At 37.4% G+C, this 288,358-nt stretch overlaps 1 protein-coding gene across 2 annotated transcripts; it reads left to right on the top strand.

Moving 5' to 3' along the window:
• Positions 1–74,040: 74,040 nt before the first annotated feature.
• Positions 74,041–275,601, top strand: LOC149554324 (glutamate receptor 3.3-like). Of its 2 annotated transcripts, XM_089828442.1 has the most exons (7): positions 74,041–74,308; positions 115,499–115,792; positions 175,100–176,445; positions 254,869–255,149; positions 255,632–255,663; positions 255,771–256,174; positions 274,296–275,601. In XM_089828442.1, the coding sequence occupies exons 2-7, from the start codon at positions 115,513–115,515 to the stop codon at positions 274,872–274,874; spliced, it is 2,922 nt and encodes a 973-aa protein (XP_089684568.1). In that variant the 5' UTR covers positions 74,041–74,308; positions 115,499–115,512; the 3' UTR covers positions 274,875–275,601. The 2 variants fall into 2 exon arrangements, with proteins under 2 accessions (XP_089684568.1, XP_089684569.1); XM_089828443.1 differs by lacking the exon at positions 115,499–115,792 and having other exon boundaries at positions 74,076–74,308.
• Positions 275,602–288,358: the final 12,757 nt, after the last annotated feature.

Below are 288,358 nucleotides of genomic sequence, written 5' to 3'. Positions count from 1 at the left end.
CATACCTCCAAAATGTCACTTTGCATTTGCATTTGCATAGCATCCCTAAGACACTTTCACTTTTCATATCAAAACCCTAGTTCATTTTGCATCTCCTTAGGTTTCATAACATCCCTAAATACTTAAAAATCCAAAAAACACTCATATCTTGCATACCCACTTTCATATTTCCAAGTCTTGTCCTATTTTACCAATTGCACCCTTGTTTTACCAACTGCACACTTTAGGTGCATAGTTGGTAGTTTCAAAGCACACCTAGTAATCAAGGATGTCATCTTAGGTTTTAGATCCCTAAACTACACTTTCATAGCTTGCATTTCATCCCTATACCTTGGAAAATACTCAAATCTTTCACATTCTGCATTTTGGTCACCCTAACACCTTTGTTTACCATTTACATACCTTCTACTTACCAACTACTTACCTTCAAGGCCCCAAGAACACCAAGGGTGCACTTGGTACTATTTGAGTGTCCTTGGCAGTTTAGGTGCACACTTGGGAGGTAGGGGGTCCATCCAAGTTTTCCTCCATTACATTTGCATCCCTAGGTATCATGCCAGCACTCATAAGGACATGATCAACTTAGAGACCTGAAGAACTATACTAACCCTTGTTCTCTAAAGCACAAGCACAACAAAAACCTCAACCAAGACAAAAGAAGAGCAAGAAAACCCAACAAACATTTGACGAAGACCAAATCAAGGCATCACAACCTTTACTTGTGGACATGTATCTGCAAGATCACCATAACCAAGAGATGACACAAAAAATCCTAAGAAATGCACCTACTATGAGGTTTCCTTCAAAAACTTCCCCCACACATGGGATGGTTCAATGGAGTCCTAACTTTGAACCTATATTCGTACCGATACCACCAAGAGGTGGAAGTGTACGAACCACACCTGAGAATGAACAAACACACTCCTTCAAATTCAACAAATCCAACACAAGTACCTTCAACCCCAACACATCAAACATATAACAAGGTATTGTATACCTAAGTGATAACTCTAACACAAATTATTGCATCAGTGATGAATAAATGGCTAGGGCATGTCAAGATAAAATCTTCCAAAAGAACTTTAAACTTTTGGCAGACAAAGAGAATTTCAAATTCAACCCAAACATTGAGGGGCATAAGTCCAAGCATCAAACCAATTCAACACTAAAAAATGTACAACCTATGATCAATTTTGACTTAGATAAGGGCAAACAACCTTTGGATTTTTCAAATGCAATAATGGCACCTATAAGGTCTCGTCAAGAATCAATGATCAAAATCCTCCAAGGTACATTTGAACACATCAAAATTAATCCCTCCCTTGTTTTATGAACACCACCAATAAAAGGAAACAAGACTCTTCCTAAATATCCCAAAAGGATGTTAATACTTTATCTTAATCACATGATGCAACAACAAGATGTACATAAAGGGACTTGTACTTGAGGGATGCCAAACATACCTCCTTTGGAGGAAAACCAACAAAGCACACCTTTGCTCCTAACTCTTCCAAATGTTATGACGTCAAATTTTATGGAGCCTCTCATGAGTACAACATGAGAAACATCAATTGCAATAATCCCTATCGATATACAATGGAAAAGTCTCATTGATGTTACACCTATTCCCAAAAGGAACATGTCTCATTGTCAAGTCACTATGATGTCCCAGTGAGAAACATCTAATATGAAAAGATACCAAAATAACAACCCAAACATGATGTTCAACTCTCAAGGACATAATCAACTTCCACAAAAACATCAACCTACAGTGGTACAAGGACTCAGTGTTTCTAATCCACAACCAAGTATAAATCCACCTAACAAACATTCGACATATCAACAGCAACATCAACCACAACAACAACAACCTCAAGTGGTGCAAGCATCCAACGTGCCTAACACACACTCCAATGTAAATCCACTTGACTTAAACACAATATATCAAGAATAATTCCAACAACAACAAGCCTTGTTTACTAAACAACAACAGCAACTTAAACAATAGTTGGAATACCAACAATGCTTGGAGCAAAAAATTGCATATCAACAACATTTGTTACAGTAATAGCATGTGCCACAACAATCTCAACAGATACCTCTACAACAATAGTCACATACATGGTCTCATATGCAACCAATAGAGGTATCCCAACAACAACCACAACAAATGGCACAACAACTACCACAACAACACATGGTACAACAATCACAATCGATACTGCAACAAGTACCACAAAAAGTACCCCAACATCTATCAGAATAGGGACCCTTTTGTCTTTGAGGTACTAACATACCTCCACCACCTAGTGACACATCACCAGACTCATCAGACACAGAAATGTTAGAACTGAGTGCACATAGTTCTCACCATAGCAAATGATCTACTCATAGACACAAAAGAGTTGAAGGGAAGACTATCATGCAAAACCCTAATGAAGAGTCATTACAATAGTTCAAATAACTTTCTAAACAAGTCAAGGCATTTGGAATCTAGAAGAAATAGGCTCTATATACAAAAAGGGACTTACATCCTAATCCGTTTCATAAAATTTTGTATATGCCTCCATTCCCAAAACACTTTCAGGCTTCAAGATTCAAAAATTATTGAGGAAAAAAAAACCACATTGATCACATCAGAGAATTTTGTGCCTCATGTACCAAACTCGGTGATGAGTCCACCTACCTCATGAGATTGTTCCCTCATTCTCTAGGTTGGCCTGCACTTGAATGGTATTCCAAACTTCCTAGTACTATCAAATCTTGGTCAGAGCTGGCAAACAAATTTGTCTCCCATTTTGCTTTTAACATTACAAATGAGGTGACACTCTCTGATTTGTGCTCTACTAAACAAAAGATGGGAGAACCATTTATCACATTCTTACTACGTTGGAGAAGCTTAGTCAGTCAATGCTCATGAGACATTCCTGAAGAATAACAAGTTAACTTGTGCATTGACAACCTAGTCCCTAACTTAATGTATGAACTTAAGATCAAAAGTCCAAGCACCATCTCCAAACTGATGAAAAAAGGGGCTAGTATTGAAGATGCTCTTATCCGCAAGGGAATCCTCAAGATGAACAAGAAAAACACAAACACCAAATCGTCTAATGACAAGGTGAAATTTTTCTCCAAAAACAAGATTGTGACTAATGATGGCATTGTGGATGCATGAACAATTAGCACAGCACAACTTCAACTGACTTTGAAAGGTATGAATCCTACGAGTTTGCAAACTCCCAATCAAACACCATCTCCACAATAGAAAATTGATAGTTCCATGTAGGATGGACCTCGAAGACATCCTAGAACCAAAGGTAGAAAATTCACGCCCTTGGGGATACCTTTTAAGACTATACTACAAAAATTACTCAATAATAACTTCTTGTAGTCACCCCCCGATCAAAGATGAACCAGTAACTAAACCTTCTTGGTGGGACAACAAAAAATTATGTGATTACCACCACACCAAAGGACATAAAACCTCATCATGTTTCCAACTAAAATGTGCAATACAAGACCTTATTGATGATGGTGTGATCACTATTGATCCATCACTATTAGCATCCAACTCTAATCACACTATTTTAAAAGATCCTTTGGGTAATCACGACAAAGATAAGGCTTCTAGTTCAAAGTCAAACTTAGAAGCCAATGTGAATTACACACATACTAGATATGACTACACCATCAATTGTTTCAATGAGTCTGATTCTCGCATATCCACATTCACCTTAAAGGTTGAAGACCCTCATTGCATTGTCACTACATGTCATACTAAGATCACCCTACCTAGAGCACCTTCTAGACCTATGGCCTCTACTAGACCTGCACCCCCTAGTAGACCTAATGCTCCTACTTCATCTAATTATAGCCTTGTTGAACAAATCGGTAAGACCCCTACACAAATATCCATTTTGGACCTACTGTGTGTATCTCCCAACATCAGAAGATCTTGGATCAAGCCCTTAAAGAGTTAGTAGTCCCATATAACATCATTGTTTCCTAGTTTGAAGCCATGGTCAGGAACCTATCTACATCACAACATATCACCTTTTCCCTCGGGGATATTCCTAAAGATAGACCCAACCACAATGATCCCCTTCACCTCAAAGTCTTCATCCACAATGTTAAGGTCAGACGTGTCTTGATAGACAAAGAAGCAGGGCTAAATATCTACACACTTAAAGTTGTTAAGGGTCAAGGATATTCTAAAAATGATGTAGACCCCTCTCGCAGAATCACCATAAAATCTTATAATGATGGTGAACGCTTTTCCATGGGTGTCATCATCGTACCTATCAAAATTGGTATAGCTACTAAGAATACTTTGTTCTAGGTCTTAGATATCGAAATAAACTACAATATGATACTAGGACACCCTTGGATCCATGCTATGAAAGCAGTACCCTCTACATATCACCAATGCTTAAAATTTTCTTATAACAATGTAGAGGTTACCATCCCTGGTGATCCAGACCCATTCTAATTTTATGCAAATCTTAGAGGAACCACTACATACCAAGTTCTGACAAACTTGCAACAAATCCACTTGAGTCCTCCAAGTATATTGCTCCTTCTACACTCACACCCGCATTCAAAGGAAAGCTCAAAATTGAAGACCAAGGTTGCAATGAGTATTCCATGTCACATGCCTTTCACATTGGGAAACTCCCTCTCTCTCTCCCAAGTCATATAGAAAACCATAGCTTGTGTAGAAGCTTATATTCACATTTCAAAAGAAGCCTTCTGTGACTTTCACTAGTGGAGGTGGACTACACGAGGAACATGTCTATGAAAACACATCTACGTGGATTGAAAAGGAAAAATTAAACAAGAACCTACTCCTATATCCTCTGATAAGTATGGACCTCGATTCACCATCATGCAGAAAAGGGATATGACAGATGTAGTGGCTTGGGACCTCAAAAGCAAGGCATTATTCAGCCCATTACTGCATCAAGATGACCTTGTAGCTTGGGACTAGGATTCCAACCATTTGTTTTAGGTCTCCCTAATATTTAGTCATCCTCATCTAAGAACATGAATGCTTTGAATGATGAAAAGGCATCTGAGGATACCCTACTTGAACCTAATAGTCCTAATAGTCCTTATGCACTTGACCATATCTTTTTTGACCCTAATAGCCTACTCGTGGAGGATAAACATATAACTCCACCTACCACTCAAACCAACTCTACACCTTGGATCGAAACATTCTGGGATCCAAGCCCTCCTACTTTTGAACATGATCCCAATAATACCACTAAACCATATATCCATATATATGCCTTTAACCAAAACTTATTCAATACTGATGATGGAATTTCCCTAGTTTACCCTAAACTTATTGACAAGGACCACCAACATTTGATCAGTTTGAAAATGATGACACCATCATAGAATTCTTTGAGCTTTGTGACTATCTACCACAAGGTGATCACAAGTCAGGGTTCTCCATTGACCTAAACATCATGGCATATTTTGGGGAATCAACTCCATCTTCCAGTTGCAAAATTGAAAAAATAACCAAAAAAAGACAAAAGTAGGTCTCTTGGTGAAAACCAAAAGGTGTCATTAGACCATGAAAGAGTAAAAATAAAGGATGCATCCGAGGGTGAAAACCTCTCTGAGGTGCCCAAGGATGGAAGATTGGACATACCCCTGTTGAAGGAGAGATCAACATTAGTTTTAGAAATGATAGAAGAGATAAATTTGGGAACACCAAACAACCCCAAGATCCTACACTTTGCAGCCTTATTATCACCAAAGGAAAAGGATGAATTTATCAAATTCTTTCTAGAGAGGCAGATCAACTTCACTTGGTCCTATGTGGATATGTCAGAATTAGACCCTGAACTAATCCTCCATCACTTGCCACTAAAACCAGGAGTGAAGCCAGTGAAGCAAAAGTTGATAAAAATGCATCCTCAAGTTGCTCTCCTTGTTAAAGCTAAATTGAAAAAATTATTGGATGTTAGCTTATCAGACCCATTGACTATGTAGAATGGATATCTAATTTAGTACTAGTAAGCAAACATTATGGGGGCATCCAGATATGCACTAACTTTCATGATCTTAACAAGGCATGTCCTAAGGATGATTTCCCTTTGCCAAATATAGATATCATTGTAGACATGATAGTTGGCTATGAGATGTTATCAATAATGGATGGATTTTTTGGCTACAATTAGATAAGAATAGCTCCCGAAGATCAACATAAACTAGCTTTTACATGCCCTTGGGGAACATACTACAGGAATGTTATGCCATTTGGTCTTTAAAATGTTGGGGCAACATATCAAATAGCAATGACTACCATATTTCATGATTTCATGCACATCCTCATGGAAGACTATGTCAATGACTTACTTTGAAAATCCCATAGGAGAAAAGATCATTTGGACATCCTAGATCAAGTATCCAATAGGATGGAAAGCTATAAGCTTCATCTAAATCCAAAAAAGTGTGTATTCAGAGTTTTTTTTGGAAATCTCCTAAGATACATTGTTTCTCAAAGAGGCATTGAAGTGGATCCCAAGAAAGTAAAAGCAATACTTGAAATGCCTCCTCCAACAAATCTAAAAATATTAAGAAGTCTACAAGGGAGATTACAGTCTATCTGTAGATTCATTGCGCAACTAGAAGATAAGTGCCACTCCTTTCAACACTTATTACATAAAGGAGTAGCCTTTCGATGGAACAACCAGTGTGAAGAATCTTTCTAATAGCTCAAATATTATCTTCTACATCCACCAGTCTTGATGGCTCCTATTCTAGGAAAACCATTCATTCTATACATATCTACTACAAATACTGCATTAGGAGCTCTCTTATCACAAAATGATGAACAAGGAAGAGAGCGAGCCATTTACTACATTAGCAGAACACTTGTGGATATGAACTAAATTATTCACTCATTGAACGAGGATGCTTTGTCATCATCTTTGTAGCACAAAAGCTAAGACATTACATGCTTCATCATAAAACAATGCTCATCTCTAAGACTGACCCACTAAAGTATCTCCTAAGCAAGGCCGCTCTCACAGGGCACTTAGCAAAATGGGTTATGATCCTTATTGAATTTGACATAGAATATGTGGATAGAAAAGAAATCAAAGGGCAAGTGATAACTAATCGGCTAGTGAAAGCACCTATGGCAGATGATCATCCCATGTTGATAGAATTTCCAGATGAAGCCATATTTAACATGGATATAGATAATGGATGGAAGCTCTACTTTGATGGATCACATACAAGAAATGGTTCAAGAGCTAGCATTATGTTTATCACTCCCCAAGGAGACATAATCCCAAAGTCATATTGGATAGCATTCAATTGTACCGACAACATAGCAGAATACAAGGCAATGATCACAAGACTCAAGATAGCTATCCAGTGGAACATTCAACATTTACAAGTTTTTGGTGATTCCCAGTTAGTCATCTACCAAGTTAATGGTGACTATGAAACCAAAGATGATAAATTAATTCCTTACAAGTAGATGGCAAACTTTCTTAAATCTAAATTTGTCACTATCTCTTTTCATCAGCTACCAAGAATACACAACAAGCAAGTTGATGCTATGGCTACCATCACTTCTATGATTGATATGCCTCAAAATGTGGAGTGTTGTGATTTTCTTGTTGAGCAACTTTTAATTCTAGCATTTGAGCTCCCTCAATCTAAATTTGTGTGCGAACTTGTTGGTCACAATTCTCCCTAGTATCAAGACATTTATGATTACCTACATGCCCAAATCCTACCACCTGACTTATCCAAAAATGAACACCAAGCCTTTATTTGCCAAGCCGCTAGATACGTCATCATCAGTGACACCCTTTATAAGAGATCCTTTGACCAAACCCTTCTTAGATACCCTGATTCATAAAAAGCTGAAACTGCCTTACACGAGGTTCACGAAGGTATATGTGGAGGTCATTTCAATGGTCTGGGTCTAGCTAATAAACTTGTTAGAGTTGGATATTATTGGTCCACCATGGAAAAAAAATGCCCATGATTTTACTAAAATATGTCATAAGTGCCAGGTACATAGCAATCTGATCCACGCACCAGCATAAGAATTGCAGCCAGTCATATGCCCATGGCCCTTCTCACAGTGGGCATTTGATCTTAGTGGAGCTATTTCTCCTCCTTCCTTTGACGCTCATAAGTTCATCATCACAACAACAAAATATTTTACCAAGTGGGTTGAATCTATCCCTCTGACTCTCACCACTAGAAAACAAATTTCAAGGTTTCTTCTGAACTACATCAGATCTTGGTATGGAGTCCCCTTGGCTATTATTACTAACCATAGCAGTTTATTTCAGAAAAAAGATGTGGATAAGCTCTATGAGAAGTACAACATATACCATGGATATTCTAGTATTTACCATCCACAAGGCAATGGCCAAGAAGAAGAATTTAATAAGACCATTTTTAAGATTCTTCAAAAGACTGTCAATAATTCTGGTTGAGACTAGCACTTACAACTAAATACAACTCTTTGGGCCTATCAAAAAAGTGTACATGCTCCCACTGGTGCAATACCATACTCTCTTGTCTATGGCACTAAGGCCATACTACCCATTGAAGTTGAAATTCCATCGTTGAGAGTGTCCCTAAAAGATGTTGTTGATGATGAAAACTACTGAATATCCAGACTCCATGAACTAGAGATGCTTGATGAATAGAGATGAGCTATCTTGGTGCATTTGCAAGCTTACCAAAACCAACTCAAAAGAAGCTATAATAAGAAAGTTTGAGATCGTCATTTCGAGGTCAGTGATCTAGTCCTAAAAATGAACTACAAGACTCAGTAGCATAGAGAGAAACTGGGAAAATTTGAACCAAATTGGGAAGGACCTTATGTAGTTATTGTAGCATTCGAGTCTGGGGTTTATCAGCTTGCAACTCTAGAGGGTGAACCACTACCCATGTCCATCAACAACATGCATCTCCATAAGTACTATACTTGATTCTATCTAAAAATTCTTAAAAAGTATCAAAAAATAGAAAAAAGTCATGAAAAAAGAAAAAAAGTGAAAAAAGTAATGAAAAAATGGATGCCTTGATGAACACTTAGCAAATAGGCATCTTGGCATGAAAATTTGAGTCCAAAAAAATTTTGTCCACAAGTGAAAACCTGGCAAATAGGCACTTTGGGCAAGTACCATGGTGAAAACCTAGCAAATAGGCACCATGTGTAATCAGTTGTTGCTCCTCCATCTATCAGGATTCCATCTAGTTTTCCCCCCCTTTGTCATTCCCTAATCATATCCTTCATATTTCAAGACATACCTAGTCCCTTATCAGGGCCCATGAACTGGTTAATGTCCATTGTTATCTTACCCAAGCACCACCAATCTATATATACTCTATCATCAGCCTTTATACATAGTCTGCATCGTGTCTGGGGGCATATTACCTGCACAGTGCATGAGTTTGAACTTGAACTGGGGGCATGTCCCTAAGAACATCTTATCCATTGGACTTATCACATATCAGACTGGAGTTAACATTTAAATTCCTATACAATCCTTAAAAAATCCTAAAAATTCAAATACGATCCTGAAAAAATCTTAAAATTTTCAAATACAACCCTGAAAAAATCCTAAAAATTCAAATATGATCCTAAAAAAATCCTAAAATTCAAATATGATCCTAAAAAAATCCTAAAAAATCAAATATGATCCTAAAATAATTAATAAAATTTGTAAAACATCCTTTAAAAAATCACTAGAAATAGTAAAATGTCCTAAAAAATCCCTAAACATCATAAAACATCTTGAAATAAATGCTAAAAATCATAAAATTTCCTAAAAAAACTAGTCATACAAAACATCAAATATCCCCAAAAACCCTAAAAATCACAAAACTCATCGAAAATTTGTAATAAACCTTGTAGATAGTCACTGTGGATAATCATCCCTTTTGCGTGAACACTTGCACTTTGTAGATTGAAACTCAAAGCACTACACTTCAATGATAATCACACCTATCTGAGCAATGTGAACCAACAATTAATCCAACTTGTCACTATGAACCTACCAACTAAATCCACAAACAAAACCATCACATCATCAACCTGTCAAACACTATCTGAAGACCTAAAACACTAAAAGGCAAGTAATGATGGACAAGAATAGTTGTTGGCTCATGCTATTTAGTGAGTGATTTATTTTTTGCTTTTTTTTTAATTTGATCATGTTCCTATGCCACTCGATGATATAAACTGATTTATGAGAGTGGCCAGGATGGTCATGATCATTTTCTAATTTTTATCTATTAAAATGTACCTTTGAGAGTCTTCGGCATGTACATATACCTTAGGAAGGACAAGGTCATTTTCTATCTACATCGTGCTTGTCTACACAAAAGGTTTTCATTTGTCCTCTGGCCCTTTATGTCATGATGCGTTGCATTCCATTTGTCATATCAAAATAAAGTTGCATTTGACATATAGGGCACTTTTTGAAAGCAAAAGCCCTCACCTCATACTAACTATTCCTTATCTCATCTCCTTTTTGTGTCTTCTTCATCCACTGCCTTGGTCTCATACTCTGATACATCAAAAGCATTGTTATCTTGCATTCCTAGATATGTCAAAAGTCCAAAACAATCCAAAGCAATACATCTTTGCATAAACATAGCATTTATATTATTTCACATTTCATTTGCATTCATTCCATATCATTTTACATTTCATTTGCATACATTCCATATCATTTATATTTCATTAGGCATTCATTCATGAGAAAAACATGTGGCAACAATAAACATGTCATTCCATAATCATAACATGTGATAAATCAATGCATGATGTCATCATATAAAAGTCCACATATAAAAGCATAAATGCATCCATATAAAACATATAAAAACATATGCATAAGCCATCTCATATAGTCATCATAACATAGTTCCATCTCATAAATATCTTAGAAAAGGTATCAGAGTATGTGATCATGGTTTACATCAATACTAACTGCCCATAGGCATGAACCATGGAAGAGCATAAAAGAAAGCAAAAAACCAAATAGAGAAGCCCCTATGTACATGAGCATGTATGTGTCAACCTGTGCTATCCCTAGCCTCATGGCCTCTATCTAGCCTTGAGGATGATCCATCTACTGTTTGTGGTGGCCTCATCTATCTCATCACTCCTGCATTGCTCTGTGTCCTCTGTATCCAATGTGAGTGAGATCTTGATGCACAAAAGCTCTCTACTCTCTACCTTGGTGGAACTACCCTCTCATATTGACCCCTTTAGTACTGTGTCTCTATATGTGCCTTGGTCATCAACGTATCCATCTCTCAGAAGTTCAAATCTTTGATGTTGCTAATGAACTCTTGGGACTCCTACACTACCCTTTCTACCCTATGAACTATGACATTCCTCTCTGTCATAGCTTGATCCCTCTCTGTTATTACTACATCCCTCTCTACTACAACCTGGTCTAATTGACTCTACAGACCTCTAATCACATCCATAAGATCTAACTGGTTGGGCCCTACCATTACTGGTACTAGTGTCCCCCCAGTGTAATCTACTAGATCCTCCTCAACATCCATCACCGTCGTATCCACACCTATGTCATGCTCATCACCTCCATCATCACCATCACCCCCACTCTCCCAATAGTCATCCCTATCCTCTCCCCCATCACCACCCCCATCACTATCCCTACCATCCTCATCATCAGCTCCATCATCCTTATCTCCCTCATCCTCTCCCTCAGCATCCTCATCATTATCCCTCACATCATCATCCCCCACCCTTGCATCCTCTCCATCCTCCCCCTCCTCCCCATCATCATCCTCATCTCCCTCCTCCACATCATCATCCTCATCCCCTCCCTCCTCATCCTCATCCTCATCCTCATCACCTCCCTCCTTATCATCATCCTTATCCCCTCCCCCATCATCTCCTCCACCCTCCTCATCATCCTCCAAATCCTGCTCTACCTGAGATCTCGCTCGTGGCACTGGTACTGCTAGATCTATCAAGGGCTTTTGATGATACTATGCAAATCATCTATCATATGACATCATCATGCCTACATCCACCTCATTCACTGCTACTCCCCATACCCTTGACTATAACTCCTCTAGCTATACATAAGCCACCTATGTCCTGATAGGTGCTCCCCACTCCTAGACCTCTGCTCTGGATTGTGCAAAAAATGCTAGACTTGTCGGTACATCCTATCTCTCTCCAAACTATCTGTGTACCCACTCTGACAAGTACATCTCTATCACTAGATGTCCAATCATAGGTGAATCTCATCATCATCTCATCTAGGGCAATCTCTATAGGGTCTACAGATAAACCATGTCATAGTGTTTATCTGATGTCAGAAGTAACTCATGTATCCTAGCAATCCTTGTGCTAGTATGCCTCTATAACTGTATGCATATGGCATGTCCTCCACCAGCTCCCTCTCTACAAGAGGCCTGAATATTGTAATGTGCTCGTAGGCCCAGATTTGTAACAATGTACTGCTAGTGCTAAATGTCAGCCCACCTCTGTATGCAACCTAATGTAGCTAGTAATACAACATCCCCAACATACATGGGCCCTAGGCAAATATAATCCCCTCCATGATCATTCGCTCTAGTACCTAACCCCATCTGATAGGAAATCCATGTCCCCACCTATCAGGTATCAATAATCCATCGATCACCCAGCAGATCATAGCTATTAACTGCTCAAGGTGTGCCACCAATAGGTGCCATCCGATCTCATAATCTCAGATCCCTAGCTTTGCATCTCTGCATCCAAATAAGTGGTGTAGTGTTGCTCGTCTAGTAGCTAAGTCATACACAACTAACTCTCCATGACTGGGGATCCTAAGGATGCACTATACATCCTCTAAGGTCATAGTAGCCTCCACTATTAATAGGTGGAATGAACTAGTCTCTGAGTGCCATCTCTCTGTCAAAACTATCAGTAGAGCTATGTTGCCCCTCACCTTTGGCATAAATTTAATATGATATAAACCAAGACCAGCCAAGATCCCTCGCTCACCAGCAATCATCTGATCATGTAACATAAGACTTTTTGGCCTATATCCCCTCATCTGTAATAGGGGTAGATCCTCTTGCATAACCATAGAACCTATGTCAACCCTTTATAGCTTTGTCTCTAGCCAAACCTACTTTTTGACCTAAGTTTGACCTATTTTGACTCTAGTTTGACTAAGTTTAACTCTTTCCCAAGCATGTTTGACTAGTTTGACTTATGTTTTGAACTCTTTCTAAGGTTTCAAACATGTCTAACAAATTTTGGGTCATTTCAAGCTCATTTGCATCATTTCGACCCTCTACCTATCTCCCTATCAACTTCTTTCATTTGAGCTAGGTTTGACCAAGTTTGACTTTTTTCTAACCATGTTGACCTAAGTTGACCTATGTTTTCAACTCTTCCTAGGATTTTTCATGTGGTCAAATTTTTGGGTTGTTTCGAGTCTGTTTGCACCTTTTTAGGCCCTTTTCATCGTTCTCTGTTAGCATCCGCCTGAGTTTGACTTGCATCTGCCCTAAGTTTGACCAAGTTTCACCACTTTGACCACCTTTGACTATGTTTAAACACTTTTTTGACATCACCCTAGGGTCTTGCTAGTGTACCCTAACTTTCGGTTCAATTTGAGCCCATCCAGACCCTGTTCGGAGCCCCGAAGCATCCTAGGGCACAGTTGGGGCCCCCAACTCCACCCATGGCACACTTGATCATGACAAGTGTGCTTAGTGTGCACTTGGGCATGCCAAGTGCACCCATTGCATAGTTGGTTGCGTTTTGGGCTCAGTTAGGGAGTTTTGATGCCCTAACCTGGCCCCGGGACCCCCGTTTGACCCCGACTGACTCCTAAGTGCCTAAAAAGCATAGAAAAGCATGGAAAAGCATGAAAAATAATAAAAAAACACAAAGACAGCTTCAATGTACTCACCAAAGGTCCTACATCTGCCCATCGTTGAAAGGTAGACACTCATTCGCCACGATATTGCTCCCTGGGTAGTTGATCCATGTTGCTTGCTCCAAAGTCCTTTTCTACCAAATGTGAGAGTGAAAATGACTTTCAAAACCACCTCCAAGCCCTTTTATAGCTTGTTGATACCTAGATGGTTGTGCAAAATCCTTTTTCTGTGTTGGTCATGATGACTTTTTGCACTCTGGAGGCCATAACTTTCACATCTTAGCTCTGATTTGTGATCCGTTAGTTGCTATGGTTTTGTCCTCTCATTATCGATGAAATCAACCTATCATATGCCTATGTCGGTCAATTTATCAAGGGGGCATCAATATATCACCATTATTGGGGCATGCTTTTATGACTTTTCTGTCAACATTCTTTGACACAATGCTCTAAATCACATTGTATCAAAGAGGGGAAAAATGTAGATGTAGTGCCTGTCCCTAGTTTACATTTTTGCTATCATTGCCAAACTCTTTTAGGCCAATTTTATGTTTCATGATTATTAGCATTTTTTTGAGATTATCAAATAGTGTTTCATACTCATTTGATATATGATGAGATTACTTGATACTGTATACTTCATGTATGCATGATGATTATTATAGTGTTTTCAGTTATTGATGATGATTAGTTAGATGGATTATCATATGTGTTTTCTTATGGATACTTACCCAATACTACATGTGTATGGTGTGTATGTATGTTTTCTTTATGTATGGCATTTTTGATGTGGTTAAGGAAGGGAGTCGTGGTCACCTGCTAGTCAGGATCTACACAATGTACCACTTCCTACCATTGCTTGTTTAGCTTAGTATATATTGTGTTTGTACATGCATGGATTCTATGCAGGTTGCAGGTACCAGGTATTGACTTCCCTGAATTGCCAGGATGAGCATACCCTATCGCATTATCTCAATGGTAAGAGGGGGGAGATAAATTCTTGAGTCCAAATCCTAAACCTTTAAACCATTTGTCTTAGAAAATTTAGGACAAGTATCTAAGTTGAGTACCTTTTGAATGCGTCGAATGACATTAATTCGTGATTATAACCCTTTAGTTTGATCTTGTATGTGTTTTTCGATGATGGGTTTTCGTATTTTGTTTTATGAGTCTTTGGTGATTTTTCTATTAATAATTCTAATTTAAAATTTAAATTAATGATTTAATTTAATGGGAAATTATTATGATATTTTAATATTTAATTATACTTAATTAATTGGGAAATTAATTAAATAAAAAGAATTAAATTTGAAGATAAAAAGTTATAAGAATAAATTTAGAACGTGATAATATTTATTTAATTTAATAATAATATATTTAGAGTTTTTTTTTTTATAAATGCTAAATAATATTATTATTTAAGTTAATAAATAGTTTATCAAATTAAACGTTCGAAAATAAATTAAGTGAAAAGAAATTAATTTATTAAAAAAATTATGATTGCATGATGCATGCATGAGATTAAATTTAATAAATTAATCAAAAGAGAAGTCAAGTAAAAAATTAAATAAAGTAATTTAATAATTCAATAAACATGCATGGAAAAGATAAAGAAAAGATAAAGGGAAGATAATAAAAAGTTATTAGAGTTGAGATCTGGTGAGCAGAGAGTTCTCTTGGGTGATCGCACAATTAGTGCCCCAATTTAAAGAGAGAACTCCTTATCACCAATGGAGGGTTCATTTCCAAGGGACCAAAGTTTTTTCGAAGGGAAATTTTGGAAGGGGAATTTTGGGAAAAATTCTCAAAGAGAATTTTTTGGAAAGAAGTGAATCCTCTCACAATCTTTGGGTGGTTGCGTGTTAGCATCAGGATCAAGTAGAGTCTTGTGCTTCGATCACTGAATGAATTATGTAATTTGATATTCCTGTCTACTTCGTGATTGTAAAAATTTGTCTTCTCAAATTTCATTGTACGAATCTTTCAACTCTCCGATCTGAATCTTTTTCTATTCAATTTCACTGAGAATATTTTAGAGAATTATATTTTATTATGCATAGGGTTGAATATGAAATCAAACAAAATTGAGAGCCCTTTTCATAATTGAATGTTGAAAATCAGGAATTTGGGTTTAATAAGGAAACAAATTTTATTGTGTAGAATTTGATCGATTGATCTAAAATTTTATGCCAGATCTGTATCAGGATGTTTAACAAAAATAAAAATAGATAAATAAAATAATAGATATCAAAAATATTAATTGGGGAAAGGTTGTTTGAAACAAATTTTATAAAATTTATAATTAAAAAATAATAATACATAAATATAAATTTATTATAAAATAAATTATGGGGTGGGCGGGGACCACCAACCCCTCACCCCGTCTTTCCTTAAGTCAGCGGCCTTCAGCATGAAAGACCACATCTGCTCAAGTAGACTGCAGCTGCCAAGGGCAGTCCGCGGCTGCCTTATTGTAGTCTGCAGTTGCCTACCGCAGCCCACGGTGTTTTTTTTTTATTAAATTATTATTTTTATAATATATTTTATTATTATTATTAATTAATTAATATTTATTTTGTTATTTATTATTTAATATATTAAATATTAATAAATTTAGTATATTAAATGGTAATAATAGTATTATATTATTACTAATTATTATTAATAAATTAGTAATTGTTTAATGATAAATTTAATATAATTTTTTTTGAATAAACAATTATTATTAAATTATTAATAATGATTAAGTGATCTAATAACATTTAATTATTATTTTTAATTTGGTTATGATTAAAATGATTTAGAATCGTGAATTGTGAATATTTTATTAATTTAATTAAATATTATTTAATTAAGATTAATTAATAATGGAAGGCATTCAATTAAGCTTTAAATTTATTTAATTATTATAATACTAATTTTGATAAAATCATAGATTATTTTATATGAAAATCAACAAGTGTTAATTATAATAATTTAAATACATAATTACCTTTGGAATATTTAGAAAATTGACTTAAAAATCAAAATAGGGGTAATTGTACATTTTAATTCAAATATAAGAATGAGATAAATTATAAGGGTTAAATGGTAAATCGTAGGTATTTGAAATCTTACATTGAATGAAAACTTTACCTTACTGTATAACTCAACAACACATTTTCAAATCAAACTAAACTGTGAGACTATTTTGTTTTCTATGTGTTGCCTATGCTTTGGGGTTTCAGGGTTTGAGCTAGAGTGTTAACCAGTCCTAGGATGTTACTAGAGGCTTGGGAGTTATGTGATTGTGATGCTATACTAATTTGATCTTGATCTTTTTAACCCAACCATGGTAATGTGTCTGGTATGCTCTATGATGTGTGTTGATCTATTGATTGTTATTGCTTTTCAGTGTTCTTGTGTGATGTTGAGGTGTTTGGTATGATTTGCTTTGGTGATGTCATGTTATGACATATTTGACTTAACCATTTTGAGTCTTTGATCAATACTTTGAGGATGCTTTCCAGTTGCTCGTAGAGAACTGATGTGATTATTGTGAATTATCTTTTGATGCTTTCCAATCACTTGTATAGGACTGAGGTGATTTTATATGATTATTTGATTTGTTCTTTCATGAGCCTTGGGTAGGTTATCTATATGTAATGTTTGGAAGTGGCTTACAATGGAGGTCAGGGCCCTAAGTGGCTGCCAGGGTAACCCATTGTGTAATGCCCCGCTCGAAGATCCTTGAAACAAGGATTCAATTCAAGCCAAGATATTTTTTTTTACAAGTATGAATGCACATGACAACATCATACAGGGATCACAAAGATCACAATGAAAGACTTCACCACAATCCCGGCAACCAACGAATCTTCAAACACTGCTAACAAACTAACACACACAAATAGAGACAACCAATGACCATGCACATGTTGAGGGCTCGAACAAACAACCACTCAACAACAAAACACCAAGCTGGGGTATAAATGCAGAACCCTGAAATATGGTTAAGTCTGAAATCTTAAAGCCTTGAAATTTCCTAGAATCTTTATCTTATCTCGGAGAGGTCTAAAACCTATCTCAAAAGATTTGTCACATATATTAAAATATATCTTAAGTATAAGGAATTAAATATGTGTAAATTTATACTTAAACAATATATTTTAAACCCCCCCTTAGAAAGACTGTTTTGAACTAGAAAGGTGTGAAATCCAATAAGGTGTCCAAAACCAACCTTCAAAACTTCCTTGACCCAGCCTAACTGCTCCCTGTTTCTCGTGCGAGAAAGTGCACTAGTCTCAAATTTTGTGCGAGATCTTGCATTAATGCACGTGAGAAAGTGCATGGCTTTGCGCGAGGATTCTTTGCACGCCGCACAAGGATTTGCATCCTTGCACAAGGAAATACATTCTCGTGCAAGGAAGTACATTCTTGCGTAAGGAACTACCTTTCCACGCAAGAAAACACATCAGTACGACAAAAAAAACAAGAATAAAAAGGATAAAAATATGAAAACCTCCACACTAGAGAGTATCGGATCCATATAAATCGAGGAATGAACACTCAAGTGCATAAACAACAAGGAAAGAGGAACATCTATCCATCTAAACCAAAGCAATAAAGAATGTACTGAAAGCAACATCGCAGTGAACATAAGCAACATCGCAATGTACAAAACAACTAACTAAGTACGCGGTTCCTCCCAACCATCAATAACATCATAAGACCATCATGGATCCTAGCCATCCCTCGCACATAACATCCCAAGTCATCAATCAAATCATCGATACTATTGTAATAGGGATGTCACTAATAAACATGATACAATATAAGCATAAGGAAATCTAACATGCTAGTAGTAAAGCATAAGATAATCCTTCAAGTAGATAACATCACCTATCACATGTTGATCATCATAATAAGGAAATCTAACATGCTAAACCAATAAGAAATAGATAATCCAATATAGCAATTCACATCATCTAGTCATATGCTAAACATCATAATATGGGAATGTATTAAATAAACTAAAATCAACTAAACAAGATATCCAAGAATTCCAATTAAAGCATAAATTACAAGAAAGCATACTACGAAACTTGAAGCATCAAATGAAAACATCCAGGAATAGTTGCACTAGGACAAAAGGACATCTTTGTACATCGGTCCCTAGTAGTGGTGAAGGTAGCTACGCCTCCCAACCATGTGGCACCCATAGGTCCACACCCGTCGTGCTAATGGAGATAATGATCCAACCACAAAGACACAAAACAACATCCATGGCTAACACTCACGCCAGACAATATGATGGTTATAACCAAGAACCTAAGATAATGCAAGGAGTACAAGTCCTGGTCAGACACTCAATAGACTACTAAGTAGGGGCTGACATCATGGAGAGTCGCTTGGCATCAAAAAACCCAAGCTCGGATCGTGTGTCCTCAAACTTAAATGGGTGCTCACACATTGTGTCCTCAAACTTAATCTGGTGCTCACACATTTTATTATCTTAAGTTTTATTACCATTCACACATTTATTTAGTTATCACTTATATAAAACTTCCTCTCCCAACCCATGGCACCATGATTGTCGAGCTACAAGATAGAAGCCCCCTCCATATGCTACCCTATCCTACCCATGCTCATCCTACGACAAGTGCTCATGAGCATGCATACTCCCATCCCAACGCCAATGATCATAACTTTCAAAAGTACCACAAAATATCTAGACTCCCAAGTCACCCAAAAAATGTACGTGCTCATACTTATGTGTGGTGCACCACCATCACGAAGATCATAACACAAGGACTGGATGAGAACACAATGCAAAATATAACACCCAACCGAAAGCAACTCAAGAGGATGGATTCTACATGAATCCCAAAGCCAAAAAAAACCATACATCATGAAATCACTCTACCGGCCTCAATCTAGGAGTATGGATTCTACACGAATCCCAATGATGCAACAAGACCAAGCATAATGAACTCACTCAACTGGCCTCAATCTGAGAGTATGGATTCTACATGAATCCTAATGTCTACAAAACAAAAGCAAGGTCCAAAAGAAATAATAACATCAAGTATAAAAATCAATCAACCGAACACAATGTCAAGAGTACAAATGTGATACGCATCCCAATGCAACATAAAAGTGCAATAGTGGTCTGACTGATATCCAAATGGATCATCTAGGTCCATGACCCACATTGTGCCAAGAAAATTGGAGAAAATAGGGTGACACGTAAAATGAGGTAAAAACTCCAAAATTTAGGAAAACTTTGAAATTAAAACCCATTTGGCCTATGGGTACAAAAACTCCAAAAATCCAAAAATAAAAAAGTTCAGACACCATATGCAAAAATGGCTAGCATAACGGTGCAAAACCCCAAACCCTCATCCCAAAAAATAGGGAAATGTTTGTACCAGCCCAACCGGGTAGAACTAGCATACAAAAACGGAGGGGAACACTAGTTCTCATCCTCCAAACAAATAGCTACCAAAAACAAAAGTAGAAACAGAGCCAAAACAATAAAATAAGAAATCCTTACCTCATGGCCAAAAGGGAAAAACAAGAATTTGAATCATAAAATAAATAGCCCACAGAAATAGTTGAAAATCACGGCAATTCAAGGTTTCTCCGAGCTAGATCCAACGAGCTCAATCTCGTGATGATCCCACGCCCATAGCTTCCAAAACGAACAAAATAGTAAATCCTCATGAAGAGGCTTTTGGATTTTACTCTCAAACTTTCTAATTCAAAAGTGAGAAGTTTGGAATTAATTTTTTTTTTGAAAATTTATTCACTTGTCAAGTGAATAATCGATTAGGGCGAATAACTAGCCAACCTAGTTAAACCTCAAATCGACCCAAATGAAAATAAGCTATTCCTAGAAATAGGTATTCATCTATGAAAAAGCTACCAGAAATTAAAATAAAAAAACAACAAGGAAAGAGGAAAGAGGAACTTCTAAATGCACAGACACACTCACTGGTCTAACCACATAATGCAAATGAGTTTGGATTTAATAATCACCGAAAGGTTTGCTTTAAACATTTAATTAAGAATTCATTGACCATATAGGGATGACATTGGTAAAATATGAATGGTTAAATCACTAACTCCATGTGCCACTACTAGGGATATAAATCCTACAAACTAAACAACACAATCAAGGGCAATTGCATATAATAACATAGCCAAAGCAATAAATGCATTAAATCACCTAATTTAACCATTTATTTAATTATATTAAAATAATCTATTTACATCACTCATATTCGTATAGAGCATAACAACACAGGAATGAAGTAAATAACCATAGCATTAAATCCATCACATAACATAATTAGAGGCATGTCCAAATATCGGATAACCAAATATCATAATAAAACACGTTGTCATTTCAAAATGGTGTCATCATGCAAAATGATTAACTGAACAACATAGTAATCTAACATCTATGATACGAAAATCAAGGTATAACATCTGACCTTAGGTCCTCTCAAATGTAAAACATAACATAAGTAACAAATATCTCTCAGATCAAAATATAACAAGGTAAATACCCATCGCACATAACCAATATAATCCAACATGGACAATCAATTTCTAATCATTTAAGCATTTAATAAAGGTTAATTAAAGAACAACAAAAAGGCACTTAAAACACATAAGTAAATACAATCATAAACATGACTAACCACTACTATAGGAACCTAGTCCAGTGTAGCATGGTGAAAAGTACATAGTGCAATCTCTGCACACATCTCAGGGTAATCTTAGAACAACCTCATGATACCACATCGATCCTGGTAACCACTGGCACAAACCTCAATGAACCATAAATCACATCATAATCTCATAACTCATCCATAAGAATAATCAAAGCAACTAATACAAAAACATACATCAAATCACCTCAACGGTGTAGACCACTCATGGTCACAAGCATGATCCATCACAACAAAAGATCAGCAAGGTTGCATCCATCAGGATAACTTACAAAAGTCAAATGGGAGAGGCACTACACATTATAAGTTATTTAATAAGTGAAAAAACTACACTAAATGAGAGTAAAATAAACCTAATAAGAGTCTTTGTATGTTCTTGCCCATGCCTTGAGTGCTAGTATTGACTAGGATGGGAGTAGAGAGAATGCTTGGTTGCAACCTTGTATCCGTAGTATACCTTGTCAATATAAGAGGATACTAGTGGCCACATAGGGATCACTAGGGAGTTGGAGTCCTGAGAGACTACCAGGGTAACTCTAGTGTGATTTGTGTGATGACACTTGCCCACTTACATAGTAGGTTTCCTATGTGTCTTGTGTGCCTCTGGGTATAGATGTCGATTTATCTTATGAATCTTGAGTTAGAATACTTTTAGGATTTCCTAGACTTAGATAGTACTTTTGATATTTGGTTTGATGTCTTGTTTGAGACTTGAGATTATCTCCTTAGAGTGGTGGGAGTGGGCCATTTAGGTTCCACGCGGTCAGGTGGTAGTGCTTTTTACTCTTATCATTGAGATTCGATTGTAGTCACCATGGCTGGAGCTTCCTTGTTTGCATTTCTTTTCATTCTATCTATTTATCATGTATAGTGGATGGCTTCATTTATTTTATTGTACTTTGTATCATGCATCTGAGGAAGATGATGTATTTCTATTTCTACATATGTCTATTCTTTTAGTCTTTCATACCCTATGACATGTACAGTGGATGATTGAGCATTCTAAATTTCATTTGCCAAGAGGCATTTGGAACAAATATATATTATTGAAATGGACTTTGGACTTTTAATTATTCTTTCATGTGGATGTGATATTTGTTAGATTTAATATTAATTAAAATTTAAATGTGACTCAATGTCATGGTATCCTTAAGGAATGTAACCTGTTATGTATGCTCATAGTTGATTGTATGTTATTGTTTCCTCTACTATGTGTTTGTTGTGTATGATTTATCTTTCTTGTTTAAAAAAAAATGTTGGCAAACTTGGTAAAACTTTAGGTTAATTCTTTTGGATCCCTTGGCAGGGTATTACAGTAGACGCTCAAAAATGGTTTGCATCTATAGTTTCATCACAATTTCATTCTAATTCACCCCATTTTCTCATTCCACTAACTTTGATCTTTTGGCCAATTTGATCATATCTCATCATTCATATCCTCTTTCACATCAATTGCATGTCATTTCAAAACCATTTCAAATCAACTCAGAGTTGCATCAAATCAACTTAGAATTGCATCAAATCAACTTAGAATCACCCCAAATCAACTTAGAATTACTCAAAATTAATCCTAATCAATTCATAACATGTCAAACATCCAAAACCTATCATCATTTGTCCAATCCTAGGCATTGTTGTGGCTTTCATTGTCTTAGAAACCTATCAAACTTATCAATCTGACCTTAGTATTGTCATGGCTCTAAGTGCTAGGTCAAACCATCATTCTTGTCATTTGATCTTTGGCATTGTTGAGTCCCTCAGTGTCAAATCATGACATCATCAAACCATCTTGATAACATTGATAGTGTTTGTTGATGTTATTATGATCAATCATATCAATCAATCTCGATCCTATAGCATTTAAGATATCATTAAGTGTTACACATCTCTAATTCATGTCATATTTCCTTGGTATGTTAACCAATCAATCAATTTGACCATGGATTTGGTCTACTTGTCATCATCCTAGTCAATCCACATAATTATCTTCATATTTCATCAAAGGATACTGTCGCACTTATCTAATCAAATTGGCCAATCATTTACTAATTTTCTCTATAGGATTAAATAACCCATAATTTAATCCTATGTCATTTTAGTAATTATTCTTCCTAATTATCATCCTTAATTAATTAATTTTATTAATTAATTGATTCATCATTCATGAACCATGGAAATTCTCAATTTCCTATGTCATATTTTCCACCATTAATTTCATTTTTACTAATTTATATTTGTGTGGAATAATTGATTTTCAATTCAAATATTCCACATAATATTGACATCATTGTGACACATGGACATGTCACCTCGTGGATTCTCCATTGACACTTGGTTAAGATATGTCATAATCCAATATTCTTATTCCTTACACATGTCCATATTTGGCTTCCTTGTCATAATTTTTGGCTTTAAGTGGGTTTGAAGTGTCACATGATGCATCATAGATCCTCTTCCATTTATAGCCACGTTTGACTTCCAAGCATCATACAATCCTACATGTGGCATCTTGTGTCATATGTGCCATGGATTCTCAAAGGAATCTCTTGCCAAGTCACATATCCAAGGTGATAAATCCAATGCTCTCACCTTGCATGGTGATTATAAAATGAGCATTCTTCCTCTCATTTCCTGTCCTTGAATCCCTAGGTTCTTAGTCTTTAGTCTCTCAAGATCAAATAACATCTTTTAGTATTCTCATAGAATTATCATCTTCTAGTATTCTCATAGCATTATCACTACCATAGGCTTTTTCTTCATAATTGTGTACATTATAGAAATTTTGGAGCTATAGCACATGGAGAAGAAAGAAGGACATGGGAGCTACAAGTGAAAGAGGGATTTTTAACTTTGTGTTCTTCCTTTTGTTTATTTGGCTTTCATGGTAGACTAGAGGGTATCAACATATGTTTATTAGGTTTGTGATTTGCTCATAGTATGTTAGACAATGGCCTATTTTCTGGTCCTACACTAACAACTGACTCAAGGAATTGTTTTACAAAGGAAGGACATTTTTCTTTATCATGCAGCTTGGAATTGCATTGATCAAAAGTGATTGTAAGTAGTAGAGAGAGCAAAATGCGAAGCTGAGAAAAGAAGAGCGAAAGTGACAGAAACTTCATTGCCAAGGTTCTATTGTGTGATCCAAGGTTTGATATTTGGATCTGAGGTTCATGACCTAGTCTATAAGGTCTGACAATGATTGGTTCAGTTGACAGAACAAATGAAAGAAGAGCACAATAGCAAATTTCATGTTTTAGCAGTGAGCTCTTCTTGTAATTGAAATTGCATGTTTGGGCAGTGGGCTTTTCTTGCATACATTGTAGTATAACTCCTAACAGGGTTGGAATCTCCTAACAAGGATTCAAAGTCTCCTAATAATGACTCATATGTACTAAATGTTGTAATAGACTCCTAATAGGATCCATCCTCTAACAAGGAATATTTATATTAGTACATCATCTTGTGGATATCATTCCCATCAAGGTTTTCCCTCTGATCAAGCATTTCCCTAATTAACATATCTGGTGTAATTGTCTATGTGCATCTTATTATGGTTTTTTTTTACTTTGGTTGAATGGTAATATCTTAGTGGACTATTGTTTCTAATAATAAATACAAGACAAATATTGAGAAATGTTAATCATTAATTTTAATTAAAATATAATGACTTATATTTTTGAAACTTAATATCAAATATAGTAATTGCTAAAGTATTCAATTTGAAATAAAAATCAATTGGCTTATTTATCTCATTGATAAATCTAGCAGAAGAGCCTTGTGTACTCATTACTTCAATTCGTTTAACCATGGTTTTATAGCCTTGTCTATAGGCTAATTTCTTGTCCTCTTTAGAAGTTTTTTTTTAAACTCCATGGCCTACATTTTTGCTTGGTATCATGAATTATTTTTGTAATAAATTTCATTAAGACCAAATTTTTTACAATTTATAAATATTTTCATATAATTTTTCATTTACTTATACTTACAATTCATGCAACAAGTTTTAAATATCCACTCGAGTCGAGCTTGTGATGCCCATGCTTCTATTTTCTTGCTTCAGTTGCTTTTGATGTGTTAGGAAACCTATGTGAAGTTTGAAATATGTTAGATCACATAAGTATTAAGATTAATTAGTACATAATTCCATTCTTAATATTATGACATACCTTCTTTCGTCGGGTGGTAATATTTCTCGACCATGTATAGTTTTTTTCTCAATGGCATCCTTTTTAAGATTTTCCCACTTAATAATAGGAATAGTGGGGGGCCGCTCATAACAAGGGTTATTTTTCATTTGGGTGTTGTAGTTGAATCTAATATACTTTAAAGCTTGGTTTGCTTTCTCAAGGAGCATAAGTCTTTGAAAGATGTTGGGTCCAAAAACTGTTGTCATGGCATCAATGAGTTTATCCTTTAACTCTATAGTTTGCAAATTCCACCTTTTAAGAAAAGAAAAAAATTGTTAAATTCATAAATAAATTGAAGCTACCTTTTAATTTACTTGAAAAATTTGATCAAAGGAAACATGATCTAGCAATCAAATCAAAATATGATACCATATGCATGTGATCGGTCCAAATATACGCAAACATTCATCATTAAGTTTTTCATAAAATAGATTATTCCCTACAAAATAATAATGGGATTAGTAGTTCTTGCAAGGGACTACATGGGAGGTAAGTGCATTTGATTATGATTATAATATTGTATAGTAAAAGAAATGATTAATCTTTAAAGTACCTAGAAGTTGGGCTACTCTCAGGGGAAGACCATTTTCATTGCTCACGAGAAATTGATCATAATTCTTTAGTGTTCCTGTACATCTAACACGGGTACACCCAAGAATGTCCTCATCGCCTCCTACATAAAATGAATTCAATATTACAAAATGCCCCCCTAAGAAATAATAGTTCAAGTGAAATAATCACATAAAAAATGATAGAGAAAAAGAGGAATCTAGTTACCATTAAGCACTACCATCGCATCTATGGCCATGCTACGTGTTGCCGAATTTGCAACCGGCATTACCTCTTCGATTTTGTTCCTTGTAGCAGGTGGCATAGTGAACATAAGATCAATGGTAAGAGCTAAAAATGGGATTTTTAAAGAAAAATAAAACAATATTTTTAGAGCTAGTAAAAAAAGCATTGTTCAAGCAAAACATGAGTGTAGGATAGAACATGCAATGTATTTGAACCACCTAAAGTAGTATCATCCTCTCGGGCATCACCCTTGAACCTCTTTAGCATCCATTGTAAAAATAACACATATGCATTTTATTTAATGACATAAATAAAAGAGTATACTATAAAAATTGTTATTGAACTTTTGTTATAATTAAAAACTTCATTAATACTTACTGTATATGTCTCAACTAGGTGCATCAACTCATCCTCCCTCTATTGTAAGTTTGTATTCTAAGGTTGAATTGATGTCAATTTCTTTAACCTTCTTGCTAAATCACAAAGCACATTTTGCACTGCAGCCATAGGATCAGCGATTGAATCAAAATCAGTCATGAATTCATCATGCTCATCGTGTGACTCCTCGTAGACTACTTTTTCGTTTCCCTTTTCATGATCAACACTTATTTGTGAGAATAATAATATTAGTGATATATTTAAAAATCAATCCAAAATAGTACTAAAGAATAAAACATAATAAAAAATATGCATTAACATATTTCTTGTATCTAATTTGTACAACAACAATGAGTTTTACCTATCAGGAAGAAGAAGTCTCATGAGAACCATCACCGTCGTGCATATCCTATGGTTGTTGATCCATACTATAGCCCTGTATTTCAAATTAAAAAATCATTGAGATGTGTTAAAACACATGTTTTATTATTCTATGTTAGTAGAAAAATTAATTGTGTGTTGGATTCATTGGTTGGAGTTGATTTTAAATGTGAATAGTACGTACACCTCATCCATGATAGTGGCTTTGTTTGTATCTATGTGATTTAAATTTTAATCAATAAGAAGCTCTTCACCTCTAGAAATTGATTTTATCACAAATACAAATACATGATTTCCCTCACACACCTCAAAAATGCAATTGGGTTGCTCCTTACTTGACACAAGTCGTGTATTATTTATAAAACCTGCAATATTCCCTGATGCTTTTGGCCTTCCATCAATGTATATAGCTATTGTTTTTCTTTTTTCAGTAAATTTTAGTTGTATATAATTTTTCGCGAGTGCATACCGACACATACTTTTTTTTTTATCTAACAATTTGCATCCAACTACTGTAATCATAGCAAGGTCCAACATACTCCATCAATTCAACAACCTTGTTGTAAGATACCTTTATTCCATCCATGGAAAATAGGCCCAAACTACGTAATGAAGATGGTGTTATGCAATATATCCTTTGTCCAACACAAAAATTAGTGTTTATTAGAGGAAGTTCATCGGGGACCCATTATTTTTATAGATGTTTATACCTAAAGGGCACATCAAAGTCACCTTCACTCTCATCATCATAAGAACATGACCCGCCTTGAGCAAGGAAAAATTGCATGCACTTATTGAATTTCTTTTTGATATTTTGACCTCGAGTCGGTCTCCTTGATTTACACATACTAAATGTCTCACTTTCTTCTTCTATTCCTGCATTTTCCTCGCTCATGGAAGAGAAATCTAACAAATACCTACTCGTTGGTACATACACTCCATGAAATAAGAGAGATAGGTGGCAATGAGAGAGATAATTTACAAATGCTAAAAGAAATTAATCTCTATGGGGTGTACTGACTTATACCTGATGATCCATGAGACTGTGTGGGATGCTCATGAAAGGGTTTTAGGTTTTTGCATATGTAAATCAATTGTCTTATGTTAGCTAAAAAATATATGATACATATACATATGAATTATAAATAGTAAAAGGTACATGACAAGTTAATCAAATTAATCATTGATCTATCAAGAACTCAATATTGAATAGCATAGGCATTGATCACATAACTGTACATTTCATTCTTGTCATTGATAATCAAACCCACTCCCCCCTCCCATTATTGATATTATTCATCACCACCACTATTGTCATTGTCATTGTCATTGTCGTCATCATCATCAAATTTCTATTGTTACAATTGTCATGGTTTTGGTCATAAGGTAGCTGATTGTAGGAAACCTAAGTTTGATATTAATAACAGCAATAGTATAATGTTTAGAGATACTTACCCTACAGGTAATGAAAGAAGAAGATCCTTTAGCAGATCCAATGAAGGTAAAAGACCTAATGGAACAAGGAGTAACATTGTGTGTTACAAGTATAACAATTTTGGACACATAGCCAGGAATTGCAAAGCACCAGTTAATCAGAATGAACCTAATCAGAGAAGGAGTACACCAATATGTCAATTATGCAATAATTTTGGTCATATAGAAATATTTTGCAGAATAGATATAAGGAACATCAACAAGAATCCAAATTTCAAAAGAAACAATAATAGAAATGGTAGAAGGAATGATAGTAGTAACAACAATTAGAAAGATGAGATGAGAGAACATGTTGAAGAGTTAAAAGAAGTATTTGTGAAGGAAAAAGATCCATCATGTTCACAAACAATATTAGAAGAACAATATTTGATGTACCTAATGAAAGACTGAATTCATCTATTGTATGTGATTCATCCTATATGAATTAAGAACTTTTTTATTGAAGATTGAGCATCAAAAAGATATAAATAAGGTTAGAGATCAAGTTAAAAGTTGTGAATTTAATATAAGGTACAAGATGATGTTTGAAGCTACAGTTAAGTGCACAGATGATTTGGAGATCACACAAAGTTATACAGATAAAAATAAGTTTATTGGTTAACAAGAACAACTTTTTGTGAGTTAAGTAGTTGTGTAATTAATGCAAAGATCAATTCAACAAGATTTAAGGAATGCGAACAATATTGTATGTATCATTCAATTGTATGAAGAGTCAAGGAGAATTTGTGAGAAATTTGAGAGCAAAATTGAAGGCAAATTGAAGCGTTTCAAATACGAATTGAAGAAAGCCCTAGTTACATGCAAACCAAGTATTTTTTGAAGTTACGGTTGAGTTTCAAAGATTTTTAAATTAGTAAAATGGAGAACCCTACTATATGTGATGTTAGTGAGAGGACAATGTACAAATTCAAGAAACATCAATATGTACCCATGGAAGATGATCCCTTAGGAGCATTTTCACAAGTTCTGTACAATGTGTTACACGTAGAGGACATAAGGGCATACATACATTGCAAATTTTAGAGCATTGGAGATAATGACATTCATAAGGACCTAGACCTAATATGTAATGGTGATTTATCACTAAAGCAAGAGTTCACACATTTGAAGGATTTGAACATTGTTAAGTATATGTTCTACACAAAATTTGATAACCAGAATCATTTTGAGCAGAATACATGAAGGAATATTTTGGGTAGGAGATATTCTTGTATTGATTGACAACAATACGATCCATAAGCTCACTGGTTTGAGCAACAAAGGTAACAATCCAATGAATGTTAAGAATGTGATGAAATTGGTTGAAACCAACCTTATGACTAAATCAGATGGAAGGAACATGAGGGTAGACCTGATAACTGAGAAATATTTTAGGGTTATCAACAAGATTATTGGATATAAGATGAACCATATTTCCATAGTAAATTTAGTGCCTATTAGATTCATCCATGTAGCCTACTTAATGACTATAATGAAAGAAAAGGTAAACATGTGTGAGGTACAATAGTTATTGGATAATATAGAGAAGTTGAGGAAGAGAAAGAGTGCATTGTTTAGATTTGAATCCTTACCAACATGCATATTCTTCCAAGTAATTAGATAGTTCCATGGTATGCCAGATCAGGAAGGGGATGAAGATCGTTGCACTATGAGGTTGATAACTCAGCATTACAAAGTGCATTCGAATAACAGGATAACTGTAGATATATCATAGATGATGGAAAGTTTTCAATCTATAACGAAGTAGAGATTTTGGATCCCTCCTACACTAGTTGAGAAGTCCAAGGATGATATATGTTTCATGGTTGAAACTGATGTAACATATATGGAGGCAGTTAAGCTGAGAGTCAAGTTCATAGACCCCATGGACTCTGAAATGAGTGAAGACATCATAGGAGGATATGCAAAGATCATACCAGAGTCTAAAAGAGACAAGGAATTTCCTAGATGGGGGATATATGATGAAAAAGTCAAAGAAGTACACAGTGAAATTTACAACAAGGACATCAAAAGGAAAGTTGAGAAGAAGATTGAGACTATTCTCAAGAAGACTGGCATGACAAAAGAAGAATTTATAGAGGCAAAGGAAATTGCCTTGGAAATGAAGGACAAAGGACAAATAGAAGTTTTGGTAGCTACACCCCTAGTAGTAGTAGAACCAGTAGAGGGAGTTACATTAGTTGGACCCTCTACACAAATACCAAGTCTAAAAGAAGAAGGATGAAGAGGAAGTTAAGATCATCGATCTAAAATTAGTCATTCCGCTAGGCACAAGGAAGTCAGAGAGACTAACCAAAGTTAAACAAGAGGTAGAGTCACCTTTTAAGAAGAGAACCAAGCAATTATCAAGCGGACCAGGCAAAAGAAATAAAACTCTACAAATTATTGAGTCTGATGAATCTAGAGAAGAAGAAGAATCCGAGGACAAACCTACTGAGAATGTTGTAACTGAAGCTAAGACTACTATGCGTAAGAAACCTTGGAAACCTAAGGTAGAGAAGCTAAATGTTCAAATTATTGATAATAAGAGCTTTGTTCAGTTGAAAAAGTATTATCATTTTTATAATAACATGGATAGAGTCCAATTAGAGAATGTAATTGTTAGATACATGATTTTGGAAAATAAAAGATTTGAGGACATTCATGAAGACATTCCTCGGGATCTTGTAATGGACTAATTAACAAAAAAAGGAGAGTGGTAGAAGACGATAGAGGAATAAGGGAAAATTAGATTAAGAAACTTTGTGAATTTAATAGTGATGAAGATATAAGAAGAATAATGAAGGGTATTGAGCCTTTGTCGAGGAATAAGAGAAGAACAATTTTACTGATGTCTGGAAACTATAAGGAAGTGAATGAGAAAAATAATAAATCTATTGTTAATTTCATGACTTCTATGCCCACTATTTCTAAATAGATCAAGGAGTTAGGGGGATTTATCCTTGTGTTAGTGGAAAACAATGCACCTACACCAACAGCAATGAAAGCCAAAGATATTATAATGTCAGAATCATCATCACAAATAATAATTGGTACTAAAACCATGCAAGTGGATAGTACACAAATAATAATTATGTTTGCAAGGAAGATCCTTGTAAGGATTATGGTACCAACATTGTTGGCAATATCATTGGTTACTCCAGCATAGATGACGAAGTAGATGAAGAAGAGGAGAGAAGTCAAAAGAGTGAGGAAGAAGAGAAAAAGAGAAAAGAGGAAGAGAAAAGAAAGGAAGAGGAAGAGGAAGAAATAAAAAGAAAGAATGAAGAAAAGGAAAAAAAAGAATAGAGGATGAGAAGAAGGAGAAAGAAGAAGAAGAGAGAAAGAAAAGGTAGGAGAAGGAAGAAGAAGAAAAGAAAAAGAAAGAAAAAGAAGAGGAGAGGAGAGCAAGGAAGAAGAAATGAGAAAAGCTAAAGTTGAAAGATTAGAACACAGTTGGAAGGTTGTGATGCAAGAATCAACATTCAAACCTTAGTTGAAGCATGTTGCAACAGAGTTTGATGAAGTTGAGTTCCAACATGAGACAAACATTTTGTTACTAGCACCTATGAAAGGTAAATCTTCTATGATAATAGAGCTAGCTATTTGATGATAAGATAATAAAAAGGGATTTTTACACTCTTTAATCTAATTGTTGGAGAAGAAAAAGAAGGTTGGAAATATTGAAAAGACCTTGGATAAAGTGGTTGAAAAATTGTCGAAGATAGTCATGATTAAGGTGACAAAGCATGATTTATAGTTAAGGGCAGAAGAGTTAGTCAGGCATTTTGAAAAACAATTAAATACTTTATTAGATATTGCATCATTTCAAGCCTAGATAAATCATGGTGCACAATTTTTTGCTACTATTTGCAACAATGTGAAGAATGATTTGTAGGCCCTTGATACCAGCATCGAGGAATTGAGAAAATATTCAGAAGAAGGAAGGAAATTGCATGGACAGTGCACCATGTCATAAAATTATTTGAAAGACATGAATGATGAGATAAGTTCAAAGGTGAATGAACTTCAGACATTAATATCAGCATTGCAGTAGCCCAGTACAATGATTGAAGATCTTGAGGCTGCAGTATCTAAAGTTCATGATGATATCAGAATCATTGAAATTAAAAAAGAAAGAGTGATCAAATGGCTCTTTCTACTCAAAGAACACTTGACAGCAAAGGTTGGTGAATTCTTTACAACTAAGGCATCTTATGAAAAATTTTCCTATACAGATCTAAATGCAATAGAAATAGCCTCTTATGGCTTATGTGCACTTCTCAGCACTACAAAGGTAGCAAGAGACACTTGGAAAAATGAATTTGAGTTGTTGAAGACAAAAAAAATTAGATTGTCTTTCTAGGATCTCAAATTAAAAAGGTGTAACAATTTTTGACTTGTATATACATTTTTTTTTACACCTTTGTCATTGATGTCAAAGGGGGAGAAGTATAAGGAAAATTGTATATAGCATATGACGTATGTAGAAAAGGGGAGTAATAGTGTAATATCTATGTGAAGTATATTGTAATATGAGTAATAAGGACAAATGGTTATCAATGTAATTTGATCCACAATTTTGCAATTTTGAGTTTTTGTAGAGGCCAAATTTTGAAGGAAGTTTTTATCAACATTTTGGAACTTAGCCAATTTTCCCATATGTTGCCATCAATGTCAAAGGGGGAGATTGTTGGAAATATGGATAAGTAAGATAAGTGGGTATAGTGATTGAGTTGTCATTTATGGTAACATATATCCTATGTGAAGATGTCACTATGTACAAATAAAGTTTATCCAGTTAGAAATAGAAAATTAGCTAAGTATCAAAAAATTATCTAGTATAGCAGAGACAATTTTTATGTGTAAAGATGACAAAATAATATTTAGCACATGCACAATTAAGGACAAGTAGTATAGTATGTCAAGATGATGTGACTAAGTGCGCAAGTCTATATAGATAGTACGGAAGGAGTTATGCAATAAACACCAGTAAAGGCAATGTACAAAGCATAACATAGCATAACATAGCATATCAATAATTGGGTAATTATGGGTTAAATAATTATTATTTTTAGGAAATAATTATTTAACTAATTATGGATGATATCCAAGATGTTAACCCTAAGTTAGAAAGAGCTAATTTTATATTTAGCCAAGTGTGTGAAAGCTTGAAGGACGACTAGACAATTTTGATAAAATGTAAAGGTATAAAGGAAAGATTGTGTTATGCAAAGCAATGTGTAAGATATATGTGATATGCAAACTATATTGATGTGAAGTTTGATGTATGATCAAAGGTATACAAAGGAAAACAAAGGAAAGATTAGATATTTAAGACATCAACAATAAAGAGGTTTGTGTATCTATATCTTTTGTGTAAAGGAACTATATTGTATAATTGCATGTTTGGGCAGTGGGCTCATCTTGCATACATTTTATAATTGTATATTCCAACTCCTAACAAGGTTGAGGATTTTAATAGGACCTATTCCTCTAACAAGGACTGAGACAATATATGTATGTCACAGACTCCTAATAGGGTCAATATCCTTAACTAAATACTTTTGTTTAGTGATTATTTTATGGGTACCATCCTCACCAGAGTTTTCCCTTAGCCATGGTTTCCCTAGTTAACAAAATATGGTGTTATGAGTTCATTGATTGTATGGTTATATTTATTATTCAGCATTGTTAGTTTACTTTCATATGCATGTTATCAAGTAATTAATAATATTCAGTTTTTGGCAAAAGTTTGTAAAACTGATTCAGCCCCCCTCATAGTACTCCCTATTTCAAACAAACTCCTCACAGGGTAGATCACCTAAAGTGATCAAACATTGTAACCTTAACAAGCACACTTTATTTCTGTAATAGTGAAGATTTGTGGGTGTCATCCCCCACCCCAATTTTACCTTCACCTTGGAGGATTTTTTGATAACCAAATTTTTTGTCTTATATGTTTTTCATTTAATTTCAAGCTTATCATTTTGATCATAGATTAGACCTTACATATCATTTTACAGGTCCTAATTCACCCTTCTTACTTTTCCAATAGACTTCCAACAATTGGTATCAAAGCTCTATTTTCTTAGAAGAAGTCTAACCACTCGAGAGCTAAGATGTTGGAGATGGAGGCCTACAAGTTGAGAAAGATCGTTGAGAATTAGAAGCTTGACATACATATTGTACTACAATAGCTTGAGACAACAAGAGAAGAATTGAATAAATCCTTAAAGAGAAGGAAAGAGTTGGCTATTCAAAAAAATGACACCCAATATCAAGAAGAAGACATTGAAGGACTACTTGAAAATGGAAATTCTAGTGAAAGTGATGCAATAATAGAAGACATATTGGAGAGGAACAACATATTGAATGAAGAGATTAGAGGATTAAAAAGAGAGCATAAAATCTAATCAATAAGACTATGTAAAGTGACTAAATTGAAAAGGAAAGATTAGGAAGACAAGATAATGGTAGAAGAAGGCAAGATACAAATGGCCACTAGAGTTGAAAAAAGAACATTTGATGTGAAAAAGATCACAAAAAAATAGCTAGACATGGTAAATAAATTGTTACCTACAAATCAAGAGTTGAATAGAAAAGACATGGAAATTTCAAATCTGAGGTCACAAAATGATAAACTAAGGAATGAGTTAAGATCGAAGAAGGAACTCATTGAGGGGATGAACAAACCTAATGAAGTCGTGAGATACTTTGAGGAACTAGTGAGAACACAAAGAAGATCAAGTGATACCTCTAAACTAGGCTATTCTAGGCACCTATCTTTTACTAAAGAAGGACAATCATCAAAGAGTGGAGAACAAAGAAATGAAAAGCCAAAGAGCAACAAGCCTACATTTTATCATTGTGGGAAACCAAGACATACAACAAATATCTACAAGAGCAAGACTGGTAAGTCCAATACCAATCCTAAATTCAATGGATATTTCTTTAACTGCAATAAGCATGGACATCAGGCACATGAATGTAGATCAAAGGCTAGTAATATACCTATTGCACCTAGATTTGAAGGATATTGTTATAATTGTCATAAGTATGGTCATAAAGCTCAAGAATGCATATCTAAGGAAAAATCTAATTGGACAACCAAAAGGCAAGGAAATGCATCCAAACAAGATAACTCCTACAATTGGTATTACAACACATGGTATAGTTGTCATTATTGTGGTGAATATGGACATGTTGAAGAAAATTGTCTTAGGATACATTTTAGAGGCAAATCCAAGGGTTGGATGAATGGAAGTTTTGTTTTCTATAGTTGTCATAAGATTGGTCACTTGAGAAGAAATTGTAAAACCAAATCATCAACACCTAGAAATGAACAAAACAAAGGTGAAAAGACTGCCGAGATGACAAATAACCAAATGAACCAATCTTGGAGAAAGATGGTAGAAGCAAGCAATACTGGAATTAGTGAAGCTAAGATCACCCAATCTAATGGATCAAGTTATCGCACTACTTCTAACTAAGCAAAGAAGTTATGTAAGGAACTTTATATTTGAATGTTATATTATACACTAGTTCCTAACATAAGATGTGTTAAAGTCCATGTCTGCATAAGCTAAGATGCACTAGGACACATTTGGGGCAAGAACCAAGAAAATAATTCATATACACAATTAGTGTCAAGCACCAATGTTGATACCTATAATGACCAAGTTTTACAGCATAGACCAAGCTCCTATATTGACCAAGTTATGTGTCGAAGCGTTAATGGTAAGCAAGGTGTGGTTTTGATGAAGTGATGGAAGGAAGGAATTTTGTTAACTAACTTCTAATGTAAAGACCAAGACAACTATATTACATGCACCAATGTACAAAGCATTTATTGAAGACCTAATTTGATCATTTGAACCTATATAGTGAATATTATCATTCATTTTCACTCACCAAGTGATCAAAGAACTTGCAGAGTGACTCAAGGCAATTGAACAAGCGATTTGTGCAAAAATTTTGAAGATTTAATAATTTACCATCGAAAAGTATAGTGAAGTGTTGAAAGGCTTATTGTTACCGAGTTACTTAGAACCTATATTTTTGAACTCTAACCTAAAAAAAGCAACAATCACAACTGTTGAAATGAAGAAGCAAGACAAGGAGGTAAGGAATGTTCAATTGGTTAGAAATGATGTTTGTCCACCTCCAAATTTTGGCATTGTGTCAGAAATTGTGATGAAGGGAGATCTCTCAGGTGTCTTATCAATGATTCCACCCAAGATCATAATGATTCATGATGTAAGGTCATGCTTTATGTAAAAAATTAGTCAAATTGGAGACTATGAGCTAAGAGAGGCATATAACAAGTTATGTGAAAATGGAGCATTGAAGGATGAGCACAAGCATGTTGTCGAAAAAGGGTTACTTTGTGCCCTAGACTTCCCTTGTAACTTCAAAATATGATGGACCAAGATAGTTTTAAGCAGAGTTCATGATATGTAATTATGGTTGGAGAATGGGCCAACAAAAATTACCAAAGAGATCATCCACCAAGTTACAAGATACCCTACTTTTGAAGGGAAAAGGACTATGTGATGCCAAAATAGGGAGGTAATTGAGGCTAACACGATAGCTCTATGGAACAAATATGGAATGACTATCTCTACCATCACTGATCTAGTGTTTGAGTTTGCAATAAGGGTGATTGCACACAAATTTTATCAATCGAGTAGATTGGATAGTGAACCCTATATTGCTATTGACCAAGCATAGAAGACAGTAAAGAAGGATCATACATATGAGTTGGTCGAGTTGCAATTAATTTTCCAAAAATTAATCATCAATCAGAAAGGCCAAAAACATAATGTGTAAGTTTGGTTCTCTAATTGTTTGCATATTATTTTATGTTCAAAATACTTTTTCTACTTTTGGAAATGTTTTTTGGAGTCAAGATCGACTAGTGACACATCAGATAAGTAATTTTTTTCAGCAACTTGGAGAATTTTTTCATAATGTTATGGATAGTTATTTTGATGAATTCAAGAAGAAGATGAGAAAGAGGAGCAGAATTCTTGTGTCCCTAGTTGACCAATATTATGATGATGTTTGTTTACTTGTCAATACTAATTATACTTATGTGCAAGTTGTTATGCTAAGGGTAGCATGGTTGAGGCCATTACCCTATGAGGTAAATATTGATGAAACATCTGCAACTGTAACAACATTACTGGTAGAGGAGGTTGACAAGAATGCAAAAAAATTTGGGAAGTATGAGAAAGACAAAAAAAAAAAGACAACTATTGGCTTGAAAACTACAACCTTGTAAAGGAAGAGAAAGAAAATGGTGAAAAATATTAAGAAGACATTGGGCCAAGGTGGAGAGCAGATTGTGCCATGACAGATCACACAAGGTCATGGGAGCAAAAATCTAGTGATGAGGGATAAAGTGAAGAGGAAGAAGAGGATGTAGAAAAGAAAGGTAAAGAAATAGTGGTAGCTAGGGAAAAGGCCAAGAAAGAAAAACAAATCATCATTTTTGAGTCCTCTATGAAGAAGAGTTTGAAGAAGTTGTTAGAATAAATAGTCCACCAATATAACTAAGAGGGGGGGTGAATTAGTTATCCAACTAATATCACAATTATCAACATTAATAAACTTCAACCATATGAGCAATATAATTAGAAACCAGAACAAGATACTCATGCACAATAACACCGTATATGTTAACTATGGAAACCCTTGATTAGAGGGATAACCCTAGTGGGGATGGTACCCACAAGATGATGTACTAATATAAATTTTCCTTGTTAGAGGATGGACCTTGTTAGGAGTCTATAACAACATTTAGTATATAACAGTCCTTGTTAGGAGACTTTGAATCCATTTTAGGAGATTCCAACCATGTTAGGAATTGTGCCAACCCTATTAGGAGTTGTAGAAGACAGATGGACCCACTATCCAAACAACTTCAAGGAAAGACCAATGAACCCATTTTCTAAATGATCTATGTATTATTCCTTTCAGAATAATAGAAATGAATAGTACTACTCCTTCCTCTTTCTTTGTCTTGTCAACTAGACTTCTACTCCTTCTGATCTTGTAACCAGATCACAAATCTCACATCCAATAATCCCTTAGATCACTTACTCACATTCACCAAACACTCTGCTTCTTTTCACACTTCACATTCAATACAATGATTACTTCCACATTAAAAACAAGGAAAACATATTTTCTTTATACCATATCTTCAAAATAATTCCTTTAGTTGGCCTTGAGGCTTTCCCAATTAATTATAATAAGATAATTAATTAATTCATAATTACAATAGCACTGTCATCTCACATTCTATACAACTTCTCACGTGTGCAGCACTAGGGCTTGCACATTTGTTGATGTCATCATCAAACTATCTTATGTCACTTCCTAACCGCACATCTCTAGATTATCTCTATTAGAAGATATAATGCACACATCATAAACCACTTCTTAGGTACTATGTCTCTATACTGCTCTTTATAAATCAGGCATATCTTTCATACATCTTTGACTCAGATGTTGCGCATTGAACTTTAACATTAGGACACTGTATCAAACATGTCCATAAACATGCATCACCAGACAATCAAAACATTATCTGTACAACTAAGATCTATGTCTACTACTCCATTAGTCTTCACAAACTTACTGCTATGTTGACATCAATGAAAAACACAGTCATGAATTCAACATGTCAATCATGTTAACAATCTCCCCAAGTGTTTTAGCAATGCTTAGGATACTCCCCCAAAGGAATACCATTAACATTCGTGCTAAAAATCTCCCCCTTTGGCATTGATGGAAACATAGATGAAAAACATCTAAGTTCTAAGAATACCAAATAGTACTCTATTACTATTGTTGTTGTTCTCGTCTTTTCAAATCCTCTTCATCAATCAAATCTAAAAACCTCTAGAACACTATTATGTTATGCATCTTCATGAATCTTTATAAATCTCCCTAATAGAGATATGCAACTATCTCTCCCTCATTCAACTAGATGATGTTATTAATGCACTATCTCTTCCCCTTTGACATCAATGACAAAGGCCTCATTATGTCAATTTATTGCTTCAATTATAACTAGCTTGAGTGTCCAAAGACATTATTCAATACCAGATACCAAGAGTCCTCAATGCCTTAGCTCATCACAAATACTCCCCCATATGGGAAGCATCAACATTCAATCCATTCTAACAATAGTGCCTATGCCACTTTACCAATGCACTCTTAAGTACTCAAATGTATCTTTAGGTAAGGCCTTTGTGAAGATATCTGCAATCTGATCTTTAGTACTCACATAATCCAATCTAATATCTTTTTCCACTACCTTCTCTCTTAAGACATGATAATAGATATATTCTTAGTCTTAGAATGCAACACAAGATTCTTAGATGTACTTATTGTACTTGTGTTATCACAGTATATGATAAAATGTTTTGTAAACTCAATCCTAATATCCTTCAGCATTTGTTTCATCCACATAACTTGATTACAATTATTTGTCGTTGCTACATACTCTACCTTAGTTGTACTCTATGAAATACAATCTTGTTTCTTGCTCAACCAAGAAACCAATCTTCCTCCAAGAAAAAATGCTCCACCACTAGTTCTCTTTTTGTCATCCATACTGCCTGCCCAATCTGCATTAGTATATGCACATAGAGTGAAATCACTCTATCTATCATACCATATTACATAATTAGATGTTCCTTTCAAATATCTAAATATCCTCTTGATTGTTGCATAATGATACTCCTTAGGATTAGCTTGAAATCTAGCTACAATCCTAACTTTGTTTGTTATTTCTATTTTGGTGTGAGTCAGATACTGCAAACCTCCAATCATAGATCTGTACTTCTGCTTCTCAACTTTAGGTGTCTTATCCTTTCTAGATAACTTGTGACTAGTTATCATAGGTATACCAATAGGCTTACAACTTTCCAATCCAAATCTCTTCAACAAATCTTTCAAGTACTTAGCTTGTGAAATGAAATTCCCATCACTATTCTACACAATCTGCAACCATAGGAAAAACTTCATTTCTCCTATCATGCTCATCTCAAACTCATTCTTCATTTCTTCAAAAAACTTATCACTTGCTTCATCATTACCTCCAAATATTATGTCATCAACAAATATTACTATTATCAACAAACCATTCTCAATTTCTCTCAAATACAAGTTACTATTTGACGTACATTTAACAAATCCAAGGTTTGTTCAAGGTTTGTTAAATACTTATCCAACCTTGTGTACCATGTTCTAGGTGCTTGCTTTAGTCCACATAGAGTTTTCTTTAGTCTGCATACCATATCTTTGTCTTCTATCAGAAGGAAACCTTCAGGATGCTCAATGTATACCTCTTCTTCAAGTTCTCCATTTAGGAAGACTGATTTGACATCCATCTGATTATTGTTTTTGTTCCCAATGTTTTGTCCAAAAGGATGATTCTTTGGTATACTTCTACTAGGATTTGTCAACTCAATTCTTTCTTCTGTTCTAGGCTCGGATCTCTTCTCTTCAATCTAGTTCCTATTCTACAAATCATTTTTTGTCTCAATGATAACTTCCACATTTTCATGGTTAGCCTTTGGATCAACAATAGTTACCAAAGGTATCTCTTCTACTACTTCCTCTTTCTTAACCAATTTAGGCTCATTATTTGTATCATCACAATCATTCAAGAATCTTTCCATACTTTCTTTAAATTCTTCATCTTTATGAGACAACAAATTATTTCTGGATTTCCTTACTCTCTTAGGACATTTGGATGAAAAATGACCAAACTCTTTACATGTCCAACGAACAAATAATTTCATACCTTTTGGCTCTATTTTCATAAGTAGATCAATTCCTTCTTTGATCTTCATTTCTTCTTTAGATATGGATTTGTCTTTTCTTGTACTTCTATTCTTTTGTATGCAACAAAAGGATTGTGGATCAAGAAACTCAATACTCAATTCTTTACACATTTCACCAAGAAGTTCCATCTTCTAGGTGTTAAAATTTCCTCCATCAGACTTAAGACCATCCTTTCTGAAATGACGCCACTGATCTCCAAAAGCTGTTAAGATTTTCCTTCAAGGATCTGATGCTCTGATACCAATTGTTAGAATATATAGTCCACCAATATAACTGAGAGGGAAGATGAATCAGTTATCCAACTAATATCACAATTATCAACCTTAATAAACTTTAACCATATGAGCAATATAATCAGAAACCACACCAAGATACTCATGCACAATAACACTAGATATGTTAACTAGGGAAACCATTAATCAGAGGGAAAACCCCGGTGGGGATGGTACTCACAAGATGATGTACTAATATGAATATTCCTTGTTAGAGGACAGACCCTATTAGGAGTCTATAACAATATTCAGTACATATCAATCCCTATTAGGAGACTCCATGTTAGGAGATCCCAACCCTGTTAGGAGTTGTAGAAGACAGATGGACCCATTGTCCAAATAGCTTCAGGGCAAGACCAATGAACCTACTATCCAAATGATCTTCGTATTATATCTTGTAGAGTAATAGAAATGAATAATATTGCTCCTTCCTCTTTCTCTGTCTTGTCAATTGGACTTCTGCTCCTTCTAATCTTGTAACTAGATCATAAATCTCCCATCCAATAATCCCTTGGATCACTTACCTGCATTCACCAAACACTCTTTTCCTTTTCACACTTTGCATTCAATACAATGATTACTTCCACAAAACAAACAAGGAAACCATCTTTCCTTTATACTGTATCTTCAAAATAATTCCTTGAGTCAGCCTTGAGGCTTTCATAATTAATTATAATAAGATAATTAATTAATTCATAATTACAATAGTAATGTCGACACACAGTCTACACAACTTCTCACACATACGACACTAGTAGGGCTTACACATTCACTAATGTCATCATCAAAATGTCTTATGTCACTGGATAACTGTACAACTCCAAATTATATATTTGTTAGAAGATATAATACACACATTAGAAACCACTTCTTAGGTACTTTGTCTATGTGTTGCTCTCTATAAATTAGACATATCTTTCATACATCTTCGACTCAGATATTGTGCATTGAACCTTAACATTAGGACATTGTATCGAACATGTTCATGAACGTGCATCACAAGACAATCAAATTTTTTTTTGTATAAATAAGATCTCTATATAATACTCTGTTAGTCTTCACAAACTTTCTGCTATGTTGACATAAATGACAAACACAGTCATGAATGCAACATGTCAATCATGCTAACAATCCCCCCAAGTGTTCTAACAATGCTTAGGATACCACCCCAAAGGAATACCATCAACATCATGCTAACAAAATCCTACACTTCCTAGCACAACAAACCAAGAACAAGGGATACTACCATAGAAGCATTGGTTGGGTCACAAAATAAGGCCATGGAGAAGAAATATGTACAAGGCTAGGGGGTGAGCTCTGGTACGAGAAAGCAAATGCTAGCCAAGATATAACTAAGCCATCCAAGTAATTAAGAAGCTAAGGATATTAGTTTTGTAGAAAGAAGATGAAGAAGATGAAGAGAAGACCAACTTTGATAATGTTAGTCATTTTAAGGTAGTTGTGCATAAGAATTTGACCAATATAGATGAAATCTGCCAAAGCATAAAAAGTAGTGCAGGTTTGTCATATTTTAAACTCATTAAATTTGAAAAATTTAATAAAAATGATAAGGTAAAGATAGAGGATGTCATAATAGAAATGATGGGAACCTTTAAGATGACACCATTGGATATTGGAAATCTCATACCTGAAGAATTGTATAGCAAAATTTATGAGAGATGGAAATTTTCCATAATGACTGAGAGGCAAATCAAAGAGGCTACATTGGACCAAATAATGCCTAATTTGGATGAGAAACAAATTGCCAAATTTATGGAGAAATATATGAACAATTTTTTTTCCAAATAGAGAGCATTTTCTGTATTAAAGAATAAAATTGAAGATGTAGTTCAACAAAGCAAATTGATTTTTAAAATGTTTTTGGCATAATCCCTGATAAAGAGCAAAAGGATAAAGGGACATTAGGGAAAGTTGAACTTGATAATAAAGAAGATTTTGTTGAGCCTAAAAACTTGGAAGAGGAAATAAGGAAGAAGGTAAAGGAGAGTGAGCACCAAGATGATGTCACTATTGAGGATGTATATGAGGATACATAGCTGAATGTCAATGCCTTGACTAAGGAAGAGCTTAAAAGTGAAGCAATCACTAAGGTAACTTTAGACACACCTCTACCATCCATAAATCCAATTTTGATCCAAGTTCATGATTATCCAAGGATAAAGAGCACACCAATTGTGGATTATGTACCTGATAGTTCAAAAAACAACTACAATCACAGTTCAATAGAAAAGTATACAAGGTGAGAGTGCTGAGGGATAGGGTAAGATGATAATTACAATTTTACGTCCACCTCCCTAGGCTAACCTTGTAATTGATAAAGATAAAGGAGATGAGTTCATCCAAACTCAAGCAGATTAGTCTGCAACTAATGCTTCAGGACCTCATATTGAGGGAACAAAGGAGGTTGTACCACCAAGGACCGAGTAGACACAAGAGCCAAAAGAGAAAGAGGTTTTTCAAGAATTGGTTCATATACCTAGTGTAGAGCCCCCTGCACTAACTAATTAAATAAAGATAAGTGCCACACCTGATCAACAGGTGATCCCAACTCTGGAAGAGATAATTGAAGTTGATGTTGATACTAAAGGTCAAGAGGTACCAAAGTTGAGTATTGATGTATCTGTTAGCATGAATGCTGATGGTATTTTGTTGGGGGAGTATCCTAAGCATTACCACAGCATGTGGAGATTGGTAGCATGATTGACATGTTGCATTCATGACTATATTTGTCATTGATGACAACACAGTATGGATTCTATAAAGATTGGTTGAGTAGTAGATAGAGATCAAGGTTGTACGAACAGAGAATTGATGTTCAAGTGAAGCATGGTTGAGGACGTGGTCTACACTATGTCCTGATGATGAGGTTAAGTGCACATGAAGTAAGTCAAAAACATATAAAAGATATGCTTGATTTATAGAGAGAAGTATACAAATAGAGTTCTTTAGAAGCAGTTTCTAATTTTTGGATTATATCTCCTAACATAGATAGAATCTTGATATTCAAAGTTTCATAATGATAGTAGATAGTCTAATGATGACATTAGCAAATGTGCAAGGTTTAGAGTCGCGCGTGTAAGATATTGTAAAGACTATGAGCTGATAGTATTGTGTAATTACAAAATAATTAACTATCTTAATGTACTCCTATTATAATTTGTTGGAAAAGCTCAGGGCCAACTCAAGGAATTTTTTTGAGGACATGGTATAAAGGAAGGTTATTTTCCTTTTGGTAAAGTGTAAGAAGTATGCATTGTGATTGAGATAGTGTGAACAAGAGTAGAATGTTTGGAAAATGCATGTAAGCAATCTAAGGGATTTTTGGATGTGAAGTTGGTGATTTGGTATCAAGATAAAAAAAAAAAAGCTAAAGTTCAGTTGATAGGGCAAAGAAAGAGCGAGTACAAGTATAGTTCATTTCTATTATTCTGCAAGAAATAATACAATGATCATTTGGACAGTGGGTTCATTAGTCGTTCCCTTGAAGTTGTTTGGATAGTGGATCCATCTGCCTTCTACAACTACTAACAGGGTTGGAATCTCTTAATAGGGATTTAAAGTCTCCTAATAGGGACTAATATGTACTAAATTTTTTTATTGACTCCTAATTGGGTTCATCCTTTAACAAGGAATATTTATATTAGTACATCATTTTGTGGGTACCATCTCCACAGGGTTTTCCCTCTAATCAAGGGTTTCCCTAGTTAACATATATGATGTTATTGTGTATGAGTATCTCCTTATGGTTGTTGATTATATTGCTCATATGGTTAAGAATTAACAAGGTTGATAGTTGTTATGATATTTGGATAACTAATTCACACCCCCCCCCCCCCCCCCAGTTATATTGGTGGACTTTACATCTAGACAGTATCATCATTGCAGATAACCTTGCCAAGTAGAAATGCACCCAAGATGAAAAAAATGAAGAAAAAGATCAAGTCACTTGGGAAGCCAATAACACTTGATGAGGTCATATTAATTCCCAAGTTTTTATTCTAACAACTTTACCCTTGATCACATGTAAATTTTACAAGATATGTTGGCAAGAAAGGCCAAACAAGAAGAAATGAAAATAGAACATCAACAGAGGTAAGTATTACATGAGATCAAAGATATTTTTGTTGATGCATTTGATATTCAAGGTATTAATGAGCAAACACGTCTAATAGATCAATTAGTTTACATTGTTGAAAAGGTAAACAATGATGATATAGAGGCTAATGAGAAACTAATGGGGTGGTCTAAAATGAAGTTTGAAACCAAATTTTTCGAGAAAGTTTCAACAGAGATTGCAATCAAACATGTTGAACATCTAATCTTGAAAATAACTTGGAGCGAGTTATACAAAATGTCAATTCTTTGTATTTGTGATGTAGAATTCCTTACAAAAGACAACCAACAAATTATTGAGAGGCTTCAGTTACATTTAAAGTCAACAAGACATTCTTTAGGCATGGATGCAAGTTCAAGCTCCATTAATTTTAACAAGTTGACTTATGCTCAAGGGAGATTAGCACAATTGATGTGTAAAGATGGTTACATAAGGGCTAAATTGATCTACATTCAGCCAATGTTATTACCTCATTTGGAAGTCATGCAAAGGGAACTAATAGCTACAAAGGATTTATTACAGAGAGATCCTCATCTCTCCATCACAGCCAGTTTGTTTGATCTAGTTGCTCAGCTAGAAATAAGAACTTAAGTTTGGGAATTTGTTAGATCTTATTGGGATAATGCATTAGCCATGATTCTATAGATTCATAGACCATTTTTGGACAAATACAATTTGGCCCCAAAACCCCAGTAGCCATGAGTGACAAAAATAAGGGGGAATAAGATTAATGAATGTTATAAGGGGAATGAGATGAAGATTAAAGAGAGAAACAATAATTAGGAAAGGTATGACATAATGAGTACTCATTTTGAACTTAGAGTATGTTAGAATTCATGTATATATGATGTATATTGTGAAATCTTTATGAAGAACAAGTCACAATCTAAGGGGGAGTACTATTTTTTTAAATTTTGGATGTAATTTTAAATCATGACAAAGTTTTTTTCACTATTGTCAAAGGGGGAGATTATTGATCTCCAAGTCATATTGCCAATTAGTGTCAAACACTTAGTCATTTATGAGGCAGAGTTGGTCGGTCATCACTGCGATCAAACCATTCTACTAAGGCCAAGAAATGTATTTGATTTGTGTAAATATCATGTATGGACCTAGCAGTAGTTATTATTGAGGAAATTAGTGGTCACCGAGTACTCTAGTATGTACCGAGCTAAGCTAGTATATCGAGTGATAACATATGGACAATAGTTATAGCCAAGCACAAGAATATTTTATGCTAAGTAAGCCAATTTGATATATGTGTTTGGAATGACACAAACACGGTAAACCATTTTGGCTGACTTTTATGCATCTTTTAACGATCAAGGAGTAATTCAAGGAGATGACTACACATTTTTTTTTATCATTAATCTTGATCTAGAAGCCTCACTAGTTTCCTATTTAAGGACGATCCAAACTCCTAATTCACATGGGAGCAAAGGAGAGAAGTGTATATGTGAAAGGGGCTATGTTTGGATGTTAGAAGTAAAAACCAGGTAGAGCGACCAAGCAATGAAGTATAGAATAGAGTTTATCAGATCACAGAGAGAGAGGATCATGAATTGGAAAGAGGAGATATGTATTCAAGCATCAGAGTGCTAATGAAGGATCAGGTACTAATACATTCTAGCAAGCGAATTAGGGTAAATCTTTTAATAGAGTGGTCCTAAAAGACCTATGTGAATCTCTTAACAGAGTGATCCTAAAAGACCTAACTAAATCTCTTAACATAGTGCTTACTTTTTTGTAAGTATTAAATCCTTTAATCAAGGTAGACTGAATAAGTCTTGTAAGCTCTTAGCAGGGAAGACCCTTCACAGGATAGATCACTTGAAGTTATCAAATATTGTAGCTTTAACATGCACACTTTATTGTTGTAGTAGTGAAGATTTGTGGGTGTCTTCCCCACTTGAGTTTTAGCTTCACCTTGGAGGGTTTATAAGTAACCAAATTAAGGTTTCTAGGTAACAAAATATTTTGTGTTATATGTTTGTCATTTACTTTCAAGCTTATCACTGGGATGAGTAGGTTAGATTTGACATATCATTGCAATACTTGTTTATGTGATTTGTGATATTTTTGAGTAAAGGGTTGGTGGCAATAGTTTGATATTTATTTCAAAGGATGAAAGTTTTATAGATCATAATTAACCCCCCTCCCCCCCAACTCTCAGTAGCTTACTTTCTCAATAGACTTCCAACAACAACATCATCTTCAATATGGTGCTTGACCAACAAATCCATGAAAGAAATAACCTCTTGGTGGTCAACAAGGTTAATAAGGGTTTTGAACCGACCCATAACACCTTGATTATCTTTATAATTCACAAGGTTCTAAATGTGTGAAAACAATCACACAACAAAAAGAGGGCTACTAAGACTTTCCCCTCAAATATATGGTAGGATGAGGAGTGCAATGCAAAAAGAGATCTATGAAAGGGAAAGACATAGACAAATAACTTAAGAACTAGTATACAATATTGATGCACAAAAAAAAGAGTATGTTAAAGAAAGAAGAGAAAAGTTAATAACCCTTGCAAAGCATGACCCCAAGAAGTTTTGGAAATAATTGCAATATGAGAGAAAATAAACAAATAATATTATTACAGATGCACAATGGATTGAATGTGAAAAGTTTCTCTATGAATGCCTACAAGAGGAGAACACTCCTATTATGTATACATTAGAGGAAATCTCCATGGTGGATGATATCAAGATAGGGAGAAAGAAATTGGCAAGTGGTAAAGCTAGAGATATTGATAGGTTGTAAGCTAATTTTTTAAAATGGGGAGTGGAAATCCTTGCAACTCACATAAAGGGTATCTTCAATCGTATTATTCATGAGGGTTTCCCAATGGATTGGACAATTAGTGTCATTATCCCCCTCTTCAAGAGTGGGGATATCATTAAACCATTAAAATACCACACTATTATGCTTAACCCACTTCTTGGAAAACTTTTTGGGAGCATGATAGACTATAGAATTGAAAACCTGGACAAATTGTGAGGGTAAAATAGCAAGATGACAAGCATGTTTTAAGATCCAAAACTCTACTATTGATCATTGCATCACTCTTTAGCACATAATAGAGAAAATATGAGACAATCAAGGAGGAGAAGCTTACTGTTATTTTGTAGACTTTAGTAAATCATTTGACATGGTAACTAGAGACAAGCTATGAAACAAAATGGAAGAATTTTCTATTCTGAATGAGTATAGAGTGGTAGTGCATAGATTATATGATGAGTTAGAGCCAAAATCAAAACTAGTGAAGGAATGCCAAATGTTTTGGTAGTGACATTGGTGTTAAATATGAATATCCTTTGTCTCCTACCTTGTCTGGGTTGCACATCAAAAAGCTAGAAACTTGGTTAAATAAAATAGAAGGGGAGGGTGTTCAGTTGGTAGGGTATGTGGCGACACTTCTTTTGTATGTCAATGATCTTATTTTGGCATAAAAAATGACTCGAGGGTTAAGAGATCATTTAGGGACCTCAAAGCAATTTTTTTCCGAGAAGTTGGGATGAAGGGAAATATTACCAAAACCAAAATCATAATTTTCTCTTTAAGAAGAAAAGAAAAGCATATTACAGTTCTTTTTGAAGGTATTCTGCTAGGAATTGTTTGTTGAAGTTGATGAAAAATCAACCCCACAGCTCCCAAGAATCACCTGCATGCAAACACCTATCACAAAAGAGAGAGGCAAAAAGCTATAGAGGCAGGAATTTCCAAATCCATAGATGAGACATTCTTGATGAGAAAAAAAGAAATTTCTATATTCAAAATTGAATGAATTGATGTTCAAGTACACTAGGAGAGCCTATATATAAAGGCCTCTAGAATGATTCAAGAAAGAGCTAGAAAGAGCGAGGAGATAAGCATGACAACTAAGCAGATATCCATGAAAAGTGGATTACCCTCCACATAGATGAGAGGATAAGTATGACAAGGTGTATCTTGTGTAGAGATGATGTAGACACCATGTGCTAAAATAAAGTTCTAACTCATGTATTGCCAACAGGACAACATTGAGAGTATGCAAACTCCTAGGTAACAAACTAATAAATAATGCATTTATCTGAAGTAAACATAAGTAAAGTGTAAATAACAATAATTTACACTAACACCCCCCCTTAAGTGCAACTTAGGGGAATGCACTTAAGCTCACAAAAGCTATGATGAAATGCATAATGAGTCTTGACAACTAGGCCAAGAAAGGTACCCATGTACAAATGTAAAGAAATGCAATGCAGTCTTTGTAAACCAAAGACAATAGAGAAAACCCAATGGGAAAAACCCTACTCCAAAAAGAGATAGTTGAAACCTAGTGAAGAACTGAAGAAGCCTCTTACTAGAGGAATGTCCCAGAAGATAGGAACAAAAAGAAGATCACAAAGAACACCACTGAAGCATGAAGAAGTTGCAAAGTTCTATCAAAAAATAATTGTTGATCTAAAGAACCTCCTCTAAAATAGAACCTAACTAGGTAGAGAAGAATGTAATCTTCATCGAATCAGGAGGCAAACAAAGGCAAACAGTTGAACTCAAAAATACAGATGGCATAAAATACCAAAGCCTGAAGAGTTGATCAATCAAACTAAGGAAGGTTGCAATGAAAAAGTAGGAATGGAAAGAAGAGTATCTATATGGTAAATGATCCATCTTATCAAAATGCATAGGTATCCATCCATTACAATCGCCTAGTACATAGGATCAAATACTAAATACATAGCTCACTCCAACAAATCAAGGAAGCATTAGAAACAACATAAGAACCCCGCTAATGCAGATAGGGTGAGGTGACAAGCAACAGAGAAATTGTGCCAAAAATAACTGCATGTCAAGGAACCATAATCAATATGCTCAAAAGAGTACATAAGTGTGTCTTGAGGTGATCAATCTCAAACACATCATGAGGCTAATGTCACAAAAGGGACACTCACCAGACAAAGGAAGATGGCAAACAAAGGCAAACATCAACCCCCCATGGCACTTTATCAGAGTAGTGCATGTACAATAGGGCACAAAACATAGTGAATCCCAAGAATACAATAATCTGTACGAGTGTCCTCAAATGACACTACTCAAATTAGAAGGCAAAACAAGGTAAACAATTGAAACAAAAAATACAGATGCAATATCACACTTTATCTCAGTGCATTTGCAAGAATGCATACAAAGGATGTCTACAAAGATCAAAAAAGGTATACAACTAATACAAAAGATAGTACAAGTCATGATGAATCATCTGAAGCAAAAAAATTGATCCCCAGACCTAAAACAATCAAGTTATCCACCAGAATGCAAAAATGCAAAAGACTAAATAGAATGTGCCTAAAGCAGAATCTAGAAAAACAAATAGCATCACTAAAAAGAGCTCGAAAAGAGCTTTCCAATGATATAAAGAATTTCCAAGTCAGAAATCGGATGCTCAAGATATGCCTCATGGAGTGAAAAATCATACCCCTAACTTTGATAGCAGAAAGAATTATCAAGAATGTAGTAAAACTAAAAACTAACTGTACCACTGTGATGGGTTCAGAGCTAGTTTTTTGGCAATATCTCATTTGCAAAAAATAGAGTTCATATGCCCAAGATATGAGCAAAAAAGTGAAGATAGGTCCAAACAGAGGTCGAGGAGGTGATAGGAAGTAATGATGTAGTGCTAACATGGCGATAACATCAGCAAGGAATGAACCCAAATTTGATGGTCAAACAACCGTCAAGGCAAAAAAAAGCCACAAAATGACCCTTATCGAAGAAAAAAAAACCTGATCGTCAAAAACACAATGCTGGACAAAGGGTTAATGCCAAATTTGAAAAAATGGAAACACACCATCCATATAAGGTAAAAACACCATGCAAGGTACAAAACCATGTGACCATAAAGGTATGGCCAAGAAGCACACTTTTCAAAACTTTTGGTGAAACCACCCATGTGGAGCCAAATATCCACAAACTGCTTTGCATAACCAAAAAACCACCAACCAAAGGCTTGGGAATGGAGCAGGCCTTCAAAGTGGCTCCCAAGAGAATACAAACTTGATACCTTTTAAAACTTTATGCATCATTGATCCATAAGGTAGAAATAGGAATTTCCATTGCTAATGCTACGGTCGTGGAGTCCATTCCCAAAATTGAATCACACCCAAAAAGGAGGGTCAAAAACAACAAGATATCACCAGTTAAACAACTCGAGTTTGAGGCAAGAATGTTCTTTGGTTTGAGGTCTCTATACATGATGCCCATCATGTGGATGTACTCCAATGCTAACAAAATTTCCAATGCATAGAACCATGCAGCGTGGTTGGCAAACTGCTTTCTGGGATGAAGTTAACAAATCACATGAAGATCACCCCCCTTGGTAGAACTCCATATCAAGGCACGAAAATTGGATAGTCTTAATATGGGCATAAAGTGTGGGAAAAAATTGGTGGTCGAGCATCTGCAAGATGGCCTTCTCACTCTCAGCCCAAACAAATTGATGCTCCAGATTGCCTCCCAACCTGCATCATTATTAGCCTTATGCGATTTACTGCTACTAAGCATCGAAATTGCATTGGGTTTACTGAGGTCACAGCAATTATTATTTGAAGAACTATAATGAATGCTCCACTGATCAATGTCAATAAAATACTCATCTACTTTGCCAGAATTTGCATTGGTCTGGCTGCTCTCGAGCTCAAAACTGGCCATTGATGGTCGCTCGAACATTTCTTTACTAGACATTTGTGAGAAATTATCAATTAAATTTAACTTAATCTCACAACCCTAACCCTAAAAACTTTTCTCAGAACTTGAAGAAAAGTGCTCGGCACAGGAAGGTGTCGAGTGCCAATTTTACTCGACACATGAAGGTGTCGAGTGCCAGATAGCTCAGCACTTGCTCGACACTTGCTTGGTGTCGAGTGACAGGCAAGAGGTGTCGAGTGACAGGTTGGTACAAGAAGAGCTCGACACACAATAATTGCCTAGCACCAATGGATGCCAAGTGAGCTCGGCTCCAACAGGAAATGCTCGGAAACAATAGATGCCGAGTGTTCTGTTTCAAACTTAAGAAATATAATTTAGAAAATATTTCAACGTGAATGCATTCACCATTAAAACCAGAGAGCCAAAGCTTTAATCTTTCAAACAAATTTCTCAAAATGCAACATGCAAGGAAAGATCAATAGATTCAAGTATACTTGCTTGCTTTCTATTCAACTAAGATTTAAACTATTACAAAATCTGGGAGCATTCGGCTTCAACCAGAAAACTCTAAAATAACCCTAAACTGATTATGCTTCAAAAACTTTAAACCTACAACTCTAATGGTTGCATACAAAGGTGCTTGGAGCAATCACTGCTTCAACAGGACGAATCTAACAATGGCAAACTTACAGAGTGAGCAAGGAAAACATGTGCAACTGCAAGCACAAACTTCTTTCCTTCTTCCTTCTTTGCTCAGCTCTGCAACTTCTCTCTGATCTACTTGATCTCTTGATGATAATGAATGAATGTAGAAACATTCATTTTGTCATATTCTTCCTTTCCCTCTCAATGTTCAAATTTCAAATTCTCACCTACCAAACATGAATGCCTGCCGTTTATGGATGCCTGCGGTGCTAACAAGGTAGATGGGTGTGGGGCTTGAGGACAACCTACAAGCATTGACGTTAATTTCCAACACTCCCCCTTTGTCCTGAGACCCACAAACAAGGATCACTGCTGATCGAAATCAACTACACCAAGACTCTGTCTTAGGTGCACAAAAGTTCCAATGCCTAATGGCTTGGTGAAAATATCTGCTAGCTGCTGCTTTGACTTGCAAAAATTCATTTTGATATCCCCATTCTCCACCAACTCTCTGATGAAGTGATATCTGATTTTTATGTGTTTACTTCTCCCATGGAAGACTGGATTCTTGGACAATGCAATTGATGAGATGTTGTCACAATAAATTGTGGTTCCATCCTCTTACCTTTCATTCAAATCTGTCAAGATCCTCCTTAGACAAATTGCTTGACATGTTGTTGCATTTTCTACAATGTATTCAACCTCTGTTGTAGATTGAGCAACAATAAGTTGCTTCTTGGATGCCCATGAAATTGCACCCGATCCCATATGAAACATGTATCCGGAAGTGCTCTTCCTATCATCTAAACTTCCAGCCCAATCACTATCAGTGTAACCAACCAACCTGAAATCATTTCATGTAGTATACAAAATCCCAAATCCCTTGGTACCTTTCACATACCTTAGGATCCTCTTTCTCGCTTGCCAATGGGAATCCTTTGGTGTTTCCATAAATCTGGAAATTAGACTTACTGCATGCATTAGGTATGGCCGAGTTACAGTCAAATACATTAGACTTCCAACCATACTCTTGTATAATGTTGGATCCACTCTCTTTCTAGAGTCTTCCTTGCTCAACTTTAGACCTACTGTTGTTGGTGTGGGGGCTGCCTTACTGTTCTGCATTTTAAATTTCTCCAAGATCTGCCTTGCATACTTTTCTTGAGAGATGAAGATGCCATCATGCATTTGTTTTACTTCTATGCCTAGAAAGTATTTCAAGAGACCTAGGTCTGTCATTTCAAATTCACTTTTCATGGCCTCTTTCAACTCACCAATTAGGGCCTTGTCATTACCAGTAAAAATTAAATCATCTACATACAAGACAACAATCAATACATTACCATTTGCTATCTTGATGTAGAGAGTAGGCTCACCATTGCTTTTGCTAAAGCCATTGCTCATCAAATATGAGTCAATCCTACTGTACCGTGCCCTTGGAGCTTTCTTGAGCCCATAGAGAGCTCTCTTCAATCTATATACTTTGTTCTCTTCACCTGCAACTTCATAACCAGGTGGCTGCTCCACATACACTTCTTCTTTCAATACACCATTTAGGAAGGCGAACTTCACATCCATTTGAAATACCTTCCACTTGTGTTGAGCTACAATTGCTATGACAGCATGCACGGTTTCCATTCTTGCAACTGGGGCATAGGTCTCATCATAATCTCTTCCATACTGTTGTTTGTAGCCCTTGACTACCAGCCTTGCCTTATGCCTATCAATCTTGCCTTCAGCATTGCATTTGGTCTTATAGACCCATTTCACTCCAATAACTTGCTTCTTGGGAGGCATTTTAGTTAGCTCCCATGTATCATTCCTTTCTATAGCATCTATTTCCTCATCCATGGCATTACACCATTTCTTCTTCTTAATAGCTTCCTCAAAATATATTGGATCACTATGAGAAAATAATGCAAAATTAACACTCTCATCATAATCTTCATACCTTTCATCTTGGTATATCTCCCTAAGACTCTTGGTCTTTCTTGGTAACAGGGAGGAGAGTGTGGGATTAGAATCTTCATTGTTGTTGCTTTGCCGACTAGCTCGGTCTTCACTGGTACTCGACACTGACACTCGATCATGCCTAGAGGAGCTCGACAATGTCTGAACCTGCTTGCCTTTTCCTCTATTTGCTCCTTCTTCTTACTGTTCATCAGCATCTTCTTCACTCATAATTGGCACTTTACTTGAAGTGCTTGGTGACTCATCAATTGAACCATACCAAGACTGATTTTCAAGAAATTCCACATCTCTTGAAAGCATCATTTTGTTGTTCAATGGGTCATACAATCTGTATGCCTTTGATTCTGGGCTATACCCTATGAAAATGCATTTCACACCTTTATCATCAAATTTTTGCCTTTTCTCTTTAGGCACATGTGCATATGCAACACATCCAAACACCCTTAGGTGTTCAACTGTCCATCTTCTTCGTGACCATGCTTCCATTGGAATTTTGTCACAGACTGCCTTTGTAGGACACCTATTAATTAGGTAAACTGTTGTTGCCATAGCCTCTCCCCAAAATTCAGTTGGGAGACCTTTCTCTTTCATCATGCTCCTTTCCTTTTCAATAATGGTCCTGTTCTTTCTTTCAGCTACTCCATTCTGATGTGGTGTATAGCTGGCTGTGAGCTCTTTCTTTATTCCATGTTTCTTGCAAAAATTTACAAAAGAATTGGAGGTATACTCCCCTCCTCTATCTGATCTAAGGACCTTGATATAGTGTCCACATTCTCTTTCAGCCTAGGCTTTAAATTCTACAAATTTTTCAAATGCTTCAGATTTATTCTTTAAGAAATACACCCATGTCCTATGACTGAAATCATCAATGAATGTCATGAAATAAGTACTCCCCCCAATGGAAGTAACTTGCATAGGGCCGACTAGGTCGGTATGCACTAACTCTAACGGATATCTAGCCCTCCTAAAATTTCCAAAATTAAAGGGAAGCCTATGTTGCTTACCCAAAATACAAGCCTCACACTTGTCACATGAATTTCCTATTCGTGACAAACCTTCTACCATTCTTTTATTTGACAATAAATTTAAACTAGCATAGCCACCATGAGGGGTCTTCAATCACACTCCTTAGAGCTGATTATGTGTGAGGTGCAACACAAACTTGAGATGAGAAACATGTCTCTATCCTCAAAGGAAACATTCTATTCTTGGTCATTTGAACTACTGCAAGTAAATTCTTACTCCCATCCTTTTCTTGAATGACACACGTCATTCTCCACCAGCACTTTGTATCCATTTTGAATGAGCTAACCAATGCTCATCAAATTGTGCTTCATACCAGGGGCGAAATACACATTTTTTATTTCTCTTTTCTCACCTTTCTTGGTGCAGACCATAATAGATCCTTTGCCCACAACTAGTAGGGTTCCATTGTTACCCATTTTAATTTCAGATTTGAAACTCTTGTCAATGAATGAAAACAAGGTTTCATTATCACTCATGTGGTTGCTACATCCACTGTCGAGGTACCAAACCTCAGGGCTTCCTTCTTCACCAACATTACACATGATGAAGGCAGTGTTTTCACTTCCCATATTCACATCAGCCACATTTGCTTGTCCTGACTAATCTTTCTACTTCTTCCAGCATTCATTTGCATAATGCCCATATTTATGATAGTAGTAGCATTCTACATTACTCTTATTTGAGTTGTAGTTTTTGTTACCTCCTCTTGAAGTATTGTGTGAGGTACTTGCTCCATCTGCTCTTCCTGAACTTTTTGCTACAACATTTCTTTGTCCTCCATTACCTCGGCCTCTGCCTCTAGAGTTTCTGCCTGAGCCATTTCTTCCTCTCCCCCTTCCTCTTGGATTTGACTGAGCCTTGAATGCTTGCTCTTGTGTAGAAGAAGATGTGGATCTATTTATCCTATACTCATGGGTTTGAAGAGAACCCATAAACTCATCCATTGTCAAAGTAGTGAGGTCTTTTGCCTCTTTTATGGTCATGACCAAATGGTCATATTTATGAGGTAAAATCCTCAATATCTTTTCCACTATCCTCTACTCTTGATAGTCTTCTCCATTTGACTTCAGCTGGTTAATCACATTGGAGGTCCTTGAACTGAAGTTTGCAACTGATTCATTTTCCTTCATCTAAAGGTTCTCAAACTCCCTCCTTATATTTTGTAGCTTTACAGTACAGACTTTATCAGTCCCCTTGAAGTTCATCTCAAGGATATCCCATGCTTCCTTTGCATAATTTTCTGCTACAATCTTAGGAAATATAGACTCTGTCATTGCTGCTTCAATGAGACTTAATGCCTTAGCATCCTTCCTCCTTGACTCTTTCAAATGAGTCTTTTGTGCATTTGTGAGGGTAGCATACTGAGTTGGATCAGTTACATCATTGAATCCATTAACTACAAACTCCCACAAATCATTTTCAACCATTATGGTCTTCATCTTCTTTGCAAATGTATCATAATTTTGTCCATTAAATGATGGTGGTTGCTGCCATATCTTTCCTGCATCTCCTGCCATGATAAATATCCCAAGAAAAAAAAATGCCTTAACTCACTTTGGATGTGGGGCCTCAAAGCTCTGATACCATGTGAGAAATTATCAATTAAATTTAACTTAATCTCACAACTCTAACCCTAAAAACTTTGCTTGGCACTTGAAGAAAAGTGCTCGGCACAGGAAGGTGTCGAGTGCCAATTTTACTCGACACATGAAGGTGCCGAGTGCCAGATAGCTCGACACTTGCTTGACACTTGCTTGGTGTCGAGTGACAGGCAAGAGGTGCCGAGTGAGGTCGGCACAAGAAGAGCTTGGCACACAATAATTGCCCGACACCAATAGATGCCGAGTGAGCTCGGCTCCAACAGGAAATGCTCAGCAACAATAGATGCCGAGTGTTCTGTTTCAAACTTAAGAAATATAATTATAGAAAATATTTCAATGTGAATGCATTCACCATTAAAACCAGAGAGCCAAAGCTTTAAGATTTCAAACAAATTTCTCAAAATGCAACATGCAAGGAAAGATCAATAGATTCAAGTATGCTTTCTTGCTTTCTATTCAACTAAGATTTAAACTATTACAAAATCTGGGAGCATTCGACTTCAACCAAAAAACTCTAAAATAACCCTAAATTGATTATGCTTCAAAAAATTTAAACCTGCAACTCTAATGGCTGCATACAAAGGTGCCTGGAGCAATCACTGCTTCAACAGGACGAATCTAACAATGACAAACTTACAGAGTGAGCAAGGGAAACACGTGCAACTGCAGGCACAAACTTCTTTCCTTCTTCCTTCTCTGCTCAGCTCTACAACTTCTCTCTATCTGCTTGATCTCTTGATGATAATGAATGAATGTAGAAACATTCCTTTTGTCATATTCTTCCTTTTCCTCTCAACATTCAAATTTCAAATTCTCACCTACCAAACATGAATGCCTGTTGTTTATGGATGCCTGCAGTGCTGACAAGGTAGATGGGTGTGGAGCTCGAGGACAACCTATAGGCATTGATGTTAATTTCCAACAACATTGCACTTCTTCCAAAAAAGTAGATCCCAAGCAATGAAATCATGCCAAAAAATTGGAAGAAGAGGTGCCACTTCATGCGTCTATACCCACAATAGCTCTGCATCATGTAAAATTAAACCATTGTTCTAAAGTACAAAGGCTGACAATATGCAGTAAGGAGGGTGCACTTGAACAAAACGCCTAACACATGGGGAATCAGATTTAATGGAGCAGCTACGACTCTCAAGCCTCTATCGACATGGCAAGGACATGGAGGGAGGAAGAAGACCAAGTCCACCAAAAAAGAAGGAGCCAAGAGTGGCTCAAAAATAGACCCAATTCACAAGGACTAAATCCACTGATCAACAAAATATACCAAGCCAAAATGCAAGGAAAAAAGGCCACTAAAGGGGATCCACCAAAAGGGTCATCCTGAAAAAACAACACTTTTACTCCTCAAACAAAATTGCCTCCCTTCAAAGGAAAACACACATGCAAAACTTGAGGTCAGATGTCATCGTTATCACCATCCAATAAAAAACACCTTCAAACAAGCGATTTTCTACACAACGATTTGCATGCCCAGGTAAAAAAAATTGGATGCAATTTTTTTCCCTCAGATTTCAACAGCGTCCAAATGATACGTATTTTATATGGAAATGGGGGTTTTCAAGTGTTCTGAGCTCAACGATGATGTCTATTTTTGCTCAAAGTGCTTCAAAAATAGTGACCCCCAGATCCAATAAGAAATGTTGAAAGCTCAAATCTAAAAACCAATGTTAGATCTGATGCCAAATCTCTCACAAACAGAACATGAAAATGAAGATCTAAACCTCTGATACCATGTTGAAGTTGATGAAAGATCAACCCCACAAATCCCAAGAATCACTTGCATGCAAACATCTATCACAGAAGGGAGAGGCAAAAAACAATGGAAGCAGGAATTGCCAAATCTATAGATGAGACATTCTTGATGAGCAAAAAAGAAGTTGCTATATTCAAAATTGAATGAATTGATATAAAGGCCTCTAGAATGCTTCTAGAAAGAGCTAGAAAGAGCTAGGAGATAAGCATGACAACTAAGCACACATCCTACGAAAAGTGGATTACCCTCCACGTAGATGAGAGGATAAGTATGACAAGGTGTATCTCATGTAGAGATGATATAGACACCATGTGCTAACTCTTTTGTTGTTAATAGGACAACACATGAGAGTATGCAAACTCCTAGGTGACAAACTAATAAATAATACATTTATCCTAAGTAAACTTAAGTAAAGTGTAAATAACAATAATTTACACTAACATTGTTCAAGAATACAAGTATCTTGTGATTGACTTCCATTATAAGTTCATCATGGAAACACATAGAACAAAAAGGATACAAGGGGTTCATAAAGCATCATTTCTCCTTAAAAATAGATGAAACACAACATAACTATGGGGCTAGAAAACCAATAAGACTCTTTTTGGTTTGCTGCAAGGTTTGGGGGGAACATGCCAAAATGTGGATGAAGACAAATAGAAAGAATTCAGAAACACTTGATCACAAACAATCTCAAAATTAAAACCTTTGTACCATATGAAATTCTTTTGGCGGAGGTTGAGGTGTTTTCGTTAAAGCCTTCAATGATTATTTCGTTACTTAGTTACTTAAAGAAAGTTGAAAACATGCATGCCCACCACTAGCTAAAAATTGTAAAAGGAGAGGATTTTAACTATAGGAAGAAAACTTGGATGAAGAAAATTTTTGAATGGTTGGATAAATGAAACATCAAGTTACTTGAGTGTCCTAACACAACATGGAAATAAAAAAGTTTTTTATAGAGAAGTTTTAGAGTGGAATAATAACATCAATAAAAAAAAGGCTTACTACATTCAAGAATTCAACCCAACCGGGGAACATGGTGAGAAAGCATATTTAGGAGTTAATTTTAAAGGAAAGACAAGGTTGTTAGTGGTACAATTGAGGACAAGATCTCATCATCTCAGATGAGAGATGAGTGGATAGAAGAGGCCCAACGAGGCTTGGGAGGAGAGAACTTGCATGTTTTGTAGGACGAGAGTAAATGAAATAGAATGATATGATAATATCCAAACTTATTCCAATGTCATCTTGAAAGCATACAAGATGCATAGTTTATTTGAAGTAGTTAAGATCAACCAAACAACTAGATTTTCTAACTAAGATCCATAACAGGAGATTGAAAATGGAAACAAATATATAAATTTCTTAGTGCTATGATCCTTTGATCCTTTAGACTACTTGGCCTCATGGACGTCATTAAAATCATTCATTAATTCATTACAATAGTACTATGCCTTAGAAACATATATTAATAATTACTTAATTTTTAATTGCAAGTATTATATTCAAAATACAAAAAATATGAAAAGTCAACTTATACTATCAAAAATTATACTAACCATCCTAAAGGATACAGTGGAGGTTCTTTGCTCATTAATCCCTATTGGACAAGATATATTAAATACAAGGGAACCTCCCCATGTAACCATGCGGCATGGGTTGTCCTTAAAATTAGAGGTTCTTCCTTTGGAGTGTGTTCCTTATATGCTCCCAATGATTCTAAGGAGAGGATATCCCTTTCGGATTGGTTGTATGCCCTTACTAGTATCCCCTAGATTATTTCTCGAGATTTTCATATGATTGAGAATCAAAATGATAAGATCAAGGGTGTTCCTTTCAATTGGAAATTCCCTGAAAAGTCCCATTGGGATCCTTTTAAACATCATCTAAACCTTTTTGACCTTCTTGATGGCTTTAAATCTGAGACTTCTTCCCTCTGGTTTACCTGGTGCAACTTCCAGCAAGGGCATAACCAAATTTACTCCATACTTGGCAGGTTCTACGTCAATATGAACCACTTCTCCTTTTTTCCTAATCATTTAGGGAATTCAGTCTCTGTCATCCCTACTACCCTCTCTGACCATTACCCCATCATAGCTGATATTAACACTAGAGACTCCATCACCATTAGTATCCCCTGCAAGAATAAGTTTATCCTCATCTCCTCCTTGCTAAAGGATCGTGATGTTCTAACTACCATAAGAATGGTCAGATTGTTTAATTTGCATAATCATTTTCCCTCCCACACTACACGATGGAATATGAATGTGCCGTCTTGGCAAAAAAAAATCAAACCCTTAGACAAAAGAAAGCTAAGGACTATAGATATTAGGAAAACATTCTTACTAAATTTCTCCACTTTACTGAATGAGAAGTTCAATTGAATCTTGCCTCCCTTGCCCTTATTGAACAAGTCTCTCAAGCCAAGGATTCCCTTAGGAAGCACTAGCAAGTTTAAATTAGGGGAGCCTTCATTAAAGCCCATGACCACTGGCTCCAGTATGGAGACAAAGGCTCTAAACTTTTCTTCAACCTTATGAAACAAAAGCAAAATAGAGAAAGAATTGATAGGATTGTTGTTAAGGATAAGGAGCTTCTGAATATTAATGACATCACTAATATTTTTGAAATGTTCTAAAGAATTCTATTTACATCAGAGGATAGTGAAGCCTTGAAGGATATGAGAAATAAATGTCAAAACATCATCCCCAACATGACCTCTGACACTAATGACCTCCTTCTTAAAGCTAGGGTCTCCCTCCAAGAAATTACTAATGTCATCAGTGGACTTAAAGACAATAAAGCCCCTAGCCCAGATGGCCTTCCTGTTGAATTTTATAAGGTTAACATTGTCTGGATAGCCAAGTTTTTGAATTATTTAGAATAAATGAGAGGGGGTGAATCATTTATCCAAGGTCTGGATGAAGAAATAAAACTTTTCAATGCTTAGTAGACCCATATCCATAAAACCTTGTCGTGCATTCATCCATTAGATCATACAATACTTAAACTTTGTAGGTTACTGTCCTAAGTCTAAACAACTTTGTAGAAATGTAAACATGAAACAACATAAGAACATTTACACAATTTGGCATAATAATTTTATGTGGAAACCCAATTTGGAAAAAACCACTAGTAACATTCTACTAATTCTAACTCTTCTAAAGTGATGCCCTATTAAAGGTTACAATACACACGGTTAAATGCGACCTGGTTAAAGAATTTCAATCACCCTATTAGGAGTGAGCCTTGTTAGAGGACTTTAAGCCATTCCATTAGAATGTCACTCGGTTAAAGGATTTACAAATGACTGTTAGGTCAATCTTAATCCAAAGGATTTACCTAGACTGATACAATAATTGGAAAGTAACAATAAAGCTTGATCTAGTAATAAACTATAACTCACTTGCAAATTATAGATCTTTGTTTCAGTCCTTCATTCTGCTTGGCATTCACACACTTCAACTCTGATAGCTTGTTTACCCTTCAAGCATTCATACTCTTAAGCCTTCTTGCTTTGCATGTCAATTGCAGTCACTTTTGTTTGGCCACTGAATGAAGCAATACCCTAGACTCCTTCTCTTCCTTAGGTTCTCACACATGAAAACCTTTTCTTATGACCAGCTATCCCTATAAATAGAGAATTTAGATCTTTTGTTGCTTAATCACAATTGTCCATTTTAGGTTTAGGTAGGATACAATGAATCTACCCAGTTTTCCATTTGGTTCCTTTAGAAACTTCTACAATCTTCCTTGAATTCAACTCTAAATGGTTTACCTTGAATTATGTGTCACCAACTCATCATAGTTATCTTCCACACAATTCACATAATTCAAGAAAACAAAATGGTCAACTCAAATTCGTCAAATCTTTGATTTAACACATTTATTGGCACTTGGCATCAATATGTTGTATTGTCACTCGACCAACACTATTTTACTCAATAAACATTAAAATTTACTGATGCTCGACACCAACTAAAATTTACTCAGCATATACTAACAATCACTCGACTTGCACTATTTTTCATCTTTACTTGACACCTCTTTTTTTTCACTTGACTTCTATTGATTTTTTCTCAACTTGCATTGACTGTTCGGCAAGGCTTGGTAGACACTTTTCTTACTTGATCTTCTTCGAGTCTTAACTTGAGTAATCTTTCATTTCAGACTTTAAGTAGATGGACAGTACACTATAGTATCAATGTCTTACTTGGTCTTAATGCTTCTTTTACATACCAGATAACTCAACCTTTCTCTAGGTGCTATTCTTATCTCCTCTTTTCAAATCCTCTTCATCATTCAACTAAATGATAGCTTTTAGACCAAAAATCAATTATCTCACTAGTAGGTAGTAGGTTTGACATCATTGACAAAATAATGATTGTTCCAATATAGGTTCTTCACTTCAAAACAATCTCATATCAATAATCTCCCTCTTTGGCATTGATGGCAAACCAATACCAACAATAATGCCAAAAAAAATAAAGCTTTGAAATAATTTCTCCCTCTATTAGTGTAGTATATGTCCTTCCTATGTGTACAGTAATGTGAGCTTTGTCAATTTCCTTTACTACTTCCTCTTTCTTATATGTTCCTCTTTAGAGTATCTCTCCCTCTTTCTGATATTCAAGCGTCTATCTCTACTTATATCTGCCTATACTTATCTTCCTTTTATTTCTCCCTCAATACTTATTTCTAGGTACATTATCTCCCTCTTGTAGTCATTTCTCCCTCTTTGACAACAAATCCAAAGACCTTTCATCTCTGTATGCAGATATAATCAATTTTAGATTCTCCCTCTGTCACCTTTCATGTGACTGTAAATTTTCTAATTCAGCTCCTTCATTACTTTAGGCAGCTCCTAAAGTAATATCCACTACATCAAGTTGTCAGATAGAACATTTAGTTTAGTTGATGTAAGGCACTGCTCATTCTTCTTAAGTAGCTTTGGATAGGGGTATCACCCCTAGTTTACCTCTTAGATACTCATGAGCATCCTTAGGTAAAGATTTTGTGAATATACCAGCTATCTATTCTTTTGTATTCACATATTCCATCCTCACTTCTTTGTTTTGAACTAGCTCTCTCAAGTAATGATACTTGACTACAATGTGCTTAGTCTTTGTGTGCATCACAGGGCTCTTTGATATATTTATAGCACTTGCATTATCACAATAAAGTACCATAGGTTCAGTGATTTCCTCCTTCATACCTTTGAGTAGTTGTTTGATCCATACCGTAGTTACACAATTTACTGCAACAACCACATATTCAACTTCAACAGTAGATTGAGATATGCAATTTTGTTTCTTGTTGGTCCAAGTGACCAACTTCTTTCCTAAGAAGAATGCTCCACCACTTGTGCTCTTTCTATCATCAATGTTTCCAGCCCAATCAACATTAATATAAGCTCTATTTTTTGTTTTTCTTGTAGTATAGACCATAATCTTTTGTTCCTTTCAGTTATCTCATAATTCTCTTAACAACCATCAAATGATCCTCCTTAGGATTTGCAAAGAATCTTGCAACAATCCCAATAGATAATGTAATGTCAGGTCTGCTATTTACTACATATTGCAACTTTCCAATCATAGACCTGTACAATGTTTGATTCACATCAGCAAAATCATCATTCTTTGAAAGTTTATGTCCTATCACCATAGGTGTGCTAACTGGTTTTGAATCCTCTAATCCAAAAGTTTTCAATATTTCCTTTAAAAACTTAGACCGATTGATGTATATACCATATTTCATCTGATATACTTGCAAACCAACAAAGAACTTGACCTCTCCAAACACAAACATCTCAAATTCTTTCTTCATTTCATTTGCAAATGCCTTACATAATGTATCTTGACCTACAAATATGACATCATCAACAAAAAATTTAGCTAGTAAAATAGCTTTACCTCCTTCTATCTTCAAGTACAGATTATTGTTATCATTAGTCCTCTCGAAACTAGTCTTCACAAGATAATTGTGAAACCTTTCATACCATGCTCTTGGGGCTTGTTTCAGACCATATAAAGCTTTATGTAGTCTATATACCATGTTCTTGTTATTAGCATCAAGAAATCTTTCTATCTATTCTATATAAATCTCTCCTTCTAGTATGCCATTCAGAAATGTTGACTTCACATCCATTTGATAAACTTTGAAACCTTTGTATCCACAATAAGAAAACAGAGTTCTTACACCTTCCAATTTTGCAACAAGGGAAAATGTTTCTCAATAGTCAATTCCTTCTTCTTGTGCATACCCCTTGCAAAATAATCTCACCTTATTCCTTGTGACTTCGCCATTTTCATCTTACTTGTTTCTATACACCCACATGGTTCTAATCACATTCTTGTCCTCTAGTCTGGAAACTAGAGTCCATGTCTTATTTTTGTCAATCTTCTCAATCTCTTCTTTCATGGCTTTACTCCAGTCCTAATTTTCTAAGGCATATTTCACTGTCTTAGTCTCATGCATGCTCAAAAAACATGTATCACTTCTCATCCCATTTCTTGTCATTGGTCTAGCATCTTTATCTCCAATAATTTGTTCAGTAGGGTGATGTCTTTTGACACACTCTGAAAATTTTGGTTCTGCTCTTCTTTCTTTAATAGGTATATCAACTTCAAAATCACTATGTACTTCTCTTTCAGGTAACTCAACATTCATTTCATGTATACTTATCTCAGAATCATAATGTGTTGCATCTTCTATCTACAACTCGGCTCCTGGGTGTAACTTAGTTCCTGAATGCAACTTGATATTAATTGTATGTGACTCAACAGTCACTAAAACTTCTTGTTGATTTACAACTTGGTTTACAACATCTTCATCAACATGCATACCTTCATAAAAGTATACAAATGATTTGTACTCTTCAGGTTCCTTCATAGGTTTAGCTTCACGTACCTCTGTATATTCATCAAACTTCACATTTATACTTTCCACAACTTTGTTAGTGTTAGTATTTAAACACTTATAAGCTTTTCTTCTCATGGAATAGCCAAGGAATATACCTTCTTCTCTTTTAACATCTAATTTAACATTCCTAAAATTCTTAAGAATGTAGCACTTGCTTCCAAATACCTTAAAATATTTTACATTGGGTGAGTATCCATACCATAATTCAAAAGGTGTTGAATGAGTACCTTTCTTGACTTGCACACGGTTCAAGATATAGACAATTGTACTTAGAACTTCTATCCAGTATTTCAAAGCAACATTCTTCTCCATCATGAATGTCTTAATAGAGTCCATTATAGATCTATTCCTGCTTTCAACAATTCCATTTTGTGGAGGGGTCCTAGGTGCAAAAGTCTGTCTTTTGATTCATCTATCATTACAAAACATCTCATACTCATTTGATGTAAATTGTCCACCTCTATCAGATCTTAGACATTTCAAGCTTTTACCTATCTCCTTTTCAACTCTAGCTAAGTGTCACTTAAACATTTGGAAAGCATCAAATTTTTGTTAAACATCACTGTCATCATCCTAGAATAATCATCAATAAATAGGATAATGTACTTGCCACCTTGTAGCTTTGCACATCAATTGGTCCACACAAATTAGTATGAACAATCTCAAGAATTTTTTTAGAGGTGTGAGTCTCACTTTTAAAGCTAGATTTTTTCATTTTGCCTAACTGACATTGTTTGTATATCATATTGTCAGGTTTCTTTAGTTTAGGCAAACCTCTAACTCTTTTCATGTTACTGATACTAACTAAGTTATCAAAGTTAACATGACACAACCTCTTGTGCCATAACCACACATCATCAAATTCTACAACAAGACAAGTAGCATCATTCATATCAAGATAAAATATATTACCTCTAGTATGATCACACTTCCCAATTAGTTTCCCATCAGTGTCATAGATCTTTGCTACCTTGTTCTCAAACTCAACTTTATAACATGAACTATTCAGTTGTGACACACTCAACAAATTATAGTTAAGTCCTTCAACATAATAAGCATTGTCACACATGATCTTTCTCCGAGTTTGATAGATCGTTTACCTTTTATCAGACAGGGTGCATCATTACCAAACCTTACATTATTTCTATCATAATAATCAATGGTAATGAACTTACTTTTATCTCCATTCATGTGATGTGAACACCCACTATCAATGATCCATCTGTCATTCTTGTTCACATAAGACACTAGTGTAATTTTCTCATCCTCATCAAAATCATCCTTCATTGCAACATACACCACTTCATCATCATGGTCATCAGATCCATCTTTGGTTTCATCTTTTGCAATGTAGCAAGACTTCTTACCTTTGTCTTTGTGATCTTTATTTTCCTCATCTCTTTTACTTTTGTATTTGTCTCCACTTCCATTGTTCTTCTTCTCTGGACATCTAGCAACAATATGACCAACCTCATTGCAATTAAAACACATGATAGGTAACTTACCTTTGAATTTGTCTTTGCCTCTGTGAAAACTCCTCGCTAGCAGTGCTTCAAGTTGTTCTACATCCTCCTCATCTATATCACTATCATTAGAAACATATTTTACCTTTTTCTTCTTTTCTTTAGGTCCCTTTAATGACAGTTTTGCTTTGAAAGTTGATTCAACATTCTCAGATTTGAAGTTATCATAACTAGAGAGTTCAAAGGCAATGAGCATACCTACCAAACCTTCAAGAGACAAATTAGTACTAGGTATACATCTTAGTTCTTGTATGGGGGCAAAGACTCTAATAACATAGATGGGTAGTAGTGTCCTCAATACTTTGCTCAATACAACATCATCATCAATGATACCATTAGCTCCTCTTATAGCATCAACAATATCTTTTATTCTAGAGCAATATTGAACAACATTCTCACCTTCTTGCATCCTCATTTCATCAAACTTACCTCTTAAACTTTCAAATTTGGCTCTCAAAACATTTTTGTCTCCTCCATAAATAGTGTGAAGAGCATCCTACATCTTCTTTGTAGTATCACAATCCTTGATATCATCCAACTCATAATAACTTAGGGTAGAGGCAATCTCTAACATTTCTTGATTGTGTTCTTTATTCTTTTTCAGGTCATCAACAGTTAGGGCTCTAGCAGGGTCAACATGCTCAGTGGTGATGGTAGATTGTGCATGGTCTCCAAGACCTCCTAGGTGTAGCTTCATTAGACTTTGCCATGTAGACAAGTTCTTGTTAAGCTTGGGTACCTCCATTTTAGAGATCTTGATCTTTTGCTTCTAGTACCTTCAACCTAGTCCTCTTAAGCACTATAGCTATGTTACCAATTGTTGGAATTCTTTAGAATAACTGAGAAGGGGGGTGAATCAATAATCTAAGGTCCATATGTACAAATAAAACTTTTCAATGCTTAGTAGATCCATATCCATAAAACCTTGTCATGCATGCATCCATTAGATCGTATAATAATTAAACTGTGTAGGTTATTGTCCTAGGTCAAAACAACTTTGCATAACTGTAAACATGAAACAACATAAGAATATTTACATAGTTTGGCACAAGAATTTTATGTTGAAACCCAATTTGGGAAAAACCACTAGTAACATGCTACAATTCTCACTCTTTTGAAGTGATGTCTTGTGAAAGGTCAACCTTATTAAAGGTTACAATACACACTGTTAAATGTGACCTGATTAAAGGTGACTTGGTTAAAGGATTTGAATCACCCTAGTAGGAGTGAGCCTTATTAGAGGACTTTAGACCATTCCATTATAATGTCACTTGGTTAAAGGATTTACAAATGATTGTTAGGTCAACCTTAATCCAAAGGATTTACCCTAGATTGATACAATGAATAGAAAGTGATAGCAAGGCTTGATTTGATAACAAATTACAACTTACTTTTAGATCTTTGTATCAACCCTCCATTTTGCTTGGCATTCACACACTTTAGCTCTGATAGCTTGTTCACCCTTCAAGCATTCATACTCTTAAGTCTACACGCTCAGGAATAATTGTGCTCTGATACCATCTAATGCAGTACAAGGTAAGAGAATCCCCAAAGGAGATGTCCTAGCCTCCAGCAATATAACCACGCAATAGAGACACATCACCAAGAAACAACAAAGAAAGATCTTATACCAAATTACAATAATTTATTCATAGATATAACTGATTACATGCAATATACCAAGTTGTAAAGCCTTCCTAGTTATAGCCAAATATAATAGCAATTACAATAACAGTTCTGCAAGATCCCTTAAGATCCAATCCAAGCCCTAGCTAGTCCAGATCCACACTCTGGTAGAAAGGTCCAAGGAAGATCTCAACTTGTGCTTGCAAGCCCACCAAGCAATCTCCTTGTTTTCCAAGCTATAGCTACTAGCTCTGCTCCAACTTCATCCAAGATCCAAGTGTAAACTGCCTCACATTCGATGCTGATCTGTCCACACATTTACAACTCCATCACAATCCTGCTATAAACTGCCTCACATTTAGCACTCTATCCATAGACTCAAGAAAACTCGCTCTTTGGCTAATCTCCACAATTACTCCTCTAAATGAATGAATCACTCCATCATCAAAAAACGAGTAAAAGTCTCTACCACAACACCTACTTTTACCAATCTAAGCCACAAGTGGCCCAAAACACAAATTAAATACCCATACATAAATTAAATGCCACAAGTCGGCTTGTAACAACAATTAAATGCCCAAAATTGATATCCAAGTAAAATCGTGATATCTCCTAGCTCCAATTGAATTAGAACTCACACTTCAAACTGTAGTTAGTACTCTAGGCCCTCTTCAATTCTTGAAATTTGTATCCTCTAGCTCATTATGCAAGATTAGTTACACGATCTACAATAAACACCAAATTCCTAAGCAAGGTCGAGCTCCATAGACCATGCCGAGCAACCAAAGACCATGTCGAGTCCCCAAACTATGCCAAGCAACCAAAGACCATGCCAAGTTCCCAGACCATGCCAAGCAACCATATACCATACCGAGCAACCAAAGACCATGCCGAGCAACCAAAGACCATGCTGAGTTCCAAGACCATGCCGAGCTCCATAGACCATGCCAAGCTCCAAGACCATGCCGAGCTCCATAGACCATGCTAAGCTCCAAGACCATGCCGAGCTCCATAGACCATGCCAAGCTTCTAGAGCATGCTAAGCACTAGTCCAAGCACCCTCTAAAGTAGTAACCAAGAAAACCCAAGATGCTCCTACATCACAAGTTTATCTACTTCGGTCAAACTGGCTTTATTAAAGGTAGGTATATCTTAGAAAATCTTGTCACTAGCTAGGAGTCTATGGAATGGGCTAGGTCCTCCAGCCAAGATGATGCCATGTTCCTTGTTGATTTTGAGAAAGCCTATGATAGGGTGGAATGGGACTTCATCCTCATGACGCTTACCATGTTTGGCTTCCCTTCCGAGTTTTGTAGATATGTCCAAGTCCTCCTCAAGGATGCCTCTACCCTGATTGAGATTAATGGGAATCTCTCTCATCCTATCTTGCTTACTAGGTCTATTAGACAACACTGCCCTCTTGGCCTTAATCTATTTGTGATTGCCTTGGATACTCTAGTTTACCTCCTCAAAGATGATACCTTGTCTCTGAAGTTCGTGGTATTAAGTTTCCTGATGATTCTAAATTGCTTAATATTTAGTTTGCTGATGACACCTCGCTTTTCCTTGAGCTGTCTAGATACAATATTGAATGCCTTACTCAAAAATTGGACATCTTTGAAAAAGCCTTAGGTGCCTGTATCTCCAACTCCAAATCTATCCTACTTGGGTGGAAAGAGGAAAGAAGAACCCCCAAAATGGCTTCAACAGTTTGTTTTTTCTTGGGGAGGACCCAATAAAATTGTTAGGTATCTTGGCATCCCTTTCCCATTTCTCCCTCCCTTAAAGATATGTGGATATGGGTTAGAGAAAGAATTGACAAGAAGCTCAATAAGTGGAACAATATGGTACTCTCCCTTACCGAAAGGGTCCAAGTCTGTTAAAAGATCCTCTCCTCCTATAGTATATATTATTCCTCTACTTGGATGTTTAGCAATTATTAAGTTCTTGAAATCCAAAAGTCCATCAAACGTTTCGTTTGGTCTGATGGTAAGGGTAAAAGGAAGGCCCACGTGGTCAAATGGAGATGGTGCCATACTGACAAAAAGCTTGGAGGGCTAGACCTTAAGGATCTTAGGTTGCAAGGGATGTCCTTTGCTGCCAAATGGATTTTCCAGGCCCTGGAAGGACATGAACCCTATAAGGTGTTGATAAGGAACAATATTCAGAATGGTGTCCTTAAGTTTGCCAAATCTTGGAAGATACTCCCTCTTTATGATTTAGTGACTGGTTCCTTCCATGTGTTTGTCCAAGGCACTTGGGTCTTTAAATATATATGGAAAGATTGGGAACATGTGCGTGGATTTATAGATGACTCCAATTTTGACTATAATGACACCCTACATGGGGAATGATTGATATGGTGGAATCTCTTCCATAATGTTAAACCCCTTGCCTTAACCCAAGGTTGCTCTACTAGACATTGGCTTAATAAGAGTTAAAAATCTATTATGGACATTCTAGGGAACAACTACCTTATCAACTGGAAAATCCTTAGTAATAACTACGACCTTTCTGACTCTCACAAAAGAACCTATAACATGGTCAAGAATGCTTGTGCTCCCCTTAACCTTCCCCGAACTACTAATGTGGACTCCCATAGATACCTCTCTTTTTGCTGGAATGATGGATCTCTCCTCCCTAAAGTCAAAGCTAAAGACATCTATAGGCTTCTCAATCATGACACTTCGATTACTGACCACATCAATTCCCTTTGGTACGTTGATACTAGTCCCTTTGATTGGCATAAAACCTTTGAAAAGTTTTGGAAATCTCCTATCCTCCCCAAAATCAAGTGTTTTAGATGGCAACTCATGCTTGATAGATTGCCTATTAGAAGCGATCTTGTTGACTTTGACATTTGCCTAGTCTATACGATGCCTGAGACTATGAGACACATTTTCTTTGACTATATTTTTGCCAAGGAAGTTTGGTTGATGTTTGGAATATCTATTACTGAACATGTTTGTACTCTTGATATTATTACTGGATTTAGACACAGTCTTAAAAAATATGCTAATCTTTTATGGCAAATCCTCTCTTCTTACATCCTTTGGTTTATTTGGAAATTTAGAAATGAGGATAAATTTCAAGGCAATACCAGAGTTATTACTAGTTTTCTTAGAAAACTCATTTGTTTTAAAATTATTTCGCAGATTTGCTGTGTAATGAATTTGGAAAGGGAAAAGCTGCTAAGGTTCCTCAAAGATGGACATGCCACTATGTTCATCTACGAAATGAAAGATGGCTTTGAATGGGCTAGTATTATGGAGAACCACTCAGTCTTTGATGATGTGCTCAAGAAGCTGATTAAGGAAATCAAGGATAACAGAGGTACATATTTTGACAAGCTTGAGATGTTTACCCATATCCTGGAAAGAAAGAAGGTGGTTTGGATGGAGGGCGCTCAAGAGTGGACCTTCTGGGTTGAAACTATGATGATATTTTGCAATAAGAATACTGCTTCTCGTTGGCTCCTTTTTTGTGATCATACACTTGAGAGCTGTTATATACTTTGATAATTTTGTACTATGATGTTTTTTGATTAGCTGTGCTACTCTGGTGGGTTGAGGCACTGCCTCCCCCATCCTCGCTTTGTTAATCTCTTTTTTTGATCACTCAATTATTAATTTAAAAAAAAGTCAACCTATTTATGCAATCAAATTTTAGTAATGTAATTTACTAGCCAACATACAACATATTTTGCTCTTGTCTATATATTCATCTCTTCTCCACTCCACCAAGACAATAACTCGATGAGAACTCTTTGTTATTATTTAATACTTATTTTCACTTATTTATATAATAGTGAACCTTTCTTTTTTAATCTTCATTTATTGAGTTTAATAATAGTTTTGTTTGATTGTTTTATTTTGATTTTAAAATGTTTTATAAAAAAATATTATTTTTGGATCGGTAATAATATAAAAAATCTTGCTATACTTACTTGTTCTGTATATTCATCGATCTTGGAATTTATTTAGATTAATTATACGGTCAGAATTACGTACACAAACCAGAACTCGTCGTACACCTTTTAGCATTTTTCAAAAATAGAACTCGTTTATCACGTTCCCTCCTTTTTCCAATGAGAAACACAAAAATCTTAATATTCCCTCTCTCCCCTTTTTTTCCCGAGATAAAAGCAAAAGCGAAAGACTTCTGCCGCCTAATGCGAGGGAGTGTTCATACGTGCTTACGTAAAACCGTGGGAGAACATCTCCAGTTTCAATTTTGCTCTCAGAGATTCCTGATTACAAAGTGGGAAATTTAATAAGTAATTCTTTACGCAACGCAGGTGCTCAAGCAAAGAATCCAGTGAATTGTATAAGAGGAGAGCAATGCATCTTTTTTAAGCCTGCTTTTCTTCTCCATTGTTGTTCCCTGCCAGTCAACTTCATCAGGTAAACTGCATTTTCAGTTGGAAAAAATATCAGTGCAACATTTTAAATTGCAGAATCCTCATAGAGGAATGAATATTTGTTGCATTTATGCATTACCATAATCTAGCCATTTGACTAAAAAAGGTTGCAGATAATTTTTTAGCGTTCATTTTGGAAACATAGTATTTAATTTTTTAATATTTTTTACATCCTTACATATTGTGTACTGCGCCTTTGAATTCATACTTGGATTATAAAAAGGTTTTAGCTGCAAACTTTTGTTCGGTGTTTTTGGTTCGCTCGGTTTTCTCGTAATTCAATCGTAGCTCTGCAGTGATTGCTGTTTGTATTTTGATTGTTGAAAGGAAAACACTAAAATTATTATTATCTGGTATGGTCAACTAACCTTCTACGCCTGTGCGTCCATTGTTGCAAAGGATGCGACACAAATTTCAACGCTATTGTGTCTCTAGGGAATTCCACACGGGGTTCCTCTATGAAGGCCTCGATGCTTTTACAGATCTGAAAAATAGTGTATAACATGTTAGATTTATTACATTAATTAGGTTCGTTTCTGTGTTTAGATTAGATAAATAAAATTAGTTCAATATATAGTTGTGGGAAGTTATTCCCGTAAGTAGTTGCTGTAAGGGAAAATAAGACTATATACAGATGCTTAGACATCAATGTAAATGACATTCAGTATAATTCAGTTTGTATCTGAATGTATCAATGAAAATTTGAATCAATAATATCAGCATTTTATATTTTTTTCTCTTTCATTTGGTATTAGAGCGGGTTGATCAATGGGGAGAAGAGTGTAAATGGATTTTGGATAATGAGAACCTTAATTTCTGTGGATTTATTGAAGAGAGGTTTGAGATTTATTGCGCAGATATTATAATGTTATATTGTCATGAATATGGTGTGATCGTTCTTCTTTATCAATAAACAAATAGGGATCAGTTACAGATTACATGTATTGCTCAGTTTTTCAATTACATTATTTGTTCTGCAATAGTGTTTTCTAAACAATGGATAAATTATCTACAATTCCTAAATTTGAAGGGCTTGAGTTTCACACATGGCAAATTAAGATACAATTGCTTTTGATTGAAAAAGATCTATGGGGCATTGTTAATGGAACTATTCAGAAACCCCAAGATGCAGATGAAATAACGAAGTGGACAGCCAAAGATCATAGAGCCTTTGCATTGATTGGACTTGGTCTATCAGATGCATATTTGCACCATATTGATCTTTCGAAGACTTCAACAGACATATGGGATGGGCTTAACAACTTGTTTGGTTCACAGGCTTCTAGTGCAAAAATGTCCATAAAAAAAAAGTTGTTTAGGTTGAAGATGAATGAAGGTGATAACATTGTTCAACATATAAGTACTTTTCGTTCACTTCTTAATCAACTTGTAGGTGTGAACTCCAAAGTTGATGATGATGATGCCAAAGCAATCCTACTTAGTAGCATGCCTTCAAGCTTTGATCATATTGTTTTCACTTTGAACAAAATGAATCCTAGCCTAGAAGCTATAATTTCTTCTTTAATTGGTGAAGGAAATAGAGCTCATAAGAGAAATAATTTTACTAAGGATTGTGTTTTATTTGCTAGAAAGAAATCTAGTGTTCTTGGTAGGAGAGAACTAAAATGTTTTTATTGTCAACAAAGTGGACATGTACAAATGAATTGTTTTCAGCGGGCCAAAGATCTTATCGATGGGAAGTTGAAGAAAAATACAACCTTTGTTGCAGTTGAAGGTGAGACACACTTTTGTGATTTCACAATACATTCAAATACTGATGATTGTGATAGTCCACCTGAAATTGATACAAGATTTGTGCATTAAAGAATTACAAATAAGTAAATAGGAGGTTGGAGGCAATGGAGTTTGGAGGATTTTTTTTCATCTCAAGCTAGCTTCTCGCTTAGAGATGAGTACTACATGAGAAGCACCTATTTGTTTCCCTATAAAGTCGGGGCTTGGCAAACTCATCCCTGAAGATAAGAGGGGACTTGATAGATTTGTGTCCTTGAAGAAAAGAGAGGGCTTGGCTGTGTGATTGTCCTTCTATGAACTGTATCGGGGCAGGGTTTGAAGAATGGCATTACAGACACTCAGAGGAGATGTCGACTTTCAGAGTAAAGACGTCCATATGAAGACATATTAGTGGTGATTGTTTCTACGGCACTTGAAGAGGCGTTAGACACACTCGGAGGAGATGTGGACTTTTGGAGGAAAGGTGTCTCATGTGCAGCACCAAAGGAGGCATCAGGCACACTCCATGGAGATGTGAAATTTTAGAGGAACTATGTCTCGTTGTGTAAGGGAGGTGGAAACAATGTTATTATGAGGTCAACTTCAGGATTTGCAGTTTGAAGTTGGGATATGAGGGCAACTTCAAGATTGGGATTTGCAAATTGAAGTTGCGGAGAGAGATTTACTTTCAAATATTGCTGAATGAGCTTCGTCAAAGTTTCTAGAGGAATAATATTGGTGAAGGCTTTCACTTTTATTGGATTAATGTAATAAGAGGGGGATGTTGGACTTATTACATTAATTAGGTTAGTTTCTAATAAGCGAGAATGTTAGATTGTTGAATTAATGTAATAAGGGGGGAATGCTAGATTTATTACATTAATTAGGTTAGTTTCTGTGTTTAGACTAGATAAATAAAATTAGTTCAATATATAGTTGTGGGAAGTTATTCTTGTAAGTAGTTGCTGTAAGGGAAAAATAAGACTATATACAGATGCTGAGACATCAATGTAAATGACATTCAGTATAATTCAGTTTGTATCCGAATGTATCAATGAAAATTTGAATCAATAATATCAGCATTTTATATATTTTTCTCTTTCATAACAGAGAAAAAAGGGCATACAAATTTTAACCACAAACACAAAGCTCTTTATTAATATTTCAGCTCCAATTACATTGTCTTTGGTAAGAGGCCTTTTTCTGCTTCCAAGGATTTAGTACTCTATATAGAGATAATAACCCCTAAATTAGGATTGCGAATGAGCTTCATGATGTATTTATCTAATACAAACAGGCAGATCATAGACTTCAACAAGCACATAAACTAAACATGGCATTCATGCTTTATTCAGTGCAAAGAATAAATCAGATTAATGCAAGTTAAACTGCTGCTAGGATAACTAATTGAAGATGCCTTTCATGCCAACGGTTTGAATGGTGGAACTGGAGGCTGACATGTCAAAACTAAGAGACGAAGTATTAGTCATCTGCATACATTTGCATACTCCCTCTTGATGCAGATACTCACAATTTGATCTTAAAGCACTCAAAACTGATTCTTGCAACTCACTGTGCAACTTTACCATCACTATAATCCTATAGACCCACATGGTGTACTTTTAATAGAAGTCAACTATTTGTTTAGTTATCTCTCTCCTTCATGAGAGATCACAAGGATTAGCCTTCCCCTCCTTTCTCTAACATAGAGAAGACTCGTGACACTTTCATGTGCCAATCAGAACAATTAGTCATCAACTACTTCGCTCAAACATCTAAATCTTGTTTTACATTTGTCTCTTTTGATATGCAAACTTTTAGGTTTGTACAACCTTCTCAACATCTTTATCACCCTTTCCCAGTTGGATTCATTGATCCATCCACAAGTAACCTACAAACAACCTTTTGTAGATTTTCCACTGCATTGCCTATTCTAACATGACTCTTTTGAGTGATTTTTAACCCAAAAATTTGACAAGAGTGAAGATCCTAACATTTATTTGCTTGATGTCCATCCATGTGATAATGAGAACACCACATACGTTCATTTCTTTGATCTAACTTGTTTAGATTTGCAAAACATGTTACAACATCATTCCTTTCTCTCTTACCAAATCCAAGCCTTCACATTTTGGTCGCATAATAAGCCTTGCCCATGTTTTCCTTGTCCTCTTCCTTTATATCCCATTTTATGCATCATCTTCAAACCAATATTATTTTCAAACAAACTTTTTTTTATTAGCATCTCAAATTGCACTAATACAAACAAGCATATCCTTACCTCCGACACCATCTTCATCTGAAAAAACATTAGGCACACAATGCACGTTAGTTGATAGATCAAGAGAATAAAACAAATCTTTTGCACCACATGCAACATCACAAACTACTGGTTTCAATTTCAAAAGTTTATTTTCTTTTTCCAAAATTTTTAAATTATTTTGGAAATCTTCATTTTCTTTCTTTACAATGCCAAACAATTTATTTATTTTTTTCTCCATTTTCCGTTTTAACTTTCTCCAATTTCTTTTCAAGATTCTCGATTTTCACTTTTCTTTTCCAATTTAAAAAAATTGTCTATCAATTCTGAATTACACCTTTAGAATTTTGTCAATTCATGTTTTAGACTATCAATCTCACAAATAAGATTCACATTCTCCTTTTTCATCTTTTTCTCAATTTTCCCAATTGAAAAATAAAATAGAATCTTTAAACACAAAAAAATAATTCACCTAAACTTGAGCTTAACTGCACTTAATTGCAGTTTCACAATTTGTTCTGACTTTATTCAAATAGAACACTTCCATGATATTCTTAATTGATTTCTCTTTATTAGTTCATGATCTCAAAACCTTTTCTTTGAATTTTTTTAACTGCAATAGATTTCCTTAATTAGACTACTACTTAAACACATGCAATGGACGAAGGCTTCAATAATCAAAACTTTTCCTTATTGCTTGCATCTCCCCAGTCGACAATCTAGACACTTCTTTGGCTGCACCTGAAATTCTCTTATTGTTTTGACTTCAATTCTTCCCCAGTACTTGCATCCTTTCCTACATATTTGATTTCTTGTTAGCAAATCCAATCTTCAAATCAGCTTTCAAAAACTGTTATCTCCTTTGGTCAACAATTGTAACATATATTGGTTTGAATCCTTTGGTAGTGACAAGAATAACTCCACCATTTGCTACGATATTGGCGCTTCATACTTAGTGTGTTTATGGTTGCGACTCACAAATAAGGCAAAGTGGACTTTTGAGTTTAGTGTTTACAACTTCCTCAAACAAGCAATAACAAATTCAATGAGCAATATCTGAGATAAAAGCAAATACAGTTGCCAAAATATATTGAGTTTTGAAAGTGATATGTTTCATCACAATGGTTACAATCTAATAGCAACATTGCAAATTTGACAAAAAATTATATGCTTTAAAAAAATGACATTTGAAAATGTGTTTGTATGAGCTTGAATGGAGCTTTGAAAGTTGTAGAAACAAGGATTAGAAAGGTACTGTAACATACAAAATGGTGAGCAATCAAGGTGGATAGATCACTCACCAAATGGATGTTAGGAGAAGGAATACCAAGATCCCTCCACAACGGAAATCCAATTAGCACAAGGGGAAAGTGCCAATGCGCGATCTCCCTAATGTGAGGATATTTTGTGTTTTTTTCTCCCTTTAATCTTAAAGTAATGAATTCTATGAAATTAAGTGCTATGAAATGACAAAGAGAGAACGGTGCTCACCAAGATACAAACTTGAAAATGTTGTCAATCCGAGTTTGAAATTGAGAGCTGGATTTGAGATCTAGAAGTTAGAATCTACAAACCTAGAAAATATGAAAGTCTCTAGTTAAGGTTGAGGTCGACCTTAACCTATTCTGCGTAGAAATCTGAGATCGGAAAACTCTGTTAGAAATTGAAATCCAAGATTTGTGAATTCGATTCGAAAACTTGTAATCCTACACTTGCACACAAGAGGGGGAAATGTGTTGGTGGGGAGGGGCTTGCCATGGTCAAGCCTCGATTGAGGAATCGACCTCAAATTGAAATAGATATAAATGAAGGAATGCTAACATGTACTACAAGTAAATCTAACAATTGCGAATATCATACCAATGTTGATGCAATTATGTTTAGTATGTGATCAAGTATGTTAATGCAATAGCCTTGACTCAACACCAAAAACCAAAAGGAAATCATGTAAGAAAAATCGTCATATGTGTAGATACTTGTAGTTCGCCTCAATGATGGATTTGAAGAACTTGAAACCATGAAAGTGGATCTCCACCTTAATGGCCGACTTCAATGAAGCTAGATTTAGGAGAAGAAATGCACAATGGATGATGAAGATGCTTGAATGCTTGAATAGATGAAGACGGATGCCTTGATTGCTTGGGTGCTAATTGCATATAGTACTTGTGAATGATTAAGTGAAGTGAGTAAGCCTCCTTTTATAATGATTTCGGGTATCAAAATCGAAAGGGTCGATTGTAGAAGGTGGGAAAATGACAATATTTTGCATTGGGGCTTGGGAACAAATAAGAAATTACCTTCTAGTTTGAGGTCGACCTCGATCTCAACCCAAAGGTACTAACTTCCAAGCAAAGTTCCCACATCTAAGAAATATTGTGCAAATAGGTGGAAATAGTCGGAAATGCATTTAAAGCATGATTTTTGTGATTGGAGGAATAAATGGGAAGCCATGCATAGAAATTAATACCAACATAGAGTTTTGAGCTAGACTAGAGGAAGAAAAAGGACCTCGATTTAAGTTATTAAATGCAATACAAGGTCCTAATGTACCAAACCACACTAAGGAGGGCTAAAAGGTCTTACAAAGTGAGTGTTGTCTTTTTAAGACGGTACATTTAGCCCCGACTCTAGTGAGAGTATGATGCAAGTCATACTCACAGTAGAGGAAGAGAAGGAAGAAAAGAAAGATATTTGTGGTGAATTGCAAAGAGATAAGACATTACCAAGTCTAAGAACATAAGCCCTCAAACTAAGGATCTCAACTCCACATTCGAGCACAAGGGCACAAAAACTGTAATGTCCCTAATTTAGTAGGTTCTTGGAGTCAAGGTTTGTAAACTCATCATTGCGACCTTTGTGAGTTGACAATTGGTTTTGGGGCTCTTTGTTGTGGATTTGCTATTTTTGGACTTACTATTTTTATTAAGTCCTTTTCAACTAATTTCTATTCTTGATAGGGTAGTGTTGGCAATGGTGGTTGCTTATCATTTCAGTCTTGGGCTCCGAATGCGATTGTTTTGGGAAGTCATATTTATTGCACTTATAATGAGACTTTATAAATATTAACTGTACTTATAATTATTAATGTGCTTTATATTATAGAGTAATTGTACTATATATTGTAAAGTAATGTCTAAGTGAAACGTATAATGGAGAAGAGAGGTTGCACAAAGGCATTATTAATATGGCTTCATTTGGAGAGAAAAGCATTATGAATATTATTTTCTTTTTGACATTTGGCTAAGGGTTTGAATTGCTCTAAAGTTTGCATTGCAAATTGTTGCTATTGTATAGCAATTTGCCAATTCTTCTTATTGTGCTTACTTTGCCTAAGGAGTGGTTTGTTTTTGAATGATTGTTGATTGAATGGGAGGAAATTTGTTTGCAGATTCTTGAGACCTGCATTTACATTTGAGGATAATCATTGTGTATTTTGAGAAAAATTGTTTCCCTTCTAGGTAGCGATTGAATATCATACAAAGATAACTATCATTGGGACAGCTGCAATTGCATTGGATAAGCTCGACTTAATTCCTGCAATCGAGAATTGAACACCTGTGATTTTGTTTGGGCGGCATTTGGTATTTACTATTTGGGAGTTGATCGATTCATTCTCTAAGACCCACATTAGACATTATGAGGCTTGCAATTTCTTTTTAGAGGCTCACGTCTAGTCTTTTTGGTCTGCAATTCGCATTGGGAGCTGGAAAGGGTTACAACTGGAAACCACACTGTTTTTGGAAAAGCTTCAATATTGTACAGGCTGCGATTTCGTTGAGTGGAGATTTCAATATGCATGCAGGTGTATAAATCTGGGAATGAGCTTTTGCAAATAATAGGTTCTCTTTAAATTGTTTATTCATTTGTAAATGTCAAATTATACTCATTTGGTATTGTGAGCAAATTTATTGCATTGGTTATCAGTTGTCTGTTCAAGCATTTTATTTCAAACATTTCCTTCAAGCATTTTTTATTTGCAGAAATCCAAAAAAAAAAAAATATATAACCGAAAATACAAAAAAATTCAAAAAAAACACAAGTGTGCAAAAGAGATAGTATTGATTTGCATCAGCACATCAGTTGGGATTAGACAAGGTTTTTACAAAAACAAAGCAAAAACAAAACCTAAAAACAAAAGACATGCACAAAGGGGTTAGTACTAAAACAAACTCTAAATCAACTAGTGAAAGAGACCTTGATCGAGAATGCCTCACACACTAATATCATGTATGGAAAGCTATTGCACTAGCATAATTGATCACATAGGAAAATAACATCATCACTAATGATGATACAAACTCGATGGTCTAATCTGCTACCATGAAAGCAAAAGAGAGGGGTAGAGAGACGTGATTACCTTGCCTAGTAAGATTTGTGTGTCTTACTATAAATCACAAAAGGTAGGATTGGATAGTCTAGTAGGTTTGTGTGCTTGGTAGTTAGTCCTACAAAAAGTTTACAACTTCTGGCAACTTTGCATGCATGCGTGCTCCTCATGAATGGATTGGGCTCCATGATCCATGAAGAAATGTTTGTGTGCGCACCCCATGGATCAATCTGTTTGTCACCATAGGATTTACCTGTGTTTGTGCTCTTTATGGATGGACAAGGGTCTGTTATTCGTAGAGATATGTGTATGTAAATGTGAATACCAGGGATGGACAAGGGTCAGTTGTAGTCATTAGGGATTGACTACAACAAAAATAAGAGAAAAAATGCTTAAGTATAATACAAGGGAGGCCATATGTATGCTCCCTCCTTATGATGACTATGTCTATATAGGCGTCATAAGGAAGAGAATCAAGGATACCTACTTCTATCAATAAGGAGATATCCTTCAAACAACAATATGCCACAATCTTAGCAAAGAGTGTTGACTTTTACAAGGTAAGAAAATAGATAATCATGAAAGGATATTTTGCACATGAGACAAGATCCTTGAAAGGAAGAGATCTTATTGACAAGACATCTACCTTCAAGAGGAGTGTCTAAATAAAGATAACGACTTCAAGTCAAAAGAGGGGAGTAGAACAAGAATGCGCTTGTTTAGCCCCCTATTTCGAGGTGCATTAGGGATTGTTGATGAAGGGTGACAAACTTTAAAGCACATAGTAAGGGAAAATTTTTATTATGAACATAGTTTTGCAAATAAAGAAGAGGCGATGATCAGGGATTGTACACCTCTTGCATAAGTGAGAGTCCCAATCAAGACAACAATTCCTTGTAGGGAAATAATGTCACATGATAAACAAATGCCACTGTACTAATGAAAGTGAATCCTTAGACAAAAGAGAGAGAATTTACAATTAATGTTAACCCCCCTTGTGTAATGTCCCCATTTTAGCAGTTGATCAAGTGTGTGTGCGTTAGCCTTGTTCTACATAGTCCCGAGGGCTAACGAAGGGTTTAATGGGATCCTGGAGTGTTTTGGCCTAGTAATTTCCAGTTTGGGCCAAAACAAAGTTGATTTACTCAGTTTCAGGCATACTTACTATTTTTAGTAAGTCGGCAGGACACAGTGCAGGTCAATTTTGGTGATTGGATTTGATACTCTTCGGTGAGAGCTTTCTGATGAGCTATCACTCGCATTATTCGGAGTTTGATTGCTAATACATTTTAATGCCTGAAGTTTTATTAAAGTAACATCTAATTTAATTGTAAAATATTAAAGTGTTACTTTAATATTTATTTTATGGGGATGTGTACCCAAGGGAGACATAAGGGGTATTTTAATATATGTTTTATATATTACACATCTTTTATCCCACATTGCCCATATGAGTTGAGCGGACCCTTGGAAATAGAATAAAAGGAAGCATTTGTGGCTTCATTAGACAGGTTGAATATGAGAAGAAATTGGTGAGTGAGTTGTAGCTCCATTCTTGGCATTTGAGGACATTTATCCTCTCTTGTAACATTCTAGACGTCATTCCCTTGGGGTTTGGCCTTTGGAATTCTTTGTTATTGGCTTCATTATCAGGCAGTTTAGTTGCATTTCCAGCTACAGACAGATTTGGTATTTTGCTTATATCTTCTTCACTACTTGTTCGACGCTTATGCCGCTTGGAGGAATGATATTACGAAGGTAGTGGACTGATTGAAGGACAAAGTACTGTAGCAGCATTGTTCATGCGGCACTATTCATGCAACACTATTCACGCGGCACTATTCACGCGACACTATTCACGCGACACTGTAGCAGCAAGTTCGAAAGCATGGGCTGGAGTATTATGTCAATAATGCTGAAGTAATTAGTGAGTTGATAAATCTGCCATGTATTTGGTTTTATGAATTCTGAAAATAACATTCTATTGGCAGCAGTTCATTTCCACTTTGCATATTATTGTAGTTTCTTTCTTGTTTATGTTGTATGATACCAATTCCATGCACAAAACACAACAAACAAATAAATGTTTGATTTCCGGAGTTATAAGGGGTTTGAAACATTAAACGGAGAAATAAGAGGTTGAATGCAAACTGTTTGACATAATTCCTTTCAGCAATTTGGTTTAGTTTTTTGGGACATTCAGGGGTGCCCATTACACCTTGTGTAAAGGCAAGATAAAATATAATACAAGTCATCAAGGAAAGAAAGGAAAGAATGATACTATGGATGATCATGAATGATAAACATGTCCCTCTAAGGCATGAAAAAAAATTGTTAAGCAAAGATGTTCGTGTCTTGCGTGAAACAAAGTGTCACATGTCAAAAAGTAGAATGTATCATAAAATAATGTAAATCCATAGAGGAATGAAAAGGAAGATGGAAGGATGCCATATTATACCTACTTAGTGGTCATCTCAAGTATACAAGATATGCACTTCCAAGTAAGGACATCATAGTATAAAAGAGAGGAACAACAAAGAGATAGTGGATCCTTGAGAGAAATGAGAGAGAATGTACAATATATATTGTAAGTGAGAGATCTTTTATATCAGAGATGCAAGTTCACTTGGGGTATTAGATGCATTGAATAAGAAAAGAGGACACATTATAATCCCCTAAGTGGTTTCAATTTATACTAGACACGTGGTTTCAAACAAACATAAGATTGCACTCGCGATGTTAATCCTCATGTAACACAATAAATGCATGCAAGAAAGGATGTCATCATATAAAAAGAAAACAATTCAACAAAGGGAAAAAATGGATCCTATGAGATAGACAAGAGAGTGAAATAGGATCCTTGCCCCCCAAGTGAGGAGACAATGAAAAGGATTATTATGTTGCTTACAAAGTAGGACTATGAGCCCACAAGAGGAAGGCTGGCAATGATACATAGCGAGGAACAATATAATAGAAATGTAGATGTATTAAGTAGAATGATCATGGAAAGGATACCAATCATTATTGCAATTTATTTGGAGCATATCACAATTAGTGAACTCTTGAATTTTACATTGCAAATGATAACATTCACTAGTCTTGTGGCTATGAATTTGATGAGACGTACAAATAGAAGAATTTTTTAGTTTGTGTTTGCTATACTTTGTCAATGGAAGAGTAATTAAGTTGGCCTTAAGAAGCTCAAGCAAAATAGTCTGTAGATGCTTATTTAGAATATTGAACATATTCGGAAGAAAAGCTCTTTTTGTTAGCATATTGTTGAGTATATACCAAAGGGGGAGATTGTTGAGTGGTTGACACTTGGATTTATTGCTTGTGTGTTTCATTCATGACTTGGTTTGTCATTAATGTCAAAATATATGTATTGTGTTATGTGACAAACAAAGTTGTGGTACATTGCATAGGCAGATTTGGTCAATGAGGCTTTGATATAACAAGTTAAGCTATGCGGGCTTAGATTCATGTTCATGGATGTGTTCAGATACTACATTTGTGTTCGCGCATATTTGTTTGGAGGATTTCATTAGTTGCAGTTGATTTAGTGAAGATTGGTTGCAGGTTAGTGTGCAAGAAATAGTTTATTGGTAATTTAGTTGTATTTTTTGAGTGAAATGGAATGAAGTTAAGAGAGCCTAGATCATGTTTGGAGATATGTTTGTGATGTTATGTTCGTGATAGTAGATGCTTGAGATCATTTTGTGAAGGTTGTTGAAGTGTAACGTGTGTCATGTTCACTAGCAGTCGATTGTGCAATTGAGATTTATTTTGGAAGTAGTAAAGTATATTGTAGTGTACGAAACCTAATTGTAATATCTTACTAAGGGCTTATATTACTCATTGTATATTGGGAAAAGCCCTCAGAAGCCGACTCAATTAGTTATTAGGATAAGGTATAAAGGAAAGGTTGTTTCCTTGATTGTAATCATCACATTGTGTTGTATAAAAGCAGATGTGGTCAAAGGGTGAATTTGATCAGGGCAGAGCAGTAGATGATGTTGAGGATTGGTTTGAAAACTTCAAAGGAGCTGTATTGGCAAAGAGTTTGCTATATAGGTTAGTTCACTACTTGAGATATGTTATCTTAGAGATCTGTTTAGTGTAACAGTTCTGAAGCAATTTTTGACAATGAGTTCAGTTGTCTTCCTTATTGCTCCTAATAGGGCTACAATCTTTTGACAGGGATTCAAAGTCTCCTAACAAGGACACAAATGTACTAATTGTATGTAATTGACTCCTAATTGGGTCATATCCTCTTCCAAGGAACTTTTATTATAGTACTTCATTTTGTGGGTACCATCTCCACCGGGGTTTTCTCTTTGATCAAATGTTTCCTTAGTTAATAAATCATTGTGTCATTGTTTAATAACTCCCAACCGGTTATATCTTTGACGAACACCAATTTTCTTTAATAATCAGTTATTTGACATTTTGTCAAATACTTTGCATGCAAGCTCTATAATACACCTAGCTGCTCTCCCCAACAATATATAGTGCACAACTTTTATAATCTGCAAACTTCTCAAGTCTTGGATTATGCGAGTAAAAACTAACAGTGAACAAAGCCAATTACCAATTTCTGATTGGTTTTTGTAAATTAGTCATGAAATGAAATACTGAAAATTAAATGCAATACCTCCCACCACAATTAAAAAATGAGAACTGGTTTGCAATCTATTGTATTTGTAAAATGAGAAATTCACAACTGAATACATAGGTGTTGAGGTTCGTTGCATTAAATGCCACAAAAAAGAGATCTGTTTAGTGTAAGAGTTCTGAAGCAATTTTGACAGTGAGTTCAGTTGTCTTCCTTATTGCTCCTGATAGTGCTACAATCTTTTGACAGGGATTCAAAGTCTCCTAACAGGGACACAAATGTACCGATTGTATGTAATTGGCTCCTAACTGGATCATATCCTTTTACAAGAAACTTTTATTATAGGACTTCATTTTGTGGGTACCATCTCCACCGGGGTTTTCTCTTTGATCAAGGGTTTCCCTAGTTAATAAATCATTGTGTCATTGTGTAACAACTCCCAACCAGTTATATCTTTGATGAACACCAATTTTCTTCAATTATCAGTTATTTGACATTTTTGTCAAATACTTTGCATGCAAGCTCTATAATATACCTAGCTGCTCTCCCCAACAATATATAATGCACAACTTTTATAATCTGCAAACTTCTCAAGTCTTGGATTATGCGAGTAAAAACTAACAGTGAACAAAACCAATTACCAATTTCTGATTGGTTTTTGTAAATTAGTCATGAAATGAAATACTGAAAATTAAATGCAGTACCTCCCACCACAGTTAAAAAATCAGAACTGGTTTGCAATCTATTGTATTTGCAAAATAAGAAATTGACAACTGAATACATAGGTGTTGAGGTTTGTTGCATTAAATGCCACAAAAAACTATTGTTTAAACAAACTGAAATTTCTTTTATCCTAGAAGAATCTGGACAATGCCAATTTGCCAACAGGCAGCCAGATGATGCATGACTCACAAATAACAGTGATGCCAGCAACAAGTATAAGCACTGTTCCGAATATCAGAAGACAATCAGTCCAGCAGGCATCTCCAATTTTACAAAATCACAACTCTAAGGTAGCTGCCCAAACACATGATGACTCTGTGTCCAATACTGAGAAAAATTGTCGCCCAATTGCAAATGTGGTAGTAGGCACAGTGTCTGAAATTCTACAACACATAATCTCTTCCCGGCCACAGTAAACACAGTAAAGGAAGATGTCAAAATAATTTCCAGAATTCAACTACTTCACCTCAGCAAACACTTGACTTCTCAACCACAGTAGCAACAGTACAGGAAGGCACTAAGAAACTCAGTCTGAATCCATTGTACTTCAGCAATGGATTGAAATTCACAAACTTCAGAAACCCTTGCAAGAGACAAAGAAAAAAAAAAGACAATTGGATGATCAATTCTCATAATGGAAGCCATATTTATAATCTCCATTGTGCAACTTAGCTTCAACTATACACCTTTCACTTAAAAGCTTTTTTGCTTTATACTTAGGCACATAATATAATATATTAATCTCCTTATTGGCTCCCAAAGACGATCTTTTCAACCATATCATGCAATTTTGACACATGAGGTCGTTGCTCATGTGCCCAAGATTTAATACTTTTTAACCTGGTTCCAACGAGCTATGACAGTAAGGTGACCAACATACAACACCTTAAAAAATAGCAACCTCAACATATTTAGCTGAATATTAATAATAATTCACCTGTTTTGCGAAAATGATTGAAGAAGGATCAGAATCAAAATTTGACAACACGAGTGATTTTGATGAAGAAAAATGATGAATGAATCTGATGAGGTTGCTTATTAAAAATAGACGCTCCATCCAAGAATCTTGGAGCCCAAACCAAAGGCCTGAAATAAAAAATTGAGAGCATCACTCAACTCCTCTAACTCAATTGAGCTCATTGAAACCAACTGTTGAATTACTATGAATAGTAAGTCCTTCAAAATGAAGCCACACATCACCACAAGCCACTGTATAGCCTAATAACTCCACAACAGAGACCCTCAAATCCCACTATCAGCTCAAGAGGGTCGTGATGATGAACTGACCAAGCCAACTGCAAGGACCTGCTAAAAATGGGGATATTACACGTTGTGTATGTTATATCTCTTGGGATTGTTCACTTTATTGGTTATTGAAGTTGGATTTGATAAGTTTAAGTTGGATTAAGCATACAACTGATTCTCCCCCGTCTTTGTTGTATCGATGGACTTTACTTTCTAACAATTGGTATTAGGGCATCAGGTGCTCTATCAAGAAGTTCAACAATTGAAGGAGGTCCATGACATTCAAGAAGAAAAGTCTGAAGTTTGTTGGAGAGAACTGTGGCAGTTAGAAGGACAAAATGAAGACTCACTTGCAATGCATGGGATCTGACTATTGGATGATCACGAACGATAAGAAGACAGTCAAGGAAGAGGAACATCTATATTCTTGCTCACCTTCGGAAAGAGAACTATTCATGTACAACATGTATGCTAGGGAAACATTAATCTCTGCACTTCTCGAATCAGAATTTGTTGAGATAAAAGGTTTGCATCTTGCTCATGTTATTTGGACAAGGTTAGAAGCACTCTATGAAGAGGATGAACATGCAAAGAACTCTAGATTGCAGTATTGGAAAGCTATGCTTGAGAATGCAAGAATGCAGAAAGAAGAATCAATTAGAGCATTTGCACAAAGGATCATTGAGATTGTTGCAGGCATTAAGAGCTATGGAGGAAATATAACTGAAATTGAGGTATGTTACAAAATTTTGAGATCTCTAACCCTTTCTTATAAAAATAAAATATTAGCTATTGAAGAGATTATATCAGTCATGCCAATTTCAATAGAGAGACACTGATTGGAAAGTTGCAGCATATGAATCAAGACTGAAACATAGTTTACCTAGATCAGAGACTGCTTTTAGAGCTAGTTGCAAAAGAATAAAAGAGTACTAACTTAAATTGCAAGCAGTAGTGGTGATTTTGCAAGAATGCTAACAGACATAAGTGATAAAGATAAGAAGATGGATGAAGCTTTTTCACTAATTGCAAAGAGGGAATTAAGAGGTAAGAAAGCTTTTTCATATTGACACTGTAAAGAATTTGGTCATTTTTCAACCTAAAAAGCCTTACAAGTCAAAGATTACAAAAGACTACTGCTTTGTTGATGAAGATGATGAATTTGATTTCAAAGAGATAAATTTTCTAGACAGTGATGATGAAGATGAAATAAGATTTGTTGGTATAAAGGAAGAGTCCTGCAAAAGAGGAAAAAACACTTGTATCACATGTAGAAAAGAAAAAGTCCGATTGAATAATAGATAGTGGGTGTTCACATCATATGATAGGTGATAGAGAAAAGTTTGTTGAACTCAAAAGCTATGATGGTGGAGTGGTCAGAGTTGAAAATAGTGCTCCATGTCCTATTAAGGGAAAAATATCTATTACACTTGTTGGTAAAACTAACATCGGTGATGTCTATTTTGTTGATGGATTGAAACATAATCTTTTGAGTGTTGGACAACTTGTAGACACAACAAATATGTTTTGCGATTCATTAAGAAGACATCTATTATCAAAGACAAAAATGGAAAACTGATTAGTATAAGTATAAGAACCAGAGGTGATATATTTCAATTGAATGCTACAAAGATAAGTTGTTTGGTTGCTAAGATTGATGATGGTTGTGGCACAAGAGCTTTTGTCATATAAACTTTGATAACGTTGTGAAGATTAGTAATAGTAATGCAGTAAGAGACTTGTCAAAGGTTATAAAACCTTCTAACATGATTTGCAAGGAATCTGTGATGCTGAGCAGAAGAAGAATTTATTTCTAAGCAAGTTATTTAGTACATCAGAGAAATTGGAGATTGTTCATACAAATCTATGCAGTCCTACAAGACATAGAGCATTCTATGGTGAAAGGTATTTATTTCTTTTCATTGACGACTTTACAAGAATGATGTGGTTAGCATTTCTTAGAGAGAAATTTGAAGCATTTGAGAAGTTTAAGATTTTCAAGGTTAAAGTTGAGAATGAATCAAGATTGAGAGTTAAATATACAAGGTCAGATAGAGGAGGAGAATTTACATCAAATTAATTTAACATTTTTTGTAAGATAATGGAATCAGGAGACAACTTTCAACTCCTAAGACACCACAACAGAATGAGATAGCAGAAAGAAGGAACAAGTTAGTAAGTGAAGCAACTAGAGTGACGATGCTTGAAGAAAATGTGGAACATATCTATTGGAGAGAAGTAGTTACTACAATAGTATACACTATAAACAAAGTACAAATCAGACAAGGTACTAGTAAGACACCCTATGAAACTTTGGTTTGGACGTACACCTACTGTAAAATACTTTAGAATGTTCGGAAGTAAATGTTACATCAAGAGAGATGATGATATAGGAAAGTTTGATCCTATAAGTGATGAAAGTATATTCCTTGGTTATTCATTAAAAAGCAAGACACATAGATGTTATAATTAGAGATTGACAACAATAGTTTAGAGTGCAAGTGTAAAAGTTGATGAGAAATTCGGAATAAAAAGAGAGAGTACTTGATTATGATTTTGATAATGAAGGAAGTACTAGTCAAAGGCCTAACAATCAAAATGTAGAACAAGAACTATTCAATGAAACAAATAACAATTTGCAAGTACAGATTGAGGAACCTAGAGATGATCTTGAATAAGAAGCTAGAGAAGAGCAAAGGACACTAGAATAGAGGACACCTAAATATGTTGCAAAAAATCATCTCACGGAACAGATCATTGGAAGCACAAATAGAGGAGTAATGACAAGGAACAAGGTAATTGAAGAGATATGTTTGATTTCATGAGTTGAAACTAAGACAACAAATGAGGCATACAAAGATGAATATTGGATGAAGGCTATGAGAGAAGAACTTGATCAGATCACAAAGACCAAGATTTGGGAACTGGTTCCTTGATTTAATCATAAGAATGTTATTGGCATTAGATGGGTATTCAGGAACAAGATGAATGAACAAGGTGAAGTGGTAAGAAACAAAGTAAGGTTGGTATGTAAAGGTTACTCACAACACGAAGGAATAGATTTTGAAGATACTTTTGCCTTTGTTGCAAGACTTGAAGTAGTTAGAATGTTCTTAGCTTATGCATCTAAAAAAACTTCAAAGTATACCAGGTGGATGTTAAGTTAGCATTTTTGAATGGTGAACTTTAGGAAGAGGTTTATATTGAACAACCTGATGGTTTTCCCCTTACTGAAAACAAAGACATGGTTTGCAGATTGAAGAAGGCACTAAATATGGACTGAAACAAGCTCCTAGAGCATGGTATGCAAGATTAGACAAGTACTTGATAAGCTAGGGATTCAAGAAAGGTAACACAAATAGTAACATGTATTTAAGGAAGAATTCAGATGGTTTCTTAATCATTGTAGTATTTGTAGATGATAGCATTTTTGGAGGCAACGATAAGGCTAGTGAGAAATTCTTTGAGGAGACGAAGAATGAATTTGAGATGAGTATGATTGGTGAAATGAAATATTTCTTGGGAATGCAAATAAATTATAATAAGGATGGATTTTTCATATCAGAAACCAAGTATCTTAAGAATCTGTTGACAAGATTTGGATTGGAGAATTATAATCCAGTTGGTACACCTTTGGTTACAGGTTGCAAATTGTCAAGGATGAGTCTCTGAGGGCAATGTAAACAAGGTATAGATTAATGATAGGAGGATTATGATATCTAACTCATACAAGACCAATTATAACAAATGCAGTCAGAATTGTTGCAAGATTTTAGATAGATCCTAAAGAAACTCACTTAGCAACAATAAAGAGATTATTCATATATTTGAAGGGTACATCAGATTATGGATTATGGTACGACATATCACATGATTTCACTCTATGTGCATACACTTACGTAGATTGGGCAAGTAATGTGAATGACAGGAAGAGTACTGGTGGTGGTACATTCTTCTTGGGAGGACGATTGGTTTTTTGACTAAGCAAGAAACATGATTACATTTCACAATCTACAATAGAAGCAGAGTATGTGGTAGAAACAAACAATTGTAATAATATCATATGGATGAAGCAAATGTTGAAGGACATAGGTATTGTGTTTCCAGAATTTATCATCATTCATTGTGACAACACAAGTATAGTAAGCATGTCAAAGAATCGAGCTTTACATTCAAAGACTAAACACGTTGCTATAAAGTATCATTTTCTGAGAGAGAAAGTTGCTGAAAAATAAATCAGACTGGAGAATGTCAATACAAAGGAATAGATAGAAGATATCTTTACTAAACCTTTGGCTAAGGATAATTTAGAGTACCTTAGAGGTATGCTTGGGGGAATGCCCCAACCTATTTCAGAATAATTGATGCAAGGATTGTATTAGTCAAGGATAATTAGAGCATTATTCATTCTGGATTGGATCTTGATGCTACTCCTATGGGGGAGTAGTAGATGTTTTGGGCAGAGTTATTCAAGAACTCTTATGTTTTTGCACAACAATGTCTGTTGGCTTGGTATTTACAGATTGGTTTAACAGGTAAATAATGAGAGCACTTCAGATTCTTAGATTTGCATAGTGACACCTTTGTCATTGATGTGAATGGGGGAGATTAATATTGAAAAATTCTTGTACGAATGGGGGAGAGTAGCACATGTATGTATAAGAGAGTAATATTCACAGGGGAGAGCATGTATGTTGAGGATATTTGGAAGATTGATGTCGCTGGGGAGTATTCATTCAGTTGATACTTTTGGTTGATGGTTTTTCATCATATGTTGCCGTCAATGCCAAAGGCGGAGATTGTTGACTGGTTGACGCTTGGATTGATTGCTTATGTGTTGCATTCATGGCCTTGTTTGTCATTGATGTCAACATATATGTATTCTGGTATATTACACATAGAGTTGGAGTACATTGCAAAGGCATTAATGATTAATGACGTTTGGGTATAGTGAGTTAAGCTATGCAAGCTTAGATTCATGTTCATAGATGTGTTCAAATACTACATCTGTGTTTGTGCAAGTTTGTTTGTAGTATTTCATTAGTTGCAGTTGATTTAGTGAAGATTGGTTACAGGCCAGTGTGTAGTAAACAGTTTACTGGTAATTCAATTGTATCAATTAAGTGAGATGGAATGAAGTTAAGTGAGCTTAGATTGTGGTTGAAGACATGGTCGTGATGCTGTGTTCATAATAGTAGATGCTGGAGATTATTCTGTGGAGGTTGTTGAAGTGTAACATGTGTCATGTTCATTGGTAGATGACTGTGCAATTGAAATTTATTTGGAAGTTGTAAAGTATATTGTAGCTTGTGGAACTTAATTGTAATATCTTACTAAGGTCCTATATTACTCATTGTATATTGGGAAAATCTCTTACAGGCTGACTCAACTAGTTATTAGGACAAGATATAAAGGAAAGGTTGTTTCCTTGGTTGTAATCATCACATTGTGTTGTATTAATGTAGATGTGGTCAGAGGATGCGAATTTGATCAGAGCATAGCAGTAGATGATGTTGAGATTGGTTTGAGAACTTCAAAGGAATTGTATTGTTGTATTGTTCAGTTTACTACTTGGGATATTTATCCAAGAGATCTATTTAGTGTAACAATTTTGACGCAATTTTGATAGTGAGTTCAGTTGTCTTCCTTATTGCTCCTAATAGGGATTGAGTCTTTTGGCATGGATTCAAAGTCTCCTAACAAGGACTCATATGTACTGATTGTACGTAATTGGCTCCTAATAGGGTCATATCCTTTTACAAGGAACTTTTATAGTAGTGCATCATTTTGTGGGTACCATCCCCACCGAGGTTTTCCCATTTGATCAAGGGTTTCCCTAGTTGACAAATTATTGTGTCATTGTGCATGTTCTATCTCTTAGCATTGTTCACTTCATTGGTTATTAAAGTTAGATTTGATAAGTTAACTTTAAGTGGATTTTATACAATTGATTCAACCCCCCTCTTAGTTGTATTGGCGGACTTTACCTTCCAACACTTATAGGAAAAAGTGGATTCAAATGTAAAGAGAACTATTCAATATGCATACATTTACGAGATGAAGGTTTTTGATTTTGAAATTCAAGGATTTTTGTCTTGTTCTAGAATGTTGGTGTGAAATTCAAGGTTCCGCAATCATCATGAAGAGTTGATGTGCCACCTATTTTATTGGAGGAAGATTCAGAGAAAGAAATGGAGAGGGAATGGAGTCAGTTTGATTAGGAGTCATATGCTCTAAGGTTGGATTTGTGAAAAGAAAGTAATCATGGTCACATTTTTCAAAAGTCCTAATTTGATTTGAGTTGTATCTAGAATAGCATTGAATGGATTGGGTTTAGTGAACTCAAAGGATTCCCTAAGAAAAGAAAAAAACATCAAGGATATTATCCTCTACTACTAAGGTACTCTTTGAAAGAGGACAAACATGACTCATCAAGGCCTTTTCTATAGAAGGAATATCAATGAAATACATAGGAAGTGATTTATCATTAAGAGAAATAGTCATATTATCATTCGCTTGTATCATGATGATGTCACAAGGAAGGGAATCATCCATGTCCTTATCCAAAGGTTCATCCAGAATAGGAGAATCATCAAAGGAAGGATACTTTAGGAGAAAGTAATGGTGACTCAAAATGGCTTTGTGAGGGAGATACATTTTAAAAGAAGGATCAATATTATCTTTTACTCACCCTTTGGAGGGAGATGCTTTGAAGGAATGGACTCTTCTTGGGCCAAGATGTTGTGGTGGGTGGAATTGATTTTGGTAGGGTGAACATTATAGGAAGAAAGTACTAACTCATCCTTAAGATCTTGAATAAAACTTGAAATTGAACCCACTAATAAATATAAAAATCCCATTGAAAGGGAAATGCAATAACTATGAATGAAATATTTTTGTGTTTTTGGATATTTGCAATCCAAGCTAAGATTGAACTAGACGTAGGATTTTTTCTTACTTCGTATTTTTGACAATGCAAATATAAGAAATGAAACAATGTAGTTGATGAGATCTAAACACCAAATCAAAAGTAAAGCTAATAGATCTAGATGCAAACAATGTAAAGAAGATAGTGAACATACAAAGGAGATCTAACATCAAAATGAAATCTAACTACCAAATAAAAAAGATGTAGTAATTATGTGCAAGAATGATACAAGATGTAAAGGAAAATCACACAAGGAGGATCTAACTACCCAATCAAAAGGTATCTAATGTAAGAACAAGTTCACCAAAATGTAACATACAAAATGGACATCAATCAAGTTGGATAAATCACTCACCAAATGTATGTTTGGAGGAGGAATACCAAGATCCCCCATCTGATTGCTACAAAGGAGACTACCAATGTATGATCTCCATTATGCGAGGATACAATGGGTTTTGTTCCACCTTTCCCTAGAGAAGGAATTGTAAAGTAATTGTTGACACAAAAGTCTGCACCTTTGCTTGAGGTATGACCCTCAAGTGACCTTGTGTAACATGGAAACAACCTTCAAGTGTGGGACTTGCACTCTGAGGCTGAATCTTCAGAGAAGGCCGACTTCCTTACTATCAGAATGCACCTACACTACCACTTGAGAGGAAAAGGGAGAAGGAAATTGAAATTAAAATGCAGAAAGGGAAAGAGGGGTGATGCACTAGATAGAAATAACGATTACAACTCTGTCTATAATTGCACAAAACATGAATAAATCACCTATATGCACAGATCTTGGCTCAAATCTACTCTTTCAGAATTCACATGAAGGTAAAACTAATGAAATGTTGCAAGGAAACAAATTCATATGACAACATTCAGCAGCAGGCTACACATGATATGCGAACATGAAAGAATAAACAAGAAATAATCCATACAAGGCATAAAATGTACAATATATCAAACTAGCAAGATGAATTAGAAGCTAAGTTTTCTATTCATGGAAGGCAAGAATTGCAGAGCATAATGCTACTGCAAATTACAAAATAGAGAAGAACCCCGAAAAAGTATTTACAACTTGCCTTTATAGATCAAGCATAACTTAGATCTAAACTATAGAGTTCAAACCCCAACCAAAGTGGAATTGAGTTGCAAAGAGCAATAAATGAATATCAAAACTAAATCTGATCATGAAATACAATTTGTTGTAATGAAGTGATAGGAAGGGCAAAACAATGCACCCAGCCGTAAGAAATCAAATCCCATGAGATTTGATCATTACAATCATTAATGAGGCATGGAGATGCAAAGGTGTTGTGCAAACAAGGCCCAAGAATGTCATTCAGCATTAAAAAAAAAATCCTTGTCACGTGTCATGGTCGCAACAAATAAATTTGCACCTTTGTCAAAAAAACGTGGGATGGGATAACACGCAATGTTAACCCACCGCGAAAATTACAGAGTTAACCCGCATGGAATAAATTTGATTTGCCCCCAATAAGATGAGCCCTCGATGTAGATCTTCATTTGAATACGAACGGCCAAGATGCTCCAAAAATATCTTCAACAAGTGAATAAAACCCAATTGTAGATGTGTATCTTCTTTTTTATAACCACAAATAACTGAGATGCACTCATAATTTTCCAAAGATGCTCCAAAATTTAATGGCCATCGTATCTTCGCAAGAGGCCTAAGCAATGATGTGAAAATATGACCAACGTCCGGTTAAAAGCAACCCAACACAAGAAGGATCCGCCATGTGGCATGAAACTATTGGTTGACACGTTTCTCAAATGCATCGATGAAGAGACAACAATGATTTTGCGATTTCACAGAAGCAAGAAAAGTCACTCCTTCAAATAGCAAAAATGGTTAACGCGAAATGTTAACCCTGATAGAAAATGTGTTTTAACCTGCAACTCGGCAGATGAAGGAAAATGAGCCAACTCGGTCAAAGAACAAACTGAACTAGCTCGATCAATGAAGGAACCAAGTCAACTAGGCTCATGAAGAGATCGAGTTCACATGAGATGTTAACCCTAGCCAAAAAGCGTGTTAACCCACATCAAAGGATCCACCCCATTGAAGATCTCTCAGATCAGTCATTACTGATGGGCTGAATGGGGGGCAAAAATGGCCAATAGTAATCTATGATGGTAAGTACTATGAAATGACAAAAAGGGAAAGATGCTTTACCAAAATACAAACTTGAAAATGGGCTGTTAGATTGAGTTTGAAACTGTAATAGAGCTGGATTTGAGATGCCAAAATTTGTAAACCTAGAAAATCTGGAAATCTCAAGTTAAGGTTGACTTGGTGGGCCAAGGTCAAGGTCAACCTCAACCTCCTTTGCACATAAATCTAAGATCGAAAAGTCCGTTAGAAATTGAAAGCCAAGATCTGCGAATCCGATTCAAAAACCTATAAACGTACACCTGCACACAAGAGAGGAGAAAATTTGTTGGTGGGGAGGGGCTTGCCTCGGTCAAGCCTTGGTTGAGGAATCAACCTTAAATTGAAATAGATATAAATGAAAAATCTAACAATGGAGAATATCATAGCAATGTTGATGCAATTATGTTCAATATGTGATCAAGTATGTTAATGCAATAGCCTTGACTTAACAACAAAAACCAAAAGGAAATCATGTAAGACAAAACTTCATGTATGTAGATGCTTGTAGTTCTCCTCAATGATGGATTTAAAAAACTTGAATTCATGAAAGTGGATCTCCACCTTAATGGCCAACTCCAATGAAGCTAGATATATGAGAAGAAATGCATAATAGATGATGAAGATACTTGAATGCTTGAATGGATGAAGAAGGATGCCTTGATCGCTTGCTTGAAAATTCCTTGAGTGTACTTGGTTGATTGCTTGGGCGCAAAGTGTATATAGAACTTGTGGATGAGCAATGAAGTGAGTAAGCCTCTTTTTATATTGATTTTGGGTATTAAAATTGAAAGGGCCAATTGCACAAGGTGGGAAAATCACAATATTTTGCATTGGGGCCTAAGAATCAATAAAAAATTACCTTCTATTGGCATAATTGATCTAGATGGTTAATGAAGTTGACGATAACATTGCTGCTAATACAGTAAGGATTGGAACATGATTGAAACAGGATGATCAATTATACTATTGTCATTGATGTCAAACTATTTGGCATGTTGTTTTGACTTGTTACCATCTATTGTCAAGGAAAATGTTGAGTGTTGCACAAAGATGTCAAGTGATGTAAAGGTTTGAGTAAGTTATGTCGATAGGAATCTTATCGGGTAACAGTTGAGACAAACAGTGATGGACAGTTGAATGATTTGATTCTTTATCAGTATATGTGATTTTATGACTGATTATTATTCATGAAGATACTATAAAGAGATGATTAGGATATGAGTACACAAGAAGGTAAATTGATTAGCTGAAATTTAGTAAAGAACAAAAGGTGTCTTATTGGTAAACTGGAATGAAAAATCTTATCGGTTCAAATAATGACTTATTGGAAATAGTGAAATCTTATTGGCGAATGAAGAACAATTGATAAAGATTCAAGATATAACTATAGAGTTTGAACTATTTTAGAAGCTGGATGACTAGGTGTGGTTTAAGGCAAAAGGTGATGACACAAAGATCGAGATAATACGTTTGAGAATGGATTCATTTAGATGTTTCTACAAGATCAAAACGGCTTATGAAAGATGATATGTGAAGCCGATTGAATGATTAGATTTGGATCGTTGGATCTAGGTTTAGGTTTTGTGATCGAAGAGTTTCTACTTAAGGAAGAAGAAGAAAGAAGTTTGGTATCATAGATCGTATCGTGACAGAGTGAAGAAGATTGTGGTGAAGTTTATTGTCACTAGATACTAGTGAAGGAGAGTTAGTCAGAGAAGATTTTTGCACTCACAGAGTAGGTTATAGATCAAGACAAAGGATCAATAATCATATCTTGATGTATTGAGGAGCTTGATTCAATCTGATTTAGTAGAGTTAGTATGAACTACAAATCATTTGTAGTTGTTACCATCTAACCATTGTGACAATAAAATCCCTTAATTGGTTGACCTTAATAGGTCTATTGTAAATCCTTTAATAGGGTGGCATTCCCAAAAGAGTGTGTGAAATCCTGTAACCATGTTACTCCTAATAGAGTATAAGACTTGAACAGGTTTGCAGGGAAATGTTTTAACCAATTAGCATTTAACAGTGCTTTTGTAACTGTTAACTAAGTAAGGAACTAATTGGGCATACTCCAGAAGATTATAAATATTTGTGGGCATTGTTCTCACACCGTGGTTTTCACCCTAACTGAGTTTCCATGAGATAAATTTGGTGTTATTACTTTGAGGATGTTTTTATGTGTTGCATGGATGTTTAATGTTTACTTTACCAATATTGCTGCTTATAGGTTAAGGAAGTTTTAATTAGTGAATCTGTTTGATAAAATTTTTGGGATTGTAAGTTTGTATGAGTTGGTGATTAGTGATTTACCCCCCCCGTTGTAATCATTCCTATACTTATGATTGCTATCAAAGTATTTGGGTCCCTGCATTTTCAAAAGGCTTAACAACTAAGGGCCAATATCGCAAAGATGTGGAGGGACGCACCCAAGTTCAACAAGATTGCGGATGACTTCGACACATGGGCGAGTAGGAATAAGCTGCACCTATTAGGACTCTCAGACAATGCTGATGATCATTTTACTATTGAATACAGAGGGCTTGTTGGAACTCCTACTAAAGCGGAAAGGAGAGAACAGCCTATTCACAACTCAATTATGATAGAGCTAAGCAAGTGCATTGAATAACTCATAGTATGTTGACATAACAAAATTGGATTCGACCAAGAAGATGTGGGACAAGATGGTGACAGTACATAGAGGAGATGAGCATGTATAAAAGGCCAAGGTTGACAGTTTGAAAGGAAAATATGATGATATGAGGATGTTGAGAATGAAACAATTGAGTAATATAGAACAAGGATGAAGGAGATCGTTGTTGCTATTAAAGGAGTTGGAGGAAAACTTGAAGAAGATGAAGTTGTAAGTAAAATGTTAAGAACACTTCCTAGAAGGTATGCAATTCGAGTTTTTACCATACGAGAGCTTAGAACTATTGACTCATCCAATATTACAATTGACTCACTCATAGGTAGGCTTACTGCATTTGAATTGAGCAATTTTGATAATAGTCAGCCTGATTTTAAAGTTGCTTTTCAAGCCTCAACAAATGTTGGATTATCTGGGAAAGGAAAAACTATTTTTTATAATTCTGATGATTATGAAGGTTTAGTTGTTGAAGAAAGAGAGTTGGAAGAACTCGAAGCTCCAATAGCTAAAAGGTTTCCTAAAGGAAAAGAAAGATATAAAGGAAAAAGTCATAGTTCCTATTATCTCTAAAAGTTGCACCTTTGATTGAGTTCTAAAACTCAGTCACTTCGAGACACATGAAAATACTCTTGGGTTTGTGGGTTACCCAAAATTGGAGTAAATCTCCGGGTTCTAAGCCGGTTCCTATGAGATGCTTTCACCTATTTTCTCTTCAAACATAACTTAAAACTTGGGAGGGAAAGTGATAGAAGGATAACATAATTAAAACTTAAGACTAAGGTGATGCACCAAACTTGAAATGAGATTGATATTCATAACACAATGAAACCTTTTTGAAATAGTTCAAATATGACACAATTCTAATAACAAATTACTCATTTTGCAGATGCTAAAAAATTGAAGGATTTTCACTTAGGACTCCAGATGAATCACAATAACGACAACAAATCAATACCTTTCATACAACAAGATAAAACTCAGAAAAGGTCTTCAAACAACTTTTCCATTCGAAGTTTCAAAGGGTGAGACAATAGCATTCCCATAATTGTTGCACAACACTTTGTATGCAACTATGAAGGATTCAAGAAGAAATCACAACAATAGGTCTCTTACAAAAAACTGGGAACCCTTACAAATGAGCCTCAAGCTCATACTTATGCTTTTTCACTTCAACTGCATCATAAATGTAAACAGCCACTCCTTGGTTGATTTTAGTCTACAAGACCAATTTTGAGCCTCTAAAAAGTCTTCAAAAAGTGTACAATTGGCCTCAAAAGTCACGCCTCAACAATATCAACATAAAGACCCCTCATTAATGCACTCTTATCTCTCAAAATATTCCACAAAAAGGTCTTTGAAAAGTAATAACTTTTTGACCTTCAAATCCCATCAATATGACCTTGGACACCTTCCAATAACTCTCCAAAATATTTATGTTTGACTTTTAGAGATAAAAATAAATATCTTGTCTTGCACTTTAAGTTATAATTATTAAATAACTTACACTCCATTTACTTAATAAATATCAATTAAGTAATGAACCATAAAGTATTTAATACATTTATTTAACAATTATTAGGTAATTTATAATTTATTATTTAAATAAAATTAATTATATTAATAATATTTATTAAGTGATAATTAAATCACATAATGATATTATTAATATAATAATGTTCATTAAAAAAATAGATTATAAATTATTTAATAATTTTTTATTAAACGATACAAAATAAAATATATATTTATTTTAAAAGCCAATTTCCATATTTTGTATTTTTAAAATAATATCAAATAAATGATTTATAAAATATCATTCATAAATAGTATTAAAAAAATACAATAAAAACTTACAAAAATAAATAAATCTAAAGCTTGTTATCATTTCTAAAAATTTGGAAGCTCTTTGTTGATTTCTCTTTAGATCTGAAACCTTGGGGTAAAGTATTATATAGGAAAACTCTACTTCTTTCCTCTTACAGCTGTTGCAGATCTACTTTTGTTGATGGTATTTGAAGTTTCTAAATGCTTCCTTAATGGTAGAGTTTGTAGCGGTTGCTTCATTTTTATTCCCTTTTATGATCAAAATGATGTATTGCATATGCATCCTTGTTGCTTTGTAACCCTTCAATTTGTTTTAAATTTGATTCTTGTATTTGGTCCAATCAAAAAATGCACCATTGATTGACATAACAATAGTTCTAACTAAATTCAGCCAGGGCTGAAAATTTAGGTAACAGTTCCAGTTGGAACTGTAGATAGATTGGTCACTTTGCACATTGACGTCCTAATAAGACCAAGAAGAAGAATGAAGGAGAAAAGAAAGATAAGTTCAAGAAATATAAAGACTTCAAGGAGAAGAGAAAGAAATTGTGTTACATAGCTGAAGATGAAGAAGATGACTACAATACTGATGCAGATGACAATGATGAAGAAATAGTGTTTCTTGCTGGAAAGGAAGGTCCCTCTACCGATAACACTGAAACTTGAGAAGAGAAAGCTTTAATCTCAAGCATGGATAGTAACAATGGTTGGATCATTGACATTGGCTGCACACATCACATGATTGGAGATAAGGACAAATTCATAACCATGAAACAACGCGATGGAGGCTCAATAAGATTTGGAAATGGTTCACCATGCATAATTTGAGATAAAGGTTCAATTGCTTTAACTGATGATATCACCTCTGAAGATGTCTTTTGGGCATATGGATTGAAGTGCAGCTTGTTGAGTGTATCTCAGTTGAACAATAAAGGATTCAAATTTGAGTTTAGTAATGGAAAATGCAAGATATCAGGAAAGATTGGTGAACTGATCACTACCGGCGAATAGACAAAAGGTAATCTTTTAAAGCTAAAGACTACATTTGGTCATTATTTGATTGCTAAAGTAGAAGAATCTTGGCTATGGCATAAAAGACTTTGACATGTTAAGTTTGATAATCTGGTGAAAGTTAGCAAGAAGAAAAGTGTGAGAGGAATACCGATATTGAGCAAACCGGATAATGCTATATGTAAAGATTGTCAGTTAGGGAAGACGACTAGTTCAAGATTCACAAATGAAGTCCACTCTACAGAGAGCATTTTAGATCTGGTACATACAAATTTATGTGGTCCTATTGGTATTGAAAGTTATCATGGTGATAAATACTTTACACTATTTGTTGATGACTACTTAAGGATGATGTTGGTAATGCTTCTAAAGGTCAAATCAGATGCTTTTCATATGTTCAAGATGTACAAAACAAGAGTTGAAATAGAAACTAGAAGAACATTGAAATGTCTTAGATCAGATAGAGGAGGTGAGTTTACCTAAAATGAATTCATTGAGTATTGCAATGAATATGAAATCAAAAGACAATTGAGTGCACTGAGAACACCACAACATAATGGAATTGCTGAAAGAAGAAACAAATCAATTGTGCAATGTGCTAGAACATTGTTAAATCATAAAGGAGTTGCACAAAAGTTTCAAAGAGAAGCTGTGAGTTATGTTGTATAAACATTGAATAGAGTACATCTCAGGAAAGGAACAAACAAGACACCAAATGAACTTTGGTATGGATGAACACTTAATGTTAGTTAGTTCAAAATATTTGGTATTAAATGCTATATCAAGAAAGAGAAAGGAATAGTCAGCTTAACAACAAAAGTGATGAAGGAATATTTCTGGGATACTCTAAAAAATTTAAGGCTTATAAATGCTTCAACAAGAGGACTAACAAGATAATTGAAAGTGAAAATGTTAGAATTAACGAGTTCTTAGAAAAGAATAAAGTAGACAGTACAAAATAATAGAAGGATACATTGAACTGATCTACTATGAACTTGTGAAAGTTGAAACAACATCACCAACTATTATCAGAGAAAGCAATGCTCTATTGACAATTGGTAATCAGAATGAGACAAATGTAGGAAATGAAGAAGTTTAGAATGTTGAACTTGTGACACAAAGACCTATCAAGATAAATCACGGTCTATCAGATATAATTGGAGATAAGAGTGAGGGAGTATTAACTAGAAGTCAATTAAGAGCTAAGGACACTACATGTTTACTATCGAAGATAGAACCAAAGATGCTTTGAAAGATGATGATTGAATGCAAGCAATGAAAGAAGATATTGATTCAATTGAGAAAAACAAAAAATAGTCATTTGTACCCAGATCGAGTGATAAAAATGTTATAGGTACTAAATGGGATTTCAAGAACAAGTTAAATGAAAATGATGAAGTGATAAGGAATAAAGCACGACTAGCTTGCAAGGGATATACACAAGAAGGAGGATTAGACTATGGTGAAACCTTTGCACTTGTTGCTGGATTAGGAGTCAAAATAGTACTGGCTTATGCTGCTTACAAAGGATTTAAAGTTTATCAAATGGATGTGAAATCTGCATTGCTGAATGGAATATTGGAAGAAGTTTACATTGAACAACCTAAAGGATTTGTTGCAGAAAAAGGTAAGGATTTGTTTTGCAAATTACACAAAGCACTAAATGGTCTAAAGAAAGCACCTAGAGCTTGGTATGAAAAACTACACTCTTATTTAATAAAGATTGGATTTGAAAGAACAAGTGATAATAGTAATGTTTACTTGAAAGTTGACAGTGAAGACAACATTTTGATTGCTGAAGTCTTTATTGATGACATAATATTTGAAGGAAATGAATCAATGAGTAAATTATTTGCTGAAGAAATGAGAAAAGAGTTTGAAATGTCTATTATAGGAGAAATCAAATTCTTTGTAGGATTGCAAGTAAAACAAATGAAAAGAGCTATCTTTATTACTCAGTCAAAGTATATTAAGGAAATATTGAAAACTTTTGGAATAGAAGACTCAAATATTGTCAGTACACCTGTGGTGACTGCCTGCAAACTGTCAAAAGAAGACAATTTTAAAGAAGTGAATGAAACATTGTACATATCAATGATTAAAAAATTATAGTATGTTGTTCATAACAGACTTGATATTTCACATGTTGGTATAGTTGCAAGATTTTCATCAAATCCCAAAGATTCACACAGGATTGTTGTTGAAAGAATATCTAGATATTTAAAAGGAATTAAAGATTATGGTTTATGGTATGAAAGACAGAGATTTTGATCTTAAAGTATATACAAATGCTGTTTGGGCAGGAAATGTTGATGACGAAAGAAGTACAAGTGAAGGAGCATTCTATCTTGGTAACCACTTAGTTTCATGGACAAGTAAAAAACAAAATTGTATTTCACAATCTACTGTTGAAGCTGAATATGGTGTTGTTGCTATTAATTGTCAACAAGTGTTATGGATCAAGAAAATAGTGGAAGGCATACATGAGAAGGTAAATGAACCTGTTGTTATACACTGTGACAATACTAGTGTTATAAACATATCAAGAATCCAATGACGCGTTTAAAGACCAAGCATATAGCTATCAAGTATCACTTTCTAAGAGAACAAGTACATGATAAAGAGTTGAGGTTGGAGTACATTCCTACTAAGGAACAAGTTGTAGATATATTCACTAATCCACTACCTAAGGAGAGCTTTGAATATCAAAGAGGTAGATTAGGGGTATTACCCCTTTCACTATTAACTAAGAAGAAGATGCAAGTTGCATCAATTCCTGACATAAAGTAGAAAATCATAAGCATGAATTGATGTACACGTGGACTACTCCACATAGGGAGAAGTCTTGGCGAGCTGAAAATGAAACACAAAAAGAGCATTTCAGAAATAAGAAAGAGGACAGATATAACAGGAAAATCAGAGGCAAGACAAAATAGGTAAGACATTAGGAACAAGTGAATGAAGAAATGTTAATCGCCTTTGGCATTGTTGTCAAAGGGGGATATAAAGATATATGATGTTCTATAGATAGAACTGGAAAGATCAAAGCAAGAGAGAAAAAGAGAATACATATAAATAGGAGCAGTCAAAGGGACAGATGCAAAGCATGGACGGAGTCAAAGCCAGGGTGAGAATGAATGAAGTGCTTAAGAATCCAAACAAGATGAATACTCTAAGGGGGAGTAATTTACATGTATAGGATGTGATTAATCAGTGAATGGCTGTAACTAAATGAATCTAATGCTAAGGCAGAATGGAGAGGAAAATGTTTTCACATATGTCTATAGTATTGTCTGCCATCAATGCCAAAGGGGGAGATTGTTGGCATAATTGATCTAGTTGGTTGATAAAGTTGATGATAATGTTGCTATTGATATAGTAAGGATTGAAACATGATCAAAACGGGACAATCAGTTATACTATTGTCATCGATGTCAAACTATTTGGTATGCTATTTTCACTTGTTATCATCTATTGTGAAGGAAAATGTTGATTGTTGCACATAGATGTCAAGTGATGTAAAGGTTTGAGTAAGTTATGTTGATAGGAATCTTATCGAGTAACCATTGAGACAAACAGTAATGGACAGTTGAATGATTTAATTGTTTATTAGTATATGTGATTTTACTAATGGTTATTATTCATGAAGATGCTGTAAAGAGATCATTAGGATATGAGTACAAAAGAAGGTAAACTGATTATGTGAATAGAAAGTGTCTTATTAGTAATTGGAATGAAAATCTTTGCGGTACAAAGAATGAGTTATCGGAAATAGTGAAGGCTTATTTGCAAACAAAGAATAATTGATAAATATTCGAGATATAATTATAGAGCTTGAACTATTTTAGAAGTTGGACGACTAAGGCATGGTTTAAGGCAAAAGGTGATGCAACAAAGATCAAGGTAATACGTTTGAGGATGGATTCCTTGAGAAGTGTCTACAAGGTCAAAATGGTTTATTCAAGATATCTAAAGACGACTAAATAATTAGATTTGGATCATTGGATCTAGGTTTAGGGTTTGTGGTCGAAGAGTTTCTACTTAAGGAAGAAGGAGAAAGAAGTTTGGTATCACAAATTGTATCATGACAGTGAAGAAGATTGTGGCAAAGTTTATCATGACTGAATATCGATGAAAGAGAAGGTAGTCAAAGAAGATTATTGCAATCATAAAGGGGCTTATAGATTAGGACAAAGGATGTATTGAGGAATTTTATTCGATTTGATTTAGCAGAGTTAGTGCAAACTATAAATCCTTTGTAGTTTTTACTCTCTAAGATAGTAAAATCCCTTAATCGGGTGAACCTAATAGGTCTATTGTAAATCCTTTAACTAGGTGACATTCCCAAAAGAGTGTCTGAAATCCTCTAAACATGTCACTCCTAATAGGGTATAAGAATTTAATAAGTCTCCAAGGAAATCCCTTAATCCTGTAGCATTTAATAGTGCTTTTGTAACCCTTAACTGGGAAAGCTCCTAATCAGGCGTATTCCAGAAGATGACAAATATTTGTGGGCTTCTTTCTCACACTGTGATTTTCACCCTAACTAGGTTTCCACAAGATAAATTTGGTGTTATTACTTTGTGGATGTTTTTATGTGTTGCATGGATGTTTGATTTTTATGTTATCAATAATGTTGCTAATAGGTTAAAGGAGTTTTAATCAGTGAATTAGTTTGATAAAGTATTTGGGACTGTAAGTTTGTTTGGGTTGGTGATTATTGATTCACCCCCCCCCAAGTAATCATTCCTATACTTAAACCTTCCGAGTTGAGGTCGACCTTGACCTCAACCCAAAGGTACTAACTTCCAGACAAAGTTCTCAAATTCGAGAAATATTGTGGGAATCAGGGGCAATATAATGAGATATGTGGGAAAAAGAATCAGAATTGCATTTAAAGCATGATTTATGTGATTAGATTAATCAATGGGAAGCCATGCATTGAAATTAATACCAACATAGAGTTCTGAGCAAGATTGGAGGAAGAAAAAGAACCTTGATTTAAGTTATTAAATGCAATAAGAGGTTCTATTGTACCAAACCACAATAAGGAGGGCTAAAATGTCTTATTAAATGAGCGTTCACTTTTTTAGACAATACAAGTACAATTATCAAAAATTGAGAGTTGTGAAAATTTTGCCCATCAAAAACAAAAAAAACCTAGATTAGGGCGAAGAGCACGAGTTTCTATCCCATATTAAAGAATCACTTAAAAAGGTCTCAGAATGGCCAAGTTATGATCCTCCAAATTTGGACCACAAAATAAAAATTGCAAATTGTGAGGGTGTCGAAAAATCTCAAAAAATTGCTGATGGAGTATTGAGATTAGCATTTTATAATATTAAAATTGATAATCAAATGATTGTCATTGTAAAAAGATTTTGCAAATGTAGTTGCAAGTAGAGTGGGCTTAACCATCGAGGAAACTATGTAGTTAAGCATGCTAAAGCTGAAATAGTACTGGGATGCGTGATCTCCCAGGAAGTCTTGTTGCTTCACCTCTCCGAGCATCACTTGGATGTAATGAATGCTAAGTGTTCCATTCATTCTCATGAGAGATGGGTTTGTGTGAACCACTACTCATGAAACATAGGTCAATGCATTTGACTCAAAAAAAATACACAAGTAATTCTTGATAGCAATATCACAATTTGACTTGTTGTGGAAAATATCTCCTACTTATCAACTTATTAGCTTAAATGGCTTTCTAATGAATGGTTCATAAGGCACAACACTTGTTGAAGATTTTGCAAATGAGGTTGCAAGTAGAGTGGGTATAACCATGGAGGAAATTCTGTCAATAAGCACACTCAAGATAGAGTAGTACTTGGATGGGTGACCTTCTAGGAAGTCTGTGTGCTTCACCTCTGTGAGCACACTTAGAGCAATGATTGCTAAGTATTCAGTTCATTCTTATGAGAGATGGGTTTGTGTGAACTATTGCTCATGAAAAATGGGTCAATGTTTGACTCAAAAAGTTACAAAGTTAAATCCTGATAGCAATATTCACAATTTGACCTGGTATGGAAAACATCTCCTACTTATCAATTGATAATCTTAAGGAGCTTTCTAATGAATGGTTCATAAGGCACAATACTTATTGAAGGTTTTGTAAATGGGGTTGCAAGCAGAGTGGTTTTAACCATGGAGCAAACTCTATAGTTAAGTGCACTTGATCTAGAGTAGTATTGAGATGGGTGACCTCCCAAGAAGTCTTGGTGCTTCACCTCTGTGAGCATCACCTAGATGCTATGAGTGATAAGTTTTCCATTCATTCTCATGATAGATGGGTTCATGTGAACAACTACTCATGAAAATTGGGTCAATGAGTTTGACTAAAAAATACATAGTTAAATCTTGATAGCAATGTCACAATTTGACTTGTTGTGGAAAATATCTCCTATTTATCAATTGACAAGTTTAAGGGGCTTTCTAATGAATGGTTCAAAAGGCACAAAACTTGCCGAAGGTTTTGCAAATGGGATTGCAAGCAGAGTGGGTTTAACCATGGAGGAAACTCCATAGTTTATTGTGCTTGAGCTAGAGTAGTACTGGGATGGGTGACCTCTTGGGAAGTCCTTGTGCTTCACCTTTGTGAGCATCACCTAGATGCAACGAGTGCTAAGTGTTCCATTCATTCACATGAGAGATGGGTTTGTGTCAACCACTACTCATGAAACATAGGTCAATGAGTTTGACTTAGTAGAAAATACACAGTTAAATCCTAATATCAATATCACAATTTGACTTGTGGAAAATATCTCCTAGCTATCAATTAATGAGCTCAAGAGGCTTTCTAATGAATGGTTCATGAGGCAAAACACTTGCTAAAAGTTTTGCAAATGGGGTTGCAAGTAGAGTGGGTTTATCCATGGGGGAAACTCTGTAGTTAAGCACACTTTAAATGAAGTAGTATAGGGATGGGTGACCTTTCGGGAAGTCTTGGTGCTTTACCTCTGTGAGCATCACTTAGATGTAATGACTGCTAAGTGTTCCATTCATCCTCTTGAGAGATGGGTTTGTGTGAACTATTACTCTTGAAAAATGGGTCAATGAGTTTGACTCGAAAAGTTACACAGTTAAGTCCTGATAGCTTATAAACTGAATAGCTTAAGGGGCTTTCTAATGAATGGTCATAAGGTGCACCACTTGCTGAAGGTTTTGTAAATGGGATTGCAAGAAGAGTGGGTTTAACCATGGAGGAAACTCTTTAGTTAAGCATGCTTGCACTGAAATAGTACTGGGATGGGTGACCTCTTAGGAAGTCTTGGTGCTTGGTCTCTGTGAGCATTTCCTAGATGCAATGAATGCTAAATGTTCCATTCATTCTCATAAGAGATGGGTTTGTGTGAACTACTACTCATGAAACATGGGTCAATGAGTTTGACTTAAAAAAATACATAGTTAAATCCTGATAGCAATATTACAATTTGACTTGCTATGGAAAATATCTCCTACTTATCAAAGACAACTTTGTCAGATGTTAGTGCTTGATTTGTTCATATGATTAATAACTTAGCACTTGTGTAGTGGTATGAGTTGGTAGTGATTATATGTATGGTCTCTGATGTAGTGGAAGAAAGGTTGACACGTTTTGACCCTTCATTGAGCATCATGTGCTAACATATTACTCTATGCAACTTGTGCTAATTGGTCCATTTTTATCTGCATGACAAGTTGACCATCATGTGTCTATTGATGCAAGGCGAGTTCTGTGTGAGTGTTTGGGATTATTATCCCACATTTGTGGGGACTTTAAGTCATAAATAAATGCACTAAGTGGAAATGAAAGTGTTATGCAGGGGCTCTAAACAATGCAAAAAGTTTTTGTTGTCTGGCCTGCTACTGGGAACTAAGTGTGGTCGGTGCAGATGGGGACTTGTGTGGAGTCGAGTTGGAACCTTGACATGTGGATTGGGCACCATGTGCTATTGCAAAGATTGTTGGGAGTTAGAAAGGTCGAGCGAGATGTGTGGGCATTGCTTGTTGGTAAGTGTTTGGAGTTTGGAAATTTTGTTTTTGTAGAAATTGTTGAGAAAGGTACCCATCAGTCTACCTCGAATGAGGCCACCAAGGTATGGGACCTATGATCAGAGTAGGGTACGATGTCTATGGCAAGTAAAGCCCCTACAAAGAATGTATAGAGAGTAAGGGGTTATTGTAGGTATGGCCGTATGACCCTCTTGCAATTGTTTTTTGTTCTGGGTTCAACTTTTTCTACTATAGGCAAATTTACAGTTGATTTTAGCCAAAACAAACTCTCAAATGCAATGGTGAGGTTAGATTACTTTGAATGTATAATTATCTCTCACAAGATGACTATGCAATGGTGTTTCAATGACTCTAATACAATGTAAGATTTGATCATGAAGGTAGCTACTAAAGATCTAGAGGCCAATGAATAACACAAAAGCAAGAGAGACAAAATGGACAATGATAGACAATATTCTCAATAATGATACAATAATTGAATTAACCGAACTCATTGAGTACGATGTTGATGTGCTTGCTTATATAGGCAAGGCAATACGTGAACTTCATAACTAGGAGATAATGTAATGTCCCCATTTTTAGCAGGTTCCTGTAGTTGACCAGGTTAGTTCACCAGTGCAACCCTTGTGAGCTGACAGTGGGATTTGAGGGTCTTAGTTGTGTGGTTATAGGCTTTCTAGCAGCCTATGGTGTTTTTTGGCTCTGTTTGAGGGACTTAATATTTATAGTAAGTCAATTAGTTGGTTCCGATGAGCTCAATTGAGTTAGAGGAGTTGGGTGATGCTCTCAGTTTTTATTTCGAGCTTCTAGTTTGAGCTCCAAGAATCTTGGAGAGAGCTTCTATTTATAGTAAGTCACCCCGTCAGGTTCATTCATCATTTTTCATCATCAGGATCACTTTGGTGTTGTTAGATTTCGATTCTGATGCTTCTTCAACTATTTTCGCAAGATGGGTGAATTATTATTATTATTCATCTAAATACGTTGAGGTTGCTATTTTTTTTGGTCACCTCAGTATCATAGCTCGTTGGAATTGGGACAAAAAGTTTTAAATTGTGGGAACAAGAAATAATGGCCTTATGTGTCAGAATATTAAGTTATGATGGAAAAGATCATTTTCGGAGCCAAAAGCAATTAATAAATTAGATTATAATGGTACTTTGTTATATTTTAATGTTCTGTGTGGGAAGCTTCTTAAGTGAAGTTCATTTGGGAAACTTTGTGCCATTTGGAGATTATAAATATGAGCTCATTTGATAAGTAAAATATTCAATTGATTATTTGCTTTTGTTGCCTATGAGGAGCTTTTGAGTTTGTGCCCTTGCTGAAGTATAAGGGTTTTGAGAACTGGGAATTGCATATGCAATCACTTTGCAATTTAGCTGTTGAGGTATAGCTATGATTGGCTACTGTTACACACTGTGGCTGAGAAGAGAATTATTTTCTGTAAGTTTGTTAGCATCTCCTTTACTGTGGTTGACTGTGGCTGGGAGATACTATTTTGCTGAGAATGCACTTGTTCGAGAACTGATATTTGGAGTCTCTTCTTGTTGATGCTTCATTCTTCTATTTGAAAGATCTGATCCATACATATTGACATTGCCAAGGTTGGCATATTTGGTGGCTGAAAGGCATTGACTTTGCCATTTTTCAGACCTGCGTTTGATTGGGAAAGCTTGCGATTTTGTTAGAGGGCTGTGTTGAATAGTACAGGGCCTGCACTGAATTTTAATGGGCCTGCAATCAGACCCTAAGAGCCCAGGAAGCTATTAGAGAAGGCTGCGATCAGTATTGGAGGCAGCACAAGTACTAACCCTTCCTAACGTGGCTGCCAAAAGTTACTGTCAATGACTGTTGTAAGGAATGTTGCAGTGTTCAGAACTGCTAGGTAGATTGTTGCACCTTTTGGCTTTTGTATTATTGCATCCATCATCCAGGTTCCACTGTAAACACATTGAGTGTATGCAATTTCAATTTTCAATTGTTAACTGTCATGTAAGCAATCAGATTTGCATTGAATTACGATGGTTATTAGTCCACGTGGTTGTGTTAGTTTCAACATAGGCATTCACTTGATGTTTACTGTATTGGGTAAATGAATAAACGCATACAGACAATAGATGAGACAGCATAACTTCTTCTTTTATTCGCACATGCCAAAGATATTACATTATGCTTGGATGATGAATACAATGCTCCCGAAGGGGGCATAAATACTCACTGAAGGACCTTCCGGAAGGTTCCCGAAGGAACCCGTCGGCCACAAGTTGGCTACATAACAAATAATGCATACTAACGTACCCATTGGCTCATTTACAATTATTCACCGACTACATCACCCCCCCCAGAAAAGAATTGTCATCTCCTGACTACAATGCAACAAAATTTGATCTCAAACCAGAAATCGAGATACTAGGCACGGAGACGGGTTTGTGCTCTCAGATCGCTCAGCTCAGCTCGAAGCTTGTAGATCTACTCCTTCCGAACCTTCAACTTGGCCTCTGCTTCCATCTGAAGCTCCAGTGCTGACTGCATCATCTCTCCAACTTCTCTCATCTCTTTCTCCTTTTATGCTACCGCCTGCTCCTCCTTTGCTGCCAACTGCTCCTTCTCTGCTACCAACTGACTTTTTCTGACTAACAGGGCTTCCCTCTCGGATTGCTAGGCCGCCCTCTTAGAATCCAAGACTGCCCTCTCTAAAGCCAACTTGGCAGCTGATTCCTTTTGAGCTCTCTCAGCTGCTACTTGATCCGCCTGACTCCTCCAAAGAGTATAGTACGCCTCCCTGTGCAACTTCACTATCTCCTAGAGCAGAACCTCAACCCGGCTGTCCATATAACCTCATTTACAATAATTCATCGACTACACTTGAAAATTGTGCTTACAAAGTTGTGATACCAATAATGATTTCAGTATTCAAAAGATAAGTTCTAAATACAAATGTAATTGAGTCAAACTTCATGAGAGATTTGTCATTACAGTTGTATTGAGTTAGCTTGCCAAGTGTTTGACAAAATGTCAAACCATTGAAATGTGAAAGAAATTAATGCTTGATTTAGCTATAATCATACACGGTTATTATAGTTGTATCAGAGCTTGATTGCAAAGTGTTTGATGAAATGTCAAACAACTGAATTATAAAAGAATTTGGTGCTTGTCGAAGTTATAACCGGTTGGGGGTTATTACAGATAACTTATCACACACACTAGGTAATATGACATGTCCACCAAAAGTGGATTGTGCTTCGTCGTGCGATGAAGTATGTGCAAACATGTGTAACAATGTGGACGATAATAAAGTGATTAGTACAGAAAGGGGGAGACAACACATAAAGTTGAATGTGATAACTACTATCACCACCTAAATTGGAATTTCTCCTACACAATGTGCAACACCCTCATTTCTCATATGCAAGCTACTATCTTATGCATTATCTTAAGTGAAAAGGTGATTAATTACACAAACACATCCTTTTTTCATGCATACACTCAATAGGAAATCATTATGACACTTTTTTTCGAAGCAGGAATGTCAATTTTGATAGGTGTTTTTCAATTTAATTTAATTTTTTAGAATCATTTACTTTATATCTTTGAGTTATAAGGTTGTTTGTGGTTTTGGTATTGTTAGAACTTACATAGACAATTTGACCCTTTATAGTTGAAGTTTGTTGGTGGTCATACATTTTTACAGGAATCCTGCTTAAGATGGGCAGAATGAAATTCTTACAATGTCAGAGGCTTTTTGTTGCCTGGATTTTCTTTTGGTATCATTGTACCGTATTACATGCCCAAAATCATTCAACACCAACCATTCTGAAGATTGGGGCTCTTATTTGCTTGAACTCGAGAACTGGGAAGGCCATTAAGATGGCTCTAGAGCTTGCATTGGAAAAAGTAAATGAAGATCCAAACATATTGTATGGCACAAAATTGGAATTACTTGTGCCTGGTTCAAATTGTAGTGTGCTTCAAAGTGCTGCTTCAGGTACAAATCTTCCATTGATGTTGGTTATGCTTTTGTGAATGCATGTAGATTTGATCCTGAAGTTTATTTAGGATGTTGAGGTTAAGAGAGAGAATGCTCTGTTAGCAGTAAATATGCAAATATGAGATCTAAAATTCTAATGACTAATACCCATGGGGATAAGCAATGTTATGTATTTGTCTGTTTTGTTAAAATAGGAAATTAAAATATACAGAAGTAACGTCATGTTAGTCTAAAACTGATGTTTGTTCACTTAAAAATGAAAAAACCAGTGACAAATTTTGTAATTTGTCTATGGAAATAGATCCTTAAGGCAAGATCAACTCTTGGGGTTAAGGTTGTTTTTTTCATTGTTTCATGTGTTTAATCTGTGTTTTTATACATGATTTACAGTATTTTAGGGGGCACAAACTTTACAAACTGTCCATGATTTTGTTTGAAGATCAACACATTACTAACATAAGGTATTTATTTAAGATGCAAAGAAACTCTCTTCCTATCTCCAATTATGTCCATTAGCCTGTTAGGTTGCCGGTGACAAGCAATATTTTGATTACATTCAATGTGTTCTTGTACTTATTCTTCTGAAAAATCTTTTCTTTTTCAGAACCCAGTTGCAAAAGATAGTCAAAATTTGTAGTAACAAGTCTAAAGGAACTAAAATACATCAAGCAGAGATTGAAATCCTCGAATACATGTACAGGTTAAACTGATTAAGAAGAAAGTTTTAGAGAACAAGGATGGTTTAGTTTCCCTGTTGGCCTCCTCTTGATGTGATCTCATGTCGGCTTTGATAGGGAGTACATAAAGTTGATCCATGACTCTTGTTAAAGAAGCAGTAATGAGATGTTTACCAATTAAGACAGTGACTATCTTGACATTGTATTTAAAGTTGGCAAGGGCTCTTGTTTTTCAGTCTTATGCAAGTGATGAGATTGTGTTAATGTAGTTTTACTTTATGTCTTTTGCTATATCTGGCAAAAATTACTTTTTGGATCCTCTGTTGCTTTTGGAGTAAATGTCTATATGTTTTTGGAATGTTTGTGTGATCTTTCTTTCCTGTTTGGAATACTACACAATCACATTTGCAAACCATTGTCCCTGCAGCAGTGAACACAACAAATTAAATATAAAATAACAATAATGTTCAACAGTAAAGAATTGTGGAAACTTCGTATGGTGGATGAACATCAAATAATTCATTTGTAGGAAAGTGCCTGTTCATAATGTCCCGACTCGGATATTACAAAGATGATAACAAGTTTGGAAACAAAAATGATAAACTTCATCAAATTAAATCACACAGCACCAAATAAAATAACATAGACAACTTACATAAATGACTCAAAAATTTCCCATAGCTTACATCATGATAGTAGGGAGACATCTCTTCAACTTCTTGGATACACCTCAGGGACGTTGACAGGTCTCTGATAGCAGAGACATAGTTAGAGACGACTTTGTTTGTAGGGGACATCCCATCACAGTCTCCTAATAGAAAAATAGAAACCTAAACTTCAACTGTGGATAAAGGTTAAAAAAATTGATGCGAGGAAATCAAAACACACTAGGAAAAGAAAAGGCTCGCAAGAAAAAATAGAGCCAATGCATGTAAATTCTCCTTTTTGAAATATGATTTAATATTATGTAATAATAAAAAAAAAAGAAAAAAAAAAGATAATAATAAAATATAATAAAATATAACTACTAGTTAATTAAATTTAACAAAAGGTTAACAGGCATGGAATGAATAGACCCAATGCATGTAATGTCCCCCTTCCAAAATAGGATTTAATATTATGTAACAATAAAATTAAAGGATCTATTACAATAACTTGTATTACAAGATCTATTCAGATCAGATTTTGGTTGTTGTTTATGTTGATGACATAATTTTTGGAGACGTAGAAGGAATTTGAGATGTCCATGCTTGGTGAGTTGCATTTCTTTCTTGGATTGCAAGTAAATCAGAACAACAAAGATATTTTCATTTCTCAGCCCAAGAATGTGAAAGAATTGTTGAAGAAGTTTGGTTTGGAAAACTCTAAACCAATATGTACTCCTGTTGTTAACTGGATGTAAGTTGACTAAGGATGATGATTCGTCAAAAGCTGATGCAAGTTAGTACAGATCAATGTGTTGGGTGGATATTTTGCAACTGACAATTTTGTGAAATCTAGGCGCAAAATAGGAAGACCAGCCATAGCGTATGAGACCAAGTCTCTCTTACATTAAACGGAAGGCTCCCGTGTCTCACTGTTCCTTGGATCAACTCAAGGTAAGCAAGAAGTTGAGAGATTTTGTAAGGGGTGTTACCAATATTCTTTCCTCTTACCTTTCAAGAAAGAATCCACTTACCCGCGGAGCGACTAATGGGCAAGATGAAATCTCTAACTACACTTCTATCTAGTAGTTGGAAACGGTGATACCAATAAACTAACACTAACTCAAAGGCTAGTTGAAAACGTACCAGTTTGGCTCTAGGTCCTGTTTTAACCTATTCTATGAGAATAGCCTCTACCATTGGGGCACGAAGACTTCGAGGAGTAGGGAATTCTAATTATTTTTCGTGAATTTGTGATGGTAATACAAGCTACAATCAAAGCTCCTAGTCTATATATCACCACAATTGCTTCCAGTCAAAGCTTCGGCTTCGATTGCTTCTTAACTCACTATGCTCTATTAGTGAACACAATATAACATGAAATCAAAAATAATAGATACAAATTACAGTCAAAGCTTCTAATTTGCTCTATCATAATTGCTTCCAATCAAAGCTTCGAATCCAATTGCTTATTTTATTCACTTTTCTCCCAAATTCAAGCTACACAATCAAAGTTACGTTCGCACAAGTTTGGCAAAACTTTCTTGCATACAATAAAAGATGATATTTGCAATGAAGGGCACTCCTTTATAGAGGCAAAGGAGTTGAGAAAACGAAGGAGGAAAAAGTGGGAGCAACTCAACCAACTTTGACCTGGTCTAACTAATAAGAGAAATTATTGGATTACATGTCAATACACATGTAAATTGTATTACATGTAATTACACATTTCCATGCAATACATGCTTTCCAACTACAAACATGAAAGAAGAAGAAGAAGAAAGAGTTGAGGTTATTGATTCTAAATGAATCAATCCTGTGGATTGTTGGCAAAGGCCTTGTACTTGATGATGATCACAAAATCATGGATTCCTGTATTCTACGCCATTGCATTCGCCTTGATGAGTTTCTAGTTGTGATTTGAAAACTCGTGTGATAAATCTTTTTCTCATTCCAAGTTGTGAATTATCTTGTCAGACTTGCACATTTTGGATTTTTCGGCACTTTGAAGACCTTCTCAATGATGTCCAAAGGTAAACTTGGAACAACTTTTTTGATAGGTATTTGCAATTTTGTTTTTTTGAAACAAAGTGCTTGGCGCATTTCCACACGAACTGAGGTTCTCAGACAGGCACTAGAAAAGTGGAGACCAAATGAATTAGTGCTTCCTTTGAACTAAAGCATATCTTCTTGCCAGGATGTCCATGTTCTTTGAAAAAGTTGTGACATATCTTGAAGAGTATGCCGCAACATGAATATTTCAATGGGATTGAATCTATCATTGCAAGATATGGATTGTGAGTCCATGAGAATATTGGCAAAATGGATCTCTAAGGAACAATATATTTGGTGTATTGATTAGATACTCATGGAACATATGCAATGAATTGGATGTGATATGGAAAGTACATGCGGGGCGCTAAAATGGGACTTAGGAAGATGGATGGCATGTAAATGCGTATGGAAAAAGGATGCCTTGAGGAATGAAGGCTAGGCGCATGGGAATGCGTTGAGATGGTAACTTCTAACTTTAAAAGTGTGACCTTTAGTCAAAAATAGGTTCTCTGAATGTAATTACACAAAGTGAATTACATGTAAAACGAACATACATTTAGTTTCAAAAGATGGAAATGCGTGTAAATGGGAATGGAGAATGAGATTGCATGTAAATGTGGATGAAAGATGAGATTACATGTAATTGCGTGTAGAGAACGAGATGCAATGTGTCATGATATGAAAAGTGGAATTAGATGGAATTGCTCTTGAAGTGTAATTGCATATGAAAGGAATGGATACAATGTGCCTTGGCGTGTAATGGGAATATGAAATGAATGATGCACTTGCACGAAGAGGTGGAAGGTGGAGTGAAGTGAAATGTGCTCAAGTTCTTGGGAAAGAAATTGCAATTTCTACCAAATGAAGAAAATATTGAAGTTCCATAGCTCCCAAAAATCATCTGCATGCAAACACTTGTCACAGAAAGAGAGAAGCAAAAGCTATGGAGGTTGGAATTCCTAGATCCATAGATGAGACATTCTTGATGAACAAAAAGAGAGATTGCTATTATCAGAAGTGAATTAATGAATTACAAAGAAAGATCGTCCTTATAAAGGAGGTCAAAACCCTAAAAAGATCTAACCTAGGTTGCATCATAATAATTAATAAAAAATTTAATTATTAGATGCCTAAAGTTTACCATAAGTGAAATAGAATTAATAAGTGACTTAATAGTTAAATCAATATGATTTAACTAACAAGAAAAAACTTTATTACTCTAACGCCCCCCCTTAAGATAAACTAAGGGAGTAGCTAAAAACCTAGAAATTGCTACTGAAAACAAATCTAGGTCCCTACAACAAGGCTTGATGAGTTATCCAAGCACAACCAAATGTTTGAAAAGAGGAGAAATAGAGAAAATCACATGAGAAAAATCCTACTGCAAAAGGAGATGGAAATAATGTTGAAAGAACTAGTGAAGGACTGAAGAAACCTCCAAACAAAGGAGTGTCCTAGAAGATAGGAACAAAAGATGATCATGAAGAACACTACTGAAGCATGTAGAAGCTGCAAAGCTTTGTCAAAAGTAACTGTTGATTTGAAGAACCTCCACTGAAATAGAACCTTACCACATAGAGAAGACTATAATCTGCATCGAATCAGGAGGCACACAAAGGCAGACAATTGAACTCGAAGATATAGATGGCATGAAATGCCAAAGCCTGAGGAGTTGATCAATTGAACATGGATGATTGCAACCAAAGTAGAAACGAAAAGAAGAGTGTCTATATGGTAAATGATCCATCTCACCGAAATGCATAGGTACTTAGCCATTGCATCCGCTTAGTACATAGGAACAAATAATGAATACATAGTTCACTCCATCGAACCAAGTAAGCATGAGAAACAACATAAGAACCCCCCTAATGCAGACAAGAGTGAGGTGATAGGCAACTGAAAAAGTGGGCCAATAGAATTGCATGCCAAAGAACCACAATCAAGATGCCGAAAAGAGTACATATGTGTGTATTGAGGTGATCAATTTCAGACACGTCATGAGGCTAATGTCATAGAAAGAAAACTTATTGGACAAGGGAAGATGGCAAACAAAGGCAAAACATCAACCTCCCATGGCACTTTAATTAGAGTAGTGCATGTACAATAAGGCAGAAGATATGGTGAATCCCAAGAATACAATAATTTGCACTAGTGTCCTCAGATGACATTGCTCGAATCAAAAGACAAAACAAGGCAAAACAATTGAAACGAAAATACAGATACAATATGACACTTTATCTTAGTGCGTTTGCAAAAATGCATACAAATGATGTCTAAATAGACTAGGAGAGACATAAGGCTAATACAATAGATAATACAACTCATGACGAATCATCTGAAGCAATGAAATCGATCCTTGGACCTAAAACAACCAAGATATCCATCAAAATGCAAAAATGCAAAAAATTGAATAGAATATGCTAGGGGCTTGTTGTGAGGTTCTCACACCATCGGCCCAAAACATTGGGGACCCCCTTTTTTTTAATTGCCTTGGCAATTTTTTGAGTTGTCCAAAAAATTTTGATTTTATTTTTCAAAATTCTAAGTCTTGGACACCTTCAAGACCAAAGGGGAGAGGGTTAGATTTATTTTCACCCGCTTTCAACTTGATTTTCCAGAACAACCAATTTCATCCTTAGGTTGGACAAAATTTCAAAGAGTAACACTTGGCAGGATAAAATTGTAAAATTTGTACGTAGACAATTTCTTTTGAAAATTTGGATATAATTGTGTAAATTTGGATAATTTTCAAAATGTGAAATTTTGTTACATTTGATTTTTTTTGGAAAATTTTGAATTTCTTTGGTGAAAAAGATTTTTTTTGTGAAGATGAAATCAAATTGCAAAATCAATTTCAAACTCTGGAAATGATTTTATTTTTGTCAAAAATTTAAATTCCTTGGCAACATCGATTTGAATTGAATTGCAAAAATTGGCTTTAATGGCAATTTAAAAAAGCAAATTTCATCTTGGCAAAGTTAATATTTGGCTAAGCATTTAATTGGGGGCCAGTTTTGGTGTTTTAATTAATATTTTCTTGCTCCTAGGGTCGTAGTCGGCCAGCTAGGGAGGAGAGGCAAGGTGGGTATAAGAGGAAGCTCTTTCCCCTTTTTTCGTCACTTCTCACTCTTCCTCTTCATGGTGTTAGTGATTTTGACTTGGAGCAGCTCTATATCCTTTGGCAATTTCTCTTGGGAGAGCAGATTTTCATTGTTGGGCAATTTTGCTTGCAATTGTAAACATTTTCAGACCTTGGCGATTTTTTGTGGAGGTAAACTTTGCATTGTTGGGTGATTTTCTCCTTCTATTAGGGCTGCGATTTATGCCTTAGGTCACTTTTGGAGGGCAGATCTGAAACTTTCCATTGTTAGGCGATTTTTGCAAGGTTTGATTTTTGCCCTAATTTGGGCAATTTTATTTGGAGGAGGTGATTGTGAACAAAGGTCTGATTTTTTGGGGCAAATGGTGGACAATTCCGAGAGCACTAAATTCTAATTTTTCCAGCTAGGGCCTCAAGATTTGCAAGGGGTTTGAAATTCTCGAAGTCTGATCCTAAATTTCAAAAAGAAGATTCGACGATTGGTAAAGGTAACTTCAAATCATTTAGAGTTGAAAGGGGTCCTTAAGCTGATTTCTCTCTTTCGTTCTTGTGTAGATATTGTCTTCCTTGGTTCTTCTTGCATTCATCATCCGCCACTTCACCATCCCATCATGGGTTGACAAGATGGTAGATGTTAGTGTAAGCAAGAACCCTAAGGGAACAAACATTAAGAAAGACAAAGAGGATATGATGCCCAAAACAACTTTATTTTCGAAAATGATGTGAATAACCGATACCAATGTCGGTACAATAAACATGATACAGGTAAATGACAAATTAAAGGAAGGACAATTCCCCTTCGCAAAGAAGACATATATAAGACAGTTGCATAGCACAACCCAAGCGTCGACACTTCCATTTCAACTATGATGAGCGACGTTGGGGTGACACTTGATTTTGAAGACATCAGAGAAGAGGATACCAATGAGACAAGACTTGGATCAAGATTGGATGAGTTGGGGAAGGTTGCCATCAAGAAGTAACATTTGGGCACTCTTGCCTCCCTCAATGCCTTTATCGAATATGCAAAAGAATATGAGAACGATCATGAGAAGACACTACAGGCAGTGAGCAACATGATGAAATCGGCTGAGCTCAAGATAAAGCATACACCTTGTCTTCTCATGGAGGAAGTCAACGAAAAGCTAGCTAGGTTCATTGCCTTGGCTAAAAGAACAAAAGAAAAAGGGATATTTATATTAGAAGATCATTTGATGTGAGTCCCAAGTGGCAATTTCTCTTTCTTCTAGGGTAGGACAAGTGTTTATTTCTGATTGGCCACCATTTTGGTGCCTTCTCATTGGTTGCCACTTTTCCACTTTTTTTATTGGTCCATTGACGAGGTGGTGTCTTCTCATTGGCCAATGGGGTGGCAACCCTAATTAGGGTTTCTAGGATTCAATTTGGATCGTCGATTTTGCCTCTTTATTTCTACCGTTGGTTGTACATTTTGGCCTTTATATAAGGCCATTTTCCTTTCATTTGTGAAGTAGTTATGTTGGAGAATTGTTGCCAAAATACTATCAAAATTGTTCTCTATTCGTTGTTGTGGCTTGCATGGTGGATATACATGATCATTTTGGTGTATTGCATGGTTCTTCTCATCTCTCAAATTAAAGTAGGATTTCATTTCATGTTGTTAGAGTAGAAGTAGATGGCTAATTGTATGGTGATGTTAGTGAATGTTTGATAGGGATCTACAACTTGGCCACTAGCATCTTAGCCATTGGTTTGGGAGCCTTGTGTGGTAAACTAGTTCTCTTTTCCTTTGAATCATTGCATCTATGGAGGTGGAGCCGTTGGTAAGCTTTCATTAGATTTGATCTCCGTCCATTTGCTAATATTTCCATTTATAGGAGTAGGAGTAGAATAACGAGTTGTCGAATTTCACTTTAAGAGAGTTAGGAAGTTAGAAGTCATTAGAAGCAATATTGCCTCCTCGTGCAATCAACATTATCTAGCGCTACATCCTCCACCATCATTGTCACCATCAACATCATCTGGCATTCACAACGAATCACCATTACCGTCATTCTCCAAAGACCATGTTATCTTCGAATGAGTAATGTGAGCTTGGCTACGTGATTACCAACAAATCGCATCGATAAAACTAAGCGAGTATCCACATGTGTAAGGAACATTGGAGTTATTCTCATGTCTCATGAGCATTAACTTTTCAAGAGAGGAATTGTGTGTTTGATACTCCGTATCAGATATTCAATTACTAATATGTTATATAGTGGTACAAACCCTCACATCAACAGAATTGAATCTGGAAAAATGTAATGGCCCCATCTTTTTAGCAACTTAGTGGAGTTCTTAGTGCTAAGTGAAGAAATAAGGAGAAATTGATTAAATTAATTTCTTATAAAGTTATTAAAAAAAATTAAAATTAAAAGGTGACTTCATATTTAATTAATTTAATTTTCTAGAAACACAATTAATTATTGTATTGCGAGGGAGGAGCTTCTAGGGAGTGCATTTTCTAGAAATACAACTAATTATTGTATTGGAAAGGGGGAAGCTTCTAGAGAATGCAATTAAATAATATTTTATTTCCTTCTAGAAGGGTGAAGGAAAAGAATAAATAGAGGTGACAGCTTCATTATTAATCATTCGATTATTGTGAATTGCATTTGATATAAACTTGGGAGAAGAAAATAAGGTTTCTGATTTTAGTCAGCCATTGGACAATGTCAACTCTTTAGTGTTGCAACCATTTGAGGCGGTGAAATATCCACTGAATTTGGCATTCGGGAGAGCTTTATTTTGGAGTTATATTTGTGCTTAAATTGGAGAATACATTTTGGCTATTACAGTATGCATGCACGATGCCGCGCTACAGTATTTATGTTTGATTCATCTCCATTCTTGGGCATCATTATTATCAGGTTCCTCTTGCAACAATTAGTAGTTAGCATTGTAATTTTTAAGCATATGATTTTGTTGTGATAATTCAAAATCAAAATTTGGCATTATTGTAGTCATTATTGTAAGCCATTTGTCTTGACAAACTCATAGCATCATTGTACATGAGAATGAATTCAATAAAGGATATACATGTTGCATACCATTTGTTTGACGAAATGTCCATCTAATAGCATATATGATCAGCATGATAGTTGTATGTCAATTGTTTGTCAAAATGTCAGTTGGCTGTAGGTATGTATTCCATATCTAGTTTCCATGTATATGCATTGAAAGTGCCGAAAGAACTGCACTTGCATATTAGTTTATTGTAAGAGGCATTGTAATATCATTTGTGAACATTCTAAATTTCTTAGCATTGAAAGGCAACATACAAGTGTTTGACAATATTCCTTGAGCTAAAATCAGTCAGTTTGGGCAAGAGATATTATATTGGTATCAGAGTTAAATCTTGCCATCTTGAGGGTTTAGCAATCACAAGCTACCTGGGGTTGGCTCTCAAAAATTGTTCACTATCAAGCGAGCTTTGTTTGACAGGGAACAAGGTTTTATCAGGCAGCTAGGCACCATGGGTGACAGGCAAGAGCGTAGCTCACCAAGAGACAATAGGAATGAGGATCAAGAAATAAGAGAATTTTTCAGAGCAATGGTTACAGGACAAGGGTGAATGGCTCAGGCTTTGTAGGCACTCACCACCATGGTTGAGCACATGTACCCACAGGACAGACGGAATCTGGAACAAGGGGATAACAAGAGTGCAGTGGGATCACCTAGAACTCATAGAACTCTTTTCAAAACAATAGACAAGCCCGCACGTTCTACTTTTGTTAGAGAGGAACTAGTACATGAACCAACAAAGGAAGTTGAGGATGAGACATTTGTAGATATCCTTATGGCTGCAAATGATGAATGAGAATTATTGGCACTGCAGATTCGAGAGAGAATGACCTTTGAATGCTTTGTAAATCAGAGGAGAGAAAATTACAGGTCACTTAGACAGGTTAGGAGGCCTTGGGGGTCAAAATGGTGAGCTGAAGAGGGTTAAAGGCAAGCTTACCATGCCTACATTTGATGGGAGTGGTAAGATAACAGCTCAAGCTTGGATTCATAAGCTTGACACATTCTTGACACTGAAGCCAATGACAGAGATTGAAGCTATCAAGTACACCACTTTGCATTTGGAGGGAGCAGTACATGATTGGTGGTAGCATAGTATGGTAACACTTCACAATAATCAGGTGACAGAGTATGAGGACTTTGTGGATAGGTTGGTTGAAAGATTTGACAAGAAAGATCCAAAGGTTTACTTCTGGGAACTAGTATAGCTGAAACAAACAGGCAACTTGGAGTATTTCATTGGTGAATTTTAGTGGTTGGCAATTATGGTGCCAAACATTTCAAAGTGTAGATTGATAGTTCTTTTCATTGAGGGCCTATCCGAACCACTGAGAGGTTGGATAAAGGCATTTGATCCCATTTCTTTGTAGCAAGCTATGAAAAAGGCAAGAAGCATGGAACATATAGTCCCAACAAACAAATTTCAGTCCAAAGGAGCATCTTCTAGTAAGGATAACAAACCATTTTATAAAAAATCAGAGAGGACTGATTTTAGAAATGATTCTAAAGATAAAACTCTATTGCCTTTTGACAGGGAAACATTAAATGATCTGAGAAAGAAAAAATTATGTTTCTACTATAAGGGATCCTATGATGCAAACCATGACTGTTCTCTTAGACCAAAGGGAAAAGCTAACAAAATTATGTGGGCATACTATGAGGAATCAGAATCAAACAATTCAAACCAGCAGTCTGATATAGAGGAAATAAATGGTGAGAAAAAGGAAGACAAGGCTGAAAATTTGTCTAAAATGGAGTCCACGGATGGGGAAGGAGATGGGCAACTTAGGGAAGCTCGTCTCACTAGTATTAGGTCGGAAGGATCATTTCAAATGAGAGGAGTACTTGCTGGACAACAAGTTATAACTTTGGTTGATACCAGTGCCACTCATAATTTCATTGATGCTAGGTTGATGGAGAACCGTGGCATACAAACAGAGGAGTTTGGGGGAATTAGAGTAAGGGTAGCTGATGGCTATGTCCTCAATTGTGATCGTAAGATCACTAGACTCCCTTTGGATGTTAATAATTATGCTTTTAAGGAAGATTTCTATGTTGTGCCTATTGGAGATACATATATAGTGCTTGGGATGAGTTGGTTGCATGATATTGGTGAGTTCACTCTTAATCTCAAAGAGATGGAGATGAGGTTTAAAGTGAATGGAAAGACAGATTTTTAAGGCAATCAGGGACAATGATTTCAGAATGGTCTCTTTCCGGAGGATGGCTAGATTGATTCGACATGATTAGGTAGAGTGGGGAACATAGTGCATGTTAATGCCATCACAAGAGGGATAGCAGAAGATTGAATATCCTCCTGATACCTCAGGAACTTAGAGTTAAACACTCTAAGGTGTTCAATGACATTCCACAAGGTAGATCACCAGACAGGGGTATTGAGCACATCATTGAGTTAGAGGAGGGGGCTAAGCCCATCATGATTACACCCTACAGGCATCGAAAGAGTTTAAAGGATGAAATTGAAAAAGCCATAAAGGAGTTACTTGCTATGGGCCACATTAGACCAAGTAAGTCTCCTTTCGCTTCTTTAGTGGTGTTGGTGAAGAAAAAGGATGAGACATTGAGGATGTGCATTGATTACAGGGTGCTTAATAGGAAGACAATTAAAAATAGGTACCCCATTCCCAGGAGCGATGAGTTGATAGATGAGCTTCATGGAGCTTGCTTCTTCTCAAAAATAGATTTGAGATCAGGTTATCACTAGATCAGAGTTAGAGAGCAGGACATCGAGAAGACAACCTTTAGATGTCATTGTGGCCATTTTGAGTTTGTAGTTATGCCATTTGGGCTAACTAACACACTTGCTACTTTTCAAGCAACAATGAATAGGGTTTTCCATCCTCAGTTGAGGAAATTTGTACTTGTCTTCTTCGATGACATCTTGGTGTACAGTAGATTTTGGGAGGAGCACTTGGTTCACCTTGACATGATGTTGGATATATTGGGCAGAGAGTCCTTGTATGCAACGGAGTAGAAATGTGAGTTGGGTATGACAAAGTTTTTGTATTTAGGTCACATCATCAGTGCAGAAGGCGTATGCATGGATCCTGAAAAGATTCATGTCATTGTGGAGTGTCTTTCACCGGTGAACCTTACATAGTTAAGGGGCTTTCTGGGATTATGTGGTTTCTATAGGAGGTTTGTGGATGGATATTCTAGGCATGCAACACCCTTGATAGATTTGATGAGAAAGGGAACTTTCTTGTGGACTCCTGAGGCATAAGAGTGTTTTGAGAAATATAAGGAGTTGATGACTTCCTGTCCAGTGTTAGCATTACCAGATTTCAACAAACCTTTTGAGCTACACTGTGATGCTTCTGGAGAGGGCATTGGAGCGGTGCTTATGCAGGAGAAGCACCCTATTGCTTATGAGAGCAGAAAATTAAGAGCACAAGAGCGGAGCTTCAACATATATGATAAGGAGATGTTAGCCATTATGCATGGTTTGGCTAAATTCAGGCAATATTTTGTAGGTAGCAAATTTTGTATCAAACTCGACTATAATAGCCTAAATAACTTTTTGGGGTAGCGAGATCTCAATGATAGGTAGCAAAAGTGGGTGAGCATGTTACAGTCCTATGACTTTGATATTACATATTTTAAGGGGACACAAAATGTAGTTGTTGATACTTTTGTAATGAACCCATTTTGGGGGTCCATTTGTTTATGTGCGGCTTTTCTTTTATTTGTATCCTTTTTGCCATTTTTCTCTAATTTTATTTAATATGAAGATCTTTCCTCAAATGATTACCAAGCATGTATCAATCAGTGTAGACTTCAATGATGTTGTGCTTACATAATCAAATCTTGAGTTTGAGTTAATATCAAATGTTTGACAGTAAGTTGCAACATAGATTTAATGATCATAGGATGATATAATAATGATTGTAAAATTTCAAGTTATAATGTTAGTGTAGTTTTTTATTTTTTCCTATTTTGCTAGGTTTTTCCTACACTTTTAATAATCTCGCTTAGGTTAATAAAGCATGTCTTATTAGGTGAATGGTTGTGAGGTGTCACCTTCCTACATGTGAGCATCAATTAGCTATCTTGGGAAGATACTTTGCTATCTTTAGTCCGATAGATGGTTGCTCCTCATTGGTTGGTGTTGCCACCTCCTCTCTCTTCCTAGCCTATATAAGCATGCTACCTGGCTTGTATTTGTATCTCTTGTTTTTGCATCTTCTTAATGCTATTTTGCTTCCAGCATTTGCATTACTCTCTTGGAGACTAACTCTATGATGCTATTTTGATTTTGTATCATTTGCATTCATAGTTTAGATATTTACTCTTTGCACTAGTTTTCTGGGTTATTAATCTTTTCAGATTTTAACATGGTATCAGAGCTTTTCTATGTGCAAGAGTAGATTTTAGTTTCCTTATTTGAGAGATTCGAGGGGGGCAAATAAACTGTATTGTAGTTTTTTGAAAAACGAAGTATGCTCTTCTCTTGCATCTTTGGATGATCCTGAGAATCAGAAAAGTTTTGACAAAAACAATTTTTCTCTGGGGTTTCAATCTCAAATCTGACAACCAACTTGCATATTTGGAGTTTTCAATCAGTTTTGCAGGTTCCAGCATGCCATTGATGGACTTAAGAAGCTGATCCAGCATTTGCATGTCATATTTTGGTTGTTGGGGTCGTTTTTTGATTTTTGGAGCCGTTTTTTATTGTTAAAGGCATCTGATTTACACTACAGCAACATCTTCTGTACATCAGCAAGAAAAACGCTTTCTGGGTTTTGTTCGCAGCCTCGAAAAACCATCTGGGTATCTTTTAGATTTTGCATGCAAGCTGTATATTTTTCAAAATCGAGCATGCAAAGCTACAGCCATACCCCTCTCTATTGGCAGTCGCAGATTTGAATGCAATTTTCAAATGTCTCGTTCTTGCTCATACGGACTCTGATTTTGATGATTCTTGTTATGAACTTGGCTATTTTTTTGTGCTCTATCCACTAGTGGAGTTGGTTTTTTATTTTCATGCACGAATTCTTCAGAAATTGCAGATTCTCAGCCGTGACTATGCACAGTTCTCGTTTTGGAAATTTCAGAGGATCATAACTTTCTCATACGACCTCGTATCGAGGTGATTCTTTTTTTGAAAGTGCATGATTTTTCGAGTAGATCGCAGTGGTACTATATGTTTCTTTGATTATTGTGCCCAAGTTTCACTTTTAGCATATGCTCTTCATGAGGAGGCCCTGTCGGTTTTTCTTCCGTAACTTGAGCATACGGACGTATTTTTTTGATCCAAAAAATGCATCAAAAAGATGGTTCTGAGATGGAGATGATGGTACAGGTGTTTTTGATTTTTGCTACAGTCTAGTTGCCTATTTTGGCAGTCAAAGCCAAATGTTCTATTTTGCCTTCCGGGAGCCATATCTCGCTCATTCGGACTCTTTTCTGGGCTCGCCAGATATCATTGGAAAGCTGGTTCCGAGACGGAGATGCTGGTACAGGTGTTTTTGAGTTTTGATTTAGTTTGGTTGCCTGTTATGGCAGTCGAAGCCGGATGTTCTATTTTGCACTCCGGGAGGCGTATCTTGAGCTTCCGATCTCCAATTTTGGACTTCTTTATATCGTTGGAAAGCTCTTTCTGTGCTTTTTCCAGTGATGCTGGTTGTTGTTCCAAATTCTGTTCCAGACACATCCTATTCAGTCTTTTGCATTTTAGCATTCTGGTGGATATTCTGTTTGTTTCAGCTCCGGAGATCGATTTTGTTGCTTCAGTTGCTTCGTTTTGGGCTTTACCTTCTGTTGTTTCAGCCTTATGTTTTTTTTGATCATTGTTGATATTCACTGTAAGCATCTTTATGCAACGCACTGAGATAAAGTGCCACTCTTGCGTTTTGGGATCCTTTTCATCATTGTGATTCGTTGTACTCGCACTATTATATAAAGTGCCATGAGGGGGATAGTTGTTTGCCGCTTATAGGCCCTCTTTCTCTAATTCCTCATGCAGTGTCGACGACACATGCCTTTATTTGTGTTTGTACCTCACTCTCGATGAGTTTGGCTCCTGTGTTGTAGGAGATTTTTGGCCCATCTTTTCAGCTGCCTGTCACCTCACCTACCTTAAGGGGAGGTTATATTGTTGTTCTATGCTTCTTTGGTTGATGGTTCGTGCCTTCTATTTCCATGGAGGTTCCTTTGGTTGATGGTTCGTGCCTTCTATTTCCATCGAGGTTCCTTTGGTTGATGGTTCGTGCCTTCTATTTCCATGGAGGTTCCTTTGGTTGATGGTTCGTGCCTTCTATTTCCATGGGGGTTCTACAGATCAGCATTTTGATAGAGTTTTGCGGTTCTTCATGCTTCAGTGATGCTACTTCTTCATGATCACTCCTTGTTCCTATTTTAGGAGACAATTTCCCTAGCGGGAGACTTCTTCAGTTCTTCACTAGGTTCTTACCTCTTTTTGGGGGAGGGTTTTTCCCTTGTGGTTTTCTCTCTTTCCCCGCTTTCAGAGGTTGCATCTTCTTGCATTGTACTTGGGTACCTAACATGGCCTCGTTGTCGGGACCCTTTTCTACATCCACCTAAGCTTCGCTTATGGGGGGGTGTTAGTGTAGTTTTTTATTTTTTCCTATTTTGCTAGGTTTTTCCTAAACTTTTAATAATCTCGCTTAGGTTAATAAAGCATGTCTTATTAGGTGAATGGTTGTGAGGTGTCACCTTCCTACATGTGAGCATCAATTAGCTATCTTGGGAAGATACTTTGCTATCTTTAGTCCGATAGATGGTTGCTCCTCATTGGTTGGTGTTGCCACCTCCTCCCTCTTCCTAGCCTATGTAAGCATGCTACCTGGCTTGTATTTGTATCTCTTGTTTTTGCATCCTCTTAATGCTATTTTGCTTCTAGCATTTGCATTACTCTCTTGGAGACTAACTCTATGATGCTATTTTGATTTTGTATCATTTGCATTCATAGTTTAGATATTTACTCTTTGCACTAGTTTTCTGGGTTATTAATCTTTTCAGATTCTAACAATAATGATGCAACTAACCTAGACTTCAGTTTAATACGACAACTTTACAAAGGCAGATTGCTTAAATTATACTCCTTCACGTGGTTGTTACTAGTACAAAATAACATGCAGGACAAATTATTGCAAGAAATTCCAAGTACAGAATAAATATGCACCTGGACAGATCCAAACAAGTCGTGCCAGCACATTTGCTATTTGTCCGGCCTTAAACACCTTGGGTTGCTTAAGTATTTGCATCCGATCCTTTTTGTGACTGGTAGATTCCTAATATTTGCAATATTCAAGGATGTCTCCTTGCCATGATTCTTTGAAGACTTTACTGAAATGGTCACCATAAATCTTAAGATCTGCATTGTCAAATCAAGGTGTGAGTCGCCCCTTATTTGTTCTTTTCTAGACTCCATATTGACTCCAGCGCTATCAATATTTTATCATTATCATAGTCAATGGAATGTGTTGACAACAATTTTTGGGTTGCAGAAGCCCATATTCACCATGGCCTCAGATCGCATACTATTTCCCAATTATTATATACCAATGATTTTAAATATCTTTCCGCTGCACCATATAGAACAGTCATTTAATGAATCTCAACACAGGATTTGTGTTATCCAACTTAAATTGTTTCCACTCATTATAACAAACGACAACACTCATTATATCTGCTTATATCCTTTCTCCAGATATATGTTGATGACCTTCTATGTTCCCATTTTTTTTTTATTCTCCTTTTTTATTTGCCCCCTGTCCCCTTGACGCTTGCTTCTCATTTATATTCCCGCCAGAAATCGTGACTTCTGAAGGATGCGACTATTGGTCGTTGTCAACTTACTTATCTTCACTAATTTGGTGTTTCTACTATAATAATAGTTAGCAAGTATATTAATATGAGCTCAATTATTTATAATTGATTTATAGATTAAACTAAAATATAGATTAAATTATAATCATGTAGGTTTCATTATTTATTTTGCATAATTATTATTTATTTATCATCTTATTATATTCATCGTGTTAATTATGTTATTCTCATATCATATTGTCATAATTTTGATTACAAGATAATATGCAATTTATAATTGTTAATAATATTTTATTATAATCATCTTTATTATGATATTCCTTCTTGATATTATAATATTATCATAATATATTTAATAATATTATTATAATACTATAATAATATTATGATATTATTATAATACTATAATAATATTATGATATTATTATTATGTTTACTTGTTAATTATTCCTTCTTGGCTACTATTATATTATATGATTATTATCAACATAATTATTATAATATTATGTTCTCGTTTAAAATTTTATTATTTCTTTGACTCATTATATTATTAAATTTTATTAGAAAGTAGGGGACATGACAACTTTATCACGTAGGGCCCATTTGAACTTATTGATCGACATATCGGAGGATTGGACACTTGATTCTTGCAGAGTATGCAAAGGATGCGTGGACAACCAGATTTATAGATGGAACTATTCAGGACAGCAAATGCACCGTTGTGAATGAGCTCATCATTTACAAAGGGCGAATATTTTTGGTCCTAGGCTCAACAGTGAGGAGGATGGTTCTGAAGTCTTTTCATGATTCACCTATGGCAGGACATCCTGGTTTCTACAAGACATACTAGTAGATTAGAGAGCGCTTCACATGGGAAGGGCTCAAAGGAAAAGTACTTCAATATGTTAGGGAGTGTCCCACGTGCCAACAGAATAAGCAGGAACACTCTTATCTAGCTGGTTTACTTCAGCCACTTCTGATTCTTGATAGGAAGTGGGAGTGTTTATCTAAGGACTTCATCACAGGATTGCCTAGAGCCCAAGGCAGGGACTACATATATGTGGTTGTGGATCGCCTTATGAAGTTTGCACACTTCTTTCCAATCACTGCTATATACAGTACTACACAGTTGGCAGAGTTGTTCTTCAAGGAGATATTCAGATTACATGGCTTACCTCAGAGCATTGTGAGTGACAGAGACAACAGGTTTATGAGTCACTTTTGGTAGGAGCTATTCAGGTTGTGTGTGACAGAGCTCACTCCGAGTACTTGCTACCACCCTCAGATAGATGGTCAGATGGAGATAGTGAATAAATGGGTGGAGGGATATCTTAGAAATTATATAGCAGGGCAACAAAAGGCATGGGTAAAGTGGATTTATCTCTGTGAGTATTGCTACAATACCACTTATCACGTCTATTCAGATGTCACCCTTTATGGCACTGTATGGGTATGAGGCACCTAATTTTATGGATCTGCTTTTGAGTGATAGTAGAGTGCTCAGTGCAGGTGATTTGTTACAGGAGAGTCTAAGACATTGTTAAGACTCTCAAGGATAATATAACCAAGGCACAAAATCAGCAAAAGTAGCATTAAGACCAGAAGAGGACTAAGCGAACAGTTGAGGTTGGAGATATGGTGTATATTATGTTGCAGCCTTACTGTCAATCCACTCTCAAGAAGAGTGGTGTCGAGAAACTTAAGCCATGATACTATGGTCCATTCAGGATTATCAGGAAAGTGGGAGAGGTGGCTTATGAGTTAGATTTGCCAGTGGAGAGCAAGGTGCACAACGTCTTTCATGTGTCACGCCTCAAGAAGGCATTAGGACATCATATTGTTCCTTCTACAGTGCTTCCACCCTTGGATGATGAGGGAAAATTGGTATTGGTGCTAGAGGCTATCATTGATTTCAGGGAAAGAAACTTGAGGCGGTGTACTATAAGGGAGTATTTGGTGAAATCGAAGGACCTGCTAGTAGAGGATGTGACATGGGAGAATGAAGAGATTTTGCAGCATCCGGACTTGAAGTTGCTTGAGGACAAGCAATTTCAGGGAGGGCGGACTATAATGTCCGCATCTTTTTAGCAATTTAGTGGAGTTCTTAGCCTTTACATTCTCTAGAAGGCTAAGTGAAGAGATAAGGAGAAATTGATTAAATTAATTTCTTATAAAGTCATTAAAATAAAATAAAATTAAAAGATGACTTTATATTTAATTAATTTAATTTTCTAAAAACACAATTAATTATTTTATTGCAAGGGAGAAGCTTCTAGAGAGTGCATTTTCTAGAAATACAACTAATTATTGTATTGGAAAGGGAGAAGCTTTTAGAGAATGCAATTAAATAATATTTTATTTCCTTTTAGAAGGGTGAAGGAAAAGAATAAATAGAGGTGAGAGCATCATTGTTAATCATTCAATTTTTGTGAATTGCATTTGATATAAACTTGGGAGAAGAAACTAAGGTTTCTAATTTCAGTCAGCCATTGGAGAATGTCAACTCTCCAATGTTGCAACCATTTGAGGTGGTGAAATATCCATTGAATTTGGCATTCGGGAGAGCTTCATTCTGGAGTTCTATTTGTGTTTAGATTGGAGAATACATTTTGGCTACTACAATACGCATACACGATGTCGCACTACAATGTTTATGTTTGATTCATCTCCATTCTTGGGAATCACTATTATCAAGCTCCTCTTGCAACCATTAGTAGTTAGCATTGTAATTTTTAGGCATATGATTTTGCTGTGATAATTCAAAATCAAATTTTGGCATTATTGTAGTCATTATTGTAAGCCATTTGTCTTGACAAACTCATAGCAACATTGTACATGAGCATGAATTCAATACAGGAGATACATGTTGCATACCATTTGTTTGACAAAATATCCATCTAATAGCATATATGATCAGCATAATAGTTGTATATCAATTGTTTGTCAAAATGTTAGTTGGCTATAGGTATGCATTCCATATCTAGTTTCCATGTATATGCATTGAAAGTACCAAAAGAACTGCACTTGCATATTAGTTTATTATAAGAGGCATTGTAATATCATTTGCGAACATTCTAAATTTCTTAGCATTGAAAGGCAGCATACAAGTGTTCGACAATATTCTTTGAGCTAAAATCAGTCAGTTTGGGCAAGGGATATTACAAAAAACAACCAACATCTTTGGAAAGAGCTCTGAAAGACCTTTCCAACGATATAAAGAATAACCAAATCGGAGATCGGATGCTTAAGATATGTCTCACGGAGTGCAAAATTGTACCCCTGACTTTGACAGCAGAAAAAGCCATAAAAAAGTATCAAAACTGAAATATACTTGTACCACTATGATGGGTTCGAAACCAGCTTTCCGACGATATCTCGTTTGCGGAAAACGAAGTCTGTATGCCCAAGATATGAGCGAAAAACCAAAGGTAGGTCCAAATAGAGTTTGAAGGGCAAATAGGCTGATGATGCAGTGCTGATGTCAGCATGTGAAGAGCATAAATTTGACAGTCAAATGATTGTCGAGGCAAAAAAAAGCCTGAAATTAACCCCACATGTTGGAAAAAGTTGCGGGATAAAATAGTATGCCATCTAAAGATTTTGCTAGAAAAAATGTGAAGTCGGAGCTGGAATATTCTTGTGGCCATAAAGCAATTTACATCACCATAAACCACCAAAAAAAACCAAATCAGCAAATGAGTACAGTCCACGAGCCTTTGAAAGAAGCGTGGCCCCAAAAACAGAAAATTACGCCTTTCCTTCAGCGTGGCGCCCATGTCGAGAAGAGGAGATCTTGTGGGGGAGATGCATGGCGTTGAACATAAATTGCACTCCCCCATTGTAAACACCATCGATACTGAGAGAGGGCTAGCATGGACAGAGGCAGAGCCCAAAAAAACCATGAAAAAGCCCAAGGAAGTCCAAAGTCCAAATAAAGCATTGTATTAAAGAAGGCCAAAAAATATCCAATCGCCAAACGAGCTAGGACCACCATGAGCACATGAACCAAAATAAAGTTCTCTTCTCAAATCTCGCAGACAGAGAGCGAGATACTCAAACCTTGCTGATGAATACATCCATTGAACTGTGTTGCAAGGCACTCAAGGCACGCAAGGCCAATAAAACAAGTAACGCCTTAAAAGACATAAATCAACCTCACTTGCCAAAACCATGCACAAGGTAATATTGCAGAAGGAGGGTCCATTAGTAGTGGGTGCAAAAACTAGGTTCAAAAAGAACCACGCAAACTCGCCTTTGAAGGAACGAAAGACCAACATTCCAAAAACGTAAAAAATGCGGGAGGCAAACAGCTTTTCCCACCAAACTTGCCACGGGAACACCAAACTGCAAACTTTTTGAAAGACAACTTGCACCAAAAAACATTGAAAAAATCCACTATGGTTCAAGTGGGCGTGCTTCGCCATGTGTTCCTTCACCACAAAACATGACACTATTCCAAGAACGATGACTTTGGCTGAGTATAGTGGAGTCAATGACTATCGTGGAACCCAAAACTAAGCGTGTACAAAAAGGTAGGTGTAGATGATGGACATCGAGGATTATGACGTCCTCTTCCAATAAACACTCATCCGCCTGATAACACCCAATCAAAGCAAAAGAAATTGCCAATCAAAGCAAAAAAAATTACCAATTAAAGGCCTTTAAACCGCTGATGATGAGGAGAGTGTGGATGGGGACCACATTAGTTGGAGATTGCATGAGGTCCAAACAACACTGCTGTCCAAAAAAGGCTTACACAAAAAAAAAAGCACCTCCAACAATAAAAATCTGTCTTTCAGTACCAAAACACTTTCATATAAACTTCCAAAAGCACTATCTTGGATAGAAAAGATGTGGGGCAGAGCATAGACTCGTAGAGCAGAGGGTACGTTGGAGGTGCCATGAAGGAGTCAATAGGCACACATAATAAAGAAGGCCCAATAAAATCTAATCATCAATCATGAATGCAAACAATCACACCAGATAAAAATAAGTCACTATCTCGAAAATTAAGGCGATTATTGGATGTGTAGACCCAAAAAAATTTGGTCTTAGTGCTCATTGACTAAGATCCCCAAAGACACGCAGACTCAAAAGGAAGCACAGACATGTCTGCCTTGATTTGCGTGCCCAAGTCAATATGGCCTAGGTGCAAATTTTTTTGCCTCATATTTCTGTAGTGTCCAAACTTGACGTATTTTATATGAAAATGGGGGTTTTCAAGCGCTCTAAGCTCAATTGTGATGTCAGTTTGGTCTCAAAGTGCTCCAAAAATTAGGTCCTCTTTAGATCCAATACAAAATCTTCTAAAAGCTATAGATCTGAAAACCGATGCCAAACTTCTCAAGAACAAAACAGGGGCGTGAAGATTTGGTGCTCTGATACGATGTTGAAGTTGATGAAAGATCAACCCCACAATTCCTAACAATCACTTGCATGCAAACACTTGTCACAGAAAGAGAGAAGCAAAAACTATGGAGGCTGCAATTCCCAGATTTATAGATGAGACATTCTTGATGAGCAAAAAGAGAGATTGCTATTATCAAAAATGAATTAATGAATTACAAAGAGAGGTCGTCCTTATAAAAGAGATCGAAACCCTAAAAAAGTCTAACTTAGGTTGCATCATAATAATTAATAAAAGAATTAATTATTAGATGCCTAAAGTTTAGCTTATGCAAAATAAAGTTAATAAGTTACTTCATAATTAAATCAATATGATTTAATTAATAAGGAAAAACTTTATTACTTCAACAGAAAAATTGGAAAGCAAGTGAAAAAACAACGAAAACAAGCACAAAAGAAACACGTACTTTTGGTCTTAAAGTCATACATGTCAACAAACAAGTTGCTTTCAAGTGCAAATTCGAATTTGTAGTTTGAGGAAATCCAAAAGTGTGAAAATGAGAGTTTTCATCATATTTAAAGGCAAAATGCACTTTTCATGGCATATATATGGACAAGTGTGCAACTTTAAGCTAAAATATGCATGGAAATAGCAAGATAAGCATGGATTGATGAGCAAGTTTGAAAATGTCCACTTGCTTGGAGATCAAAGAGCAAAAATAGCAAGAATCATAGAGTTTGAAGATCAATTTTTCTCCAAATCCGGATTCTGAAACAATAATTTGACTTCTTCCGTACTTGCTTTCAACAAATATTAATGAGCAATGAAGGGTCGAATTTGACATGAGAATGCTAGAAATGTGGTCTCCAAAGGCAATAGCATGCATTAGAACTAAAAAATGATCTCAATTGATCCAAACGTATGGGCTGGAAATGTCATTTTTGAGTGTTATTAACAAAAATGTGCCATTTTCATGCAAAACTTTGCGCCATTTTTGCAAAATCGTGGCCAAAAAATGCATGTATTTGTGTCATTTTTGATTTGGGAATGCAAAACCGTCTTCCCCAAATGCATATACATGAACCCAAATTCAAAATTGTGACTTCATAAAGGGCATGAAATGAAGTTTTTTTGACATCTTAGGGCAAAAATGTGTTCTTTAATAACATATATATGGATTGAAACTTCAAAACAACTTCTATTTGAGCCAAAAAGTGATCAAAACTGCCCCAAATCTGGGCGTTTTTCACAAAAACGTGGCTCAAAAATGCAAAAATCTAAGTCATTTTTGTATTGGATATGCAAAATCATGACCCCCAAATGCATATGTATGCATTAAAACTCAAAAATGCCCCCCTTGTGATGGATTTCAAGCCATTATATGGGCAGATCTAAGCATTTTGATGAAAAATGTGTTCTTAGAGGAGAAAAATATCAAGTTTTTTCCCCTTAAATCTTCAATTTCGGGTTTCTTGAACACATGAATGGAGTTAAAGACAAAAATACACCTTTTGGGTGCAATTACATGTTTTAAAATCACCAAAAGAGACTCCTTAGCAAAATCACACCTTTTGGATGCAAGTGCATGTTTTAAAATTTGCCCTTAAAATGACCCTTAGCGCAAAATCATTCCTTTGGGAGTCACTGCATATTTTGAAAACACTCAAATATGCATTTCTCACTTTTTGGGAGTCACTGCATGTTTGACCTTTTGGGAGTCATTGCATATTTTAAAACACATGTAATGACATGTTTTATGTGTTTTCAAATGACATTTTCATTCAAAATCACACCTTTTGGGTGTAATTGCATATTTTGATAAAAATGTTCTTATAGACATGTTATATACAACTTGAGTGATGAATTAAGCATATGCCAATTTAATTTTTGAAGAAATATTACTCAAATGGATCATAAATAATCTTTTCACTATATAAATAACTATATAATGTGCAAATATCATTTTACAGTAATATTTATTAAGATGTTTTGATTTAAAACTCAAAAATTAAATTAAACTATATAGTTAATATAGTCACTTAAGTGAAATATTAAAAAGCAACTCAACTTAAAAATATAACATAAAGTGCTGTCTAGTTACTTTAAGTAAAAAATTGAAATGATAAAGTAATTAAAAAACATAACATAAAGTGAATTTATGTTATATTTTTCAAAATGTGAATGTCAACTTAAAAATATAACATGATATTTTAATTCTTGCAATTGTACCTAAGAGGTCTACTTTTTGAGTACCAAAATGGTTATATCTTTTGATTGCCAATTCCAATTAAGCCTTTAGATAGATCGAATCAAAGGGAAAATTGAAAGCAATAACTTGTGCAAAACCAAAGGATCAAAAGCCAACAAACACACTCAAAAATGAGAAAAATGACGTTTAAGGCTTAAAAAATAAAGCATAGTCTCAACAAACAGAAAAACTAAAAAGACTTGACGAAAGCCTTCTGTAAAAAGATTCGTTATATCAATTGGATCGATTGCTTGATCAATACCAACCAATTAAATAATGAACTAAACTTAGAGAAATGCGAAACTAAGTTGAAAAGGTTTCGTATTGTTACCTGCATGTTGTGGTTGACAAAATGTAGGACAAGACAATGATTGAAGGATTATTGTACTTGACTGCTACTAGACCAGATATATGCCTGCTATATGTTTAGTAGTTAGATTTTAGTAAGGACCGAAAGAGTCACATGTTATGGGAGTAAAGATAATTTTCAGATATCTAAAGGGAACATAAGAGTTTAGATTATGGTATTGAAAATACTCGGATTTCACACTGAAAACTTACATTGGTGAAAATTAGGAAGGGTGTTTGGATAATTGGATAAGTATTAGTAGTGGAGCTTATTTTCTTGCCTCCTGGTTGGTTGCTTGGTCAAGCAAGAAAAAGGATTTCATAACATTATCAAATGCTGAATTAGAACACATTGTGGCATCCTTATGTTGTACTCAAGGAATATGGATGAATCAAACCTTGAGGGATATAGGTATAACTTTTGATGAGCTAATTTCAATCATATGTGACAATACCAATGCTATAAACATTTCAAAGAGTCGAGTGCAACATTCTAGAACAAAATATATATGTATCAGATATCACTTCTTGAGGGAGAAGGTGTTAGAAAAGGAAGTCAAGCTTGAGTATATACCTATGAAGGAGCATATAGTAGACATATTTACAAATCCTCTAAGAAAGGACACTTTTGAGTATCTCATGGGGAAGCTTGGTCTTCTGTCCCTTCCTATTGTTCACTAAATGCACTAGTGTGTGCATTGGTCTTGTGATTTGCATGTCTGGTATTTCTAGATCAATGCTTGAGGGCTTCCTCTCAAGGGGAGCAAAGTGAGTGTCATGTCCCCTTTCTAGCGACACAATTCCTACAGTAGATTTGCCTATCATCGACTCTCGTAGGCAAATGATTTTGGAGAGAGAGTCATCTCGTTGCCAGATGATTGCATTTTGCTCTCGGAGAGTATAATTAATCCTACATCCAGTAAGTGGGGGCCTACATGTTCTAATGTTGAATTGAGATTGCACTTTTAATTTTATAAAATTATTTAATAATAAAGTACATTATAATAAAATATTATAAAAGACATTTCTAGAAGCTTCCAGTGACTTCTCAAAAAAGTGAATAAATAGAGGACAGGAGGCACCCATTTGAACAAGCGATTTTGTGGATTCTACTACTTATCATATTGGAGCAATTTGTGGTCTTCGGTCTGCAAATTTCCATTAGGTCTTTGGGAACGAAAACTCCTTTGGATCTGCATAACTGAAGAAGTCAGATATCTTCTGAAGGGTTGCTCATTGGAGATGGTATTTTGCCATTTCATGAAGGATCATTTTTGAAGGGTGGTTTTGAGGATTTTAGTTCTTTGCAAGGGTTCGGAGTTCATCTTCTTCTTACAGGATCAATTGGCCAAATTTAGGAGAAAAACTGTGCTTTTTTGGATAGGATTTTGATCAGGTCCAAACTCATATTTTGCTCAACTTTTCTCAGCATAGGAGTCTGAATTTTTGCTTGGGAAGGGGTTATACAATAGCCTAAGGCGTCTCAGATTTTACCAAGAAAAGCATCCAATACACAGCCAATTATTTGTTGAATAGGGCTGTACATGTCAGAGCCGTACCAGGGCACAGGTCACAAAATCGTCTCCATATCACAAACTATCCAGAATTACCTTCGTTATTTTTGGAGGCTATTTAATTCATACTAGGTGATTCATCATATATCATTTGGGCCCTGTTTGGAGGGCTGAGGAATTTATATTAAAAATCGTGCCAGAGCCGTACAGGTACGGCAGTGCTGTAACAGACAGGAGCAGACCTGAACCACATTCAGCGATTTACACTAGCAGGGTTGTAGACGGTCAGGAAGAGGTGCCATTTAAAGATTCATACATGTGACACACGTGACTGCAAATTTCCAGGTTCTTGATTTTAAAAATTAGGTTCAGGACTGTAGATGCTTAGACGCTGTTACCTTTAATTGAAACATTGCAAAAATTGCTATTTCCTTTAGAGTTTGTACAAATCAATCTCTGAATGCTAATAACAATCAATTTTTCCTAAATATTGTTGGTATCAACTGCACTTGCTTCATCTGTTTACTTGGTGAATTGTTTCAAACATTATATCTTCACGCATTTATGGTTGCATGCTAAGTGTTTAACGAATTGCCAAAAGTCAGTTTGGATAACCCTTATAGTAAGGGTCATCACAGTGAGTAAGGGGGAGTTTTTGGCCCTTTGTCATTATTGTCAAAGCGGGAGAAAAATGGAGAAGAACAAAGAACATTGGTGTCAATATCTTTTCATTGTGAGTTGTTTGCTTTGTTATTGAAGAATGTTACCATCAATGACAAATAGGGAAATTTTAAGAATGTGAGGTTGACAATAATTATGTTGTTGTCATATATGTCAACATATTCGGTGCATAGAAGTGGTTCATTTATAATTTGGTTATGTTGTATTGGTTGATGTGTGTAATGATATCCTTAGCTTTGTTAGAAAGCAAAGTCCACCAAGATGGCTAGGAGGGGGGGTGAATCAGTTATGCGTTTAAAATATTATTTTTGGAACATGTAAACAATAGATGCAACAACCATACAAAGATAACCATGCACAATAACACCGGATATGTTAACTAGGGAAGCCCTTGATCATAGGGAAACCTTGGTGGGAATGATGCCTACAAGATGATGTACTAATATAAAAGTTCCTTGTGAAGATGGATTCTATTAGGAGCTATTGAAATACAATTAATGCATATGAGTCCCTACTTTGATTCTTTGTCAGGAGATTCCAACCCAGTTAGGAGTTGAAAGGAAGATAACTGAACCCACTTTTCAAATAGCCTCAAATTGTCTTCACCAAACAATCTTCAAGATAACATTTCCAAATTTGAAATTGATTAAACAACAACTTCTTTGCTAGTACAATTCCTTTGAAGCTCATAGTACATCCTCAACATCAATCTTTGCTAATAATTCATAAAAACTTGCATAAACAATAACCATCCACATAGGATCATATCGACATTTTACCACAAGGAAAAGGAAAAAGAACTTTCCTTTATACCAAGTCCTAAAACAAGTATTGAGACTTTCTCAATTTACAATGAATAATATAGAACATCTCTAAGATATTACAATACACGTTATGTTACAATTAACACTTCCCATAATGATTTTATCAATAGTTGGCCTCCTGGGAATCACACGCTAAACAGTCTTCACCAAACCTCACTGAATGAACATTTGATTTCGCCATCTTGAACGCAGCATCTTGAACATGTCTTTGACCTTCCTCGAAGCTTGCTTAATCAAATTCCATCTCTGGTAAAAGATACAATTGATTTACTAGTACTCGCTTTCCAGAAACTCTTTCTGGAAGCTACCTCCAAAAATCATTGCATAACTTTGACATGTCTTCATATCTCTTCTCGTGCACATAACTGTAGCAACTGTACACATCATTGAATATTTTCCCAAGTGGGCAGAACCCAGCTCGTTGACCATTGATCGTGTCGAACGTTTCTTCTTATGCCTTGGTAATCTTCACAAAACAATGTATATGTTGACATCAATGACAAACACTGTAATGATTGCAACACATAAGAACATAAACATCTCTCCAACAATGCTAACATACTCCCCCATAGGATTATGCTAACATGTCTCTTCTACCAAATTTAATCTTTCATGCATTTCTTCAAGCAAGTCCTCAGCACTCCTTGGTCTGTTAGGTGAATGCACTCCCTCTATCTGTGCTCTTTCACCACTTTGGTGAGTTGTTGAAACTTCTATTTGCACTTGGCCTATTGTGTGAGTATTAATGCTTCTTGTGCTATGCGTATCTCATCCTTGTCTTTTATTTTATTCCTATCCTTATTAAGCAAATTCAACATTAATCTTCATAACACCTCTTTTGTACCAGGTTCGACTGGCAACATCGCCAAATGTTTACCGTATAGGGTAATCAGATACTTATCACATTAATAGATTAAGATGTAACACAAAACAAAGACTTTATTCATATAAGCAATTGTGCAATTTCAATTACAATGATGATCCATAAGTCCATTCGGATGATGTACATATACTTCCCGAAGGGGTGAATCAACTCACGTGACCTTTTGGATACCAACTCTACCCATCGACTATAATATGGATTTTACTGACAACATCATTAGCATTCATGCTAATTAGCTTATCGATAGAAGTGTTCACCCAAAAATGTGCTTTAACTATTTTTCCTCATCCGTTTCAGTGATGGTTCTATTTAGTGTGGAACATATGGTGAAATGATTGTTTGGGTTTGGTCCTATTTGGAAGCATGTTCATTTATGTTTTGGTTGTTGAAACTATAAATGGACAAGAACAAATCCATAAATCCCTTAGATGTTTTAAATAACTAGTTACTGCTGATACTCGGTAAACACCATAAAAATGTTGTAACTCGGTAGATTAATTGATTACTGATCATCTAGCATTCATAATTATTAATATGCATGCAAAGGTTAAATAAAATGAACACAAGAGACACCAGTTTTAACGTGGAAACCCAATATGGGAAAACCCATTAAGTAGCTAGCTACCAATTTTTTTACTCTTCTGAAGTGAGCCCTGTTAGGAGCCAACCCTGTTAGAGGTTACAATACACACTGTTAGGTGTAACCTTGTCAGAGGATTTAATCACCCTGTTAGGAGTGGCCCTGCTAGAGGTCTTTAGAACAATTCAACTGAATTGTCACCTTGTTAGAGGATTTACAAAATGGTTGTTAAACCAACTTTGTTAGGAGATTTGAAATCACTACTACAATGGTTAGAAAGTAACAATGAATTGACCTGAATAAGATGCAACTAAATTTGCTGATAACAGATCTCCATTTTGCACTGTTAGATCCTTCTTGATCAAATATAGCTTTGCTGCTCCTTAATGATCTCTGGTCATCCTTCAAAATTCGCTCTTAGTCCTTCTTCTCATTCACATCCATTACACACACTTAGAATTCACAACTTGACCTCTTGTATATACCATTCAGATTATCAAGTCGGCTCATTCACAAGTTACATTTACCAATAAACCATATATCAGTCGGCTACAAATATTACATTAAACAAATAAATTTTATTTCACAAAATAATGGAACCCTTCACTGGCCGATCCTGCTTGGTAAATACTGCATCCAGAAATAATTTCCTGAGTTAACCGTCTTAACTCGGTTAACACTGCAAAAGCTGCAAAATCCTTTGGCTATCGAGTTAACTCGGTAAGAACTAGATTTCCTTCATTGTCCATGAAAGCTCGGTTAGAATTGTTTCCTGCACTATTTTCTCTTGATGATCGAGTGAGCTCGGTAACAACTGAATTTCCTTTACTGTCCATGAAAGCTTGGTTAGAACTGTTTCCCGCACTATTTTCTTTTGATGACCGAGTGAGCTCGGTAACAACTGCCTATGCAAGGTAAAGCTTGAGAATGCTCGGTAGACACTGTAAACCTTCTGAACTCGATAACCTTTGTCTTTTGCCTTGCTGACAATCTGAGCTCGGTAGACTTTGACTGATAACTGATATGACATTTGTGTAACATCAAAGACAACACGCAATTGAACAATTGTATCCAACATCAGTCACACAGTTATAGTGTAATGCATTGCTCATATCCGTTGGTACCAAAGGTCTCGTAGATGGTGTAGTGTGTTGGCATGTGTAAGGTATGTTGTATTGAGCAAGGTGGTCCACATTTCATTCCTTACCACTGTGGGAATGCTTTGGTGTGACCTATTTCAAATTGGTTTAGGGCGATTTGATTGATGGTTTCAAGCAGAATAAGAAAGTGACAACCTCAGTTGTTAATAGGTATGCATGATGCTTGTATGTGAGTAATATGCAAAGTGGATACAAATCTAACAAGGAAAAATATGTGTGTTGATGATCATGCGAGTTGATGCAATTAGAAGTAGACTGTTATATCATTTCTGTATTGTAGTATGTTGGTGACAATGACTGCAGTGGCGGATTCCTCATTTCTTATATTTTGGCTATAAGCCTAATTGTATTAGCAGTGAGCCTATGTTTATTGGTAGCTAGCCATTTTGTATTTGTGGGTAGTCACCCCAATCGACAGTGAGTCAAACAACAGTGAGCAAAATGATAGTGAGCCATGTGTAAAAATCACCTTAACTGGTGTTCATTTCATGAGAATTAATTTCTACATGATTTTTCCCAAATTGAGTTTCCACGTAAACTCTGGTGTTCATTGTGTTGATGGTTTTGTTCTTTGATGTTTATATCTGTTATAAGTTTTTAAATGCTTTCAGTAATTACCAGTTCAGTAAATTTTTTAAAAATGTAAGTGAATAATTTTTTCACCCCTGCTCTCAGTTATCTGGCCTGTTCACAATGTGAACTTGTGGCTGAGTGTGACTTGAGGATCCGTAAAGGGAAGGTTCAACGATTTTGCTTCAGTTGTCTAGAAGATGACTTGCATTTTTGGGGGCTGATGGGGTTGATTGAATATTCTAAGTTAACAGTATTTGTAATTTAGTTGTTAGTTCTTGATGAGCGGTTGGTTAGTTGACAGTTTCTGACAGGTGGAAGTCTTAAACAACTGAGGACTGCTATACATGTAATCCTTTTGTATTTGGTGGAGCCTGTTTGTGATTTACCACGTACACATTGGATGTCAAATTGAATGGAATAAACACTCAAGTCTCAGAATGTTGGATTCATACTTGATACTACATGTTCTGTATTGATATCTTATGTTCTGTAAGTTGTATTCTCGTTTACTTTTTGTTAAATAAATAAGCTTATTGGAGTAAGCATTCTGTAGTGCATTTCGACTATCCCTCTAAAAAAGTAGGTGTCCATGGCCTTGGTGCTGATCCAGTCACTGTTCTAGCATTGCGAATATTGGTGTATTGTGTTTACCGCATAAGTTAATTAATAATTGCACACAGATAATGAACACGAACTTGAACAGCAGAACACTTCTCTTTATTATTCGCATATGCCAGAACATTACATTATGCTTCCATGGTAATATGCTTTATGATCTCCTGATTACAATGCTTCCCGAAGGGGTTATAAATACCTTTCGAAGAACTTTCCCGAAGGAGTCCGTCGGCCAGATACATTGTGCTTGCTACAAACTATTTACCCGTCGGCTACATAACAAGACTTTTTCCGAAGGGACCCGTCGGCCGATGCACAATTTCTTTTCCGAAGGGACCCAACGGCCGATACACAATTTCTATCGAAGGGACCCATCGGCCGATACACAGTTTCCTTTCCGAAGGGACCCGTCGGCCGATACACAATTTCTACCGACAACATATTGTTAATTTGCTATGTTGCTAGCTTCAATATTGTTTCCATTGTTGTTTTGGGTAGCCCCATAGTGTTCATGTTTTGTAGCATTTGTGTCAACAGGTTAGCCAATTGCTTCTGTCGTTTACAAAGGTCAGTAAAAATATATTGTGTGCTATTATTCTCATGAGTATCCCTTCTATTCCTGCCTCTTTATTTTGCTTCTCAACTGAAAGATCTGTAGTAGTTACTCCTTTATTTCCTGGAGGATTAAGTTTCTCTCATTTTGGATAATACCTATTAGTGCCTTCAGCTGGTTGCATAATTTTTCTATGTTTTCAAATTCTTAGGTTGGCAGGATTTGTGGCTTTGACACCATTGTAATAAGTTTATCTAATGTTTCTTTGAGTTTTATAAATGTTAAGAGTCCTCCACTAGCATGCTTGTACAAACTTTTACATCAAAAGGTGTAACATAATTTCTTGTATGGAGTTCTCTTAAAAATGTAATTCAAATGATGTTTAACATTGCAGGATAGAGAGGATTTCACAGCACTAAAAGTGCAACAAGTGCATATATTGCACATTTACTTTGATCCTTGCAATTAGTACTAGATCTGGAAAAACATTTAGCTGAAAACATTGACCCTTAATACAACAGCTTGCCATTGTTTTGATTCTCATGGTGCTTGGGGTTGTTGATACCAAAACCACTTGTTGGAGTAACCAAAAGAAATGTAGTTAGATCAAGTATGATGACCTTAATACCCTTCCACAATGCTAACTTCAGGATCAGAGCTTAAGTGGGAGCTGGAATTGCTGCCATTCTTTTGTAACTGTCACAAAACCTTTGTGTAGGGTTGTTCATCATTTACATGGTTGGTCACAGTTCATTAAACCTTCCAAAGGGGTAGTTATGACCAAATATGACTGAGAAGGTCAGTGACAACCTGTTGTAATCTCCTTTTTGCTTTCAGCACTAGAAGAATATGGTGTCACAGACTGAATATAAACCTGCAACAACCTTTGCCATTGCCCATTAGGGTACAACAATATAATCAACTTCAAGAACAGGCTTGCAATTGATACACACGAATTTGCTTTGTTATCTAATAGATGACCTTTGCCATTGTCCAGTAGGTACAGCAATATAATCAATTTCAAGACAAGATTTGCAATTGATACATGCGGATTTTGACTTGGCATCTAGTAGATGGTCTACCATAGGCATGACTAGCACAATTGTTTCATCCAACAATCATGCAAGCATTTTAGAAGTAAATATCTCCAGAAATCAAATAAAATTGCAAGCAAGTACCTTGAAACTTTACTTTCAGCACTTTTAGGAAATTAGGAAAGCAGACTTCAATGCTTAAAACCACCTGTGAATATTGTATGAATTCACCTGAAATACTGGCTAGGAATAAATCTTTCTTCATAACCAGTTTTCCCTTAGGGCTTGAACAAAATACCCAAACCTTACAACAGAAGATGAATTTGGCAAGATATATGAGTCTCTTCTTTGCTATTCTCTTTTATACTGCTTTTTAAACATTTAGAAAGCTATACTTTATATCTGCCACAAATTGATTTCATAGTTTATAATTATCTTTTTGGCCCCAAAAATAGTCACTTTAACCAAAAATGTTCAACTTTACATTATTCCAAAATAATTAATTATTCTCTTATCATAAGCCCAATCAGCCCATTGGAATAAAAAATAGGCTAAGGGTCCTCGCCAAACAGTTATGGTTGCAAAGGGGACATTATGTCCAAGAATATCTTATTTTGTTTAATTTCATTTTAAGACTCATCATTTAACAAATATCATTATTAATTATGCAAATATTGTCATGGAAATGTTGGAATAATATGCAAATATGTGCTTTAGAGACATGTGTCGCATATTTGAGAGGTGTTGTCATTGATGTTAACATATTTCTCTGTTTGTGAGAGTGTTGCAGAGATGTTCAGAAAGTTCTTTGGTTCGGTGTTATTAGTATATTGAAGCTATGGTTATGCATATGTGTGAATTGTGTAAAGGGATGTATGTAGTTGACTCATGTCAATTTATAGTGGCTCGCATGGTGATTTGAGAGATTTATGAGTTTCTGTGTTGAGACTAGTATTTTGGATGTTCAGTGGTGATAGTATTTGGTTAGGTATAGTTTAGTATTGCAATATTTTCATATGGGGACGATTTGGTGTGTTTGGGATATTGATGTGTCCCCTCAGCTCAATTGGCTTATGATTTGGAGTTTCACAAGCTATGTTTCTGGAGTTACAGATGGTACTATTGGTGTTCTTGAGGTTTGGTTTAGAGATGCTGATGATTTTTGAGAACAGAGTTGATGCAATTGTTTTTGTGGTACTTCATGGAGCTTGTGGATGTTTCTAGGTCACGCTCTTATTGTATTGCTGGCTAGCATTGATTGGTGTGCTTGCAATTGACGGATTTCAGTTGTTGAGTTGGTGTTCTTCATGTTCTTAGCCGACTTGGTGACGTGGCGTGTTGCTAATGATTGGGATGTGATTATTGAATGCTTAATGTGCTCGAGGAAGAAGTTAATGGTCCGAGTTATGTATTAGCCAACATGGATTGGTTTCACATTAAATATTGTACTGCATATGATTGTAATTTTGTAATTTTGGTGGTGAGAGTTTAGCCGACCTTGTTAATTTCTTCAAGGGTGATGATTTCTAGAAATGTAATGATCTAGCAATCATGTAGATGTGTGAGAGAGTGAATGTGTGGATGCGATATCTGCAATTGAAGCAGAGATCTGGTAGGGAAAGGAAATTTGTAATCTATACTTCAATGAAACTGACCCAGGCATGTTGAAGATGCTTCTATCTAGTTCATGACTTGTGGATTGTAGTTCATGTGAATTTGTAAGGCAATGGGCCTTCCCTATTGTATTTGAGCAGTGAGCTTTAGGCAGTGTCCCTGAATGCATTTGCATTCCCATTATAATACCTTTAACAGGGTATAGTGCTTTTAACATAGTACATCATCTTGTGGGTTCATCCCCATCTTGGTTTTCTCCTAACAAGGTTTTCCACGCAAAAAATATTGATGTTATGTGTTCATGTTGTGTTGTGGATCTATGCGTTATTGTTCATTAATTGGATTTGTGGTTTAAGGTTTAAGTATTGTTAAAGTTTGAAGGTTTGTTAACTGATTCACCCCCCCTCTCAGTTGTGTGTCGCCTTATTTCTATCAGGAAACAGTGTCAAGATTGATACGACACTTAATTTCCTAGGTTGCAATGGATTTTTTAATTGTTATTGGTCTTTTGATCAATTCTTTGACTAAACTTACATGCCTTCTTGACCTATGTGTTATGATTTGTTTCTATGCCAAGGGAGCAGATAGGGAAATATTGATCTACCTATATGGGGACTTGTGCTATTCATTCGAATGCGATATTACTTTTCTATGCAGGAGATTTGGCAATGCAAGTGCTTAATCCTAATTCTAACATGGCTTTGAAATAAAATGCAAACGAGAGTAAGGGTTTAGAGATCCTATTTTAATCCTAGAATGCAAGAGTGAGAAAAATGTCTTTATAAACTCAACTAGACTCAGCTTTGTCATCAACTGCCATAGTGCAATATTATAAGTTAAACTATAGATGTTCAAATGATTACTAACCACATGAACACCATCAATCAAATGCATATGACAGAGTAAACAACAATTGAAGTTAAGCATATATTAAAATTCCAGCTGACCACACAAAGCAGTTTGTGATAAAAAAATTATAGTAGTAAGGTTCATCCAAGAATTCTTTTGTCCAACTAAATTACTTAAAGAAAATTCTAAACTATGTTTGAAAAATCAAAGAACCACACAAATACTCCAAATCTTCACAAAATTACCCAACTTCAGTGATTTATTTCAATTTTGGCAGCATCAAAGTGATAATTCTCCAAAACTCACTTTACAAATGAGAGTGGCAGGGTTTATATAGGGGTCTTTCATACAATGAATATCATAGATTGATTTGAAATCACTAGCCAAGACCATCCCAAAATTAGGGTTTATGATGACCATTGAATGACATATCACTAAATACAATGCAGCAAAATGGAATATTCTCCATGGAGTAGATTTCAAGAAAGAAGAGCCAATAAGAAAATTGGAAGATGTCTAGTCATCTTCTAAAAGGTGCACACCTTTCTCTCTTTCCTTTGTAGAAAATGCAATAAACCTGAACATTACCTCATCAAGCTCTTCAGTGGCAATACTTGGTTAGATGATTTTCTGCAACTTCATCACCTCCAATCCTTCCATGCAAGAACGCTGTCTTAGTCTACTGTAAGATTTTGCAAATTGCTGATGAAAACCATGAGGGAAACAAGACGATCCAACTGATTTCTCTTTAAGGAATGCCAGACTCTTAAAATTAACAGATTCTAGCCTTTTCTTTAATTCTTATATGTTTAGATTGCTACAAACAGAAACCTCTTGACACAAAGTTCCTTGAGTGCATGTCTAGGATGGATCCTTCGATTCCAAGACAGTCTTCTTGTGCATGATCAAATGCTGATTTCCTTATTGCCAAGGAACAATACTGATGATTGAAATAATATGCACTCCCTTTCTCAATTACCCTCTCTTGCACTAGTGTTGATGTAGGGATCTTCTTTAATGCTTTGAGGCGAGGGATCATCTTATCTTGGAATGGTTGACACTCTTTCCATATCTCTTCCAAACTTTTGATCTTGTTCATTAGCATCATAGTCTTGTCATAAACTTGGACCAATTTGTTAAGGTGTCCCTCTGCTTGCCTTGATATATCTTCAATCCAGTCCTTCACATCTTGATATTTGTTTCCCGTTGCTTTATAGGTATTAAAGGATTCTTGATGAATAGGGATAGGTGGAGCAAATGTAGTATCTTCTTGCCTCATTTGATTCATTAGCCTTTGTATGCACTCCTTTAATTTGTTGTTTTCCAACTACAACATTTTCCTTTTTTCTTTTAATCTTAGCCATCCTTCCCTCAATCGCATTGGTGGTATCCTTAAGGTCTTGGAACTCTTGTTTCTTGGTGCTCCAAGATTGATTGTCATAACCTTATATTCCATAGGAGTAATCTGTTTTGTTGTCTTATCAATTGTAGGAACAACCACCTGTAGGATGCTAGCTCCTAAACTATCTCTTGTGCCCTTGTACCACATTCTGCTTCTTTGATGGCGATGACTACCTCTTCACTCTCCATCTCAAACGACTGCTCCCCTTGGACTACTTCACTAATCTCTCCTAGGTATCACACCTTTTTGACTTGGTTATTGGTGATATTTGGGAATCCACCCTCCTCTCCATCCCCCATGGCTTCTCCTCCCCCCTCGAGCATACTAGCCATAAATCCTGCTCGATGAATCTTTGGTTTGACGTTGAGTGTAAGTCTTTCTACTGTTCCATGCGTGCCTCCTTTGCTACCCACTCCCCCTCATACACACAGCTAGGCTCCTTGGATTACCGCCTTATCCACTACAAGAATTGTGCATTTGTGGCTTCTCAATGTCGATCCCTCTGCGATACACTCGCCAGTGATCTGAAATCCTTTTGGTGCACTTTGTTCCCCTGCCATCCCCCCCCGCCTTCCACCCTTGATTGGCACGCCTTGGTTCCACATGCTTTTGTCCTCTATGATATCCCTGTCCAGCTTCCCACCCACCCTATCTCCCTTGCCCACTGCCACCTCTTCACTCCCTCCATTGTTGGGGAGGCCATTAGACTTATGAGATGCAGTAGAGCGGCTGATGGAGACGGTTTTTAGGCCGAGCTTCTCAAGCTTGGTACTCTGATCCTATGCCCCATTCTATTGGTGCTCTTTAATATGGCGGTTTGTATTGGTTTCCCTGCTTCTTGGTCGAGACATGTGATCTACTTGATTCATAAATCCGAGTTGGCTTCAAACACTAGTAACTACATGACCATCATGATTGGTCATACCTTTGCCAAGCTTTATGCCATGGTGTTGAAGATTATCCTTACCAAACAACTTGACAAGCGACAGTGTCGTGAGTGGACAAGCTGGATTTTGTGCAGACTATTAGATGATGGATGATATCCTGACCATGCGAGCTATCATTGAGGAGGCCCAATGGCATTCCGCGAAAGTCTACTATTGCTTCGTAAATTTTCATAAGGCATTTGACTCGGTCCTAGGGGGCTCTCTTTCAGAGACTCAGAGATATTGGCACTCCTGACATTCTTGTGACGATGATCATGAGACTCTATGAGACGGTGGTCGGCAGATTCAAACTCCGTAGGGATTTTCAAATCCGATACACAACACGATTGGGGTGAAGTAGGGATGTCCACTCTCCCCTACACTATTTGACATCTATATTGACGAGCTTGAGTCCTTCCTTTGTGAGGCTTTTCTCCCTGAGGATGGTTGTTACTTGCACCAGGTTATGATCTCCATTCTCATGTTTGTAGATGATGTGGTCCTCCTGGCCTCCTCTCCGTAGGGGCTCCAAAGGCTTATTGATTCACTTGGTTCTTTCTGTCATCAACACCAGCTGTCAGTGAGCCTGAACAAGACTCGGGTCATGGTCTTCAAATGTTTGAAGACGTCACATCTCCACTTCAGCTTTCAGGGTCAACAGATTGAGATTGTCTCTTCATACACTTATTTGGGGGTCAAGTTCTCTAGCCCTTGTTTCAGCATGAGACCTACCCACCTCTCGAGAGTGGCTAAGGGCATGGGATTCCTTGCCTTCCTAGAGAGACGGTGCTTCCGATACCACTTCTAGGACACTGAATCCAAACTTTCTCTCTTGGACTCTCTGGTCAGACCCACAGTTCTTTATGGTGTGGTGGTTTGGGGTTCTTCTCTTCTTGACTCTGACTGGGCTTCGATCGAGGGAGTGCAAACACTTCTCCTCCGTCAGATCATCTGTTGCCAGCGTTATACTCCACACAATATTTGTTTTGGCCGAGTTTGGAGCTCATCCTTTCCAGCTCAGTGCCATTTTCGACTTGATTTGGTTCATTCATTGCCTCAGATGCTTCACGGACTCAACTGAAGGCCAACGCAGATACTTGTACCTTGCTTATTGCTCCTCACAGGACATAGCCAGCTCGATAGGGATGACTAGGGCTCATTCTTGGTATACCTAGGCCTTTATTTTACTAAGCTCGATCGGGATTAACATTGACCGTCTTCTGCCATACCAGTTCTTGCTCGATGCTCCTGCTCGCCTCCTCCCCTCATGGCAGAAGCTGAACAAACATGTTAGACTCAACATTTACAGGCAGTACATCTCCACGACTTGGATCAGCCCTCTCGACGGTTGACGCCCTCGGATGGCCTCAGAGCATTTTTTGGAGATCTGGGATGGTATCATTGTTCACCCCTCATATTTGAGCCGTTGCTGGTGTCATGTCCTCCACATTGCCTTGGGGTAGTTTAGAGTTAGAGCCCACTGACTTCGTTGCAAGACTGATCAGCACTTGACTAGAGGGGAATAGGTGTGCCGCCTTTGCACTTTATTCGAGATGGAAACGAAGATCCATTTTATCTTCAAGTGTCCCATCTACTATGAGATCAGGGGTAGATTCCACTGCCTATTCAGAGACTGCAGATCCCTCTTGGCATTTTTCAGTTACTCGAACTAGAGGTGCCTTGCGCTCTATCTCTGGGAGGCCTCCCAACTCAGAGATCACATCTTACAGCTTTGGTTTCCTTTGAACCAGACCTTGGATCGGCTCATCATAGACTTCTTTCCATCCACGACCACTTCCGAGAGTAGGAAATGATCCCATTTTCTTGTCTCTAGACACACCAGATCGGGCAGACCTCAACATGGGCTCCTTATACAGCAACACCCTACCCCCACAATTATGCAAAGGTAGAGACGATGCCGTACCCAGCCCCTTGCTCATCATGGTCCTTATCCCTCTGTATGGGATTTCTTTGTACTGAGAAAGGACTGATGGTCCTCTCTTTCTTCTAGTTGTTTCTTTTCCCTTTTTGTAGCTCTTTTTTTTCTAGTCATTGCTGGGTGCTCCTACTGGTTACTTTTCTTCACTGTACTGTTGTAGCTTTCAGTCCCTTAGACCCTTGTTGGTCTCTTGTTGGTCATATCTAGTAATTTGGGAGAACTCAGTTTTCTTTTGTTCTTTAGATTTACCAATTTGAGCTAGGAAAGCATCAATGCCTTTGATAGGTTGAACTTCTTTTACTCTTCTTCATGCTATCCGACAACCACGTGGAATATTCCATTCCATCCTCAAGCTAATTATCATCATTGATTGCCCTCAAAGCTGAAATAATCTCTATTTCCTTGTGCATTGGGACAGGAACTTCCCAAGTACAACCTCAAGTTGAATAGTAGGGGATTCTAGTTGCTTTTCTTCAACTTCATGTTATACAGATTGTGATGATGAAGAGTCATCTTGATCCTCTTGAGGTAATATCTCAATATCATCATCCTGTCCTAATTCATTCTCCTTATCCTGCATGTCAATCTCCCTAACAGATGAGTTACTTGTAGTGGACTGAGTTGTAATAGCTTGTGCTTCTTTTGTCTGGACTTCACACTAATAACTTCCTTATTCTTTTCTTGATCCTTGAGCTATTCCTTCCCTTTTCCTTGAAGCTTGATCTTCCTCATTATTGTTCAACCTTGAATTACTTATTATTCTTTCACCCCCTTTGGAAGAAGATTCTTCATTTTGCGTTTTCCAATAGCTCAAAGTAACAGCCCGCTTCCACAACTTTTTCATTTTTTTAATCTATCCATCATCAAAATATTTAAATATATTAGCTTCATTAGCTGTGACCAATCAGGTGATGGAATTGACTTATCCTTCTCCTGCTCATATTGGGTGTGTATATGATGTCTATTATCCTTTAATTGATCAGAAATGGGGAAGATGCTACATTTCCTCATAAAATCTATGGACATCTTGGATGTCATCTTTCTCCTATCTCCATATTCATCTGTGAGATTTGCCTAGTAGTCTTCTATATCAACCTTGTGCTTGCACATCTTTCCTTTAGATGTGAGAAGCTTCTAGAATGGATTGAAAAATGGATCCCTAGCCTTGTAAGTTCCAAGCTGATAAAATTGCATCTCTGTATTAGCTTTCTATAATGCTATAACTGTGGGACATGTCTCCAACATCTTACCAAGTGTGATAGGAAAGGTCATATCTTGCCTATGCTTCTCCTTCTAAATGTGATCAAACTTAAGCAACTATCTCACCACCTCAAGCAACACCAATTTAACTGTAGTATACTTAGGAAGTTTAGAAGGTTGAGAATTGTATCCTTGAATCCTTATGTAGGTTAAAGTTGAGAATTATATGAACCATGATATGTATTTTTCTACCAGTGCCATTGCTTCCTTGGACAACCTTTTATGCAATCCTCCTTGTAACAAACTAGTGAGGTGGATGGAAAATACATCACTCACACTCTTATGGAGTCCCTTTTCATGAATCTGAAGCTAAGAATGACAATCACATGTCTTAAGTTGGCCCTTTGTGTTCCCTACTTCATCTTTGGATTTCAATCCTGTGTAATTGATATTCCTTGCTAACAGATAGATCATATAGGGGATCATGAAGAAAGTCTTTTTTCTCTCCAAGTTCCTCAACTAAATGTTTAAGTTATCACTTATTGCCTTCACCAATTTATCATTACTATTGTAGTTGAAACTTTCTCTATGAAATAAAATAACCAATTCTCAAATAGTACTCCTTGAAGAGCTCCGTAACTCTTTTCAGTAGGGGAAGATCATTTCATTGTGTTCATCTTTGAAACCCATATGAGTTTTTTGGGCAGATTGAATTGATGTCTTCTAGGTTCAATGACCCGCCCTTCCTTTTTGAAGGCCATATATGCATCTGGTTTCTTTTCAAACATGGTTTGAACATGTTCCTTTGTTCTTATCTGCATCCTTGGATAATTGGGGATTCCAAATGTTTCCCTTACTGCCTGTTTTGTTAGAAATGCAAGCACCACCCTTTTAGAGGTCTTGACTGTCCTTGATTGAGGATCATAATGCCTTGCACATTTGGCCATTAGTTTATTGCATTGTCTCACTAGTGGAAAGCTTGCTGCATGGCATATCCCATTTTTCATCATATTGACATCTAATAAAGAAGGCATCTGATCTTGAGTTCTATATATCCCTGGTTTCATCTTCTTCATGTTTGTTGATGTCAGTTTTGTACCACTACATAAAATATAGCAATCAAATACTTGATATAGAATACCAAACACTCAACCTCTCTTGAAAAGTAAATACTCATGAAGAACATGGGAAAAATCCAAGGTTCCTTACACTTGTGGATATTGGATACTAACTTAGTTATATTAATGTGATTTGCTTGTTAATCACGTAGACGGGCTTACGTTGTTCTATCAAGGATGTAGGACTTTTGCTGTGATGGTGATGAAATCTAGCTTTGCAGTGTATATTAACACCAAATAATGCTAATGGCGATGATGGAGGCCTTACGCATCACCAATGCTCAAATTTTTTAACTCTCTTGTTGAATGAACTCCAACTACTAAACTACTTGCTGCTTTACTTCTACTCTAATGAATGGAAGATTAGCAAATGGACGGGGATCAAATCTGATGAAACCTTACCAGCGACGCTACCTCCATAGATGCAATGATTCAAGGGAAAAAGACTAGATTACCATGCAAGGCTCCAAACAAGCCAATAGGATGCTAGTGGCCTAGTTTATGGATCCCTATCAAACATCCACTCGTATCACCATACAACTATTCATCTATTCTTACTCTTGCTTAACAACTTTTTGTAAATAAAATCTACTTTAACAACTTCAATGGAATTTAACTTTAACTATTCGAAGTAGAAACTGCGCAATAACACAAAGTGTTCTTAATCACCATGCAAGACACAACAATGATAAGAGAAGCAATTTGGTATTACATAAGCAACAATTTTCTTCAACCCTTTAATTTTAACTATTAGAATTAGAAACCATGCAATAACACCAAGCATTCTTAATCACCATGCAAGACACAACAATGATAAAGAAACAATTTTGGTATTATCTAAGCAACAATTTTCTGCCACCTTTTGCAAGTGAGGGCAAATGGCCTTATATAGGGATCAAAATACATCCAATGGTAGAGATTAAGAGGCAAGATCAATGATCCAAATTAAATCCTAGAACCCCTAACTAGGGTTGCCACCCCATCGGCCAATGAGAAGATGCCACCTCATTAATGGTCCAATGAAAAAAGGGAAAGTGGCAACCAATGAGAAGGTACCAAAATGGTAGCCAATCAGAATCAGACACCTATCCTACCCAAGAAGAAATGATAATTTGCCACCTGGGCTTACATCAAATGATCCTCTAATATAATTCTACCCTTTTCTTTCATTTTCTTCACCAAGGCAATGAACTTGGCAAGCCTGTTGTTGACTGCCTTCATGGGAGGGCAAGGCATGTGCTTCATCTTGAGCTCAGCCGAATTCAACATGTTGCTTGCTGCTTGCAGTGTCTTCTCATGATCCTTCTTATATTCTTTCGCATATTCGATAAAGGCATTGAGGGAGGCAAGGGTGCCCAAATGCTTCTTCCTGATGGCAACCTTCCCCAACTCATCCAATCTCAATCAAAACTCTGTCTCATTGACGTTCTCCTCTTTGATATCTTCGAAACCAAGTACAACCCCAACATTGCTCATCATGGTTGAAATGGAAGTGTTAACGCTTGGGCTTTGCTGTGCAATTTCATTTCGTATCTCTTTAAGTATCCTCAATTTGATGATCAAGGAAACATACCAAGACTCGACTGCACTCATTCCTCCATCCACCAACTTGGTTCTCTCCAAATATCTCTCCGGTAGCCCAATAACTTCTTGTAGCTTGGGAATGGCTAAGTCTTTGATTGGAAGGAAGTCCTTCCACTCCCCTTCAAATGTTCTGAATTTGTCTCTAATAGCCACCAATGACCTGAATGTCGAGATAAAGGAAGGCAAGAAATTTCGCGCATCTTGAATTATGTCACTGATCCAATCTTTGATTTCGTGCAGTTGAACTGATATCTCTTCTATGTTGCTCTCACTTTCTTCCAGAAGGGCTGCCTAGTGCAACTGTTGGATAGGCTAGTAATCTCTCCAATACTTGTTTTTGGGCTCCAACTTTACAATCCTCTCGTTTGCCTTCCCTCAACCTTTCTCTAATTAAAACCATGCCTTCTTGGATCTCTTTACACCCCATGTCATCCGTGATTCTTCCCAAGTTATGCTCTACTATCTCATTCCCTTGGGCTACAATCCGATCCACTGCCTTGCTAACCTTTGGTATAGCAATCTGAACTTTTCGGTGACTCTCATCATCACTCCTGATTACCTTTGCCACCATTTTTGCAATTTGTTTCTGTTTCTCATATCTTCCTTTTCCACTAACCCTTGAATATCTTCAACTGTTTGGACAGTCACCACCTCGTCTCTTGGCATAAGCATTTGCCTTAACCATAATGGTGCAGTGCATCTCCCCAAATCTGGATTTGGTTCAACTAGCAAAGCATCACCAACGGCCTCAAGCGCTTGGTTTATTTCCTCAATATCAATTGGCCTATCCTTTGCTTCACTAGTGACTACTATACCAACTCCATGTTGGTTCTCCGAGAGAGGAGAGTCTTCGGTACTGTCACTATAACTACTTGATTCCAAATCAGAGCTCACCTCTATCGAGACCTTTCGTCCACTTGTATTAACCTCTTGGCTCCTAGCCTCAATTATGCTCTCCCTTGATTGTGTTGTATTTTGTCTCTTTGTTGGAGGCTACTGCCCCCAGCTTTCTGTCCGACTGACTCTACAAGACCTTCTTTCTCCGTTTTCATCTTCTCATAAGTAAGGCGTAGCTTCTGACTTTGTAGTTGCCTTAAACTCTCATTGTACCATGACTCAGTGTGTAGATCAACTATCCTTGTAACTGCCTCTAAGGAAGGATCTTGATGATCATCCCAATCTACTGGACGCAATTCTGTTCCATACATTGTATCATAGTCTTCCCTTAGCAAATTTTCATCATCTTCCAGCTGATGAGGAGTATCAAAGCCTCTCCATTTGATTGCGCTCATCATGCCCACTGACAATCTTGAGAAAGCTAGCTTCCTCACATGAAAGTCATCCCGTGCATTGGCCCAAAAATCTTTTATAGTAGGAATATGTTTGAATGTGTTTTTGTGAGATGCCTTGATAAGACCATTAGGATTGAATCCCTGTCTTGCTCTATACCATCTTAGATGATACCGTTCTAACTCCTTCTCCGTAGCTGCTGTCATCTCCCCATTTTGGAGGCAATTTGATTTAATTAATTTAATTAATTAAGTTGTCCAAAATAATGAATATTTTATGAGGATGACTGATTAATTATTTTAATTAAATAAGTAAGTGATATTAAGTTAATTATTTATAAAGTTATCAAATAAATAAATATTAAAAGGTAACTTTATATTTAATTAATTTAATAAAGTGACTTGAATTATAAAATATTTTTTATAAAGTCACTAATAGATAAAATAAAATAATGTTCTAGAAGTTTTTGGAGAAAGTGGAGAAAAAGAATAAATAGGCACCCCGGGTTTCATTCTAATCATCCAGTTGTTTATTTCTCTCTTAACATCAAATTGTGATTCAGTCACATAGTCTATTCTGGAGCCAAGTGGTTTCAGATAGTCAATTGATCTTTGGGAATGAAAACTCCCTTGGATTAGCATAACTGAGGAAGTGAAATATCTTCTGAAGGGTTGCACATTTGGAGGTGATACTTCAGTCACTTCAGCTAGGGCATCATTGGGCCTAAGGCCATTTTCAGCATTTCAACATTTAAGGACGCAATTTTAGCAGGGCTGAAATTATTGGAGGTCATTTCTAGCAGGTCTGAAATTATAGGAAGCCATTTTAAAGCAGGCCGAAAAAGCAGTCCGAAAAAAGCAGGCCGGAAAAGCAGAACCGAAAAAGCAGGCCGAAAAAGCTGTTCGGAAAAGAAGCTCCGAAAAAAGCAATCCGAAAAAAGCAGTTCGAAAAAGTGGGTCTGAAAAAGCTGTTCAAAAAAGCGGATCTAAAAAAAGCAGTTCGAAAAAGCAAAACGAAAAAAGCAAATTCGGAAAAAGCAAGTGGAAAAAGTAGATTGTAAAAAAAAAGCAAGCAGAAGGGGCAGCATGGAAGGAAAATATTACAGCCATCCACAATCAGGGTCTTCACTTCTCATTTGGCATATTTTCTGAGAAATGTAGGTTTTCAGCTGAGTACAAAATATAGCTTCAGCACTTCATTATTTTTAGACTATCTATATTGCAACCTTAGAGTTGATGATCAGCTTATTACTTTGCATTCCAATTGTTTGACAAAATATCAATTCGCTGTAAGTTCTCTTTTTGGCATAAATAATGTTATAATTTTGCATACTAAGTGTTTATATTAATGACACTTGGTTGTAAGTGCATTAATGCCATCCTAAGTTGCATCCAAAGTATTTGTCATAATTACTAATTGCTGTAGCTGCATATTGCAAGTAGTTTAAGTCACATATTTGTATTGAATATTGCCAAAATTAGTTGCACATTCATGTTAGGTCATTGTTTAGACAATTTGGAGTCTTTTGTAAGCATTCTCTTTGAGGCAAATCCAAACAAGAATCACTGCAACAATTTGAAAAGTTATATTAGTCAGAGGACCCTTGCTTGCAAAGTGTTTGACGAAATGTCAAACAATTGAAGTATAAAGATTTTTGGTGTTGGAAGAAGTTATAACTTATTGGGGTTATTACAGCTGCAAAGGCGACAGGATTGGGGTATGTATCATTGCTTATTTTAAATGAGAATATAACCCTTGTCTCACCTTTAAGTTTCATCATCTTGTCATAATGCTCAAGTTGCCTGGCCAACTCCATCAAAATTATTCCGTTGGGTGGGTACCTTGGAAGTCTCTTGGGACAAATTGTACTTCGTGCTACTCTAATATATGTGAATTACGAAAATTGGATGAACCAACTTTTATACTTCTTAACTTTTGCTTTTGCTTCCGATGAGAACCTCCTAGTAGGTGTCCTTTGTAATATTCTTACTGTCTTCATGGAAAAGTCGTCATAAAACATATTATAACCTTTGGTGTTGTGTAAATGAAGCTGTGGATAGCACTCATGCACCAAACATTGCCCTGATCCATTGCCAATCACTCCTAAGGCCTTAAGTCCAGGATTTTCATATAGTCTCGCAATTAGATAGAAAAGGTAGGACCACATGTAGAATTGCTTTTGAATTTGTATTGTCCTTAGTTGTAATTCTAAATTTTCACTTATAATTCTAACCCAATCATATTTTCTCTTTCCATTTTCAATTTCATCAATAAAATAGTACATCCAGTTCTCGAATTGCAAACCTTGAGCCATGCCCATGATTCAGTTGAGAAGCACAATGAGGTCACAATACTCTGATTTGAAATCCGACTTGGTGAGCTTTGACGACTTGGGAACTCTCTTCTTGCCTTCGTGTAACCAATTTTGCTTTAGATGAATGAAGCAGGCATCCTGATTATCTTGAAAGAACTTGTTTGTTTGATCCATCATCACTACTGTCATGCTTTTATGCTGGGGAATATTGAATACTTCTTTGACCACTTGTCCATTGATTTTAGCCAAGACTCTCTTCCCTTCATCAAAGATGATGGATTTGGTCACAATATTAAATTGGGATGCACACTCCATTACCAATTCCGAACAAGACAAGGTAGGAGGGAAAGCCATCGCTTGGACGATTCCGCTCTTGTAGATCTTCTTTGCCACGGGGGATTGTCTTTCCTTCAATCTATCCTTCAACTGTACCATGTTCACCGATATTGGTGTCACCTATTCGCCTCACTTTCTAGAAGAAGGTGGTCTTAGGCATCATGTCTTCTTTGTCTTTTTTGGTATTCGTTCCCTTTGGGTTCTTGCTTGTACTAACATCCACCATCTTAAACAATTATTTCCGCCTCTTTGTTCTAAATGATATGGACTACACTTATAAATTTTCCAACTTCTTTCTATCAATGGAATCTCTCCAAATCCTATCTTTACACTTATAATCGCCTCTCTAGCTTAAGGGTGGGACTACCACTTATTTCTACCTCTTCGTTACCTTAGGATGGATTGCACTTATATCTCGCAACTTCAATCCTAGGGTGGTCTAGCTTATTTTTGCCTCTCCAAATGTCCTATTATGAAATCTACACTTATATCTCCCAACTTCAACCTATCAATGGAGATGATGAAGTGGTGGATGAAAAGTGCAAGAAGAAGATAAGGGAAGCGAACCAAGCAAGAACAAAGAATAAAATCCGCCTTTAAAACCAATCTTCACCTCTAAAGATGGACGAAAATCTTACACCTACCAACAATTTGGCCTCTTCAAATTCAGCTCTGATCTCAAAAATTTCAGTCCTCCAAATGTGATGCCCTAGCAAATGGATTACTTACAAAAATCTGCCCCTTTCACCAAATTTCAACCTTCTTGCCAAAATCGCCCAACTAGAAGGAAAATCACTGCCCTAGGGCAGAAAAGTTTGCTCCTAATCAAAATTTTTCCCTAGCAAATTTTCCCATACATGCAAAAAATCAGACCTCAAAGCACCTTGTTTCTCCACCAAACAAAATCACCCCAGCCGAAGGAAACAATCGCTGCCCTAGGAGGAAAATCAGACCTCTAGAAATCGCTTAATTCTGCAAAAATCAGATCTTCACCTCCAAATTTGCCTTAGGGCAGAAATCGCCCATCCTCTAGGAAGAAATTGCTGCCAAGGAATGGAAAAAATCAGACCTCCAAAAATCCCTGCCAAGGAGAAATTCGCCCAGCAGAAGAAAATTGCTCAACCTCTAGCAAAGGGAGTGGAAATGGAATGAAGAAATAATAGCGGGGAAGTCCATTCTTATATCCTCCTGTTGACCTCTAGAGTAGGCCGACCTGCCTAGAGGGAAACAAAACTTAAGTTAAACCCCCCAAAATGGCCCAGTTTTAAATAAAACATGAAAATAACTAAGCCCCATATCGAAATTGACCCTTTTAATTGCCAGTTTGACCTAGAATTGCAAAATAAAAAAAGGTAAGCCTAGGAGATGTTAAAATTTTCATTTAACAACATTTTTACAATTAAAATATCATTAAAATCAAATCTAGCAAGTCAACAATCAATTTTCAATTCCAAATTACCAATTTGCTTTAGCATTTCTAAAATCCTCTTGGCAAACTTTCAACCAAATTAATGAGATTTTGCAATTTAATCCAATTTCAATTTTTTTTAACAAAATAAATCCTTTTCTTGGCAATCGAAATTCAAACTCTAAATTCAATTTCACTATCAAAATTTTTTTTCACCGAAAAAAATTCAAGATTTTCCAAAACGACTAAATCGAAAATTCATTTTGAAAATGTTCGAGCTTGTTCAATTAAATCAAATTTTCAAAATCCGTCCAAGTCCAAAATTTGCAATTTTATCTTGCTAAATATCGTTTTAGCCATCCAAAAAATGCTGTTGTTGAAACTTGTTAGGCCTAAGGACGAAATAACATGTTCCAGAAAATCAAGTTTCGCACCGGGCAGAAACAAACCAAATCCCCTTCCTAGCCCAAAGGCGTCCAAGGTGTAAAATTGCCAATTCAAAAATCTTTGGACAACTCCAAATTTTGCTAAGGCAAATAAAAAATTCCCAACACCTACAAAAATTGCCTAAGGCTTGCCTGACAAAGGGATCCCCAAATTTTTTGGGGCGAAAACCTCACAACAATGTTCAAGTGCTCAAATTAGTATCTCCAACCTTCTTCCACTTGGAAGACATCTAAGTCTATGGATAATATCCTTCAACTATCCTCTTCATTTGAGTCTTCCTAGCTGCTACTCCACCTTTCGCTTCATCCATGATCCTATATGAAGTTCGAAATCAATAATCTTACAAAGAAACATTTCAAATGCAAATTCCAAAACTTAACAAATTCTTGATTTTACTATGATGTTTCAGACTGTCAAATTTGGAAAATCAGTATAACATACTTGTAAACCCTAGCTTGGAAAGGATATTTGGAAATCTGAAAATGAAATTTGACAAGGTATTGCTTTAAAATATGATTTCCAAACATGAGGCAAAGTCTGATTTTACTAATGAATTCTGGAAATACTTGTGACTGATTTCAATCTAGATGATTGGCTCTTGATTTTTTAAAATTTTTTGGCAAGGAAGACGTCTCTATGTCCTTATCTGAACTTAACTAGGTGGACCTGATTTTAATTTTTTCCCTGATTTTACCAGTTCACAATTTCTATGATTGAATCAGACCTTGGTTCTTTTCACGAAGTTACAGCTTCCCTACATCAAACCCTTGATTTTGACTTCTGATTTATTTACAGAAATTTGTGCTATTTCTGAATAACATCTCTCATAGAGCCACTTTGCAAACATTTCCTTGGTCAGTTTTATATATTTTGCAATGCTGTGCTCTGTAGTTGAGGAGATTGCAATGAATCTTCCTTTGTATCCATTCCACAAAGGGAGATCTATCTTTGAGTTCTCTAGGCTGACCTTGTATTCTCTTTAAGTAATCTGCCTTGATCAATTTTCTAGCTTCTAGACCAAGTCATCTCGCGCACTTGTACTTTTTCAATGTGTTGATGGCAACTTATTGCAGCTTGGTCTCAGTTCGACCACTTTGTTGTCCTCAATTTTAACTTCACAAAATTGGGGCAGGCCTACATAATTTTCTAATGGATTCGTAGGCGTATCCTCTTTCTATTAACGCATTGATAAGGTATCATGAGGACAATTCATTATCCCTGAATTGTACTTCGTGTAATGCTATGTATGCGTTCTTTTGAAGGTTTTCATTGAGTTAAATATCTAATTTTTTGCTAGTAAGAGTTTTTCTTCTCTGACTGCAAATGCTCGATTTTTGGCAAACTTTCGCATGTTTTCTTTGTTTTTCTTTGTGTTGTAAATTGTTTTTAGTCTTGTTTTTGTCTTAGGACAATAGCCCTTGGAATCCCTTTGTAGTAACTTAGGCCTATATTAGAGTTGTCTAGCTCAAGTTATAAAGGAAAAGGTGGGGTTTTTTAGGAAAGTGCATGTCTTGATTAACAAAATCTTATAAAAGTGGGGTTTTTATTGGCAATTGCATGACATAAAATTATATTTGATATTTAAAGTGGATTTTGACATTCTTTTTCAAGTTTCTACTCATTTTGAGTTGATTTGACCATAGTGTTTTATGTTTATGAAAATTAGTCAATTTCAACTTCAAGTCTATTTTCATGTTACTTTATTGAAAACTATAGTTAAATATTAGATTTAATTACACGAAACACTTCAAATGCATTAAGTAGGGTTTTTATTGTTTATTGCATATATCAACATGCAAATCACTGTATGAAAACCCACTTGCAATAAAATAGATGCACCACCATAAACATGTGGATTTTTAAAATGCAATAACACATTTTCATGTGTTTAGGGGGTTTTTAATATGCTTTTGTTATTTAGATCTTATTAAATTGACTTCAGTGGAGATTTTGAATCCATTTACATACGTTGTTGCGTATATAAGTTCAATTTTAATGTTTTAAATTTTAATGCATTTAAACAGTGTTTTTCAAACCTATTATATACATTTTTTTAAAATTAGCACTTAAGTGGACTTTTGAGATCAATTTACATGTTATTATAACATGCAAATACATGTTTTAAATGAGTTTTCACTTAAATAAACCAAAAGTGGTGTTTTTTGACCATATTGCATATGTTTTTGGTAAATAAAAACCCATTTCTGTTAAATTTCTGCTAAATCCTTTGTTTTAATCAGACTTTTAATCCAGTCTTATATGCTGGGTTAGATCTTCTAAATATTCTGAATATTGATGAAGTTATTGCTTATTATAATGCAGATCCAATACTGAATATTTAACCTTTTATTGTGATGGAGAAACTCAGATATAAATTGCAGGATGTACATTGCTTAGAGGAGCAGACTGCTGTAACTGTATGTCTTCTAAACTGCATTTACAACCTATATATATATACACCCTTTCTAAAGGGTATGTCCCTCAAGAGACATAACACTTGGCACTAGCCATATCATTATTAATCTTAAGTTGGCGATCTAGCAGATACAGAGTAGTCATGACTAACTGTTAGTTTAGTCAAACACCAAACAAAGCATCATCCTAGAAATCGCCGGCACCTCTAGGAGAAATATATATGTAAATTAAATGCCGATCATTAGAGATATATATATTAAGAGAAAGTACGGTCTGTACTGTCAGACCTGTAGGTTTATCTTGGTTATATTCTTAACAATTTCTATAATCCAAAACCATGAGTGGCGAATTTTTACCCCATCACGTGTCGTAAATGCTAAAATTACAAGTATATGTATTGAAAAACCCCATTTTTCTCTTAAAGACACAAGAGTGGCAATTCTTCATGTAGTAACATGTGATTTTAGACATATTTTTCACTTTTGAAAGTGTGTTCAAGCAAGAGTGGCGAAGTTAGGCTCATTTGCATATCATTTAAACATGCAAACAACTTCTAAAAGCCTGTTTTTATGGCTTATAGTGCATTAAAAGGCTGTGGTGATTTTTCCAGCATAACATGGTTTTAAAACATGTAAATGCAACCAAAAAGTGCATTTTTACTTCATAATATTAGGATTTTTGATCAAACACACTCAAGGGGCATTTTGAAGGCCGAAAACACATGTTTTTGGCTCTCAAAACCCCACTTTCTTGGATTTTTTTCTCCAAAAATGGGTTTTCCAGCTTTCAAATGCTCATATCTTGAACATTACTTGGTCATTTTTGATGATCTATAGGCCGGTTTTTGCCCAATCATCCATAGAACACATATGCCTTAGTTTGAGCAATTTGGACCATCAAAATAACAAGTATTTGGATCAAGGTAAGTTTGAAAGCATTTCCTATCCTTACTAGCTTATATTCAAGATTTTTAAATCACTTGATATGCTTTGGACGCAATTTTCCAAATTCTTTGCTATTGCACGTTGCTTGGTCACAACGGTTGCTAAAATGATGCAATTTTTTGCTCTAACTTCCTACACTTGGCAAGCTACAAATTTTGAATCTTTTCTTTCAAGGATGGAGTGAAGATTTGAAGTATATTTAACACTCCATCTTACAATCTTTCTAAATCCAAGAAATTTCGATGATTGCATTTTTCAGATTTTTTAGAAGTGTTTAAAAAGACTTTGTCTCTTGCCTCTTTAGGAAAAGGTAGGATTCCTTGTTTATTTTCATAGGGAAAAGTTGTATATATGTGTTCTTTTGTCTTGTTTATGCAAGTCTCTTCATTTCAATTTTCAAATTTGCATGTGTATATGATGTTCTTCTTCAATCTTTTGTCTACATTCTTCAAGTTACATGTGCAAGCACTTCATCTTGCTTGTACATGCAATCAAGATTAAAAACCCCGTTCTCAAAAGTAACTCTCACAAAGAAAGTGCATTCACCATATGCTTTGCTTACAAAAAAAGCCCCATTTCCATGCTTGCATATTCTCCTTTCAAATCTTACATCCCGCTGTCATATATTTTAAAAACCCATAATGGTGAATCCTTGCATGTGTATACATGTTTGTTTATGAGGAAAATACAAAGTCTCATAATAAACAAACATTTTTCCGTTCTTTTTCCACACTTTTTCCACGCATAAAACATGCTTTTCGCACATGCTATTGCTCTCCAATAACCCGGTTTTGGGTTTTTCCATCATATAAGCAAATATTTTGAGCTCACATGTAGATATCCATTCGTTGTTCCAAAAGTTTCCATCCATACTCCATATGTCAAAATCTCAAAATCCATACTTGTAAATCAAGTGTGCAATAGACCTATCTATGCTTGAAAGACCATATTATTGCTTTTTCTGCGAACTCAATAACAACAACATGCATAACCCAAGACATGCAAAGATGGACGGGAGGCAAGAGTAATCTCATAATGGAGACTACAATGAGATGAGATAATGATTGCATGCATAAAATGTTTTCAAGATGGAGATAGAAAGAAACAAATGTGCTTTTCAAGAGACAACCACCATTATACTGCAGAGTGATTAAGGATGCAAGTTCATTTTTTAGATCAAGATGCTTCCACCAAACCTAAGCACATCAACCATTGAGCATTCTATAGAAGCATGAAGACAGAGAAAAGGATGGTATAATAGAAGTCGTGCCTTGTTAGGCACTTGGATTATTTTCATCATGTATCATGTATTTGTAATTGACATATTACATGTAATGGAAAAACAAGATTTAATTGCATGTGATAATATTGAGTGCAAAGTTGTAACATGTAATTGAGTTGCAATTGTATTAGGCTTGCAACTTTGAATAAGTCAAATTAGTTAGTTAGAAGTTTGTTAGTGAATAAGTCAAGGTTGTTGAAGATTTCCCCTTTTCCCTCTACCTTTCCCTCTCCTATTCTCCTATATAAAGGAGATAAGAGAAGATAATAATATTAATGTCCAACAAAAAACCAAATAGGTTTGTGGGATTGAGCATACAAACAGAAGAGTTGGCAGTAGTAGGATCACCAAATGGTGACAAAAAAGAAACAACAAAACAAGAAACAAGACCAAACACCAGGTAAGGACTAAGAATCCTTCTTGGGTACAAAGTAATCAGTCACAGAAGGATATAACTGTGGACGATACAATGTGATGGATTGTTGTCGAGATTTGTTGGAGGAGTGCCACTGTCTGGAAAGATTGGTGCAATGTCTGACTGATTTGGAAGGAGTAATGCTAGAAGGCCTTTTCATGCCCCGTGACTGAGACAAGGGGGAGAAAAAGGCGGTGATGAGCTCATTGTAAATAATTATCTTTGACTTTGTGTGAGAAAGACTAGTGGAATTTCTTGTGTCTTGAAAACTTTGTGTTTCTTGGTGCAAACTTTGTGCGTTGAATAAAAGGAAACAAGAGTTATCAAAGTTGGTGTTGTGATTCTTGGAGTTAATTAGTGTATTCTTACGTTGCATTATTGATTCATCCTTGTTCTTGCTTATAGCTTGTTATACGAATCCTTGGAGAGCTCATTGTAAATAATTATCTTTGACTTTGTGTGAGAAAGACTGGTGGAATTTCTTGTGTCTTGAAAACTTTGTGTTTCTTGGTGCAAACTTTGTGTGTTGAATAAAAGGAAACAAGAGTTATCAGACATGGTGTTGTTATTCTTGGAGTTAATTAGTGTATTCTTACGTTGCATTAATTGGTTCATCCTTGTTTCAGCTTATAGCTTGTTATACGAATCTTTATTTAGCTAAATTCTTGAGCAGAGAGCAAATCTTAAAGTTAAAAGCAGGTATAGTTTGTTAGTTTATAAGAAATTCAATAATAGATTTTAAGCCATATTGTCCTTTTTTATCTAGTTTATTTGTTTGCATTCCGGTTGCTAAATCATTACTCAAATTAATCACCAAAGGCTTTGGATTTTGGTTGTTAATTCACCCAAGTTATCATTAGAAAACTACTGTCTTAGGAGTTGTTCTTAAGTCAACCACTGAGCCACTAGTATTGTTGTAGCAATAGGAGATTTTTGTAGAGTTGTAAGTTGTTACTTGTGTATCTTTCTTGAAAAAGAGGAAAAGATTGAGAGAACCACCCCTTTTGTAATTTTAGTTGAGACCCTATTGAGCCATCTACGGTAAGAAGGGAGCCTCCCCTATTGCTGAGAGGAGAGATTTATCTCACTACACCATTGCCTAAAATCACAATTTTGTAAAATGTAGTTTTAGTGAGTTACAAAATATTTAACCAACACACTCCACAATGAATGTGTGATTGTAATATTTTCTTTTATTGGAAATTTGATCAGAACAGGGACCTAATTGAATTTATTTTCTTTGATTACCTTTACCTAATGCCATAGTGGAGAATCTATTGGCATGGGAACTCTTCCATTTTCACCTTACTTTGATTCCCTCCATTTCATGCCTTGGTGGAGAATCAACTTGCATAGGGGTAAGTTTGGTCTACGATATGACTTTGTCTTGACACCTCAAAAATTAACTGTGCCCAAGTGGAAAATCACAGGTCATAGAGACAAATGGAGTTTGATTAAACTTGTTCAATCTTTGCACATTCTCTTGGTGGAAAATTGATAGGGACAAGGACTGATTCAGTCCCAATGAAATTTAATCTTTACATCCGTATAAGAGAGGGTTGACCCTCATACGGACTCCTCACTTCTTGCTCATTTGATCATTAAGGGAAAATTCGATCCCCATAGGGACAAGTGGGAATTTCATGCTCATAGGGATGAGTGAAAAATCCATGTTCATAAGGACAAGTGGAAAATCCATGTTTGTAGGGCCAAGTGGAAATCCATGTCCACAAGGACTCTCCTTTTCATTTAATTTCCCAATTTTGGCTAATTGTTTGCCTAGTGCAAAATCGACCTCCATAGAGATTTTCACTGAACTTGCAAGATTTCATTGTATTTGTCAAAATCTCAAAGGCAAGATGGGAAATTAATGTACTTGAGGACAAATTAGCCCATCAAAATACTCTAGCATTGATGAATTCACTCATAGAATTTAACAACTCTTTTACTTCAACCTTAGTGACTCCAAAACCTTATGACTTGTCTATGCTTGCGACTTAAAGACTCTGAAGCCTGTTTATAACCCTTGATGAAACTTGAGCTTTTGGAACTTAGAACTGACACTGTACTGCCAAAACCCTTACAACTAAAAAATGATTAAAGGGGCGTCCCCATTTGCAATAGGCCGATGGTGTGAAAATGTCACAATGGATATCCATAGCTTGTGCTGTTCAAACTCCAATTTATTAAATAGGTGTTTTAGCTTTGCAAGACTACTAGAGGCATACTGGTCATGTAATGTCCCCTCTTTAGTTCGACATGGCATTGATCATGGATTTTCCCATTCCAGACTCTCGTAGGCAAATGGTGTGGAGAGAGAGTCAATTCTGCGGATCAGATGGTCATATCTTGCTCTTGAAGAAGTGTTAAGAGGTTATATTTTATTATTATGTGTTATTGGGGCCTACATGTTATAATTTTAAGTTGAGTTGCACTTTTTATTTTATAAAATTACTTTATTATAAAAAGTGCATTATAATGAGATTTTATAAAGGATGTTTGTAGAAGTTCTAGCAACTTCTTAGAAAAGTGAATAAATAGAGGGCTGGGCCTCTCATTTGGACATGCTTGGATTTGAGATTTCTTCTACTTCTTCCATAGTGGAGCAAATTTGTAGTCTCTTGGGTCTGCAAATTATTATTTGATCTTTGGGAACGAATCATTCCCTTGGATTGGCGACATTGAGGGTGTGAAATATCACCTGAATTGTTGCATTTGAGGAGTTGGTAATGCAGCCATCTCATTTGGACTTCATTGAGATTCAGTTATAAGGGTTTACTTTGGTTGGAATAAGGGTTTCAGTTGTGCCCTAGCATTTGTGGATTGATTAACAGGGTTTGAAGACACAGTTGTGCATTATTTTCAGACTGCCAGTCCAGGGTTTGGACTCACGTTTTTGCTCATAACTCCTAATTGGCTTGACGGATGAATTTCATATTTTAGGGGGTTATTCAGCAACCCTAGGCGCCCAAATTTATTGCTTTTGGAGTGACAAAAAACGCTGCAATATTTTTATCTAGCAGCCGTACCAGGCCGTACCTGTACGGCCCTGTTAGTTGGGCAACAGCGGCAATTTTGTGAGTCGGTTTGGGGCAGATTGTGAGGTCTTCGTGTGGCATTAATCCAGCATTCATATCCGGCAAAATTGGAGCTATTCCAGGTGCACAAAGTATTGATTGCCAAAATATTGCATGTTAAGGATTAGAACAGTCAGCACTGTCATTGCATAAATAGTTATTTCCAGTCATTAATAATTTTGTAAAAGTTTCGTCATTTGCATTCCAAATCTGAACTGGGTTATTGTTCATGTCATAACATTGCATTGTCAAGAGCTTGATGTATTAGAAGTGCATAGTTGTGACAGTCTCTCATTGTAATCAGTTCTATTTGCTGTCATAAAATCAGAATTGCATTGGACTTCATATTTGAGTTTCATATTGTCATCTATCTCTTAGATTGGTAGTGTTATAATCTGGAATTGTTGTTCATACATTATTGGCATCATATATTGAGGTTTCGTTGTACAACAATTAGTAATATTGCAGCCTTATTCGGTTACATGCCAACTGTTTGACAAAATTCCTAAGTCCAGTTTGAGGGTTTCAGTGGCCTTTATAGTAAGGATCATTACAGGTCACCGTTATGGTAAATATATCCCCATTTATAGCTTCTGGATCTGCAATGCATATTTTGCACTGGAAAAATGAGTTCTGTTTTATCCTTTAAGATTTCTTTATCATCTATCATGAGCCTATTGTATAATTGACTGCATGAAAATCCTGGGCCATAGATGCTCATATTGAACATAATTGGAAGTGGAGAATGTTGAGAAATGTAAAACAATGTTGTTAAGATAATACATTTGTTTCTGGATTTGATTGTGTAGAGATTTTAACCATCAATGTTTCGAATCACACTACGTGATCCATCATTTTGTTTTACGTCTCTTGCTCTCTTTTCATCTTGATGATGGATCACGTAGTGTGATTCAAAATGTTGATGGTAAAAATCTCTACACAATCAAATCCAGAAACAAATATATTATGCAATGGATTGTGGAAATCTGATCTCTTTAAATGTTGTTAAGGATAAATAAAAACTAATGTTTTGGCATGTTATTCTTTGCAGTGATGCAATTGATGGATGATGGAGTGATTGCAATATTAGGCCCACAAACATCAGATGACTCATATTTTGTGGCTGCTCTGGCAGAAGAAAACCAGATTCCTTTGGTTTCATTTACAGCTACAGATCCAGCATTATCTCAGTTACAGTATCCCTATTTTATTCGGGTTGTTCCTAGTGATGCAATGCAGATGGCTGCGATTGCGAGCATCATTGACTATTACGAATGGAAGGATGTTGTGACTTTATTCACAGATGATGATTTTGGAAGGAATGCTATCTATGCATTAAGAAACTCCCTTGAAAAGATTGGCTCTAGAATTGTGTATAAAGTTGCACTAGATCCTAATATAGGGAAGCTTGGGATTCGGAAGGTACTGTTAGATCTTCATAAAATCAAAACAAGAGTAATTTTAGTGCACATGCAACCTGATTTGGGCCATACTTTACTATCTGTTGCTATTCAGTTGAAAATGCTCAATAGTGGCTATATTTGGATTGTTACGGATGGTATTGCAGGCATATTAGACACACTACCTGTTGCTGTTGCTTCATTAACAGCACTAGAAGGTATTATATATACTCAAGTATATATTCCTCCATCTTTGAAGTTCAAATATCTCTACTATATCTTGAGAAAACGACTGGGAAGTAGCTGTTGTGAAGATCAGAATCTAAGAGCTGTGGCATCGTATGCATATGATGCGCTTTGGGTGATTGCAAAAGCAGTACATAGCTTATTGAGTCAGAAGAAATTTGATTTATCTGGTTGTCTAGATACTCCCAGTGGAGTTATTAATCCAGAAAAATTAAGAGAATCAACTGATGTATCTGCATTGCTTGATCAAATTCAAAAAACCAGATTTTTAGGTACAACAGGCCTGATTGGATTTGATGCTAAAGGTGATCGCTTGCATTCTGTTTTTGAGATTATAAACAAAATTGAGACAGGTTGTAAAGCTGTGGGTTACTGGACATCAAATGTAGGATACTTGACCATTCACCCTCCAATTACTATTGCCGAGAGTACATTTAATCCTACAAAAAGAGTCAAGGAGGGAAGTCTTGTAACTTGGCCTAGAGGTAGCAGTAGAGTTTCTCATAGTCAGATGCCTTCAATGCTTGAAAGGCCTCTTCGCATCATTGTTCCGAACAAAGCTGGGTTCAAGACATTTGTGGAGGTGCATGTGGACAAGTATAATAAAACAATAGCTACGGGTTTCTGTATAGATGTGTTTACAACTGCTCTTGCTCATCTTAATTACAGTGGTTCCTATACATTTACAGCTTTTGGAACTGGACAGACAACTCCCATTTATGATGACCTCATTCAAAAAGTTGCTGATAAGGTCTGCATTTGATCATTTATTTAACTAGATTTTTAGTGATGGTAGAAATTTTTCCCACTATAATAGTTTTGAAATTTATTTTACAAGAGTCTGAACTTCAGAATTGAACAAAGGACCATAAAACACAGAGTTTATGCATTTTACTACCATGGAGGCCATCTTCCAACAAAAAGATCAGTGTGTGTAAACTGATAGAAATGCTTATGTTTAACTGTTTGTCATCAAATGCCATCAATTTCTTTAAAATAGAGTGTTCCTAAAAGACTTCACTTACTGCAGAATGGTGGCAGAAGTTGCCAGTCTATGCTACATTCTTTTGGTCAATGTAATAGTGAATATTTTCTACAATAAATAATGTTATGTGCTTATAATGGTTTAGTTTCTAATACTTTGAAGAATAGTTTTGCAGACTAGGAGATACTAATTGAATTTATCCATTTGAAATGTCCCAAGTATAGAACAATGCAAAAGCACAGGAATAACACAAAAATTGCAGGCAGAAATCAGAGATCAGATGATTGATCTTATGCTGTTAAAATCAGAATTGTCCTTACAATCAGAATATTAGACGATGTCAACTGTTGGCCTTCTCACGATAAACATGTGTGTTGTGAGTGGCGGATGCTGTGATATGTTTTGAGTTTACGATGGAAGGCTGTGATGGCAATCTGTATAGATATATGACTGCGCACTTAATGTATAAATCTGACGTATCAGACTAATGCAAACAAATGTGGAAGCAGCAGTCTTCCTGATGTCGATGTAATATCACTGGACCTTTATGTATGTTGGTGCAACAGTGATATGTAATGCAATCTGATATGATAATGTCCACCTAGCGAATGGCTGCTTGTATGCAATCTTGTGTGCACTCTGATGTTTAAGAGTGTATATGCCTAATAGGATTGCTGCAATCTGATATATCAATGACAATGTATACTCGTAGGTCACAATGTGGAGTACAAACTAGGATCTAACCTTCCCACAGTGTAGCAATATCGATGATATCTGATATCGTGCATGGGATGCAGATTCTGTCACAAGCATGGATGATATCATGATTAATCACCGATTATCGATAATAGATTTCCACAATCCATGATATTATATTCATGCTTTTGGGTATGATTGTTTGTGAGTTTATTACCATCAACATTTCGGATCATACTCAATGATCACAGTTTGATTGCTGCCGACATTGATATCTCCGTACCTCCAATTATCCCAGAATATGCTCGGAACAATGTCTGCAAATATGATGATGCTGCTGAGGATCAATGCAATGACAATGTGAAAGTCGCCACTATCAATATCGCCGAATCTCCAAGTATCCAAGAGTATGCTTGGAAGATGTCTGAGAATATGATGATGTTGGTGAGGATCAATGCAACGACCATGTGAAAGTCACCACTCAATATATGGTCTGGGATTGCTTTTCTATTTGCTGATATGGGGCTTGATCAAGATATCATTGTGTGAGGTAAGGAGTCACAGCGATAATGATGTATTGATCAAGATGATGTTGCCATATTATCTCCACTGAAAGTGTTGCTGTATGATATCTCTCACCATATGGCCTTTGCTATGAGTGTCGCTGTATAAATGCTTTGTAATTTGTTGGTATGAAGCCAAGGGTTGTTTTATGTAATCGTAGTGATATGATGTTGAAGCTCACAATGATATTGATCTCCAATGTAGCGCTGCAGAGTATCCTGATCAGTCCAATAAGGTCACAAAGCGACTTCACCTTATCGGAGAAACCAATATCTTAGAGCGGATCTCTCCCCTCTAAACTACTCTTCAATGCTAATTCCTCAATCAGAATTGTAGAAACCAGAATGATTTCCTCTGATTGATGATAATGAATATCCAAACTGCTTATTTAAATATGCTATGCTAGTTTCTAAAGAACTCTTGTTGGTAGTCACAAAAGTCGGTGCTCAAATTAAAATGTGACAATAGGTCCTGTCTAAGGCAAGGCAGTGCACTAGTGCACCCCCTTGTGTGGTTAACTAGCTCTAAGAGGACCAAAAGAGCTAATAGAAAAATAGAATAGGTCTGATAAAGGGGACACGACATCTTTATTATCATTAAGCTTTGGTCACATGTTTTTTTTGCAGAAATGCAACATATGTTACATGGAAAAATAGGGAAGTTTACGCATGGTAGGCAGCAGGGCTGTATGGAAAATCTCATCCTATAAATGCTAATAAAGATAACATGTGTGCCTCTGCCCCACACAATAAAAAAAAAAAACCAGCTTTCTGAAAATAAGCACTATTTACATCTGAAGAAAACTGAATTACATGTTATATCTATTTGAAATTACCTCTGTTCAATCAAGTATCCTTGAAAATATTACCTTGCCAAGTGAGAGATGCAATAAAAATGATGAACTCATCACACTTTTATACCCAAATCCTACCAGATATACGTTTCCAGATAACATGTCAAACTAATCCATATCTTTGTACACAGAGCACATAAAGAATCTCAGATACAAGCATTCTTGAGTCTTGATTTGATCTGCAAGCCTTTGGGAAGCACTAACCATCATAGGTCTTTGTATTTAATATAAGGCCTTGATTTTCACATAATTGAATGTGATATTATCTGATTTACAACCAGCTTCTCAACAACATATGTGTATTTGAAAATCGTAAAAAGGCAACATCCTTTTTAGAAACCTCCAGAGTATAAACAATATGTACTATAAACAACTATGTAATATGCAGCCCTGTTCTGCCTTTTTTTTTTGTGTATTGTTTGTGTTTGCAATTGCTTTGTATAATAAAGAGTAGTGCATATAATAGAAATGCTTGCAGAAATTAAATAACTTAGAAAATAGACAATATTCAACAAATCACATGGCTGAAATAGTCCAGATTCAATTCAGAACTGAAGACAATATTTCTCAAAAGTATGAATATCATAGTTGATTAAATGACATTAATGTATTTCAAACATACCCATAAATGCAGCAATGAGGAGTATGTTTTGGCACTTCAAAAAGAGCAAATTATCTATGTAGAAATGGATACCACTCTCCAAGAACACCTTCAATAGTCATGAACATGATAGGAATGATAGTGCAGGCCCAAAATATCTCCGTACATCAACAAAAACCTCCTCATTCCCTAACCACCACCTTCGCTAGTTGGATTACACTACTCCTTGGGCTATATGACCAGCAATAGAAATGCTATGGCCACCTAAAGTGCACACTAAAACTACAAACAATACATGGCCTCTTCCTAGGACCCCACATGGTTTTTGGGACCTTCTTGTCTGGAAACAGGGTAGTTAGATAGTTACCGGTGTGGTGATGGTTGTGTCATTTCATTGCACCGTTTCATACATTATAAATCTTGCGAACACTCTTGTATTTGACATCATTATCAGAGTCATTGTTATTGTATGGAATATCATTGCTGTGTATGGAAACATTTTGATAATGAATAGTGATTTGCATTAAGTTTCTGTTTTCGTTCCTGGTTGCCACTGGATGAACATTTGGCGTTGTTGCTAGTCCGAACTTGGAGTAGCATGGAAGCACGAAGATAAATGGGAAGAACAGTGCAAGACAACCGAAAGACAAATGATGACGGCAAAATTGAAATTTTTGAAGGAGAGCATGAGGTAGCAGAGAACTTTCAAATCTTGTATCGTGTAGGGCTGGAAACATTTGTGCGATGGGAAGCCACGGAGAATGGGGTTACCACAGATAATGTGTGGGATAATATGCATGTGAGCCCTACCGCGACCAAATTTAGAGACAAACTTCCCCGTTTGATTGCACAAGCCTACGTGGCACAGAAGTGATGCCGGGAGGAAGGAGAACATGAGGAGCATCGTCAGGAAATCCTCAAAAAGTTCTATGAGGAGAGAGCCACACGACGGTAGAAAATTGAACCATGAGCCATTGCGCCGTGGGGTCTAGGGCACTCAGAAGTCTGTAACTGTCGTCGCATAAGTCAACATATAATGTATATAGAATAAATAAATAAGAGTCCTATTTTGTTTCGTTTTATGATGGTTTGTGTGAGATGCCCAATCTTTTGAATAAGAACAGAAATTTGAGGGAAGAAATTGAGGAGTTACAAATTGTGCGTGGCGAAGCCGAACATCGGCAGAGAATAAGACAAGTCGTCGGGGAATGAACTAAGGGGCAGCCAGAGGAATCACCTAGTGTGGTGGTCATAGCGGGGTTCACAGAAACCAACAAAGGGTGCCACAATTCATCGAAGTGGTGGGGTCACAGCAATGAGGAGTTGTTGGAGGAAACACGACATAGATTAGTAGTGCTTGAGGAGACAAATGAGCAATTCTTACATTCATCTCGTACACCACTACAAGAGGAAGCTTGTGAAGAAGAAGGAGAGGAGGCGAGGCCAACAGAAGACACTAGGGCAAGAGGAAGTGTCGGAACAGCACCGCATGGTGGTCAAAGTAACTTGTCGGGGCCAACTTCGAACAGTTTGGCGACACGATCGAGTGGTAGTGGTAATCAACAAGCAAGAAACACAATGTCTAAAAAGCAAAAACTCCTGAAGTTCACAGGCAACGGGAAGGAGGATACCGTGCGCCATTACCAGATGTGCGTAACGATATTGATGGCCAATTCGGTCATAGATGTGGATGAATGGTTGAATCAATTTCCCGCCAGCCTACGGGGAGTGGCGGTGGATTAGTTCTCCGAAATGGATAAAGCAAAGATCTCTGTTGTCGGTAAATATTGTGTAGTCGATAGGATGTATGTCGTTGGTAAATACTGTGTAGCCGACATCACCTTTGGGAAGATTCTTGTTATGTAGTTGACAGGCCTTCGGGAAGGTTCTTCAAAAAGTATATATACACCCTTCGGGATCATTGTAATCATCATTATAAGCATAATGTAATGTCTTTGGCATATGCGAATAATAAAAGGAGTACTGCTGTTACATGTTCTTGTTTCATTGTCTATATGCATTAATTCATTTACCCCATATGGGAAGCAAGGGAGGAATTTTTGAACTTGTATTCGCCAACGAAGAGAATCCAAACGGAAGGAAATTAACTCGCATGGCTCGGAGTGCCCAGGGAGCATGAGTGTGGAGTGAAGTCTTTGTCTGCGATACACTTTCACAACAGACAATTTCGCTTAACGGAGACCCTTCACCAAACAACGCAGTTGTTGGGAATATGGCAACTGCCCGACATAATGTCAGTGTCGAAGTGTAGAGTGTTGGTGTCAGAATACAAAGCGTCGGTGTCGGAGTGCAGAGCGTTGGTGTTGGAATACAAAGCGTCGGTGCCGGAGTGCAGAATGTCGGTGTTGGAGTGTAGAACAGTGCAGGTGGAGTAGTACTGAACAACACCCGTACACAAAATCTAGTAATAATGGTAGGACCAAAAGAGAAATTACCAAAGTTTGATGGTGATGGAACGACTGATCCAATCAGACACTGTAAGACATGTGAAACAATTTAGACAGCGAATGGCTTAACTGACACAAATGAATGGGTGCGACAATTTCCAACAACCTTTAGGGGTGTAGCAATTGATTGGTTTGCCGATACGGATCTCCAAAAATTAACCAATTGGGCAGAAGTTAAAAAGGAATTTATCATCGAATTTTAATTGCTGCGTGACAACAATGAGATTGTAGCAGAGATATACAATACAAAGCAAGGAAACAATGAAACAATTCGAGTATATGCCAGAAAATTAAAAGATTTAATAAACAAGATGGAAAATAAGCCTATAGATGGGATTGCAAAAGAGATGGTTCATTGAAGGACTACACTTGAAGCTCGAAGTTACGGAAGAAAATGAAGATTGTGCTGCCATCGTCATACATTGAAGCATACAATCGGGCGATGAACTTAGAAAGTGAGTAGAAAACAAAAAAGAAGAGTAGCTCATCCGATTCCGATGACGACGTGTCTTCGGAAGAAGAGAGCAGCAATGACAAAAAGGGCAACAAGAAGGTCCGAGCTCTCCTGAAGGATATGATTTGAATGATGAAGGAATTTAAGAACATGCAGAAAGAGACGAAGGGAAACGACCTATGGTGCATAGAATGTAAGATAGAAGGTCACACGAAGGGATCTTGTCCAAAGAACCAGTTCTGTGAGATTTGCCAGATCATGGGACATTCCACAAAAGAATGCTCCTTCAATATGAAAACAAGAGGACCTCAACAAATGCTCTTGACCTAGGAGGCTTCCACATCAGGAGAGAGCGGAAACACGAGTAATGAGGGTGCCACGTCGGGAGGGTATAGAAATAATAGACGAGGGAAAAACAACAACAATGCCAACAATAATAATGGGAGCCGCAACCGAATTTAGTACGATGCAAATGGTTGCCCGATTGTTCAATGCCAAGCATGCAATTTGTGGGGCCATTTTGCCCAAGACTGTACAACGGCAAATGCACCAAAGTTGTTATGCAGATGGTGTGGTCCTGGAGATCATGAAGATGCCAAGTGCTTGAAATCATGAGTGAATTTGATCACCATCAGGACAAACGAAGAGGAAGTTTTGGCAATCACGCGGAAGCAAGCAAAACTATACCTCGACTCGATGGAGGAAAATAAGAGATTGGAGGAAACACGAGAGGAAATTGAGAAGGCGATGCAAACGGAGAAAGCACTTGAAGGACACTATTGGTACCTCAACAAGAAACTACGTGGAACAGAACATCGTACGACAGATATTACAAACTAAAGTTCAAGTCAAAATAAACAATTTGCTGCTCACAATGCCTCAACTCCGATTGACACTCATAAACATTGCTCCAACTACTAAATTATTAGGAGAACAAGGAAGGGAGAAGGAAAGTGGAGCACGTGCAGAGGACCCAATGTTGTTAGCCCTCACATTCGGACGACATCCGGCGGTCGTCGAGATGGGAATTCTAGGAATTGTTTTGATAGACACAATTGTGGACAGAGGGTCCGGTGTGAATGTGTTACCGGAGGATACCTGGAAGAGGTTGGGACAGCCAACGTTGTGGCCGCCTAAATTCTAGTTATTGATGGTGAACCAACATGACATTAAACCTTTTAGCATCTTGATGGCACAACCAGTAACGATTGGAACACAACCATTCCTACTCGACTTCGTCATCATCTCGTTGAAACAGAGAGGATATGATGCCATTTTGGGCCGTGGATGGCTCGTACAAGCAAAGGTCAAGCATGACTGGAAGAAAAATACATTATCACTAGAAAGTAAAGGGCAAAAATTCATTACTGATCTAGACCCAAATGGTGGGTGAGGAAGCGCTCTCATCTAATTCCGAAGAAGAGGATGAAGGAAAGCAGCGAATGGAACCGGATCTAGAGGGAGTCCTACGGTTGGAAGGTGGATCAGCGGACGATGATTTGGATTCGGTGAATGGATTATTTCATTGGCAAATGGAGGATTACAAGCTATTCCGGAGTTGCAACATACTCATGATAGAGGAAGGGAACAGCGGAGATGGATATCCAAAAGAGTTCACAGAAATAAAAGAAGGGGACGCACTGCTAGATGAAACACCCGCACATATATTCGGTAAAGGGAAGCCGATCAAATATAACAAAGCCATAGTGCAAACCATGAATTTGGGAGATGAGGCCGAACCAAAAAACATACTGGTGGGGGATAACTGGAATTCAGTACTTAAGGCAGCGACATTTAAAATATTTTTGTAATACAACGATGTACTTGCTTGGACATACAAGGATCTGAAAGGAGTACTGTTGGAGTTGTGTGTGCACTGCATTTCGTTGGTCGAAGGTGCAGTCCTTGTACAGAAGCGACCTTACAGGATGAACAAGAACTATGCGGCATAGGTTACAGAAGAAATCAACAGGATGTTGGAGACTGATATTATTTTCAAAGTTCAAACAAGTGAATGGGTGTTGCCCATAGTAATCTCATTGAAGAAGGATACCACCCAAGTTTGGATATGTGTCAATTTTAGATGCCTCAATGCGGTAACAATCAAGGACCCCTTCCCAATACCGTTCACAGATAGCATATTGGAGGTGGTGGGACATGAGATTTATTCCTTTATGGATGGATTTTCGGGATATAATCAAATTTGCATAGCAGAAGAGGACAAGCTGAAAATGATATTTGTGGTAGAAGACGGGGTGTACACATACAATCGGATGCCATTCGGCTTGTGCAATGCGTCGACGACGTTCCAGCAGATCATACTGCACATATTTGACAAAATGTCTATCGAAAACTTCAAGGCGTACCTGGATGATTGGTCTTTATTCAACACTAAGGACAAACATTTGGTGGCGTTGGGCGAATGCATGGAAAGATGTTGAAGGGTGTGACTAGCCTTAAATCCAAAGAAATGCAGATTTATGGTTTTACAGGGAAGATTGCTCGGACATATAGTCTGTAAGGAGGGAGTGAAAATAGATCCGGACAAAGTTAGAGTCATAATGGAAATGCAGCCATCCACAAATGTAACGGAGGTAAAGTCTTTCCTGGGACATAGGCTATTACAGAAGGTTCATCAAAAACTTTGCCAAAGTATCATACCCACTGGACAGGTTAACATGCAAAGGGGAATTGTTCAAATGGGACAAAGAATAGGATGAGTCATTCAAAGGATTGAAGATACGGTTGGCCACAGCACCCATTTTGGCATACCCAGATTGGAACAAGGAATTTCATGTTCATGTGGATGCATCCAACTATGCAATTGGAGCAACTTTGGCGCAAATGGGTAGCCATGGGTTAGATCAATCGATATATTTTGCTAGCCGACTTTTGTCAAAAGCAGAACAAAATTACAGTACAATAGAATGGGAAGCATTGGGCATGGTTTACGCAGTACAGAAGTTTCGACACTACTTGCTGGCAACACCGTTTGTGTTCTATGTTGACCATCAAGCTCTGTTGTACTTGGTAAATAAACCTATCATCCAAGGAAGAATCAGCCAGTGGTTACTTTTGCTGCAATAGTTTACTTTCAAGATCATTGTACGGCTTGGGAAGAAGCATGTCAGTGTAGACCATCTGTCACATCTCAAAACAGGAGAATTGGCGGACGAAGTGAACAACGATTTTTCTGATGCACAGTTATTTCAGATTACAATATTGCCAAAATGGTACACAAGCATTGGAGAGTATCTTTCGATGGGACAGTTTCCGAGTGAAATGCCTCCAAATGAGAGAAGGAAATTGGTGTTGAGGAGCCGTACATTTCAATTGATCAATGGATTGTTGTATAAGATGGGACCTGATCACATCCTATGATGGTGTGTGTTAGAGGAGGAAATACCAAGAGTTTTGAAGGAAGCACAGGAGGCTCCAGCAGGAGAGAACATGGGACCTGATACCACGGTGCGAAAAATATTGCCGGCAGGATTGTGGTGGTCAACAGTGCACAATGATGCTCGTGAATGGGTCGTCGGGTGTGACACTTGTCAAAGGGCCGGAAAGCTGCTAAAAAGAGACTTCATGCCGCTTAACCCCTTGCACGCGCAAGAACTCTTTGAAAGATGGGGATTGGACTTCATCGGACCTCTGAAGATGAGTAAAACTAGAAGGTGCCGATACATTGTAGTAGCGATAGAGTATCTGACCAAGTGGGTGGAGGCATGCGCACTACCAGATAACTCCACAGAAAGGACAACGAGATTTATCTATGAGCAAATAATTACTAGGTACGAAATTTCACTACAGTTAACAAGTGATAGGGGAGGACACTTCGTTAACCATGTTATCCGATTGCTCACTATTGAATTTAAGATTTATCATTCATTATCGAGCCCGTACTATCCAAGAGCAAACAGATAGGCTGAAGCTACGAACAAGATCTTGGTAGCAATCATCTACAAGTCATATGCGGTTGAAGGTGAAGACTGAGAGGAAAAACTGCCCTCTGCCCTTTGGGCATACCGCACGACGTACAAGGTAACAACGAGACACATCGTTCCAGTTGATGTTTGGACAGGAGGCAGTGGTACCAGCAGAAGTCATGATACCGAGCCTGAGGATTGTGCTGGAAAATAAGTTAGGTGACATGGAAAGCTTGAGGGAAAGGTTGCATAATCTGAACAAGCTTGAGGAGAAGCGGCTCTTGGCACAATAGGCCACGGAGGTGACACATAATAGGCACAAAGCATGGCATGATAAACTCCTAAAACTAAACAAGTTCCAACCGGGATAGTGGGTGTTGAAGTACGACGGACGGAACGAAATCAAACCAGGCAAGTTTAAGGTCAAATGGGTCGGGCCATACTAGATACGGGAAGTAGGCAACAACGAAGCAATAAAGTTTTGGACATTAGACGGACAAGAAATACCAGAAGCAGTCAACGGTTCAAAATTAAAAATGTGTCATGCTAGAATGACCCCCTTGTCAGAGAATGACAAAACTGGGAGGGAAAAATAGCTTGTTGGAGGAAAAAAAAAAAAGAAAAAAAAGAAAAAAGAAAAGAGTCACCGTACGGAGGCATGAAGGAAAATTTAAAAAGAACAAGCACTAGCTGTATGGCCCTCTATCCGTACGACCCTCCAAAAGGAACAACACCATATGGTATCATATTGTATATTGCGAGGCAACGAGACTAGTGTACGATGGTGATGGGCTTATAAAGGCATGAGGTACGGTGTTAGTAAAAAGAAAGGAGAGAAAGTGACCCATACGACATCATAGTCCTCCAGGAACGACATTGTATGACATTAGAGAGTCCTCCAAGAACGACACTGTACGGGAATACAAACTGATTCTAGAGACACCATACACCAACATATAGTTTGCTTGGAGGCATTGTATGGAAATATAAAGTCATTCTGTAGGTACCGTATGGCATTCTTTGTTATTAGGGGAAGTCACCGTCAGTCTATATCAAAGTCTGTGGAGAACGATAGAGGAGCAAAATATCTGTATGCTGGGAAGCCCTCCAGGCACGACAATCTGTCAAGTACGGCAGCACAAGCATAAAATTGGCTGGAAGACAGATCTACGGTACCAGTATACATATCGATTTCTACTATTAGAAGAGTTGCGAATTTATGAAGGGCTATGTGAGTGAAGGGGTTCATTCCACCATATGAGTAGCTGATACAATCAGTATAAGGAAGGAGTTGACTATCACAACTGGAGGAAGAAGAATTCCATTGTAATAGCTGGGTGCAAATTGTTTTTGGAAGGGTGCGTTGAGTTGGTACAAGTCTGCATAGTGTTCAAACAGTGCTCTCTATAGCAGAAACGCTAGGGTGACAGTACAACCGTACGACATACAAGACAGAGAAAAGTAATAATAAAAAATACATAAGTGGCCTGGGGTTGGTACCTTCGGAGGTCAGGAGGGATTTTTGTAGAAGACAGTGATGCAGGAGCATCTTGCATGGGAAAATTATTGAAAAAAAAAAAAAATTGGAAAAAAAAAAAAAAAATTTCTGGAGGAGAGAGAAAGTGACGAAAATTAGAGGAGAAATAATAAAAAATAAAAAAGGAGAAAAGAAAGGAAAATGGGATTTCTATTTTCGAGGTGCATAGGTGGCATAATAGAAAAAATAAAAAATAAATTGTTGTCATTCCATTTATCGAGGTTTGTGGGAAGAATTCTAGAAAGTTATGAATATTGTAGAAAGTTGTGGATATTGTAGAAGGTTATGGAAGTTGTAGAAACTTGTGGAGGAATTCTAGAAGGTTGTGGATAAGTCATGCATTGGGTGATAAGTGCCTATTTAAGCAAGGCATATGAGCATTTCTAATCAAGCTCGAAGAGTAGAAGCTCAAGGAGAAGTTTGAGAAGTGGAAGCTCGAGGAGTAGAAGCTTGAGAAGTGGAAGCTCGAGAAGGAGAGGCTCGAGAAGGAGAAGCTCGAGAAGGAGAAGCGTTGGAAGGAAAGTTGGAAGGTGTGAAGGCTTCAAGGTGTGAAGCTGGAAAGTGTGAAAGAGAAGGAGGAAGTGAAGAGTGAGTTTTCCTGAGTCTATGGACAGAGCGCTGAATGTGAGGCAGTTTACAGCAGGGTTGTGATGGCTTGTGAGTGTGTAGGCAGAGCGCCGAATGTGAGGCAGTTTACACTTGGACCTTGGATAAAGTTGGAGAAGAGCTAGTGGCTGCGGTTTAGAAACAAGAAGGTTGCTTGGTGGCTTGCGAGCACAAGTTGAGATCTTGGAGGTTTCTACCAGAGTGTATCTTCATTAGTGGTATCAGAGCATATCTTCATCAAGTGGTATCAGAGCAGGAGTTCCTGAGTGTACAAGCAGATTGCCGAAGTGTGAGGCAGTTTGTACCAGGACCTTGGTTGGGTGAAGTTTATTAGAGTGGGGGTTCTTGAGCGTGTAAACAGATTGCTGAAGTTGAGGTAGTTTGCACTAGGACCTTGGGAGGACATGCAGATTGATCGATTGATGCGGAGATGGAAGATTGAACTTGTTGAGGCATGATTGTGGAGAGCTGGTGGATTGCAAATCTGTTGTCCTAGACTTGTGATGTGGTTCCTAATTTTTTGTGCGAGGTGGCAGGTTGCGATCTGACTTGCAAACAATTTGGTTGTCATAAGGAGTGTGGGAAGGATTTGTTGCAGAGGGTTTACGAAGATATTGGGAGATGGCTCCAAGAGGATTGGACCCTAAGATGATTGCGAAAATCCATGATATAGTGGAGAGGAATTTTTCTAAGATGATTTCTCGATTGGATGGTAGATTGGCTGTTCAAGCTAAGAATGTCAAGGTGGAAGAGGATGGTTTTGCTAATCAGTTTGTGGAGCCTGATGCAGAACTTGGAGAGCAACTAGAGGTTGTTGCTGAAGATATTCCTAACATTGTTGATGTTGGGATGGAGATTGGTTTTCATGATCAGTTGATTGAGTTTGACATGGAGACTGCAGAGCATTTGGTCGTGGATGATCTAGTTGATGTTGGTGGTGACTTGTATCTTGCAGAGCATCTTGTTGTGAGCAATGAGGTTGCTGGTGTTGAGAGTTTGGCATGTGTTGATGGAGATCTACATGTGGTTGCTGATATGGAGTTTGTTGCTGCTGGTGTGGATTCACTAGTTATTGATGAGAATGAAGTTTTGTTGATTAAGCATTATGTTCAGTTTGTTTCTGGGAGTGAGCATGTTGATTGGATGGTTGAGATTTTGGTGTTTGATAGAGTAATGCAGATGTGGAAGATTTGCATGGTGGTTTTATTGTCCCTGTTGAGGTGGAAACCTTTGGTGAAGATGAAGATGGTTGTAGATCTTTCTTTTTGGCGTCAAAGTGTGGGACACACTTTTCTATCTACCGGGGGAGTCTGATGCAAGAGCATCTTGCATGGGAAAATTATTGAAAAAAAAAAAAATTGAAAAAAAGAAAATTGGAAAAAAAATAAAAAAATAATTTTTTGGAGGAGAGAGAAAGTGACGAAAATTAGAGGAGAAATAATAAAAAATAAAAAAGGAGAAAAGAAAGGAAAATGAGATTTCTATTTTCGAGGTGCATAGGTGGCATAATAGAAAAAATAAAAAATAAATTATTGTCATTCCATTTATCGAGATGTGTGGGAAGAATTCTAGAAAGTTATGAATATTGTAGAAAGTTGTGGATATTGTAGAAGGTTATGGAAGTTGTAGAAGGATCGAGGTGTGTGGGAAGAATTCTAGAAAGTTATGAATATTGTAGAAAGTGTGGATATTGTAGAAGGTTATGGAAGTTGTAGAAGGTTGTGGAGGAATTCTAGAAGGTTGTGGATAAGTCATGCATTGGGTGATAAGTGCCTATTTAAGCAAGGCATATGAGCATTTCTAATCAAGCTCGAGGAGTAGAAGCTCAAGGAGAAGCTTGAGAAGTGGAAGCTCGAGGAGTAGAAGCTTGAGAAGTGGAAGCTCGAGAAGGAGAGGCTCGAGAAGGAGAAGCGTTGGAAGGAAAGTTGGAAAGTGTGAAGGCTTCAAGGTGTGAAGCTGGAAAGTGTGAAAGAGAAGGAGGAAGTGAAGAGTGAGTTTTTCTGAGTCTGTGGACAGAGCCCCGAATGTGAGGCAGTTTACAGTAGGATTGTGATGGACTTGTGAGTGTGTAGGCAGAGCGTCGAATGTGAGGCAGTTTACACCTCGATCTTGGATAAAGTTGGAGAAGAGCTAGTGGCTGCGGTTTAGAAACAAGAAGGTTGCTTGGTGGCTTGCGAGCACAAGTTGAGATCTTGGAGGTTTCTACCAGAGTGTATCTTCATTAGTGGTATCAGAGCATATCTTCATCAGACAGCTATATAGAAAGAGTAATTGACCTAACGGTGATTTATGTAGTCAGTCGGAAAAAGGGCTTGGAGGAAGAAACTCGATCATGATTCAGCTATGAGTCAAAATACACAGGCAGGGCCTTTTGGAGTGCGGCCAGGTAGAAAGGATAAGGGCAAACAAAGGGCCAAAGTACAAAACCAATCGGATGTACAGATAACACTATACAACATAGCATTCGAAGGGTTGAATGGATTGGAATGTAGGAAATGGTGGAATGAAAATCCGGATGACCACCTCGTCAAAGCAAGCATAAGGAAGGCATAGGTAGAGTGGGCAATCCGAATGCCAGTTTTCTGTATTCGAGATTTCGAAGGTGTGTTGCGTATCATGATTGAGGCATATGACAGGCACTTGTAAAAGTACAGTTCTATACTTGGGATATGACGTAGTCGTATCATTTCGGCCAGTTGACTTTACTAGGGCATTTGGCATACCAGGAACAACACAAGGAGGAAAGAAAATTGACAGTAAACCAAGAAAGATGGACAAGGAGAGGAAATTAAAGCTGGTGGAATTAGTGTGCAAGGATCAGGTACAGCAGCAGGAAGATGCCCTTACCAAGGGTTGTGAAAATCTGACATCAGAGAAGGGCATTGGAGGTGTCTCATGGACGTGATAAAGAGTAGACTTATAGGGTCCAATAGGGCATTAGATATCTCTTTTCCGCTGGTCAGTATAATGAACGAACTCATGAATGGGAGGGTTTATGACTGGGCTTCTTTGTTGGCCACACGCATGGATGAGTTCATGAAATTGTAGCATAAAACATTTTACATGTCGCACTATGCCATTTGACTCTTTTTGGAGGCAACTGCGAGGATGATACCCCAAGAAAAGTTGGAAATCCAACCAAGTTCGACAGTACTTGGTGAGCCTTCGATAATGCAATGGAGGTAGTTAGAAACACCTGGGGGGTAGAAAGGCGTTGGCCAGAAGAGTGTATGGCAGGAGATGGAGGAATCCGATAATAGGGATAGTGGCCGCTAGGATACATCTTTTGAGGAAGAAGACTTAGAGGAAATGGAGGAGGTGGAGCAGGATTAGGAGGATGATGAGGAAGTTGGGGTGATTTTGGCAATCCCACTTCTCTTTCCGCGACAGTTGATGGCTGCACCAGTAACAACTACGCCATCATTTCCATCATTTTCAGGCCCGTATATGTACACTATAGCAGATGTTCACATCCTAGGGTTTGGGCAGTGTAGACATCTAGTGGTGATGACCCTAGTCACCCTAAACCCTAGATCACGGACAATAGCAGGAGTAGCAGGATTAGTTTCACATTCAGCGATTGCCCAACCTTCGGGAAGCTGGAGGACAACATCACTAGCAGACACACCTACGGGAACACAATCTCAGCCAGCGGTTCAAGAATTAGCCCCCGTACCTCAGGAGCAGCGATCACTTTAGTCAGTAGCAGTAAGTTTGCCACAACCATGTCTTGTAGCAGTGTCGACAGCCACAGAGGGAGGAGTCAGTCACGGAGGCACATAGGAGCAGGTCCGATTAGAGGTGATTGGGATAGATGCAGTAGTCACGATAGTTGACACCCTGTTGGATGAGACAACGGATTAGGATGCTGATTTGAGCATGCCGAAAGCAGAACCCCAGATGCCAGTAGTGGAACCGATTAGCTCAGCAAGTCGGGCGAGTGGGTACCTGAGGTGACGACTACTTGCCCCTGTTGCCAGAGGTCCTTCCATTCAGTCTCCCATGCGAGAGGATCTTCATTTAGAAGCAATTTGGTCGAACAATGAGGTGGTCGAGGTTCCCACATCACCAGAAGTAGGAGATCAGAGTGCAGTGGCACCTGAAAAAGCAAAAGGAAGGGTACAGATGCAGCATCCTATACTCGTAGCGGAGGAAACGGATAAGGATATCCATTCATGCCTTAGTGACATTACTGAGAGAAGCAAGTTCTTGGCAGAGTTGGTGCTCACAAAGAGACGACAGTCAGAGGCTGGGCAAGAAGCTCAGGAGGCCTCAGAGAAGGCTCGGGAGGAGATGGCCAACTGATTTTCCACCCAACAGATTGCATGGGAAACAAAGCGGATAGCATTGTTAGCACAACTCGAGGAAATTGCACAAGGGAAGCAGGAGGCAGATCAACAACTTGCAGCAGCGCTACAGGAGAAGGAAACAACAAAGAAAGCACATGATCAGAAAGAAGCGGAATGCCACGAGATCATATTGATGTTGAAGGAGGTAGTGGAGAACTCATAGATCAGAGCTGATTTAAAGGTCTAGACAGAACAAGTGTGTCAGCTATGACGCAGCTAGTCTACACAGTTAGAGACAACCTTCTACTTCATGATGTTTATGTTGTTTTTTATAAATGAATGTAATTAGTTATTTTTGAGTTTTGTTAGGTTGTCGTCCGAAGACGACTTTTCTTTTTTTGGGGGGATGATGTCATCGGTAAATATTGTGTAGTCGACAGGATGTATGTCGGTAAATGCTGTGTAGTTGACGGCCCCTTCGGGAAGGTTCTTGTTATGTAGTCGACGGGCCTTCTAGAAGGTTCTTCAGAAAGTATATATACACCCTCTAGGATCATTGTAATCATCATTATAAGCATAATGTAATGTCTTTGGCATATGCGAATAATAAAAGGAGTACTGCTGTTACATGTTCTTGTTTCACTGTCTGCATGCATTAATTCATTTACACCATATGGTAAACAATCTCCACATGTGATGATCTGAAGGAGGAGTTCCAAGCCGAATTTCGATTGCTCCGTGATGATAATGAGTTTATAGCAGAAATCTACAACTGCAAACAAGGGAAGAAGGAGACGGTTCAAGCCTACAATCGAAGGCATAAAGATCGTCTGAGCCGAATGGGAACTCAGCCGACCGATGAGCTAAAGAAATGCTAGTTTGTAGAAGGCTTCCGTGGGGCGTTAAGAAGAAAAATGAAGATAGTTCCACCCACATCATACACTGATGCATATGACCGTGCCTTGAATCTGGAAAGAGAAAGCAAAACGACAAAAAAAAAAGAAAAGAAGTAAATCCTCATCATCCTTTGAAAGTGATGAATCCTCTAACGAGGGAAGCAGTGTCGATAGAGAGGAGGAGCCCAGCAAGAAAGTGCAAGCACTCCAGAAAGACTTGGAGTGAATGCGTGAGGAATTCAAAACAATGATGGGAACGGGTGGCCGCACAAAGGAAGGAGAAATTTGGTGCACGGATTGCAAGGAAAAGGGCCATTCAAAAGGAGCGTGTTCGAAGAAGGTGATGTGTGACATTTGTCAGGTCCTAGAGCATTCTATAAAGGAATGTCCGTTCAACATGAGGAGTAGGAGCCAATAGATACTGTTCATGCGAGAACAACCATCCATGTCTGGCACAAACAATGAGACTCAGGGAAACAATAATGCCACATCCGACAGTTACCGGAACAATCGCCGAGGACGGGGTAGAAATGACAATAGAAATAGAATTCAATATGATTCGAAAGGGAGGCCCATAATCCAATGCCGGGCATGTAATCAATGGGGCCACTTCGCCAAAGAGTGTCCGGAGAGTGACTCCACAAAAATTATTTCGATGGTGTGGTCTAGGAGATCACGAAGATGCTAATTGTCCAAAACAAGTAAATCTCATTAACATCAACGAAGAAAAAGTACTAGTTGTCACCCGCAATCAAGCTAAGCAGGCCACATATCCTAACCCTCGCATGGAGAAGCAAAGGTTGAGGGAAGGACGCGAGGACATAGAAAAAGCAATGAAGGATAGGAAAGATAGTGAAGATGCTATCCCCCGGCGATTGGAGGGAGAAAATAGTTTGGTTAACCAGAGCTTGCAAATGGAGGTGCTCGTTAGAGTCGAAGATCTATTACAAGAAGTACCCCAAATTAGAACGACATTGTTGAATACTCATAACCATGACGGAGACGAAAGGACAACCAACGGTACCAGGAGGGTCGGTGATAGACCCCATGTTGCTCATAGTAAGCAGTGGTTGACATTCGGCGATGGTTGAGATGGGCATCCTCGGTTGCATCCTAACGGACACCATCGTGGATGGTAGGTCCGGGGTGAATGTTCTCCCCAAGGAGATGTGGAGGAAATTAGGGAAGCCGACTCTATGGCCATCTACATTCAACCTACTCGGTGCTTGTTTACCGTATTGGTAAAGAAATCAACGCATACAGACAATGGAACAGAATAGCAGAATTATATTCGCATATGCCAGACATACATTATGCTTGATAAGATTAATGATAGAAGATGATTTACAATGATCCCAGACGGGATATAAATACTATCCGCCGTACCTTCTCGAAGGAGTCCGTCGGCCACAAACATTATGTCCGCTACAAACTATTTACCCATCGGCTACAAAATATAAAACACTGACGACAATCATTCCGTCGGCTACAGAAACACCGACTGGACCATCCAGTCAGCTGACACCATTCCCCCCCAAAAAGAAAAGTCGTCTTCTGACGACCAACAAAATATCTGAGACAAATTAATAAACAAAATACATTAACGGACTAATTACAACAAGATAAATGTGCTTTTGACACATCACTCTCACATTCGTCCCGTGCCTGCAGCCTCTGCTAACACAACACTACCTCCTCAATGAAGCTGACCTTGATAGCCACCTGTGCTGCTTTCTCTGTTTTCAATTCCTGGGTACCCTGAGCCAAGTGTCGCTGCACTGCCTCCAACTAGATGATTAGCTCCTCTCGAGCTCTCTACGCATCCACCAAGACAGCCTCTCGGCCAACACCTACTCCCAGTGCCTCTGGTACACAGAAGTCCATGCCTGCAGCAACTTCAACTCTTCTCAACTGGTCAGACTCCCACGACTGATATCTGCAACGATTGGGGGTCAAGGGGCAGTGACCCTTGCCACCAAGACCAAATTAGCACTTCGAAACCCACACAAAATTGGACGGAACACAACATTTCTGTCATTTTCTGCCGATTCTACACTCTTTCTGGCAACATTGCCGCTCTTCACTCGCACACCGTGGCTTTGCACTCCCACATCGGCGATCTGCACTCCCGCACCGGTGGACTGGTCTCCCCCACCGGCGGTTTGCACTCCCACACCGACGGTTTGCTCTCCCACATGGGCGGATTGCACTCCCACATCGGCAGACTGCACTCCCACACTGACGGATTGCACTCCCACACTGGTGGACTGCACTCCCACACCGGTGGTCTGCTTTCCCACACCGACAGACTGCTCTCCTACATTGGCGGACTCAACAACTGTGAACCTTGGTGAAGAAAAAGGATCTTTTGAATTTGTCTCTCGTGGAAGTGTATCTCGGACGAAGAGGTCACTCCACGTTCGTGCTCCATCGGCACTCCGAGCTGTGCGAGTCGATGCTCTTCTGTCTGAATTCTCTTCCCTCGGCTAACACAAATTCAAGAACTCCTCCCATGCTTCTTCCACCAACTCCACCCACTGTCGAGTCTCCTCCAACAATTCCTCTGCACTTCTGTTTTCGTCGGCAATCTTTTGGAATCTTCGTCGGCGTTCGGCTTGCTGTGCCAGAATTAAATTCTCTTGCGCAGTACGGATTCCATCTTTTCCCTTGACCTTATTTCGATCCTTGTTAAGCTGATTTGGCATTAATCTTCATTCCTCCCACCTTCCAGGTTCATAAGGCAATGGCACCAAATGTTTACTGTACTAGTAAAGGAATCAACGCATACAGACAATGGAACAGAATAGTAGAATTATATTAGCATATGCCAGACATACATTATACTTGATAAGATCAGTCATAGAAGATGCTTTACAATGATCCCAGACGGGATATAAATACTATCCGTTGAACCTTCCCGAAGGAGTCCGTCGGCCACAAACATTATGTCCGCTACAAACTATTTACTCATCAGCTACAAAATACAAAACATCGATGACAATCATTCCCTCGGCTACAGAACACCGCCGGGACCATCCAGTCGGCTGACAGTGCTGACCAGTCGGGGATAAAACCCCTTGGGATTGTGGTGGCCCAACAAGTAACTATCAGGACGCAGCCATTTATGTTGGACATCATAGTAATCTTATTGAAGAAAAAGGGATACGATGCCATTCTAGGAAGAGGATGGTTGGTGGCTGCCAAAGTAAATCATAACTGGAAGAAGAATACCCTGACAATGGAAAGTGGAGGGCAAAAGTTTGCAATCGATCTATGAACACAAATGGTAAGTGAAGGCAAAATCCGAGTTCGACGGAGAGCATTGGAGAGATGAAGGCAGAATGAATCCGAACGACGAGGGCGTCTTAGAGTTGGAGGAGTGTTCAGAAGATGAGACAAGTTCACTGAATGGACTCTTCCATTGGCAGATGGAAGACTATGAACTCTTCCATATGTACATGCTTGGCGTCGAAGAACCCTACGATGAGGAGGTATTTCCACCGCAGTTCGTAGAGTATAGAGAGGGAAATGCAGAGATCAATGAGAGTCCTATTCATTGCATTGAGGGAAAAGAGATCAGATATGAGGAGCCGTCTGTAGAAGTTGCCAATTTGGGAGACGTCGAGAACCTAAGGAGCATACTCATGGGAGTCGATTGGAATTTGGTACTGAAGGTTGCGACATTTAAATTTTTTTTGGAGTACAAGGATGTATTCGCTTAGACTTACAAAGATTTGAAGGGAATCCCACTGGAGATGTGTGTCCACTGCATCCAATTAATTTCAGAGCCATTCTTGTGCGAAAATGCCCGTATAGGATGAACAAAAACTATGCCGCCCATGTAGAGGAGGAGATACAGCGCATGCTGGAGGCCGGTATAATATTTAAAGTTCAAACAAGCGAGTGGGTGTCACCAATAGTGATATCGATGAAGAAGGATGGGATCCAAATCCGGATATGTATGGACTTTCGGTGCCTCAATGAGGTAACAATGGATCCATCAAACTGTGGACCTTGGACAGGCATGAGATTCCCAAGGCCATCAATGGATCGAAGCTAAAAATTTATCAGCAGCGAGAAGGAGGTGGAATAAGTGATAATTGCCCAATCAGACAGTGTTAAACCAAAAACTTAAAAAAAAAAAAAAGATTAAAAAAGATTTTTATTTAAAAAAAAAAAAAAAAGTAGTGAAGTGGGGTCTGCGGACGAAGTGTGTCTCGCGAGCACTTACGTTTCATGGTGGAGAGTTTCGTGGATATTCCTGCATTCGAAGTTTTACATTCCCGCGAACAGAGTTCTAAACTCCCGTGGACAAGTATGTTAACATTTTGCAGCTGCTTGTTAAAGGAGACTGCCGAGGTAAATCAGCCACTAAAAGAAAACTTTTTGATATTAAAGGATAGCGCTTTAACATATTAATTGTTTATGATATTATAATATTTTAATTAACAACTATAATGATATTATTATATAAAAACGAATAAGAAAAATTTCATATTCAAATCTAAAAGTGTGAAAATCAACTATTTTTTGAAAGGTTTGGAGGAGCATTGGAGATCGAATGGGAGCAATAAAACTATGAAATATAGCATGCCCCGTGAAGGTACATGTGGCTTCAAAGGCTTTAAATTGGGCTTGTTGGCAAGGACTCAACTATTCCACTCCACTACGGGCACTGTCACTAAACCCCTATGAGGAGTGCCACCCCTCGAGTTACTACTCTCAAGCCACTGTAAGAGGCATTTGTTAGAAATAGGGAAATATTGAGGGGGGGTGAATCTGTATTCCAACACTTTTTGCCCAAATATGGATATCTAAAATAAACCTTAAACATGCATAAACAATTAAACTGAATAGCAATAATAGGCATCTCACAATGAAACTCATAACACAATATTTTTTAACTAGGGAAACCCAGGCCAAAAGAAAACCTTGGTGGGGATGGTACCACAAAATGATCTACTAATCAAAAGTACATTGTGAAAGGTTTTGATCCTATTATATAGTTGTATATGTCCTTGTTAGAGGACTTCAACCTTATTAGAGGTCTCAATCTTGTTAGGAGTTGTATTACAAAATGGTGAACTCACTGCTCTACAAAAATATAAAAGTAGTATAGAGAAATACCAAAACTTGACTACGTTGATATTTTGTAACTGACAGTTTTGGGTAAAAATCTAGTCACAAAATAGGATGACCAGCGACAACGTGTGAGACAGAGTCTCTCCTACCTTAAAGGGAAGGCTCCCCTTGCTCATTATTCCTTGGATCAACTCAAGGTAAGAAAGAAGTTGAAAGATTTTATAAAATGGGTGTTATTAATATCCATTCTTCTTATCTTTCAAGAAAGAATCCACTTACTCGTAGAGCAAGTAATGAGTAGGGTGAATCTTTAACTACACTTCTATCAAGAGCTGGAAATAGTGATACTGATAAACCTTAACTAACTCAAAGGCTAACTGAAAAATACCGGTTTGGCTCTAAGTCCGGTCATACTTCTATATGAAAAAGTTTTACAATTAGGGCACAAAGACTCCTAAAAGTAAGAATAACTTAACCATTTTGGGAATTAATAAAGAAGTATAAGATACAAACAAAGCTTCTAGCTGTATATTTCCACAACCGCTCCTAGTCAAAGCTTCGGCTTCGATTGCTTCTTAAATCACTATGCTCTTTTATTGAACACACAATAATAACATGAATCAAGAAAATAGGCACAAATGATTGTCAAAGCTTCTAATTTGCTCCATCACAATTGCTTCCAGTCAAAGCTTCGAATCCAGTTGTTTCTTTTATTCACTTTTCTCCCAAATTTGTACTACACAATCAAAGTTATGCTTGCGAAAATGTGGCAGAGCTTTCTTGCATACAACAAAAGATGATTTTTACAAAGAGGGGGCACTCCTTTATATAAGCACAAGAGTTGAGAAAAAGGTGGAGGAAAAAGTGGGAGCAACTCAACCAACTTTGACCTAGCTTAAGTAAAAGAGAAAATACAAGATTACATGCAACTGCATGTGCAACTTGCATTACATGTTTTCATGTACATGCAACTCGCATTACATTTTTCATGTAATGCATCCTCTTCAACTACAAACATGAAAGAAGAAAAAAGAATACAGAAGAGAAGGAAACAATCCCAGGGATTGTTCTAAAGGGCCTTGTACTTGGCAATGCTATCCCAGATGATAACAGGATTGGGAGCTCCTGTATTTTGTGTCACTGCATTCACCTTGATAACCATGGTCTTGTGTCTTTTGATAACCTTTGAGTCTCTTTGATGAATTGTCTGTTGTCATTTGAAAACTTTGACATGTTGAAGCTTTCCTTGTTCAAGTTGTCATGAATTCTCCTTTTGTAGGTTGGCACATTCTAGATTCACTGACACTTTGAAAACCTTATTGACGATGTCTAGATGTAAACTCAGAGTAACTTTCCATCAGCACAAATTTTTTTTTTTTGAAGTGCTTTGTGCATGGGAATGCGTGCAAATGAGAACAAAAAGTGACTTTGGCTTTTAAGATGTTATTGCATGAAAATGACAACATGTAAGTGCAACATGTAACAAGGAATAAAGGATGAGATGGAATGCGAAGGCTGATTGCAGACAAGCTTTTACATGTAAGTGCAAATTGAAGATGAGGTGCAAAGCATGGAAAGATGCGGAAACATGTAATTGCTCATGAAGGTGCGAATGCATATGGAGAGGGGAGAATGGAATGAAGTTTGAGGGAAAATGAACTTTATAGTCGTCTAAGGTGAAAAGGTGAAGTCAAACCACATGAAAGATGAAAATGACATCTTTTTGACTTTTCAAAAAGAGACTTTTAGTCAAAATCGGACCTTTTGGATGCAATTACACGTAAGGCTTTTCGTCTAATCATGTCGTGCGAGTGGATGCGGAAAGTGAGATGAGTGAAAATGGAAGCAGAAAATGGCATTACATGCATGTGCGTATGTTGAATGAGATGGAATGTAACAAATGGATTTTCATATCTAAATCAAAGTTGGTTTAAAACTAAAAACTCTTATAAATAGATAACTGAATCCTTTTCACATGACATTAATTGCTTTTAACAATTAACTGTAATGACATTCAATTGAAATAACTAGATCAAAGATTACCTATTTGTAACTGTAGTTCATGATCAGCTGAAATAAAAAGATTAACGACTAACTATCATAATTGTATTCATGATCAACTGATTAACAATTAACAAAAAATAAATGTAATCATATTCAATTAAAATAACTAGATCATCTATTAACTATTCATAACTGTAATCATGTTCAGCTGAAATAACTAGATTAACAACTAACTATCAAAATTGTATTCATGATCAATTGAATAACAAGTAAGGTAAATACTTAACAAGAAAAGAAGGGAACATACAAACGTCATCGGAGGATCTTTAACTGGTTGTGCAAGCCTCGGCTTTGGTGAGAGGAGAAGCATTGACATAGGCTTAACCTCCAAACCTCGAACCATACTTATCCCCACACATTCTACTAAATTAGAATGACCCTCCTTACCTTGGGATTAAGCTTGGGATGTTCTTCAGTCCAACCACTTGAGCACCCTGGTGTTTTGATTATCCGCTCAGTTATGAAACAGACATGCTTACATAACTGGCGCTATTGACATCAAGTGATCATTAGATGACAAACATGCCTATAAACTACCTTGGCCAAGGATTTCCAATTGGGTTCAACGACCTGATCACCACTGCTCGACTTGACAATAGGATTCATTATAGAGATGAGCATGAGCTATTAAATATATTTCATTTAAGGTATTCTTGTATGATTTCTCTTTTGTTTTCTTGCAGATTTATTCCACCTCTTCACCATTTCATGGCTACCGACCGGTGAGTCCCAAGTGCATTAAAATTATGAGTGCTCTGCTCTTTTACACCTCTTCACCATATCATGGTTATATTGCCAGTGAATCTCAGGTGTTTTGGAAAGGTTCTGAGCAATCTGCTCTTAATTATCTTTTATCATAATTTGAGACAGCATAAGACTTGTTATTGTTATGAGTAACTTCATGAAGGTTTTTACACATTTTGAGACACCTTTATAAAAGATACTACTCGACTTCTTTTAAAGATGGTTTTGGATACAATGAAAATAAAAGAAAAAGCTCATTATAATTCTTAGGGAACAGTCAACAAATTACAGAATATAATCGCAGTCTTAAAGAAAGAGACTCCTAAGCTTAGCTGGCTATAGGAGAATATGCATTCAAAAATATAGAAGGGTAACTCATGACCTGATATGTATCCTTTGGGGAACTTGCAATCTGATCGGCTCCCTCTTGATTTCTTCAGCGCTTAACCTCAGTATCCTAGTCAGAATTACTTGAAGTTGAAATCACACAATCCAAACAAGGTTTGTAACAATGGTAAATAGCAGATGTATCAACAGTAGATGGTAAGATGTATCAATGGCAAGTGCAGATGTTTCAATGACAGATTGTAAGACGTTTCAATGGAAGATTGTAAGACGTTTCAATGGCAGCTGTAGTCGTAACAATTCAGGGACGAGTTGGTAAATGAAACAAAGGAATTCTAGAATGTAGCAAGGTAGGAAGAAATTTGGGCACCAAGGAAAAGGTGATCCCGTCTCTCTCTTACGGCTTCCTTAAATGGAGAGCGAACATGACCTCTTGGCTCCCACTGGTTACAAAAGATTATAGTCAATTCAAATTTCCAAGCATTAAATCAATTATGAAAAGAGGGGGAAAGAAAAATAAAATTAAAAAAGTTGAAAAGAGTAGGAAAGATTATAATTTTTATTTGGTATTATAATATATACTTATATATGTTTATGTAAGTATATCAATGGGGTGACATCATTAAATTACGTTATTATAACTTATTGGTGCCATTTCATTTTTATATTTATATGTACGTATGTAAGTATTTATTATAATAATATGATGAAGATCAATTAAAAATCTCTTGAGGTATGTTTTATATTTTTAATTAGATTATTTTATGTTTTCTTAGATTATTTTTCTTAATATGTCATGCGGTTCCAAAATGTATCCTGTGATCAAGTCGTGTCCTTTCCAAAGAAGTTTAAGGTCATACTTGCTGATCCTGATGATTGAACTAAGCGAACATCCCATTTCGATGATCCCGATTAGCAATGCTTCCCCCCTCTTTATCTTCTCTTACAATCACCCATAAAAATACTTCTGCCATAATAATAATTCCATAATAATTCATAAAAACATAAAAATCGTTATTTTAAATTAAGCAACTGCTATTTAATAACAGTTAATGGTTAATGACCATCTTCATTAACAGTTAATAAAATGTATATAAATAACTATCTATTTCACATGATCATGAAAGAATAATTCTTTAAATCCAACAGTTATGAAAAAGTTTAAAATTATGTCAAAATTTTGGGATGTAACATGGGAAAACATGTAATCGCATTTGTCGGATGTAATGTGAAGTGTTGTGACATGGAAGATGGAAGTGAAACTTGATGATGCTTTCGCATAAAGTGAAGCAACAACAAGTTTGTGGGAAAGAACTTGAAAGTGGAGAAAACCGGTAAGCAAGCACAAAGCACAAAAACTCAAAAGAAAAATGTACCTTTGGAGAGTGATTCAAACATGTCAAGATGTAATGCACTTCAACGCACAAATTCAAATTTGGAAAGTGGGGGAAAACCAAAAACAAGAAAATGAATCATTTCTTCATTTTTAAAGGCAAAATGCACTTTTCATGGCATATATATGGACAAGTGTGCAATAACAAGCCATAATATGCATGGAAATAGCAAGATAAGCATGAATTAATGAGCAAGTTTGAAAAAGTTCACTTACTTGGAGATCAAAGAGCCAAAATAGCAAGAATCATAGAGTTTGAAGACCAATTCTTCTCAAAATCCGGATTCTCAAACAATAATTTTACTTTTTCCGCACTTGCATTCAACAAATATTAATGAGCAATGAAGGGTCGAATTTGACATGAAAATGCCAAATACATGGTCTCCAAAGACAATGGCATGCATTAAAACTCAAAAATTACCCCTCCTGATTCAAACGTATGGGCTGAAAAGTCATTTAAAAAGTTTTTTGAACAAAAACGTGACTTTTTAATGCAAAAATCTGAGCTGTTTTTGCAAAAACATGGCCAAAAGTGCATGTTTTGAATCATTTTTGACTTGTGAATGCAAAAACAACTTCCCCAAATGCATATACATGGTTCAAAATGCAAAAACATGACTCCAAAATGCAAAAAAGTGGATAAAACCCCAATTTTTTGGGCGTTTTTAGCAAAAACGTGATTCATTGATTCGTAAAAGACATGAAATGAATTTGTTTTTGGCTTCCAAGTGCAAAAATGTGAGCCAAGATGTATTGCAAATGATTGAAGATGCCAAAATGCCTCTTTTCCTTGCAAAAACGTGATTTAAATAACTCTAAATGGATTTTTGTGAAGATTTTTTCCAAAAACATGCTCTTGGAAGGAGTTTGAAAAAACATTTTTTAGCAAGATAAATCCATTTTTGATGTTAGAAAATCCACTGCCAAACAAAAACGACCCTATTGGAGAAGATCTCATGCAAAACCATCAAGTAAATCTCTCACAATATGCAAAATCGGGTTTTTGGAGAGCAAATGCACGTGTTCTTCCAAAATCGGATGGGCAATACACATTTTAAAACATGATTTTAGTTAAAATCAGACCTTTTTTAGTGCATAATATGTTTTAAAATCTTTCAACAAGGCAAATCAGACCTTTTTGGGTGCATAACATATTTTAAGTTACATCTCACATTTTGGATGCAAAGATATAAAAACTTACCTTTTGATGCAATGACATCAAAAAGGTCCACTTTTGATAGTGTTTTGATTTAATGACATCAAAAAGGTCCACTTTTGATAGGCTTTTGATGTAATGACATCAGAAAAGTCCACTTATGATTCCAAGTTGAACTTTACATGCAGTGACATGTAAAATGTCCACTTTTGATGGATTTTACATGTAACTGCATATAAAATGTCCACTTTTGATGACTTAAAGTCATATAACAACTATATATCAATTTAATTTTATTAAAATTTTACTTTAATGGGACAAACAATATTTATATATCATATTAAAAATATAACACATAAATATCATTTAAAAAGTAACATTTAAATGAGTATTTGATTTAAATATCAAAAATTAAACTGAAACTATATAGTTTATATAGTGACTTTAAGTGAAAAATCAAAAAGTAACTCAACTTAAAATTATAACATAAAATGCACTATAGTCACTTTAAATGAAAAATTTAAAGTTTGAGTAACTTTAAAACATAACAAAAAATGAATTTAAGTTATATTTTTCAAAAAGTGAAAGTAAAATTAAAAATATAACATTATATTTTTAATTCGCGTTGTTGTATAAAAAAGGTCCACTTTTGAGGCACTAAAACGGCCATAACTCTTGATAGACAATTCAGATTATGCCCTATGTTAGACTGAATCGAAGGGAAAAGCAAAAAGTATGACATGAGTAAAACCAAAGGACTAAAAACTAACAAACGCAAACTCAAAAGCAAAGAAAATGACGATGAAGGCCTCAAAAATCAAGCAAAGGCTCGACAGAAAACAAAACGAAAAGGAGTTGATGAAAGCCTTCAGTAAAACAACTTGATATACAAATTGAAGTTGTTTGATCGATCAACATTGAGCGATTGAATATCAAATTCAACTTAGAGAGATGCGAAACTAGCTTGAAAAAGTTTTGTATTGTTACTTGCATTTTGTCACCACAAAATGCAGGACAACATACCTCAAATATTTGATCAATCATTTGTTGTTCCTCAAATTTGATCATGCCCATATGCTTCTGCTCTGTTGTGATCATCAAAACACAATCTATCCAACATAAATAAAGCCCGCACATAGCATAAGCATTGGTAGCTTCGCTAACCAAAATGATCTGCCTATATACCTTTTCCATAATTCCTTTGTTTAGTCTTCTTGAATAATTGATCAACACCTTGCCAAAACATAATATTGAAATTTGCTAAGGGTTAATATCTAGGATATCATCTCTTAATTCCTAAGTCCTTGAATTGACAAGTCAGTTCAATGCCTTAGCCAAAATATAAAAACTATTTCGTGTACTCTGCCTCTGTGATATCATACTGCTCACTGATTATCCATCCAAAACATGTGCCAACTATCGTGCTAACTTGAAAGAACATAGATTTATCAATTAGACTCCTTATTCTAACATATCCCAAATTTATATCTCTGTATCTGCTTCTAGTGAAGCTCGTTGACAAAAACAATCTGCTTGTACCCTGTTTTTCCTTGTTATACTTACACAATTTCTTCACTCTCATACCAAAACTTTATCTTCATAATGAGCAGTCTTAATTTTTAAGTATGAATAGAGTTGTCATTAATGACAACATCTATATGATTACCTCAGCCAACTTGCCAACAGCATTGCCCCTCGACCATGCTAAGGAGTACTACTCCATCCCATTAAAATGCCTTGAAATTTAAACATGGTAAGTTTTCCTCTGTTTTTTTAACTTTTTAAAATGTTTTATTATACAATTTACACTATTTTTTGAAAAAGTCATAATATTTTTGGTTTGCCGATATTTTTCAGAAAAAGATTTTGATGCTAACATTTTTAGCACTTGATAAAAATAAATGTTTGGATGAATGCCTTTGAATGATTCTAATGTAGCTTTCATCCTATTCTAATCATGATGAATATTTTGAAAAGACTTATCTTTTACTAATGATGTTATGCCAAATGCTCAAACTTGAGTATTTTGCCATGGAAGCTTCACGCTTGAAAGATGACTCTCTATTGTTTTAGAGGAACTTTTTACTGCACTTTTAAAAGATATTTTGGAAGAACTTTTTACGATGATTGTTGCCAAAAATTTTGCTTTACAGAAGAAAAACATACATTTTAAATCTTGGTCACACTTGTTTACTAAATGACATACTTATAAAGAATGTGGGGCCTTGCATAGAATGGTGAAAGCAAGTCCACTCCTTGATATTATAAAAATTGAACCTGGGCCACACTTATTAAAAGATGACAGACTTATAAAAAGTGTGCTAGTTTATGTAGAAACTTTAACTTCGGGCACACTTTTTGAACCTTGGCTGCACATTTTACAAGATGACAAAGGTATACATATAAAAGGTGGGTCTACGAAGAAATGACAAACACTTGTTAAAAGTGAGCTTCTTTATCTATAAAGATGGCACCCAGTTAGAGAATGTGTGCTTAATAATTTTTAAATGCCTTGGTCACATCGTCCAAAATTAAAAGATGTGTCTTTGCCCTTGTTGACAATAATGTACAAGATGTATATTACTCTCCATAATGTCATTGAATTTGTGGTAGTTGATCTTTTCAGTTGCCAACTAGGAGCATAGTACATAATGTGATTCATGTATCCAAGGTCAATAAGGTACATAATTCGATTTCATTTCGCAGCTTTGCAACCTTAAGTTTTAACTTATAGCTAAGCTTGCGAGGATGCGATCATGGCTATATCCTTTTCGCAACTTCGCAACCTTTTTTGAGAGTTAACATTGACACCTTGCGACGGTGCGATGACTGCATAGAAGACTGCTATCTTGTTTCACGGCTTCGTGACCAAAGAATTTAATTGCTACTGAAACCATGTGATGATGCGATAACCGTGTGAAATTGATTGCTACCATTCATCGCAACGTCACAACTTGGAGCCTTAACTCATCTATTAACCCTACAAAGCTGCGAATACATGCTTTCGCTCCTCCGCACCCCTAACCTCAGGTTACTCTTAACTACCAACGATGATGTGATGAAGAACTTTCGTTGCTTCGTTGCCTTAACTCCAGGTTAACTTTAACTCCTTGCGAAGATGCGATAGCCTTAGATCTTAACTGTCAAGTTAATCCTTCTCACCATTACAACCTATAATTTCTTTAAGTTAGAACTAAGTCACGATCATGCGATCTGATCCTCATTTGATGGTTAGAAATCCATCTCTAAGGGCAATTGATCTTTCAACCCATGACGTGGAGATTTAGATGCATTTTGTGCCGTTGATTTGATTTCCATCTTTGCTCTTGCCACCTTGGACTAGGGTGTTCACCATTGCTAGATATTTGAGTTCTTTCTCTGCATCAAATTCGAATGCTCTTCCTTCTAACTTATTTCTATGATCTGCATCATATCCTCTGGCCTCGACATCGATGTTATCTGCTGCCTTTTGCTCTGAATATAAGTGTGATCTTCTTTTCAAATGCATCCTGTCTTCACCATGAACACTTGATCAAAGCATTAGGGTTTTAGAACAACTTCCCTCTCATCTAGGAAATGCATAGACTTACCCTCCCTTTCCTGATCACCTAATATGAATGAATGCATTAGATTGCTTTTGAATGCCCACCTAGGTGCACACAAATGGATAGATGAGAGGAGAAGTTCCTTAAGGGCAATCTAGACACAGACATGACATCACATTGACTCAACCCTAATCCTAAAAATTTGAAAAATATTGGGGAATTGAAAGTGGTCTAATAGTTGGCTCTGACTTGGGGATTTATGCATGTAAGTGCCTCAACAGGGACCTAGATATCTCATGGTTTTGCAAAGAACTCGCCAAAAACACACACACATCAACAAACTACCTACTTCCTTTATTACAGAAAACACGAAATAGCAAAGATCAGTTCCTTATTCCATTGGGTTACAAAGCCTTCAATAGCATAGGGGGATGCATTTGTAATTGGGTGGTGGGGAAGTAAGGTAGCCAACACAGCAGGAAAGCAAGGAAAGACAATTACACTAGAAAATAGGAAAACACAACTAAAACTAACTATATGCAAAGGTGGAATGATCCCAGCTTAAAAACCAGTAATATAAGTTACTTATATGAAGCCACTGACTGGTTGGGATAAGTAGGATCCTTTCCTCCATAATTGATTTTGCTCTCTAAGCAGGAATCCTACTTGTATCAGCATCATGACAACTCAAACTCTTCAAATAATATGCAGGACTTGATTGGATGCCCATTTAGATCCAAACGGTCACTCTTCATCATATATTACTTCATCCTCCTTAGGTCCTCTTGTTGTCCCCTTCTGATAATCTTCTAGGAGAGGAAGATGGTCACACACCTCCTTATTAGGAGTAAGGTGATTAGTAGCGCGGCTTTCAGTTACACTCTCATATAATTGGGCTTCATCAACTAGGGTAGAGAAAGGCTTCTCTTGCACAAGTTCTGTTATTGGATGAATACTCGCTTCATTGCATTCAAGAATAAAATCTCCCTCAGCTATGCAGTAATCTCCATTCTCCCTATCCTCTAATGCATCCTTATTATGATATTATCTACAGGAATGAAAACAACGAGCATAAACATAGGAAAAGGGGGAGAAAACTCAACCATTAATGGCCCTTCTTTAACTTGATTTGGATTTCTACTTGGGCCATCAAGTGATTCTTTTGTTTTGAGGGGTGGCAAGGACCAACAGACAACCTCTTTCTCTTTGGCAAGAGGACTTATATCCATTGTTGATGCAGAAGAGGCCAAGGGATGACAATTGACAACAAGACTTCCTTCTTTTGTAAAATCTAGCTCATGAGAGGGTTCCTTACCAGTGAACAACATTACCTTGTCTTCTTGAAAGTCTTCTTCATACTGGCAGGGTTTCTTCATGGATTGCTCCTTGCATATCTCTTGGGCTGATGTCAAAGTCTTTCTCCTTGGTTTCTCTTTGTTGAATGGATTCTTCAAAACAGGATGATGATCATCCACCTTTGATTTGGGATTTCCTTGAACAGATGTATTTGATGAAGACTTATTGTCTCTTTCTAAACCATCAAGAATGTTCACTTGCTCTTTAAACATGTCGAAATCATAAGGAACAGAGTCAGGTGTCTTCAAGGGTTCTTTATGTTCAATTGTTTGCACTTGTTTGGGCCTCTTGCAGGTCCTTAAGTCTATGGAAATGGGCACAGATGTGATTCCAAAACATCTTTGACATATGATCATCTTCTGTGCTGATGTTCTCTCGGATTGCATAGGAGATGCTTTTACTAATCAAAAAGCTCATGAAGCACCTTATCATCCGTGGCATGGAGTTCTTCAAGAGTAGGAATGAGCTTCAACATATCTTACTTCAACCTCAACTTCTCTCTTTGCATGCCTTTTAGATTGTAGAATCTAGTGCACACACATTTCCACAAAGATGCAGAAACATGATCTTGTTCAATGCTGATATTCTCTTGGACGACATGGGAGATGCTTGCTTTATATAAAAGTACAAGCTCTTGTAGCAGCTTGTTAGTAGTCTAATTGAGTTCTTGGAGAGTAGGTTTATGCCTTGGCCTTCTCCCAATTTTGGAATTTGGCATGGCCATTGAGTTACATTGGACCTTCCTAGACCAAAGAATGTAGGTCCTTCATACAGAGTCGCCATCCTCCATCCTTGGCGAGGAACCTATTGATTTCTTCTTCCATAAGACATCTCCTTAATACCCCAATGGGTCCTATTTTGTACAATAATCCTTCAATCAATTGAAATGTGCTGCTTTTAAGCACAATCTTTCTCCTTTATGTTGTCGGCATTTCTCTCGAAAAGGTAGTTGTTGACAAATATTGCCTAATTTTTTCGTACCACTTGTTACAAATGTAAATGGCAGAATACTTGACTTATTAATCAGAGATCAAATGATCTATATATACAAAGAGGAGAGTTGACTAGAATAGAAACATTTTATTCTAGACTACACCTAAATATTAGAAACATTCTAATATTTATAGAGCTACAATAAGATACAATAGTGAGCATTAAAAAGAAACATAAAGATTTTTTTAATACCCCCCCTTAATGCTCAATCTATTTACTACACCAATAGATCCCCTGAATTTAACAAACTTGTTAGGACCAAGGGGTTTTGTGAAAATATCTGCTGGTTGCTCTAAGGTAGGGACATAGAGTAACTTAATAGATCCATCTTCTACTAATTGTTGGATGTAATGGCAATGAAGCTCTATGTGCTTGGTTCGTTCATGAAACACTGGGTTCTTGGCAAGTTTGAGTACTCCCTAATTGTTTGAAAACAAAGAAGTCGGACTTGCTTGAGGAATATGCATATCTGCAGGCATTTGACGGAGCCAAATTGCTTCACAAGCTGCCTTGACAGCTCCTCTATATTCTGTTTCTGAAGAGGAGAGTGCCCATGCTTGTTGCTTCTTACTGGTCTAGGTAATTGCTGTAGATCCGATACTGAACACATAGCAAGAAGTAGATTTCCTGTCATCAACTGAGCCGGCCCAATTGGAATCGATGAATCTACTGAGTTGAGGAGTAGTAGTCCTTGTGTAAAGAAGACCATAATTTGAAGTAACATGTACATAGCACAACACACGTTTCGTTGCAATCCAATGATCAGTCTTGGGGTTCGTCATGAACCGTGGGATGGAGCTGACTGCAAAATTGAGATCAGGTCTAGTAGCAGTAAGGTAGATGAGACTATTTACTAGTTGCCTGAAGAGTGTTTCATCTACAGGAGAATCAGATTGTGCAGACAATTTCAGACCAGTCTCCATAGGAGTGGAGGCAGGTTTGCAATCATGCATTCGAAACCTATCAAGCAAATTTATGGCATACTTGGATTGAGACAAAAAAATACTGTTGTCAGTTTGCCAAACCTCAATACCTAAACAATAATGAAGCAATCCGAGATCTGTCATATCAAAAGTTTTGCACAGATCTTGTTTGATTTCTGAAATCAAATGTTCTGAACTCCTAGTAATGATGAAATCATCCACATAGACAACAAGAAAAATAAATATCATTACCAGAGTGTTTAATATACAAATTATTGTCTGACTGGCTATGCTAAAATCTCTAAGCAACCAAGTATTGATCAATCTTTATGTACCAAGCCCAAGGGGCTTGTTTAAGACCATAGAGGGCCTTCTGGAGTCTACGTGCTTTTGGTTTTGAACCAGCAACCTTGAAACCTGGGGGTTGCATCATGTAGACTTCTTCCTGTAATTCACCATTGAGAAAAGCACTCTTCACATCCATCTGATGAACTTTCCAATCATATTGAGCTGCAATGGCAAGAAGAAGGTGAATAGTGCTCATCTTGGCTGTCGGGGCAAAGGTCTCCTCATAGTCAATGCCTTCGTGTTGGATGAATCCTCGAGCAACAAGTCTGGCTTTGTATTTTTCCAAGGTACCATCTACATGGCACTTGACCTTATAGACCCATTTACAACTAATGGGTTTCTTCCCAGGAGGGAGATTTGAAAGAACCCAGGTGTGATTCTTTTGAAGACTCTGAAGCTCAACATCCATTGCCTGTTCCCATTCTGGAATTCTTTTGGCTTCTGCGTATGTCTGGGGCTCAGGGATACTGTGGATGTTGGCCATAAGAGCAACATTAATTGTGTTGTGCTGAATGCTCTTATTTCTAGAGGTTCTACCCTCAATGAGTTCATCAGGACAAAGATCACTAATCGTTTGAGCCCACCATTTTGGCCAAAGAGTAGAGGAACCAATATTAGATGCTGTTGGAATAGCTGGATGAGGAGCAGGAGCAGGAGCTGTATTATCTGGAGGTGGCTGAGGTGGTGTATCAGTAGCATCGGATGACTCGTATAAAATAGAAGGACCCAAGTCAGAGATTGCTAAAGACTGAATCTCAAAATGCGGCGGGGAGGTAGAGAGCTGAAATGGTCTGAGTTCCTCATCAAACACAACATCAGAACTGAAGATTAAATGGTCAGTGTTTACATCAAATAGTCTGTAGGCCTTATGTGTGTGATTGTATCCTGTAAACATGAGTTTCTGGCTTTTGGAATCCAACTTAGTGCGTTTGGCATCAGGAATTCATACATATGCTAGAGAGCCAAAAACTTTCAAATGGTTGATCCTAGGTTTGCGACCAAACCAGGCTTCCTCAGGAGTCTTATGGTTTACTGCAAGGGTGGGTGATCAGTTAAGAAGGTAGACAACTATGTATATTGCTTCTGCCCAATTTTTTTTGGGAACATTTTTATGTTCTAGCATAGCCCTAGCCATTTTTGTGATGGTATGGTTTCAACACTCTACAACACCATTTTGCTGAGTGGTGTGAGGTGTGGTGAACTGACGTCTAATGCCATGAGTAGTACAGAAGGCAGAGAAAGAAGAAGAACAAAATTCCCCCCCCATTATCGGTCCTAAGAGTACGGATGGGGGAACCAGACTTTTTTTTCTACTAGGGCTATAAACTGCTGAAATACAGGAAAAGCATCTGATTTTTGCTTAAGAAAATATACCCACATTTTGCAACTAAAATCATCCAGAAAGAGTAAGAAGTACTTGTTCCCAGTAACAGGAGTATTGATAGGACCACATACATCAGTGTGGACTAGCTGGTGTACTTTAGATGCCCACCATGATTCACCATCCTTAAATGGTCTCCTATGTTGCTTCCCTACTTGGGAAGCTCCGCAAATGCGATGGTTCTGGGTTTATATATGAGGTAGGCCATGGACTAAATTATCCTGAGTAAGTTGTGCTAGATATTGAATGTTTAGGTGATCGTATCGTTGATGCTAGAGGTTGCTAAGAGCCGATGATTTGGCGATGAAGGCGCGCCAAAGGGAATCGCCTGAATCTACAAGCCTATAAATACCATGATCCTCAAGACCGATAGCAAGTGCAGTGCGAGAAGCACAATCAATAATCGAACACTTATTTCCATTGAAAATGACATCCAACTAAGGGGAGTGCTTTATAATTTGACTAATAGACAAAAGATTATGTTTCATGCTAGGAACATAACATATATTGAGGAACATGAGTCTTCTTCCTTTGAATTGAATTTGAACATTGCCCTTGCCGACAATATTGTATTCTTCGCTGCCTCCAAAGATTATTGAGTCAGAATAGGGAGTGAATTCAACAAACCAATCACGCCTGTGAGTGGAATTTCGGGAGGCACCGGAATCTATGTACCAGGCAGAAGATTTCACATGATCTGCAGGTATGTTGGCCATAACGGCATGGTAGATAGATTCTTTTGGCTTTGAGTGTTGGTCAGCATTGGCTTGCTTTTTAATTGAGTTTGACTTCTGATGCTGCTGATACAGATGCTCATAATATGTGAATATCTCAAATGGCATAGACTTTGAGGTGAGAAAATGAAGGACCTAGAAAAATTGGAGAAGTACCAAGTAGAGAGCTTGGAAAACCCAAAAATAATATGATATCAGAATCTAGATCCGCTGGCTCAAAAGTCGAGGCACAAAAATCAAGCCACCTAGAAAAATCTGATAACCCAATTGAGATCTCGAAACTCACCAAGAATTTGCAATCAAAAACTTTTTTGACCCTAAAAATTAGGGTTTTAGGCAAAACCCTAGCCGTTCGATTGGAAAGTTGAATTTGCAAAAAAAATTGGCAGATTTCTTGAAAACATGGTCAGTTTTTTGCCCAGAGCATGTTAACAGCATGAGGCGGTGCTGAAAAACCTTGTTTTACCTCCAAAAATGGCTGAGTTTGCATGTTGTAGGTGAAAGACGTTTGCACACAAACAAATGTTGAAAATCGACTTGTAAAGTAGTAAACCAAGTTGTTTACTAGTTATGTGGACCAGCAGTCACGAATATGGCGGGGCAAGAAGAAATCGTGACCAGAGAAATTGTCATTTTTCAACAAAAAAATGAACGCGATTTGTAGCGATAATACACAAAATTGTGATTTTTCAGATGATTTGCAGATGAATCTAGCCTAGAATGAAGTCGAGTCCAGTCAGAAATCCGGTGGCCAAATTGTGATTTGCAGAAAAACGTGAGTAGACACATGCGATTTTTCACTGATAATTTCTCAAGAAAACAAAATTCCTAGATGGGCTGTTTGAGAAAAACCTTAACAATTAGTTCAAAATTTTTTAGCAAATAATTTCTAATGAAATTATAATTTTAAAAAAAAATTCAAGCAATTGGCTCTGATACCATGTTACAAACATAAATGGCAGAATACTTGACTTATTAATCAGACATCAAATGATCTATAAATATAAAGAGTAGAGTCAAATAGAATAGAAAGATTCTATTCTAGACTACACCTAAATATTAGAAGCATTCTAATATTTACAGAGATACAATAAGATACAATAGTGAGCATTAAAAAGAAACATAAAGATTATTCTAATACCATTGGGGTAGCACCACAATTTGAAATAGTTGTGCATCTGGAAAATCTTCATTTACTCCACTGCCAGAAGCTTCTCCTGACTTGATTCTTGATAATTGATTGGCAATTACACGAGTTTTTCCTAGTCGGACTATGATCGTGAAGGTAAATTCTTGCAACAGAATTGACCATCTACTTACTCTTCCTTGGATCACCCATTTGTTTACCAGGTACACTAGTGTTTTATGGTCAACAAAAAATGTAGAGGGCGTAGTTAGTAAATAATGTCTAAATTTTTGTACGGCATAGACCATACCTAAAGCTTGCCTTTCTGTGGTACTGTAGTTGTGGTTTGCTTTTAATAGTAACCTGTTGGCAAAATACATAGGTTGATCCAACTCTTCCCAGTTTGTGCTAGAGTGGCGCCTATTGCATAGTTGGATGCATCCACATGGACATGGAATTTTTTATTCCAATCCAGGCATATGAGGATGAGGTCTCCTACTAGTCTCTTCTTTAATTCTTGGAAAGCCTCGTCTTGTTCCTTCTTCCAACAAAACCGTTCTTTTCTCGTTAGCTTTTCCAGGGGTAGAGAGACTTCGGCAAATCCTTTTGTAAACTTCCTATAGTATCCTACATGCCCCAAGAAAGATTTGACACCTGTTACGTTTGATAGAGCCTCCATATCGAGAATGACCCTGATCTTGTTAGGATCTGTCTTCAATCCTAACTTGCATACGATATGACCAAGAAGTCTACCTTGTGGAACCATAAATTTGCATTTTTTCGGATTCAGGGCCAACCTTGCTCTTTGAAATCTATCCATGCATTTGCCAATAACTCTAAGGTGTTGCTCCTTCGCACTGTAGATAGACCAGTCATCCAGGAAAGCTTTGAAGTTTCCTACCGACATACTGTAGAAGATGTTTAGTATGATTCTTTGTAACCTGGTAGGTGCATTGCATAACCCAAATGACATCATGTTATAGGCATATACACCATCTTCAACAACAAATTTAGTTTTTAACTTGGCGTCCTTTGCAATACTGATCTAATTATATCCTAGAAATTTGTCCATGAAGGAGTATATTTCATGGTTGGCCACTTCTTCTAAGATGCTATTAGTAAAGGGAATGGGAAATGGATCTTTTATAGTTACTGCATTTAGACATTTGAAGTCAACACATAGTGGAATTTGGTTGTCGTCCTTGTTTAATGATATGACTATAGGAGATGCCTATTCACTTGTTTGTACTTTGAATATTATCCCTGCTTCCAGCATTTTTGTAATCTCTTCCTAGAACTTGGCTGGATGGTTTTTATTCATTCTATAAGGTCGTTTCCATAATAGTCTTGCTCCAGGTACCAGTGGTATCTAATGGACACACAGTTTTGGGGGCACTCCTTTCAAGTCCCTGTATGTCCAAGCAAAGATGTCCTTGCAGTCCAGAAAGATTCTAAAAACTGCTGCCTTCAACATTTGGTCCTAGTCGTCCCTTATCAAAATCTCCTTCGGTTGATCTTCTTCCCCAAGGTTTATAGTTTGAAGTTTGGTCTCCTTGTATCCTACCCCTTTCTCAAATATGTGTGTTGGTGTCTTGCTAAGGTTTCCTTACCCTTTATGTATTCTTTATACCCTTCCGGGCACCTTTCTTCAGACTCCGATTCTTGGATTTGCAACATATTACATTCTGGTTGCAAAACTTCATAGTCTCCCATTTGCCAGTGAAATAATCCATTGACATGATTTGATTAACTGTCCTTGAAACTGAAATTTTCTAATTGGAGGAGGCAAACAACTACCACGTCATCATCCTTATGTTGTGCTTGGAGTCTTGGCTTGTAGAGTATCTCCCAACATTTATGATTTTCTTCATCCTTCAAAATTTCCTCATGGAATTGACTTGGATCGCTTACATCTTTGTGAACCCTTGAACTTGATCTTTCTTGATTGTCCTTGAATATGTCTTAATGTACTTGGAACCTCTATGCTATCCTAAATTTCTTCTTGATTCGGACTTGAGTTTGTGGGTTGATACCTTGACCATGAATCCTTTCTTCTCACTTGAGTCCTCGGGATTGAGCCATCTCCGTGTAGTACCCACTTGAAGTTTTAAGGCCTCAATCATCACCTTGCCCTCTAGCTTCTCATTCTTGTTGGCATGACGATGGAGGGTATGTGTACCAACAATGCTCTGATCTACCAAGAATAACTTTCAATTCAGCCTTCTCCCTCTTCAATTTACCTTGCAAAACAAAGGAGAAAAACATTAAATTTGTGAAAAAAAACTGAAAATAAAATCACATCAATAATAAACAAAATTCATCCCAATTTAAGACTGACCATTGTGCAAAGTCGAGGCAAATTTTAATCTCATCACCATCAAAGCCTTTTATTATTATTTTTATTTCTTATTTTCCTCACTCTCAATTTTTTAATTTTTAATTTTATTTGGAGGAGAGGGGTGGTTTTGGCAATTAACAAAGGATGATGGTTGGGGAAAATCGTGAGAGGGAAATTTCCAAAGATGTGAAATTTTCCCAGAGCTTAATGTTCTTAAAATTTCTTCGTTTGAACATTCATCGGTGATTCCTTGCTCTACTCTTGTTTATGGTGTTGCCCTCTTGCTGTAAATCAATCTTCTAATGCCTTAGAGGATGGTAACACTTGGGAGATTCAATGTGGGGAAATTTTTGAAGATGCGAAATTTCTTGAAGAGGAAAATCCTTTAGAAAATTATGAATTTCTTCCCCTCGTTCTAATATTGAAATGTTCAATTTTCCATTGAATAAAGGCCTCCTAAAGCATTTGCAACTCATTTTTCCCAAAGGGGGGGTCTTGATATTTTGGGGAGAAATGAGGTAGGGAAAATTCCGAAGATGCAAAATTTCCATCGAAGGGATAATTCCAAAGTTGCAAAATTTCCATTGGAGGGGAAAATTCCGAAGTTGCAAAATTTCCACCCGACATGCTTTCTCACAAACTTCATCCTATTTCTCAAATATGCAAACTCTTCTGGCCTAGGCTGAAATTTCTCTCTACACTTGGACTTAGGCTACAAAAGTCCCTCCAAGTGGCATTAAAATGCTCGCACAAACCCAAGACCAAAACTTACTCAAACTCACCCCAAACTTGGAGACTTGAAAATGTTGCCAATTAAAACCATCTAAGACAAAGACTCCTACTTGCTAAATGAAAAGAGGGGGTCCCCATTTGCAATGGGGTGATGGTGTGAAAACCACACAACTATCTCCTCTTCCCTTCTTTTCTTCATACTCTCCCTCAAGCACTTAGGAGTCATGGAAAAATCCATACCATCTTTCACGTGCTAATCCTCATTAAGTTCCTTTAATGCTGAAATGATCTCATCATCCATTTCTTGAGCGTTTAGACTAGTTTGTCTCATATCATGTCCCATATCATTTACTAATGGCATAGTAGGAGATGGTGACAATATTTCTGTTTCATGTTGCTTTGATTGTGTGGATGAAGCTTCCTTTAAACTATCTCGAAGTGGAACTCTGCATCTCCATTATGTATTGAATTGTGATCCATATTTTGTGCCTCTATTGCTTTTACCGATGAAGAATTGACAGTAGGAGTAGGTGTGGTAGACTTATGCCTCTTGCTTCTAAATTCCTTATTAAAAGTCTTATCACTTGTTGCTTGTGTTGTTTTTGTCACATACTCCCTCTCTTTGAAATTTGTCCGCCATCCTCAATGTGTAATCCTAAAGTGTTGATGGTTCTATCATCTCGTTTCGAAGAAGAGTCCTTGCTCTACATCCTTGCATGAATGAAGGTAACACCTTGCTTTGTTAACTTATGAACTTGCTTATAAATCCATGCTCTTGATCTATCCATCACTTCTCATCAAGATGCCTAATTCTAGAAGCTCCTCCCTTTGTGATCAATTGGATGGTTCGATTGACTTGTCCTTTTCATGTGCATAATGAGGACGGATAAGACTTCCATGGTCTCTTACTTGATTGGGAATAGGGAAAATACTACATTTCTTCATGAAATCAATTGACATCCTCGACCACATCTTTCTCGTTATAGCATATTTGTGCATTAGATTTGCCCAGTAGTCCTCAATGTCAATCTTGTGTCCATATCTTCTGCCCCTATAAGTGTGGTTTTTGTGGAATGGATAAAATTCCTTTGTTGCCTTGTATGCCCCAAGTTGATAGAATTGTAACTCTGTATTGGTTGTCTTTGTTGCTTGTAATGAAGGACATGCCTCAAGCATCTTCCCTAATGTGATAGAGGAAGGCATTCCTATTTGTGCTTCTCCATCTGCATAAAATCAAACTTTGATAGTTGCCTAATTGAAAGAAAAAATAAATGGAGCAAAGAAATAACAAAATCTAAGAGAGCTAGGCAATGAAAAAAAAAGGTCAACCATGAGAAAATCATAAACTAGGAGCTTCCACCAAAAGAGCCAAAAAGGAGACATAAGAATTTGAAAGGGAAAAGCAAAGAAAAACCCCTTGTGACATTATGAATGAGGCAAAGCCTAAGAAAGAGAGCTAATGGAGCAAAGAAATAACAAAATCTAAGAGAGCTAGGTGATGAAAAAAATGGTCAACCATGAGAAAATCATAAATTAGCAGCTTCCACCAAAAGAGCCATAAAGGAGACATAAGAATTTGAGAGGGGAAAAGCAAAGAAAAACCCCTTGTGACATTATGAATGAGGCAAAGCCTAAGAGAGAGAGAGAGAGAGAGGGAGCATGAAGCTCATTCTCAATAACATCCATTGTGAGACGTGTCATATTGAAGAATGAGAGAGAGGCATCTCTTAAATAGAGATGAGACGGGTTGTATGTGTAACTCCCAAGTCTATGGATACCACCATTTATAATAGTTGTGCAAAGTGTCAACATCCCCTTAAGGATGATCAACTAATTTCCTTTCTAAAGGAATTAAAAAATATCACTTGTCCTCACAAGTGCACAAGAGGACAAACAAGTTGTAGGGATCCTTGGAATATCCCTTTATAATACATTTGATGAAAGATTAAAGATTAATTTTGTAACACCCCCTCTTAATCTTTAGTCGGGGAGTTTACATAATGGGTGGCAACCCCAAATTTCACAATAAAATGCCATAGGAGAATATTACAATTTGATCATCATCTTTACAATTCAAAAGAGATATTTGAATGACATCAATTGGAACTAAACCCAAGTTTGCAATTGTTGTCTTCTTTTACGAGAGGCTTGATTGGGTGCATGGGGAAAAGTGTATGAAAGAACCAATATAAGAGAATTGTCCATTTTGAATGTTCCATGATATGTTACGTGAATCAACAAGGAGAGAAGTACTATTCACAAGTAGATTGCCCATTATTTAGATCTACTCTACATACAAATCAGTATAGCCTTTGGAAATAAAATCATAATTTACATCATAAATACTTCAACTTTAAAGAGTATTTGACACTTGAAAATAATATTGATGAGAGTGATAAGCATAGAACCATAAATCCTGGGTTGCTTAACCATTATCCATGCTCTCATCTCAAAATTAACATACTAATGAACAACTAACCATTTACAAGGTCAATTAATGGAATCTGCATCAACATTTCATCAATCACGTGGATATAGACAATCCACTAAGGAGTCATCTTTGAAGAAGTTGTCAATCCAACTTCATGAAGCCAAGATCACCTGCATGCAAAGATAACCTATCATCAGGAAGAATGGAATAACAAAGCAAGGTTCCAGGCTTTAAAAATATGCAAGATTATATTATTAGATCAAATGAATACAAATGGATTTTTGACGGATATATAAAGTATACAGTGATCAATCTTTATAAAGGAGATATGGTAACCTAAATTGAGAAATCCTGAAAGCAATCATTTAATAAGTAATATAATTATTAAATGCCACTAATGCATAAAGTGCCATCTTAAGAGAGAAATAAAGGTAACTTAAGGATCAAGTCAAGATGACTCAATAATTAAGTTATTTCTTTGTTCTAACACCCCCCTTAAGATGAGCAACAATGCCTGAAAAGAAAAGGAAACTACAATATAGAAAATAAACTTGGATCTCATCAACATGGCTTGATGAGGTACCCAATCACAACCAAGTCTTTGTAAACCAGAGAAATATAGAAAACCTCATGGCGAAAACTCTACTCCAAGAAGAGATGGAGCAAATGCTAAAAAACTAGTGAATGATTGCAAAAGCCTCCAAACTAGACAATGTCATAGAATATAGGAACAAAAGAATGATCATGAAGAACACCACTGAAGCATTAAGAAGCTGCAAAATATTATCCAAAAGTAATTGATGATTTGGAGATCCTACGTTAAAATATGAACATGACTAGGTAGAAGAGATTGTAATTTGCATGAGTGCCCTCAGATGACACTACTCGAATCAGGAGGCAAACAACTGAACTCGAAGATACAGATAGCATTACACATCAAAGCTTGAAGAGCTAATCAATCAAACATGGAAAATGACTAGGTAGAGAAGACTATAATCTACATGTGTGCCCTTGGATGACATTACTCAAATCAGGAGGCAAACAAAGGCAAAAAAATGAACTAGAAGATATACATGGCATAAAACACCAAAGTTTGAAGAGTTGTTCAATGAACCTGGAAGGCTGCCTCCAAAATAGGAATGAAAAGAGTGTCCATATGGTAAATGATCAATCTCATTGAAACGCTTTTTTATTTTTAAATAAACAAATGCCCCCTTTTCCTGATATCTTAGTTAGAAAAAACTTGATTTCTTTGTGGGAAAAAATTATCACCAACATGATTTCCGTGTCCAAGGCTATACGACCTTGTGGCAAAATGTTTTGGCCTTAGATTGCAATTGTGTCCAAATTGGTCAAACTTTATACAAAAATAAGGGATCTTGGGCACTACAAACCCAATGGTGTGGTTCGTGTGGGCTCAAAGTGCACCAAACAATAGGTGACCTCCTACTTCAATAAAAACCAATGAACAAACTGTGATCTCTCCGAGCAAGCCTCGGTTATCTAAAATTTTCAAAAACCAAAACAAGTTGCAACAAGTCAATGCTCTGATACCATGTAGAAGTTGTCAATCTAGCTTCATGAAGCCAAGATCACTTGCATGCAAAGATAAACTATCATCGAGAAGAATGGAATAACAGAGCAAGGGTTTGGGCTTTGAAAATATGCAAGATTATATTATCAAATCAAATGAATACAAACGAATTTCGGACGGATTTATAAGTATACAATGATCAATCCTTATAAAGGAGATTTGGTAACCTAAAATAAGAAACCCTAAAAAACAATCATTTAATAATTAATACAATAACTAAATGTCGCTAATGAATAAATTGCTATCTTAAGAGAAAAGTAAAGGTAACTTATTGATCAAGTCAAGACAACTTAATAATTAAGTTATTGCTTTATTCTAACAATCTCAGTGCGAGTAAATGGGTTACGAATCCATAATTTGGATAACGAATGCTCTAAGCAATGAAGTAAGAAAAATCATCATCACATTAGTAACTTACAATGAGAGATGAGAGAATGATCCATGATTCAAAAAATCATACGATTCCACTAAATCAACATTCAATTAGATTGTGAAAAAATGAGGAAGGTGATCTCTGCACATGAAGGAAATATTAGGGACATATGCAATATAATAATTTTTTCTAAGGATTATGACTGAATAATAAGTTTTGCCTAGAAAATAAAAGTGAAATGCAAAAAAGTGCAATAAGTAAAGGGAGATAAACTCCATAGAAGTAAGTGTAATTGAACAATTGGGATGGAGGGAAACTCCACAGGTCCATACAAAAAATAAAGTAACTATGAATCAGGTAGAACTAATGGCTCCTCAATAGTTAACCTTAAAAATTAGATACCCTACACAATTACCAAAAGATGCAACGAACTACATATAAAGACATGGTAGTAAAACCATAAAAAATGCAACGAAGTGTGTGTGTATATATATATATCATATAAGAATCAATAGCAATTCATGCTAATCAAAGCTATCAATAATAGTGTTCACCAAGGAAACTATAACAGAACAGCGCATAATAATTGAACAAATTATAAGTTAAGATTAGTAATGTAGATGATTTATGAAGATAAATTATTTGCCACAAACCTTGAGGCTTGATAAAATTGATATAAAAAATATAATGAGAACATGGAGCTAGAAAAGACATATGCTATAGTATAATCAATTCTAAGAATTATGAGTGATAAAATCATAATGCCTTCAGAGATGTGAGAAATACTATGACATCAAGAGTAACATCCTCATTAAGAGGAAAAATGGAGCAAGTTAATGAAATCAACTGAGATAATTGTATACCAAACCACTTTGATGATAGGATACTCCATAGGTCCCAAACGGTTACTAGGTGCAACTAAAGTGTCATCCATAGTTAACCTTGAAAATAGAGCTCCTTATACACTCACCAAAAAGATGCAACTATGTGCATAGAAATAGATGGTATGAAACCATACTAAAGAAATGCAACTAAGTGCATATATAGAGAGCGATGGTGTAAAACTATAGTAAAACTGATAGCACTTCATGCTAATTAATAAAAGAATAATACTCATGAAGACAAAGTTAAAAGATGACTCATAAAACTTGAATAAGCTACAATTCAGCATTAGCAACTACTTCATTCACACGGGAACAATCATTTGATATCTATCATTTTTCTTCTTAAAGATGATATAATTTCAAAAGTTTGAAGGCTGGTTAGCTAGAAGAAAAGATTATCTAAAATTTTATGTTCTTGATACAAACTATTTCCCTAAGATTTGAAATTGAAATTTAACAAATAAACCTTTTGAACATACACGAGTATGGAAGGAAAAAAAAACCCCATTTTACTTGAATTGCTTTAAAAAAAAAAACTATTACTTGATTTGCATAAAATTTACTTGATAAATTCTCCACTTAATAAAATAAACCTCTTATTTTAAAGTATATAAATATATGTTTTACTAAACAATTAAGTGATGGAAATAAAGCTTAAACTTTAATATTTCCAATTTCAGGGAAAAAAAACTTATAAACTTCCACTTAAAAAAAACATTTTAGATTTCAATATTTAACATGCAAACTATATTTTGAAATTAATTAGAAACAATTTAGAAATATAGATTCTTAATTTGATATAAATATTAAAAACCTTTGTGTGTAAGAAAAAATACCAAGTGGAAAGAAATAATTAGTAAATTAATTATAATAAAAAACTTTTAAAGCTGATATAAGGAAAAATGGAACTCAATTTTTCATATCCATGATGGAAGAATAAATAAAACTAAATTGTTAATTTATGTGTCTAATAAGACTAGCATACTTGTGAAAATAAGGAGTGTACGTATGTTAATTTCTTTGCTTTAATTGATTAATTCTAAAGATTGCCCTAATGTTGGGTGAAGAAAGTGAAGTGAGAAAAACGATATAATGAGGATTGAAATACAAATGCTCCCCTTTGCTTAACAAGTTTGAATATATTTCCATTTTTAAAGAACTTTATTTTACAATAATAGAATGTAATTATATTTTTTTCAATAAAAATAAACCTTTATAAAAGTTTAAAGTACGAATTTAAAAAAAAAATTAAAAAAAAACTATTATAAAAAATATTATAACTTTACATAATTTTTAAAATTTTTTTAGAAGTCTTAATTTAATCTAAAAAGATTAAAAAATAGAAATTAAAAAAAAAAGTTTTTTTCAAAGAACTTGTTTTATTTTAAGTATTGTTTAAGAAAAAACTATTAAAATTTTAAAATGAAACCATTAAAAAAACTTTTTTTTTAAAACTTGAAAAGTTTATTCTCATGAAATCTTAGAAACTAAACGAGGGGCTCATATTTGATGTTGGAAATAATGAAAAATAAAAGGTTTAAAGAAAAGAAAAAGAATAAAGGCAAAAGGAATGATTAGATTCTATGGTGGAAGTAATGCATACCAAGCATATAACAAAGAATAACAAATGATTATAAGAGAAGTTAAGAAAAACATAAACGCCAAAACACAATGATTAGATTCTATGATAGAAATAATGAAGATCAATGCATGTAACATGGAATAAAAAATGGAGATAAAGATGGATTGAAAATTTGAATTAGAAATTATGAATCCAATGAATGAGTGAATTAAAAGGGTGAGTGAGTAGTGGAGTTGGTGAGAAGTCGAGTTGTGAGGCATAGTGTTAGGCTTATGATCCTGGTGCTATGCATTAACCATGGTTCAATTCCCACTAGATTACCACAAACCCTTTACCCTTGAATGGGTCTAATGAGGTTAATGTCACTCTTGCGCTTGGGGTGCCCGTTACTTGGAAAAAACCACAAGCTGGATCATGGAAATGTAATTTTGATAGGGCTTCTTAAAGAAACCTAGGTTCCTTAGGTGAAGGGTTTATCATCAGAGATGCAAATAGGGACCTTATTGCACTAGGTGGCAAAAGACTATAGGATGGTACCAATAATGTTGAAGAAGTAGGGGATGCCTTGCTGGCAATAAGAGCCTCTAGAAAATTCGGGGTTTCTAAACTTCATGTGGAAGGGGACTCCCTCACCATCATCAATGCTATTGTGAAGGGCTCAATGGAAGCGTGGCACCTTCAAAATCACATCACCAACATTACTTAGGAGTTGACCTAGTAATATGACTTTAAAATTACACACATTTAAAGAATGGGTAACACTGAAGCTGACCGGATGTCCAACTTGGAACTAAGTTTGAAATTGAATGAAGTTGTTATTAAAATTTCAAAGATTTAATGTCGCATGTGGTTGATGAACCAAATCCCTAGACTTAACTTTGGAAAGAGTGACATTCTAAAAGCTCTTAATTATGTGTGATGTTTTATTCTTGTTGTGGTTTGTGCCATATGTAGCATGTAATGGTTGATGGGACGGGTATTTATTAGTGCACCGGTTTTGCCACCCTTCAACAAAGCTTTATTTTTTCCAAGACAAAATTCCTCTCAGTCCAGGGTTGTTTGAGTGAATTGAAGAGTGTTCAACATGGAGACGTCTTTCACCCTTAGTTGTGATAGGCAACACCATCCTTTTCATGGAGTGGCTAAGAAGACGAAAGGACCAAATGTGTGTTTAGACACAAGCGGCTCACAGATGTGATCGAGCACCTATTAGGGGAAATGATCTTTATGGTGGAGAATAGACACAAGACCAACACAGATGTCTATACGATGATCATGGCGTGGGCGTTGTAGATTGGGGAGTCTAAAGAAAGAGTAAGGAGTATTATGCAGCAAATTGTTCCTACTCATGCCCTCCTTGGCATGGATGAAATACTTGCAATGTCGATTCCATGGTGGGGTTTGCTTTTAGGGGAGAAAGATATAGGGATTGAAAAACACCTTGGTATGAAAATTACTCCCTTTGTTTTGCGCTTCATAGAAAGTAAGAGGCACATAAGGTTCAAACAAGAAAGATAGAGATGGTTTGCTCTTAAGCTATTGGTCATGAAACACATCTTGGACTTGGACATTGAGGCCATGAAGGCATGGGCTGACTGGAGGCTGGAGGATGAAGTTGCCATGGAGACACGGTTGAAGGCCTGGGTTGAGGATCCACAAGCTAGCAGTGTAGACAACTCATGGCCAGAACAAAAACTAAATGCTTTGCTAGACGAAAGAATTAGGGGCTTCATTCTTCCAGCCCTAAGGTGATACTAAAAGCTCTTGGCTAGCCCTTAAGTGGGTTTATGTTTTTGTTGTTATTTATGGGTTTTTATCAGTTTGGTGCTTGTTGTTTTGGCTTCTATGGTGCGGGGGGAGTTTCCAAAGAAGACAAAACACTCAGGGGAAGACATTGCTCTGTGTCTCTCCCTTGTAATGATTCTCATGGTCCTCAATTTTTTGCTGGGAGCACAATGAATTTTGGTCTATTGTAAGGTTTCCCCATGATGATGGGAGATGCAAGAAAATCTAGGCTTTAATGGTTGTTTTCGCAAGGGCAACCAGTGGAGTTTTGGCTTTCTCGTGCAGAACCAGTTGATGGCAGGTGAATGAAGACTAGCAAAGGTCTTTGTGAATGCTTTCGTCTGCAGTTGTTTCTTTCAGCATAGGAAAGTAGGGAATTTTTGGTGATTATACTTGTTTTTTGTCCAGTGTGGAAACAAGTACTAAATGATGTGCTGGATCAAAGAACTATGCTTTTTGGTTGGGTCTGAAGGAGCTTGTAATTTAAATGTACAATCAGATCCTCGTGAAAGTCTAGTTCGAGGTGTTTTTAATGTAAAATTCACTCTATCAATAAATTCAAAGAATCATTATCGAGAAAAAATAAAAATGAGTGAATTAAATACCAGAGACTAATAAAAGAATTCTAAAATTGAGAGGGCAAATATGCTGGAAAAAATACAGAATTAAATATCATTTATGAAGATTTAAACAATTATTCATGTGTATGTAACTTAAAAAATAAAAAATGAAGCCAGCAAGATGGAGAGAAAAAGTAGATTCTTTTAAATTACAAATTGAATATAATAAATAGAGAAATGCACAAAGATAATAGAGATTAGAAATTTTATTAGAAATCTTCAGAAATGAAGTGAAAAAAAGAAGAAGATTAAGCGGACACATCTATTAAATTTGTTTTAATCAATAAAAATTATCCTGCAACAAAAGAGGTTGGATTTTGTTTTCCAAATTGTAAAATTTACAAGAACTGTTAGATTTTGTGAGAAAGTAGTTGTAACCTTGCGCTTGACATGACTAAGGTTAAGTTATTTAAAGTTCTAATGCAAAATATGTAATGTCCCCTTTTTAGCATTCATAGCATGATGTTGTCGCTAGCCTATTTCCCCACAGTCCCGTAGGCTAACCAGGACATTAAAGGGACTTAGAGGTCATTTGGCCTAGATAGTTTCAGTTGCAGGTCTTTCTGAGGGGTTTTGAGGCAACTTTGGGCATACTTACTATTTATAGTAAGTCATTTTGGATATGGTCGGACATCCAGTGGTAGCAGTATGTCGATGGTAATTGTTTAAAATCGACAAGAAGACTTGTTTATCATTGATAAGATTTTTTATGCATTAATAAAGCTATTTTATAAAGTTAAATTTAAATATTTGACTTTATTAATGCATAGACTATAGTTTGTGGGAAATATTTAAATTAAAAGAGTCCCCTTTATTTTATAACACATTGGAGACATAAGTTACATAAAGGGAGTTATGTTTTATCGCACATTGAGAGAACGAAGGACTGAACTCTTGTGAGAACACTATAAAAGAAATGGAAGAGCTTCTTTTTAGTATGCTTGGATGAAGATTAAAGTTATGTTGCTAGATATCTGATTATTGGGCTTGGAGGACGGAATCCCTCTTTGCTAGCATTCTCTTCGCTGTTGGAAGACATAGTCAGGAGGATCAATAGTGTTTTCACTTCAGGGAACACGCTGGGTTTCATTTGGTGCTCTCGCATAGAGAATTTACAAGGGTTTGAAAGTGCAGATCTGAAGTTAGTTATTGCTATAGTGCGCATGAACAGTATTTTGCTACAGTACCGCATGAATAGTGTTTGCTACAGTATCGCGTGAATAGTGTTTTGCTACAGTATCGCATGAATAGTGCTGCTACAGTGCGTGAACAATGTTGGTATCAAGTTTACTTGTTTATCCGGCTGATTAGAAGTTTGGAAGGCTGTCACTCCATTCGCAAATCACTACAACATTCAATTCCAGGTTTCTTCTATCATACTTCCATGTCTATGCATTATAATTGTTGAATACAAGTCTGAATAGTTGTCGCAGCCTTTAAGGCAGCTGTAAGTGCACATCTACATTTAAAATCACCCTTTTATCAGCACATTAAAAGAGTTTCCAGATTTTTTATATATATCGTTGAATGTGTGCCAAGTGTTTGTCAAAATGTTATGATGTGTATTACGCATTTTGAATGTCACTTCATAGTTGTTCGTAAATCTACTCATTGGAAATCAATTTATTGAGGAAATCAGCTTTATGAGTTTGCATACAAAGTGTTTGACAATATTCCTTAAGTTAAATTTCTTCAAGCCAAAGTTCAAATCAGGGGAGGATATTACAAAATAAACTTTAATCTAAACTTAAATAGAAAAATAAGTTAGAAAATTCTGCACAAAGAGTAGTAGTATGTGATAATAAACTTTAAAAAACTTAAATTAAAAATTAAGATGTAGTATTCCGGATTTGATTGTGTGCTGAATTTGATGGAAAAAAATTCAGCACATAATCAAATCCAAAATACTGCATCTTAATACTATGATGGATTGTGAAAACCTCTTTACTCTAATTAAATCAAATAACCTGCAGCACAAAATGAGTTATAAATGAGCCATCAATCCTCTTCTCAAATTGTCTCCTCAACTAGTGAACTCCACAAAATGACAACCTTCAACACCTTTTACACAAAACAAGGACTGATAACCTGCTCTGATACTATGTAAGGAAAAAATAAATGGAGAAAAGAAATAACAAAATCTAAGAGAGCTAGGTGATGAAGAAAATGTTACCATGAGAAAACTATAAACTAGGAGCTTGCACCAAAAGAGTCAACAAGGAGACACAAGAATTTGAAAAAGGAAAAAAACAAAAGAAAAAACACTTGTGACATTATGAATGAGGCAAAGCCTAAGAAAGAGAGAGAGAGGGAGCATGAAACTTATTTACAATAACATATTTTGTGATGTGTGTCAAGTTGAAGAATGAGAGGGAGGCATCTCTTAAATAGAGATGAGGAGAGGAGTTGCATGTGTAACTGCCAAGCCTATGAGTGCCACCATTCATAATAGGTGTGTGCGAAGTCTCAACATCCTCTCAAGGAGGATTAACTAATTTCCTCGTTAAAGGAATTGCAAAATATGGCTTGCCCTCACAATTGCACAGGAGTAGAAACAAGTTGTAGGGATCCTTGGAATATTGCTTTATAATACATCATCCAAGGAAAGATTAGTTTTCTAACACTGACCACTTCTCGCAAGACCATCCTATCCATAGGATACTTAAGAAGTTTGATTCCGAAGAAAATGCCTGGATCTTGATGTAAGTAAAAGTGAAAATTGGATGTACAAATATCCATACTTTTTAATCAATGCCATGGCCTCCTTGGATAGTGTCCTATGCAATCTATCCTAAAGTCTGCTTGTGATATTCACAGTGAAGATATCATTGATCCTTCTATAACTTTCTCCTCCATGCAACTATAACTTAGGATAGCAACAGTATACCTCAAATTACCCTTTTCCATTTCTAATCATGCCCTTATGCATGAGACCTAATACTCAATATTTCTTGCTAGCAAATAAATCACGTAGGAACTCATAAAATTGCTTTGTTTTGCCTGAGTTCTTTAGTTGAGTATCCAGATTGTCACTAATCATCTTGGTCGAATCCATCACTACAGTCTCTAGTGTTATATCCTCATCAAAGTAATACATCCATGTTGCGAAGAAAACTCCTTGGGGTGTTCCCATGATCTTGTTCAGCATAAAGATCAAATCCTATGATCATCCTTGTCCACATTTACAAGTCATTTAGGCATTTTAGAGTGATGGTTCCAGGGTTCACTGATTCAATTCTTATTGTACAAGTGACAGATTTCTTTTCATACAATGATTGAACTTCTTGCTTAGTTCTGATCTGCATCCCAGAGTAGTCTGGAATCACAAAAGTCTCTCTTACTGCCTCCTCGCTTGGGAGCTCGAACACCTTTTCTTTGGCTCTGATTGCCCTGGTCTCATAATCATAGTTCTTTGCACACTCCACTAGGAGTTCGTTGGGCTGAATTACTGATGGAGATCAAGCTGCATGATAGAAGCCACTCTTCATTGTGCTAACAGCTATTCCTTTACCTTGTGCTATATCTCTGCTTGAATCTTGGAGTTGGTATGATCTTTAAGGGACTTAAAAAATAATTTAAATTTCAGACTTTTAGATCCTTGATTTATTCCTCAAATTCAATGTAACGAGTTAGAAATTTGTTGCAAATGGAACATGTTGGTAGATTAGAGTCTCAGGAGAACAAAAATGACTAGATTTAGTCATTAAAATGATAAAATATTAAAATAAGACCCTTAACATGAAATAATTTCTTTTGATATTCTGGAGACAGCCTATGGCAAGTGTCGTCGGAAAGAAAATTGTGTATCGGTCGACGGGTCCCTTCGGAAAGGAAATTGTGTATCAGCCGACGGGTCCCTTCGGAAAGGAAATTGTGTATCAGCCGACGGGTCCCTTCGGGAAGGAAATTGTGTATCGGCCGACGGGTCCCTTCGGTAAAAGTCTTGTTATGTAGCCAACGGGTAAACAGTTTGTAGCGGGCTTAATGTATCTGGCCGACGGACTCCTTCGGGAAAGTTCTTCGAAAAGTATTTATAACCCCTTCGGAAAGCATTGTAATGAGATCTTATCATCATAGGATATCTTATCATGGAAGCATAATGTACTGTTGGTATATGCGAATAATAATAATAGTTCTGCTGTTGCTGTTCGGTGTTCGTGTCTATTTCCTGTGTGCGTTGCTTAATTAATCCATACAGTAAACATTTGGCGCCGTTGCCCGATGGACCTGGTACACAGGCAGGTGGATATGAATTAAATGCCGAATCAGTTGAACAAAGATAAGAGTAAGCTGAAGGAAAAAGATGACATACGCGTTGCGCAGGAAAATTTAATTTTGGCTCAGTAGATAGAGCGTCGAAGGAGGTTTCAGAAGATTTCCGACGGAAACAAGAGTGCGGAAGGATTGTTGAAGGAGACTCGACAACGGCTTGATTTGGTGGAAGAAGCGAGGGAGGAGTTTCTGAACCTGCATACGCCGCAGGAAGAGAATCCTGACGGAAGGAGATCGACTCGCACGGCTCGGAGTGCCGAAGGAGCATGAGCGTGGATTGAGCTCTTCGTCCGAGATATACTTCCGGAACGGACAGCTTCGGTTGACGAACCCTCTTCTTCACCAAACAACGCGGAAGCAGAAAACAGAGCGGGTGTTCAAAACAGCGCGGGAGTGCAAAACAAGACAGGTACACAACAAAACCCTCAACATACAGTGATTTAAAGGACTTAATCAGTAAAATGGAGAATAAGCTAGCAGATGGGCTCCATAAAAGATGGTTCATTGAAGGCCTTCACCCGAAGCTGCGGAGGAAGATGAATATCGTGCCACCATCGACATACATTGAAGCGTACAATTGGGCAATGAACCTCAAAAGTGACCAAAAGACAAAGAAAAAGAAGAAGACCAGCTCATCGGATTCAGATAACGATGAGCCTTCAGGAGTAGATAGCAGCGACGATGACGAGGGAAGCAGCAAGAAAGTCTGTGCTCTCTAGAAGGACATGATGCGAATGATGAAGGAATTCAAAAACATGAACAAGGAGACTAAGGGTAATGATCTATGGTGCACGGAGTGTAAGAAAGAAGGCCATACGAAGGGATCCTGCTCGAAAGAGCAATTTTGTGAAATCTGCCAGATCCTCGAACACTCAGTAAAGGAATGCCCTTTCAATTTAAAAACAAGGACACCGTAGCAAGTGTTCCTGTCACAGGAGGCATCCCCGTCAAGTGGGAACAGGAACACCAGTTCGGAAGGTGCCACATCAGGTGGATACAGAAACAACCGGCGCGGTCCAAACAACAACAACAATAACCAAAATGGTGGCAACAACAACAATGGAGGAAGGAGTCGAATTCAGTACGATGGGAATGGTCGGCCAATTGTTCAATGCCTCGAATGCAATCTGTGGGGTCACTTCGCTCGGGAGTGCACAACGATGAACACACCGAAGTTGCTATGCCGTTGGTGTGGACCTGGAGATCATGATGATACTAAGTACCCGAAGTTCGGCGTAAATTTGATTATTGTAGGGACAGACGTGGAAGAAGTTCTGGCAATCACTCGGAAGCAGGCGAAGTTATACCCTGACCCAGCGGAAGAAAAGAAGAGACTGGAGGAAGCAAGGGCAGATATACAGAAAGTAACACATGCAGAAACAACACACCTGAAGGACATGCCGAGTACCTCAGTTAGGAACTGTGTAGAATAGAACATTGTACGACAAATATTGCAAGCTGAGATACCCGTCAGAATAAATGATCTGTTGCTCACGATGCCTCAACTCCATACGGCCCTCACAAATATAGTCCCAAGTGCTAAGCAACCCGTAGAGCAAGACAACAACAAACAGGGGGGTACAAGTGCAGAAGATTTGATGTTGTTAGCTCTTTCCTCTGGATGCTACCCGACAATTGTTGAAATGGGCATTCTCGGGACTGTACTAACGGACACGATTGTTGACGGAGGATCCGGTGTTAATGTGCTACCAGAGGATACTTGGAAGAAGTTGGGCCGGCCGACATTATGGCCACCTACCTTCCAGCTACTAACGGCCGATCAACATGGAATCAAGCCGTTGGGAATAATCATAGCGCAACCAGTGACAATCGAAACACAACCATTCCTGTTGGACTTCGTTGTGATTCCTCTCAAGCGGAAGGGGTACGATGCTATTTTGGGTTGGGGGTGGCTAATACAAGCAAAAGCAAAGCATGATTGGAAGAAAAATACTTTATCACTCGAAAGCAAAGGCCGAAAGTATGTCATTGACCTGCACACTCAGATGGTCGGGGACGAAGCCCTCTTGTCAGATTCTGAGGGAGAAGAGGATGAAAAGGGGCAAATTATGGAACCGGATTAGGAGGGAGTTTTACGACCGGAAGGAGATGACGATTTGGATTCAGTAAATGGTCTTTACCACTGGCAGATAGAGGACTACGAGCTCTTTCCAAGTTGTAATATGCTAAGGATCGACGAAGGTAAGAAAGAAGAAGGATATGAATGTCCGAAGGAACACAGAGAAGCCGATGGAGGAAATGAATGTCTGAAGGAACATGGAGAAGCCGAAGGAGGAAATGAATGTTCGAAGCAACATAGAGAAGCCGAAGAAGGAAATGCGGGCATGACTGAAGTAGAAGGACAGAACATACAGTACGAACCCAAAAGAAGGAAAGATTCTACTGTACGACTACGCAGGAAGAAAGTATTACGTCGAACCAAAAATATAGCAGAAAGGTACTGGCAGCAAGGAAGGCACACGATACGGTCTGCACAGGAAACAAAGCGGAAGGGTCTAATAAAAGTTGCAGTAATACGGAGTATTGGCGGCCAGGAGGGGCAACTGATGGAGTCCATGCTACGGAGCTTTGGGAACAAATTGGGCAGTATGGAGATGACACAGAACAGGCGTAGCAGGTTTCAACTCAGACAGTGGGTGTTGAAGTACGACGATCAGAATGAGATCAACCCAGGCAAGTTCAAGGTTAAGTGGGTCAGGCCGTATCAGATTCGGGAAGTAGGGGACAATGGAGCAATCAAATTATGGACTTTGGATGGACACGAAATGCCTCAGGCGGTGAATGGGTCGAAGTTGAAGATATATCACGAGCGGAAAACTTTTGCATCAGGAAATGGCCTTCGGGAGACCCCTCTGTCACTGCAAATCGACGGTGATGACGGTCGAAGGGAAAATTGACTGTTTAAAATAAAATAAAATAAAATAAAAAAGGACAAAAAGCACAGTACGGTTTTCCATTAGTAAAGTACGGATTTCATAGCACCGTATGGTTTTCCATAAGCAAGGTACGGATTTCATAGTGCCGTATAGTTTTTCATAAGCAAGGTACGGATTTCATAGTGCCGTACGGTTTTTCACAAGCAAGGTACAGATTTCATAGTGCCGTATGGTTTTTCATAAGCAAGGTACGAATTTCATAGTGCCGTACGATTTTTCATAAGCAAGGTACGGATTTCATAGTACCGTACGGTTTTCATTGCTAAGGTACGGATTTCACACATCCACCGTACGGATCTCTTTGAAGATGTAAAATGGCGTACGGTTTAAAAAAAATAAAGTTCTGTATGGTTTTGAAGGCAGGGTACTGTACGGTATTTAGTAAATGCAGGAAGGAGCGCCATCGTACGATTTTTGCAAGTACGGATTTTGCAGTATGGTTTTTTTAAGACAAGGTACGGGTTTCAAATTTGAAGTACGTTTTTAAGGCAAGTAAGGCTTTTGCAGAAGATTGAAATAGTGAAGACGCCTTCAAAATTGTTTCATCAAAACCCGTGTGCTTGGCAGCTCCAGGAAGGATGCATCCGTATGCAATCAGTAGACAGTGTCAAGATTGAAGCTGTACGGATTTCATCACAGAAGGGTGACAGGAGGTTTTCCAAAAAAAAAAAAAGACGACGACAGAATCAAGTTGCTCAGAATGAGTATCAAATGATGCCATAGGGAAGGGGAAGCATCAGCGATTGCCAGAAAGAGTGTAGAATCAGCAGAAAATGACAGAAATGGTGTGTTCCGTGTAGTTTTGTGTGCCCCAGGACCCCACGGGGTCGTTGCCCCCTGGACCCCCAGTCGTTGCGGATATCAGTCGTGGGAGTCTGACCAGTTGAGAAGAGTTGAAGTTGCTGCAGGCATGGAGTGTCTGTCTACCAGAGGCAGTGGGAGCAAGTGTTGGCTGTGAGGCTGTCTTGGTGGATGCATAGAGAGCTCGGGAGGAGCTGATCATCCAGTTGGAGGCAGTGCAACAACACTTGGCTCAGGGTACCGAGGAGTTGGAAGCAGAGAAAGCAGCACAGGTGGCTATCAAGGTCAGCTTGAGGAGTCAGTATTGTGTTAGCAAAGGCTATAGATGCAACGGGATGAATGTGAAAGTGATGTGGCAAATCAATATTGTTGTATTTGTTGTTTGAGTTTTGTTTTGTTGTCGTCAGGAGACGACTTTTCTTTTTGGGGGGGATGATGTCGTCGGAAAGAAAATTGTGTATTGGCCGACGGGTCCCTTCGGAAAGGAAATTGTGTATTAGTCGACGGGTCCCTTCGGAAAGGAAATTGTGTATCAGCGGACGAGTCCCTTCGGGAAGGAAATTGTGTATCAGCCGACGGGTCCCTTCGGGAAGGAAATTGTGTATCAGCCGATGGGTCCCTTCGGTAAAAGTCTTGTTATGTAGCCGACGGGTAAACAGTTTGTAGCGGGCATAATGTATCTGGCTGACGGACTCCTTCGGGAAAGTTCTTCGGAAAGTATTTATAACCCCTTCGGAAAGCATTGTAATCAGATCTTATCATCATAGGATATCTTGTCATCAAAGCATAATGTACTGTTGGTATATGCGAATAATAATAAGATTTTGTTGTTTGCTGTTCGGTGTTCGTGTCGATTTCCTATGTGCGTTGCTTAATCAACCCATATAGTAAACATACCCTTAATATTGGTGCTTGCTAAGCTGCACTTTAGCCTTGCATGTTTATGGTCTGTAATCCAAAGTCTTGAACATCAATGATGATAACAATATTCTCCTATGGTGATAATGATGACATTTTTGTTGGAATGTGAAGTCATCATTGTCGTCTGTAAATATTGTGTAGCCGACAGGGTGTTGTCGGTAAAGATTTTGTAGCCGACGGGCCGATGGGTTCATGTCATCAGTAAAGATTTTGTAGCCGACGGGTAGATTAGGATTGTTTTACAGCTGACGGACCCCTTCAGGAAGGTTCGGCAGAAGGTATTTATGCCCCGTTTGGGATCATTGTAAAGCATCTTATGCTCTGGATGTAATCTGTTGGCATATGCGAATGAAGGACTACTGCTGTTACTGTTCGTGTTCATTATCTGTGTGCATTTCTTAATCAATCAATCTATGCGGTAAACACTTGGCGCCGTTGCCCTATGAACTTGGAAGGAGGGAGGAATGAAGCTTAATGCCAAATCAGCTTAACAAGGATTAAAATAAAATAAAGAGGAAAGATGGAATACGTACTGCGCAAGAAAATTTAATTTTGGCATAGCAAGCCAAACGTAAAAAGAGGTTCCAGCGGATTGCCGATGGACACAGAAGTACGGAAGAATTGTTGGAGGAGACTCGATAGTGGGTGGAATTGGTGGAGGAAGCAAGGGAGGAGTTTTTGAATTTGTTTTTGCCAAGGGAAGGGAGTCCAGACGAAAGAGAATTGACTCGCACAGCTCGAAGTGTCGAGGGAGCAAGAGGGTGGAGTGAACTCTTCGTTCGGGATACACTTCTAGAAGGGACAACTTCAGAAGATCCTTCTTCACCAATGTCCGCGACTGTTGAGACTGCCGGTGTGGGAGAGCAGTTTGCCGGTGTGGGAGAATAGTTTGCTGGTGTGGGATTGCAGATCGCCGGTGTGGGAGAACAGTCTGTCGGTGTGGGAGTGCAAACCGTCGGTGTGGGAGTACAAAGTGCCGATGTGGGAGTGAACTGTGCCAGTTTTGCAGGATTGAACAACGCTCGTGCACAAAATCCAGTAGTAATGGCGGGACCAAAGGAAAAGCTACCAAAGTTTGATGGCGATGGTACGGCCGATTCGATCCAACACTATAAAACATGCGAAACGATTTGGATGGCGAATGGCACAACTGATACAAACAAATGGGTCCGACAGTTTTCGGCAACCCTACGAGGTGTGGCAATTGATTGGTTTGTTGATGCAGATCCTCATAACTTAACCACTTGGGATAACCTCAAGGAGTTTACGGCTGAATTTCAACTACACGACGACAATGAAATTGTAGCAGAGATATACAATACAAGACAAGGGAAAAATGAAACAGTTTGAGTCTATGCTAGGAAGTTGAAGGACCTAATCAACAAAATGGAGAATAAGCCAATTGATGGATTACAAAAAAGGTGGTTCATTGAAGGCCTACACCCGAAATTGCGAAAGAAAATGAAGATCATGTGGCCATCATCATACACTGAAGCATACAACTGGGCATTGAACCTAGAAAGTGAGCAAAAGACGAAAAAGAAGAAGAGTAGCTCCTCTGAGTCAAATGACGATGCATCCTCGAAAGAAGAAAGTAGCGATGAGGAAAACAACAGCAAAAAGGTCTGAGCCCTCTAGAAGGAGATGCTCCAGATGATGAAAGATTTCAAGAACATGCAGAAAGAAACAAAGGGAAGCGAACTATGGTGCACGGAATGTAAGGTAGAAGGTCACACAAAGGGTTCCTATCCAAATAACCAGTTCTGCGATATTTGTCAGATCATGGCACACTCTACAAAAGAATGCCCTTTCAACATGAAAACTAGAGGATCTCAACATGTGTTCTTGGTGTAGGAGGCTTCTGCAGCTAAAGGGAGCGGGAACACAAGCACAGAGGGTGCCACGTTCGGAGGATACAGGAATAATAGAAACGGGCAAAACAACAACAATGTGAACAATAACAATAACAACGATAGTCGGAGTCGAATTCAGTATGATGCGAACGGGCGGCCAATTGTTCAATGCCGAGCCTGTAATTTGTGGGGCCATTTTGCCTGGGACTATACAACGACGAATACACTGAAATTGTTATGCAGATGCTGTGGACTGGCGATCATGAAGATGCTAAGTGCCCGAAGTTTGGAGTAAATTTGATCACCGTCGGGATGAACGAAGAGGTGTTGGTGATCACGAGGAAACAAGCAAGACTATACCCAGACCCAGCGGAAGAAAAGAAGAGGCTGGAGGAAGTACGGAAGGAAATTGAGAAAGCAACATAGGCGGAGACATCTCAGTTGAAGGACACCATGGGCACCTCAGCAAGGAATTGCGCCAAGCAAAACATTGTACAACAGATACTACAAACTGAGCTACCTGTCAAAATAAGCGATCTGTTGCTCACAATGCCTCAACTCCGATCGACACTCACAAATATCGCACCAGCTACTAAGATACCGAGAGATCGAGGAAGAGGGAAGGAAATCATCGCTAGTGGAGAAGACCCAATGCTGCTAGCACTCACATTCGAATGGCATCCGACGGTCGTTGAGATGGGGATTCTAGGAAATGTGCTGACGGATACAATTGTCGACGGAGGGTTTGGCGTGAACGTCTTACCCGAGGATACTTGGAGGAGGTTGGGACAATCGACGTTGTGGCCATCTACATTTCAGTTGTTGACAACAGACCAACATGGCATAAAACCTTTCGGCGTTCTGATGGAGCAACTGGTGACAATTGGCACACAATCGCTCTTGCTTGACTTTGTCGTGATCTCGCCGAAGAGAAAAGGATATGACACCATTCTGGGCCGCGGATGGCTTATTCAAGCCAGAGTTAAACACGACTAGAAGAAAAACATTTTATCACTGGAAAGCAAAGGGAGGAAATTCGTCATTGATTTGCACACTCAGATGGTGGGAGAAGAAGCTTTGTCATTAGATTCTGAAGAGGAAGATGAAGGGAGGCAGCATATGGAACTGGATCAGGAGGGAGTCCTACGGTTGGGAGGATCAACGAACGATGATTTGGATTTTGTTAACGGTCTTTACCACTGGCAGATAGAGGACTATGAACTCTTTTTGAGCTATAATATGTTAAGGGCGGACGAAGGTAAGAAAGGAGAGGAAAATGAATGTCCGATGGAATACAGACAAGCGGAAGAAGGAAAGGCGGTTACGGCTGAAGTTGAAGAGAAAAACATATAGTATGAACCTAGTAAAAGGAAAGATCCCACCATATGATTGTGCAGGAAGAAAAGGTTACGATGAATCACTGATATGTTAGCAGGGTGCCGGTAGCAAGGAAAACACAGCGTACGGTCTACACAGGAAACAAAGAGAATTGGCTTAATAAAAACTTTAGCAATATAGAGTGAAGGTTCTAAAATCAAGAATATAGTTATTGATGGCAAGGGATGGCAGCCGACAGAATTGCAAGCACAATGGGCCACAAAGGTGACACAGAACATACACAAAGTGTGGCGTGGTAAACATTGACAACTCAACAGGTTTCAGCTAGGGCAGTTGGTGTTGAAGTATGACGGACGAAATGAGATCAAACCAGGAAAGTTTAAGGTTAGATGGGTCGGGCCATACCAGATTCGAGAAGTGGGTGATAACGGAGCAATAAAACTATGGACACTAGACGGAAAGGAATTGGCCGACGCAGTGCATAGGTCGAAGTTGAATGTCTACCATGAAAGAAATAACGCACCTCCGTGGACGAACAATTGAGAAAAGAACGACTGTAAATACTATATATATGTAAATATTGTACATATGTAAGATCAGTAAGGAGTCAGGGCAGTCAAAAAACCAAAGAAAAAAAAGAAAAAAAAGAAGAAAAGAAAGAAAGTGTGCGTGGACTGTTGCGTGGGCAACCCTGTCCCGCGGATGGTTGTTGTTCCCTGCGGATCTTTTTCCTCCAGTGGAGGTTTTGTCTTTCCGTGGATGCATTTAGTTTTCTGCAGTGCATCATTTCTCTTCTGCAGATGCCTTCTCTTCGTGTGCATTTCTCTCCCATGGATGCCTTTGTTGTTTTGTGGTGATAAGTCTCCTTGCGATTCCCACAGCTAAGTCTTTCCGCGTGTGGTCTTGCTCTCCCGCGAGTGTCTTTTTTGTGGCTGCGGTTTGAAGTTTAGATTTTTACCTCCGTAGCATAAACATCTTCGTCCTCGGGAGTTATATACCGGGTCTTCTTTGGTCTTCCGCAGCTTGAATTTCTGCTCTCCCGCGGATAGCCCTATGTCAGCCGATTGGATGGTTCTGGCGGTGTTTTTGTAGCCGACGGATTGACTATCATCGGTGTTTTGTATTTTGTAGCTGACGGGTAAATAGTTTGTAGAGAATGTAATGTTGTGGCCATCGGACTCCTTCGAGAAGGTTTGGCGATAGTATTTATATCCCGTCTGGGATCATTGTAAAGGATCATCTACTATTACTGATATTATGAAGCATAATGTATGTCTGGCATATGCGAATATAATTCTGCTATTCCGTTTCATTGTTTGTATGTGTTGATTTCTTTACTAGTACGGTAAACATTTGGCGCCGTTGCCTTATGAATCTGGAAGGTGGGAGGAATGAAGATTAATGCCAAATCAACTTAACAAGGATCATATTAAGGTTAAGGAAAAAGATGGAACCCGTACTGCGCAAGAGAATTTAATTCTGGCACAGCAAGTCGAACGCCGATAGAGATTTCAGAAGATTGCCGACGAAAACCGGAGCACCGAAGAATTGTTGGATGAGACTCGGCAGCTGGTGGAATTGGTGGAAGAAACACAGGAGTTCTTGAATTTGTGTTCGCCGAGGGAAGAAAATTCAGACGGAAGAGCATCAACTCGCACGGCTCATAGTGCCAAGGGAGCACGAGCGTGGAGTGACCTCTTCGATCGGGATAGACTTCCGTGGGAAACAACTTCAGAAGATCCTTCTTCTTCACCAAGGTTCGCAGCCGTCGACACCTCCGGTGTGGGAGTTCAGACTGCCGGTGTGGGAGTACAAATCACCGTTGTGGGAGTGCAGACCTCCGGTGTGGGAGTGCAGACCTTCGGTGTTGGAGTGTAGACCTCCGGTGTTGGAGTAAATAGCGCAGGACCCAGTAATGCCTCTCTACTAACTTTAGTTGTGATGGCGGGGCCCAAAGAAAAGCTGCCGAAGTTTGAGGGCGATGGTACAGCCGACTCCATCCGACATTGTAAAACATGTGAGACGATCTGGCGGGCAAATGGAATCACAGATGCCAACTAATGGGTCAGGCGATTTCCGCAACCCTACGGGGTGTGGCGATTGATTGGTTTTCGGATACAGATCCACAAAAGCTAAATACTTGGGATAACATTAAAAAGGAGTTCCTGGCGAAATTTAAACTCTTGCGGGATGATAATGAAATCGTAGCAGAGATTTTCAATACCAAATAGGGGAAGCACGAAACTGTCCGTGTCTACACCAGGAGATTAAAAGACTTAATAAACAAAATGGAAAGCAAGTCGACGGATGGATTGCAGAAAAGATGGTTCGTGGATGGCCTACGCTCGAAATTGCAGAGGAAAATGAAAATTGTGCCACCGTCGTCATATGTGGACGCGTATAACAGAGCACTGGACCTTGAAAGTGAGCAAAAGACAAAGAAGAAGAAAACTAGCTCCTCTGATTCTGATGACGATGAGCCTGTCGGAGATGATAGCAGCGACGATGAAGGCAGCAACAAGAAGGTTCGTGCCCTACAGAAGGATATGGTTCGCATGATGAAGGAGTTTAAAAACATGTAGAAGGAGCGAAAAGGCAGTGAACTATGGTGCACGGAGTTTAAGATCAACAGTCATACTAAAGGATCATGTCCAAAGAACCAATTTTGTGACATTTGTCAGATCATGGGCCTTTCGACAAAAGAGTGCCCCTTTAACATGAAGACGAGGATCTCCGCAGGTGCTTCTCACACAAGAGGCTTCCCCGTCGGGTAGTAGCGGAAACATGAATATCGCTGGTGCTACATCCGGAGGATACAGGAATAATCGACGTGGATAGAACAATAACAACAACAATAACAATACCAATACGAGCAGAAGCCGGATCCAGTATGATGCAAACGGACGACCGATTATTCAGTGCCGCGCATGTAACTCGGAGGGGGATTTTGTGTAGGAGTGTCCAACAGTGAATACACCTCAACTATTGTGCCAATGGTTCGGACTTGGCGATCACGACAACTCAAAGTGTCCAAAATCTGGAGTGAACTTGATCACTGTCGGGGCAGATGAGGAAGAAGTTCTGGCAATTATGCGGCAACAAACAAAAGAGTACCTGGACCTCGCCGAAGAAAAGAGGAAATTTTCGGAAGCACGGGCGGAGGTTGGAAAAGTATCCCAAGCAGCAACACCTTCGGACACCGCGGACACTTCAGCAAGGAATTCCGCAGAACAAAACATAGTACGACAAATTTTGCAAACGGAGGTGCGAGTAAAAGTAAATGATTTGCTTCTCACCATGCCTCAACTTCGATCTGCTCTTTCAAATATTGCAAGAGAATCAAGTCAAGGGAAGGAAAAGTCACCAGGAGAACCAATTCGAGGGAAGGAAAAGGAAATTGTTGTAGGAGGAGAAGATCAAATGTTGCTGGCACTGACATCCAGACGACACCCCGCAGTCGTCGAGATGGGGATCTTTGGACATGTTCTCACAGACACAATAGTTGACGGAGGGTCCGGCGTAAATGTATTGCCAGAAGAAACCTGGAGGAAACTTGGACAGCTGACATTGTGGCCTCCGAGATTTCAGCTGCTGACCGCCGATCAACATGGCATTAAACCACTGGGTATTCGCATGGCATAGCCGGTAACCATTGGCACTCAGCCGTTCTCAATGGATTTCGTGGTGATTCCGTTGAAGAGGAAAGGCTATGACGCCATGTTGGGCCGCGGGTGGCTTATCGAAGCAAGAGCTCGACACGACTGGAAGAAGAACACCTTATCATTGGAAAGTAAAGGCCATCGATTCGTCATTGATCTGTATACCCAAATGGTAGGAGAAGAGGCCCTGTCGTCAAATTTTGAGGGAGAGGAGGATGAAGGTAGATAACGGATGGAACCGGATTAGGAGGGCGTCCTCCGATTGGACGGGGGAACAACGGATGACGACTTGGATTCCGTCAATGGTCTCTGCCACTGGAAAATGGAGGACTATGAATTATTTCACAGCTGCAATGTTCTGTCAATTGAGAAGGAATATTCGAAGGAGTTTAGTGAAGTAAAGGAGGGGGAGGCACTGTTGGATGTTACACCCGCCCATGCATTTAGTGAAGGGGAGACAATCAAGTATAATGAAGCTACGTTGCAAACGATGAATTTGGGGGACAAGGCAGAGCCGAAGAACATACTGGTCGGAGATAATTGGGATCCAGTACTCAAGGCCGCGACATTTAAGATATTTCTGGAGTACAAGGATGTGTTTGCATGGACATACAAGAACCTCAAGGGAGTACTGCCGGAATTGTGTGTGCACCGCATCTCGTTGGTGGAGGGAGCTGTACCTGTACGAAAGCGACCCTACAGGATGAACAAGAACTATGTGGCACGGGTTACGGAGGAAATCAACTGGATGTTGGAAGCTGGCATTATCTTCAAGGTGCAGACTAGCGAATGGGTGTCGCCAATATTCATTTCATTGAAGAAGGATACTACTCAAATCCAGATATGTGTTGATTTCAGAGGCCTAAATGCAGTGACGATCAAGGATCCTTTTCCGATTCCATTCATAGACAGCATTCTGGAGGAGGTCGCGGGACATGAAATTTACTCCTTTATGGACGGGTTCTCCGGATACAATCAGATTTCTATAGCGGAGGAGGATAAGTTGAAGACAATGTTTGTGATCGAAGATGGGGTCTACGCGCACAACTGGATGCCATTTGGGTTGTGTAACGCACCGGCCACATTCCAGCGGATTATACTGCATATCTTCGACAGGATGTCTGTGGGAAACTTCAAAGCCTTCCTGGATGATTGGTCAATATTTAGCACGGAGGACAGACACTTGGCAACACTTGGTGAATGCATGGAGAGATGTCACAGAGCCCGGTTAGCGTTGAATCCCAAGAAGTGTAGATTCATGGTTCCGCACGGAAGGCTGCTCGGACACATTGTCTCTAAGGAAGGGTTAAAGACAGATCCCGACAAGGTGAGAGTCATTCTTGAAATGCAGCCATCTACTAATGTGACGGAGGTAAAATCTTTTCTTGGGCATATAGGTTATTACAGGAGATTTATTAAAAATTTTGCCAAAGTGTCCCACCCGTTGGATAAATTAACTTGCAAGGAAGAATCATTTAGATGGGAAAAAGAGCAGGACGAGGCATTTGAAGGGCTAAAGGTACGACTGGCTACGGCACCCATCCTAGCATATCTGGACTGGAATAAAGAGTTTCATGTTCATGTGGATGCCTCCAACTATGCCATCGGCGCGACCTTGGTACAGACTGGTACTCAAGGACTGGATCAACCAATATACTTTTCTAGTCGGTTGTTATCAAAGGTTGAGCAGAACTACAACGTGACTGAAAGAGAAGCATTGGGAATGGTCTATGCTGTGTAAAAATTTCGTCATTATTTGCTCGCTACACCGTTTGTGTTCTATGTTGATCACTAGGCCTTGTTGTACATGATTAATAAACCTGTCATCCAGGGGAGGATTAGTAGATGGCTACTCTTGTTGTAGGAATTTACCTTCAAAATCATTGTCCGGCCAGGAAAGAAACATGTCAGTGCTGACCACCTGTCGCGGGTCAAAACAGGGGAACCAACGAAGGGTGTGAATGACGACTTCCCTGACGCGCAACTGTTTCAGATTGGGGTACTACCAGAATGGTACAGGAGTATTGGGGAGTACCTGTGAACAGGACAGTTTCCCATGGGAATGTCACCGAATGATAGGCGCAAGTTGATAATCAGGAGTTGCACGTTTCGATTGATTAATGGATTGCTCTACAAAATGGGGCCGGATCATATTCTTCGGCGGTGTGTGCTAGAAGAGGAGATACCACAGGTGTTAAAAGAAGCACGAGGGTCCTGTTGGAGGACACATGGGGCCCGACACCACTTCAAGGAAGATATTGCTCGCAGGTCTCTGGTGGTCGACGGTGTACAATGACGCACGGGAATGGGTCGTCGAATGTGACACTTGCCAACGGGCCAGGAAGCCGCTGAAGAGAGATTTCATGCCACTTCACCCCTCACATGCGCAAGAACTTTTTGAGAGATGGGGATTAGATTTCATTGGACCATTGAGGGTGAGCAAGACTTGACGGTGCTGGTACATCATTTTTGCAACAGAGTACCTGACCAAGTGGGTGGAGGCACGTGCGTTACCAGATAACTCAGCCATCAGCACTGCAAAATTTATTTATGAACAGATCATTACTAGGTATGGAATCTCGTTACAATTAACAAGTGATAGGGGAGGTCATTTTGTTAATCATGTTATTCGACTGCTCACCACTTAGTTTAAGATTTATCATTCACTGTCGAGTCCGTACTATCCAAGAGCAAACGAACAGGCAGAGGCCATCGATAAAATCCTAGTATCCATCATCTACAAATCCTGCGCGGTTGAAGGTGTTGATTGGGAGGAAAACTTAACCGCTGCCTTGTGGGCTTACCGCATGGCGTACAAGGTGACGACAAGGCACACACCATTCCAGTTAATGTTTGGACAGGAAGTAGTAGTCCCAGCAGAATTCATGATCTCGAGTTTGCGAATAGCATTGGAAAACAAGCTGGATGATGACGGAAGCTTACAAGAGCGGTTAAACAATCTGAATAAGCTGGAGGAGAAGCGATTGCTGGTACAGTGGGCGACGGAAGTGGCACAAAACAGACGCAAGGTCTAGCACGATAAGCATCTGAAACGTAGCAGATTCTAGCCGGGACAGTTAGAATTGAAATACGACAGTCGCAATGAGATAAAACTAGGAAAGTTCAAGGTGCGATGGGTCGGACCTTACCAGATCCGAGAGGTTGGCGATAATGGAGTAGTCAAATTGTTAACCTTGAATGGGGAAGAGGTTCCTCAGGCAGTCAACGGATCCAAATTAAAACTCTACCATGTTAGGAAGATGTCGTCGCCATTGTCGTCATCAAATGCCCAAAGGATGCCCCTGTTGTCTTCGTCATTCGAAAGTGGCGAGACTTCAACGCCAAATTGAGATGCTTTATATATTAAAAAAAAGAAAAAAAAAAAAGAAGAAAAATTAATTTTTTTTTTTTTAAAAAAAAAAGGGGCTCGCAGGCAGTTTGTCTGCGGGAAACTGAAAAGCCTCGCGGGCAGCAGTCTGTCCGTGAGTAAATGACAAGTCTCGCTGGCAGCAGTCTGGCCGCGGGTGTAAAAGCAAAGCCCTGCGGACAGTCTGCCCCCGGTTAATGAAAAGCCCCATGGGCAGAGTGTCCGCAGGTTGAATAGAAGACTCCCGCGGGTTTAAATTTAAACCTTCTCCCGCAAGAATATGAAATGCAAGCAGTAACCAGTAACAATCTGCAGAGGAGGGCAACTGTAGATTGGTGTTGTTATTTCAAAAAGAACAAGAAACGGGAGTACTTCGGCTTTGAATCACTCGGATCCAAAGGCGTGTATCAAGGACGATTGCAACATTCCAAATCCTGTTCTTGTATGGTAGATGATTAACGTTTCTAGGTGGGTTTCAATCATATTCGGTGGAAACTGAAAAAACAAAGTACGGGTGTATGAATGATGGCCAGGGGTAAGAAGCAGGGATAAGCCGTGCACCTCATAAAACGATCCCGCTGTCATTCAACTCAATTTTTTAATTAACTCTGTAAATTCAACTCTCGTGAACCTGGCTAAAACTCTTGTCGATTCATTCCAAATTGCTTGGAATTAAACAAGAAAATTCAACGGAATGTATATGTTGAGATCACATTGCTGGGACAGAATGTGGGTGATGGATTTCGGTTGTCTAGTAGGAAGATCAGGGTATTAATGCTGTAGCTAGCCTCCAGAGAGTCAATTTCTTCCGCCCTCCATTTTTTCCACAAGATAGGTGTGCGGCATAATCTTTTGCTCCCCCGCAGGGTAAGATTTTTTGTAACGGACGAAGGAAATATATATAAGGAGGAATAAGCCATTTTGCATGGAGTCAGCAGGCAAGCGAAAGTCGTGGAAGAGTCAGTTGGCAGCAAATATGAAACAGAATAGCAAAATTATATTCGCATATGCCAGACATACATTATGCTTCATAATATCAGTAATAGTAGATGATCCTTTACAATGATCCCAGACGGGATATAAATACTACTGTTGAACCTTCCCGAAGGAGTCCGTTGGCCACAACATTACATCCGCTACAAACTATTTACCCGTCAGCTACAAAATACAAAACACCGACGACAGTCAATCCGTTGGCTATAGAAACACCGTCGGAACCATCCAGTCAGCAGACACCCTGTTCCTCCGCAGATGGTCTTGTTATTCCACATTCGGCTATAGGTTGCCTTTGTTCCCCATGCACTCGTTTTCCTCTTCCACGGACAGGCCCCAGGTTATCTTTATTCTCCGTGGCATTACCTTATTTTCTCCGCAACTAAACACTTCTTCCGTGGTTGTATTGTGGTTGATGACAGTAGTGCTTTATAGGGTATATTCATCCTTTTTGCCGAGGTCTCATTCTTTCTTCCCATGACTTCAGCGGACAATTTCCCGTGGGTTCTGTAATTGCTGCTCAAACTTGGACTCCCACGACAGTGATGTTTTAAATTCCCCACAGACAAAATAAATCCCAGTCTTTAGCATCCATACGTAGGAGGAAGGAAGAAAAGGCTTCATTGCAGGCGTTGATAGTTGATTCCATTCAAGGGTGCAATAATAATCCCGCAGACTAGTAATCTTCTACTCATTAGGTGGAAGGGAACTGTGGGAAAAAGTAGGAAGCAATGGGAAAGAAAAATTATATCAAGAGGCATATTATTCGTGGGAAGGCAAAAGGCAAAAGGCAAAAGCAACAGAGCAGTTAGGAGTGATAGAGAGACAGAACAGGCAGAGGTAGGAGCCTAAAAAAAAGACAGTCCAGAATGAGTAATGCATGATGCCGAGGGGAAGGGAAAGACATGAACAAGTGGAAAATGTGAACAGTTGCCAGAAAGAGTGTAAATCACAAAAATGGTGTTTCATGTCGCTTCAGAAGTGCTAATTTGGCCTTGGTGGCAAGGGGCGCTGCCCCTCGACCCCGCTAGGGGCGATGCCCCCTAGACCCCTAGTCCCTGCAGTTATCACTTGTGGGAAGTGTGACCAATTGATGAGACTTGGAGTTGTTGCAGGCATGGAGTATTTGTGTATCGAAGGCACTTGGAGTAGGTGTTGGACGTGAGACTGTCTTGGTGGATGCATAGAAAGCTTGGGAGGAGCTGATCATCCAGTTGGAGGCAGTACAATGACACTTGGCTCAGGGTACCTAGGAGTTGGAAACAGAGAAAGCGGCACGGGTGTCTATCAAGGTCAGCTAAGGAGATAGTATTGTGTTAGCAGAGGCTACAGATGCATCATGGGCTGGAGACCAATTTGTCACAGGCACAGAACGAATATGAAAGTGATGTGACAGAAACAGATCTATCCTGTATAGTTAGTCAGTTAATGTATTTTGTTTGTTAATTTGTCTCGGATATTTTGTAATTGTCATCCGGAGATGACTTTTCTTTTTGGGAGGGATGATGTCGTCTGTAGATATTGTGTAGCCGACAGGGTGTTGTCGTTGGTAAAGATTTTGTAGCCGATGGGCCAACGGGTTCATGTCATCGGTAAAGATTTTGTAGCCGACGGATAGATTAGGATTGTTTTGTAGTTGACAGACCCCTTCGGGAAGGTTCGAGAGAAAGTATTTATGCCTCGTCTGGGATCATTGTAAAGCATCTTATGCTCTGGATGTAATCTGTTGGCATATGCAAATGGAGGAGTACTGCTGTTACTATTCGTGTTCATTATTTGTGTGCATTTCTTAATCAATCAATCTATGCAGTAAACAATCATATCTATCATCTAGTTGTGGTTGAGTCATCACATATGCTTTAAGGGTTACTATAATTAGAAAGTTTATATGAGTCAACTTACTATAAATAGTAAGTTGTTTTGGTGACTTACCAAAATAAGTAATTTCAACAAGTGTATTACATGTAGCTGTATGAATCATACTTACTAAATTTAGTAAGTGGTCTGTAATTCAAACTCTGTAACACAGTTGTTATAGGCAACTCGGAAGCCATGATTGTCATATGTTTTGAACATTGTTGTAACTGTGAAAATTCCTGAGAAATAAAGTTGAGAGACATTGGCCCGTGATTTATTAGTGGTGTATTTTAACTAGGTGTTTCTGTGTAAATTCTGTGTTATGTGTGTTTGTTCTTGTCTGCAATTTTCTACACATTTTAATTTTCATTACAATTTCTTCAGTAAACGCTGAAAAGATTTCTTCAGTAATGCTGAAAGCTGCATCATGCCTCCTTTAGTCTTCTTTATCTCCATCTTCATCTTGGAGTGACAGAACAGTGGATTTTGGGAGTTTCTAATCATGGCAGGGTGTGTACCACACATTGACTTAACATATTTTCAAATCAAAATTCTGCCCTTACTTAATACTGGTGTCTGCTAAGCTGCACTTTAGCCTTTCCTATTCATGGTCTGTAATCCTAAAGTTTAGAACATAAATGATGATAATTATCTTCTCCTATAGTGAAAATGGCAATATTTCTTCAACTAAGGCTGAAGTATTTCTTCAGTAGTGCTGAAAGCTGCAACATGCCTTCTTTAGTCTGCTATATCTGAATCTTCATTTTTTACTGATAGAACAATGGATGTTTGGGAGTTTTTAATCATGATATTGTGTTCCACACAGCGGCTTAACATAGTTTCCAGTTCAAATTCTACCCTTACTTAATGGTGTCTGCTAAGCTGCACTTTAACCTCACCTGGTTTTGGTCTGTAATCCAAAGTTTTGAACATAAATGATGATCATTGATAATCAATCTTCTTATATGGTGAAAATGATGACATTTTCTTCAATAAATGCTGAAATGATTTGTTCAGTAGTGCTGAAAGCTGCAACATGTCTCCTTTACTGTGCTATATCTGAATCTTCATCTTGCAGTGATAGAACAATGGATGTTTGGGAGTTCTTAATCCAAAAATCAGGAAACTGACTATCTGGGTTTGTTGGTAGTCTTTCAGTCTTTAACTTACACTTTGAAACTGTTGCTTTGATGCTGGGGCACTACAAGCCATTGTGATGTAACTTTCTATACCTTTATAGATATCAGCTACCTCTTTATCACCTTATCTTTTAAAATTCATACATTACAATTGGAATGCATTTGAAAACTCTGTTGCTGTCCCTGCAGAGATACAAAAGAAAGATGACCAGAGCAAGGTGTAGCTTGTAGTTTGACACAGTACTTTTTTTTTGTATGGGAACAAGAATATGCTTGTAGTGTGATATATAAGTTTTAATCCCACTTGTTCAGTGCAGCTCAAATTGGCAGCTAATGCTTTTCATGTATACTGCAATAATGATACTGATTATTGAGAAATTACCAGATGTGTCACCAGAAGTGGCTCATATTATCTGCTGCCTAGCTAGCACTCACCCTTATGCTATCATGCCAATACGTCTTAGGCATGAATTTTTGGGTAAGGATGCGCTTTTAAAATATTGGGTGTGACCCTCGTTTGCTCCCCAGTATGCCATAGAAATTGCCTTTGAATAACAGTTTAGTCAGTCGAGCTTAGTTGCCGAATCTGACTTGGGCACGTGAATTAGATCCGTGGATTTGGGACTGTATTTTCCTCAATTATGATATATATATATATATATGTAGAAGTCCTGCTGAGGTACGGGTCTAAAGAGAATCACTCCAACAGAAGAACAATAGTGAGTTTGTGGCTCTTTCTATATATCCAGGTGGAAGGCCCTACTATTATGAATTTTGATGCAGGCTGTTGACTTCGATACAGTGATGGAAGAAAAGGAAATGATGGAAGGTGTACTTGCCCAATTCGTCAGGTCCAAGACTTTGGCCTCTTGCCCTATTAATTAGTGAGTCGATTGATCCCAGATACTACCAACGGAAAAAAGAAGAGAAATTTTATTATTTTTAGTATATGTATGCATTATATATACTAAAAAATAAGAGAAATATACATAATTCTAAAACTAAATCATTTCATAGTGTGAATCTATGATTCTAGTGTGGATCTATGAATCTAGCATACTTGGTAATTGATCTATTTTCATGGTTATAAAGAAAATCAACACATTCACTTTGAGTTACTGAATTACAAAATGAGAGCAAAATAGAGAGCACATGAACTTGCATCATGAATAAAAGGGTCATTTTTAGGGTTTGAAGCATAGTTGGAAAACTCGAACTTGGCAACAACTTTAAAAACTCGAGAAAACTCAGGAACCTATAAAAACCGCTAAAATTTAATTCAAAATACATTTTGTTTACAAATTTCAATGAGAAGATGCATCTAATGAGTTAATTAAAGAGAACAAAAAAGAAACAAGTAGGAGTTTAGATATATATAAATGCATAGTCGGTACAAAATCGCATTCTCATGTAGAATGCTGATGGTGGGAAGCATAATAGTAAATAATTTGTGTCAAACTAGAAGTAAAAACATCATTACAATCACATCTTCCTCTTCCTAGCTCTACTAGCATACTGTAATTCTCTATTTTACATAATAAATATAGGATTTTTGCCTGTTGTTTTTAACAAAAGTAAATAAAAAAAAAAAAAAAATAGTTTTTATGAAAAACTTGCTGATTTTTTTTCAAAATCTTGACGATTTTTTCACTAAAACTCGGTGATTTTTTCTCTAGCCGAGTTGCAATTAAATCTGAGAAAAACTTGTTGGTCTCAAAAACTCAGCGATTAGTAGAAACTCGCTGATTTTTCGGTGATTATGCCAACTATGGTTTGAAGCAAAAATAAACATTTAAAAATGCATTTGGCATTGTCGCAGATCCTTGTGGATCCATGCTAGATCCTCGGGCTGTGGCTTGGATCTGTGAGGATCCGGGCAGGAATCAAGGATCCTGCCCAGATCCTCATGGATCCAAGCCAGGACCCAAATCTGGACCGGATCTGAATCCGAATCCGACTTGTACATGATGCATCCGGTAACTAAGGTCTAGAGTTGTTTAATTGCGAATAACACAGATTGGCTCGTGAAGTCTCAATGAAAATGCCCTTTTGAAAGGGAAAAATAATTTATAATAAAGAAAAAAACATATTAATATATCTATGATAATTAGAAACAATGAGGGAAAATTTTAAATTGGCAAATTGATTTATGGAAGATAATTTCACCGTTTTTCAGCTGATTTATACAAAAATGACTATAGTTTGAACTTTGAACTGTCAGCTTATTCAAAAATATTGTTTAGTGAAGACCTGAAATGTCACGAAGATTAAGTGTGTGACAAAAACAGAGGTATTCAGTTTCATAATAAGGTTTAAAAGAAATACTGCTCTTTATAGTGATTGCCATAAGGGCTAGAAATAAGTGTCCCCATTGATTTAGTGTAGTGGTGGCTGTACTAAGACTTCCTGCCAGTTAGACCTTCTTGTGCCACGGTTGTTAGAACAGTCCCCTTAGTAACACTGCAGTGAGATGTGAATTCAATCTGTCCTTGGATAATTCCAAGTTTTCAACAGTGTTGTAACAGACATTTCCAGACAGCAGAGGGGAATTAATATCTTACAGCGGATGCTCCTGTTTTTCTATAATTAACTTGAGCCTATCAATACTTTAATTGATGGATGTGTTCCTGACTTGCTGTTTTCCAACAACATGAGGAAGCCATAGGAAGCTTGTTTCTGAAAAAGTGTTATGGGTGCATGCTTCTTCAATTACTTGATGCTCAATTGATACCTTGATTTCATGAAAAATTGAAAGAAGGTTTTGGGTCAACCCTGTTGTGATTATCAGCTTTGATTATATCAGTCTTTTGGGATCTGTCAAGATGCAAGTTGGTTGTGAATGAGAGGAATTGCATGAGGAGGATGGCATGGGATGAAACCTGAACTCAGAGATAAAATTAACTTTGGTGAAAGGAGCTGCAGGGCCTAAAATGAATCCAAGACATGGTAGGGAGTTGTTAAAACTCTACGTTACTGAGTTCACATCCTGGACCCCGAACTGGGTCTGAGTGTGAACCTGGTCTGGGTTCATACTCCTAGAATGATCTGGGCAGGGTCCATGCTCAGCCCTGTGGATCCTCATGGGTCCAAAGTCAAATAAACAATATTTTATTATTATTATTTTTTGGTTAGAACCCTAAAACGAGCCATTATGAAGCCTCTGAACACAATTTTTTTTCACATTTGCTCTCATTTTGTAATTCAGTAATTCAATGTGATGATTTTATTTAGAATCGTGAACATAGACCACTGATCATTTAATGTTTATTTTGACATTTGGCATTGATCAATGTTCAAGTATCATAGATTCGTATTATGAAATGATTTAGTTTTGCAATTGTGTATATTTCTCTTATTGTTTTGTGTGTGTATGTGCACGTGCACATGTGAACCATACGAAGCACAATGAAAATATGAAAAAATTACGAATCCATGAACCGGGTTCTTGTACCCGAACTCGTCCCCAAACCTGAACCATTAACTTTGTTAAAAGAGTGTCTAGCATATCGGAGATAGCTGAGAGAATTAAATTTGGAATTTTTCTCAAAGCAAATGTCTGGATGGTTGTGTTGGGGTTGTAAGAAGTCATGTCAATATCATAATGAGCCTCAGTTCTCATATTTTTGAGTTGGATTTCCTTGAAGTGAGACGTTTCAAGTTTCAACCAATTCAAAAGAGGATTCGGAGTAACATTTTACCTTGGCAGCTGGGATTTGGTCCTCTTCCTCCGCAGAATCATTCAATGAAAAGTTCTTAAACACACTTTGCTACTTTCAACAACTGCTGTGTGAATTGTACAATTAGGGAAGAATTATCAGAAAAATGGTCATTAGAGGATGCTTACCATCTTGGAGAGTGATCCCTCTCATTGATCCTAAATTGTCACTACCTATGAAAGTTACCCAAACACATCTCCCAGTAAGTTACGTATGAAAGTTACCCAAACACATCCCCCAGTAAGTGTGAGGTTCCAAAGTGCATCCTTATTTGATTTTTCTCTTCAACTGAATTTACTCCAGTACTCTGGCTAAAGCCTGTGAAGCAAGAGTAGCATCAACCATTATAAATGTAATCAATGAAGTACTCCGGAACAAAGTTCCTCACTATCTTGTCATAGATTTTATACAATGCTTATTTTCATGAATCTTTTGATGTTTTCTATGAGTCCATTCCACACGCCTTATAAGAAGTAACGGAGTAATCCGAAATAAACTTTTTTTTTGAACCTTGAGTTTTCAGGCCTGACAATCCTTGCAACCAAGAGAAGTGACCTTAACCAGATTATTTTTTCTTTATTTTTACACTGTTCTTATGCAAGTTAAAGTACGAAGAATGCAGTATAAAATTAGAAATAAATAAATTCGAAGTGATCTTAACCAGTCTAAGTTTTATTCATATAGATGCTTTGTAGGAAACCATATCTTGTCAGCAGAAATATTCTTTCTATTCAAGCTGTGCTGATTTGAATTTACGGCTTTGCGTCATTTATTTTGTTGACAAATTTCTATAATTTGAGGATTGTAAAATGTTCATGTTACCATGTTGACAATGGCTTGTTACTATTCCTGTACCCAGTTTGGGTTTCACCAAATATTCTTTGATCTGCTCTGCAGGAGTTTGATGCAGCTGTTGGAGATATTACAATTACCAGAAAGCGCTCAAATATAGTTCAATTTACACAGCCGTTTTTAGAGTCGAGCTTGACAGTGGTGGTGCCTAAATTGCTTAAGAGATCTAGCCGCACCTGGCAGTTTTTGCAACCATTTTCTATTAGCATGTGGTGTAGCATGGGTGCTTGTTTTATCATTACTGGAGTAGTTATATGGGTATTGGAACGCAAGCATAATACTGATTTTCAAGGAAAGCCAAAGAAGATGATTTCCACCATTATTTGGTGAGTATTTGTTTACTGGGTGAAGAAAATGCAATGATTTGTCACAGTACACTGCAGTGGAATGGCCGTGCTTAAGATTCTCTCTAAAACTACAATACATTCTGGACGTGCTTAAGACCATACCTATATTTACAAAAACATCTGAAATGTTTTCTTAACAAATCTCAATTGTAATTCTTCTGTTTATGAGAGCAGTGTAAGTCTAAATTGTAATTTTCATGTTTATAATAGCAGTGTAAGGCTAACTTGTTGATGGATGCAAAGACTATAATGGGTTAAAATCAATGTATGTAATAAACACAGACAAATAAAACTGGCAAAAAAACTCCTAGTGAAATTCTTATTCAAAATCAGTCACAAAGATCTTTCTATAAATGTCAAACACACTATTTAGTAGCAATATATTCTTGACAATATCTGTAATAACATTTAAAATGAGAATTATTTAATAGTTTTTTAATGTTTATATTGATCTATTGCAGGTTCATATTGTCAACCCTTTTCTTTACTCAGAGTAAGAAAAACTACCTTTATTCTTTTGATCACTATCATTCTTTTAGCTATTAGGCTCCTATATAAATAGTGTAGTAAGATTAAATGATTGTTTCTTGCTATTTGCAGGGGAGAAAGTGAAAAGTATTTTAGGCCGGATAGTGTTAATTGTTTGGTTTTTTGTGGTACTTATCATCACTTCGAGTTACACTGCAAATCTCACGTCAATTCTGACTATTGAACAACTAAGGCCAACAGTGAATGGCATTGGTGGATTAATTACAAGTGATAACCCTATTGGCTATCAAAGTGGATCATTTGTGAGAGACTACCTATTAGAGCTGAATGTAGCAAAAGAGAGACTGGTCCCATTAAATACATTACAGAATTATAGAAATGCATTATTAAATGGCCCACAACGAGGTGGGGTGGCAGCAGTTGTGGATGAGAAGCCTTATGCAGATTTGTTTATGACGCAAAGATGTGAGTTTAAGGCTTCTGGCCCAGAATTCAGCAAAGGTGACTGGGGATTTGTAAGTTCTGAAAACCCCTTTTAGCTCTCTAAACAAAAAATTGTAGTGAAATGGATAGCATAGGAAAATCCAATTTCTTATGAATTACTATAAAGTATAAATATAACTGATATTCCGTGAAAGATAATCAACAAACTTCTGTGATAAACATACAGTAATAATGATGATGTTGCTGGTTTTGCTATGTTTTAGAAGTGTATTTGTCCAGCACAGCATCTTACCTGGATTGATTTTGTCCTGATTTTACATTAGCTTTATAGGAGTGAATGGAGGCAATGCCTGAGAAATTTGCAATATTTACATTTTCTTTGTGGTTAGTTCTGTTGCAACAATTTACATATTTTGGCCATTAAAATCCCAGTTTGTTTTGGTTCATTCTTACAGTAGTAATTATGCTGCTAAGTTAAATTACTGAATAATTCAAATCTCAGTGTAGATTGGTAATATCACTCACGTTCACAGATACAAAATAACAATTGATATACACATGCATAGAACATAGAATGTACTAGTAAAACCACAATCTAGTAGGCACGGAAATGATTTCTTTATTAATACCAGAAAACCCACACCGTACAATACCAATGACCACCTAACTACCTAACCCGACTAGCTTAACAAGTGCTAAACATAATAGTTACTTTATTCCAGCTACATCTATTCCCCCCAAAAAAAGAAGTCGTCTTCTAGACAACTGCTGAACATGAAAACAAAAAAAAACTTTGACTGCAAGAAGAGGGATGGGAGGACATCCCTGTGCTCGGATCTGCTTTCTCTACTTGCTAGGCTTCCTCCATGGCCACTTTTTTTGCTTCCAATTGATGGAAGGTGGTAGCCATAACTTGCCAATGCTGTCACTTCCTTTTGCCACTTCACCTTTGCCTTTTTCCATCTCCCTTGTCTCTTCCTTTTTAATTTCTTGTATGTGCCCCTTGTACCAACCATCCCTCTGCAGGGATGGCTTGTAACCAACTTCCACAAGTTGTCCCAGATTCTGTAGGAATTTCTCAGGTACTAGGAACGCCTGTGTTTGTCGTACCTCTGTTTGCCATCCTCTAGATTGTTGTTGTACAAGTGTCTCCACCTGTCGTACGAAATTACCTCTTATACACCATTCTCGCATGGATGTGAATAGTTGTCGTACGAACTTGAATGGATATCGTACGGATGTTGCTCGTCATTTTCGTATACTGCCATGTTCAGATGAAATTTTCCAATGCCATACTTTGCCTTATTGCTGTACAGATGACTGTCGTACGGGTGATTGTCGGATGGGATTTCCTTTTGAAGCTTGTTGCCGTAGGGACTGGTGTCTCTGTTGTATAGGCATGTCTTAGCGTAAGGATGTAGTTCCTTGTTGCTGTACAGGTGGAATTCTTTGCTATTGCTGTACAATTGTACTTGCTGTCGTACGGACATGTCCACCCTGCATACACTGTTTTGCTGTACGCCTTTTTCACTGCGCTATCGTACAGGTATGTTCTAGAAGTGCTTTTGCACGGCCATCCGTCCCTCTCGTATGGCTGTTTGTATGGCTACCTCCTCAACCACTCCCAGTATCCGTACGGCTACCTCAGCTACATCTTCCTGTCTATCAATTCCTTTTCTATCAATTGTGGTAATGCTTTTTGACTTGGTCTCTTTATAAGGACTTGGTCTCGTTTTTTCTCCTTGGGCATACTTAGTACACTCCTCCGGGTACCTTCCTTCCAATTGAGATCCTTGTATTTGCAACATATTACATTCTCGGTGGAAAACTTCATAGTCTCCCATTTGCTAGTGGAATAATCCATTAAGGGAGTTTGTGTCATCCTCCAAGTATTCTCCTAACCTGAGTACTCCCTCTTCGTCAGGTTCCATCCCTTCATATTCTTCTTCTTTAGAATCAGATGCCACGTCTTGACTTACCGACTGGTTTTTGAGATCTATAGTGTACTTCCTACCCTTTGACTCAATAAAGAGGGTGTTTTGTTTCCAGTTGTGATTGGCCTTTGCTATTACTAGCCATTCTCTCCCTAATAAAGCATCATATCCTTTCTTCTCTAAGGTAATAACCACAAAGTCTAAAATAAATTGTTGGGTTCCTATTATTACCTTTTGCCCTATCAAGGTGCCAATCGGTTTGATGCCATGCTGATCTGCTCCTACAAGTTGGAATTTGGGTGGCCACAAGGTAGGTTTCCCAATCACCTTCCAAGTATCTTCCAATGGAACATTCAACTCAGAGCCTCCATCAATTATCGTGTTTGAGAGTTTGTACCCCATGATCTCGATCTCTACCACTGCTGGCGCTCTCCCTAGACCTATTGTAAATAAGGTGTTTTCTTCCTTTTCCATTGAAGTTTCTTCTTTTTCTACTTTTTCTACTGCTTCTGGTTCCACTATTTTTGGTTCCACTTGGGGATCCTGTTGAGTTGGCAGTGTTCCTTGTGTCAATGCAGCTTGTAACTGGGGTAGAGTGTCCAGTAACTTCCCAATGGAGACCAGAATGGGAGTTTCTAATACTTTCCTTATGATGTTGGGTACCCCCTTTGCCCATGTACCCCCTTGCTCATAGGGGTCTTGGTTGGCTTAGCTGTAGTTTCCCCTCTCAACTCATTCTGGATGTTCTGCTTTGCCTCCTCAAATCTTGTTTATTCCACAGTCACCTCCGGGTACACAACTTTCTTAGCTTGCATCCTTGTTATTGCAACTATCTCATTTTCTGATCCTGCAATATCTAGCATGTTCACACCATTTTGCCTTGGGCAATTCACATCCTCATGGTTGCCAGGCCCACACCATTTGCAGATAATTCCTCCATTCTGTCCCCCTCTGTTTTGACATTCTTGAGCAAAATGGCACCATTCGTTTCATCTTCGACATTAGATCATGGGCCGTCTTTGAGAATCATATTGGATTGCCCGTCGGGGTGTGTTTGTGTTGCTATTGTTATTACTACTATTGGCATTGCCTCTTCGGTTATTCCTGTACCCCCCTGGTGAAGCTTCTGTATTATTGTTCTTTGGGGGAGTTGATGGTGGTGTAGGCTATTCTCCAGTAAACAGTATCTGGGCGTTTCTTGTTGTTAGGTTATAAGGGCAATCTTTGATTGCATGACCCCCTATTTGGCAAATCTTGCAAAGCATCTTTCTTAGGCATGCTCCTTTGGTATGACCCTCTTTTTTGCAGTTTGTACACCATAGGTCTTTACCTTCCTTTCGTCGGTAGAAACTGTTTAGTTGATGGGTTCATGTCGTTAATAAAGATTTTGTAGCCGACGTAGATTAGTAGTGTTATGTAGCTGATGGACCCCTTCGGGAAGGTTTGACAGGGAGTATTTATACCCCATTTGGGATCATTGTAAATCATCTAATCATAAGCATTGTGTAATATCTTGGCATATGCGAATAATACAAGGAGTTTTGTTGTTCTTATCTATTGTCTGTGTGCATTAATCCGTTTACTTTATGCAGTAAACATATGGCGTCATTGCGTGATGGACCTAGAACAAAGGTTGGGGAATGACGACTAATGCTGAATCAGTTAAACAAAAATAAGAATAAGCCGAAGGACAAAGATGAAATCCGCACAGCTCAAGGAAATTTAATTTTGGCATAGAAGGCCAAATGTAGGTGAAGGTTTCAAAAGATTGCCGACGGACATCGAAGTGCTGAGGAATTGTTGGAGGAGACTCGACAGTAGGTGGAATTGGTGGAAGAAGCAAGGGAGGAATTTTTGAACTTGTAATCACCGAGGGAAGAGAATCCAGATGGAAGGGAATTAATTCACACGGCTCGAAGTGTCGAGGGAGCACGAGCGTGGAGTGAACTTTTCGTCCGCGATACACTTCGAAACGGGAAGGCCCTTCTTCACTAGAGAACACATTTGTTGGAAATAAGACAATTGTTGGAGAGAGTGCCGGTGTGGAAGTACAGACCGCCAGTGTGCAGATTGCTAGTGTGGGAGTATAGATCGTCGGTGTGGGAGTGCAGAGCGCTGGTGTGGGAGGACCGAACAATGCCCGTGCACAAAATCCAGTAGTGATGGTAGGACCAAAGGAAAAGTTGCCGAAGTTTGATGGCGATGGTATGGCCAATCCAATCCGACACTACAAAATATGCGAAATGATTTGGAAGGCAAATGGCATAACAGATACAAACGAATGGGTCTGGCAATTTCTAGCAACCCTATGGGGTGTCGCAATTGATTGGTTTGTTGATACAGATCCCCAAAAATTAACCAGTTGGGACAACATTAAAGAGTTTATCACAAAATTTCAACTGTTGCACGACGACAATGAGATCGTGGCGGAGATATACAACACAAAGTAGGGGAAGAATGAAACTGTCCGAGTATACGCCAGGAAATTAAAAGACATAATAAATAAAATAGAAAATAAGCTGGCAGGTGGGCTAGAAAAGAGATGGTTTGTTGAAGGTCTACACTTGCGGAAGAAGATGAATATTGTGCCGCCGTTGTCATACACTGAAGCATACAATTGGGTGATGAACTTGGAAAGTGAGCAAAAAACAAAGAAGAAGAAGAGTAACTCCTATTTAGATGACGATGCGTCTTCAGAAGAAGAGAGCAGTGATGATGAAAATAGCAGCAAGAAGGTCTGAGCTCTCCAGACGGACATGATCCGGATGATGAAGGAATTTAAGAACATGTAGAAAGAAACAAATGGAAGTGAGCTATGGTGCACAGAATGTAGGTAGAAGGTCACACAAAGGGATCCTGTCCAAAGAACTAGTTTTGCGAGATCTACCAGATGATGGGACATTCCAGAAAGGAATGCCCCTTTAACATGAAAACTAGAGGACCTCAACAACTTTCGTGTCCGGAGGGAGCAGGAACACAAGTACGAAGGGTGCCACGTCTGGAGGGTACAAAAATAATAGACGTGGGCAGAACAATAACAATGCGAACAATAACAATAACAATGTTAGCTGAAGTCGAATTCAGTACGATGCAAATAGATGACCGATCGTTCAATGTCGAGCATGTAATTTGTGGGACCACTTTGCCTGGGATTGTACAATGGCAAACACCAAAATTATTATGTAGATGGTGCGGATCCGACGACCATGAAGATGCTAAGTGCCCGAAGTCTGGAGTGAATCTGATCACCGTTGGGATGGACGAAGAGGTTTTGGCAATCGCACGGAAACAAGCAAAACTATACCTCGACCTAGGGGAAGAAAAGAAGAGGCTAGATGAAGTGCAGAAGGAAATTGAGAAAGTGACATAGGCGGAGAGTACACACTTGAGGGACGCCACATGTACCCCAACAAGAAACTGCGTGGAACAGAACATTGTATGTTAGATACTATAAACAAAGGTACTCGTCAAAATCAACGCTTTGTTGATCACAATGCCTCAGCTCCGATTGGCACTCACAAATATCGCCCCAACTACTCAGTTACCAAGAGAACCAGGAAGAGGGAAGGAAATTGCTGTAGGTGGAGAAGACTCAATGCTGCTAGCTCTCACATTCAGACAACATCCGACAGTCATCGAGATGGGGATTCTTGGAAATGTGCTAATAGACACAATCGTCGACGGAGGGTCCAGCGTGAATGTCTTACTTGAGGATACTTGGAAGAGGTTGGGACAGCCGACGTTGTGGCCACCTACATTCCAGTTGCTGACAGCGGACCAACATGGCATTAAACCTCTCAGCGTCTTGATGGCACAATCGGTGACGATTAGCACACAACCATTCTTACTTGACTTCGGCATGATCTCATTGAAGAGAAAGGATACGATGCCATTCATGTGCGGTCTAAGGTGAGGATTGGGAGGAGAAACTACACTCTACTCTGTGGCATACTGCACGACGTACATGGTGACAACGGGGCACACACCGTTCCAGTTGATGTTTAGGCAGGAAGCAGTGGTACCAGTAGAATTCATGATACCAAGCTTAAGGATTGCACTAGAAAATAAGTTGGGCAACATGGAAAGCCTGAGGGAACGGTTGCATAATCTGAATAAGCTCAAAGAGAAGTGGCTACTGGCATAATGGGAGATAAAGGTGACACAGAACAAACATAAGGCGTGGCATGATAAGCATCTGAAACTCAATAGGTTTCAGCCCAAGTAGTTGGTGTTGAATTTTGATGGACGAAATGAAATCAAATCAGGAAAGTTTAAGTTCAGATGGGTAGGGCCATACCAGATTCGGGAGGTAGGTGGCAATGGAGCAATAAAATTGTGGACTTTGGACAAACAAGAAGTGCCTCAGGTAGTGAATGGGTTGAAGCTAAAGATGTATCATATTAGAAAGACTCCCTCGTCGTCATAGAAGGACGAAGTCCGAAGAACTCCCTTGTCGTCGAATGGCGAAGTTTGGAGGGAAAATTGAGGTTGTATTTTTGTAAAGGAAAAAAAAAAGAAAAAAGAAAAAATTTGAAAAAAGAAAAAACACCCACCCCCATGGAAAGGGCTTCTCGCTAGTGGGTCCGCGGACATCTTTCCGTGGATGAGGCCCGTGGCAGAGCTTGTTTCCCGCAAAGTAAACTTCTTACCCGTAGTGTTCTTTTCTCCTCCGTGAACATCTTCCCGCAGGCTATCTTATCCTCCTGCGAACAGGCTTCCATGAATAACCTTTTAAGCCCGCGGCTTCTTCCCATGGATAGACTTCCGTGGATGATCTTTTAGGGTGTGGCTTCTCTTCCCGCAACTCCATCTTGTGCCCGACAACTTCACCTGTTGCGGCTATGGTAGACCTTCACTTGTGGCTTGTCTATTTTCCGTGAAGTCTTTCTTTTTAATTTGCAAGTGTTACTGTATACTCCGCAGGTTATATTTTTTGTCCACGACGTGAATTTGCACATTCTTTCCGAGCCTTGGCGTGCTCTCCATCAACACTTTGCTTATTTTCATGTCTGTTGCTTTGCTCGTGAGGTGACATTATGTGAAGGAGACTCATACAAGACACGCAATTTTGAGTTTTGTTGACGGCCATGGTTCCATTCCTTCATCTCGCGGCTCCGGTCTTTTAGAACTCCTATTCTATCGATAGTCTCCCGTGCCTCCTTTTTCTAACCGCGGCTTGCATTTCTTATTTCCCATGGCATGTCTCTTCTTCTGTAGGGTAACACTATATGTTTCGGTGGGGGTGTCATGAGTCCGGTGGTCTGTGGTTTTAGATCTCGTGGATGAGTTTTAAAATTCTCGTGGCTTGTATTTTAACCTCTTCCCACAAATGCATTTCTTTTCCAGCCATGGTTAAAAGTTAACCGTCGAGAAAGGTAAGAGGTAGTGGAAAGGAGAGAATTATAGGCATATTCTCTGCGGGAAGGCAAAAATGATAGGAACCCTATATTATAAAGACAAGAAAGAAGCCATTATTATGGAATCAGCAGGAAAATGGAAGTAGTGGAAGAACCAGCTGAAGACGAGTATGGAGAAGAATGCTTGAATTTTAGCTTCTGGAATCCGAGCTGCAGGGCCATCAACATCTGCCAGCAAGAAGCAAAAAGTAAGGGCCAAACTCACACATCTCACGGTTCAATTTGAAGGGCTCAATGGTAGTGAATGCCAGAAATGGTGGAAAGAGACTCTAGACACAGAGGTAATTAAATAGATTTTGATATGAGCACAGGTGCATTGAGCCATCCAGCTTCCAGTTTTTTCCATGGGATTGTTTGAATCATTTTTGCGAACTATGATAATAGCATATAATCGGCACAGCAGAACCAACACATTTTTGTACAAAAAGCATCGGAAGATGGTTTCTTTTAAACCTAAGGATTTCATGAGGGTTTTTGGCATCCTTGGCCCAGGAGGTCGAAAGGTGGAAATCAAGAACCACAAGCTATCTCAGGAACGGAAAGAATATTGGATAAGACTAGTAGGTTGCGATCTTTTGCCTAAGGAGATGGAGTTAGTGGTAAAGGGGTCTAAGTGCAGAGGGCTTCGGCGAGATTTTATTCGTGAGGGCCACTAGCGATGCATCATGGATGTCATCAAAAGCAAGTTGATAGGAGCAACTCAGGCTTCAGATATAGCATTTCCATAGATTGTATTCATGAATGGCATCATGAATGGAACAGTGTACGATTGGGCCACAGTCCTTGTCGATCGGATGGAGGAATTCATGACACTCTAGCACCGAACATTCTTTATGCCGCACCACGCCATTGGCCTATTTCTGGAGGCAGTTGTTAATTAGATACCAATGGATGATTTTGAGGCTCCACTGCGGGGAAAGTTGGCGCAAGGAGAGCCTCCAATATTCTATTGGAGACATTTGGACATGGGTGGAACAGCAGCGGGGTAGGAGGTATTTTGAGGATTGGAGGCTCACGGGGACACTGACAGCGGACGGGAGGACACTTCAGAGAGCAGTGGGGCTGAGTACGAGAAAGAGAGTACTTTTGCGAAAGTTGGCAGCGAATCGACAGTTAGCGCGTCCACATTTTTCACCCCGCCGCAGTTGCCAACTTCGGCTCATTTGTCCACCTGCATTTCACACATTCCTTTGTTTGGTCAACGTCATGCACCGGTTGTTATGACCCCACTAATAGTAGTAGATGTGGTCCCATGGACAGTAGCAGATGTGGTCCCACGGATAGTAGCAGGTGTCCCATGACTGACAGATGTTGCATCGGCGACCACTACAGAGATTGCTTTTTCGACAGCCGCGGCAGATGTTTCACTTGAGGGCATACCTTCCCAGGATTGTACACCAAACCCTGTTGCACCAGCAGAGCCAAAGTTGATAGAGTTGCCAACGCTAGAGCCTGAACCCCAGGTTCGTTTGGATGTGGTTGGTTCAAATGCTGTGGTCACTATTTCATCTTCCTTGGTGATGGAGGCACAGTCAGAGTAGCCCAAGAGAATGGAGGTGATAGATAGAGCGAGTGAATTTCTGGGGCAGCAGTTCCGGGTCATTCCTGTCGAGGTCGGACCATCCATTCAGTCCTCGAGTCATGGAGGAGTCCCTCTAGACTAGCAGCTGTATTAGAGCCATAGGAGGTGGCAGTTCCACAGTTGGAGGATGCGCCCAGGAAGGAGGAGCTGACACCAGATGTGAACATGGTTACTGCAGGAGTGGCAGAGACGGGCAGTGCTGGGGAATGGACCATGGATGATGTGCTGAAGGAGGATTATGGGTCAGACGAGGACAGATGCAAAGATTACCTTAGGGCTATGCAGGTTGCGTTGCAAAAGGGACACAATGTGGCATTGCAGGCTATGATTTGGCGGAGAGTGGTATTTGGTTCAGGCTTATATTAGTGGATTTGTTCGCAGCGGTTCTGTTCATGTTTTGAGGACAGAGGATAGCCAATAGTTGAGACACTGGAGATGTTGGCAGATTGGGCCACTGAGCCAGAGTTGGGACCATGTAACACTTTCCTGGAGAAGCTGGCACACGAGATAGTAGGATTGTACAAAGAAGTCTATTATGCTTGCAAGTGTGCGGAGGTGGACAGGGCAGTAGACAAGGTGGCAGAGGAGAGGTCTCTGGCAACAGAGGAGGCTAGAGAAAAGGTACATGTAGATTTGGCTAGCCAGTAAGCAACATGGGTAGTTGAGCATGCAACTCTTTTATGGGATAAGGAAGCAGTTGAGTAGGAATTGCACTTAGCGAAGGCCCAGGCTATGGATGCAGTGCTTCTTTTGAAAGAAGCCCTAGAGGTTAACACTTGGATTCAGAAGGATTTGAGCATCTGGACAGAGCAAGTCTATGAATTGCGTCGGTAGCAGCATTCTTCAGGATCACAGCCTCCTCTCTAGTTTATATTCCTTCTATATTGTATTTTGTGGTCTCCTATTTTTGTTAGTTTTGAAGTTGCTAGGAGATGACTTTTCTTTTGGGGGGATGATGTTATCGGTAGAAATTGTGTAGCCGACGGGTTTATGTCATCGGTAAAGATTTTGTAGCCGACGAGTAGATTACTATTGTTATGTAGCTGACGAACCCCTTCGGGAAGTTCGGTAGGAAGTATTTATACCCCATCTGGGATTATTATAAATCATCTAATCATAATCATTATGTAATCTCTTGGCATATGCGAATAATACAAGGAGTTCTGCTGTTCTTATCTATTGTCTCTGTGCATTAATCCGTTTACTTTATGCAGTAAACACTTCTTCTCATCCTTAGTTCCGACTACTGCATTAGTTGTTTGAGGTCCTTCCTCAAGGCTTGGATCGTTTACGACTCTTCCTCACTCTCCTTCGAACTCTCACTAGAGCTTCCATGCCGTCTCCTCTTCGAGGTTTTATTTTCACTTCAATGCCCATGGCACACGTACAAGCATCTCCAAAAGTGGATGGTGGGACTATCTTCATTTTTTTTCTTAAGGACGGGGTGAGTCCTTCAATAAACCATCTTTTCTTTAACTCGTCTGCAGGTTTATTGTCTAATTTGTTGATGATTTCCTTCAGTCGCTTGGTATAAGCCTTCACCGATTCCTTCTTGTCTTGTCTGGTGTTATAGATTTTTGTGACAATTTCATCATCTCTTAACAATTTGAATTCCTCCTCAAATGCTCCACGCAGGTTATCCCAAGTGTTCTTGCTAGCATCCAAGTCTGCATACCAATCTATGGCAATCCCTCTTAATGTGGTAGGAAATGCCTTCAACCATTCATTACTATTATTCTCCCCGTTCGCTTCCCATATAGTGATACAGGTTTTGCAATGGCGAGCAGGGTCCTCTGATCCATCCCCTGTAAATTTAGGCAATTTTTGTTTATCTAATGCCATTCTCTTTCCTTGTTGCCTCCTTCCCAATGGAACCCCTCCTCCCAAGGGAACACCACTACCGGATGGGACCCCACTTCTTGATGGAACACCCCTTCTTGATGGCACACCACTTCTCAATGGAACACCACTTCTCGATGGAACTCCACTTCCTAATGGAACTTTACTTTTGAATGGAACCCCACTTCCCGATGGAACACCCCTTCCCGATGGAACACCACTTCTCGATGGAACACCACTTCCTGTTGGAACTCCACTTTGTTTACCGTATTGGGTAAAGGAATCAACGCATAGACAATAGATAGGAATAGGATAGCAAATAAGAATAGAAAACTTCTTTTATTATATTTGCATATACCAAGATATTACATTATGCTTCTGATGCTATGATATCCCCTGATTACAATGATCTCGAAGGGGTTATAAATAATATCCGAGGAACCTTCCTGAACGTATTTGTTGGCCACATACAATATGTCGATTACAATAATAGAACCTTTCCGATACATCCCGATACAGAAGAACCTTCCTGATACATCCTGATACACTAATGGGATGCACCCGACATACTAACGGGATGCACCCTGACACACTAATGGGATGCATCTTGATACACTAATGGGATGCACCCAATACACTAACGGGATGCACCCTGACACACTAACAAGATGCACCCGATACACTAACGGATACATCTTGATACACTAATAGGATACATCCTGATACACTATTTACTGTTGACATCATCCCCCCAAAAAGAAAAGTCATCTCCTGATGACCACACAAAAAAACTCAACAATTAACTACAACAAGATGGATCTGCTTCTATGACATCACTTTCACATTCGTTTTGTGCTTGAACCAAACTGGTCTCCAACCCACATTGCATCTGTAGCCACTGTCTCCTTAGTCAAACTGACCTTGATAGCCACCTGTGCCGCTTTCTCTGCTTCCAATTCTGGGTCCATTGAGCTAGGTCTCGTTGTACTGCCTTCAACTGGATGATTAACTCCTCTCAAGCTCTCCATGCATCCACCAAGATAGCTTCATGGCCAACACGTACTCCAAGTGCCTCAAAGCGTATCACCCTTCTAGAAAGGCTTGCTCTATTGTTCTCTTCACCACTGGTACACAAACACTCATGCCTGCAGTAGCTCCAGGTCCCATCAATTGGTCATACTTTCCACGATTGATATCCGCAATGACTAGGGGTCTAGGGGGCAACGCCCCCAGCGGGGTCGAGGGGCATTGCCCTCGCGGGGTCCTGGGGTAGCGCCCCTCGCCGCTAAGACCAAATTCGCACTCCAAAACCCACACAAAAATGCATGGAACACACTATTTTTGCAGTTTCTTCTAATCCCACACTCTTTCTAGCAATTGCTGATGCTTCCCCTTCCCTTTGGCATCATCCGATACTCATTTTAGACATTCATGATTTGTCGACATTGTTTTTTTATAAAAAACATCCTTCCTCCATTTCTTTTTGCGCTACCAATGCACAGCTACACCATGGATCCTGCTACCGTACGACCTCTTGACTCCTTATGCCTACTGTATTAGCCGCTCATATCTTGTGTACGGTTCTAGAGGAATGTTGTACGATATTCACCACATGCATACCTCTTCTAGCCGTACGTTGTACGGTGAAAATGGTTGAGTCTCGTGCTTGATGTTGGCATTGCCGTACAATGCCATTAACCATGCCGTACAGTGGTATTAGCAAGCACCGTATGGTGAGACACAAGTTATATCGTCAATCACATGCCTACGATATCAAGCCGTACGGTGATACAGTTCGTACGATGTCATCTCTAAGCCGTATGGTAACCCACCTCCAAGCCGTACGGTGTCTCCTACAAGCCATACGATGACCACTTCGTACTCTCTCTTGCATCTGTATGATGATACACTGCCATGCCGTATGGTGACCACTTTTAGACTGTACGGTGTAGACTAATGGATGACCCCTTTGGGTGTCGTACGGTACTTTTTCATCTTTTTTTTTTGAAATTTTTTTTTGTAATGTTCAACTCTGTCTTTTAGCTATCTTACATATGTGTAGTATTTACATATATACAGTATTGACAGTCGTTCTTTTCTCAGTTGTTCATCTACGAAGGTGCGTTATTCCTTCCATGGTAGACTTTTACTGCATCGGCTACTTCCTTCCCGTCGAGCGTCCATAATATTATTGCTCTGTTATCGCCTACTTCCCGAATCTGATATGGCTCGACCCACTTAACCTTAATTTTGCTTGGTTTGATCTTATTCCAGTCGTCGTACTTCAACACCCTCTGTCTGGGTCGAAATCTATTCAGTTTCAAGTGCTTATTGCGACATGCTTTGTGCATGTTCTGTGTCACCTCCGTTGCCCACTGTGCCAATAATCGCTTCTCCTCGAGCTTGTTCAATTTATACAGCTGCTCCCATATGCTTTCCATGTGGCCTAGTTTGTTCCTGAAGCTCAGTACCATGGACTCCATCGGCATCCCCTTCTTGCCGTTAATAACACCTCCACTCCGTACTGCTGCAACTTTTATTAAACCCTTCCTCTTTGTTTCCTGTGCAGACCGAATGATATGTCTTCCTTGCTGTCGGCACCTTTCTGCTATATCTGTGGTTCGACATAACACATTATTTCTACACAGTCGTATGGTGGAATTTTTCCTCTTTCTGGGTTCATACTGTATGTTCTTCCCTTCCGCTTCAGCCGTAACCGCCTTTCCTTCTTCCGCTTCTCTATATTCCTTCGAACATTCATTTCCTTCTTTCTTATGTTCGTCGACCCTTCACATATTACAGCTCGGAAAGAGCTCGTAATCCTCCATCTGCCAGTGAAAAAGGCCATTCAACGAGTCCAGATCGTCCTCACTTGACCCTCTTTCCAGTCTCAATACTCCCTCTTCATCAGGTTCCATTCTCTTTTTCCCCTCATCATCCTTTCCACCCTCACCTTCGAAATTCGACGACGCTGCCTCCTCACCTACCATTTGTGTGTGTAGATCAATGACGTATTTCTGCCCTTTGCTTTCAAGTGATAAAGTATTTTTCTTCCGATCGTGTTTCGCCTTGGCTTGTATTAGCCACCCTTGGCCCAGAATGGCATCATATCCTTTTTGCTTCAGTGGGATCACAATGAAATCCAACAAGAACAACTATGTTCCAACCGTTGTTGGTTGGGCTGTCAGGATTCTCGATGGCTTGATTCCTTGTTGGTCAACTGTTAGCAGTTAGAAGGTAGGTGGCCACAATGTTGGCTGTCCCAACTTTTTCCAGATATCCTCTGGTAGCACATTGACACCGGACCCTCCATCCATGATCGTGTTTGTTAGCACGGTCCCAAGAATGCCCATTTCAACAATTGTCGGATAACGTCCGGATGAAAGAGCTAATAGCATTGGGTCTTCCGCACTTGCGCCCCCTTCTTTCTCCTTTCCTTGCTCTGCTGGTTGCTTAGCAATTGGAACTATATTCGTGAGTGTTGTACGGAGTTGAGGCATAGTGAGTAATAGATCATTTATCTTGACGGGTACCTCGGTTTGCAATATTTTCCGTACGAGGTTCTATTCTGCGCAGTTCTGTACGAAGGTATCGGGCGTGTCCTTCAAGTGTGCCATTTTTGCCTGTGTTGCTTTTTGGATCTAGACCCGCACTTCTAGTCTCTTCTTTTCCTTTGTTGGGTTAGGATACAATTTTGCTTGCTTTCGAGTGATTGCCAAAACCTCTTCTTCGTTTGTCTTGACGGTGATCAAGTTTACTCCAGACTTCAGGCATTTAGCATCGTCATGATCGCCAGGTCCACACCATCTGCATAACAACTTCAGAGTGTTTGTCGTAGTGCACTCTCGGGCGAAGTGACCCCATAGATTGCATGCACGGCATTGAACTATTGGCCGACCATTCGCATCATACTGGATTCGACTCCTCCCGCCATTATTGTTGTTGCCGCTATTGTGGTTGTTTTCACCGCGCCGATTATTTCTATATCCTCCTGATGTGGCACCCTCTGTACTGTTGTTCTCGCGTCCTCTAGGCGCGAATGCTTCCTGTGTCAGGAACACTTGCTGTGGTGTTCTTGTTTTCAGGTTGAAAGGGCATTCCTTGGCAAATTTCACAAAATTGACCTTTCCGACAGGATCCCTTTGTATGGCTTGCTTTCTTGCACTTCGTGCACCATAGCTCATAGCCCTTAGTCTCCTTGTTCATGTTCTTGAATTCCTTCATCATCCGAATCATGTCCTTCTGGAGGGTGCGGACCTTCTTGTTGCTGCCTTCATCATTGGTGCTATCTTCTCCTAAGGACGCGTCATCATCTGAATCAGATGAGCTAGTCTTCTTCTTTGTCTTCTACTCACTTTCGAGGTTCATTGCTCGGTTGTATGCTTCAGTGTAGGTCGATGGCGGTATGATTTTCATTTTCTTCTGCAGCTTCGGTTGAAGGCCTTCGATGAACCATCTTTTTTGTAACCCATCAGTCGGCTTATTCTCCATCTTATTGATCAGGTCCTTCAACTTGCTCACGAAGACTCAAACTGTTTCATTCTTCCTCTGCTTAGTATTGAATATCTCTGCTACAATTTCATTATCGTTGCGCAAAAGTTGAAATTTTGTGAAAAACTCGTTTTTAATGTCATCCCAACTGCTTAACTTTTGTGGATCGGTACTCGTAAACCAATCAATTGCGACACTGCGTAGGGTTGCCAAAAATTGCCTCACCCATTCGTTTGTATCCGTTACGCCATTAGCCCTCCAAATCGTTTAACAAGTTTTACAATGTCAGATGGGATTAGTTGCTTCATCACCATCAAATTTAGGCAACTTCTCCTTTGGTCCCACCATCTCGACACCGACACCGACGCTTGGTATGCTGACGTTGACGCTTGGTATCCCGATACTCACACTTGGTATCTCGGTAGTTGTGCTTTTTGGTGAAGAAGGGTCTCCGTTAAGCGAGTCTGTTCCTTCTGGAAGTGTATCACAGACGAAGAGTTCACTCCATGCTTTGGCTCCTTCGGCACTCCGAGCCGTGCGAGTCGATTCTCTTCCGTTTGGATTCTCTTCCCTCGACAAATACCAACTCAAAAATCCCTCCCGTGCTTCTTCCACCAACTCCACCCGCTGTCGAGTCTTCTCTAACAATGCTTCTGCACTTTTGTGTCCATCGGCAACAATCTTTTGGAACCTCTTTTTGCGTTCGGCTTGCTACGCCAAAATTAGATTTCCTTGTGTTGTGTGTATTTCGTCCTTTTCCTTTAGCTTGTTCTTATTCTTGTTTAGCTGATTCTGCATTACTCGTCATTCACCTGCCTTTCCAGGTCCATTAGGCAACGGTGACAAATGTTTACCATACTGGGTAAAGGAATCAACGCACAAACAATAGATAGGAATAGAATAGCAGAATCCTTTTATTATATTCGCATACGCCAAGATATTACATTATGCTTATGATGCTATGATATCCCTTGATTACAATGATCTCGAAGGGGTTATAAATACTATCCGAGGAACCTTTTCGAAGGTATCCGTCGGCCACATATAATATGTCGACTACAATAATAGAATCTTTCTGATACATCCTGATACATAAGAACCTTCCTGATACATCTTGATACACTAATGGGATGCACCCGATACACTAACGGGATGCATCTTGACACACTAACGGGATGCACTCAATACACTAAAGGGATGCACCCTAACACACTAACAGGATGCACCCGATACACTAACGGATACATCTTGATACACTAACGGGATGCACTCGATACACTAACGGGATGCACCTTGACACACTAACAGGATGCATCCTGACACACTAAAGGGATGCACCCAATACACTAACGGGATGCACCCGATACACTAACGGATACATCTTGATACACTAACAGGATACATCCTGATACACTATTTACTGTCGACACACTTCCTGTTGGAACTCCACTTCCTGATGGAACTTTACTTTCGGATGGAACCCCACTTCCTGATGGAACACCCCTTCCCAATGGAACACCATTTCTCGCTGGAACTACCCTTCCCGATGGAACTTTACTTCTCGATGGAATACCACTTCCTGCTAGACTAGACTCTTGACTGTTTATCTCCTGATGGAATTCTTGTCGTGCAGGGGTTTCTGGGATTCTGCACTCGAACTGCCTTCCTGGTGTTTTTGAAATAACCAAATTGGCTAGTTCCTCAATGGTATGTTCAATCCAGCCTTCCTGACTTCAGTGGGGATCCCCTTGTGTTCTCAAGTTACGTTGTCTCTCTTCTTGCTGTTGGAGACGTAAGGTTCTTAGGGTGACTTCCTCCTCAATTTCATCCTCTGGTGTTGTCCTCCGGTATTTATTTGGAATCAGGGGTATGAAGTAATTTAGTGCCTATCTTCCTATCTTGGCTTATTGGGTTCCTCTACTTTGTGATTCCGTGCCCTCTTAGTAAACCGTTGAAGAACTTGTTGCCTTCTTCTTTCTCTCTCGAGTTGTGCTCTTTCGTCCTCAATATGTACGAGGTTCCTTGCCAAAAATCGAGGAATCTGTCTTAGGAGATCATGCACTGTCGGTGGCACGGAGGGTTCGTTGCGTATCGTGCTCTCAGGAACCGTCCTCTCATGGGCTTCCCTTTGCACGTACTGCTCGACCACAACTTCCCACGCTGTCACCAGGTCATGTGTCAACTGATCCTCCCTAGTTATTTCCTCCTCTCCGTCGCTATTAGTAATTTGGATGCAAGGTATAAATGGTCTTCCCATTAGTCCATCCTGTCTAGCACAATACCTCTAGATCCAAACTTAGGCAACGGCGCCAATAATGTGGAGTGGTAATATTACTCAAGTTCAGAGATACAAAATAACACAATTGATATATACATGCATAGAACATAGAATGTACCAGTAATACCACAATCTAGTAGGCATTGAAATGATTTCTTTATTAATACCAGAAAACCCACACTGTACAATACCAATGTTCCAGATATTTATAGAAGGGTCGGTTAGTTGGAAACCAACCGACGCATTTCCTCACCACTTAACTACCCAACCCCACTAGCTTAACAAGTGCTAAACATAATAGTTACTTTATTCTACTACACTCAGAATACTGGTTACACTATATTATCACCATAATAGACTGGGGAAACCCTCTACATGATTAAAATCTCATTACAGAATCTGCAAATGAGAATATAGACTGTAAAATTCGAAGTATTCAAACATGCACATACAATTCAATGCATTAGAGCTCAAACCTCTTTACGTACATTTTTCATGTCCTGTTATTCAGTCTTAACTCATGGCTAATTGACAAACAAAAATTGGTAAAATACTAGTATTAGTTGCTAACCTATCTAATGAACAGCAGGATATTATAAAACTGTTTAAAAGAGATTTCCTGATACTATTGAGTGGCTTTCTTCTATGCAGGCATTTCAGAAAGGTTCACAACTAGCCATTGATATTTCAACTGCTATATTAAAGCTTAATGATGATGGAACTTTGCAACGTATACGTGATAAATATCTAGGAAATTCTACATGCGATTCAAGTGATGAAATTTCCAGTCATCTAGGAACACCAGCATTTTTAGGCTTATTTTTAATAAGTGGACTTGTATCAACACTAGCAATCATTTCATATTGTGTTAAATCAGCAAGGGCTTTCTGTGTTGCTCGGAAAGAGGGTAGTATCAACCTGGAAAGTCGCACAGAAGGCTTGTCCAAATGTGCAAATATAATGCAGTCTGTTAAGTCCTTTTTAAAATTTTTTACCAACAAAGAGATCCCTCAACATAAAAGGGAAGAAACACAAAAAGAATGTAAGGCCCAAAGAAGACAAAAACGAGCAAAGTGTGCATCAGCAGGTGGGACCTCATTGAGCAGAATAGGTGAAGATCAAGACACTTCATTTTCTGGTCAGTCAGGTGTTCAAGACCAAAGTGTCAATCGTAGTCTACCTAGGGCAGAAAGCATTGAAATAGAAGCCTCTGATGCTGAGGGGAGATAACTATCTATTTGAATAAAAACAGTTAAGCAGAACTGCAAACCTGATGATCAAAATCAACTACCGGAGAGCAGATTTAAATAAAAGGTTACAGCTTGTTTAAGATTCTTGGCATCCTGTCTGGGTGTGCTAGTTTGTGGGCCTCATAGACTGCTTTGGTGTTGTGGCATTACTAAAATCTCCTATTTCATAACAGAGAGCAGATTTAAATAGGAGGTTACAGCTTGTTTAAAATTCTCAGCATCCTGTCTAGATGTGCTAGTTTGTGGGCATCATAGACTGCTTTGGTGTCATGGCATTATTAAAATCTCCTATTTCATTTCACTGTTGGCAAATGTGGATAATTAAGGAAGGATTAGTAAGGTGTAAGGTCCCATATGTAATTATATTTGTATACTTCAACATTTTACCTTTGTGGTAACCTTCAAAACCATGTACGGTAACAGTTAAGCTCTGCAAGACGATCAATTGTGCATTAGTAGTTGTAACATCTTAATGAGAAAGCAAGGGAACTTATAAGCTCCTCTAGAGTATGTAACGAAGCACACTTCTATGGGCTAATGCCTTTAACCCCTGAATGTCACCTCATTGACAAATTTGTAGTCTGTTTTTGTTGGTTGCAGCAGATTATTGTGTTCAATTGGGAGAAGTGACGTATTCCAAATATTTCTACAATATAGCTACCATACAAACTGCTCTAATTATCACTATTTTGTTACAAGTTTTTAAATTGGTCTTTTATTTTGCGTAGTTGCCTTTGTTTTAAGTGGATTGGCAATGTTGGAGGCAATGCCCTTCAAGATGTATTTATCTTTATGTTGTCTTTGTTTTAGTATTTCAATTGAGTGTTCGAACATTATCAACAAAGTTTTAATTAGTGAAACTTAAATACAATTTCCTTCAAATGCTTTCCATTATGTTCTTGCTCACATGAGACCAATTTAGTGTTCTACACATTATCAATAGAGCTTTAATTAGTGGAACTTAAGATAGAAAGTTCCTTCAAGTCGTGCTAAGAAAAGACTTTAATTAATGCAAATTCCCTAAGTTATCATGACTTGTGCGATGTGATTTATCATCACTTATATGATATGCATTAACTAGAAACATTTAATAACAACAAACTAGGAAGACACCATCCAATTGTTCTCTTGGCTCTCTTATCAAGTCTTACCCATGCTTTTTTGTCATATAGTTGCTAAGGTCTTCCATATCAAATTTCTACAAAACAAAATATTCATAGGTTTTTTTTTGTTTTGTTTTGTTTTCAAATTTCAGTTTTAATTTGTAAAATAAAACATAAAGAATCCATTAAAACCATACATTTCTTATCCTAAGCATTCTCCTTTCTCAATAATTGGATTCATGAAGTTATCATCTAATTGTTGATAAAAAATGAATGGATAATTTAATGAGGTAAATTTTTAAAAATTTATATTAAATTTACGACTTTTAAGAATTGTTAATTTTGATTGTTAAATTTAATCAACAATCATAAAGATAGAAACAATCACACAATGTTAGATGACATTGCAATGGTCAATGTCTATTATTATGCTTTGATAATATTGGTTATTGGATTAAGTGGTTGTTGGCTTGTACTAATTATAAGCATCAATTGGTAATAATTGACAATTATTTTTCTTTTGACATAAATTGGATCTTTTAAATATATTGTGTATCATTAAACAAAGTACTATGATCTAATCATACCATTTTGATCTATAGTTGACCATTTATCTTTTGTAACAAATTCATGTGTAAATAATGATATATTTTACTCATGTATTTGGTATGCACTTTTGTTTATCTTTCTAATTCATATCAACTCATTGTATTAGATAGAGTAATAAACATTTGGTGCTTCTTTAAAATAAATCAAGTTGGTGAGCAATGCATGCCCTTAGATCTTAATATATGTGAAAAGAGACAAGGTGGTCAAAATCATGATATAAAACAATTTTAAGTATGAAGGAGCAAAGAGAACAAATCAAAATATTAATAGACATTTGACAAATATAATTGTATGATTTTAAAGTAGGAGCACTTATTGGGATCATAGACAAGTTAAAAAGTGAAGAAAACCTTCTCTACATAAAGGGAGTTGTGAGGCAATGATTTCCATTGAATTGTATGAATAGTTGTGCATTTAAAAGTTGTCAAACGTGTGCAATCGAAAAATTGAAGGTGAAACCAATGTATGGAACATTAAAGTGGAGGGTAAATTTGAGGATTCCTACATGGTTGAGAGTGTGAAAGAGCACTACAATGTTTGAATCAAACTACCTAGCAAATGTATTTCATTTTTTTGGCTTGAATTAGAATGAAATCATGGTAAGCTCTAGTTAAGAAAAATATAAGATACCCAAGTTTGTACGAAATAGATCTAGGGATCTTGTATAACAATTTGGATAAAAAATGGGCAAGATGATAAGACAACTTGGCTAGAATCTTTTCTATCTACTTTTTGAGCTATAGTGATTGATTGACATGCAAAAAGTGACCAGGCCTCCCCAAAAATATCAAAGAGATTTTAAAGGCCTTCAAAGAAGTGTTTAACAAACTAAATAGAGAAGTATCAAAATGTACAACCTTATAATTGTAGATTTGAAGAATTCCAAGGAAAAATGAAAATAGACTTGACTAATGGTCATAAAAAGCACGTTTGTCATTGTAGACGCTCAAAAATTGGCAAAGACCTGAATTACGCAATTTCGATCAGTCAATGTAGATTAAGGAGGAAATCAGAAGAGGACAACAGATTTTCAAATAAAAAATCACATCACAGTAGATCATTAATTATCTATCAAATCAACAAGACCTAAATCAACTTTAAAAGAGGAGAAAAACAATTCAAATTCATAAAATGAAATTCAAAAAGGGAGGAAGAAAAAGACAAAGTGTTGAAAATAAATAAGACATTAAATCAATAAAGTCATTTATCCACACAAAAATGAAAACTCCCGTTTTACATTTAAAAGAATTAGTAAAATCCTCATTTATCCTCAAAACCAAGTCTATTGTACTCTTCCTCCTGGTCTCTTATGATATATTTTCAGTTTCACTTCTATCCATCAGTCAAAGGTAAAAACCTTGTTTCTTACTCCAACCCCTTTCGAAATCTTATAAATAGGAGGGAAATCCAAGAGCCAAAGGACCCAAGTTTTATAAATTTGCACTATAGGCACATTTTGAATTATCATTTTAGCATTGTATTTATGTTATTTAGTGTCATTTACGAAATGTTAGCTCATTGCATGTCTATTTTGATAGCATTTTAAGAGTTGTTACTTGCATATAATTTGCATTATAGTCATAGATCTTGCATGCATTCTTGTAGATATGCATTTTTAGCATAATCCCATTTTAGAACTGTCACTAAGATGTTGGTCTGAAATTTTTCTTAGTGGTTTTAGTTAGGGAAACATGGGATGTTCGTAGAGTTCACATTTTGATAATGATTTCTTGTGTTTAGTCTAGTTCGTTGTCATTTTATCTGCATTTTGCATTAAAGTCTCATGAATACGTGATTATACTGTATAAAAATTGGTGCCCACGATGGGGCTTGAACTCAAAGCCTCTCTAGTTTTCAATCTTTCATTTTTAGTATAGATCTATGTTTCTTGCTAGTTTTTTGTGTAGCTCTGACTGGTTGCGGGTTCTATAGGATTCTAGAGGCTTCGTAACAATGACAATAAACTTTGAAAGTCTTCTTCAAACACACAAGGGCCGGATCTAAATCTTCTGATGCTTTTGAGCTTTGTTTTAATGGTTCCGAGCAATCTGCTTCTAAACTCTGTTTTAACACATTTAAAACATTATGTAATGTTTTTAAGAGTTTTGTAAAACACATTTAAAGCTTTTTGTAGCACTATCAAAGAGTCTTGTAACACATTTAAGCATTTCTGTAGCACATATAAATTATCTTACAACACATTTACTAGTTATTACAATGCATTTGCTAGAATAAATAGCATATATAATACATTCTACAACGCATATGCTCATTCCTATAGCGCATCTAGTAAAAGTCATAATTTGTTGAGTCTAACTTCTAGATTTGAATATCGGTTGTTTACAGTTCTCTTCAAAGCTAACGAAAACTCCCGGATTACAGACAACACACGACAGGAATGAAGACCCTCATAAATGTGCCTAGCCTTTGCTAGCTCTAAATTAGGTAAGTGGGCCTCGACCCTTTTTAATTCAAAGTGCAATAGTTCTAAGTTCCAAACCTAGTTTAATAAAAGTGTTCGATCTCGCTAATCTAAACGGAAGTAGGCCTATGCTCTCAACTCTCTTGAGTTGATTAGAATGCTTGACCTTCTGTGAAGATTAGTTACAATCGAACGAGGAAAGAACCCACATATAGTTTAACTAGGAGCCCCATTGTCTTCAGTAGTATAAGGGCTAGTAATTGAAAATTTGTGTCTGTCGTGTTTTGGAAGTTAAGATAGCAGGGATATGCTCTCACTCTTCTCGAGTGATCAAATTCTCAAACTTGTTTGTGATTTCCATTTTTCTGCTTCCACTAGATAGGATTATCTAGCTATAGAAAGGCTACCTCCCAAGTTGCCTTAGCAGGGCCGGTGAGAGGGAATGCCTTTCGATCTTGTATTCCAAATCAAATGCAAGCCACCCATGTTCGAAATATATCCTTCCTCTAATAGTCCAGTGAGGGATTGCACCAAATCTCCTTAGCATTGGTAGAAAGTTTTCCATCACAAGAGAGGTAAATCCAAACATAGTTGGTTAAAAACTAAAACCATTTAGTCAGCGACTTTAGATAACCTTGTTAGGAAGCCCCTTTTCTTCCATTTTCTGGTGTGTGCAGTTTTATATTTTATTCTTGGTTTCGACTACCATTTTGCTTAGATGTGTTTTGAAACTTAATAACAAACACAAGTGTAGATCACAATCCTTCCAAAAGATGCAATTGTAAACTGATACGAGAAACCAAGTTCCAAAAAGAACATTGCTAAAAGACTCTAAAATAGCAATATAATAGATGAAATAACACATTTGGCTTATCTTGTGATGCATTTGAACTCTGTTATAATGCATATGACTGCAAAACAATGCATTTGAAGCTTTAAACAACACATTTTCCTTGCAAAAAAATGTATCTGAACTTAAAATAACGCATATGACAGATAAAATAACACTTTTGAACATCTAAACAAAGCATACAATCAATTAAATAGCGCATTTGACCATTCCTATGACACATCTGAGGAAAAATCTAAAATAGAGACTATCTACATACATGACACTTGCAAACCAAGAACAGATTTGGATATCCTTTTTCTCACCGATATTTTCCAAGACCAAGAGATGCTGAAATTGAATGAAACCATTTTTGAAACAAGCAAAGCTACAAATGACATTAATAATCCAATAGTCATTATTGCTTCCTTTCGCCCATCAAGCCATAAACGTTCAGAGACACACATCCTTTCCCTACCTGGCTTCGTGGAAGTAACTCACCCTGTTAACATCGCCAAACACCTTGTCCAACCTAGCTTTGTTGCTCCAAACAAATCATGGTCAACGAAAACCATCATATTGTGAAAATGCATAAGAACTAAAGAAATCCTACATACATTTCATGCCATCGCATAAAACTAGTATAGCCACGAAGCCAAAATGATCATCTATACAGGTGAGTACTAGGATAGCCAGCATAAACATCAAATGCACAAAACCTCTGAATCTTATTGAACCTGTCACACCGAAAAATTGTTCACCAAATGCAGTTACCCACGAGTCACCCTTGTTCAACCAAAATTTAGAATTCTTTGCCACAATGTGTTCATCTAGCATATGGGATGACGAGAGTACTGAAACCAAAATTGAAGATTTTCAACAAAATTTTGAACTTGTTGACATCATGGATAAGATACTCAAGAAGCACAAAGAATGATACATACTAGCGTTAGCACAACAAGGTGTGAAATTGCCATCTGATTTTGATATGACCAATCTGAAAGAAAATGAAGAAGAGTCACCCCTAGATGTAGTGACACAAAAACTATAAGACCTATAATTGGAAATGGAGTGAATGAAGCAAGGAAAGATACAACCCACAAAATTCAGCCTTGAAAAGGTGTGTCCTCTTCCTTTTGATAAGAGCATTACTTCATGCCTTTTCCTCAAAATGTACAAATACCAAAATATGATAAATATTTTGGCACAACAGATCCACAAGATCACCTCAGACAATTCTATACCCTAAGTATGGAGTTTGTCCATGACACAACTTACCTGATGCATTTGTTTCCTAGGAGCCTCAGAGGGCAAGCCATGGAGTGGTTCTCCAAACTACCCTCCAACAACAAAACCTTTGACCAATTGGCATCCATGTTCATCACTCAATATTCCTATAACATCGAGAGGGAAGTTACAATGATATATTTGTGTAACACAAAACAACTTCCTGGTGAGTCATTCAAGATCTTTCTCTAATGGTGGAGACACATGTTCACCAAGTCTCATAGAGATATACTAGATAAAAAGAAGATTGACATCTTCGCCAATAGTCTCTCCAAATCGATAAATTATTGGCTCCAACTTCAAGGGCCTATAGATTTCAAAACTACCTTACAGAATGCTGCTAAGGTAGAGGAGACCCTACTAAATAATGACATTATTAAACTATCGAAAGATGGTAAGGGTTTTTCAAACAATTCTACACAGACTCATAATTCCTTTGATTGGGCCACCGACAAACAAAAGTCACGGTGGAGAAACAACAATAAAAACACCGTTAATGATGGGGTGGTCGAGGCTAACCACATTAAACCACAAACTCAACCCCATCCAAATTAGTCCTATCCTATTGTCAACAACACCAATCCAAACACACCTTAGCAATACAATGCCCATCCATTCTATCGATGTAATGCGATGACTACGTCAATGTCTAATCAACAAGTCACTTATAACCAAGCTCCTCCTCCACGTAGATATCAGTCTTCCGATATACCTAAAGAGTATACACCCATTGGCATGTCTTATGAGAACACTTTACAAACCCTCTTGGTTGATGAACTCATTGTACTTCCCATGGCCAAACCCTATGAACCTTAAATCAAGCTAAAGTGGTGGAATGACAAGCATGTTTATGCCTACCATCGAAACAAGGGGCATTTAACAAACAATTGTTTTACCCTTAAGGAGGCAATACAAAAATCAATCAATGATGGAACCATCAAAGTGGATAACTTTAGCAATAATGAAGACCATACAACTTTCAAGAACTCTTTCATGAGTCATAAAATGGCGAATCTTCTAGAACCAATTAGAATGCACCTCCTCATACTAAGGTTAATTATGCGCATCATTATGACAACACCATCAACATGATCTTTGGCTTCGATGATACTGTGAATGTCATCATCATTAAAGATAAAAACAAAAAAAATCATCAAACACTGTTACCCGAGGTGAGACCTCTAAAGTTATTTTACTAGGACCCATGATAAATCCTGATCATGCAACTACAAGTTCCTCCTTGCCCAAGTACAAGCTGGTCAACCAATTAGTTAAGACTCCAGCCCATATCTCCATTTTTGAACTATTCAAAATTTTTGTAGAGCATAAAGAAATACTTACCAAAGCCTTAGTGCCAAATGTCCTAGATATGAGTAGATTTCAAAATATGGTCAGTAATCTAGTTGCTCCTCACTACTTATCCTTTTCAGCCCAAGATGGCATGTTTGTCATCTAGCCACAAAACTCTCCCTTCCATATTGAAGTCTTTATCCATAGAAACATAGTCAAGAGAGCATTGGTTGATAGTGGGGTAGGTCAACGTTTGCACACTAAATTTAGTGAAAGCCCTAGGATATATAGAGGATGTTATTTACCCAAGGAAGAAAATCACCATCAAAGCTTACGATGATGAGGAGAGATCCTCCAAAGGCATGGTTATCCTGCTTATCAGGGTAGGTCCATTTGTGAAAGAAACTATTTGTCAGGTCTTAGACTTGTAATTAACTTATAAAATCCTATTAGGAAGACGATGGATTCATGACATGCAAGCAGTTCCTTCCACTTACCAATAATGTCTTAAATTTCCTTACATGGGTCAAGAGGTGACCATACCTAGGGATCAACATTTTGCCCAATATTGTAACTCCCTCGTTCCCCATAATAGGGAAGAAATTGGCATCTTGATAGATGACATCAGCTAGTCCATATTCATAGATGCTTCATGCTCCACCAGTCAAGATTACAACCACTCATCGACATTGACTAAGGGTAAAAATAAAGTTGGTTGTTCGAGTTCTTCTCTTGCTTCACCATCATCATCAAAAGACCCTAAACAATCACACTATAAAGAAATGGATAAATTGATGAATGAATTTGATAGAAAGTATAAACTGCAATGCAAAGGCATAGGCGAGTACTCAGTTTCCTTATTTGATCCCCCACTTTCTTTGAAATCTCATGGAAAACCATCATCCACCACTAGACCTTATCACACACATTTTGTTAAAGTAAGTGGAGTACCTCTAAGCTCAGTAGAAGAAATTAGTCAACAAAATATTGATATCTCCCCTCACCTACATGCTAAAGGCTTTGATTTAATGAAAAAGATGGGATATATGGGAGATGGTCCCTTAGGGAACATGCCAGGCATCGTTGAACCTCTAACGGCATAGTTCAAGTCCAACAGATCCAAAACATGGGTGGGGTATGGTGAACCAGACAAGACACAAACCTCTTCCAGGTCTTGTCCCAAGCATAGAGATTCCTCCTCCTCCACCTTGGTGTGGGTGCCTAAACAAAGAGATGGTAATACCCAAAAAATAGCCGACATAATAAATGTAAATTTATCTCTCCCAGGTTCACATCACCAAGGGAAACACCTATAGACATCTCTAATAGCGAAGATGATGATGATTCCACTAAGTGGGAATTAAAATAACTATTTGAGGAGCCTCTTCACGACAAAGAATGTGATGTTGTTCACATGTCTGCATCCGATAGTTTCACCACACATGGATCAACCCCTCATCCATATTTTACTTAACCAAACATCAAGGCACAATAGAACAACTTAGAGAATGATGAACATATTGAAGGGTTTTAGTTTCAAATCGTATTTCCTGGCTTCTTTCCAATAGAAGTCAAAGATGACTATTATGAGCCACTCACAAGCTCTACTTTTCCTAACACTTTAGAGGAAGCACACATTATAGATATAACTGATACACTGTATGAGCCATCTAATGAGAGCATGTCTTTAAACCTTGCTGAACCCTTTCCATATTATGAATTTTTTGGTGTAAATAAGTATTTACTATTTACACTTAAGTTTACTTAGGTTAATTGATATTTTTATTATTTATTTATTAGTCACCTAGGAGTATGGGTACTCTTGTGAGTTGTCATGTTGACAACACAGGAGCTAGCACTCTAATTATGCACATGGTGTCTACACTTAGGAGTTAGCACATTATTATGAGCACATGGTGTCTACATCATCTACACACATGTGACACCTCATCATGCTTATCCTCTTATTGTGGAGGATATGTGCTTAGTTGTCATGCTTATCTCCCAGTACATTCTAGATGCATCTTAAAGGTCTTTATATATAGGCTCTCCTAGTGTGTATGTATATGCTTCTGACATAATAGTGAGGATTCTCATATTGATCGTACACTTCATGGTCTACTATGTGCTTGTGCTTGAGTTCCTTGATCTTGGGTGAACTTTTCCCTAAGGCAAATTCTTACATGGTATCAAAGCTCGGGGAGATTCTCTACATAGCCGTTTGAGACCATAGTTGCTTCAGCACCTCGACCCTAATCTAGAGAATCTGTAAAAATTGGAAGTGTCTAGAGCCAAATTAAACCTTGCCATTGCATTTGGAATGTTAATTCAGTGAAAATCAACTATAAATTTGCCTATTCTAGGCTAAATTCGATCGTGAGGCAAATTTTTTTTGCAAATCGACATCGATTTGCAATTTGGGTATGGTCGTTTAATCAATCTGTTTATTTAATTTTTAGATTTTTAATTTTAATTTCTGTAATTATTTTTCCAAATTTCTATTTTTGGAATTTTTTTCGCCCAATTAGGCTTCTAGAGAATTTTTTTTTGCAGAATCGGATAGCCACACCCCAGACTTGCAAATTGGGAGGAATATTCCTTATCCATTTTCAGTGGGCTTCAACGTTAAATATGGCTTATCTCACAATTTCTGACCAACGCCTTAACAATTCGATGAAGGCAGTCTACACTAGCGAAGCGACCACAATAGTCTCACTGTGGCCTTGTTATTTTTTATACAAGCCAATTTCATTTTAAACACCCAAGAAAGTGCATTTCCCATGCATGTGGGATTAATCACAAACATTTTTGGCATTTTAAAACTTCCTTCCGACACCCGCAAAAAGAATCTGACACCTGCAACGCATAATCCAGTGATGCAGTTAGAGCTTCCAGTGCCTAGTTGTCTACCATGAGGCACATTTTAATTGGGCCACTCATTGTTTGAGGACAGTTGTACCTATCGTCTGCCTCTTACCATGTGGGTACACACCAATAATTAATATGTTAGTCGTAGACCAACCAGGCCTTAATTGTACTGCCAGTTGTCAAACATGTCATCATACTATCAATCTGTGTTAGCAAGCCCAGTCAGCAGTCGTACTGTACACATCAGTCACTGTACCCATCTGTATGGTTCTGTACATGCTGACATCATCGCAGGGTCTGGGTATGCTAATGTCATCAGTTCCTGAGCCTAAATTTGATGAACATTTGACCATCATTAAGGGGCAAAATAGAACTACTGTGATGACTATATGACCATCAAATTTAACCCCATCTTTTGCTGATGCAACCCCTCTCGAGATTGATTTTTGATTTTGCAATCTAACTTTGGGAGGCCATATCTCAATCATCCAAACTCTAAATCAGGTGCATTTTTTTGATTTTGGCTAGAATTTCCTAAAATTTTTAGTGGTGCAATTTTTTCTAGTTTTAGTGCACATATTTGTTAGAAATTGTGTCTTTTGGTGACTGTACCTATCCAATCCTACATTTTGCAACTTCAATTGCTTCGTACGAGCACATCTAGACTCAAAAACAAGTTCTATTTTTTTGAAAGTGCATTATTTTTTGTCTACTTTCTAGATATGCAATCAGATTGTAGGGTTGTGTGGACAAAAGTATCACTTTTAGCGATAGGACCTTTCTTTGCTTTGTACTGCTTCCAATTTGTTGTACATTGTAAAGATCTAGATTTGTATTCTATTAAGAGGTTGTAACCAGCAAAATTAGAAGTCCACTACGGCCAAAATTAGCAAGTGGCCATTGTAAACATACTACTTATAAAGTGGCAAAAGCATCTATTTTGGCAAGGTTTCTTGATTGAGTGAAGGAGGGGGGGGGGGGGGGGGGGGGGTGTTCTTGGTATTGTGTTCCTCTTTTCTATTGTTTTCTTTCATTTTCTGCATCATGGGAAATTTTGAGTTTCCAAATTTAACTCCTCATTACTATGCTACATGGTCCATAAAAATGTGGTGTCAATTAATGCATAAAGGAGTTTCTCAATATATAGATGGTACCCTTCCTAAACTAACAGGTGATAATGTATCTGCAAGTGACAATTTAGCTTGACAAGTAATGAATAGGAAAGGCCTAGGTGATATTTGTTTGGGGGTTGATGATAAGATCATATATCAGATTCAAAAGTCTAATACATCCAAGGAAGCTTGGGATACCCTCAAAAACCTATGATAAAGTGTCTGAAGAGGATGTTTTCAAAATTGAAGATGAGCTTGTTTCCTTAGATCCTAAGTCATTTGATTCTATATAGGATTTCATCATAAAAGTGAATGAACTAAGGAAAAGTCTTACTGATTGTTGGAGTCTTATCAGAGATGACAGATTGATCTATCTCATTCATAACAAGCTGTCATCTAGGTAATCCACATTTGTTTCTACTTATAACACCTCAAAGACTACATTAGGGTCTGCCTATCATAAAGTCTCTTTTGATGATTATGCTAACTTGTTGGATAAAGAAGAAAAGACATTGAAATCAATGGGGATTCTTAGTTCACCTATGTCTAAGGCATTGGTGGCCAATAATGAGGGTTCTCAAAATTCAGCTGGGCAATCTTCAAAGGGAAGAATCAGAAATGGAAGAACAATAAATTAGAGGATGTAGAAAGGACAACACCACAATCAAATCAACAAGGTAAGTCTTCCTCAAATTCCAACAAGAAGGGGGACAACAATAAGGATAATAAAAAGTGTGCCTATTGCAAGAAATTGGGTCATGAAGAACATGAGTGTTATCATAAAAAGATTGATGAGTTGACTTCTATCATGAAGAAACATAATGTTCCACTACCTAATGCTTATAAGGAGAAAGGGTCTTCTTCAGATTCAAAGGGAAAAGGACAAGCACTCATGGAAAATTCAAATTCTTCAACATAATGGATTCTTGACTCAGGTGCCTAATACCTTTGTGGGAGATGATACAAAAATGGAAGTTGAAGGGAATAGAAACATGGAGATGGAAAATGGAGAGTTCAAAGATGTTCTCTATGTTCCAAACCTAAGTTCTAATCTCCTCTCAATTTACCAAATCACTCACCTTGGAGATGGATATAAAGTTGAGTTCCTTCTTGACTTAGTATAGGTATGTAGTCTAAAAGATAACTCATTGGTTGCCTTGGGGAATGTTAATCATAATAGAAGGATGTATTCTTTCTCTCACTTTGTGCCCAAGTCTTCTTCACAAGCCTTGTTAACACAATCAAATTCACGAACACAATTATGGCATGAGCGGTATGCACATCTTGCCTACCGCTATCTTTAGCAACTTTGCACAAACAAAATGGCCAAAAGTCTACCCAAAATTGACTTTTCCACAGGTGAATTTTCAATAGGTTAGTGGATATGCATCCATAGGATAAGTTACATCAAGAGAAGTCTTTAAGAGCACTAGTTGTTCTTCAGATGGTTCACATGGTATTAGTAGGACCTATTATAGTGACATCAGTCAGCTTGGGCCACTACATGCTCACTTTCATTGATAACTTTTTAAGGTACACTTGTGTCTACTTTCTTCTTCATAAGAATGAAGTGTTGGACAAGTTTCTAGCCTTCATGACTCATGTTGAACAAGAATCAAGGTAAGCCATCAAAGTTCTCTAGATGGACAATCAAAGTAGATATGTGAATAGAAGACTTAAAGAATTTTGCAAACTTGAGAGAATTGATCTTCATAATCCACCAAAATTCAGTCTGTACAAGGTAGATGTTGAAAAACTAAGGATACAAACTCTTAAGTCAATCGCAAGTTTCATGATACAAGCCAAGTCTCTAGATCTATCACTTGAAGTCGAAGCAATTAGCAGTGCCAATCACATACTTAATAGGTCTCCTCATCCTGCCTTAGATGGCAAGAGTCCTATTGAAGCATGGTGTGGTAGAAAACTAGTAGTGACACACTTCAG

This window comes from Cupressus sempervirens, chromosome 5 (assembly GCF_028749045.1).
Source record: "Cupressus sempervirens isolate cs-2001-9-10 chromosome 5, ASM2874904v1, whole genome shotgun sequence".
Taxonomy (NCBI): domain Eukaryota; kingdom Viridiplantae; phylum Streptophyta; class Pinopsida; order Cupressales; family Cupressaceae; genus Cupressus; species Cupressus sempervirens.
This window is presented reverse-complemented; position numbering and strand designations above follow the sequence as displayed.

Coding starts and splice junctions, on each gene's coding strand:
- LOC149554324 (XM_089828442.1), top strand. CDS start 115,513: ATGGGCAGAATGAAATTCTTACAATGTCAGAGGCTTTTTGTTGCCTGG. Junction 255,150..255,631: donor ATGATTTCCACCATTATTTG/GTGAGTATTTGT, acceptor GATCTATTGCAG/GTTCATATTGTCAACCCTTT. Junction 255,664..255,770: donor AACCCTTTTCTTTACTCAGA/GTAAGAAAAACT, acceptor TGCTATTTGCAG/GGGAGAAAGTGAAAAGTATT.